The 260,943-nt window shown below is 45.8% G+C and overlaps 13 protein-coding genes, 1 long non-coding RNA gene and 6 other non-coding genes across 30 annotated transcripts; 10 read left to right on the forward strand and 10 right to left on the reverse strand.

Moving 5' to 3' along the window:
- The first annotated feature begins 11,800 nt into the window (after window positions 1-11,800).
- LOC136021498 (myosin-1B-like) lies at window positions 11,801-44,234 on the forward strand. Its single transcript, XM_065693803.1, has 40 exons — window positions 11,801-12,004; window positions 12,102-12,245; window positions 12,339-12,495; window positions 13,538-13,565; window positions 13,652-13,766; window positions 14,305-14,307; window positions 16,160-16,252; window positions 16,349-16,412; window positions 16,502-16,600; window positions 16,697-16,800; window positions 16,992-17,130; window positions 17,510-17,628; window positions 17,729-17,878; window positions 17,957-18,127; window positions 20,087-20,396; window positions 21,834-21,907; window positions 22,440-22,527; window positions 24,912-25,029; window positions 26,475-26,598; window positions 27,422-27,558; window positions 28,808-29,063; window positions 32,099-32,341; window positions 33,992-34,168; window positions 34,794-34,939; window positions 35,026-35,116; window positions 35,905-36,294; window positions 36,622-36,748; window positions 37,616-37,734; window positions 38,048-38,244; window positions 38,665-38,848; window positions 38,935-39,100; window positions 39,270-39,394; window positions 39,680-39,988; window positions 40,124-40,327; window positions 41,003-41,128; window positions 41,220-41,390; window positions 42,952-43,056; window positions 43,136-43,231; window positions 43,674-43,802; window positions 44,158-44,234. Exons 1-40 carry the CDS (start codon window positions 11,801-11,803, stop codon window positions 44,170-44,172), a joined length of 5,817 nt encoding a protein of 1,938 aa, XP_065549875.1. The 3' UTR covers window positions 44,173-44,234.
- On the reverse strand, window positions 27,190-43,422 carry LOC136021501 (uncharacterized). Of its 4 annotated transcripts, XR_010615794.1 has the most exons (6): window positions 43,369-43,422; window positions 43,054-43,186; window positions 41,644-41,716; window positions 37,607-37,716; window positions 31,295-31,492; window positions 27,190-27,451 (listed from the first exon to the last, which is right to left on the reverse strand). It is a non-coding gene; the product is annotated as an uncharacterized LOC136021501 (long non-coding RNA). The 4 variants fall into 4 exon arrangements; XR_010615793.1 differs by lacking the exon at window positions 31,295-31,492 and having other exon boundaries at window positions 27,193-27,451; XR_010615792.1 differs by lacking the exons at window positions 27,190-27,451; window positions 31,295-31,492 and having other exon boundaries at window positions 37,532-37,716.
- Window positions 44,235-60,333: 16,099 nt separating the features above from the next.
- Window positions 60,334-157,082, forward strand: GAS7 (growth arrest specific 7). Of its 5 annotated transcripts, none has more exons than XM_065693579.1 (14): window positions 60,334-60,682; window positions 95,025-95,145; window positions 112,164-112,235; window positions 113,455-113,540; window positions 116,212-116,265; window positions 125,325-125,414; window positions 127,710-127,825; window positions 131,612-131,695; window positions 135,130-135,208; window positions 139,847-139,975; window positions 142,499-142,622; window positions 144,729-144,808; window positions 147,865-147,963; window positions 148,678-157,082. In XM_065693579.1, the coding sequence occupies exons 1-14, from the start codon at window positions 60,500-60,502 to the stop codon at window positions 148,789-148,791; spliced, it is 1,431 nt and encodes a 476-aa protein (XP_065549651.1). In that variant the 5' UTR covers window positions 60,334-60,499; the 3' UTR covers window positions 148,792-157,082. The 5 variants fall into 5 exon arrangements, with proteins under 5 accessions (XP_065549651.1, XP_065549652.1, XP_065549653.1 ...); XM_065693580.1 differs by having other exon boundaries at window positions 95,028-95,145; XM_065693581.1 differs by having other exon boundaries at window positions 60,335-60,682; window positions 131,621-131,695.
- A 7,163-nt stretch (window positions 157,083-164,245) lies between these two features.
- On the reverse strand, window positions 164,246-189,330 carry GLP2R (glucagon like peptide 2 receptor). Its single transcript, XM_065693829.1, has 13 exons — window positions 189,226-189,330; window positions 182,395-182,488; window positions 180,107-180,211; window positions 178,118-178,239; window positions 176,145-176,251; window positions 175,748-175,904; window positions 174,643-174,802; window positions 173,524-173,584; window positions 172,261-172,330; window positions 170,117-170,205; window positions 168,475-168,613; window positions 165,380-165,421; window positions 164,246-165,091 (listed from the first exon to the last, which is right to left on the reverse strand). The coding sequence occupies exons 1-13, from the start codon at window positions 189,328-189,330 to the stop codon at window positions 164,753-164,755; spliced, it is 1,590 nt and encodes a 529-aa protein (XP_065549901.1). The 3' UTR covers window positions 164,246-164,752.
- A 2,893-nt stretch (window positions 189,331-192,223) lies between these two features.
- Window positions 192,224-200,919, forward strand: GSG1L2 (GSG1 like 2). 3 transcript variants are annotated; one of them, XM_065693828.1, is made up of 6 exons: window positions 192,224-192,413; window positions 192,939-193,097; window positions 194,569-194,616; window positions 195,827-195,979; window positions 197,527-197,638; window positions 200,584-200,919. In XM_065693828.1, exons 1-6 carry the CDS (start codon window positions 192,299-192,301, stop codon window positions 200,837-200,839), a joined length of 843 nt encoding a protein of 280 aa, XP_065549900.1. In that variant the 5' UTR covers window positions 192,224-192,298; the 3' UTR covers window positions 200,840-200,919. The 3 variants fall into 3 exon arrangements, with proteins under 3 accessions (XP_065549900.1, XP_065549898.1, XP_065549899.1); XM_065693826.1 differs by having other exon boundaries at window positions 192,327-193,097; XM_065693827.1 differs by having other exon boundaries at window positions 192,327-193,097; window positions 195,854-195,979.
- A 3,771-nt stretch (window positions 200,920-204,690) lies between these two features.
- Window positions 204,691-214,265, reverse strand: DHRS7C (dehydrogenase/reductase 7C). 2 transcript variants are annotated; one of them, XM_065693479.1, is made up of 7 exons: window positions 214,155-214,265; window positions 213,600-213,755; window positions 209,198-209,310; window positions 207,671-207,881; window positions 207,257-207,349; window positions 205,710-205,865; window positions 204,691-205,037 (listed from the first exon to the last, which is right to left on the reverse strand). In XM_065693479.1, exons 2-7 carry the CDS (start codon window positions 213,751-213,753, stop codon window positions 204,829-204,831), a joined length of 936 nt encoding a protein of 311 aa, XP_065549551.1. In that variant the 5' UTR covers window positions 213,754-213,755; window positions 214,155-214,265; the 3' UTR covers window positions 204,691-204,828. The 2 variants fall into 2 exon arrangements, with proteins under 2 accessions (XP_065549551.1, XP_065549552.1); XM_065693480.1 differs by lacking the exon at window positions 205,710-205,865.
- A 4,226-nt stretch (window positions 214,266-218,491) lies between these two features.
- LOC136021547 (beta-keratin-related protein) lies at window positions 218,492-218,860 on the reverse strand. The gene has a single exon (XM_065693869.1). The coding sequence runs from the start codon at window positions 218,819-218,821 to the stop codon at window positions 218,492-218,494; it is 330 nt and encodes a 109-aa protein (XP_065549941.1). The 5' UTR covers window positions 218,822-218,860.
- A 3,434-nt stretch (window positions 218,861-222,294) lies between these two features.
- On the forward strand, window positions 222,295-222,859 carry LOC136021512 (beta-keratin-related protein). The gene has a single exon (XM_065693824.1). The coding sequence runs from the start codon at window positions 222,334-222,336 to the stop codon at window positions 222,661-222,663; it is 330 nt and encodes a 109-aa protein (XP_065549896.1). The 5' UTR covers window positions 222,295-222,333; the 3' UTR covers window positions 222,664-222,859.
- Window positions 222,860-226,707: 3,848 nt separating this feature from the next.
- TRNAS-GCU (transfer RNA serine (anticodon GCU)) lies at window positions 226,708-226,789 on the forward strand. Its single transcript has one exon. It is a non-coding gene; the product is annotated as a tRNA-Ser (tRNA).
- A 1,617-nt stretch (window positions 226,790-228,406) lies between these two features.
- On the reverse strand, window positions 228,407-228,488 carry TRNAS-GCU (transfer RNA serine (anticodon GCU)). Its single transcript has one exon. It is a non-coding gene; the product is annotated as a tRNA-Ser (tRNA).
- A 1,429-nt stretch (window positions 228,489-229,917) lies between these two features.
- On the reverse strand, window positions 229,918-230,286 carry LOC136021517 (beta-keratin-related protein). Its single transcript, XM_065693831.1, has one exon. It carries the CDS (start codon window positions 230,245-230,247, stop codon window positions 229,918-229,920), a length of 330 nt encoding a protein of 109 aa, XP_065549903.1. The 5' UTR covers window positions 230,248-230,286.
- A 3,434-nt stretch (window positions 230,287-233,720) lies between these two features.
- LOC136021519 (beta-keratin-related protein) lies at window positions 233,721-234,089 on the forward strand. The gene has a single exon (XM_065693834.1). The coding sequence runs from the start codon at window positions 233,760-233,762 to the stop codon at window positions 234,087-234,089; it is 330 nt and encodes a 109-aa protein (XP_065549906.1). The 5' UTR covers window positions 233,721-233,759.
- A 4,056-nt stretch (window positions 234,090-238,145) lies between these two features.
- Window positions 238,146-238,227, forward strand: TRNAS-GCU (transfer RNA serine (anticodon GCU)). Its single transcript has one exon. It is a non-coding gene; the product is annotated as a tRNA-Ser (tRNA).
- A 1,617-nt stretch (window positions 238,228-239,844) lies between these two features.
- TRNAS-GCU (transfer RNA serine (anticodon GCU)) lies at window positions 239,845-239,926 on the reverse strand. Its single transcript has one exon. It is a non-coding gene; the product is annotated as a tRNA-Ser (tRNA).
- A 1,429-nt stretch (window positions 239,927-241,355) lies between these two features.
- LOC136021608 (beta-keratin-related protein) lies at window positions 241,356-241,685 on the reverse strand. The gene has a single exon (XM_065694027.1). The coding sequence runs from the start codon at window positions 241,683-241,685 to the stop codon at window positions 241,356-241,358; it is 330 nt and encodes a 109-aa protein (XP_065550099.1).
- Window positions 241,686-245,145: 3,460 nt separating this feature from the next.
- Window positions 245,146-245,654, forward strand: LOC136021513 (beta-keratin-related protein). The gene has a single exon (XM_065693825.1). It carries the CDS (start codon window positions 245,185-245,187, stop codon window positions 245,512-245,514), a length of 330 nt encoding a protein of 109 aa, XP_065549897.1. The 5' UTR covers window positions 245,146-245,184; the 3' UTR covers window positions 245,515-245,654.
- A 3,913-nt stretch (window positions 245,655-249,567) lies between these two features.
- On the forward strand, window positions 249,568-249,649 carry TRNAS-GCU (transfer RNA serine (anticodon GCU)). Its single transcript has one exon. It is a non-coding gene; the product is annotated as a tRNA-Ser (tRNA).
- Window positions 249,650-251,237: 1,588 nt separating this feature from the next.
- TRNAS-GCU (transfer RNA serine (anticodon GCU)) lies at window positions 251,238-251,319 on the reverse strand. The gene has a single exon. It is a non-coding gene; the product is annotated as a tRNA-Ser (tRNA).
- A 1,431-nt stretch (window positions 251,320-252,750) lies between these two features.
- Window positions 252,751-253,119, reverse strand: LOC136021529 (beta-keratin-related protein). Its single transcript, XM_065693846.1, has one exon. It carries the CDS (start codon window positions 253,078-253,080, stop codon window positions 252,751-252,753), a length of 330 nt encoding a protein of 109 aa, XP_065549918.1. The 5' UTR covers window positions 253,081-253,119.
- Window positions 253,120-256,553: 3,434 nt separating this feature from the next.
- LOC136021521 (beta-keratin-related protein) lies at window positions 256,554-257,062 on the forward strand. The gene has a single exon (XM_065693836.1). The coding sequence runs from the start codon at window positions 256,593-256,595 to the stop codon at window positions 256,920-256,922; it is 330 nt and encodes a 109-aa protein (XP_065549908.1). The 5' UTR covers window positions 256,554-256,592; the 3' UTR covers window positions 256,923-257,062.
- The last annotated feature ends 3,881 nt before the right edge of the window (window positions 257,063-260,943 follow it).

Consider the following 260,943-nt stretch of genomic DNA (forward strand, 5'->3'; position numbering starts at 1 on the left):
CAAGGGCAGTACAACCTGCTACCTCATATACTCATTCACTGTTTATATTGTGTTCATAAAGGTCCCATGAATCCTCTAAGCTGGTCAGGCAGCCACTTAACTTCTACGTAGTCTCTGGGGTAACCCAAATAACTTTGCCTAGATTGGCCTCAGTCACTTTTGATTATGTATTAGGATAGATTCTTAATTTATGACACATAGAATAGAATCATAGAATCATAGAATAGTTAGGGTTGGAAAGGACCTCAAGGTCATCTAGTTCCAACCCCCCTGCCATGGACAGGGACACCTCTCACTAAACCATCCCACACAAGGCTTCATCCAACCTGGCCTTGAACACCACCAGGGATGGAGCACTCACAACCTCCCTGGGCAACCCATTCCAGTGTCTCACCACCCTAACAGGAAAGAATTTCCTCCTTATATCCAATCTAAACTTCCCCTGTTTAAGTTTTAACCCATTACCCCTTGTCCTGTCACTACAGTCCCTGACAAAGAGTCCCTCCCCAGCATCCCTATAGGCCCCCTTCAGGTACTGGAAGGCTGCTCTGAGGTCCCCACGCAGCCTTCTCTTCTCCAGGCTGAACAGCCCCAACTTCCTCAGCCTGTCTTTGTATTGGAGGTGCTCCAGTCCCCTGATCATCCTCGTGGCCCTCCTCTGGACTTGTTCCAGCAGTTCCATGTCCTTTTTATGTTGAGGACACCAGAACTGCACACAATGCTCCAGGTGAGGTCTCACAAGAGCAGAGTAGAGGGGCAGGATCACCTCCTTTGACCTGTTGGTCACGCTCCTTTTGATGCAGCCCAGGATACGGTTGCTTTCTGGGCTGCGAGCGTACACTGAAGCCGGCTCATGTTCATTTTCTCATTGACCAGCACCCCCAAGTCCTTCTCCGCAGGGCCGCTCTGAATCTCTTCTTTGCCCAGTCTGTAGCATTCAGTGGATGAGAGCTAGTTAGTCATTTTTTGTTTGTTTTCTTCTTACTGAGTATTATTCAAACCAAGCTTGCAGATGAGAATACTAAGTTCCTCATAGGCTTTCCAAGATTATTAGATACATGTGTGAAATATTACATACTAATGTATTTACTCTATGCAAGTTATGCACATATGTATACATATGCGTATACATATATATAAGTATGCATACATATGTACATGTACACACATACATACATACAGACACACACAAATATATGCATATAAAGTTTCCAAAGCTCTTTTTTCAGCACTAATCCAGTAACATGATGATGAATATTACTGTTTCATCACTGATATGTAATCAAGGTCAAAAGTAGTCACTATTTTTGGAGTTCAATATCAGGACTTGATAAGCATTTTACAGCTTAAGAGGACAGCGTCCCCTTACTGCAGTCCTAGTTGAGTGTCACCATATCTCCAAACCTATTCCCAGAGTCACATGTCAGACACCTGAGAAATTAATCTGTGGGATTTATAGCCACCTGTGAAAAGTATTGCTATCAAGTTCCTTCTGGAAGAAAATAGAAAGATGGCACATCAGCATGAAGCCTTTATACTATATAGACAGCCCTGTTTTCATGTGTACCACAGACACAAAAACAGTAGAAAACCTCCTTGCTCAGAAACCCTCTTACCTGACGAAAAACTGTTCGGGCTTTTGGAGGCCCCACTTCCTGCTTTCATGATGCTTTTTTCCTGACTCTGACCGAAACAGATCATCATTTTTCAGGGAGTGTGTGGACTTCTAAGTAAGCATAGTCCAAACCATTACTGTCCACAGATGCAAACTTTATAAATAGTAGCTACCTTCTTTGAAAATAGCTTACATTCCAGTGTAAATATATGACTTCGCTTTCACACAGGCTCCTTCTTATCTACTTTGCAGTGTATGAAGAAGATGAAACCCTGAATTACAAAACATGGGCTGCAAAAGCCTATGGGCTGCAGTAACTCCAAGATCTGTATCAGTACATAAACCAAGGTTGACCTAGCAATCTAGCCACCTGGAGGAGTTCATAAGCTTACTGGCTGCAGCAGATAACACTATTCCTGTAGAACAGACAACACCTCATCACCCATGGATTTCAGCTGATGTGGTCAAAGGGCTGTGCATTGCTGTGGCAAGTACAGCAAACCTGCTCTGGCTGCGCAGTGCTGCAGGTCATATGTCCACTTCAGCTGTGTCTAATAGGATGACTGTGAGGAGTTGTATCCTGAAGAATAGGATGGGCAACTGCTTTACCCTCTCTACCTGCCACATCTTGTAGACACCTTGCTTCTGCCTTCTGTGCATCTGGGGTAGTCTGATAGGTGGATACTGTCTTATTGAAGAGACTATGGCAGTACCATACTACGCCCATTACAAAGCAGTGCCTTCTTGCAGCTAAGTCTTACAACAAAACAGCAAAGAGGAAAAACATATTTGGTCTGAGCCAGCTGAGATGAGTATTCCCAAAATAGCAGATTCAGTAATTTCAATATGGGGAGGGAACTGATCCTTTTGCAAATGTGTTCTGCCTGTTAGAATTATTACCAAACTTGGTAATAATCTTCATTAGATTGTGAAGGAAACAGGGTGATGGACTGAGAAATACACAGACAATACTGTGTATGTGAATACTGGTGTGTAAACTGGCTTTGTGAGTAGAGTTGGTTTCTTCTGAAAAACTGCTAGCTACCATAAACTGAGTCCTAATTACACTGACTGTGAAGCGGGACAAGACTAGAAAGGAAAGAGCAGGTTCTCTGCAAACCACTTGCTGGAAGACGAGTTACAGAGGTGCTGATAATTGCAAATGAGTGTCCTCAACTTACTCAACAATTTCCAATTTTACAAGTCTGGTAACAGGGCTCCAGTTCATACAGGAATGCTTGGGACCTTTGGGAGGGATGAAAGGTACAAATTTCAGCCTCACTGTTTTGTTACAGATTTTGCGCTTTTTGCCCTTTCCCTACATAATTTCTCTTTATGCCCCACTTTAGTTATTCATTTTAAATTCAACTTGTAGTTGTAGGTCCTGTAAATATGGGGATAGTGCATGTGGAATATTTAATAATGTGCAGAGCATAGCTGTGCGATTCCACCCCAGGGTATACACATTTGCTCTGTGTATATGTGCCTGCTGGGAATATACCTGTAACCTTGCTACAGGACCTGAGGACACAGCTGCAGCAGTCTTGCTGCTCTCAGGCTAAAAAATCCAGCATGTTTCTTTCTCCTCTAAAATCCTGGGCTTGCTGAATTGCTGTCACAAGAGTATCCAGGTGCTCCTTTAAATGGCTTCAGCTGGGATGACAGGGAAGAGAGCTAAAAAAGGTTGGTGCAGGGTCTTCCCTGTTGAATGTAGAAGAAAAAGACAATACCAAGATCTGTTTGTTTTAAAAACTAGAGAATTACAGCACATGTCACAGATGCCACAGTTTCCTATATCTATCCTCACAGATATTTTCATAACAAGGAGAGTAGCAGTGATTGAGAGCTGGATTCAGCTTGGATCCGCAAAGATGCCATTGGAGAGCAGCTTTGGACTGAATGACTGGCCAGGTGGTGCTGAGTGGCCAAGAGCTGAGTAGACAAGAGTCTTGTGACATGCTGGTATTCATTAGTCAGTACATTAATGACTTCAAATAAAGTAAGTTGTTTCATAACCTGTTAGCAGGCTCTACAGAGAAGGATGGCAACGGTATGTGGGGCGTTAGGAAGGACGTGAGGTTACATAAGGAGTGTGAAGACACAAGACCCATTGAGGCAGTACTGGATAGCTGCGCTGGCCTTTAACGGTATATAAATACAGCTGCTGGAATGAGCTTTCCCTCAATCTGCTCCTGAGATTTGCTTCAGTTCAAGCCACTTTGAATACCCAGAGACACTTGTATATCTGCAGCAAAGATTATCAGGCTGTATCACTTCTCATAACTATCTCATATAACAAGAGACACACATACAGCTTCTTTAAGAAAGATGATACGCCTTCTCATGTGGCTTTTAGATATTCATTAAGGCAATACCAGCTGGTTCCCCTATCAGCCACTTTTTTTTTTTTTTTCCCCCATTAGGTTTGTGGAATCATAGAATTATGGAATCATGAAATCATAGAATCATAGAATAGTTAGGGTTGGAAAGGGCCTTAAGATCATCTAGTTCCAACCCCCTGCCATGGGCAGGGACACCTCACACTAAACAATGTGGCATCCTTTTGAAAACACTCTTTCAATCAGTATGTTATAGCTACTGTTGTGTCCCCAGATTCTACTTATTAGCTTCCACCTTTTTCCCAGTACTGGCACCAGGTTTACTGGGCCACAGCTCCCTGAAACATTTCTTAAAAATTAACATTCTACCGGGCAATTTCCATATCTCCAAAACCAAGGCTCTCAGTAAGAGCTCACACACCACAGCCATTAGTTCAGCTGGTACATCCCATGCCTTTCTGAAAATTTTGTGTAAATCCCATCTGGTCTAGGCCACTTGTTACGATTCATTTTATCTATTTGGCAACAGGCAGAATGTACAGTCATCATCATCAATTTAGTAGATGAACAATTCTGGCATAGAAGTCAAGCTGTTTTTTTCCCAACACCATTTTTTTTCTTTACTGCTGCTACATAACATCCCAAGTAAGCAATATAATTTTCTCTTGTGCAAGGAGACAGCAGATGTGTGAGACCAGATGTAAGTGGGAGCAAAAAATGTGTATTATTCAAATTGCTCCTGTCTCTTCTTCTGCTTTTTTTGCCAGAATTGCCTGGGGAAAAAAAAAAAAAAAAGAGTGCCAAGATAAAAATGATGGTCTGTAAATCCATTTTTTCCTAGCTTGATTGCCTCAGGAAGGACAGATGGAAGTAAAAGACCCATCATTTGAGGGGAAATACCCCCACATCCCATGGGGTAATAAATAGTTCTTGTCAATAACTTGCATAGAATAGAGATTGCTGCCAACTTTACATCTGCTGAAATAACCCAAAGTTATGATCATATCATAGAACAACAAATTTAGAATACAGATCACCTTTCCCCCAATATACGCAATATATATCATTGACCATTTTGCCCTGTTCAGTTGTTAGATGAAAGACATGCTTAATGCCCATGTTCAGCATTACAACAGAAGCTGTTCTTGACTGGGGGTAGTAGACAGCTGTGAAAAAAAGCTTGCAAATATATTTTTAGAAAGGAATGCCTCAAAGATTATCATTAATTCTACTTGGCCTTGGTGCAGTGTCAAATTCATGCTTGGTGATGCAGAAAATCAGCATACATGTTCATGTGTTTTTAACCAGTTTAGATCAACTTTCTTTTACCTTTACGTATATTATCTTTCAATTTTCATTAGAAAATAATGTCTTTTAAAGTCAGGCTGAGAAGATGAACTTTTAGTACATATTTTCAAAGCTCAATACATTTGTTTCTATTAAATGCAGGAACCCTTGTGGAGTTCAAAAACGTATTTGAAGAACATACTAAAAAAGACTAAAGAAGCAACAGAAAAGTGCTAAACAAGACACATCTCAACACTTCATATTGCAACACTAGACCTGAAGGATTCTGTTACCTAAATAGTAGGCATCATGGACACAATCCAAAACAAACAAGCAATGAGAACTCTGTAAATACACCAAGAACATTCCCTAGGTCAAGCCAACATGAAGCAATGACAACAATGCATCTGAAAATCCACCTCTTTCCGGATGGGGACCTGGGTCAATTCTATGAAGAGGTGATAAGACTTCATGGACTCTAAAGTTTTAATCATTTTCTGACCAATGTTTCTTCTGCCTTCAAACTAAAGAAAAGGCAGTGATAACAAATCTTCTTTGCCACCTCACCTCCTGTACAAAATAATCAAATAGTAAGAGCACTTACCAAGCTGAGAGCTATCTGACAACTCTTCCTGTCGCTTGAGGAATTCAGATCCCAAGCTGTCATTCCTGTAGCTGTATGGCTCTCAGCAAGCTCACAGAATGTGCATAAGCCCATGCAGGAATGCATGAACATTCTCAGTATTCCTCCTGAAGCACTGTTCTCCAAGAGAAAACAAACAAACAAAAAAAAGAGCAAGTCTACAGGAGGGCTTGGGACATAGGCAGAGAAGTAGGGTTACTGGTTCAGAAACCCATCTGTTTAGCTCTACATGTTCAACCTTATTCAAAGACGTCTGCATACTTCATAGCAGGCAACCACTGATTAAATAGCATAAATGAACCCCTCCTTGCTGGTGATACTACAGAGGTGTGGTTATCTCTCACTCTAGTTTACTTCTAACTCAGAACACTGAATTTTTCCTTTATGTCAGAGCACCTCAAGAGAAATTATAGTTTCATTCTCTGCTTTCCTTATTGTAAGTGTCTTGTAATTGAATGATAAAGCTGCAGGCTAAATTAATAACAATAAACATGAAATTATGCCCAGGAGAAAAAAAAAATCCCATTTTTACACACAGAAATGGGTTCTAAGATGACCATTACTACTTAGAAGAGATCACACAGATACAAAGCTATTCCTCAGAAAACATTAACTACTAATGGTAATGGTTCAAAAAGCAAAATCAATTGGTTTATATTATTAGGAAAAGAATGGAGCACAAAGAGAAACTTTCACATGAGAAATTATTGCATGAGGCAGGAAAGGCTGTGGTGATCATGTACCCCAAAAGGAGAACAATGAACTGGGTAGGGCTTAGAAAAGGACAACAATAGTGAAAAAAGCAATGGGATCACTTCTGAATTAGGTATTATTAAGGAATATAAAAGCATGGGTGGAAAAGAGAGTAGATAGGAAACAATGTTCCACTGTAGATTTTTCTAATTCATTTTTCAGATGGATGGCTCAGAAAAAAGTAGTTGTTCTTTGTACATGCAATTAACCTACTGAAACACGATGTTGTAAATGCTTAATGCTTACAGAGGGCCAAAACTGACTGAATACATTGAAACCAATTTAATCTAAAGGCGTAACATCAGAATTGGGGATTCCTTGAACCATTAGCTTTTGATGGCTTACTTTGAGTAAGCTTCACTAAATGTGAACTCTGTTCTTGTATTCTTTCTTGTACATCTGTCCTGGCCATGGCTGGGGACAGAACAATGGTTTGAGGGACAAAACATGGCTGTTCTTACATTTTTGTCTAATGGCTGCATGGGTTTAAGTGGCCCATGTCAGACGAATGAATTGTATCTAGATATTTCACTGAAAGAGAGGAAAGTTGGAGGAAGAAAGCAGCTGATTTTAAGAGTCTTCAGTCCACCTATTTTGTTGTGTAAAGCAATTTTGTGCTTTCTCTGATTAATAGCTCATATACTGAGACAAAGCAATAAAGAATAAAAGCATGGGATGCAACTCGTGACTAAAAACAGCCAACTGACACCATTTTAGACAGTCAAAATAGCCAACTGACACCATTTTAGACAGTCCTGTATTTGACAACAATAATTCTCAACCACATCGTATCGGCCAAAGTTCTTAGAAAATGCTAATTTTCATCCGTTTGTATCAGCCCTTATACACCCAACATAACACCACTTAGACATCTACACTCCGAAGACACTTTTAGTTCTACTCACCACCACCTTCATAACTGATTTCCAGTATCTACTACCATTGCTAGTCCAGCCAGGTCAAAGATGAGGCCATTGAGCCCCAGGAGAGAGAGTGAGATTATGCAAAGAGATACTTCAGATTTAATAAGAAGATGGTAGAAGACAGGAAAGACTGTGGTGATCAGGTGCAGGGCTCAGCCATACAGGCTCACTGCGACTGAATCTGTCTTACATGCAACCATTCCCTTTTATACCCTTTTCTGTTTACCTCCTCTTTGTTCCTCCCTGACCCCCACCCTTCCCCTGTACGTCCTCTTCCGGGTTTGTAAAGGTTTGCCAGCTCCTTCACCCACCCCAGCCCTGAGTTCTCCCTTGGTTTTATCAGTCATGAAGTTCAGGTTGATCCTCCTGGAAGTGGCAGCTGTAGTTTCTTGATAACCTATCAGTTAGTGTCACTAGTGAGGTTTGTTTCTTTTTGTTGTCTCCATGTTTGTTTTGTCAGATCTGTGCCTGTATATATTGTTCTGGTTCACCCTTTTACCTTAGTTTCCCAACTGACAACGTTTCCTTGCCTGAATGCACATTTTCACACGCTCAACATGCCTTCAAGTAGTGTGATTGACTGGGTTTAGTTCCCATCACCTCCTCCCTTACCATTTGTCAGTCGGATTTGTGTCACACTATATTCTTGTTCATGGCTTTGTCTTTCCTACTGTCCTTGTGGTGTCAAAAAAGGTCCTTAACCAGATGCTTTTAAAGAAGCAGACATTCTCCTTCCACATACAGTTACAGAACAAGTCAAAGTTATTCTGGTTTGACGTTCAGCCTGCTCCATGACATCCTCTGCACAATAATGCAGTGGCACAGAAACCAAGCTCCTTCCTGCAGGCTGAGACCTTGAGTATGCCTGCAGGCCTCGAGTATTGTAAACCTACAGGCCAGGACTGCAAGCTTGTCTTGTGGTCCATAAGCTAGCAGTTGTCTTTCTCTGACCCAAGCTTGCAGATTCTTCAGGCTTGTCACAATCGAATAGAGTGGTATAAAGGCATTTAATGAGAGAAAAATTCTGCCTTAGTAGTCTTCCTCAGCATGTGCAGATAGGCAGAGAGGATAGGATGGGATATATTAAAATCATAGTCCATAAAGAAATAATCGTGCACAATTATAAAATAAGTCATCTTGGAAGTCAGGACCCAAGTGTTGCCTTATTTGTCATTATCAGAGCTGTCTTTGGGTTCTTCCATCCTGGCACAGAGCAACGTGAAAAGAACAGGTCAGTGCAGCTGACTCCATACAACTTTAAACCAATCCTGTCTCTGATGAATTAGCACAGAGATTAGAGCTTCAACACATTTACCACTGAAGAGTAAAATATTATTGACCAAAAATAGAGTGCTTGAATGCTGTGTGGGCAGAAGGTTACGTATAAAGAGCCACCACTGAAAGGACCCTTATTCTTTGTTACCTCAGCATCTCAGGGTAAGTCTCATTTGCTTGCTTCCTACTCTGACCATGACAACTCCACATCTTTGCAAAGAGGTGGAATATGTAGGGACATTTTCTTATCATGCCCCACTTCTAATTTTCCAGGTTGTGCTTTACATGCAATGTCAAGGTTATACGATCCAAACCACTCCAATACAGTGGCACAAAGAGAAGAGCAATGACATGCCTTTCCTTGGAGGGCCCTTCTACAAGCTTTGCTACCTCCAAGTCCTATGAAAGGCACAGGGAAACTAACTCTGAAAGCAGTTGAAATTGACTGGGAAAATACATGTAATCCAGCTGATATTTTCCTAGGTGTTAGATTTCTTTTCAGAAGAGAGTAATGTCAGGAGGACAAGTTTTTCTGTGGGATTTGGTTCTAGCTCAAGAGTTGTAAAGCTTTGCATAAAATTCTGCTGCTGGGACAGACTACACAAAGTGTATAAATGTTTGATAGAGCATATGCTCAAGACAATGGACAGGTTTTGATTTAACTCTCTCTGTCATTTCTTTAACCATTCCACACAGATACTGAAAGCAGATTTCCTCCTGGGCTCTCTGAAGGTAAGGTTTTAACAAATAATGTATAGTTTTGCTAATCCTGAGCAATGAGTAAAGCTCAGCCAGTCAATGGCAAGGGCAGGTGGCAAGAGACTGTGTTCCAGAACCAGGTTCACTGCAAAGGACATATGCTGTTTTAATCAATATGAGCATATTCAGTTCTTGGTAGGAAATAGTCCACGTATTGGGAAAGAGAAGCGGCAGATACTTGAGCTTAGCCAAGAGGATGTAAGAGACAGTGACAATAATGTCATTATGTGGTGTAACTGGGGATTTATAGGTGATTAAAATCAACCCCTGCCACATGCACAGCTGCTGGAATTGTGAAACTGAAGCTGTTGTCAGAGAGGAGGCTCAAAGTACAGTCCAAGAAGGGTCTAAGCTTGTCCACCTTAAGTTTCCCCTGGGGTAAGTTCTAGAACATTACATGCTGACTTTGGCTTATCACACACACCCTGAAACCAGAACAAAGTTCAGGACAATCTTGTCTCCTGTCTGATAGATAGATCTGTTTGTGTACAAAAAGTCACCTTTATGGAGAATTTAATATGCACTATTCCATCCCAGTTTTTCTGGGGACGGTTAGTGATTGACTGGGAGAGTTCACCAGAGACACAGAAGGATCCTAATACCAAAAACTGCTCAGTGAAATTGGAGCTGAAAAGAATGGAAGCACAAGTTATTCTCCCAGAGAATACCTTATTCTCTGTTCATGAACGTGTAAAGACTTAAATTTTACACTGTCTGCTATTGAAGATATATGGTAGCTTAACAGACTGTGACTCTTGAGAAATATAACCTATTGGCATGTTCTGATGCTCTGCTTATCCTTTTCATGGACACTGAAATAATTTCTCTCCTTCTTTCATGTTGCTTCTCTTGAGCCACTTAGAAGCAGGATCATATAGGAAAAAAAATGCTGAGCTGCATATACATAGAATAATAATTTCAAAGTTAAAGGGCCTGGATTCCGTGGTTTGAAATTAGACGCTCTTGAGAGATGCAGCCCCTCTAAGTCCAGCAAGGTACATACCCCATAGCAAGTAGGTAGGATCTGAGAGAGATCAGCACTTCTACAGCAATGTGTCCAAAAGCAGCATTACAAATGCCTTCAGATTCCTTTCATTATTTCCTTGATTAAAACCACTCCATGCTGATTAACTCAGTACTGTGATGCCTAGGAAGGATACATCTGAGTTGTTCTATTCTGTCCCATTAACTTCTTTAATACCACAGTGTATCAAACAGCCCATGATGTATCAGGAGTTTGGATTTTGCTATTTAATGGATTTTTTTAGCCTGTATATTACCTTGCCTGGGGAAGAACATTCTGGTAATGCTAGTTCCTGCCTACATCATTTCTGCCTCTGTTATTTCCAAATGCTCTTGAATTACCTACACCAGTCCACCTGAATGTAGCAACCAACAGCATCTATTTGTGTCGAAGAATTTTGAATTTTTACTAGATATTTGTGCCCATGGCAGGTGGGTTGGAACTAGATGACCTTAAGGTCCTTTCCAACCCTAATAATCCTATGATTCTATATGTAACATTAAATTGAGCATAAAGCAGTTTTCTGTAATATTTCTGCTACACAAATCCCTAGTTGAATGCCTGCTCCATTTTGGTACACATTTGTTGTTTTTTAATGATTTATAACTGATATTACTCCATATAATATGTTAAAGCTAAAAGGTACCTTGTTATTTAAATTCTTTGAAATATTATATCAGGTACTTTTTTACCTAGATAATGCTATGCCATTAATGATTACCTTCACCATATATTATATTCCTTTATTAGCTAATTTTGCCACAGATCTGAAAAGATGTTTTATATTTGGTTCATATGATAAACAGGTTTGGCTTTAGACAGATGATGATTGACCCTCACTATTTGTTCCAGCGCCAAACAGAAAATAGCTGAGCTTTCCTTGCTTGGTATTAAAATATAGAAAACAGAAGGGTGCCAAGAATACCTCCACTTAGAAATTACGTGTAAGAGCCAACCTGCTTAACTTACAGATCTTATTTATGTCTAGATTTTTAGATATCTAATGAAACAATCTAGCTAAGTGGTTAGTGTACGTGGCTTTGAGAAGTATGTGACTGTGCAGCTGTGTGAATAGCAAATGAAGATACAGCAGGAGAGGTTTTGAAAGACTTCTAGCTTGATATTCTCTCTGCCTTCACTTCTGCACACAGGCGTACTATTTAAGCTAGAGCAACTCCAGCCATGAGTTCTGATGCAGAGATGGCAGTTTTTGGAGAAGCTGCTCCCTATTTACGGAAGACTGAGAAGGAGAGAATTGAAGCCCAGAACCGCCCATTTGATGCTAAGACAGCCTGTTTTGTAGTGGATGAAAAGCAAATGTATGTTAAAGCTACTATACAAAGTAGAGAAGGCGGCAAAGTCACAGTTAAAACATACGATGATACAGTAAGTGATACTAAAGGCTACTCATACATGACCATCTAGTTCAGGCAGTTCCCTCACTTAGATTTCTTCTCCTGTTGTTCTCTTCTGCTTTTGTCAGACTGTGACTGTAACAGATGACCAGGTCTTTCCCATGAACCCTCCCAAGTACGATAAAATCGAGGACATGGCCATGATGACCCACCTCCATGAACCCGCTGTGCTGTACAACCTCAAAGAGCGTTATGCAGCCTGGATGATCTACGTAAGTACCAGCTGCAGCCTTCCTCTGTGTAGCTGGGAGGAACTGCTCTGCCAGCCTAAGTGGAAGCCAACGTGCTGTCTCCCTTCCCTACAGACCTACTCAGGTCTCTTCTGTGTCACCGTCAACCCCTACAAGTGGCTGCCGGTGTACAGCCCGCAGGTGGTGGCTGGTTACCGAGGCAAGAAGCGCCAGGAGGCCCCTCCACACATCTTCTCCATCTCTGACAATGCCTATCAGTTTATGCTGACTGGTGAGTCATTTGGCAAGAATAGGGAAATACTGATATACACAGGGTTACTGCTTGGTCAAGAAACATTTGACAGTTCAGGCATCTTAGGTGGTGCTCTACCCAGTGCCCGCATGGCAACAGCTCCCACAGTCAAAGAGTCACAGAATCACAGACTGCTTGAGGTTGGAAGGGACCTCTGGAGATCATCTTAGTCAACCCCCTTGTTATGCAGATTCCCCTAAAGCATGTGGCATGGGATGAGTTTTGAATATCCCCAGAGAAGGAAGCTCTACAACCTCTCTGGCAGCCTCTTACAGTGCTTTGTCTTCCTCATATTCAGATGGAACATTCAGTGTTTCAGTCTGTGCCTGCTGCCCCTTATCCTATCATTGGACAAGAGTCTGGTACCATCCTCTTGACACCCACCCTTAAAATGTTTGCATGCATTGATAAGATCCCCTCTGTCATCTCTTCTCCAAGCTAAACAGGCCCAAGTCTCTCAGCCTTTCCTCAAAAGAGAGATGTTTCAGTTCCCTAATCAGCTTTGATTAGGGATCACTGGGCCCTCTCCAGTAGTTCCTTGTGTTTCTTGAACTGGGAAGCCCAGAGCTCCAGATGCAGCCTCACCAAGGCAGACTGAAGTCTTATGGAACAATTCAAGATTAGACTGCTTGTGGCATCTTAATGACCTCTGTGCTCTCTGGAAAGGCAGTGGCCAGCTGCCTGGCTTTGTGCCCACTCTCCTAGTGAGGAATTTAAAGTAACAGTAAAGAAGCAACACAGCAGAGAATCTGATTCTGATTACGAAAATATTTAAGCCAAGGTCTATTCATAAAAGAAAACAGAGTGAGGAGGAAGCCTTGTAAGGAACCATCCCTCCGTGAAAAAAAAAATAAAAATACAAATCCGCATGGAGACTAACGCAGAGTTTACCTTCTCTGGTTACAAAGTGATGAATACAGTGACAATACAGTAATTTCCCTTGAAGTCAGTCAGTTACGTCTGAGGAACAGAAGTCCTTCACTTCTCATTTCAACATCTCCTTCTGGTACTTTGTTTTCAGATTCTTGCAACCAGTCAATCCTTATCACGTGAGTATGTTTGGATGCACATTTCAAAGCTGACAGAGAATTAAAGATGTTTCCTGTTTTCTGTAACAATACTTTCATTTCAACAGCGGAGAATCCGGAGCAGGGAAGACTGTGAACACCAAGCGAGTCATCCAGTACTTTGCAACAATTGCAGTTAGTGGTGACAAAAAGAAAGAAGAAGAAAAGAGTGGCAAACTGCAGGTATGTCTCTTGCTCCCCCTTCTCGAGTTTGCTCAAGACTGTGCCTGCAGAGCAGAAGCTATCAATGCATCTTTTTGGGTTGCACAACTATCGATAGGTAGAAAGCGTAGCACTGCTGAGGAGACAGTCAGGATGCACAGTCCAAGCACACCGATGCTCATTTACCCCTGCTACCTGGCCTCCATCCCTCTGAACACTAGTGGAACTCTACTTAAAGGAGCATTTTCTTAATGTAGGAAAGGTCCAAGCCTCAGTTTCTCTCCAGTCTTCCCTAGACAGGAGAAGTCTTCCCTAGGGAAAGGAAGACAATGTAAGACAATGTAAGACAGTGTAAGACAGCAATTTTCTCTGCACTACACATCAGTTCATCAGTTCCCTACAAGTTCAGCCACATCCACTGCACCTGAGTGGCTGCAAGTGTAAAGAGAGTAGTTGGTTCACAGTGGCATATGTCTGTGCCATTCCTATTCCTTGGTTTGACTCCTATTGACAGGGGAAGTGCTTGTACTGAAGTTAAAAGCCATTTCAATTGCATCAGGTAGTAGTTTCCACTGGCTTGTTCTCCTGCTGGTGGTCAAAGTAATAGCCCTTAGTGGAGGCACAAGAAAAGGGACAGATTTTGGACAGCCGGGACCACTTGCCTGACAGTAGAAATATAACCTCAAAAAGGATCCTTCCAGGGAAGAAAGCATATACCCTAATGACCCTTCCTGCTGAGCAGCCCCACTGCCACAATCTGAGCCCACTGGTGTATTTGCAAAGCATGGGTTTCATTCCCTAGCACAGAGCAAGCAACAAACATCCTTGCAGCACAAGTGTGTGCCACCAAAGTCTTTGAGATGGTATGTGCCTCAAAGTGGGTGACACGTGTCAGCATGTTATTTGAGTACCCAAGGGCACAGAGGAAAGTAAGGAGATTCCAAGGCTGAATATTCTTTCCACACTTAGAGGCAGGTGTCTATGATTGATGGGCTGTTATGGCCAAGGCAAGTGCATCATAAACACTCTTTCCATCAGCAGCATTTGAGAATATCCTGGGCTCAGCTTTCACCAGCTGCTCACTATGCCAGCACTGATCGCAGAACTTGGAGACAGCTGAAAGACTGTGTTTGATATAAGGAAATTCACCTGGCTCTCAGATGGATAACAATTTATTCTGCCTTCTTCCGAATACCCTATTTTACAGTATTCACAATCTCTGTAACAGAAGTATGTGCCGCTTCATAAGAACATTAAATAAAACACTCAGCTTACAGTTATGTCTAGCCCAGCATCCTACCTCAGATGCAGGCTGCAATCAGATGCCAGGCAAGAGTACACGAGTACAGGAAACATGTAACAGCATTTCTCTAGAATACTGTCTCAGCCTCCAGCACTTTGCACCCAGCCTATAGGCACGGCTCCAGAATTAACTTTGTAAAGAACTGCCATGTCATCTTCCAGGCTATTCTCCATGAACAATACTCCCTTGGGAGTTCCCTGGTCACAGCTGTGCACTAAAAAGAGGTTTGGTGTTGCTGTAGTCAGCTGCCCTGACGCATATCTCTTCTTATAAACGGAGAAGAGGAAGTTCCTTTAGAAAGCTGGAAGATACATATGAGAGGGCATTGCTGTAGAGTTTTGGGGATTTTTATTAAATATATATATACATGGAGCTTAATCTGATACTGTGTTGGCTTAAAAGAGAGAAAGAGCTTCATATGCTACTGTATTGCCCTAATTTTAGAGGGTCCATCTTCACGGTGGACTGATAACTTATTTAAACCCATTGTGCCATCTGTAGACAGTGTTGGGAACGGCACTCCCTCTCCATTGGAAGTTGAGAAAGGCTGCACTGAACACCACCACACACAAAGACGCAGGAACTTGAGCTGTGCTGCTCATCTGTCATCTGGATACAAAATGATTGTTTGTTCTCATTCTTGTCTTTTTTTTTTTTCTGTCTTGGAAATTATCCCTGGCAACACTCACACACCCTGACTACATCATGATCAGTTACGACTTTGCTAGAATCCTTGAGAAAAGCTTTGTTCCAGCATTCCATAAAAGCACAGGGTGACTACTTCCTATATATTGCAAGCAAAAGGAGAGGCATAACACCACAGAAGCTTCTTTCCTCCCGTATTTTTGCAGTTAACGAGAGTGACACAATACAATACCAAGACTTTACATGCTGATCGTACCTTCTGCAGTCGTGCAGCTAAAAACCTCTTCACTTTGAAACCAATGGCAATATTCATGAGTGAATAAATGCTTAAAAACTCCATAAATTTTGGTTAAAAATCACATATTAAGTATAAAAATTAAGAATAAAAATTCATATCATCTCCTTTGTAACATTCGTTTTTAACCAGTAGTGAAATTTTACAAGAAGCTTTTCCTCCTGTAACTAGGGAACTCTGGAGGATCAAATCATCAGCGCCAACCCACTGCTGGAGGCCTTTGGCAACGCCAAGACTGTGAGGAATGACAACTCCTCGCGCTTTGTGAGTTTATTTAAGATTTGGTGGAATGCAGACATCTCATACGTGTCCCATTCCTTGATCACTATAACCAATGGGTTGATCTGTACTGCCTGACAGGGAAAATTTATCCGGATTCACTTCGGAAAAACTGGCAAGCTGGCCTCTGCAGATATTGAAACCTGTGAGTTAGAGCAAGTCAGAGGAGGCAGAATTTGTGCAATAAGGATCTCAACTTTACCAGGAGGCTAATGACATCTCTCTTTTGATTAGATCTTCTGGAGAAATCCAGAGTGACTTTCCAGCTGTCCAGTGAAAGAAGCTATCATATTTTTTATCAGATAATGTCCAACAAGAAGCCAGAGCTCATTGGTGAGTGCCAGCAGTGCTGGGCTTAGCTCAGTGAGTGCTTCTTCTTTCCACTATGACCTGCCCCAATGCCACCAAAGGTGCCCTATATACCTGCAGATCTCCTCCATATCTCCACCAACCCCTACGATTTCCAGTATGTGAGCCAAGGAGAAGTCACTGTTTCCAGTATTAATGACGCTGAGGAGCTGCTGGCGATGGATGTGAGTACAGGGGAGCACACACATGATGGCCCAACAGAGCAGCTGTGGCCAGGGAAGCACAGCTGAGTGCAGGCAGGGAGGCAAAAAGGCAGGGAGAGAAACCCTATCTTCCCATCACAGCATGTGTACCTGTTACAGCACCCTGTTCTTCATCCCTTCTGCTTGTCTAACCTACCCTGTTGCATCTGCAGAATGCCGTGGACATCCTGGGCTTCAGCCCCGAAGAGAAGGAAGGGATATATAAGGTGACAGGGGCTGTCATGCACTATGGGAACATGAAGTTCAAGCAGAAGCAGCGTGAGGAGCAGGCAGAGCCAGATGGCACAGGAGGTAGTGTTGACTGCAGAGTTTGCTTGTGAACTGCAACAGAAGACAAGCTAGCAACCCTGTCCCATAAAGTGCCCAACACTTTGAGAATGAATTTCCCTTCCAGAAACTAATTTTTTTCAGTTAGTTGCAAGTCAGTGACTGAATTTATGCTCCACAAGGAGACAGAAATACATAGAAATGAAGCATTGCTGTAGCCCTCCAGGCATGGAAGACGAGTGTGCTGCAGCTGAGACACTACCTATATTAAAGTGGAAACTTTCCTTAACAATAGGTGCATCTGAGTAGCACAGAAAGTGAGTTCCTTGTAACAGGAACATTCTAGAGGGCCAAGACAGCTTTCTTTATCTCATTTGACCTCGTTTGCTGTCTCTGATCCTAGTGGCTGACATAGCTGCCTCCTTGATGGGTCTGAATTCTGCTGATTTCCTCAAGGCTTTATGCTATCCCAGGGTGAAAGTCGGGAATGAATATGTAACTAAAGGACAAAATGTTCAACAGGTACCTTGACAGCTGATCGGCTTTTCATTTTATTCAGACAGTTCTTTCAACTTTAAAGCTAACTCAACTTTCATTACTGCCTTGGTTGTGTTTTTTACAGGTGTACAATTCAGTGGGTGCACTGGCTAAATCAGTCTATGAGAAGATGTTCCTGTGGATGGTTGTTCGCATCAATCAGCAGCTGGATACGAAGCAACCCAGAGCATCCTTCATTGGTGTCCTGGACATTGCTGGCTTTGAGATCTTTGATGTGAGTTACAGTAAGTATGATTGCCCATTGACGACATTTCCAAACTAACTGGCTTTTTTATATATTTTGAATTTGCAGTTCAACAGCCTGGAGCAGCTGTGCATCAACTTCACCAATGAGAAACTGCAACAGTTCTTCAACCACCACATGTTTGTGCTGGAGCAGGAAGAGTACAAGAAGGAAGGAATTGAATGGGAATTCATTGACTTTGGGATGGACCTGGCTGCCTGCATTGAGCTCATTGAGAAGGTAGAGGAATTTTTTTTCATTTTAGGAGAGCACATTTTTTTCATGGTCACTTATTTTAGTCCAGTCATTCTTAATAAATGGTCACATTAATGTCAAATGAACCTCTAACATAACAAAAGGTTGTTCATAAACCAAAAGCTTTGGGAATGACAGGCTCCCTCTGTGATAAAAATGATTTCCTGAACAACATGGCTGGGGTGGATGGGAGAGGGGGTACACAGTGTTAACTTGGTGCCTTAACAAAACTGCCTTTAACAGTAAGGTGAACCTCGAGCCTTACTACTTGGTGTAACAGGTAGAAGTTCTGGTTCTAGCAACACAGCCCTTTCTGGCCCCTCTGTCACTCCTCACTGCCACTGCACTGGGGATCTTAATGGGAATGAACCCCTCACTGCTATGTTACAAGCCAGTGTCTAGTGGCTGTGCACAGCTCTTACACATCATGTGCAAATCCAATACGCACATATGCAAACATCTTCCTTCTCAGGAGCATACAGGTATCTGCTTCCAGCACTGTCATTCATGCCCCATGCCCAGTGACTGGTACAGCCATCCCACATGCGTGTTCTCTGCTTTACATTCATTCCATGTGTTATGCCTTTGCACATGAGACATATTTCTTGCTAACCTCCCACACTTCCACCACATAGCAGCATCTACAGGCAGCACTACCATTCACAGCTACTGCCTGTTGCCTATTACTGTATGTAACACCCCAAATCCACACTAAGTGTCCAGTGGCCACACATTTTGTGTCCCCTATCTACGCAATGCACAGCAGTAGAGCCAGAGGAAACAGAACACCTAAGCTGATCTAATGTTGTAAAATATTTGCAATGACAGAAAAGGGGCAGACACTTCTAAGATGCAAATCATCTGGTACATTCTGTTAGGGATTCTGTGAAATGTCTTTATAATGTGTTCCGTAATAGAAGAGCAATCTGGACAGCTAGCTCAGATCTAGATTCTGTTTTATAGACACCTACACTTAGGCAAGATGTATGCTAACCCCCTAGCTCTCATACAGCAGCCACACCTAGACAGCGAAGTCTTCATTCAAAGCATAGCATTCCTTCCCAGCATCCACCTTCTGTGGTTGCTGCTGCTCTGGAAGAACCTTGATTCTAGCTCTGGCAGCTATCTAGCTGAAATCAGATGTAAGCATCTCATGGCATCTTCTTAAATTAAACTAAAAAAAAAAAAAAAAAAGGTTCATACAAAGAAGGAACTCCTAGAATTCTCTCTCTGGGCCAAAGAGGTATAGATCATATAATTGTCTCCAGTAATATCAGAGGATGTGCTTGTTTGCACTATCAGAAGATACCTAATGTAGCTCCAGTGAAAGCTCTGTGAATGTGCCTACATCTCTGCACTGAAATTCTTCTCATTGTAAATGAAATTCTGAGACAAATTAAAAGTCGTTAGGTATTCTAAAGTGACAGGTTATCATTTACACTCCATATAAGGTGTGGAAAATCTGATCCATCACGCACATTCACTGTAGACAAAACCAGAGCTGGTAGATATCAGTTATCTGCACTTTCCTGAGAAGCCATCAAATTAAGTTCGCATTGACAACTGCAACCTTATGGCTTGTAACAGACACACACAACAGCATCAGGCCCACAAACAAGATGTTGAAACCTACTTCCTAATGATGTAGGATAATGAGTATCAAAACAATAGATTAAAATATGTATATATAGTCTTTCATTCAAAGATGCATGTATCTCTGAACACTGAGAACAGTATTGTTGAGTTGTCATGTTCATGGGTAGTAGCTTGAGCAACACAAACTAATTATAGTTTGCCTGATTATTATAGTAACTAGTGGTGCATTAAGAACTTAGGCAATATAAATTACAGTCACTGAAACAAGCCACAAATTATATGGAAGGTAACATTTCATTTACTTTTCTTCTCCCCACCACTTTCTTCATGTTTTCATATTCCTCCCAGCCCATGGGCATCTTCTCCATCCTGGAAGAGGAGTGCATGTTCCCCAAGGCAACTGACACCTCTTTCAAGAACAAGCTCTATGACCAGCACCTGGGCAAGAACAAAAACTTCCAGAAGCCCAAGCCTGCCAAAGGCAAGGCTGAGGCTCACTTCTCTCTGGTGCACTATGCTGGCACTGTGGACTACAACATTGCTGGCTGGCTGGACAAGAACAAGGATCCCCTGAATGAAAGTGTGGTAGAGTTGTACCAGAAATCATCCTTGAAGCTACTGTCCTTCCTTTTCTCTAATTATGCGAGTGCAGAAACAAGTAAGTGCTTTGTCAGTGATGATCAATAAGGCAAGAGCCAAGTAAAGTCTACTTCTTCTTCTGCTCTCTGTGGTATACTTTAGGCTCTCTATCATCCCCTAAGGTGACCTTGTACTTGTGTGCACTCAGTTATGCCAAAATTAAGATATCAACATGCAGAACTGCTGAAAACACCACATTCATGTGGTGCAGAGAAGTAAAACACAGTGAGTCCAATACAAAGTGACTCACTATGTTGTGAATCATGTGCACACTTATTCATCCTCTAGATGGGTACCAACTATACATGTAAAGTATACTCTAAGTAAAGCACTTTCTAGTCTTTGGGAACAGAGTTTTGTTTACTGAGGTAAACTACAAGAACTAAAAGGAGTCTGTGGAACTATTTCATACCCAGCTGAGCGTTCTGGTGTTGCAAGGGAGAATGAAAGAGACAGAGAATACAGTGTAATAGTCCTCTAAGGGCATCAGAGAGCAGTCCAATCTCTTGCCCTTTTTTGTGGCTGAAGATAATCAACTTGGACAGTCAACAGGTCTGCCTTACCAAAAATGGCCACATAGATTTCTACCAAAAAACTCCCAATATTCTGGCAGCCTGAATGCTGGGCAAAAAGAAGAGGCAGTATACAGCAGTAGTCAACTCAGCCACCAGGCATATGGACAGCAGGGTCTGGGGTCCAAGAAGGTACTGCATGGGAACTTTCCGGCAATCCAGTTTGACTGAGATAACGTGTCTAGGCAAGCTCTTAGGAAATACTGGGAATATGCCAACTGTGGTCTTTGCAGGTATCATCAATATAAGGAAGGTGAGAGGAAAAGGTTGTGAAGATAAAACTTTGGATAAATTGTGAAATTAGGAGAACAAAGACTTCATTTAAGTCTCGATTTAATTGGCTTCAATGGTGCAGCAAATACTAAAAGGCAATGAGCTGCTTGGATTTGTACTCCTGAGGCTGTAATTTTTTTCCTGTCACGGGGAAGCCATAAAACAGAATAGATCCCTATTTTTTCACCTGGAACACTGGATTAGGAGATGTTTCTAAAGAAGGCTTCACTCAACTGATAAACAAATGTCAACTGCTGAGCCACATTCTTGTGGCCTTTCATCTAATTAAATAAAAAATAATAACTGTGGCTAGGTCTGTAAGTAGAAGGAAAGTGACTAGAAGCACAGAGCATACTGTTATGAAAGTTATGTCAGGCCACAGGGATTCCTCACCGCTAAAGCCATGTACATTATGATGCAACCTAAATCATGCATCTGAGAGCAAATATCAACAACCAGCTAGAAGCAGTTCACTAAAACTCTCATGCAGCAGTGGGTATTTAAAATTTAAAGTTGATTATATTACTGGCCTATGGCCAAAGAAAGGAAGGTGAGGCCTATAAAACATAGTGCTTACTCTAACCATTCACCTCTTACCTATTTCTTAAAAGGTGATACTTCTGGTGGCAAGAAAGGTGGCAAGAAGAAGGGTGGCTCTTTCCAGACAGTGTCTGCTGTGTTCAGGGTATGTGAATTTCCTTTTAAACGAGCCGTGCTTCCGTCAAAATGATCCAAGGGCTAGAACACCTCTCCTATGAAGAAAGTTAGTGTAATTCAGCCTGGGGAAGAGAAGGCTTCAGGGACACCTTACTGCAGCCTTTCAATATATAAAAGGGACTTATCAGAAAGACAGAGAAACACTTTTCATAGCGCCTGTAGTGACACGACTAGAGGCAATGGTTTTAAAATGAAAGAAGGTTGGTTTAAACTGGACTTAAGGAATACAGTCTTTACAATGAGGGTGGTACAACACTGGAACAAGTTGCCTGGAGAAGCTGTGGCTGCCCTGTCATTGGAAGTGTTCCTAGTCAGGCTGGATGGGGCTTTGAGCAACCTGGTTTAATGAAAAATGTACCCTGCAGGGGTATTGGACTTGATGAACTTCAAAGGCCCCTTCCAATCCAAACCATTCTGGGATTCTGTAACTCCTTGATATTTGAATAAGGATGCAAAAGTTTTATGCCCCAAAGTTCAAACCCATGTTTTGTCTATCATAGGAAAATCTAAACAAGTTGATGACTAACCTGAGAAGCACCCATCCTCACTTTGTGCGATGCCTGGTTCCTAATGAGACCAAAACACCTGGTAAGTCCATCTGAAGACATGGGACTGGTGGGACTTGGCCTGCTTAGCTTCCGCATCAACTTCTCCCAGAACACCTCCCTTTGCATGTGAAACTTTTGTAGGATTTGGCCTGCAGGACAGTGTCCAAATATATCTTTTTTTTTATTGTTTACAGTGAGTGTGAAATTTTGAGCCTTATACAGTCCACAGCAATTACCCATCTTCTCTTAATGTGTGTAGAGCACTGAAGATGAATAAGATGGGCTTGATAACAGCTGATGAAATGGTCTGTTGTGTGTAATAGCATTAGCAAATCCCTAAAAAAGTGCCTAGTTTTAAGGCCCACCATGTCATTCAGAACTGTTGGGTTCAGCCCAAGACCACTTACCAATTTCTAAATATTCAGTGTTATGATCTGATTCACTGAGCTGGAGGACTGTCAAAGAAATCGTGTATCACTTGCACAATTCCAGGTACAAGCTGCTGGGTGCTGCTAGCACTTGGAAAGCATTTTGATATAAATTTCCTTTTTCTTTTTTTTATATAATTAAATATTAAACTCTCATAAGGAATTTTGTCTCTGGGCACAGTCAAGCTTGGGAGTATTTTCATGTGGTCACAAAATTAAAGTACCTGGGGGGAAACTTGCCTGTGTGGGTTTTAGGAGTCATAGAATTACAGAATCAGCTAGGTTGGAAAAGACTTTTAAGACCATCAAGTCCAACCTTTACCTCAGAACTGCCAAGGCCACCACTGAAGCATGTCACTAAGGTCCTCATCTACACAGTTTCTGAACACTTCCAGGGAGAGTGATTCCACCATTTGTGGAATCTTCACCACTTCCCATTTCAGGGCAGGCTGTTTCAATGCCTGACCACCCTTTCACTGAAGAATTTTTTTCCTAAAATCCAGTCTAAGCCTCCCCTGGTGCAGCTTGAGGCCATTTCCTCTTGTCCTATCAGTACTGGTAGAATGATAAGGTAGATACTGGTAGAATGTAATGGATGCAACATGAATATGAGGAAACAGGACCTTAGCATCTGTTTAATCTGCTCAGGAAACAAAAGTCCAGTTTCAGAACGTTCCTTACCTTTCATGTTTATGTCTCTGTGTAACCCCAAAAACCACGAGCAGGATTTAAGCAACACATACATGAATGACATTCACATTTCAGCTATTCATCTAAACTGCTTTTATATTCAGTGGAGAGAAGCTGGCATTCTAAGATATGACTCATCTGGCTTCTTTTATACGTCTACCTTAGGATGAGATGAATCACATCCTAGAAGAAACTTTTTCACTCCACTGACTATAAATGAAGCCCAAATGGAAATGTCCACACTTCATGTCTTAAGTGAAGAAAGAGAAATCCCACTGGGGTCTTGATAGTCAAGTGTAAGTGGGGAATTAAGGAAACCTACTAAAATAGAAAAGCATATTCGAATGAATTATTTTGTTAGATATTGCTGTCATTTTAATGTTTGGTTGGTTGTTTTGACAGATGACTCAGAAGGAATATTAACTTTTGCCTTTTAAGAAAAAGAAAAGCAGTGCTGCGTGAGCAAAATTAAGGATGGTGAAGTTAAGGGACAGAAACTGGACATCTTCTGATTTTTAGCTGGGTTTTGGCTGCTTGTGCTCAACTTTTCTAACAAGTTCTTTGGGTACAACTATTGATTACACTGAAAAGATTAAGTTAAGGGAATGGACCACACCATACTAATTAAAGTCTCTGGCAGCTGATGGAAATTTCTGCATGACACAGTGGCTCTAAGAGGTTTTTATTTTGTCAGTTGGACTTTGTAATGCTTGGAAATTAGGCTTCGAAACACAGTTGATTATTATATCCAATAGATACATTAGGAGGAGAAAGATAATTCTTCCAATTTAAATCAACTGTCCTCTGCAGGCAGACTGAAAGCTTTAAGTAACCTGCTTATCCCTTCCTGTGTTGCAATCTATCTAGCTATCAAATCTAATTAAGTTTGAGTATAGTCAACACTCGTATGGCAGATCCAAGGTATAATGTGAGGTACATAATGTGAAGAGCTGATTGTCTAGATGCATTACACTCTGCATTGTGCCACCTCTACCAACACTTAATGTGGATGCTGATGCTGTAGAAGATCTTTCAGCTGGTCTCCTAAACCACTGTCCTGACATTTTTTACTAATATGGCAGCATGCCTTTTGGCTGTCAGCAATTCACAAATTCTGCTCTTCTTAGTATGATCTCTGCAACTTGTATGAATTGAAGACATGTTCTCTCTCCACTTCCTGCATCTTTAATCAAAAGACAGTTGAATTTTATCAAAAAAAAAAAAAAAAAAGGTCATTCTGGAATGCTAAAACATATGGAGATTCTTTGGAAGAAAGGAAGAGTCATGATGGATGTATTTTGTTTAGGTGAAATGGACCATTTCTTGGTGATGCATCAGCTGCGGTGCAATGGAGTTCTAGAAGGCATTCGAATTTGCAGAAAAGGGTTTCCAAGCAGAATCCTTTATGCAGACTTCAAGCAGCGGTAAGTCTGCAGTTACAACTGTCTTTTAAGATAAGGTTTCAGTAAACCCACAGCTCAGGTGACAAGTCTGGTGACATCATTGAGAGAAACCCTCTGAATCAGACTAAATTAGAGTCATTTGAGAGAACCAAGAAATAAATACTGTCACATCACCCCAGTCTTTCCTCCTTTGATCAGACCAGAGATATTTTGATTCTTCAGAACCAGTACAGTTGCTAAACTGGAGTCAATGCCTGATGATTCAAAGAGATGCAAAATGCTTGCAGTGTAATAAATTACATGGCATTAGAGACTCTCTTTGTAAGTCTCCAAGAGAATAGATACAAAAACAACACACGTCAGCACAGTCTTCTTACTGTGCACTGACTAAGCATGCAAAACTCCAAGGATTTCCCAATGCTCTGTCCCTGGCCTGCATCCTCTGCCCTGTTTTTCTCATCTTTAAAATGGAGACAATTAAACAGGTTCATATGAGCTCAGTTGCTATAAACACCTGAATCAGAACCCGCTGCTGTTACATTTAAATGTGACGGTAGCATTTTCCATGTTGAAATGGTGTGAAAAGGACCCAAGACCTCTCTGAAAATGCCCTGCAACCTGATGTTCAGTAAGGCATTAGCTGTTTTCAATTCTCAAATCGTAATTTGTTGTGACAGTTGAAGGAATCTATCCATAACGGCCATAGTTCACAACCACAAAGTGCCTCATAGTTCAAAGCAAATGTGCTGAAGTTCAGAAGGAACTACAATGGAAGCCTAAAATAGAGAATAAATTCATTGCACCACTGTCACTGTCTCAATTTTACATATTCTCTTTCAAGATAGACTTGAGAATAAGAAGTGCTCCAGTGCAGAGTCATACACCCTCATGTACCTGAAGAAATCCCTTTAGAAGGGATTTAGTGCTTTCCATGACACAGGATTACCTTAATCATTAAGTTCCCTTACAAAATGCTTAAACTCCTTTTAGCATTTACAGAATAATACTATGCTATTTTTAGTCCAAAGGATTCAGTGGATTCAGTGCTACAACTTTATAGAGCTGTGAGCTGTGCAAGATCTATATTTCCTTTAGAATATAGCTGATTTTGATTAATAGTTTTAATTCATCTTCAACTTTGAGTAGCATTCCTCTGATCAATGAGACAAGAGAAGAGGCTGACATGTTCTCACTATGTTCTTCCTAATTCCTGGATCTGCAGGCACTCTTCAGTACACACATTTTGTATGTAACAACATATTGTGTTGTTACACAGCCAACAGATTCCGCTGATAAGTAGACATGTCCCCTTGTCATCACGTTCTGTTTAGGCAGGACTGTCTCATTTCAGATGGCATATTCAGCCGCTTGCAGATAGCTCAGCTTCCATATATTTTATGATATATGATGGATCATATTTTCCTCACCCTTCCTGCAGTCAGTCCCTGCAACCTGTCTTACCACAGGTACAAGATACTTAATGCCTCAGCCATTCCAGATGACCAATCCACCGACAGCAAACAGGCTTCAGAAAAGCTTATTTCCTCCATTGATGTTGACCACAACCAATACAAATTTGGCCACACCAAGGTAAAGCCCTTGTGGAAAAGTGGGTATGATTACGAGCAAAAAAAAATCGTTTGTTGAAAGTATTTCTTGCTTACGAAATCAGCCTTCACAATTATTAGAAAGAAAGAAGGGGTACAGAAAACTTCTCAGGTTCTGGGGGTATGTGTAAGGGGTAGCACTGTCAGCCCTGGGAACACCATACTACCAGAATGACCTAGAGTAGCTGCAACTAGAACTAATGCTTCCCCTTTCTCCTGCCAGTTGAACTTATTTGTACTAGTGCATGTTAGACAGGCTCAGACAAGTTTGGACAGTCAGATTTTCCAGAGGATTTAGGCACACAAGTCTATCTTCCATATCCAAAGCAGTGTCAGGTGGGACACGGATTCTCCGATCAGCAGACTCAAAGCACTACCATATCTGGACAAAAAGCAAATCACGTACACTACTGAGTAGACATCATGTATGCTTCTCAAGCCATTTCTAAGTCAGTGAGCAAATCCTGAGCCTGACATAGAAGCGTAGAGTATAGCAAAGAGACAGAGTAAGATACAGTACTAAGTTGAAAGTTAACTTTTTGTTTTAATAACTACTGATGAGCTAAATCTTCTACAGCCTACACTGGAACAGGCATCAAATAACACAGCAATAATGTGATTAGATCATACATAGAGTAACTTGTCATGAGTCACAGGAACACTGAGGATATGAATACTATAATACCAACACAAAATTTCTTTAGCTGTTTAACCTTTACTCTGCAGGCATTTTCCCAAAACTGCCTTGTACTACCTTGCATCAGCTTCCCAAGCCTCAAAATATTTGACACTCTTTTATGTTCTAGGTTTTCTTCAAGGCAGGTCTCTTGGGAGTCCTGGAAGAGATGAGAGATTGTAAGGTTGCAAGCGTCATCACCAGTATACAAGCTATCTGCAGAGGGTTCCTCATGAGAAAAAAATACAAAACAATGGGTGGAAAAAGGTAATATAAGAAAATACTAACAATCATGCTGTGTCAGACCAAAAGTCCAGAAATGCAGTATACTGTCTGATGCAAAAACCTGCTCTCAGGAGGGACCCCTAGAAAGACCAGGGGGAAAAGAGCAAGCCCAAACAGTTTCCTTGTCACAGCCTTCCAAATTCTGGCAGTGGTTATTAAGCAATTGGACCGTGCAGCTGGACCACGATATTTAGTATTTAACAGTGAAATTTTTCTCCAGGAATGCACTTAACCTGTGACAGAGACAGCCATCTAAGCCAGCTGAGGTCTGCCTGGTTTAAACATGTTGTCTGATAATTTCACTGGATCACATTGTGTTTTGTAAGGAATGCATATGATCAATCTCTGCTGTCCTTCTCATTCATTTTCTTTCACAATTCCATCATCTACAATGAAAAATTCTAGCTTGTACAAAGAAGGTACTTCCATACTTTCAATCATCCAGGATTCAATTCCCATTTTCAGCTCTCTCCCTTTGAAATTGAATGAATCATGCAAAATTTATAGTGTAGGAGTGGCAGCAATGGGTGAGCCAAGCAAACTTTCTCAAATGTTGACAAGCGAAAGCTTTAGGGGGAACAAGAATTGCATAAATGCATAGGGTGCTCTGCCAACCAGCTGCTTTTGTTTGTAATACTATGCAGTATATATCTAGCTCAGGGGCTTCCTGAGTCAGGTATAGTTTCTAAGAACTCAATAACTCTTACTGGATTTTTCTGCGAGGAATTGTCTAACTTCCCTTTGAACTATGGGCATCAACAACACCCCTTTGCATTCCAAAGTATAATTTATATATTTCTAATATGGTATTTGCTATTTTGAGTGACCTGAAAAGCATCAAGCTGCTGTTACCACAACTGACAGTAACTCCCAGGTTTCAGCAGCAATACATGGCAAGGATGTCAGTTTTCATTCTGGTATTTACCTGAGCACTTGAACTTTCTTTAAGACTAAGGAAAGTCTCAGAGATTCCCAGGTAACGTGCCAGAGAAGTTTGTCTGCTTTGGAGTATTTCTCCCTCTTATATCCAGACATAGTTATTGTTCATGCTACTGAACCAGCCATTCTGCAATCAAGGGCCTAGAAATGACTCTTTTATTAATAGAGATGAAGAAAAAAATTTCATGCAAAAGTTCCTTGAGGCAAAAGATGATGCTGTCTAGCCAGTAATCAGAATGTTTCTAACCCAAGTCTTACCATCCTCATAAACTGTGTTCTCATGTATTTTCAGAGAATCCATTTATACCATCCAGGACAATATTCGTGCATTCCTGACTATCAGGCACTGGCCCTGGATGAAGCTTTTGACCATGATTAAACCCCTGATGAAGAAGGCAGAATCTGAGAAGGAGATAGCCAACATGAAAGAGGAATTTGAGAAAACCAAGGAAGAGCTTGCAAAGTCTGAGGCAATAAGGAAAGAGCTGGAGGAGAAAATGGTGACCCTGGTGCAAGAGAAAAATGACCTGCAACTTTATGTTCAGTCGGTGAGTAACCTCAATTTTTAGTTTTACCCACTTCTTATTCTGCTTTCCCTTCCCTTTTCCATGGTCCTTCACAAACAGACACGTAAAAGGGCTGGATTCTCTACTGCTTTTATCTGGTCTTGTCATTACACCTAAATAAAATGTGTACAAAGCACATATGAAACATTGCTACCAGTAGGAATACAGGAGATTCTGACTGGGTGCCCATGTAACCCCACTTCATTATTAAGCAATCACCAGGGGAAGAATCAGATGTCCCACAATATATACAGTGTGCTCCTAACAATGGAGTCTGATTCTAGATGAAATACAAGCTGTTTCCACATATGCTGACCATTATAGCAAGGAGCCACAACAGGGGTGCTTTTCTGTCACAGACAGAACTGAAACTGTAGAACAAAAACTGATGCTTTTCTCAGGAATACTGCTGAGACAAGTCAGAAATTACACAAGATAGGAATACTGTCAGGTTTTAAAAGGTTTAAAGGATATTGCATGGCCAAGGACAGTCTGGTGCAAGTAGAACTGTCACTTGTTTCCCTGTGCTTTTGAACCAGTTGGGTTTTGAAAGAGTCTTAGAATCATAGAGTAGTTGTGGTTGGAAAGGACCTTAAGATAATCTAGTTCCAACCCCCCTGCCACGGGCAGGGACACCTCACACTAAACCATCTCACCCAAGGCTCTGTCCCACCTGGCCTTGAACACCACCAGGGATGGAGCATTCACAACGCCCCTGGGCAACATACTCCAATGCCTCACCACCCTCACAGTAAAGAACTTCCTCCTTATATCCAATCTAAACTTCCCTTGTTTAAGTTTGATCCCGTTACCCCTTGTCCTGTCACTACAGTCCCTAATGAAGAATCCCTCCCCAGCATCCTTATAGGCCCCTTTCAGATACTGGAAGCTGCTCTGAGGTCTCCACGCAGCTTCTCTTCTCCAGGCTGAACAGCATCAACTTTCTCAGCCTGTCTTCATACAGGAGGTGCTCCAGTCCCCTGATCATTCTCGTGACCCTCCTCTGGACTTGTTCCAACAGTTCCATGTCCTTTTTATGTTGAGGACACCAGAACTGCACACAATACTCCAAGCGAGGTCTCACAAGAGCAGAGTACAGAGGCAGGATCACCTCCTTCGACCTGCTGGTCACGCTCCTTTCGATGCAGTCCAGAATACAGTTGGCTTTCTGGGCTGCGAGACCACACTGAAGCCGGCTCATGTTCAGTTTCTCATCAACCAACAATCCCAAGTCCTTCTCCTCAGGGCTGCTCAGAATTTCTTCTCCACCCAACCTGTAGCTGTACCTGGATTGCCCCAATGCAGCTGTAGGACCTTGCACTTGACCTGGTTAAACTTCATGAGGCTGGCATCATCAGCCCACCTCACAAGCATGTCGAGATCCCTCTGGATGGCATTCCTTCCCTCCAGTGTATCAACCGAACCACACAGCTTGGTGTCATCGGCAAACTTGTTGAGGGCGCACTCAACAACTCTGTCCATGTCACTGACAAAGATGTTGAACAAGACCAGTTCCAACACCAGTCCCTGAGGGACACCACTAGTTACTGTTTTCCAACTGGACATTAAGCCATTGACCATAACTGTTTGCATGTGGCCATCCAGCCAGTTCTTTATCCAACTAGTGGTCCATCTATCAAATTGATGTCTCTCCGATGTCATGGTGGGCAGTGTCGAACGCTTTGTACAAGTCCAGGTAGATGACATCCACTGCTCTGCCCCTGTCCATCAGTTCTGCAGCCCCACAGATGGGGCTACATAGCCATAGAAGGCCACCAAATTGATCTTGTATTGTTTCAAGCACTGAGGCTGTAACTGTGCCTGATGAAGATCAAGTTCATTACCTGAATCTTTCTTCAGAACTTCAACTTAACCTGAGATTCTTTGTGCCCTTCTTGGTACTTAATGCTTTGCTCTCCAGAACCCATCTAGTTTGCAAGCATTTGGGACTTCACTTTATTAAACCCTTCCTGGATGGCAAGCCAAAAAAAACCCTGCAACTGAGAAGACCGAGTTTAACTACGTTAAATAACTTTCAGGTTATGATGCCTTTCAAAGCACTCAGATTTTTGAACATAAAAGAACTCCTAAGGTATGATTATTGCCCTCAAGTATGTTGTCTGACTCTTGACTCAGTCTTTCATTGTTTGAGTACTAGAAGAGTCCTTCCTGTCTTCTTGCTATTTTCCTGGAGAAATTTCTATCAACCCTACCTGAAAGATACCTCAAGCACCAACTTCTCCAAGTTTGTCCCCAGAAGATTTCCATGATTATAGTCATGATTTCCAGTGCACTATGGGTTTCAGTCAGAATCTCAGAGAGAGTGAAACATACTGTCTTCAGTTACTGCAGTGATGGCTTTCAGCCATAAGTCTTTTGGGAGGCAGCAGATACTTTCTCTGGTATTCTGCCTAGAATAAGTCATAGTAGAAAGAATTTAGACAAAATTTTACCTGTTAACCATGTCTTAAAATGTTAGTTCTAGTAAAAGACATACTCTACAGTTTAGGTTGAGCTTGGCTGAGCAAGAGGTTAGAGAATGATGGGAGCTAGGTTAGCCTCATGTGAATAAAGTGGAAGAAGTTTGGGGGGAGTCTGACTTATGTCATTAGAGTTGGAGGAGCTTATTGAAGACAGTATCATCCAACATTCTATGAAAGATGACTTGGAAATCCACATCTAACATTATGCTTGATGAAATCCACAGCTTTTTATCTCACTGATTCCTTGCAGGATCCTTGTTATGACTGAACACTGTGAGTCTATTGCATGGTATTGTATTCAGCTGACCAGCTGAAAGGAAGTATCTCTGCCATGGGATTATGGTCCATTTTAACAGCCATGACCGAGCAGGACAATTTCCTCATGGTTAGATTGCTTGCATTACCGTCCTATTTGCATTGGAAATTTTACCCTGACTTGTGTAATTAATTTCCCAGTGATGGCACTTGAACAGTGTGTGTTGCCTTTTGTCATTTTTATGATAAATACAACATGCCTTTATTATGTTCCAACAGGTGAGTGAAAATCTAGCTGATGCTGAAGAGCAATGTAGAGGACTCACCAAAAATAAAATCCAGCTGGAAGCTAAAATTAAAGAAATAAGTGAAAGAATGGAGGACGAAGAAGCGACAAATGCTGACCTGACAGCAAAGAAAAGGAAACTTGAAGATGAGTGCTCTGGGCTGAAGAAAGATATTGATGATCTTGAACTGACTCTGGCCAAAGTGGAAAAGGAGAAGCATGCAACAGAGAATAAGGTGACAGAGGAATCAGGGAATTATTATTCTCCAGACAGTTTTCAGTTTTGTGGAAAGTTGCAGTCATTCCTAAGTTCTCCAAAAGGAAGTGATATGTGCCCAAGGCATAGGAGAGACATATTGCCACTTAATTACCTGTGACAGGAAATCTGTGAAAATTATAACTTCCTCTTAGAAAAAATATGTTTTCTGTGACAGTTCAAAAAGAGTTGAAAGTTTGTTATGGTGCTTGACAGAGTATTTCTGTATTTGGCTATTTGCAGTCATAAAGAACCACTATACTTATGTCTCTTGTGAGACACAAATGGATGATTAGTATGCTTATGAGTAGCCCAGCACAGAATGGCTATGTTGGTCCTTTCTAACATGCATTGAGGAGAACTGATTTTGCAGATGTCAAATGTTTTCTTATAATTCTCTTATATTGAAGAAGACCACGTCTCAGCTAGGATGGATAACCTTTCCATTGACTTGACAATACGATGAGAGTTCTTCCTGACTTCTAAGGTTCAGACTGTCAGTGTAGCATGGATGGTCTCTATCAGGCAGTCATTAATTCATTTAACAAGCAGTAAAAGCACAGGTCTCTTCACTTACATCTCAACAACCAATGTGAAGAGACAGAATTGAGATATATATTGAGATATGTATGTTAGAACTCAAAAGCCCACATCTATGGTGAGTGTCCACTGCTGTGGAAACTAATACTAGAAGAGATCTAATTACAACATTGAGGTTCCCTTCACTGCCATCACTGAGAACAATACTGGATCTTAAGTTTGCAATTACAGTTATGCTGGATATTTGTAAACTAATGCTCAGAAGAAATCTAGCTGGTGCTGTGTGTTAGGATGAGGGAGTGTCTTAATCAGGTATCAGGGCCACATAGCTAAAGCACTTAGCAGAGTGGACTTTCCTTATTCCAGCTGTCAGGCTTTCCCACCCAAATGAGACAAATGGGAAGCAAGGGTCAGGCAGGCTAATGCACAGCACCTGATGTGTTTGGGATAAGGTTGCTGGTATGCAGTGCCCCATTGAAGTACAAGGAATAAGTTTCCAAGATAAAGCTGGCAGAGCTGCTATGTCCGGCAGCCTGCTTAGAAGCTCCTGCCCTAAATCTGTGATTACCTGTTCCAAGGGCATAAGGCTCTTTGTCATGTCACATCTTTGTTGTATTTGTTTCACTTTTATAGAAAACTTCATGTATTTCTTATCTTTGGTTATGCTTAGCACATGATAGTATCTTTATAAAGAACCTCACTTGCTGAGAATTTACACCTGTTTACCTGGCAAATACATCACATGCAGAAAATACATATTTTCAGCAAGAGCAACTCCAAGGTCTTTTGTAAATCCCAGTGGGAAAAGCTTGCAGAGGCAGGTGAAGATCTAGCACATGTTCCACTACAGAATTCAGCAGGAGAGAGCTGGTAGTCAAAAACAACTAAAGCAAGAATTCCTACCACTGCAGGACCAGAGATGTGTGACTGTTAAGCATAACACTTGTTGCTACACTCACCATGAATGATAAGAGACCTTCTGTTGAGAGCATTTTGACTACATCCATGAAAGATTTTGCAAGGATGTACTCTCTGTGCTCTTGGTCTGTCATGTCTCAAGGCACCCCCTCATGGTATGGATGTCTAACAGGTTAAGAATCTTACTGAAGAAATGGCAGCTCTGGATGAAAATATTTGTAAACTCACTAAGGAGAAAAAGGCCCTCCAGGAAGCCCACCATCAGACACTGGATGACTTGCAAGTTGAGGAAGACAAAGTCACAGCACTCAACAAAACCAAGACCAAACTGGAGCAACAAGTAGATGATGTAAGGAAAAGTTTTGGGGTTTTGTAGGTGGATGTATTGACAGATTAGAAGAGTCTAGAAATCTGTAGTTGGGAGTATAAGTAACACCTAAAGCAGCCAAGCCAACCCTAATACTTTCAGCTAATAAACCATTGCCAGTTGACAGAGTACTGTGGAATCCAGGACATCTTCTACCTTCCCCTGGACATGTAAACTACGTTCATCACTGGATATTTCAGCATTGTAGACTTTTGTGCCTCTTTTAATCAATTAGCTGGACCACTACATATGTAGCAGTCTGGTTTGATGCAGTTACTTGTGGTCTCTTACTGTGCAGTATGGATATACTCTAGGAAGTTATGGACACTGGAAATTTGTCTATATTTTAGGGACTGAAGCCACTGGAAAACTTAAATTTCTGTATTTTTCAGAAACTTGCATCTCAACTGTGCACAGCCAAGCTGTGGACAGCTTAATGTCCAAAATCAGATCACAATGGCAGTTTTAATCTCGCAGTAAGAGTGTAACACAGGTGGAGATGAGAAATTTACACAGGATCTGTTTCTACTATTCATCAATTTTTAATCAATAATAGTTACTTTCAAAGTAGAATTATGTGTTTCACAGTACGTTTTATGTGTTTTAGCTTGAAAGTTCTCTGGAAGAAGAGAAGAAACTGAGAATGGACCTTGAGAGGGCAAAAAGGAAACTAGAGGGAGATCTGAAAATGTCTCAGGATTCCATCATGGATCTAGAAAATGACAAGCAACAGATGGATGACAGACTAAAAAAGTATAGCACTGGCTTTTTATGCTCTGAATTGTAAAATTCGTATTTAATTGTAACCATATTGAATTTGCATTCTTGTTCTTTAACAGAAAGGATTTTGAAATCAGACAGTTGCAAGGCAGTATAAAAGATGAGCAGGCTCATAGTTCTCAGCTGCAAAAGAAAATTAAGGAGCTTCAGGTAGAGTATGAGAGTTCTTGATTTCTTGGTAGCTAAGCACATTTTCCTTAGAATTAATTGATGTTTATTCTCAGACTGTTCTACAAAAATATTTTCCTACACATGAATAAAGTAGTTAACATGGACTCTGGGTGTTGTTCCCATCTCAGGGCGCTTCTACAGGAACTCTGGCCTCTAATCACACATAACTACGTAAGAAACATCTTAAGTAAAGATTGTGGCAGGCTTTGAAAATGGATCAGATACTGAGTTATAACAGTAGTGAAGCCACTGAGAATTACTTTTATAATTAAAAAAATAGAATGTGACATAATCTGTCACGATCAGGACAGAGATCACATTCTAAATGCAGAGCCAGGAAGAAAATTCTTTTCAGTGCTATTATCCCGTGGTTGGTCATCTCAAGGTTCCTTCCATTTTGTTTGCTGATAGTGAGAAGAAACTGTTCTGTTTTGGCTTGACCTTCAGGAAATCTCTAACAAACTTGATTTCCTTTACATTTTCCAGTGACACATCCCCGATTTCTTCAGAAAAGTTCAATACTAGATCTTTCTTAACAAAGTGAATCCATCCCGAGCTATAACATAACATGAAATACCAGATATTGCATTCACTGTTGCTCTAAAACCAAATATTACATGTCCTAGAATATAATTCAGTGAAATTTCTAGTGGTGCTTCTCTCTTTATGCTGATATAAGTGGATGCGAATGTTCACTCCTTCTTCCTTAATGTTAATTTCATATCTGTCCATACAGAAGTCTTCATTTAACCGATTAACTTTCACAGGTTCGAACAGAGGAACTGGAGGAGGAAATTGAGGCAGAGCGAGCCTCTCGGGCAAAAGCAGAGAAGCATCGGTCTGACCTCTCAAGGGAGCTGGAGGAGATCAGCGAGCGCCTGGAAGAAGCAGGAGGGGCTACAGCAGCTCAGATCGAGATGAACAAGAAGCGTGAGGCCGAGTTCCAGAAGATGCGTCGTGACCTCGAAGAGGCCACGCTGCAGCACGAAGCCACGGCTGCTGCCCTGCGCAAGAAGCACGCGGACAGCACCGCTGAGCTTGGGGAGCAGATCGACAACCTGCAGCGAGTGAAGCAGAAGCTGGAGAAAGAGAAGAGTGAGCTGAAGATGGAGATCGACGACTTGACCAGTAACATGGAGTCTGTCTCCAAAGCCAAGGTACACAAATACGCTCTAGATATTTCATAGAATCATAGAAAGGTTTGGATTGGAAAGGACCTTAAGATCATCTAGTTCCAACTCCTCTGTCATAGACAGGACACCTCACACTTGACCATATCACCCAAGGGTCTGTCCAACCTGGCCTTGAACATTGCCAGGAATGGAGCAATCACAACTTCCACGGGCAACCCATTCCCAATGTCTCACCGACCTCACAGTAATGAACTTCTGCCTTGTATCTAACCTGAACTGCCCCTGTTTCAGTTTGAGCCCGTTATGTGTTGGACCACCAATCATCTTTCATTCTGTTTTTCATGAAAACAGGCAAATCTGGAGAAGATGTGTCGCTCCCTAGAAGATCAGCTCAGTGAGATTAAGACAAAGGAGGAGGAACAACAGTGCACAATTAACGACATTAGTGCTCAGAGAGCACGGCTGCAAACAGAATCTGGTAAGACATTTGTGGACGGTGTTCAAGAGAAAATGAGGCTTTAAAAAAGACATCACATGATATGACTTGAGGCTTTAAAAAAAGAGAGGGTCAGAAGAATCATGGAGTCTTGCTGGAACCACAGTTGAACATTAACCAGAAATGTGCTCTTGTGACAGATGCAGGCAACAGAATCTCAAGATGCAGGAGAAGTGTTGACAGCAGGTTAAAAGGGGTGATCCTCCTCCCTGCTTGGCACAGGTGAAGGGCCATGTGGGGTGCTGCCTGTGCTAGGCTACCCATACCAGAGAGATACAGACATCCTGAAGCAGGACCAGTAACATGGACTGGATCAAACAGTGGCTGGAACAACCTTCACAGGGGTGTGGTAGAGTCTGATCACTGGAGGTTTCCAAGACCTGACTGGAGAGGGTGCCACATAACCATATCTAGGTGCTCTTTCCCATGAAAGGTCTCTTCCAAATGGGACTGTTCTATAATTCTATGGCTGAAGTTTCAAAGAAGAATTCATCTACTTCATAACCTAGACTTCATCCTTCTTCCCAGAGACATTCAGGACAGGACAGTGATATAGCACACACACAGTACAGTACTAATTCTGAAAGCTTGAGGCTTGATGGGACTTAATGCAAATATACATTAAGACTAGTCAGATATTGGAAAAAGGGCATGATGTATCCCATTTCTGGCCTCCAAGATAAATACTTTGGCATTCTCAGAGATACGGATAGGTATAAGCAATTAGAATTCCATGTAAGAAATAAAATTATGTTAAACTCCAAATATTTTTATATGCATTTAATTATCAAGGTTAGCACTTTTCAGTAAGTCATAAAAAGGCTCCTTCACTCATCTGACCTCTCTCAGGTGAATACTCGTGCCAGGTGGAGGAGAAAGATGCTCTGATTTCTCAGCTGTCAAGAGGCAAGCAGGCTTCCACCCAACAGATTGAGGAGCTCAAGAGGCACCTAGAGGAAGAGATCAAGGTGAGAAAGCTTCCCAGTCTTCTCCATTGGATTTCTCCTGTCCAGGAGGGGCTTCAGATACATATGAAATCACAGAATGAACATGAGGGAGAAAAAAACCACTTGGGTAATGCAGTCAACTGTTCTCATACTAGCTTTGCTCTACCTTCCCTACAGCCTAGTCATTAGTTCTTCTGCAGGTTCCCAGATCTTCCTTTCTCCTTCAGTACCTTGCCATCATTCTCACAATAGTATAATCCAGCACCCATGAATACTTCAGCCAGATTTACAAGGGTGTTTCTATTCACTGCCATCCTAAAATTCTTTCCCACAGGCCAAGAATGCGCTGGCCCACGCCTTGCAGTCTGCTCGTCACGACTGTGACTTGCTCCGGGAACAATATGAGGAGGAGCAGGAAGCCAAGGGGGAGCTGCAGCGTGCCCTGTCCAAGGCCAACAGCAAAGTGGCCCAGTGGAGAACCAAATATGAGACAGACGCCATTCAGCGCATGGAGGAGCTGGAGGAGGCCAAGTACGTGGGGAAGCTGGGCAGGGCTGGCAGAGACTGAGGATGGAAATTTGAGGAGACCACTGTGATATTGTCAGGAAGAAGAAGTCAATTCTCTGCTTTAGGAAGGGCTGGCAGGAAGTGAGAGAATATAACTGAGAACAGGTGCATAGGGGGAAAGCAGAATCAGCAAAGCTGTTCAGATGCAGAATAGCAGAGACATGCTGATGTGAGTAACAGTGTGAACAGTAGAGCATGAATTCCTGCAGCCCAGGATTCAGACATAGAAATACAGTGGCTGGCTGGGAGAGATCCTACACCTCTGTATAAATGGGGATCACACACAACCAATTGGGTGCAAGTGCTCCTCTGAAAAATATACTGGCTGCACAACAGAGGCTCCTGTTTGCTTCCTCACCTGGACCTGTGCTTACCACCTTCCAGGAAGAAGCTGGCACAGCGCCTGCAAGATGCAGAGGAACATGTTGAAGCTGTCAATGCCAAATGTGCCTCCCTGGAAAAGACAAAGCAGAGGCTGCAGAATGAAGTGGAGGACCTGATGATTGATGTGGAGAGATCCAATGCTGCCTGTGCAGCTCTGGATAAGAAGCAGAAGAACTTTGACAAGGTCTTTTGGGCTCCAGACTGGGGACTCCTGGGCAGAGCATCCCCTCCTCATTGTCACAACCGTACTGACACCCCGTTTCTCTTCAGATCCTGGCAGAATGGAAGCAGAAGTATGAGGAAACCCAGGCTGAGCTGGAAGCCTCCCAGAAGGAGGCCCGCTCTCTCAGCACAGAGCTGTTTAAGATGAAGAATGCCTACGAGGAGTCCTTGGACCACTTGGAAACGCTCAAGCGCGAGAACAAGAACTTGCAGCGTAAGTGCCTGGCCCTCTGCTGCTGGCAGGGCTTTCTGAGCACCCACCAGTACCCACTGCTTCCCATGGGTCTGTGCCTGCAGGTGGGCAAAGATGCCTGTCACGGTGTGTGAGGGCCCTTCCCATTCTGCTCTGTGGCCGACCATGCCATTGGTCCTTGTTCCCACAGAGGAGATCTCCGACCTCACGGAGCAGATTGCCGAGGGAGGAAAAGCGATTCATGAGCTGGAGAAAGTCAAGAAGCAGATTGAGCAGGAGAAATCTGAGCTCCAAGCCTCACTGGAGGAAGCTGAGGTGCAGCCTTCTGTTCTTAATTGTTCACTGATCATTTATCACTCACAGTTTAGCAACCTCAGATACGGTTTCTGAAATTCTATGCATAGAGCATATAATTTTTTTCGTATATACCACACACAGGAAAGAGGGAATTTTGGACATCATTAAATCTTTGGGTACACAACAACCTTTCCTGCAGTCTCAGACCTCCTGCTATATATTATTCTTCAAGAGAATAGTTCATGTAAAGTGACTGACAATGGTATTTATATAATTAACAAATATTAACTTCTTTTTTTTCAGGCTTCCCTGGATCATAAGGAGGGGAAGATCCTGCGCCTCCAACTTGAGCTCAACCAGGTCAAAGCTGAGATTGACAGGAAGGTAGCAGAGAAAGATGAGGAGATGGACCAGATTAAAAGAAACCACCTCAAAGTTGCGGAGTCCATGCAGAGCACCCTGGATGCTGAGATCAGGAGCAGGAATGAAGCCCTGCGGCTGAAGAAGAAGATGGAGGGAGACCTGAATGAAATGGAGATCCAGCTCAGCCATGCCAATCGTGTGGCTGCTGAGGCACAGAAGAACCTGAAAAACACACAGGGAGTGCTCAAGGTACAGCACAACAAAACAGGTGCTCACTGGTTTATGAATAAGATAAGTATTTCCCTGTTGTACAATTCTATCAGATCTATAACTATGTGAAAATAGGAAAATATACTCCATAGCCTTTCTTGTCTTTCTTTCCAGGATACCCAGATACACTTGGATGATGCTCTCAGGGCACAGGAAGACCTGAAGGAGCAGGTGGCCATGGTGGAGCGCAGAGCAAACCTGTTGCAAGCTGAAGTTGAGGAGCTACGGGCAGCCCTGGAGCAGACGGAGCGGACGAGAAAGGTGGCTGAGCAGGAACTGATGGATGCAAGCGAGAGAGTTCAGCTCCTCCATACCCAGGTCAGTGCAGAAATATATTTAGTATTTATACCTTTTCTCCACACAGATAAAATAACTGAAGACTGGCTGAACTATAACACTTGTAAAATACACTGTAATTTTCACTCTGCGGATAACAAATATTAAGTGTGACTTTTTTCAGCTGCAGGTATGAATTTCACTAGACTACAGTGCAGATACCTTAAAAGTAGTAAATTTCAGAGAGATATGCGAGGTTCTTACCCTACAACTCAATTGAGTTTAACAGGTTTCAGGTTTACTTTTAAGACTGTAAAGTCAAAGTCAGGTTGATCACAAACAAAATAGGAATACACCAATACAATTACTGACAGAATTTAACACTGTCATTATAAGCATTCTGTATCACCATTTAAAAGTTTTACTGCCACGAGATTGAAAACTGTAAAGAAATATTACATCTTTTATCTTTATAAGTCTAAATTTCTTCTCTGTTGACTGAAAATCTGTGAGGAAAGACTTTATGGAGGATGTTCTTGAAATAAGGAAGCACATCACAGCTGAGAAACTAACAGCTGCGACAGCAGATCCTTTAGAACAGAATCCAATGTGACCTGATGGTGCAATTTACATTAAAAAACAATATTTATGCAATATGCTTGATATAACATCACAAGGTAACAAAAAGAAAATGATCATGTTGATGCTCTTCAATAGAACACCAGTTTGATCAACACCAAGAAGAAGCTGGAAGCAGACATTGCCCAAATTCAGGGTGAGATGGAGGATACTGTCCAGGAAGCCCGCAATGCTGAAGAGAAGGCCAAGAAGGCCATCACAGATGTGAGTTGGGGGCTCTTTTCATTACTGATGATGGATGCATTCTCTCCCTGTCTCCAGCTCCAAAACGGCTTTGATCCTTTGCTCTCCTCAGGCAGCCATGATGGCAGAAGAGCTGAAAAAAGAGCAGGACACCAGCGCCCACCTGGAGAGGATGAAGAAGAGCCTGGACCAGACAGTGAAGGACCTGCAGCTCCGTCTGGATGAGGCTGAGCAGTTGGCACTAAAGGGTGGAAAGAAGCAACTCCAGAAACTAGAGGCGAGGGTACGCTGAAGACTAGAGTAGACTAAGGTCAATTTCCTGAGTGGGCCCTTGGTTGCTGGGACTTCTTAGAAAGGTTACAACAGGGACAACCCCAGGTATCTCCAGCAGATTTGACGAGAGTTATTTTGAGTAGTCAAACACTGCACTGTGGGTGAGGAACTTAAGAACAGCTTCATAAAAACTGAGTGGGCAAATATGGCAGATAAACATCAGGATAGACATATAGGGAAAAATAACTTAAAACATACTTAACCTGTGGATGAACTTTGATCTGGCAATTGCAGCTCAGTCAGGAGATCTCAATCTTATCCATGACAGGCCTCAAACTTTTTGTGCAATGTGCAGTAGAAACAAAACCAGAAAAGAGAAAATAAAATTGCTTCAATAGGAAAGGTAGAGAACAAGACAGAGAGCATCACTTGCCACTATATTTAACACATAATGTGCAGTCCTGGTCTCTGCAACTCAAGGACCTGACAGAGAAGCATCCAGGGAATGGCAGCTGAGTGGGTTGAGCCTTATGAGGAGAGACAAACAAGGCTAGAACTCTTCTGTTTGGAGAGGAGATGGCTGAGGGGGATGCTATGAGACTTTACAGAATCCTGTCAGCAGGGACCAAGACATATTCTGAATGGTTTTCACCAAAACACACAATATGTGAAGTAAGGACACATGATGCAGATCAGGACACCTTCACCTGGAGGTCAGTTTAAAATAAATAAAAGGAAGTACTTCACAGAGTGGGCAGCAAAATTCTGGAACCTGCTGCATGGGAGGCTGTAGAAAGAGTGGGTAGAAGGTTCAAAAAGGGATTAGAAATCAGCAGGTTTATACACATACTTAAGGGAACAGGCATAGATATGCCACCTTACACTACCAATCTAATGACTGTGGAAGCTGTGGAAGTGTGAGGTGAGTAGATAGCAGCGAAGTTTCCAGGCTGTCCCTCAATAGTCCCCCTGCTGTCACTCCCAGAGGCAGAGCATTGGGCTAGATGGACCATTTGCCTGACCTGCCTGTTGCGCTTCTTAACTGCTCCAAGATATAGCACAACTGACTGGGAATTAGGTGCTATTGGCTTTGAAAGGAAGTATCCACACAGAAGTAAAAACTTTGATGTCCAAATTTGATTCACATACGCTGCAGAAGAGGCACAGCGCTGTGGGAGCTTGTTAAGGACTATTCATGAGGATAAGCTGGACTGAAAAGATTACAAATTAAACAAATTTTCCCCATTTACCTTGTGAACAATGACACTTCCCTGTTTCAGTTTCCTCTTTTCTGGCAGATTCAAGCCTAATTTTGATTATAAATGTCCCAGGTATGCACAGCAAAGTTCCTTCTATATATAACTATGCATTCACACAGACTGTCACTACTAATACAGAATGGTGAGCAGTTTTTAGCTAGTCTAGACCCAAGGAGCAGCTCCAGAAAACTGCCCTGCATTGGCACTTTCTCTAGAGACTTAGTCCACAGAACCTTGGTTCCCAGGTTCCTACAGCAGGATCAGCAACCATTCCTGGCAGCTTGCTGCCTTCACCATGGTACTGTGTTTCAGGTCAGTGAGTTAGAAAATGAGCTTGATGCTGAACAGAAACGAGGAACTGAGTCCCTGAAAGGTGCTCACAAATATGAACGAAGGCTGAAGGAGCTCACTTACCAGGTAATTCAAATCCTCTGCCCCCTTATGTGCATCACTCCTGTCTGTCTTCCGAAGCCAACATGATTTTCACTTCCCACAGTCTGAGGAGGATAAGAAAAATATTCTCCGGCTCCAGGACCTGGTGGACAAGCTGCAGTTAAAAGTGAAAGCATACAAGAAACAGGCTGAGGAAGCTGTGAGTGCCAGACTCTTCTTAAATCTTTGTAGGCTCTGGGTGGAGATTTCCAGAAGGCCTGGGCTCCCAATTCATTCAAATAATTGACTACTCAGTTGACAGGGCAGCAATGGTCACTGCCTTTGGATATCCCTCACCTCATGAAAACTTACAGCTCACAACTGAGCAGCCACAGCTGTAATTACCCTAGAGCTGTTGCACTTTTGAAGCCACACTAACCAACTTTCCCATCTGGAACTGATCAGGACTAATTGTTCTGACCCCAGCTGAGTGCTCATGCTGTTGACAGCACTAGATAGAAATGGACGGAGTGCTGGCAGGGCAGGGATGTACCTCTGAGGTAGAGGATGTTATTGGGGTGCAGCCATAAGGTGTTCAGTTAATGATAACAGGGCAATGTCACTTTGTGTCCATGTCACTGATGGTACTGCATGACTTCCAGGAAGAACAGGCAAATGCTGTTCTCTCACGATACCGCAAGACCCAGCACGAGCTGGAAGGGGCTGAAGAACGAGCTGATATTGCTGAATGTCAGGTTAACAAGTTACGAGCCAAAAATCGTGAAGGCCAGGTGAGTCAGAGGGCTGCAGAGGAGGGCTGCAAAGATCTCTGACCAAACACCTCCAGGCACAGCTTTACTCCTTCCACTCTTGCACTAGTTTCCTCTTAAAGCCAGAAATGGGCTCTTACTCAAAACCGGTGTGGTTTGACAGTCCTTTTGGTGCCTCCCAAAAGACTGACCACATATGATCAACTCTAAGAGTCCAGGTCTTTTCAGCACAATTAAGAGGTACTGGTTCTTTGGAAGTAATACAGCAGAACATTTGCAATAGCCACAGGCTATGATGCAACTGATGCAACCCCACCAATGATCCAATTGCTCAAATAATCTCTACATTGTCTTCCTTTTTCTTTTTTTCTTTTAGAAATTAGAGAAATGATGTCCCTGACCAGAGCTGCAGCAGGCTGTGCTGACTTCTGCACATCTAACAAGAGATACTCCTTATTTGCTTCATGTAATTCACTAGGTGTTAGTTTCATGAATAGTCATAGCTATTATGTTATAACATAATAGTTATACATAATAACGACTGGCCTGGTCATATTTAACCAATCCTAAATAGAAGGTGTAGAAAATAAAAAGAAACCTAGGTGATGCATCAATTTATCATGAGATTGACAGTGTTTGTGAATGGATGTAGCAGGTACGGCCGTGGTTGCCAAAGTCCAAGGTATGTCCTAGCAGGGAGAAGGATTCCCAGGGCACTGGGAACACACTCCTCAGTTGCTCTCCACAGTGTCAACTTTCATGCCTGAGGGAAGCAAAGAGTTAGATCAGGGAACTACAGAACAGATCTCTCCACAATAGCTGTGACTTGAACTGCTCGGCTCTTCCGCCTCTGCCGTCCTTGGAGAAAGCGTCTCCTCCAGACAGCCCATGTGTGCAAGGCTCTGCCACAAGTGGAAGGAACGGCTGGGGATGCGCAGCCCACACCGCCTGCGCGTGTGCTGCATGGGCGCCTTGTCCCTGTGGAAGGGAGGGAAGAGGGCATCCGCTCCGGACAGCGTGCGCGGGATCTGCTCCATGCGGGACGGGGGAACACGGGGAGGAATCCGCCCCATGCAGGGGGTGTGGAGGGGCTCTGCTCCAACGGGGGGAGGGTGTGCACCAGCTCAGCCCCGCAGTCCCTCAGAGCCCGCGGCCGCGCCTGGGGCTCCCGTCCTGCAGCGCCCAGGCCGCCGCCGCCAGCAGCCAGCGGAAGCGCTGCCCAGGGTGCGCCGGCAGGGGGCGCTGCAGTGCCGCGTTGGGGCCGGCTGCGGGCGAGGTCTGCGGCATGGCACGGGACAGGGGACGGGCGGCCTGAAGTAGCGGCGCGGCCCTCGCTGGACTCGGGGCAGCGGGGACATGGCCGAGCCCTCCCCCTGTCATAGAATCACAGAACGGTTTGTGTTGGAAGGGACATTAAAGCCCATACAGTTCCAGCCCTTCCACTGGAGCAGCTTGCTCCAAGCCCCTGTGTCCAACCTGGCCTTGAGCACTGCCAGGGATGGGGCAGCCACAGCTTCTCTGGGCACCCTGTGCCAGCGCCTCAGCACCCTCACAGGGAAGAGCTTCTGCCTTACATCTAACCTGAACTTCCCCTGTTTGAGTTTGAACCCATCACCCCTTGCCCCCTTCAGACACTGGAAGCTGCTCTGAGGTCTCCACACAGCTTCTCTTCTCCAGACTGAACAGCCCCAGTGTTCTCAGCCTGTCTTCATGTGGGACTTGCTCCAGCCGCTGATCATCCTTGTGGCCTCCTCTGGACTTGTTCCAACAGCTCCATGTCCTTGTTATGTTGGGGACCCCAGAACTGCACACAGTGCCCCAGGTAGGGTCTTACAAGAGCAGAGTAGAGGGCAGAGTCCTAGGAGCCCACCAGGGAGGCCCTGTGCTGGTAAGCTCTCTGGCACCTCCAGGCTTCTCCCCTCTGTGACACCAGCCAGGGTTTGGGCTCTTGCCCTCAAGCACCACTGCGAGGCCCCTTGCCTGGGAGCCCTCCCTGCTGTGCAGGGGCCTCCCTCATGCAACAAGGGGAGTGCATGCTCTGGCTGCATTGCTCGGCATGGGGCTCTACTGAGCTGCTCATCACTGTCTAAGTGAAAAAACTGAATTTTTCTGAAAAGCAAAAACGCTGTGGAGCACATTAACAGCTTCAGATATTTCATCTTACAATGTCTGAATGCTTGCTGTCTGCAGGAGATGGCCTTTGCCAGGTGTTCATGTTCAGCTAGGCGCTACAAGGCCTGTGCCTCTGGCCATTCTCCTCAGTCTCATGTTTGTCTTCAATGAGGATAGTAAAACACTGGAGTAGGTTGCACAGAGAGCTGGTGGATGACATTCAAGGCCAGGCTGGATGTGTTTCTGGGCAACCTGATCCAGTTGCAGATGTCCCTGCTCATTGCAGGGGGGTTGGACTGGATGAGCTTTGAAGGTCCCTTCCAACCAAAATTATTCTGTGATTCTATGATTCAGGCACAAGTGCCATCCTCATGCACCAGCAGCTCACCCTGCCAAGATTCCTGCCTCCTCCAGAGCACACACAGCACTCCATGGCCTGCTGTTCACATCCTCTCAATGCTTCTTCCTTCCATGTCATTCCTTTCTCTTGTGTGTTCATCTACATCAGTTGTTCTGGTACGTTGCGTTCCGGGTTTCTTTCATTATCCTCTTGTGTTTTATACCCTGTCATCACTGCTGGCTGTAACCCATGTGCCTCCTGACTGGTCATCCTGCTGTTTGCATTCAGGGTCCTTTGTGCCAGTCACAGCTCTGATGTTTTGCCCACTAATGCCCCATCAGATGGTGATCTGCCATCACTGCCTGTCAAACTGACAAAAAGAATCTTATTGTTTCTTTATCCTTGCTCCATGGCTACCTGCCATCAGTGGCTCTAGCTTGCATGTTCTTCACCATGGCATTTTCTGTTGTCAGAGATGGATATGGACAGCCCTTTCACAAACACAGCAGTCCGTGACTTGAATTACCATTGTGTCCAACCCCCTCAAACTGGCAGGTCCTGCCCACACTTGCACATGACGATACAGTTTGCACAGCTGCACACATTAGGACCATATCTGCCCCAGCCAAAAAACAGTGCTGTGATAAGCACAATACTAGCAGACAGATCAGTAGATTAGCAGGGTTTACTCTTTTGTTAATCACAAACCTGTTCTCAGTACTCTTACTTGTCCATAAAGGAAGAAAAACTGAAACAATGAGAGACATGGCAGTGTTGCTCTGCAGGTTTGGAAAGCTATTTTTTCTTTGTATGATGATAGCTGCAAAAATATTTATGAAGCTGAAAGAAAAGCCTTTGTCTGAAAATTTCTTTGCACTCTCAGAAGCTTTTAGATGCACTTTGTAGTTGCCATAAGATCTATAGACCCCTCAGAGTCCTTTGCTTGTCCCAGTATACGAGGAAGGGAGAGGCACTGGAATGACCAGGTGCACATGCACTACGCATGAACCAGCACTGGCTTTTTCTTGGCATGCTGGCCAGCAGTAGGAAGTATCATTTTGTGTGATCACCTCTCTACAGGAATATTTCATTAAAGCACCTTGTTATGTGTTTAGGACATATATTAGCATCACTGGCTTCCTTTTGTGACTACAGAACATTTCACCTTGCTCACTCAAGACAGCTCTGGGAGAGACACAGAAGAGGCACGGTGAAGGTTAAAGAGTCAGTCTATACCTATGCTAGTTGCCATCTCTGCGCAGGGCCAAAGTGCAACTGCCCAATCTGATGGTTCGAACAATGCTCAGACAAAGGCTTAAATTGCTCTTAGGCTGATGGACCAAAAAACAGCCAAAACCCAACAACAGCAACAATAAAAACACTCCATGCCTTTAACTTAGCTATAATTGTGAAAACAACAGCAAACACCCACTTCATCTGCTCTTCAAAAACTGCTCACTGTTCAGCTAAGTATCTCCATAGAGAGAGAGACTAAGACAGGAGAGAAGCATTGAGACTCCAGAGACTGGCAAGAACTTGAACACAGGTCTGTGCCAAGCAGTTCCAGTGGGAAACTCTAGACTATTCCCAGCTCTGAGATTTTGGAGTTCACTATCTATCAGCTTAGTTCTTGCCACTGAATTTGTAAGATATGCAGGTGCCTATTAGCATTCTGAAGAGCAGTAGACAGTTTCTGGAAAATAAGAAAGGGGAAAAAAAATATTCCCCTGAAAAAACTCTTGCAGCCTTTGCAGAAAGCTGCAAGAAAACTGAAATAAGAACAAGAAATATATTATTTTTGCTCTGATTGAACCAGAGGTAGTGTGAGATACACTTAAAAAATAAAAAAGGGCAGACTCTTTAGAGATAATAAATAATAATTAATAATAAATAAATACGTTCATTAAGAGAACGGGAGCTGTGTCCTTCCTCAATGTGTACCAAGAATAACTCTTACTCATTTGCCTGTGAAGTCAGAAGCAGGATTAAAATGCTGATTTAAAAACACACCATGAACACACAGAGCTCATCCCTTCTAGGCATGATGCCTGCTCCTCCTTTGAGGTCCTGGGGGAACGGATGGAAGTGGGAATCATTCCAGTGGCCTACAAGATTCTCTTTCAAGCCTGCAGGGCCTTTTGCTAGGAAAAGGGTAAATTGTGCTGAAAGTTGCAGCCCCTTTGCTTATGTCTGTGACCAGCACCAGACCTTGTACAGCTGTAAAAACGCTTTCCAGAAAACTGAGATTTCTCAGGTATGAAACTGGGCCCCCATGTGCCACCATTGCTCCTTACTCGTATTAGCAGACAGACCAAGCACAGGAGGACTTGGGGGTTTGACTTTTTTTAATCACGTGATAAATTTGGCCTAATTCACATCATACATTTGTTTTAATTCTATGAAATAATGAAACCTCTTTATATTTTCAACCTGGGATAAAACTCCATGCATTAGTGTAGAGCAGAGACTGACTGCTAGGGTGCAGTCCTGCAGAAGAAGCCTTGGGGTTCTAGTGGAAAACAAGTTGGACGTGTCAGCAACGCCTCCTGCAGTAAGAACGCTAAACAGCCATTTGACTGCATTAGTAAGCAGCCAGAAAGCTGCTGGAGGGATGTGGTTGTTCCCTTCTGCCTGGCTCTGGTGAAGCTGTATCTGCAATACTGTGTTCAGTTTTGGGACACACACACCCTCAGTTGTATGCTGACATACAGGAGAGGACCCAACAAAAGCCCCTGGTATCTGTCCGGCGGAGACAGAGCACATGTCACATGAGGAGATGTGAAGGAAATTAGGTTCATTTGGCCTGGAGAAGGTTAGCAGGGGAGCTAACTGCAGGCTAACACTGCAGACTAACACCTCAAAGGAGGTGATCCTGCCCCTCTACTCTGCTCTCATGAGACCTCACCTGGAGCACTGTGTGCAGTGCTGGTGTCCTCAACATAACAAGGACATGGAACTGTTGGAACAAGTCCAGAGGAGGCCACGAGGATGATCAGGGGCTGGAGCACCTCCCGTATGAAGACAGGCTGAGAAAGTTGGGGCTGTTCAGCCTGGAGAAGAGAAGGCTGCATGGAGACCTCAGAGCAGCTTCCAGTACCTGAAGGGGGCCTATAGGGATGCTGGGGAGGGACTCTTCATCAGGGACTGTAGTGACAGGACAAGGGGTAACGGGTTAAAACTTAAACAGGGGAAGTTTAGATTGGATATAAGGAAGAAATTCTTTCTTGTTAGGGTGGTGAGGCACTGGAATGGGTTGCCCAGGGAGGTTGTGAGTGCTCCGTCCCTGGCAGTGTTCAAGGCCAGGTTGGACGAAGCCTTGGGTGGGATGGTTTAGTGTGAGGTGTCCCTGCCCATGGCAGGGGGGTTAGAACTGGATGATGTTAAGGTCCTTTCCAACCCGAACTATTCTATTCTATGATTCTAACACTGCTGAAAAAGGGATTGTGAATTAAGATACATCCAAGCTTTTCCTGCAAGCACACAGTGAAAGAGGCAATGCTGCAAGCCATGGAAGATCGTTTCAGCTAAAGGAACACATTATTTACCACGAGAGTGCTGCAGCCCTGGGCCAGGCTGCCTAGAGAGGTGGTGGAATCAACCTGCTCTAGGCAGCCCAGTTGGGACCAGATCACCTCCGGGGCTCCCTTCCAACCTCAACTGCTCTGTGATTCTGATTTTAGCTGTTGATTTTAACATTCTGTGCAGCTTCAGCCACCCAGCTTCAATCATACGCACTGGAAGATATTTCCTTTCATGTGTTAGCACCTCTGACCCTTGTTTATCACCCAACATCCTACAGAAATTGTAAAATATGACAATAAAAATTCTAATTAAAATTCTAATCGAATTGAAAAATTATATTTATTTTGTGCACGGTTTCTGGGTATCAGTTACATATCTGGAGTTGACTTATGATTACATTTATATGTCATAGGATATGTCACTATTTGTTTTAAGTTCTTTTGATTATCTTAATCTGCATCCTTAGAGACTGTTACCTCCCTGGGGCAGTGGAGAACAGGAGAACCCTGCAACCTTTTATTTCCCCAGTATTGGACAAAATGCCACAAATCAGAACCTTCCCCACTGGCCAGAGAGGCTCATTAGATTTTCAGAAACTCTTCCTTTTGCGCTCATTCTGCCCACAGGAGACTTTCTGATAAAATCTTCTGGGTATTTCCTTTCCTTCAGCTATTTCTAAACCTTGCTAGATGCATGAAGTGAAGATCGCTGTGATTTTTTGATTCCAATATGAATCACTGCCCCAGATAGTCCCTATGACCAACTTCACTGTCTTTTGGGGAACTCTAGCTCCAGGCATAGCGTGCAGGGTTCCGGGAACTGCACCCACTGCAGTTGGCAGAGATGCAGAGTAAACTGGAAATAAAAGGGAAAGGGCTGGAGACAATAATCTGTGGGGGCTGAGAAGAATGTGGGAAGTGGAAGTGTCACTAGGTGGATCCCCATTGAGAAATGGAGTGAAGAAAAGTTTGGCCACAGTGAGCAGTGCTGTGCTGGGTCTTTGTCAGAAGCAAGTGGTGGACTTGCAGCACCCACTTGCACTTGCAGAGACAGCTTACTGCCAACCTGCTGTTTGTAAATACGTGTCAGCAACAGCAGGTTTTAAAGATTAAAGCTGTCAAGGGAAAACTAATGCTGAGTTTCCAAGACTTTATGGGATTGAATCCTCATCTTTAACGCTACTCAGGATGAACATAGTTCTTGCCTAATTCTTAGAGACTTTCCTGTATGAGTCATTGTTCACAAGAGAATAGCAGCTTTATACACAGATGGTTGCAGAACAGAGACACCATTGAGAGGAAAACACTGAGGCATCTATGTCCTACAGATACAGGCACACACATATACACAGATAAACAACTTCATCCACAGAAAGCAGTCAGTCCTGCTTAGTGTGCACAGGCAGAATCTCTGCTCTTTCATGACATAAGAAATCCCTGATGGAATTCAAGTAATGAGCAATTCATGCTGAAGAGGGAAGCTTAGTGTCAGTGAAATATCAATGTCCAAACTAGCACACCCAGAGGGAGTTTGGCTGGAGGACTGCCTTGCTGGACTGCTCTTCTTAGCTGGCCAGAAGCCCAGTTCTCCATGGGATCAAAAGAAAAGATCAGATGCTCTGGGACCCAGCAAGCTGTTGTAGATGATCTGGCAAGTCCAGACCACACCATTAAGACTGATGCTAAGCCAGAGGGAAGGAGGTTTGAAGGAAGTTCAGGTGTTTTCATCAGAGTCCTCTAGGCAAGTTTTCCTGCTTTTCCAATGCCTCTCTGTATGATCTTGGACACCTTAAAGTAGGTGATTCATGTAGGCTCATTCCCTCATCTCCAGATGCAGGTAACTTTCAGTTCAGTGACTCAGGTTTGGACATCAGTGCCACTACAACAGTAGAAAGGTCACTGTGGGTGGGTTCTGCCTGGGACTGTGGGCCAGCATTGCCTCAGATGAAACAGGCAAAGGACAGGTTCAAAAATATAGTGCCTGCACTGGAAACTTGCTACAGAATTTTATGGATACCAAAAGTTTGCATGGGCTCAAAAAATAACTGCCCTAAGTAATGGTAATGAGCTATTAAATACAAGATACTACCCCTAACTTGGGAAGACCTGAGCTATCATTTGCTGGGAATCAAGAGGCTATTCTGCAGAAATACTTCTTTGCACCTGTGCTTTTCCCTAAACTTCTGCTATTAGATAATAAACCAGATAGACCGGTGTCCTGATCCAGAACTATCTGTCTTATGTCGTTGTATAACACTTAGAAGTTGAAACCCAAATGGCCGCAGCTTGCTTGTTACTGATACTGAAACTATATGATTTATAGATAATGCCTTTCTTCCTTTCAATGACTTTTCTACTTAGCATGAAATAGTTAAACATTCAGTAAATAAAATTGTGTGACCTAGTGCTTATGGAGCTGTAGAAAGAGAAGGCTGCTGGTTGGAGCTGCAGAGAAGGCATGGCATCACCATTTCAAGCAAGGGGTTTGTGACAACTGGCTGCTGTTGACACCTAACTCTAAGGCAAAGACTTAGAATTGTGATTCACATTTGTATGACCAAACATGTGCCTGTCATGTAACAGGGTGGGACCTGCCCTGTCTCTCAATGGGAAACATGTTGACTGGAAGCAAAATGATGTTATCGGAACAGTTTGTTGCTCTCAGCCTTCTTCCAAGAAAGGAAGTGAATGGAAGCAGTCAGCTTTCCAGGTGAATTATCCTGGCAGGCAAATCCAGTTTAGTCTCAGGTGAATCACCACAAACTGTTTGTTCACATAATATCACTGTCCATTTATAGACTCAGACTATGTTTGTTCATGTCTGACTCTAAAATAGTAGGTACAGCTCTGAGCACTGTTAACAACAAAGATGACTAAACCTACCCTGGAACATCACTAAGTTTTACAACGGCCATAATCAGGCAGGACACTGCACATCTGACCTTATGAAAATAATTCTGAAAAGAATTGACCTTGTACAAGAGGAGTTCCAAGGTCACCAGAGCCACAAGAAACACTGCTAAAGGCAGAAATCAAAGGTAAAGCCATTCTGTATCATTAAGTGCATCTTTTAATTGTGTTTGAATCACATATTTGGTCATATGAGCATGACTCATAACTCTGAATCCTCTTCTTGGAATGTCTGAGGTCCTGGATGCCTAAATTTCCAACTGTGATACTCAAGAATATCTGGCTTAGGAAATCCCTAAACTGCAGCCTGGTGGACAATGGAAGAGCACTGCTATGTGTTGTCCTGCTCTTTCACTCCACCCTATGCATTCTTTGTTGAGTTTCTGTCAGAAAGAAGACTGTAGACTAGATGAAATATTGTCCTGAGGTCCTGTATCTGTTCTTATATCACGGCTGTTCAAAGCACCGAGAATGACCCCTTCCATCAAAAGCTATGGATTTTAAGCTTTTAATGACTGGAAGTATCTTTTGTGTACAGGCTGAGAGCATTTCCTCTCCAACAACAGAACTAATTTCTGCTAGTCATTTAGACTTCAAAGGTCATTTAAAGATCCAGAGCTACATGTGGTTTCTTTTTAGTCTCTTTCTGCCCTGGTTCTTGGCCTCAGGAGATCTCCTGGTGTTGCTGTGTCTTGCAAACAGGTATGGCAAATCAATTATTCATGTGAATCCCCAGTCCATCAGGACTAAAGAATTCTCCCATGTACCTGTGCAAACCCTTTCTCATTTTGAGCTCCACAGGATCTTTTCAGTGAAGACAGCAGGAGTAATTCAGCTCTTTGCCATGGGCTGGATAGATTGTCAGATGTTGCTTTAAACAAACAAAACATCGACCTTGTTGCTTCTACAACTGTCAGGTGTGAACTTTCTTCTGTTACTCCCAAGTTGGTTTTAGGTCCCTCTTCGGGGAATCTGCCCATCTATATAGGGCTTGTTTTAGTGGTGTCATTTTAAGCTCCAGGCACAAGCTGTAAAATCATGGAATAAATTCTCTCTGACTGGATGATCATAACTGAGGCTCTCTGCAGTGCTACATGAAGTTGGCTCTCTCTCATTGACAGATAGCATTTTGGTGACACTAAGGTTTGTTAAAAAGTTAGATGTGCAAGGCTGAGGTCTTCACCTTAGACTGTTTGGTGGCAGACATGGAGAAGAAGATCCTTTCAAGGTGAGATTTATCTCACCCTAACACAGATTATGTTCATGTGGCACTAATTTTAGCATTACTTTCTCATTGCTAAGTAGAATACCCCCCTAGAACAGATGACAGAGTGAATATGACAGTTCTGATGGCTCAGGAAATAAAATCAGGGAAATCTTGCAGCCAAAGGGATTGTTTGATCACTCAGACCTGCTGAGTACTGGCCAGAGAACACCTGCATCCAGCCAAGCTGGAAAAGATGACAAAAAACGAGGCTGAGACTGGAAGCTGACTAATCCATTCCAATGCCTGGTACCCTTGAAGTTGCAAATCTGCGTGTTTCTGGGATGGCTTTTATATCTTCCATCTAGTGACTCTGGCTGTGATGCTAGATAAAAAAGCTTTTTCTGCTCAGAGATAACTTTCTTCATAAACATGACACCCTTTAACATCCTTCACAACAAAGACAATACATGATGCAGGAGCAAGCATAGGTCTAAGTCTCTGTGCAAGGAGTAAAGTCATTTTGCGAGTGGAGGAGAAGGACCAGACATATCTCAAGAGAAACTAAGCATGTAAGTATCTGCACAATGAAATAAGGATTACTTACGGGGATTACTCCAAAGTTATGTACTTCCAGTGACTGAAAGGGATCCTCTGATATGTATGGAACGCTTCTGTTGTAAACTGGATGTTCATACACAAGCTGCAAAATAAGAACAAAGCTAGTGCTTACCTTTGGGCTTGCCTGCTGAGAAGCTGAAGCTTGTAATTGCTTCAGGAAGTGGACAACCCTCAGACTAAAACCCTGCTAGAGGCTTTGTCATCGAGAAAGTTAACACAAAGATGGACAGAAACCTGCAAAAATATCAGAAAGGGAAATAAAGAGAAAGCAGAACAAGTTGGAAGTATAAAAATAGCAGAGGAAGAAAACATCAGAGAACAAAGCTAAGGAAAAAAAATGTATTCTGGCATCATTAACCATAAGAAAAGATGACTAAAATTCATTGTTGTCCATGAAAGCTCTGAACTATATGGAGCTGTGTTCCATCACAGGGGAAGCTGGGTTTGTATATGCTGAAGAAAAATATGGGGTTTTTTGTTCCATTTCAGCTCTTGCCATTTATAAAGAGCATTGTTAGACAATACTGCTGATAGATGTACCTGGACGTGTGCCATGATACCAGGTCTGTTGCTGTTTGCCAAGCAAGGCACAGCTGGTGTGATAATAACACATAATGGATCATAGTTCAATAGTTATCAGCTTAAATGCTTAGCAAAAGGGGATGATTTTAAGCAATTTTCCACAAATTCAGAGAGCCAAAAATAGAACTGAGGAAAGTAGTCTAAGGGTTGTTGAAAGAATCCTGACAAAATCCCAGAAGGGCTCAGCTCAGATCCCTGCTTGGCCTGTCTAAACGAAGGACAGCTACATTGAAAGTCACCTCCTGAAATGTTCAGGAGAAAGGCTACATTCAAGCTACCTGATTGCTGACTTTACAGAAAAAGGTATTGCAAATTTGTAAAACTCCATGAAAAGAGAGATAAAAAAAATACCCTAATAGTGTCCTGTGCAGCCCCAGGCCAGGAGACACACACATGGTGCTACATTATGGGCACTAAAGGTGGTTGTTCTGAACTTGCTCCTCACTACTGGTTGCAAAGCAGTCACAAATCAAAGGGAGAAATGGGACACCCTTCCTCCATGAAAAAAAGATGGAAAAGGAATAGGGATCTTAGAACAGGCCATACGGGCATTAGTGGTCAGGAGGGGACTGTGAAGCTCACAGCGAAACACCACAAATTGTGCAAAACTTGGACTGGCTCACAGAAGCACCTGCTTCTTTTCCACTGGAACAGAAACTAGAATCATAGAATCACAGAATGGTTTGGGTTGGAAGGGTCATTAAAGCTCTTCCAGTTGCAACCCCCTGACACAGGCAGGGACACCTTCCACTAGAGCAGCTTGCTCCAAGTTCCATCCAACCTTGTTCAAGTGGCCTTGAACACTGCCAGGGATGGGGCAGCCACAGCTTCTCTGGGCACCCTGTGCCAGCGCCTCAGCACCCTCACAGGGAAGAACTTCTGCCTTAGATCTAACCAGAACTTCCCCTGTTTCAGTTCAAACCCATTGCCCCTTGTCCTGTCGCTGCAGTCCCTGATAGAGTCCCTCTCCAGCATCCTTGTAGCTCCCTTCAGCTACTGGAATCTGCTCTGAGGTCTCCACACAGCTTCTCTTCTGCAGACTGAACAGCCCAAATTTTCTCAGACTGTCTTCATATGGGACTTGCTCCAGCCCCTGATCATCCTTGTGGCCTCCTTTGGACCTGCTCCAACAGCTCCATGTCCTTATGTTAGGGACATCAGAACTGTACACATGGATACCTGAAGCCTAAATGTGCAGAATACAAGCAGAACGTGACACAAATAACTCATGCACATTATCATAATCATAAGTGCAGTGAAGTTAGTGACTAGAACATAGAGGTAGTTTTGTAATATACACAGGGACATCACACACAGTGACACAGATCTCATGCCCTCCAGAGCAGCATGCATGAATACACTGTGGCTTACACAGGTGCACACTGTATCTCAAACCTCCAAGACTGGAGGATGTCACCAAGCCACGGAGAAATGCAGAGCATGCCTGTTGCTGTTGAGACATACACACACTGGGTTCAGTCACACCACACATCTTGAGCTTCATTGAGTTGCACACATTGTGAGTTCCTGCCACATTTATAGTGGACTGTGTCACACACTGAAATGAATTATGTGTACACATAGACAAGTGCAGTCTTACACGTATACACTCGAGTCAGCCACGCACCCAGCCAGCTTCTCCTGTGGACCAGCAAGGCTCTCAAATACATGCTCATTGAGCTCACTGCTCACACACATGCGCACACCCAAGGGTCTCACAAATGCACTGGAAGCACACATGGGTTTTCCTGCTCACCTGCAGACACACAGTGCTTGGGAGGCAAGCAGCAGAGGAGATCTAGACAAGTCCACTGGGCATGACTGCTTCCATCAGTGGGGAGAAGAACCCCCGTGTCTCACTGATGTCTGAACACAGCAGCAGGTCTGTGTCCTCCTTTGCCCTCTCCCCTGACTGACTACAATGCATGCAGGGCAGCAGCCTGGATACAGCTCTGGGGTACTTGTCACTCAGATCCAGCTCCTTTTGCCTCATCCCTTCCACACACATGCTGGCACACACAGCATGAGCCTCTCCCGCTTCTCCACATGTGACACGTACTACTGATGGGTGCCACACATGTAGATAATGACGCAGCAGGTTGCAGAAACACGGGTGAGACCCTGGTACGTGCCAGTGGTGCAGTGAGTTCACCAGTCATGGGTTCATACAGGCACTCTGGAGGGAGTCTGTCATGCACTGGTGTACACAGCCACACACACAGCCAGGTTGCACACAAACACACAGGGACACTGATGTACACAGCCACACACACAGCCAGGTTACACACAAACCCACAGCCAGCTTACACACACACAGCCACACTGGTGTACACAGCCACACACACAGCCAGGTTACACACACACAACCACACTGGTGTACACAGCCACACACACAGCCAGCTTACACACACACAGCCACACTGGTGTACACAGCCACACACACAGCCAGCTTACACACACACAGCCACACTGGTGTACACAGCCACACATACAGCCAGCTTACACACAAACCCACAGCCACACACACAGCCAGGTTACACACACACAGCCACACTGGTGTACACATCCACACACACAGCCAGTTTCCACATAAACACACAGCCACACTGGTGTACACAGCCACACACACAGCCAGTTTACACACAAACACACAGCCACACACACAGCCAGCTTTCACATAAACACACAGGCACACACACAGCCAAGTTGCACACAAACACACAGGGACACTGATGTACACAGCCACACACACAGCTAGCTTACACACAAACCCACAGCCACACACACAGCCAGCTTACACACAAACCCACAGCCACACACACAGCCAGCTTACACACACACAGCCACACTGGTGTACACAGCCACATACACAGCCAGGTTACACACAAACACACAGGCACACTGGTGTACACAGCCACACATACAGCCAGGTTACACATAAACACACAGGCACACACACAGCCAGGTTACACACACACAGCCACACTGGTGTACACATCCACACACACAGCCAGGTTACACACAAACACACAGCCACACACACAGCCAGCTTACACACAGACACACTGGTGTACACAGCCACACACACAGCCAGCTCACACACACACAGCCACACTGGTGTACACAGCCACACACAGAGTGTCGTGGTTTAAACCCAGCCACGCAGCTCGTTCACTCACTCCCCCCCTTCCTCCCCTCACTCCTGGAGGGATGGGGAGGAGAATCAAAAGAATGCAACTCCCACGGGTTGAGATAAGAACAGTTCAGTAACTAAGGTATAACACAAATCACTGCTGCTACCACCAATGATAATAATGATAAGGGAAATAACAAGGGGAGAGAATACAATACCTCACCACCCACTGACTGATAACTCGCCCCACCCCGACTGATACCTAGTCCAACCCTGCAGTGCACTAGCCCTTCCGGGTAACTCTTCGTTACATCCTGGGCATGACGTGCTCCACCGTTAAAGCTTTTCCTCCTCCCTGGCAGAGCATGAGACTCAGAAAGTCCTTGGTCAGTCTAAAACATTTGTGTTATCAGCTCTGTTCCCAGGCCAAAAGTCAAAACACAGCGCTGCACCAGCTACTAAGAAGGAGAAAAATGACTGCTACTGCTGAACCCAGGACACAGAGCCAGCTTACACACAAACAACAGTCACACACGCAGAGCTGGGTCTCACGATCTCACAAGGCTGTCCCATTGGCACACACACAAGTCCGTTTCCTTTAGGAGTATGTCTCACCCTTTCAGGGGAGCCACAGGCACACAAACACATGGTGTGACACACACAGAGCTCAGCCTCAAGGTGTGTGTGAGCATGCGTCCTGGTAAGTCACAGGTGAGTGACATGCACACGGGTGTCTCCTGTACAAGCAAACATACATCCACTGTCATACACGGCTGAGTTTCATACTTGATTGAGTTTCTCACATACTCAAGCTCACACATATGTATCCGTTAAGCAACAGACTAGGTGTATGTAGCACAGAATCCCACAGGTGTGTGTGCCCTGCCTGTCAAGTACCCCCGTGCATACCAGGAGCTCTCAAGCACTCTGTGTGTGTGTGCACATCCTCTCACACCCCTATGCACACACAAACACACACTGTCAGACAGCCCACCCTGCAGCAAGTCCAAATACATCTATGCCTGGGCTTCACACACACACGTCCACACCGTTCTCATACATGTACAGGCAGGCATGTATGGTATGTATTACATATATAGAGTGGCTCAAGTGTGCACACACACATGTGTGCACAAAGGCAGATGTGTCTTACACACACAGAGTCACACCTGTGCTGCAGAGCGAGTCAGGCCTGCACACCCAGAGCAGGTTGCGCCAATAGAGTGGGTGTTCATACACAAAACACATGCACGGAGGTGTCTCACATACACATGCGCAGGAGTGTCACACAGATAACGTGTCACACAGATAACATGTCCCACACACACATGGTGCATCTCTCACATACACACAGACCAGGGTGTCATATACACAGTGTCTCACACACATGCAATTCACACACATGCTGCAGTCAGACATGCACACGTGGAGCAAGTTGTGCACTCAGCTCAGGGTTGCAGACGTGTACTTGAGAATTTATCACACTCACACATTTATGTTTCATACATGCTTGGGCACGTCACATGGCATCTTTCAGGCAAGATGGATTTCACATGCTTGGGTCTGTATCACAGATGCCACACAGTGTCTCAGACACGCAGAGGTGTCTCACACTCACAGATACAGGCGGCTCTGAAGGTGCACGCGTTGTGTCAGGCACACAGAATCGCACAGGCAGCTGTCACAGGCACACACGGCGGGCCACACCCTGCCTGTCACACACACGGATGTCGCACACCCACACGGGGTCACACACAGCATCTCACGTGGTGCCTTTCACAGACACGCATCGCCCCTCACGCGGTTGCCTGACGAGCACGGGGGTGGGCAGCATGGTCACTCAGTGCCTGTCTGCCACCCTCGGTGCCTCTCACCCCCTCTGCACCCCTCTCCCCGGGCTGCCGAGCACGCGGTGTCCCACACGCGCACACGTGTGCCACCAGGGTCGCGCACGGCCGCCCGCGGTCCGCCGACACAAGCATCACACGCGCAGCTACACACCCGGCGGCCTCTTCTCATCATCTTCCTCCTCTCCCCCGCCCTTCCTCCCCTCGCCCCTCCCCGCCCCGCCCCGCCCCGGCGGTGCCCGTGGGCGCCCGACGCCGGGGCTGCCCCGCTCCGCTCCCGATCCCGATCCCGATCCCGATCCCGATCCCGCCGCCCGCGCTCGGCTCCCGCCGCGCCCCCGGAGCGGAGCGGGGCGGGCGAGGGGCGCGGCCATCGCGGTCCCTCCCGCAGCCCTGCGCGGCGGCCGAGGCCGGAGCCGGAGCCGGGCTGGCCGCGTACCCCGGCAGGATGTCGGGGTCGCGCTGCCAGACGCTGTACCCGTTCTCCGGGGAGCGGCACCGGCAGGGCCTGCGCTTCGCGGCGGGGGAGCTGATCACGGTGCTGCAGGTGCCGGACGGCGGCTGGTGGGAAGGGCAGAAGGAGGACGGGCTGCGCGGCTGGTTCCCGGCCAGCTACGTGCAGCTCCTGGAGGTAGGAGCGGGGCCGGGGAAGCGCCTGTCGGGCGGGCGGAACGGCGATGCGGGGCGGGGGGGGGGGGAGCTCGGGGCCGGTCCGGGTCGCGACGGGGGCAGCCCCGGTCCCGGAGCGCCCCGTGCTCCACCGGCCGGGCACGGCTCCGGGGCTGGCCGGCAGCGGGTGCCGCTGGTGCCGGTGGGTGCCGGCAGCGCTGTGCGAAACGCGCGGCTGCAAGCCGGGGGTGCTGTCGGGGACGCACCTCGGCATCGCTCTGCCTGCCCCGGCCACCCCAGCGCTGGAGTGTGCTGGGTGTTGGTACGGGCATGCGGCACTCGGGGAAGGAGCAGCCAGCCTGGCCCTGCTCCGGCAGCAGGAGCCTTTGGTACCCTCAGTCTCAGTGTCAGGGTTCAGGCTGCACAGCGAGCTGCGGGCTCCTCTGGACAACAGCAGCAGAAATCAGTGGTTGAGGGGGTCAGTCGTACACGTGGGCCAGATGCTGGGCAAGTTCCTCCTTTTTCTGTCTCTCCTCTCTTCCCTCTCCCTCTCGTTTCCTTTCACTGAATATCTTTTGGCTTCATACTGTGGAAGAAGTAACTCAGGTAGTTTCCCCAGCTGGCTGGAGGTACCTTGCTGCACCACGTGTGGCATCACCCCAGAGAGCCCCAGCAGAGGCACAATCAGATGGCCAGACTCAAAACCAAAATCACTGCCCAGACTCTGCCTTGTGCCTGACCTTCTGTCAGGATGCTGAGGAGCTGTTTGTTTCAGGTCTTTTCAGGGCCATGAACAGCTATGGCAACAGTTGTATTCCCTCCTCAGGACTGCTTGAACTTGCTTGCTATCTCTCCTATGCAGACAAGACACAATGCAAGTATAAAATAGATGTCTATGAGGAGTGCCTTCACAACCTCTGTGTTTCTGAAAGTGAGATATGAAACATCTCATGCACCAAAGCAAGAACTAGCCGTGAGCCCATCAGTCCTTCGCTCACTGACCATGGCCTGGTGACATTTAGAACTTAACCTGGGATGTGCATATCGGAACCGTCTCCCAGTGTCCCTGTAGTGACTGGGCTGAAGTGGTTAGCAGCACAGAGTTTTATGTGCCAGCCTCTGTTTGTCCTCCAGGATTCTAAGGGGAATCAGGCAATCTGCTGTGCTTACATGCAAGGCAGGCGCTACCCACCCCAGGCTTTCCATGCACAGCCTCTAGGGAATGCAGAGTGGCAGGAACCATAGCCCTGAGCAGAGCCAGGCCCCCCTCACAGAGCTATGTCCTGTGAGCGAAGGGTTCTGTGCAAAAGGACATTTGGCCTATAGAGCTGGCATTGCCTTTTGGTTTCTCTAGTCCAAATGAATTTAAAAAGCTGTGATGTTTCCATTGAGGTTGTGTTTCTCATACTTACCTGGAAAGATGGGAAGGTAGAAGCAGAATTTCCCCACCCGGTGCTACAAGCGTGGGGCCAGGGACTTTTCTGTACCACTGAAGCACTTGGGATTTTTTTGATAGTTAAGAAGAATGTGGGAGTCCTTTTGTTTGTCAGGTTTGCTACCTACAAGATCATTTCCTGAGATACGTGGATGTTTGTGGTTTCACACATTGCTAAATATTTACACACCTAGCCAGGAATTTAGGAACTCTTTGAGGCAAAATGTATCATGAGATGGGACAAACTCTGCTTGGCAAAGGCAGTGGGAGATTCCTGCGTGCACTGTAACTTTGCTCTCATATCATCTCCTTCTTGGAAACTCTTTTCCTATAGGAGTTGTTCTGTGCTCAGATTGGTGCCTGAAGCCCCCCACATGTGCCCTTCTGACCCTTGACTCATGCACCACTGAAAACGTCTCTGCAGACCAGTTGTGCAGACAGACCAGCCTCCTTTCTCTTGAGCAAACCTTTGGAAAGAAGGCACGAAGGACAACAAGCACCTAGTGGTGTTCACTCTGGCATGATTTCATTCTCTCCAGAGGTCATGCCTAATAAGAACTATGAGCCAGAGTTAATAAATATGTCAAATAAGGGCTAATTAACCAATTTAACCAAATCTATGGGAACACAGGAACATAGAATAAATGTGTGAGAAAAAGAAGTAAGATATGTGTGTGTCTGTCCTGGCTCTGTGCAGGTGGCCTTTCCCTTGTGTGCAGGTATGCAGCTACTTGCTCAGGGACCTGATCTAACTGAAAGACACCAGGCTACTGTCTTCTCTGTTCTCCCAAGTCAAATCACACGGACACTGGAGCTGGCACCGGGGAGGTGATGACAGTGGGGATGGAGCCATGAACATGATTCTCCTTTCAGTACCAACTAGCTCTTACATAGGCTTTGGGTGGCCCTGGCCCTGCAGATTCTGGTGAGGTTCAGTGTTATGTTCCAAGCTGAAGTTAACTGCATGCTGCTGTTGAAAGAGGAAGATGTTATTCCCGCCCTCCCTTTCCCATGCCCAGTCTGCTCTAGCAGGTGCCTGTGCTCTTCTCTCTGGAGCCCTGTACCTCATTGTCCCGGTGGACAATGCAGTTGGCTGCATTTTCTGCCACAGCAGTGACTGAATGTGGCTCATGACATTGTTCAAGGCGTGCCGGTCCTGGCAGGGTTTGCCCTGCATGGCACACACCCTTGCTTCTCACAACAAAGTCTGTCAGGTGGCTTCGTGCTACTAAAAGGAGACGACCTTCTTCTGAATCCTTTGTGAGTTAAGCCTGCTAGCGTGTATAGATAGGCAGGCTGGAATCTCTCATTCATATGACCTCACATTCACCAACACTGAAATCTCCTGTAGTGCTGCTCTGAAGTCTGCAATGAGCTTTGGTCCTGAGCTGAAAGGAAAGGGAAAAAGATATGAAGGGCAGCAGCTGAGAGAGGAGCTCTCCCACCCTTGTGCAGTTAGTTTAGCAGCTAGTCTGCACCGTGCTGATTCCTGCTGGAAGAAGAAGGAGAAATGACTGTTCCTGATGCTGTCTGTGCCTTGGGAGGAACTGTGCTCCACCAACAGCACCTGCGTCTGTCTCTTCACAGGCAGGAGTGCTGTGGAGCTGCCAGCAAGCTATCACCCGCATGCTGCCACATGGCTCTAGCTGGTTCATCCAGGAGCTATGGATATGGCAGGCTCTTCCTCCTCGTCTGCACTCACACTGACTGGTAGCCATGGTTGGTGATTACCCAGAGCAGGTTATAATGGCAAATGTGGAGTTGGACAGCTCTGAGAAAACCACGAGGTGACTTGAGGAAATGAACTCCAGTGCTAGAGATGGGCACTCCTGAGGGATTGCTGCTTTTGCCTCCTGAGGTCTGTTGCTAGCATAAATGTGGTTTCAATTCATTCATCACAGAAGATCAAGGAAAGGATCAAAACTGTAGTAAATGTGGGATAAGAGAGACATAGGGAGGTAAAGAGGTAAACATGTTTGTCATCCTTCGGTTCCTGTTCCTGTGGTTGCTGCAAGCCCACAGTGGTGGGTTAGAAGACAACAGGTCGGAGTTTCCTGCTAATGACAGTGATAGAAACAATGAGCTGGAGAAGGACTGGAAGAGTGTGTGGTAGGGGTAAGCTAGAAACAAGCGTGTTTCTGAGCTTTGGAGAGGGTACAGTTGTCACAGAGCAAAAGGGATAGCATAAACCAAAAGACAGGCTATCAGAAGCAGAGAGCAAAGTGAGCAAGGGCGGGTATTAGCTCTGTGATGGGGTTCCAGATGAGAACCCCAGGGTCAGGCTGGTGGGCAGCAGTAGGGGAGGCTGTTGTTGCCTAATTCACAGAAAAGCTTGAGTTGGAAGGGACCTCTGGTGATCAGCTAGTTCAGCTTCCCTGGCCATGTGTGGTCAGGTTTTGAATACGTGCAATGATGAATACTCCACAGCCTTTCTGGGCAATCTGTTCCAGTGTTTGACTACGCTCACAGTTTTCTGTTTTGTCTAAAGGGATTTCCTGTATTTTAATTTGTGCCCATCGCATCTCATCCTTTTACTGGATGTCACTAAGAACAGTCTGCTTCTTTCACTGTGTGTTGTGTCCCCCCGCCCATTTTTCATACACATTGATAACACCCCTCTCAAGCCTTCTTTCTTGATGCTAAACAGTCACAGTTCTTTCAGCCCTTCCTTGTATGACAGATGCTCCAATCTCTTAATCATCATTGTGGCCCATTGCTGGACTGTCTCCAGTATGTCCTTGTCTTCAAGTACTGTTTCTTATACTCCTGTGCTTTTGGAGATAGTAGGTTAATGGAGAAACAGACCCATAGCAGTATTTCTTGAACATGAGAATCCATTGACACCAAATTAGTATGGTTTTGTCTTCAACGAGCTTGGTCTATGAGCAAGCAACACCCTTCTGCAAACTCAGGAGCTTGGGAAAAGAGGGATGTTGTTGCTTGTGATCCATATCCCATTGAGAAGACCACAATCAATGTCAACCTTCACCCCTCCTTTGGTGATTTACGGCTATGTCAGCCATGAGACCTGAAAGTTGGGGACTAGCAGCTGTATCTTCTGACCATTTCCTCCTTCATGCTTTTGTATTTTGCTTGACCTTTTGACTATTTGAGTGGAGCCATGCAGGGACCTTCTGTACCAGACTGTTGCAGTCCCAGGTTAAGCAATTGCCCTTCCCAGCCTAGTGCAAAGAGGAATCTGTGCAGACATGGGTGATAAGGTGTCCTTCAAGCCAGCATTGCAATGGTGAACACAGGTATAGAGCAAATGGAATGTCGTGGGTGCTACGGCAAGGGATTTCTTAACACTTTAAGCCTGAGTGCCTCCTCACCCCATCTGCATCAAGTGTGCTTGGGATGATGATACCAAGATGTAGAAATATCTACAGAACTCCAGACCTGAGAGCAACCTGGGACAAGTCTCAGGAGTGTCCCAGTTTGTTGCACACTTTATTGGTGCAGGGCAGCATAGGTGTCAGGAAGGTGAGGTGGTGGTAGACCGCTGGGGTAGGTGCTCCAAGTGCTGCTTTGCACAGGACCCTCTGGGGAAACACTGGCTGTTGCGTCTGCCTTTCCTAGACAAGTGGTTTTCAGAGGGGTGGGGAGATGTGTCGCTCAGTCACGTTTGCAAGCAGTTTGTTTGAAAATCTATTTTGAGCATAGCGTTTTGTATTTGTGGTTAGCTCAAAATCACTTATATAAGCAGCAGCAGTAGCAACACATGCAGATTTGCTGAAAATTGTCAGCACTTTTTATAGCTTCAGTCATCCCACAGATGTAAGTCTCTGTATGAAGCACAGTGTGTGCTTCCAGCATGGATGGAGGTGGCTCTGGAATCTGACTGAGCAAGCTGGACTGAGTAGGACTGAGAGCTGCCACTGAGCTTGTCTGTGCTTTCCACAGCTTGATTTACCAGAACCAGGAAGCACTTTGGAGGTAAAGAATTGCCTTGCAATTCTTGCAGGCATCAGGCAGTATTATACATCACTTCCACTGCTGTGTAATATTTGGTGGGGAGGAGGTAACTCACCTCACTGAGCTCAACCTGTGACATCTGCCACATGGACATTGAAATGTGCCAATGGCGGAGGCTGGACACTGCGGCACATTGAGCTGCAAGAGGCATGGAGTGAACTGCTTCATTCATCAGGGACTGTAGTGATAGGAAAAGGGGTAATGGTTTCAAACTTAAACAGTGGAGATTTAGGTTGAATCTAAGGCAGAAGCTCTTCCCTGTGAGGATGGCGAGACACTGGCATAGGCTGCCCAGAGAAGCTGTGGCTGCCCCATCCCTGGCAGTGTTCAAGGCCAGGTTGGACGGAGCTTGAAGCAGCCTGGTCTAGTGGAAGGTGTCCCTGCCTGTGCCAGGGGGTTGGAACTGGATGATCTTAAGGTCTTTTCCAACCCAAACCATTCCATGATTCTAGGATTCTTTGTGCCTAGGTAACCGTAGAGAAAAAAGTATGAAAGGAATTTATAGAAATTATGATGTCTGTAATTTGTTTTATAATAGCAGAGATTGTGTAGAGGATTTCTGTGCCAAACTGTATCTTGTTGTAAGCTATTAGGATCCAAGGAGACAGAGTGCTTAAGGAGAAACTAGAACCTGCCAGCTGACAAGCAAGGAGAATTCCATTTAATGACAAAATTCAACTCCGAACATTTATGTGAAACAAGATTGTGATGAAACCCTATTTTACAGAGAGAAAAAAAAAAAAAAAAAGCTTATATTTCTCTTTCTTCATTAGTGATGGAGGGTATCTTGCCCAAGAAAAGCTCCAAAACATTTTGTCAGAAATGAGCAGTACTGTAGCCAGTGATGGCTGTGCTGTGTGCTGCCACAGTGAGAGCTGGATAAGCAGCTCCTGGAGCTGCTCTCTGCTGTCATTTGAGCCATATAATGTGGGCCATACACTTGGAAGAGAGATGTTGCTACCTATTGCAACAAGAGCTTTTCCTGATGACTGTACCAAGAAGAAGAAGGCTGTGTATGGAAAGTATCTCGCTGTGAGTACCTGCAGCCTGGGGTCTTTATACTTTGGTACCTCCTGCATGCAGCAACGGTGCTTTGCTTTCTTAGTAGGTTCTTATACATCCTTGGAGTTTGTTATCTCACACTCTTTTGTTGAGATAATTTAGTTCTGAAACCAAGACCAGAAGATTCTGGTAGATTTGGTGGGGTTTGGTTTTCACTACATATTTCACATCTTCCAGTGGGATAATAAATGACCAGGTAGAATTAAGTGGGGACTTGATGGTCCCCACTCTGTGCTCTGACACTGTCATCAGTTTATGTCAGTGTGAAGTGTTGCTGGCTGTATTTAATTACATGTCACACCCCTTTTTATTGGTATGATCCACTTAAAAGTGCAGATTAAACCTTGGTTTTATACTCCATGATTCCTTATCTTGCACGGTTGCTTATGTCCCATAGAAGACATTATTATCAGTAATAAACTCTGGTTCTGTGTTGCCAGAATCTTAAATGTCTAAGTATATACTCAGGACTTGTTTTCACTGTTTTACTGACAAGTGACATGAAGCGCAATCCCAAAGATTGCATTCTTCTTTTGGAGAAGTCCAACGATAACGGGAACAAGTATGTGGTGCTGCAGCATTGCTGTTCCTATCTCTTTGGAAATATCTGGGACTGTTGAAGTTGTTTTCACTGGCCACGCTACAACTCAGGGCAGCAAGTGTGCTATTTCTTCTGTTGCATGTGTTCATGCTGTTGGCACCATGGGAAGAGCATGGGAGCCAGCCTGCTGAGCTAACTTGTGTCTTGGAATATTTGACATAAGGCATCGATATTTCTGTCTTTGATTTCTGACACTTCCCAGGAGCACTTATTCTTTGCATTTTTTTCTCCAGAATCCAGCACTTATGGGATGTGCCTCACTTACTGTGCACACATAGCAGATTTCCTGGATGCATCCCAAAGGCTTGGGCTGTGTGGCGGTGGCTGCTGCCTGCTGTGCACATTTCCAGTAACCGTGCATGGTTCCACATTTGCAGGCAGGGAAGGAGGACCTGGGGATATCTGAGGAAAGCATGATGGACTTGATGGTCCCCACTCTGTGCTCTGACACTGTCATCAGTTTATGTCAGTGTGAAGTGTTGCTGGCTGTATTTAATTACATGTCGCACCCCTTTTTATTGGTATGATCCACTTAAAAGTGCAGAACAGCGTCAAATCAAGAGCAGCAGTTTGTTCAAGACCAGAGTGCTTCGACAAGTGTTTGTCTTGAAAAATATAAGTATCCTTTAGTGTAGCTGGAATTCTTCATGTCATGCCACTGTGTAAAACATTACCTATTAAGAGGCTCCCATGCTAAGGGCTGGTATGTGTCAGGAAAACTGGGTTATCAGTTCTCCAGATTTGCACCATGCAGCAGCATGGGGTCAGGTATGGGAGAGGGCTGGGCCAGCAAGAGCCCCTCACATACCTGCCATACCAGCAGAAGTGCACTTGTTTTGGTTGAGGGTGAGAGCAGGAGATGCTCCATGGGCTACAGACTTGCTGGAATACTCTGCCTGCTGTGGTACTTTGAATCATAGTGAACCAAGTTGGAAGGGACCTCAAGGATCATGCGGTCCAACCTTTCATGGCAAAAGCACATTTTAGATTAAAAGTCCCAGCACCCTGTCCAGCTGAATCTTAAAAGCTTCTAACATTGAGGAATCCACCACTTCCTGGGAAGATTATTCCTATAGCTGATTGCTCTCATTGTAGAAATTTTCTTCATATGTCCAACCAAAATTTAACCAGGATTAACTTGTACCCATTAACCCTCGTCTTTTCCATGTAAGTCCTTGTAAAAACGGAGTCTCCATCCTCTTTGTAGACACCCTTTAAATACTGGAACAGAGTGACAAGGTCTCCCCTGAGCCTTCTTTTCTCAGGACTGAACAAACCCAGCTCTCTCAGCCTTTCCTCACATGGCTTCCCTGTCCTTGGACTATCTTTGTGTTCCTTCTCTGGACCCTCTCCAGCCCATCCACATCTTTTTTGTACAGCAGGGACCAAAACTGAACAGAGTATTCCAGGTGTGGCCTGAAAAGAGCTGAGTAAAGTGGACAATGATGTTTTTATCTCTGCTGGTGATGCCCTTGTTGATGTTCTCCGGCATCCTGTTGGCTTTCTTTGCTGCAGCAGCACATTCTTCGCTCCTGTTGAGCTTGTCCACCAGGACCCCCAGTCCCCTTTCCAGGATGCTGCTCCCCAGCCTGTGTTGCACTCTTGTATTGGATTTACCCAGGTGCAAGACCTTACACTTGTCCCTGTTGAACTTCATATGGTTCTTGTTAGCCCACTCTTACAGTCTATCCTGTCTTCCTGCAGGGTGGCTCCCTTCCAAAATGTCCACTTCCACACTCAGTCTAGTATCATTGGCACTTGGTCCCATCTTCCATACCATTTATGAAGATATTGAGCAGTGTTGGGCCCAGTATCAATCCCTGGGGGACTCTACTAGTGACAGGTCACCATCTGGAAAAGTGACTTGGGGTGCAGCCACTCAACCAGCTCCCCACCTTTCACACAGACCACTTTCCTGGACCACAACGTATTAGCCTAGTACAGATGTGGTTTGCTTTTTGGCTGGCAAATTCCAGAAGGGTGATGCCATGGATACACTTCTTCCATGTTAGTAAGAGTAGACTGTCCAGACTGTTCTTGAGCCACAGACACTCCCACTGTGATGCTGGCATCAAAAGCACTGTGGTCTTCCAGCGTTGGTCTTAGCAGCAAGTTTATTTACTGCACAGATCTCCCAGGGCTTTCCCAGCTCTAAGGCAGATTGTGATAACCCTCTGCACCTCTGCTACTGCAGTTCTTAGGGTATATGCTAGGAAGGAAAGAATTTCAACATTGACTGTTTGGTGTGCTATCACTTCATATGCCCATGTTCATCAGTTCTACACCTCTCTCTTCTGCCCTGTCAGATGGTATTCCACAGAGGAGAAAAAACTCAGTAAAAGATAAATAAAAAGTCTTGTGAAGACCTGGAGAAGAGAAGCTGCTTGGAGACCTCAGAGCAGCTTCAATTATCTGAAGGTGGCTACAAGGATGCCAGGGAGAGACTCTTCATCAGGGACTGTAGTGATAGGACAAGGGGTTTAAACTGAAACAGGGGAAGTTCAGGGGAAGTTCAGGCTAGACATAAGGAAGAATTCTTTACTGTGAGGGTGTTGAGGCGCTGGCACTGGCTGCCCAGAGAAGTGGTAAATGCCCCATCCAGTGTTCAAGGCCAGGCTGGAAAGAGCCTTGGGTGACATGGTCTGGTGTGAGGTGTCCCTGTCTATGGCAGGGGGATTCAAACTGAATGATCTTAAGGTCCTATCCAACCCCAACCACTCTATGATTCTATGAAAAAAACCTGTAGGATTCCAGTTATTACCTCTGTGTGTAATATATTGCATTTATCAGCAGTTCAAGTTGTTTGCTGTGATATTATCTATTCAATGAGGACTTACTGAAGCTCTTCAAGCTTAAGATTCATAAATTACTTGCATAAAAATTCATATATGACTTGCATATATTTACAACACACTTCTCACGCTCATTTTCTTGCATCGCTTGAGCAGTGAGCAGCGACAACAAGCCTTTGTGGTTGACTTTTGCCTTGAGCAAGACTAACTCTTTGTTTCTCCTCTTTGCTCTCTGGCTTAGCAATGTTTCATTTTACACAGTAGCTTTCACACTCCTTGTCTGCTTCTTTTTAAAGTCTTCACAGAAAGGAGTTGATGTTTTCACAAGCATGCTTGTGAGAGTTGGTCTAACAGACCATACCAGCACTACCAAGAGCACCTAACACATAGGTTTATGCCACCATGGCTGTAACACTGCTATGAGTGTATCCTGTCATTCTGCCTTTTCTTTTCCTCTGGTAATCTATAAGAACTTTCAGAATGTTCTTATAAATTGGCAGGATGGATCTGCTTTGTTTTCCTGATGCTTTCTAATTCACTTTAGCACTTTATTCATGTTTCCAAGACAAACCCCAGCAGTTGCTGTGTGCCCACGTGCTCCTCCTCGAGCCATGTGCTGCAAAGCCACAAAGCCAAACCTACAATGACAAGCTGGTGCATGACGAGTAGTTTCAGTTGCTGCAAAAGTGAGGCTTGGCCGTACAAAAGGCAGCATCAAGAGCTGGCAAGGGTTTGGTTGCAGGGGAGAAGGAATAATTAGTATGGAGGATAGTATGGAGGAGTTTAGAGGAGAAAAATGGAGATTTGGAGTGACAGAGTTTGCCAGGGGTGTCAGAGAATGAGGAATTAACATAGTTTGAATTTGATACGATTCGGCAAAGTGCCATGCAGAAATTGCACAGAAGAGGAATTATATTGCCAAGGGGTGGGCAAAGGCTTAACTCAGAAAGGAATAACCAGAAACACTTCGTGGATGTAGTGTGTTTTGCAGTCCCACAGAATTGTGTGTGCTCTCTGCAGAAGTCAGCTTGAAAATCCTGCTGAGGGCTTTGTGTGCAGCACACAGCTGAGCAGTTCCAGCCCTGCCCGTGGAATGAGCTGCCTGAGCAGCAGATTTGCTTCTCCTGTGCCAGCTGCTGTATAATAGGACTAATTCATTACCCAAGGCCAAGTAATCACTTTCAATAGCAAGATTTAGAGGAGAGCCTGACTTGTCTCATGGCGCTGTGAACTGCTGATTATCGCAGTGATGACTGGCACCAAATGAAGACTGTAACTGAGTCTCAGTCTGTTAGGAAATTAAGAATGGAACTTCAGGTATTTCCAAAAAGAAATAATGTTTAAATTAGCTATGGGTCCTTTTGGAAAATAATTTTTAAATGAAGCTGTGTCAGTAAGCCCCTGTACCCAGTTCCTATCTCAGCTGCATTGCCTTGGGATTTGCTGGAGTCACCGCTCCTGCTTCCTCCTCTGCTCTTGGCCAACACAATTTACCACATCTGAATATGGATCTTTGGTGAGGAAAAAAGCTTTTTTTTCAGTGCTGGCCAGAGATACGATCATGGGCTCTAATTTCAGTTCAGAGATGGAACCATGGCAAATTCTTCTGATGTACATCTTGCTGTCTGTGCTGATGTGCTGAGGAGGAGAGCAAATCACTGTTCCCAGGATATTCACTGTGGTGGTTGCTCTGCACTGTCCAGTGTGCACCAAGCACAACAGTGTACCTTCCAGCATATCTCTCATTAATGATCCCCACTCTAGCATCTTGTCAGTTTTGAGGTGGCACCAGCCACATCTCAGAGGTGGGACTCTGCTGGAGCAGGACAGGAGCTCCATGGACAGGGAACCCACAGATAAAGACCACCAGCCCCAAGAAGTGCGTGAAAAGGGAAGGAAGCGTTTGCATGGATGTCACATGGAAAGCTGCCCACATCTTGGCACTCCTGGGACATCTTTACCTACAGATGGGTTGCATGGAGATGGGTTGCATGAAGAGCCAGGCTGGCCTGGGCAGCAGCTGTGTGCTGCCACAGCCTTGGTTGGAAGCGTTCTTCTGCTTCACCAGCTTTCTCTCAGTTGACCTCAGTGGTCTTTGCACTACGTTCAGGGTCTCGCAGCCAATGGGTCTTACCCCGTCTTCTGAACTGATGGTATATAGGTTTGTTCTTAGGGCTTTCAGTGTTTTGTCAGGATGCAAGAGGTGCTGGTTCTGATGAGCAGGGCTGGTCAGAGTGCCCAGAGTGCCATGCACTGTGTCTTTTGCAGAGCAGCAGCTCTTGGGCTCTGCACTTACAGCTGAAAATACAGTGTTTTTTGTAATACAGAATGAAGCTGGCTGCACTGAATGGAATGGCTTTTAGCTGGACAAGATTTGGATCTCTGGAAATGGCTTTTTTGTGACTCTAGGATCAGAAATATGCAAGCGGAATGCCTGTTAGCACTGATTAGTGCTCTGTGTGTGTGTGTCCCTAAGGTAGGCAATGCTGTTAAGAGCCACACTTGTTGAGCCCTCTGCTTCCTTCCCTCTCCTGCTGCCTTGAGGGAGCAAGACTGCTCCTGAGCTCACGTGTCTGGACAAACGAAGCACTTTCTGGGGGCTTTTCACCTGAAGAATCTCTTCCCTGTGAGGGTGCTGAGGCGCTGGCACAGGGTGCCCAGAGAAGCTGTGGCTGCCCCATCCCTGGCAGTGCTCAAGGCCAGGTTGGACACAGGGGCTTGGAGCAAGCTGCTCCAGTGGAAGGGGTCCCTGCCCATGGCAGGGGTTGGAACTGGAGGAGCTTTAAGGTCCCTTCCAACCCAAACCATTCAGTGATTCTATGATTCTTATGGCTCGAAATGCAGTGCACCTAAATGCCTTAAAAGTACTTTTATTTTAGCAAGATTACAGTTTGGCCTTCAATAGGGCCTGTACACCTTGAGATGTCTTGTTCTGCTCCGCCGGGAGCAGCAAATGTGTCTCTCTGTCATGTAATGTGTAACTGCCTCAATTGCCTTAACAGAATATTTCCAAGGGGCAGAATTGTGTCATCTATTATTGCAACATAGGACACAATTGTTTCCTCTGTTGTAAGCTTTTTCCTTTATTTATGATGATGTCTTCCTTGACAGCTTCCATGTTTTATCCTCAAGGTGAGAAATTTATAAATATATAAAATACATACATTTATACATTCTTCAGGGTTGGCTCCTTATCTCCTCTGTCTGCTTGGCTTGAGCTCCAGGAGGAGGAAGGCAATTTCTCCAGTGGAAGGAGTTAAATATATCACCCCAGAAAAGAGCAAGCCAGATCTGAAAGCTGTTCCTGTAACACTAATTTTGATTTCAGCCCTGTTTCCTGTCTAAAGACTTTTCTCTTTCAGAGGAGATCATGAAATGTCACATTCATTATTTTTGCTCAGAGCATGCTGAGAGAATGGCTTTCAGCTCCAGAGATTCCCTCTCTCAGGAGCATGGTCGGAGGAACAACAACCACGAGTTCCAGCGAAGTTAGAGCTCTCTATATTTTTAAACAATATTATTCTGAAGAACAATAACATGAAGTGTGTTGCCATGGTGTAGTAGCGTATGACTAATTAGACACAGATTCGGTACATTGAAGTGTGCAGGATGACTAGTAGAGTCAGGCCAAAGCCAGAGTAATCGCCCAGATTTCCCTCACATAAAGCAGGTTTTGTTTTTCTTCACATGGTGAGATCCTGCAGCTATGCAGGATTCACAAGGGAAATTCCTTCTGTTATCAGAACAACTTTTCTCCCTTAATCCAATTGATTACAGGCACTTGGGATGGACAACACAGAGATGCTGTGGCAGGAGGAGCACTGCACTACTGACACCCTCTGAAACATGGGTGAAGGCTGGGGAGACAGACACTTGTCTGTGAGGGCTGCACAGGAAGGTGGCACATATGCACATGTCACAGGCACACAGGTCCTGCTGATCTCAGGTTCCCTGTGACTCTTTGCTGTTTCGGTTCAGCAATGGGCACAGCAATATTTAGAGCAATATGAAGGATATTTAGACTATGACAGGTGAAGACCTATGGTGACAGTGGATAGCCAACCAGGCTGGCTTCCCCTTCACTCCTTCTCTGCCTCTGTAAGCCCATCTGCATCCAGCAGCATTCCCTCGATGACCATGTTGAGCCTCCCTCCACCAACTGGTCCAGCTCTTTGCAGCAGAAGACTCACTGTTTTCTTGGGGTGGCTTCTCTGCTGGGTGAGCTTCCAGGGCCACTGAACATGAGAGCCTGCTCGAAGTGGGGATGTGAGCAAAGTCCTGCTGTGAGGCATCTCAATGCCTCCCCTGGTATTCTACCCTGTGGTTGCAGTCGTTGGGTCTCCAGGGATGCTGAACACATCCCTTGCCTGTCTGGGATTGGGGTTGTGAGGGGTGAAGTATTTTGAGCACACAGATCACAAGGCATTACAGATGGGACCAGAGCCCGACCTCCACCTCATCACTAAGGTGTAGATGTGCTGCTCCAGCAGGTTATCTCCACTGTCTGGCAGACATCTGGCCCTTTTGTACAGCAGATGCAAGAGACGCTGATTTCTCCAAAGGGGACTGAGTGTTGGTCTGTGCTTGGCAGGAGCTGCCCAAAGCTCACTAGTGGAGAAGGCCAAGTCCAAGGGCTTGTGTGACCGAGGAGCACTCCTGGCAGCTGCAGTGCCTGGCATGGGGCTGTGCAGGAGGGTTCTATGTGTGTGATGTCCACCAGCTCAAAGCTGCGGGGAGAGAAGGCTGTTAACCACCAACCCCCTGCAGCAGCCAAGCAGCTTGAGTGCAGGAAGTGGCTTCAGTTTCCTCTTAACTTTGTGTGGAGTCAAGCACACACTTCTCCATTCCTCAGGGAGAGTGTTAGCTGCCAGGCTGTGCAGTAAACATCCTCCTGCCCCTGGGGAGGCTGCCTGTGGGCACTTAGAAAGCATGGGATGCCCAGGGGGATAGCAGGTTTCTCATAAGCTTCATAGAATCACAGAATTATAGAATAGTTAGGGTTGGAAAGGACCCTAAGATTATCCAGTTCCAATCCCCCTGTCATGCACAAGGACACCTCACACTAAACCGTGTCACCCAAAGCTCTGTCCAACCTGGCCTTGAACAGTGCCAGGGATGGAGCATTCACAGCTTCCCTGGGCAGCCTATTCCAGTGCCTCACCACCCTTACAGTAAAGAACCTCCTCCTTAGATCCAATCTAAACTTCCCCTGTTTAAGTTTTAACCCGTTACCCCTTGTCCTGTCACTACAGTCCCTAATGAAGAGTCCCTCCCCAGCATCCCTATAGCCCCCCTTCAGATACTGGAAGGCTGCTGTGAGGTCTCTACGCAGCCTTCTCTTCTCCAGGCAAAGCTTCAAGGATTGTTTCTTCTGTGATGGTCCAGTATGGACAGCCCTGTAGCAGAAACTTCTCAATCCAACATGCAGACAGTGAAGAACAAGTTCATCTTTACTTCAGAGAGACAAAACACTTAGATTCCTTTACAGCCAACTGAGGAAGAGATGCTTCTGAAGTCAGACTCTCCTGATGCATTTTCAGATGTCCAGGCTGAAGGAGCTGGGTTCTGTGTTTCTCCCCAGCTCAGCTGTGGGCACCTCTGTTCACTCAGGTGGAGTCTGCAACACTGAATGGAGGCAGGAGCACTGACCAGCTCTGCATAGGAGCTCTGCTCTGTACTTGCTCTCTAAACAGGCAGCCTCCATAAGCAGCTACACTGAAATGTAGTTTTCATGTCTTGCCAAACTGTTCTTCCTCTTGCTAACTCAGAGAACAGGAGCCTGGGGGTGTTGTTATCAATCTGTAAGTTGAATTCAGCATCTGTTCTGCATCGTCCTGCTTCTTCCCTAGGCATGAGGCCAAAGCTGGTGTTTGGTGTCCAGGAGGAGGGTGGGACCTGCCTGCAAATGCAAAGCTGTGCTCAGGCTCCCCATTCCTTCCTCCGTAACTGAGGCTGGTGCAGCAGAACAGGGAGGTGAAAATATGTTAGTTTTTTTTACAAGTCAGAAAGTGGCTCTTGGGCTTGAATTAAAACAATATTCCAAGAACTAAATGCTTTCTGTTCCTGCCCGTGCCTCTCTGAGTCCCACACACAGTGAGGCAGCCGGGTGCAGCCCCACAGATGTACTGGAAGGTTGGCCTTGGCTTTGTGGGGAGTTTCAGGAGGGAAGTGGGACAGTGAGGTACCCTGAGCAGGGCAAACTCCTGACAGAGGATACTGCTTAGGGTATTTTAAAGGGAGTGCTTCCATGACTCCTGGGTTAGCTGTAGCAAAAGTTGTGCTCCAATACTCTGTTCTTTCTGCTCTCCTCAGGGCAGCATCTTGCTATGAGGAAATTTCTGACCATTTATTTTCACATCAAGTCTGTATTAAAATTAGAATTCTGCCTTTTTTCACCAAAACACAGGAATTAAAAATCCCATAGCCTTAAGCATCCCATCTAAAGCAGTGATATAATTGGCAGACTCAACAGAACTTCCTTGCTTTGCCTACGTTCAGGGCTTTTACAGTCACAGGCCTGGAAATACCTCCATTGCGAATACTGCTGTGGTTCACATGCAGAAGTTCCAGTGGTTCATGTAGAGAGGGCTTACAGTGTAGGAATTATTTCTTTGTGCCTCTTTGAGGTAATGATGTCCAGGTAATTATATGAGACCAGAGGCAGTGCCACAGGCTTAGAAGAGGAGGGTGATGGGAGAGCACAGTCTGCAGGATCATAGATTGAATAGTTTGTGTTGGAAGGGACCTTCAAAGCTCACCTAGTTCCAACCCCCCTGCAATGAGCAGAGACATCTTCGGGTTGTCAGGAGTCACATCCAGCCTGGCCTTGAATGTGTCCAGGATGCTGCCTTTGCTGGGTGCTGGGCTGGAGGGGGACAGGAGCAGCTCTGTAGCTCAGCCACTCACAGAAACCCTCAGATGTGCCGAGCATGGGTGTGCTGCAGTGCCCAAGGGGTTTGCAGAGACTGTTCTGCCCAGCATGCTTAGTACTAATCTAAGGTCATTGATCTGCAGAATCCTTTGAATAATACAGCACAGGATCTGTGATCCTATCAACCTCTGACTAATTTTTACCAGGTCTTCTCAGAAACAATGACCCTGTGTCTCTCACTCAAGCACATTCATTTTTTTACTGACTTTTCAAAAGGCCCTACTGGGGCCCTACCAGTGCAGAAGGTTGTCTGGCTTCATGGTTCAGAGTGGGTTGGAAAAGTTCTCTTGCACTTGGCTTATGGATGGAGAGCTGTTTGAATGTAAGGGGAACAAACATGACTGAGCTGAGAAATGATTCATGAACAAACCTGAACCCAGGCCTTCCACAACCCTTTGAAAACGGGTGTCTGCAAGGAGGTATCCCTGGTTTAGCTGGTGGTAGTAAAATGACTCGTATTTGTTCCTAAATACCAGGATCAAGGAGAAGTAAAACACACATCACGGTGGTCTCCAGGGCTCTATTCCCAATTGTGGTCATCTTAATTGTTGCTCTTACAACTGAGTCCATTACCCTCATAATATATTTCCCCCCAGAGGATGGAAATGAGGTAGGAGTTAAGAAGGGTCTGAGTAATCACATAACTCAAGCATCAGGGGCCTGTGGAAGAAAATGATCTGTGATAATATTATTAAAGATTAGATTGTGAATGCCATCAGAAAGAGGACATAGTCCCCACCCCAGTTCTTAACTTTCAGCTCCAAGTGTTGACCTTTTCCAAGTAGCATTTTGTTACATTGGATTTTCTTTTCTTTCTAATACATGATGTCATACTTTAAATAATATTTCCATTCTCATATCAAGTGTGTCTATTCCAAGCCACATGAGGGAATGTCAGCATAGTGTGATCTTATGATCTATGATTCTATGGAAAACAAATGCCTAGGGTACGTGTGTGTATCCTCATATTGTAGTCATAGGTTCGCTCCTCTCCTCCAAGAAAGGCTCAATAATACCTACATCATTTCTTATAAACAATTATCTGGCCTATTCTTAAGGAAGTCCAAGACATACTATGGCTTCAAGATCACCTCTATCCTGAACCTTCTTTCCTGCAGTTTAAATCCATTTTTATCCCACCTGTGATGGATAGGAAAATAAACCATCTTTTTTCTCTTTTCATCAGCTTGTTTATGTATCTGAGGTACTCCCCTCTCACTCGTTCCTGCTCTGTAGTAAACAACTTTTCCTCTTTCCTTCCAGGGTGTTTTTCCTAGATCTCTGGTTTTTCCTCCTTTCTGGACTAACCAGTTTGTTCAAATCGGAGGCTCAGAACTTGCCACCAAGCTGCTGCTGAGGTCCATGTCTCTCAGGCTGCTCTCTTGTTTCCCTTCCCAGTTTGTCTCTCCAGGGGGCTGTACCACTGCTGACACCTACAGCCCCACTTCCACCTTGGGGCTAGTGTTCAGTCACACGCAGATTGATTCAACAGATCTATCCATGATGAGATGGTGCAGGCTTTTAATTACATCCCTGTTGTCTGCCCAGGGTCCTTGAAAGTTGTTAAATAATCTATTGAATCATTCTTCTAAGAACTAGAGTTCAAGTGGCTGTTCTGGTGCAATCAGGAGCGTGAAGTCCAGTAAAGTCCAGAAGAGAATGGAGGGTCGAGAAGGGAGGCATGGCTGTTTTAAAATGGACAGGTCATTCATTTCCTCTAAACCAGTGTTAGTGGGGCAGGGGAGTGACCAGGAAAAGAGGGCAGGAGGAGGTGACCCAGTGACACTCACAGTGTTCTTCTGAGGACACTCTGATGCTGCCAGGGGTGAATTAGAATTCATCAATGGCTGTTTCCAGGGATTTCCCTCCCATTGGCTGTTTCGGGGGCTGTTTTCTTGTACTTGCAGTTTTCCAAGCGGAGTATCTATTTCATGTCTGTGTTTCTGCCCTCTCCACTTTGCTGCGTCCATCTGTCTTGTCTATAGCTGATCACCTCCAACAGATGAGTCCCCTGCCATGACATCTGTCTCCCAGCACATTTCTTGAGGCCTGCCTGTGTCATCCCTTGTCTCTGCATCCTTCCCACTGTCTGCAGTGTGCTGGCTGAAATGGTGCTACTGTATATAGGCCATCTCAGGACTAAATGAATTTCACTGCACCAGTGTGGTGACCTGGATATTCTTCTGAGACAAAATGTTTGTATGGTGGTGTTTCATTAAATAGACATGAAGTGGGGAAATGAGATCCGAGCTCCTTGTAGCGTGCTGAGGGCTGGGAGCAGTAGCTGCAAGGACAAGAAACGGAAGTTTTTCAGATGCTCAAGGGTATGCTGCTAGTTAGGAAGCAAACATGAACGAACCCTTTCCTGTCAGCGGTGGTATGTCAGAGATAAGAGGCATCCATCTTACCAAAGACTGCCCAGTCTATTGAAATCCTCTCTCACTTTAGAGTCGAGGGGAGGTGGCATGTGGGAGAGAGACATGGGTGTTCTCTTCCAAATCAGGAAGGCCAGAAGGAGGAGCAGAATCCCTGTGCAGGAGTGCCAGAGTGGGGACAGTGGCTCCAGAGAATACTTCATGCTGCCAGGGTCAATGTGAAACAGCCTGGTCCTTCCTGGGAGCAGCAGAAGCTGCAGAGCGGAAAGGGGAGCGCATGGCTCACGTACAGTGGTACAGTGTCTGCTGCTGTGCCCACCAAGGCTCATCCTCAGAAGTAACTGATGGTGCTGCATTACCTGTCTGTCACATTTGCCCTTTTTTCCCCATTACTATAATGGGAAGAAGTTTGTAAATTAATATGGCATCCTCTGGTGTCAGCAGGCAATGCTGCCATGGTTGTCCAGGCCTTCCTGTGGGAGCAGTCAAGGCAGCCAGACACAGATGCCTGTGGTCATGCTCAGCATGTCCTGCCCGAGCATCCTCCAGAGTCGTCAAGCCTGGTGGAAAAGGAGGATTTTCTTTAGTGACATCTCAGTCCTCTGTGGGGGTACAAAGGCAGTGCCACACATTGCACCTTGTTCCCCCAGCAGGGGTGGGCACATGGCCTCCTACTTGCCGTCACACCAGCTCCACTGCTGGACCAGCACCCACTCATGCTCTGGTGGCTGCCTGTCCTGTCCATCTGTCTCACCGCAGGCTGGGGTCTTGGTTGAGCCTTGCCTCTGTGTGGAGGCTCCCTCAGCCTCCTTCAGCCTTGCCAAGTTACGGGGATGTCCTTCATCCCTTGGTTGATTTTTGCTTGCTCATTTATTTAGAATTGTAGCAACAGCAAAAGTAAAAACTCATGTGGGTCTGAGTGTGTTTTACTGCAAGCTACAGGCCACAGCAGTTACATTCCCCACGCCTGAGAGAGATTAGGAGGGAGGGCGCAGGAATGTGCATCTGGCAGCACTTTGTATCTTGGCCATTTCATTGTTTTCTCTGCATCTGAGGTTCCTGAAGTTTTGGTCATGGAGGGCCATTTAATCCAGGGAATATCATGTCGGGGGCTGCATAACAGATTTCTTCTGCAGGGAAACACCATTCAAGGGGAATTGAGGATGGTTTAAATAAGAAGTTCCCATGTTGGCTGCCTGCAGAAGCAGCTAGGAGCTTTATTTGGGGATCCTGACCTACCACAGAAACTGGGGGAAGCAAATTTCATTTTAAAGTGCTGGAAAATGTAGCTGTAATATGCCAAAACGTTAATAGCTTTGCTGAAGGCCTGGGGCCAGGAACAGAATCCGAGTTAACTATTCCAATTTTGGTTTAATTGCATAGATTTTGAGATAATATTTGTAATAAAAGAATCTTTTCAGAAATGCAGTTGATTACAATAACGTTCTCAGGGAGCCGGTCGCAACATTCTTGCTAAAAGAGACAGGATATTTAAAGTCTTCTAAAAACTAATTCAAGATAAATACAGACAACTAGCCCTGATTATTTTTTGGCCAATCTCAGAATATCCTTTTTCTTGAGAAGGGGAGTACACCAGGTCTGGAGGTCTGACCAGAAACTCCTCTATGATGCTTTTACTTGCTTTTCTAACTTGCAGGCATGTTACTCGCTTGCTCCAAAATGTTTTTGTAAATAGCTATATTTGGCAGATGAGTGCAGCAGAGGTGGAGGTTGCTATGCTTTGGCTCTGCTCTGCATGCTTGTGTGTGCACGTGGAGGGAGTCTATATAATTTAAGGGAGAATCCCTTCCTTCCTAAAAGAACAGACAGTAATGATGGCTTGTTTTCACAAAGAGATTTTATTGTGTCTGGGAAACTGCAGAACACAGCAGTAGAATTGTGCTTGTTAAAAAAGCCATAGTGATGTATGAGAAACGAAGTAAAGGCAGGCTCTGGCACAGCCCCCTTGGAAGTGGCATGTGTTTATGAAGGTATGTTGCACAAGCAGAGGGTACCATTGAGAGAAACATTTTCTTTCACAGTGACTCGTATATTTGTCATTATTTTATTTTTACGCATAACTTCTTTTTGCACCTTGTGTATTGCCAGAGTGGAGTTGTCCCAGTTCCATGCAAATCACAAAAGCAAATGAGTCTGTCACTAAGAGTCCCTGCAATGGCACTGTGTTACCATCCCTGGGTGAGGGATGCCTCTGGGAGGGGTTTTGTTCTAGGGGCAAGGAGGGTGAAGCAAAGCATGGCACAACACTGAACAGCCTGCGCACAAGGCCAAGAGTGTGCCTCAAGGAGCTGCACAGCCAGCAAGGCACAGGTTTCCTTACCACCTCTTCGTATTTCTGCTAGGTTTCTGTTCAAGTATTTGACTAGTTAAGCAGTTACTGCTTTGTCTTCAGGTGACCCTATGGCATTGTTTGGGATGGGGTAGCGCATGTCCCCGTGAAGACCAGAGTGGCTTGGGGCTCCCTTCCAGTTCTTCATGCACGCATTTTGCAGCTCACTGCAATGTCTTGTGAAATATCCAACCCTGACATTGCATCTAATCCCATGAAGCCATCCATGCTTCTGCACAGAATCACAGAATCCCAGACTTGCTTGGGTTGGAGGGGACCTGAAAGCTCCTCCAGCTCCAACCCCTGCCCCGGGCAGGGACCCCTTCCACTGGAGCAGCTTGCTCCAAGCCCCTGTGTCCAACCTGGCCTTGAGCACTGCCAGGGATGGGGCAGGCACAGCTTCTCTGGGCACCCTGTGCCAGCGCCTCAGCACCCTCACAGGGAAGAGCTTCTGCCTCAGAGCTCAGCTCAGTCTCCCCTCGGGCAGGTTCAAGCCATTCCCCTTGGCCTGTCCCTACAGGCCCTTGTCCCAAGCCCCTCTCCAGGTTCCTGCAGCCCCTTCAGGCACTGGAGCTGCTCTCAGGTCTCCCCTTCAGGAGCCTTCTCTTCTCCAGGCTGCCCCAGCCCAGCTCTCTCAGCCTGGCTCCAGAGCAGAGCTGCTCCAGCCCTCGCAGCATCTCCATGGCCTCCTCTGGCCTCGCTCCACGTCCCTCTTGTGCTGCGGCCCCAGAGCTGGATCAGGGCTGCAGGGGGGTCTCCCCAGAGCGCAGCAGAGGGGCAGGATCCCCTCCCTGCGCTGCTGCTCACGCTCTGGGGGTGCAGCCCAGGACATGGGGGGTTCTGGGCTCAAGAGCACACTGAAGCCAGGTCATGGGGAGCTTCTCCTCACCCAACACCCCCAAGTCCTTCTCCTCAAGTCCTTCTTGGCCCTGGTCGGAGAGAGGGGACACGTTCCTGCATGCAGGTGACCATGGCTAGGCCGCAGGCTTCATCCTGGGCTGGTAAGAGCGTGTTGTGTCAGCACACAGCGGAGAGAGCACTTAGCCGGGCAGAGCCTTCCTGCAGCGCGCAGGCTGGAGGCCCCGTACAGAAACATTTGGCATTATTCCCAGATGTTTCATTTCTCCAAAACCAGCTGCACTCCCAGGCCCAAGGAGCACAGAACACAGCTGTGCTGCCCAGCTCTCTGCCTGTCCCCCAGCCTGCTGGGGGAGACCCCTCTGCCCCCCTCTTCCATGCAGCAGCCCAGGGCAAGGGACACACTGCGTTTAGGTGGCTGCGGGAAGTTCCTTCTTTTAAGTGCTTCCAGTCACCTTCCCAAGGAGCAAGCATCATGCCCCCACATTCCCTGACCGCCTCCTGGGCTGACCATCCTGCGGGTGCGCAGTCACTCAGAGGGGGATCTGTCCCCACAGCATGTCATTTCAGACTGGAGACAAGCAGTAATGCTGCAGCTGGCCTGACCTGGCCTTGTGACTCTCTGGGCATATGGGGGTGACTCTTGCAGTACAAGGTTTCCTGCACAATAGCCCTGTTGTCCCTGATTCCCCAGGACAACAAAGCCCTTCAGAGCGCTTGGCCCTGGTGCTCTGCCTTGTACCAGATGCTGATGTCAGAGACAGTAGCACATCCCTCCTGAGCAGGGTAAGGGGAGGACAGCTCCTGCTTCCCCCCAGGCTGCCCTGGCACAGGGCTCATCCAGCCCAGAGCTTTCAGAGTGATGGCACTGCCTCATCCCCAGGCTTTTGCACTCTCCTGCCCATTCCCACCCTACCAACCCATGGTGTGAAAGCTCCTGCCTGGGCAAATCTTAGGATCCAGGACAGCCAGCTCATAGCAACCTGTAGCAGACCTCAGGAACCCAATTCCTGTTGAGGGGATGGGGCTGTGACTCAAGTAGCTCATGTCACTGTCATATCCTAGTGGTATGAGTATATGCGGCAGCATGCAGAGCTTGGGCATAGAAATGTGAAATTGAGCTACCATCAGCTCTAGGTCTCTTGAGAAATCAGCTTTGTCCCAGCTGGCCACATCCTGTTATTTCAAGACACCCTGTTAGGAAGACACCATGGCTTCATTTCCTAATAGCAGAAAAGTAGCAGGGCAAAGCACTGAGTGTGCTGCTTGTCAGTGATCCCAGCTGGCTGTATGCTGGCAGACGAGCCATTCGCTCACCTTTGTTTCTTCCCCTAATCATCCCATGTTTTGTATAATCCCAAGAGACTCTTTGCCTGCATCCCATGAGCCCTATAACCCTAGAGGCATTATCAGTCTGTAAAATGATCTAGAGAGCCTTTCCCTTGACTCACTGTGATGGTTTTCACCCCAGACAATGGGTCTGATTGCTCTCTTGCACAGGGGAGGCTCCAGGCAGGGTGCGCTCTTTGTGGGATTAGGTTATCTCAGCTCCCCACCCATCATTGTCTCTCTGTGTTGCTGGTACTGTTCCTCTGTGCTCCATTGTGTGTGGATCTGAGACCTTCATCACAGCAATCTGCCTGGTTGACTCCTCCTTGGCCTTCCCAGACCATGTAGCACTGCCAGCTCCTTGCTGCTGCCCAGTATGACCACTCACTGGAGCTTCTTTCCCATCCGGTCTCACTCTGGCCATCACCTTTCCACGCATAGCTTGGCTGGGTAACAGTAGCTGCAAGGGGATGCTCAAAAGGAATGGAACAGATTTTTCCATTAAATTACTTTTTGTCCATTAGCACAGAAAGGAAAAATAACCTTGTCTTTTCCTAGGAAGTGATTTTTGAGCTCCCTGTGGGTATATACGCATTAGACTTGCAAGGATACACATGTGCATTTAGCCACGGTCACCATGTTCTAGACACGTTTTGTCAGAGCAGACGCTGCTCCCATCTGGCTGTTGAGGGTCTTCAGTGCCTGGTGTGAAGGTGGTGCTTTGCTTCCCTTTTCTTGCCTGCTAGCTAATTCAGTGCCAGGACTCTTGGCCCTTGTCAGATAGCACTAAATGCTGTCACAGGGTAGCACTCATATCTGCTGGGAGCACATGGAAAAGGGAGCATAGGAAAGTACTGAAAGCCCTGAACCTGGGCAGGGCAGGAGGAGAAAAAGCCAGCAGAGCTGTCCTCTGCAGACTGCGTTCCCCTCCTGGCACACCATCTGCTCCCCAGATTGGGAGCCATCACATGCTTGTTATTCTCCTTCTTGCCAACCACCCTCCCCACATCAGGGCCCCACTCCCACACTCTTTGCCCACGTTGAATCTCCCTCATCCCCATTTTATCCTTCCAACTTCTCACACCTGCCTACTTTTCCTCTCAGCCAAAAGGAGTTGATAGCAATTGCCAAGCATCTCCCTGAACTGCTGCTTTCCTGCGAGTGAGCATCATCTGCAGCAGGATCTGGGCCAGACCTGGTGCCATGGGTGCCATGCCCAGTGGCAGGGGGTTGGGACTAAGTGATCTTTAAGGCCCCTTCCAACCCCAACCATTCTGTAATTCAGTGAGGTTGATTCTGTGATTCAGTCAGATTGGAACTGGATGAGCTTTAAGGTCCCTTCCAACACAAACCATTCTGGGATTCTATGACAGGGCCAGCTGCAGCTCAATGCTGTGGCTTCTCCCAGTCATGTGGCTTGGTGCACCAGGCACACATTGAGAAGGAAGGCAAGAAAGGACTGGAGTTACTCAGATTTTCACCTGTGGCTCAACACCCTCTATTTTGAAAGGGTCTAGGCGGGATTCACAGATCAGAGCATTTCTCTTCCCACTCACTTCAGTCTCTCACACAACACTGAGCTAGAAAACATCACCCTGTCTGTCTCCCTGGGTCATGTATCCTTCAGAAATGGTTTGTTTTCCCCTAATTTAGAGTACTGGCAGAGAAAAGTATACCAGTCCCAGAAGGCTAACTCTCTGCAAACACAGTGCTATTCATGGATATTACCTTAAAGCAGGGTCCTGGGCACATGCCTGTGATGCAGCCAGGGACCTGGGTGGGAGAGGAGGGAGGGTTTGGCAGCTATGGATGGAGCAGGCCCTCAGCAGGGAAGGCAGAGCTGGGTGGGGAGCATGTACGCTGCGTTTCAGAGCCAAATGGGATGTAGAGAGGTGTGGAGCTCCAAGAGGGTTGGCCCTGATCAGAGACCCATGCACAAGATCTTATGGTCTTTTCCAACCCTAATCATTCTATGATTCTATGAAGAGCCTCCTCCAGGTCACAGCTGCGATGGGTTGGTAGGAAGGAGGCAGAGATGGCATCCAAGGGAACAGCAGCTTGGAGATGCTGACATTATTCAAGAAGAAGATGGAGTGAAGAAGCCTTTGGCATGGCACAGAGGGGGACTTAGTAGGGCAGGGATTTTTTTAAGACTGGGAAAAATTAGAGCTGCCCTAGTAGACTGGAACGTGGGGTGTGTGCTGTGTTCAAGCAGCGCTCTGTGACACCCTAATGCTTAGCAGAGGCAAAGGAACCGTTTCTCTTTGAGGAGGAGGTGGCCAGTGATGAGGCACGGTGCCTGAAGAAGACGAGTGGTGGAGCTGTGGCTGTGGCAGTGTCTTGCTGTGTTCTGCTGCAGTGGCAGTGCCCACAGGGCCACCCAGGGAGGGGGATTTGTCCCCAGCAGCCATGTGCCACCAGATGCAGCCAAAGGGAAGCTGTGCTGGCTGCCATGACAACTGGGATGGGTCATATGAGCCGCTCCACTTTCTAAATATAAATCTGTTTCGCACAGTGTATCTGACTCCATGGAAACCAAATGTTGAGCAAGAAAGATTGCATAAAAATGAACAAAATACAGAATGACTCAAAGTACTAGAGGGACAGAGAGAGGCTGTGGGTAATGCTGGCGGGGTTCAGAGGTGTCCCAGGCATCCCACTTCCGCAGGGCACAAGTTGGTGGACCCAGAGAGGTCTGCGGGGCATTTCTCAGTGCTGGGATTTTCAAGCCAAACTTGGAATGGACACGAGCATCCCTGCCACCAACTGTCTTCTGTGTGCTTTTCTCACTAGCAAATTCTGTTTGCGGCATCAGCTGTGTCCAAACACAGACCCCACTTCCTTGACTGCGCCACGTCTGCCTTGTTTCTGCTTCATATGCTTGGGTTGACGCACACCTTGGCCAAGCCAGCTATTTACTGTGAGAGTGGTGAGACTCTCACAGGCTGCCTGAGGAAGCTGCGTATGCCCCATCCCTGGCAGTGTTCAAGGCCAGGTTGGACACAGGGGCTTGAACAACCTGCTCTGGTGGAAGGTTTCCCTGCTCATGGCAGGATGTTGGAGCTGGATGAGCTTTAAGGTCCTTTCCAACACAAACCAGTCTGGGATTCTGTGATTCTATGATATATGAAAACTGCAGTTAGAAAGAAACAGAAGCTCAGTAATATCAATACAGAGCAAGCTTTTCACTGCAGAACAGAGGACTGTTCTGGTGCAGGTTCACATTCTGGCAGATCTTCTTTGTTGTCTCCTTGTGTTGCTTCTCGCAGGGAGTTTCCCTGCATGTTTTGCCCAGCTTTCTGTCACCAGTGATCCTCCAGCACCAGGCAGGGCATTGCAGGGTTGCTGCTGAGCTGAATCTGCAGCAGGAATTCAGTGTGACTCTGAACAAGCAGCAGCAACAGGGAGGTACTGCCCCTGCGTGCAGGTCAAACCTCTCCCACAGCTAGAGGCATCCCCTTCAGTTGCTCTGAGGCTGCATTGCTCTATTGTTCCATAAAATCATGGAAGAATGTGAATTGGAAGAGGCTTTTGGAGGTCTCTGGTCCAGCCCCCTCTTCGGAGTTAAAGCAGGTTGCTCAGGACCTGTGTTTGGGGTTTCAGGGTTGTTCTGCTTTACCTTGGGTTGTGTGTTCAAGGACAGCCCCGGGGCTGCACTCTGCTGGAGAGTGCTATGAACTAACTCATCTTCAGGCAGCTCAGGCTTTTAAGTGCACAGATGTTTCCTCCCCAGGATCCTTCTTTGAAGGGGAATGGGGATTTCCTGCAGTTTGAAAATGGGAAGTGATTTTCCTCTATTGAGCAAGGCTGAACTAGTCACAGAGGGTCAGTCAGCATGGAATGGACTGTGTGGTGGACCCTTCAATCCCTGTTGCCTCACTTTGCTGTATAAAACCCCTTCTTTGGCTTTCTTTTTTCCACCACTGGGAGGGGACCACATTGCCACGTGGGCTTCCAAAGGAACGGGACAAGTCAAGCTGCTGCTGACTTGGTCAAGAAGACAGAGAAATTAAATAGTTGGAAAGTCAAAAGCTGTGGAGTGGGAGAGGCATCCCCTCTGTCTCCCTTCTGGACATCTGCCCTGTTCTGAGCAGGCTTAGCTAGACAAGTACCAGGGCTTCAACATTCAGGCCATAGGTGGTGCTCTTTTTTGCATGTGTCATCTGATATGTCTGACCCAGTTGTCATTCTCTTCAAGCATGATCCTAGACAAACTGTGCTTAACAGTGCTATGAAACACTGTTCCCTGGTCAAGGGTGTCACCTCTGGGTAGGTTGTGATGCTGTGGAGCAGCTGTCCTGCCTGCACCGGCTGTCCCCTTCTCCCTGACATCCCTAACCCATCACCTGTGGATGCAGGGGGAATGGACCACAAGCAGTCATCAGGTTCATGTGCTCTGCCTTAAAAAGCATATCCTTCTGCCTCTTGTTGGTGCTGGTGTCATGGGCTAGGTGGGTTAACCCCATACATCTGCTTTTATTTCATGTGCTTGCCTTTGCTAACTCTATGGCGTATGGTTTGTTGAGGAGCTCCAGTGCCCTCTCTGCTTTGAGAGGCCTTTTGAATTTACTGCTCATTTCTGTTTCCTTTCTGCTGTGCGTATATCAGGAGAATCCTGTCCCTGAGTTTCTGCAGACAGAAACCCATTGCTTGTCATGGAGAACGAGGCCTGTTGGGTGCTGGCTCTTGCCTATCTCTGCATGTACCCCTGCTACATGGACTTCTGATCCTAGGGAAATCTCGTAGGAGGGAAGTGCTTGTGTTCTTGCGTATGACTGTTTTGAGAGATACTTTGATCCCTTTTCCAGGCAGCAAATAGAGATGCAGGAGGATTTGAGTGGGGTCAGACGGTCTGTGCTCTGCTCACATTGTTCAGATTTCCTGTTTCCTCAACCGTGTGTTGCAGGCATCCTTTTCAGGTCCAGAGCTGCCTGTCCACCACCATGCAGTGGGTGACACTCCCAGTGAGGGGAGTGTCTCTCAGCAAATCAGCACTGTGGGACTTGCAAGATTTGGAAGGCAGAACGGGTTGATAACCCCCCCTGCCCAGGCTTCTGCACTGCTGGGGAAGGGGCTGCAGGGTCCCATCTTTTCCTTTGGTTGGAATACAGCAGATCTTCTAAAAAGAGGCACTTAATCTTGATGGAGAAACTTCAAGAAGCACAGAGCCCCCTGGTAAGCCATTCCAGTCACTACTTATCCGCACAAGTGGCAGATTCTTTTCAGTCTGAGCCTGTCTAGTTTCAACATAGAGTCACTGTCTGCTGTTCTGTTTTTGCTGGTTTGGAATGTTCTCTGGTGATAGTGAAACCTCTTCTCCATGTTGTGATTTACCATCCTCATAAACTGCCCTGGCAATAATTCTCCTAAAAGTAGAAACAGAACATCAAAGTACCGGCACGGACTTGCCGGGCTGTCCAAGGAAGGGGTGTGCAAGCAGAAGTGCCTCACTTATCCTATGACATGTGGCTGGGCACAGGGTGTGTAAGAGCTGGGTTTGGGGGGAGGTTTGAGGCCTGTCGGGGTGCTGTGCCAGCTCTGGAGCTGGGCTCTTGAACACCATCTGCCGGCTGCTTCCCGTCTCCATGCTGTCTCCTGGCCCCCATCTCTGTCCTGTCACAGCAGCAGGATTGTCTATCATCTCATGCCCAGTTAGTTTGAACTTCTGCCAGGTGGGTGTGCAAACATGGATCCAGTTTAACTGTGCTGATGCTTGAAGAAGGGACTGCAAAGGGTCTGGCCAGGACAGGGTCTAGACTCAGTCTGCTGAGTAAGAGTGAGAAAGTCTCTCCTGTGACTGAGATCTGGTCTGGCAGAGAAGGGATGATGTGCTGCCACTATGGCCTCCATGGTACTCTGAAGGGATGAACTGCTGAGTGTGCAAAAGCTATGTGGTATTTAATCTATAGTCCCATATGCTACTGCCCCACACCGTGTATTCCAGAGCCCCCTGGTTCCTTTTCTTCAATGAGCATAGAATGATGAGGAAACTCGAATGAAGCCAAGTTTCGTTTCAGTTCCTCCCCTATTTAATTTTCAGTTCCTCTTTCATGTCTGGAGTATCAGTTTGGAGCAGAGCTGCTATAGGAGTGGGAGTTCATGTGTGTGGAATGGGATTGCACTGGGACCAGTTAGGAACTCTAACAGAAAAGTGGTCTCAGCATCCAGAGGATCTTCCTCAGCAGTTCCTATGGAGGGTGGGGAGGAGGAGGGTGCAACGTCCTGCCCAACAGTGAGTTGCTGTTCAGGAACACATTCTTCTCTAAAACAAAAGGAAGAGATCCACATATCCATACTCCATGCTCATCCAAGGAAACTACTGCCCCATTTTTTACAAGAACTTCAGCATTTGGCAGTGCTGAGGTTTCCCTTGATCATCGATAGGGACTATAGTGCACTTCTTTGTTGGCAAAATCAGAAGCACAGACAGAGGTATTAGTAACTCAAAAACAGAATTAGCACCTGCAAGCATAATGGCTTAAATTTGGTCTTTACACTATTTTCATCCAACATTTGCTGGTCACCTCTATACTGTCTGCATGCGTCTCTTGTCATATCCTTTGTTTAAGAATACAGCCATGGCATCTGTCTGTAAAAGACCTTGGTTTTCCTGTAGTCCATCAGAGAGAGCTGAAGCAACACTGAGGTGACTCAAAGGATGTTGGGGCAATTGCAGAGCTTCCCATAAGCAAACCATTGGTATTTGTCCTTGTACTGGTGCTGACTGTGTGAAATAAAGTAATACCAGGGGCCCTAAAATCAAGTCTCGACCTACTTGGTACTTGGGATCACTATAAGACCATATTAAGAAAGAGGGCTAGCAGGAATGGATAGGACTTCAGTTCCAGAAGGGAAAGCAGGTGTTAAGGACAGAAATTACAAGCCTGCAGTAATGATGTGTGAAATTCAGTACCCTCCAGATTCTGGAACAGAACCCAGGGTTGGATTATCCCAAATTCCTCATTATGGGGTGATCATGCACAGCAGAGATAGTCTGCTGCAATTTTGCTATCTTCAAGGCCAGAGAACTGTGCAGTGAAGCTGAGGGACCTAACCTGCTGCCAAATTCCTCACGAGCTGGTACACTCCTACACTGCAGAGTTTATTTCTTCTTCAGTGGGCTTTGGCAAACAATAAAGGGGACCATTAATGAGAGAGTTCAGGAGCTGTCCCAGGATATGTCCCAGCATTCTGTGCTGTTGCTTGGAATATGCTGGGAAAGAGACTGGTTTTGTGGTTCAGAAAATAGTTTGGGGATATCATGCTTTCCCTTCTAATATGACCTTCTCTGCATATGTTACTTGATTCTCAATCTCTGAAAGGAAAGCTGTGGCTTTCTCACCAAACCTACCTGGTTTGGATAAGGATCGTGTATGGGTAAGGTGCAAAGGCAGCCCCTCAGGGGGTAGACATGGAGACAGAAATCAAACAGCCTTCTTAGCTGTTACTGCAGTTACTGGGGTGATTGCACTGGTCAGACTCTTTCCGAGAGTTCTTTTTTCTGCCCGTGTTTCATTACATTAGCTGAAACTGTACTGAGGTGAAACTGAGAGAGATGTGAGATGGAAAAACTCCCCTGCATGGCAAGTCCCAGAAGCTGAACAGGATGAAAAGGATGATTGCACAAACCAGCTTCTGTTTGTAAGGTCCATATGATGAAAGTATGTATCAATGCCATACACCAGTGCGCTGGTCTGCATCACCTGCACAATGTGATGCTTCCAGGGATGTAATGTTTGGGAAGCCTGCAGTGAGTTATTTTCGGTCTTGACTGTGAGTAAAACCAAATAAAAGGATGATGTTGGATATTAAGGCCGTACTGCAGGTGTCACAGTTGTGTGAGCTAGTTCCTTGGTAGTGTCGATATATGGCTGTAAAGAACTGGAAACAAGTACGTGGCTGTTGGAGCCACATTAGAAGTGGCATAGCATAGTGAAGCAAGGCACTTCTGTAACCACTGATCACAGAATCACAGTGTGGTTTGGGTTGGAAGGGACCTTAAAGCTCATCACAGCTTCTCTGGGCACCCTGTGCCAGCGCCTCAGCACCCTCACAGGGAAGAGCTTCTGCCTAAGAGCTCATCTCAGTCTCCCCTCGGGCAGGTTCAAGCCATTCCCCTTGGCCTGTCCCTACAGGCCCTTGTCCAAAGCCCCTCTCCAGGTTTCCTGTAGGCACTGGAGCTGCTCTAAGCTCTTCCCAGAGCCTCTTCTCCTCCAGGCTGAACAAGCCTAGCTGTCTTAACTGGTCTTAACAGTCAGAGCTTGCTTCACAGCATCAATTCATTCCTAGAGCTGGTCCATCCTGTGCAATGGCTCAAGCATATAATCATATAATCACATAGGTCTGTTTCAGTTTGAGAAGACCTCAGTTAACGCAGAGGTAAAACTGGGATAGCTTAATTTTTCTATAATGAGGTATAATATTTTCATTAGTGAGACTCAGAGCTTTCACGGAAAGCTGAATGAAAGAGAGGTGTTTCAGTGGCATCTATGGAGGGGCCGCACCCCTCTGATCACAGAACAGGCATGGTTGTGCTAGCTTTACTAAGACAAGATTTTCATGTCGTGCATTTTTAGGCAATGGAATAACAGTAAGAATAATGAGAACATGTGCCTTTGAGTAGGCTAATGTGCAAGAGAAGTTTTCACTTGTATCATAAGCTGAGATCAGGAAAAAAATCAAATAGTAACATAAACTGTGAAAGCTTCTGCTTTCTCACATGTACAGCAGGGTGAGGGGAGCTGTAAACTGATAAGATTAAACCTTAGAGAGCAGAAACACACAGGGTAGGAATAGATGGTTGCTATCCTACTGATTAATTCTGCATTAACTGTGCTAGCCATTGGCATGCAGAGCATGAGATTTGAGTCACACACCCCATAGAGTCCCTTTGTATCTCCTAAGCTAACTTGTTCTGTTGGGGTTGGGCTGTCTGAGTCTCCCAGGCTGTATTTCTGCTCTAGGAGAGGAGCTCAGTCCTAACCAGCATAGGCTGCATCTGAGCTGCAGCAATGAGACAGTGCTCACACTGGCCTTAGGCTGCCTTGGAGCCTGTGACCTGTCTGCGTGAGTACGCCTGATGAGGCACGAACACGAGATCATTCTCAAGTTCAGTGCCTCCTGAGGGCCATTGTAATCAGTGTTTTCTGACACTGAAGAGAAACATAAAATAGATTTTTGGCTCCAAAATCATTAAATGTTCCTTTTATTCTGGGTTGTAACACAATTGGAATTTCACTCAGACTGAATGTGTAGAAGGACACATCACCGGTTTCTTTCTGTTGGTGTTTGAACGTTATATTTCTGTCAGTGTTTGAACGTTATATTCAGCCAGCAGCTGAAACTCTGTTCCCTGGACGTGGCTGCTTGTGAATCTAGTGCAGTCACTTCAGACCTGTTCCCCACATGTCAAAAGGCATTTCCTGAACAGAGATTAGTTTCCATGGGATAAATAATTCCATTTCACACATTTTCCCTTGTTCTTTTGTATTCCTTCCTTTAAAGTAATGCAAACAAACAAACAAAAAATGAGTACATCACATGCCTGGTTTGCCTTAGGGAATGTGGAAAGGCAAAGTGGAGCTCTCTGGATGTGAGCCAGGAGGAGGCTCTTGGGTTCATAGCTGCAGAACTATAGGGCTGCAACTGGCAATCTTTAGCCATGCATCGTATCTCTGTACCTTTGCCTTGTTCAGTGTTCCTGATTGAAAGGACCAAATGGGGTTCATGCTGCCTTTGGGATGAAGCCTTCTTTGCCAGTCTCACATCAAGCAGCTGCTGTAAATCCCAAGCTGCCAAGGACCCACCAGAGCTACTGTGAATCAGGAAACAGTGCAGGGGATGCAGTGTAATGGCACCATTGCTTGCACTTCAGCTTCACCTTTTTATTTTCGTTGCACCCTGAGCCTGCACTGAGGTGAGAAGATGTACAGCCAAGGTGGCACCTGAACCCAGGCCGCAGTTCTGTGTGTGCCTGGAGAGCAGGCAACAGCATGACCCTCATCTCCTGCTGTTCTAATGATCTGGATCACTCCTAGCAACCTGACTCCTTGTGATCCTGTATCTGGATGATATGGATCCAGATTGTATCTAGATCAGTAATGGATGCATTGATAATTTCAAGCATTATTAGTATATAATCAGCATGCTGATAAATCCACTTCAGCACACTGCTCCCGTAGACAACATGACTTTGTAGTGTTTCTTCTTAAAACGTCTGAAGGTGGTGGTGTCCCTGTAAATTAAATTGGGGCAGCACCTCCATGACCAAGTGCTTTGACCCACCATTATATCCACATGAAATCAGATGAGTGCCAGATGCATGCCTTTCTTTCCCAGGCACTTATTTTACACTTAGCATTTTACTGCATAGAGAGGAATTTTCATAGTCAGCTCCAGGTGCCATGGGACATTAAATACAGATGGGTTTAATTTCTCTCCTAAAGGATGTTCTGTGTAGCCAGGGCTCTGAGGGAAGGTTTCTTCATGTTCTGGACAAAGCTAGGACAGATGAGAGGAGAAATGGACTAAAAGTCTTTGGATGCGTTGCAATCTCTAGAATGCCAGACCACATGCTCCCTTTCCAGATTGTGTCTGGTTAGATTTTACATTATCTAGGTATTGATTTAATAGGTTGGGGTTTTTCTCTTTTCTCAGCAGAAACCCAGAAAAGCAACTCCTCAGGCAGAAGACACCTTGAATGGCCATCTTCCCCCCGGCTGGCAGAGCTATATGTCACCCCAGGGACGAAGGTACTATGTGAACACCTTCACGAATGGTAAGTGGGGGTGGAGGCTCCCATAAATGTGTCTCTCTACCAGTACAGATCTGTTGTAGGAAATAGGCTCTGAAGTTGATTTTGATGACAAAGTTGGCCCCGAGTCAAAGGAGTTAATATGACCCTGTCACCATATGAAAGACCATAATTATAAGAGGATTTAGTATTCTGATCGTCTGTCATCTTAATCCCGACCATTAGAAGACATCTGAAGCTTTTACAGAAGATAAGAGAATGTAAAGTAGAAACACCCCTGCCATAAATGTTTTAGAATATAAACCACTGTTAAGTGTATATTTTTTACTACATTCCTTATTTCCTTTTGCTTTAGCTGGAGGTCTGTGTGTCTGTATATGTGCATGTTTGTAGAAAGTTTGGTAGAATGTCAGGTATCACTAAAGCATTGCTAGGGGAAAGCAGAAAGAGTTAATTGAAAAGGTGTTTGGTCAGGGTCAGATTGCCCATGGAGACAAAGGAAGAAAACCACCCTATTTTGGGATGTCAAAGACAGAATTTCCAGTATATATTTGTGTGGTTTATTCACTGTCGTGCTAGTAGAGAAGCAGGCTTAACTAACGATCTTATCAGCTGCTGAAGACCTGTCAGACTGGTACCACCCCCAGCTTACCTAAGTGTACCTACTTTTCTCATCATGACCTCACAGCAGCATTGCAAAACAGGGACTTGTGACCAGCAAAACCAGATTGCTTTAGCAAAAAGAATGACAGAATGACAAAGGAGGCGAGGATAGCAAGAGTTCATGTTGCTCATAACGGAGTCAAAACCATCAGGGATGACCACTGGCATTCCATTATCTGACTCATTGTGAATGCAAGGAGGGCCATGGGCTGTCACAATGTGCCTCATGGTCCGTTAAGGGGCTGATATTTTATTGCAGAAGGCTTTGGCTTAAAACTTGGCCAAATAATGATTTACTTGAGTTTTATGCACTGACATCTCATAGCACCCTCCAGGAGGTACATTACCATGAAACACTGCCTTCATTTTCAAGCACAGCCTGCTCTGGCTCATGAGCAGCACCCCCTGCATGGCTGGGGAGATCAGCAGGAGTTAGATATCCTGTCCCCACTGCAGGTCAGAGGTAGGCAAGGAGGTGATTAAACTCAGTGCTGAGCCAATATGGTGGTGGACTTACTCACATGCACTGGGTTGAGCTCGGATAAAACCAGAAAGAAGCAGAGCCTGGTTTTCATGTGATAAAACTCTTCATTTGCAGTCTCCATAAAGTCAGTGCAGCATGCAAAGCTTGCTGTCTTACAGTGGGATTGAACCTTGACTCTCAGGAAGTATTGTTTGGCTTTGAGCCATACGATAAATCGAAGACAGTATGCCTAAAGCTGCATTCCCCATCTTTCCTATGGTAGAGCTGCATTAGCCTGGATAATGTTTATTAGATGCTCATAGACTGGACAGCTCACTTGAGTGCACCTTCTGCCTTGTCTCAACTGCTTATTTGTCCTGTCACTGCTGCAGTGCTGCTGGGAGTTTCATGATGAACACTGGCAGTGTTTGTTATGGGGACATGGTGCCAGCACACATCCCTCTGTGGCTGGTGTGTCTAGGTGGTTTAATTGTGGCTTTTTTCCACTTCTGTCTTTCTCAAGCATCTGCACCTGCTTTGCTGGAACTAGCTGTTGTTAATACATCATTTTATTAGAATTGTACATTAACATAGCTGCACTGGAAGGTGAGTTTGAGGTAACTTGGGTAACAGCAAGGCCCTGTTCACTGAAGATTATGGTTTCAGTTGTGGGACCTCAGCCCTCCCAGGGCCTTCTGCTGTGTGGAGTAGGTGGAGAGCTGGCACCAAAGGGCTGGACCTTCCAATATGCAACAAAACAGTGGGACACAGACTTGGACTGTAAGGTTTTCAAGGGTCTTGTTACACTGGGCTACACCGACAAGTGAGTTTGTCTACTCCTTCATTTAGAACCTTCTGACAGAGAGCTGTGGAAAAACCACAACTACACTGTGGGTTTTCCTTCAGGGCTGATGTTAGGTAGCAAATGTAGCACTGTGGTTTTGGTTGAACAGCACTCTGCAAGGTCTCCTATAGCCTGAAGCCCACAAATTCGTGTTCTTGCTTTACACATGTAACACATCTCTCTTAGGCATTGCTATCATTCATCCTCCCTTTGGTCATCCCTTCCATCATGTGTCTCGTGTGCATGTGGGTAGAAGACAGACATTTATCTCAGCCTAATGGTAAGCATATGTGGAAGCTCCAGGCATCGAGTTCATTGTCTGTTCTTATAAATGTCAGATCTGGACATCCAAGGAGTGGCATGTCCTTTTCTTGGAGCACTCCAGCTGTCCTGTGTGCCCAACCAGTTGCCCTGTCAGTCAGTGAGAGGCATATCCCAGTGTGTGGGGTGAGTATGCACCAAGCCCAGGGCTGTGGCTGAGCCCTGCATGGGATAAGAGCACAAGAGAGCATCCTGTTGACCCACTCTGGGTCCTTGCTAGCACCCACCACCTTTCTGAAGATGAGTGCTAGCAAAAGCAGGGCTTCTTGTCAGGTTCGTGGCAGTTTTAGCACTTCCATCACTGACAAGCAGTGGTGGGAAGAGGTGTGTGCCCTCTCCTATGGTAGAGTTGTGGCTAAACATTTATACATCCTCCAGGCAGGGCAGGTGTGTGAGCAGAGATGCCAAAGGCAGCTCACTTGCAGGTCCTAAAAGCAGCAAAGGCAGTTTGAAAGCAGGCTGGATAGAAAACAAACTAAAGGGAAAGGGGATCACAGATAAATTACAGCAAGATGGTGCAAAACTGCTTGGCAGGTCATACTTAGAGCATGGTAATCAATGGTCCCTTGTCAAAGGGAAGTTTGCATGAAGGAAATCCTGCAGGGATGTGCCTGAGGTATCGTTCTAGTCTGTATTTCCAGTAATGAATGGCATGTTGACATTGAGAGCACTTATTCAAACAGCCTATTTGAACTGAAGCTGGGAGAGAACATGGTGTGCTGCACAGAACAGGCTCAGAATTAACAAGCCTCCTGCAGCTGAGGGCATGCTGGAAGACTGGGATGCTGTTCAGTAAAAATGCACTTAAGATTGAAGAGTTAATCTGAAATAATTAAGTGACAAAGACAGATGAAGGAGCAGTTTACAGACAAAGACGTAGGGGCTCTGGAGGATCTAAAACTTGAGTGTGAGCCAGCAGTGTTGTCCTAGAATACAAACAAGCAGCATTTTCCATTGTATAAATACGAATGTTGTCTGGGAGGCATGAGTAAGTCTCCAACTTTACAAGGAAATTATAAAGTCTCAGCTGGAATATTTTATCTTGTTTGGACTTTACACTTCAGGAAAGATGTGAGCCAGTTGGATAAAGTCCAGAAGAGAGTAGCAAGAATGATGGGAGATGTATAAAACATGGCCTGTGGGCAAATATTAGAGATTGGGTCTGTCTGCCCTAAGAAAGCAAAGTGGGGACATGAAAGTAGGCTTCAAATGCATAAAATGCTGTTGCAGAGAAGACTGTTTGCCGCGCCTGTCATCACTAGAAACACAGTAACACACTTCAGTTGCAATGGGGACAACTAACTCTTCCTAGCTCTCTTAAGATAGTAAAGTGTGGGAGTAGGGAGTTGCCAGGGAGTCCATATCACTGGAGGTCTCTAAGAGCAGGTTACACAAAACAATGAAGTCACGTTGGCCTTGTTTTGGGACACAGCAGGGACAAAATGACTTCCTGAAATCCCTGTCAGGCCTGTTCTTGCAGTCTGTAAAGCCTAACCTATATGAAAAATATTTATCAATGCAGAGGATGACAAATGCCTGAGACTCACATGGGAGTTGTTCTTTATTTGGTGTCTTTTTGTTTCCCCAATTTTATGTACATCACATCTAACTTAGCTGCTGTCACTCAGCTGCTGCTTTGCTTTTTCTGGTCTTCTAAGTCAAAGAATCTTGATATGAGTTCAGAGGAAGGTTCCTCTGAATATGTAAATCAATGAATAAATATCCCCACTGTGCTTTGAGGTAGATCCTGCTTCTCCCTGGACAGTCCTGCCCTCCTGCTCCCTAGGGAAAGGCAGGATTAGCCAGCAATGCACAGGGCGGCAGCAGCCGGTGGGCTCCACACTATGCAATCTGCTGGAATGGAAGCAAGGAGGGGACATGGCCTTTGAAGAAGGTCAGCAAGCAAAAATTATACAAGTTTTGGTGCTGTGGGGCTCTGTGCTGCTCCTCAGCTGAACCATTGGTGTAGCTCTTCTCCTGAAAACAGGAGGTATTAAGGTGACCAGCCCATCCAACATCAGCCTTTCTGAACTTGCTTGGCACTGCCACATCTCTGCTCCACCAGTTGCTTCCCTTCTCACATGTTGCAGAAGCCTTTTTCTCTTGGATTAAGTAGTTTTTTTTCTCTTGGTGCTTGAGCTGTTCAGAGATGAGAACTCACGTATGCATTCCCATTCCCGGGGAGGGGAAATGGGATTGGAGAGCAAGCAACATCTTGATTCTTCTGAGCTTTCAAAATACAATAGAACTCTCCCCTCCTTGTGAGGCATTAATATCATGGCCAGTTGTTTCCAGTGGCGAGCATCCTTCTACATGGTGGTTACCTGCCTGTGCTATCCAACATCTTATCTGACCATAATAGTATTTCCACCATGCATATTGTTTTGTCGTCTAAGTGACTTTACATGAAAAACACAAGGAAATTGGTTCAAAACTGAAAAGAAATAGAATTTATGAGACAGTGTTCTTATGTGGAAAAAAAGGTCTTAGAAATATCTGTAATGAAGGAATTGGGGTGACTCTGTTGGGAATAAACAGATTTGCACAGCCAACAAAGACAGCACATTCCTGTCTATCTCCACTTGATAGCTCACCAGATAAACTATCCACATATATCATCTTTTGAAACTGGTTGGACTCAATCCTGAAACCATTTCTAAAGCCTCTGACCTGTAAAAGGTCTGCAGAATGAAGCCCAAGAGAATTTCAATATACCTAAAATCTGTTTTCACAGTATGGCCTGCTATAGGAAGCTTTGAGTCTGCACCAGTTACATTGCAGTCAGGATGCCTGCTACCTAACTTGTGCAACATCTACAGACATCCAAGCTTGTCATAACAAAACATAAGAAAGAGGACAGAGAAGAGAGACAGCAAGCCACTCTAAAATACCTGGAAGACCCTTCTCTGTAGCTGTCATGGTCCTTACTTTGCATCATTAACTCTGCAAGGAGTCCTGTGCTGCCTGGAAGGACAGTCAGGATACATCTCCTGGGGTCCGAAGGACTTCAAGTGCATGTTTGTGCTGTTTATAATCAGCAAGCAAGGTAATAAGCTGGAAGGAAGTGTGTGTGCAAAGGAGTGCCCATCAGAGTCCGCAGCACTGACTGGCCTCTAGGATGTTTCACCACCCCTATCGCTGTCTGAGCAGGGCAGAGTCTGATTCACCTGACAAGGTACCATCCAGTGGGTGGACAACTCCATTTAAATGGGATCTTCTAGTCTCACCATTTATCCATGAAAGGAAATAATTACCTTTACCTCCCTTTTGTCTTTCTGAAGTAGGTGTCAGGAATAGCTTAGGTGAGCTACACCCTGGAAGTGCCAATCTTTTTTTATTGACTCTAAGGAGAGCTTCAATGACAACCCTGACTCCACAGACAGGTAAAACTGGCTGCAGTGAATCTCACCAGAGACCTAAGTTTGCAGCCTAGAACTGAAAGGGAACTTAAAAAATGTCCTCACTTCTCTTTTATGGGATGATCCGGGGCTGGAGCACCTCCCATATGGATTCAGGCTGAGAACATTGAGGCTGTTCGGTCTGGAGAAGAGAAGCTGCGTGGAGACCTCAGAGCAGTTTCCAGTGTCTGACAGGGGCCTGTAAGGATGCTAGAGGGACTCTTCATCAGCGACTGTAGTGATAGAACAAGGGGTGATGGGTTCAAACTGAAACAGGGGAGATTTAGGTTAGATATAAAGAAGTTCTTCCTTGTGAGGGTGCTGAGGAGCTGGCACAAGGCACCCAGAGAAGCTGTGGCTGCCCCGTCCCTGGCAATGTTCAAGGCCAGGTAGGACAGGACTTGGAGCAATATGGTCTAGTGTGCGGTGTCCCTGCCTGTAGCAGGGGGTTGGAACCGGATTATCTTAAGGTCCTTTCCAACCCAAACCGTTCTATGATTCTACAATTACTGCCCCTTACTACTCCTATAGCAGAATGCAGCCGTGATGCAGCAGAATGCAGCAGGCACAGACAGGGTTGCACAGTGAAATAGCCTCTTCCCATCAGGTCCTATAGTGTGAGCACACCTCCCTTCACACCCAGCATATCTGCCCTGGCTTTCTTCCCCAGCAGCGCGTAGGATACACAGCACATCTGTAAAATGCCGCACCCCATTTCTACACTTCATTCCTACAGCTGTTGCAAACACCCCGGCGTGCTCACACATGCACACACACACACACATCTGCACAGGTGCTCGTGCTTCAGAGGGACAGCACTTTGGGGGAGATTCAGTGTCTGAAAGGCTGCAGTATGCCTGGGGATTACTCGGGTAACAGGAGCTGGAAGGCCAGGCCAAGAGCTCTGCAAACCAGAGCAGGGCAAAAATGTTTATCCAGGGGCAGGAAGCCTTGACAGGTTCAGGAAACATCAGAAATACGACCTGTTGGCACAGGAATGGTTGCAGAAAGAAATATGTCTTTAGATACCTTCATTGCACAAGTGGCTGGCAGGAAGGCAGTGGAAAGGAAAGGCAGGATCTGCAAGTACAGCTTCAGGGGTGTCTCAGGAGGAGAACACCTTCCGCATAGCAGACTTTGCCTCATACAAGGTAGCCAAAGCATGTGGCTTAGAGCTGGGCAGAGTGCAGCTCAGTGTTACAGAGCGGTAAGCCCCAGAGTTTTTCTGTGTGCTGGAAACTACTGTGTCAGAGCTGAAAAAAAAACCCTTCATTTATGTGTGCAGTACTTGCAGGTTTTATTCAGCAGAGGAGAAACCTTTCTGCTGTCAGAGCAACAAATGGGAGACCAGGGGTTACCCTGAGAAATAACTCTTTGAGGTTTAACAAGGCTTTACCTCAGCAAACAGTGGTGGGCTCCATCCTTTGTCCATCTGCATTCCTTGGGTTCATGGGTCAGCCCTGGTGTCAACCTGCAGGGAGACACATGAAATAAGGTCTCCAGAAACTGCCAGTTACCTTGTGGCCTTCATGTTCCAAGTGAGCTGGCTCAAGCACCAGCTTGACACATCTCCCATTGCTTTATGCACCCTCCTCCATCTGTGTGAGGGTTGTTGTGTGTGGCATCACTGAAGTAAAGCAGTGTTTATGTGAGGTGCTGTAGACCTCTGCCAGACCCTCAGGGCCTGTGTCCACTTCACCACGCAGCTGAGATTGCCTGTACAGGGATGTCCCTGCCTATTCCCTTCCCAAGACAGTTACCACTGCAGCAAGTCAGCAAGATCAGTCATTTTGCTGGAAATTCAGGAAATAAATGTCCCCAGTAGGTCTGGGTTGCAAAATCACTATGTGAAGCTTTCAAAACCTTTAATGTACATGAGCTGATGGGGAGACTGAATAGGAAGAAACCCTGTCTGGAAGACAGGGCAGAGTGTGCTGACACTTCCATTCACCTCTGAGCACATCCGGACAAGCTGTGGGTCTTTTGGAGGCAGGTGCAATTAAGATGAAGTAATTTCTGCTCTGGATCTCTCCTACCCTGACAGTCCCTGTGAAATAATGAAGGGTATTTTACTTGCTGCTGGTCTGGGGGGGTTGGCAACAGGCTTCTAGCTGGAGTTTCTAGAGCCCAAAGCAAGGAAAATAGCACTGCTCTTCCCACTTGCATTGCTTTACAATGCTTCATATTTGGCTCAGGCATCAGGATCACTGATACCATGCCTGCAACTTCATGCAGCTTACTACAGCGGAGCCTCTCCCCTTTCCCAGGATTACATGTGCCCAGAATGCACAGCTACTCTGTGGTTAGCCGTGGAGTTGCTCTGTGCCTGTGGGAGTGGTTTACAACTCTGTGTGGGTGGTAGATTCAGCAGGAAAATATTTGATTATGCTGAAGAAATCCTGTGATGTGCTGCAGCTGTAATACCTCTTGCATTAGTCAAACAATAGCACACCAGCTACCTTGCCCATCACGTTAAAGATGACTTATATACTTCTGACACAAGCGTGTGTGTGGCGTGCTGCCGTCCTGCATTCTCAGCTGAGGTCAGCCTTACATGGTGTGTCCTTATTTCCAGGCTTTTCTTGTTTGTGGTGTTGTGTTCTGCCCATTTACTAAATGGCTTTTTGTCTCCTGGAAAGCAGGAATTCTGCTTTCACATTACCTCAGTCCTAATCAAGGTCCATATAGTCTCATGGTCACAAACATCATTAGTAGAATGCCACCTGCAACAGCAAGGGTTGGGGCAGGGACTGAAATGTGTAGCTGCAAGCTGTGACAGGAATCTCAAGTCCAGCACTTCTGAGTTTTAGGAACATTTTCTTGATCTGCCTGGAAAAAATACGTATTACTTAGTGTCCTCCTTGTACCACCAGCCATCTTTCCTGTTTTTGTGCCCTGAGCACCCTTTCCTGCTTACTTTGATTTACCCTTCACCTTTCTTTCACTAATGCTCCTAACTCCAAGCAAGTTTCTGATCCAGCTGTGCAACCACTTCAACCTGCAGCCTGCCCACTGACCCCAGGAAGAGCAGAAACAACAGATTGTGCTTTTCTAGGTGGCACTCAAACAATAGGTGAAAATTCAGTGCCGTAAATGCATTGCATTTCCCTCACAAACCCAGTGCTTAGGGACCTTCAGCATCCTGTGGCTAGTGAGCAACCGGGTCCTTTCCATCCAGCATGGTGTTGTCTTTGTCTTGCAGGTAAATTTCCCAGCACCAAAACAGTATCTACTAAAAAAGCATCCTGATCTGAGGGGTTGATCACTGACATGTCTAAGCCCCACTGGAAACCACAGCTGGAAACTCCAACAACCTAATCCTCCTTGTGCTTTGCCCATGGATTGTTGTCATGAGCAGTACCTGGCACAACATGGGCAGAGCAACCTGGTGTAGTGGAAGGTATCCCTGCCTGTGGCAGGGGATTGGAACTGGATGAGCTTTAAGGTCCCTTCCAACCCAACCCAATTCTATTGAGTCTGTAAAACATGGCAACAGTGGTTGTGGTCATCTTGTATGTGACACCTTTGTGATTAGGACACTCACCAGGTCAGAGAATACCCATGGAAACTCAAAGGGACTTCTGTGTGTTTTGATGTTCTCCTAAAATTCATCATTCGCTACATTTATGTCTCATAGCTTCTGTGGAATGCCAGAGCTGAGAGCACTGTAACATTAGTATGTTGCAAGATCAACTATTCTTTCCACAGACATACAATTTTTGAGCATTGTAAGCACATAAAAAGGATTAAAGCAATTAAGAAGCACCAGGTACAGTAAGCACCAGCTTACTGCACCATTGTAAGCTAGACCTTAATCAAGAATATAAAAGCAATTTTAATAATGCTTGGTAAATGGAGGATGACAACAGATGAAGTAGGAGAATTTCCTACCCTGTGATCACACAGAGATATCTGCACTTTCAGTGGTGCTGCTGTGAGTGGGGAAAAGAACAGGGTAAATACAGAGAATGGCTAATTCTCCAGAGGAAATGGATATGAGGTCTATCCTGGCAGCCCAGGCACAGCCTGGAATGAATTTGGCTAAGGGTGCCACTAAGGCTATTGGTAAATTAGTAATTTTGGAACTTTACCTCCAACCTTTACCAAATCTCAAACTTTATTTTCAGAGAATAAACCAGGTTTATTTTATCTTTGCTTGATTAGAAAGCAACCTCAAAGTGAGCTGAAAACAATCCATTTCTTTAAAGCAGGTGACTCAGTAGTTCATTTAAATGGGTATGTTCTCAGAGTTCCTGTCAGCACACCCTGTCCCATCCCTGAGATCCAGAGTACACATATCAGCCGGAGGATCAACAGTCAGATGCATTAGAGGGGCTCTATACTTGAAGACAACCAGGACTGCAGTGCTGGAAGGCAGTGAGGCAGTTCACCACTTGAGACAATCCTTGCCTCTTTTGAAGTACTTGCTGAACCTGAATAGAGAGAGCAGTGGATGAAAGGAATATAACCATGACCTGCTGTAGTACTTCCCCTGCCTGATATTTTTCCATCTCTCTGAGTCAGTTAAGGAGCTTGGAAGGATTTAGTCTGTGGGTTGAGGTTTTTGTTTCATTTCTCACCAGCTACAGTCAACACCTGCTCCAACTAAACTTATGAACTGTAGCTCCAATAGTGAGCCATCTGTGGAGACACCAAAGAGGTATCAAACATTTTTATTATATATTTTGTCTTGTACATATAAAACTTTTTAATGACAGTTTAAACCCCTCTGATACAGGATGCTCAGCTAAAGGGTGATAAGGAAACCTGCTCTGGTAAAGTGGCCTAAAACCTAGAAAAACCAAGTGTGTCTCAGACAGTGCTGGAAATAGCATTATTATCACTGCTAAGCCTGCAGTGAAGGGCTCAGTTTTGTTGCACAGTGTTTGCAAAAGGAGGGGCATGGTACAGTTCCCTGTGCTCATTTTGAGAGATCAAGTAAGGACTATTGTCAGCAGCTTTTCCCATGCTGTTGAGGTAGTGATAAGCACCTCTATCCTCAACACATGGACAAAAGATTTCAAGAACTCTTGGATGGTGCCTGTATCCATGGCGCTAATTTGGGACTGAGGATATGGCAGCCTTAGAAGATTTGAATTGAACTGCCTGTGGAATGGAGCTGGATTTCAGTTCTGACATGGCGGCGCTTGCTGAAGTAGTTCATGTACTACGTGGTGCTCTGCTTACAGCACTTGTGAGATTAAATCTCCTGTTCCATGCAGGTGCAGAGAGATTTGCATCTGTCACTTCTGCTGCCTCTCTTGTCTCTCTTCATGATGAGCATGAAGCAAAGGTCAGGGTCCTGGGAGGCCCATGGAGGAGTGTGACCTTGCACTGCAATGGGAAGACTACCATGTGAAGGACCACGTTGCAGTTCAGAGGCTCATGCATGGACTGGTTGTTTGGGCCTTTGGAGGTGATATTGCTATAGGTGACCCATAGGATCCTCTCTGCAGGGGTCACTAGATGAAAATGTTGGAGCATAAAGATGAAAGAGCTGTTGTGCTGAATCAGAACAGTCCTCACACTCTGCAGGAGTTCAGGAGGGGAGAGCAGGATAGTTCTTCCTAGCCTGGAGTTAGTTCTTTAGACCTCATCATTCCAATGAAACAAAATCTTGTGCTACAGAATAGGAGGAAAACATTTTCCTTGTACTCTCATTCACCTATTCATTGCTTCTGAAGTTCTGAATGGTTTACTCCAGTCTCAGGGCATTGCAAGTGATTTCCCCTCCTTACATGCACAAGCCCACACTCCCCCTGACTTTCCTTTAGGCTGTTTTCTCCCACACACAATACCATGAAATTAAGTGCCATGAAACCCTTTCTGATTCATCACAAATGTGGGGAAGATCTTAGTCAGGAAGGGGAGATAAGGTGTGAAAGCACTGAAAGCACTTTGTTTCCGGCTGCTGAGGTTTCCTTCCAGCAAAGCCAGCTTCAAACAGCCTGGAGGCTTGGACTGGGGACTGCAGTATTGAGCTCTTAAAGGAAAACCTTTTTCCAAAGCAGCGCTGTTTGTACTCTCTTCGGCTCACAGGTCCAACCAATCTTTGCACTGTTAGGAGCCAGGGGCAGGTTGCAAACCTTGCTAAAAGCCTAGAAAGATGCAGGGGAGCAGCAAAGGAAGGACAAGAGATTAGCAAACTGTCTGCACATAGGGGTGGTTCCTACACGCCATTGGCAAAAGCAAAGTGAATCCAAAACCAATGAGGTAAGACTGCGGGGCCTGTTCTACCCTAGTGCAAAAATCACTTCTAATTCTTCATGTTTTAATAGTTTGGGTGCAGCTCTGTGGAAAGAGGCCTGGTGGACAAGCTCAATAGGAGCGAAGAATGTGCTGCTGCAACAAAGAAAGCCAGCAGGATGCTGGGGAACATCAACAAGGGCATCACCAGCAGATATAAAGATGTCATTGCCCCACTGTACTCTGCTCTTGCCAGGCCACAGCTGGAATACTGTGTTCAGTTTTGGTTCCTGCTATACAAAAAAGATGTGGATGGGCTGGAGAGGATCTAGAGAAGGGCCACAAAGATGGTCAAAAGACTGGAAAGCCGTATCAGTAAAGGCTGAGAGAACTGGATTTGTGTCACTGTGTTCCAGTATTTAAAAGATGTTTACAAAGAAGATGGAGACTCTTTTTACAAGGACTCACAAGGAAAAGACAGGGATAATGTCCTATTAATAATATAATGTATCACACAGGTTACTCCTGGTGAGATTCTGATTGGACACAATAGGAAAATTTTTCACCATGAGAACAGTCAGCCAGTGGAGTAATCTCCCCAGGGAAGTGGTGCATGTCCCAGCACCGGACACTGTTAAGATTCAGCTGGACAGGGTGCTGGGAACCTTTTCTAGGTCATGCTTTGCCTGGAAAGGTTGGACCAGATGATCCATGGGGTCCCTTCCAACCTGGTATTCTGTGAGTCTATGATCCATATCAGTGACTGATGCAGCCTGCACAGCTTCACATTATTCAGGGCAGTAACTGGGTTTATAGCTGCTCAGCATAAGAGATCTGTTAAAATCAAGCCAAACTCCAAACCTATTTATAAAGACATGAGCTAGCACCAGCACAGGTGCTGTAGGAGTGACAAGTTGTAGCTGCTACAGATCCTTTGGACCAGGGAAAGTTACTGCACACTAAGCAGACCCAGAGGTCCTCTGGCTTGCTCTGCTGTATTCTCATAGTTTGGCCGATGAAACTATGGAGCATTTAGTTCCTAAAATAGCACTACATATGACAGAATGCAGAGGTACTAAATCCAGTCCTGTAAGCAATATAAGCACACTGAGGAGGGATTATGCTAGATGTTAAAGCCCTGATGTTTGGCTGATGTGGTAAGTTCAGACTAGAAAGCAGCTGCTTTGACCTCAGAGTGCTGCTAGATCATGGAGAAGGGACACCACATTCCTTCTTCAGCTGCTACAACTTTGATCACAAAAATCATCAGCATTCAGACCTCCTCAGAAGCTGTGTTTCTTGACTGACATGCTGTCCCAGAGTGTGTGGCTCTCTGAAGGCCTGACACATCATGTTATTTCTCATTCTGCCAAACAGATGCAAAATGAACTTTTTTTTCCCCCAAACACCCCAGGTTTCCGCTTTCCTTTGGGAGGAAATGTTTAACCACATCTGTGAAAGCCCTCTTTGGTTCTGTTGGCACGCAGAGCTTGGGTATTGTAACTGTTTTTCCTCTCACTACGTCATTTCAGTTTGAACAAGTGCTTTCTACTGCCTTGCTGTACAGTAACTAATTTCATAGAATAATAGCTTCATAGAATCACAGCCTGGTTTGGCTGTGAAGGAACAGCCAAAGCTGTCCCAGTGAAGGGACCTTAAAGCTCATCCAGTTCCAACCCCCTGCCATAGGTAGGGACACCTTCCACTAGACAAGATTGCTCCAAAGCCCCTTGGGTATCTCCCAGGGCTGCAGGACTCTTTTTGTTCCTAAACCACCTTCACAGTCCAGAGAGTGACAAGGAAACTACTGATTATTCCATCCCTTCATTTGTGAAATTGAATAATGAACATGTGGCTGATAATGGAGAACAGAACTTGTAGATGTTGGCCTGCCAGTACTAAAATACACTCTCAAAGAGTGAAAGCTTTTAGCCTGACTCTAACATCCTCTCTGGAAGATTGTGTGGGATATAAAATCTAGCCTGATATTGAATCTATTCTTAATAGTACTGATCATTATTTTACCACGTTTACAGGTAGTTTTCAGATTTTCCAAGCATGAGGATCAAAGACTGCATTTAGTACACCAATACAAGACTCTGTCATGGATGTATTAAGCAGGGTGTTATCTCTCACTAAGCCTTTTCTGTGTAGTTCTGAAAAACAGTCACCCCCCTTCCGCATTCATTCTGATCATGACTGAGCTGAAGAGAAATTTGTGATGTTACTATCTTGGTAAATTTAGTTGCTTCCAGTAGAGGGCATTACAGCAGTGCAGTCCTGATGGAGCTTGGTTCCTATCCCTACTTCGGCTGCAGGAACAATCCCTATTTTACTATGTGCACAGAAGTGGAGGTTTTTTTCTCCTAGCACTCAAAGTAAATGGGTTTAAAACACTCGTATTCTTTTCATTTCCTACCCAATAAAAGATTTTATTTCCTTGTAGACGAAACCCTTATTGACACAGTTTAGTGGTGAACTTGGCAGCACTGGGGGAACGGCTGGACTTGATGAACTTGAAGGTCTTTTCCAACCTCTTTGATTTTATAATTCTATGAATTTTCAATGTGCATAACCCAACAATCACTTTATTTTAGAAAATTTGTCCATACACTGAGTGTTTTGGGTTGAATTCAGAAATATGCAAAGCACTGGGTGCTGCTCTTTCATGTATGAGATTTCTTCCTGCAAATTATGTATCTGGGCTTTCTGTTGGGCAGAGGGGAGTAATCAGTCACTTCACACCATCTTCACAGCAGCTAGCAGGCAAAGGAGAGATGAATTACAAGAAGCAGCTGGTTATTTTAACCAATTAATTACATATCTAATATATTTGCAAGGTTTTAAGTGCATTCTTTGTACAGTCTCAAAAATGCAAAAATATTGTTGAGGGATATTCTGGCATAAAAAGCCTCAAGCCAAATATGAAGGTAACTGTTTTTACTGCTAATGTCAAAGTCAGTTCTGATCAAAGTGTGTTACCCCACTGAGTGCATTTGGGCACAGCATAAGGGGACACCACAGCCCTTCCACATGGATCCCCAAAAGCCATTCTTTGAAGCGCTTGACTTGAAGTCAACTCATACTATTCAGTAATCAACAAGTTACATTACAAAAATAAATCATTACCAGAAACGTGGGCAGCATATTCTGTTGTTTACCTTTGCATTACAATAAATGTAAATTAGAATTTGTCTTTATTTAATCATGCAGTTGAGTATTTGAAGCCAAGACAAGCTGACTCACAAAAGACAACTCCTAGCATTTAATTTTCCTTCTATGTAGTTAAAATACATTCCAGTTCTTCCTCATTGACCTAGCATGGAATTTATTAGCTTGCTCCCCAACTCACAGAAAGATGAGTAAAATTTAAACATTTCCCCGTGATTCATCAAAGCTGCTTGTCCACCAGGTTTTGCACTTGCAAAGAAAATTCAGTGCTCAAAGTATTTTTCTTTGCAAGCAAAAGCAGGCTGTGGCCTGGGGAGAAGGGAAGAGAGGGGTAAGCAGGGAATATATCTCAAGTATCTGGACATCACAGGTGTAGGGGACGGAACCTTCCCCCATTTGGGATTTCCCAAAATGAGGAACCTAACACAACCCTTGAGGACATCAGTATGTGTATGTATGTGCATGAATATGTGTATAAAGATAGACAAAACAGTATTCCCTTCTTTACGTAATAGGCCTTTATTGGTTCTTGAAGCATGTTAGCATCCTGTTAGCATCACTCACGCAGGATAGAAGGCTTCATGTGCCCTGATGGAAGTGCTGGCTGCCAGCCCTAGGCTGTTATGCCCAAGGGTTCTCTCCTGCTCCAATACCACTTGAGAGAGATGCAGGATCTCAGTTTTGGCATGGTTGGATGGCTGTTGGTTGGGATTTTGAGAATGACAGTTTCAAATGAAGTGGCCTATATAAGCCTTTGACCGTAGTGATAGGACAAGGAGTGATGGGTTCAGACTTAAACAGGTGACATTTAGGTTAGATGTAAGAAAGAAATACTTTACAGTGAGGGTGCTGAGGCACTGGTACAGGGTGCCCAGAGAAGATGTGGCTGTTTCATCCCTGGCAGTGTTCAAGGCCAGGTTGAATGGGGCTTGGAGTAACCTGGTCTATTGCAATGTGCTCATGACAGGGGGTTGAAACTAGATGAGGCTTTAAGATCCCTTCTAAACCAAACCATTCTATGCTTCTATGATTACACTAACTTGCTTATTTTCTTATTTGATATTGGCAGTCAGTCAGTATTATTTATTTGGTTTGGTACCAGTATGTTTATTCAAAAGGGATGGTGGTTTGGGCTTTCTAGCTCAACTTCTGCAGAAGTCGCTGTTGTAACTCCACTGTCTGCTGTTTGCAGCTTTTACAAAGTTTTGCAATTAAATTGTCTGTATTCAGTGGTCAAAAATAATTTTCCATTTGCTGAGAAAATGAGCAGAATGGCTAAACTTCAGAGGAAACTTGAGAGAGGGAAAGCATCTTTTGAGTGTCAAAACTGATGTGACGTACATTTGCATATCCCAGCTGCTAAACAGCCCGAGTGGAAAGAAAAAGGAGATTTGCTAGGGAAATAGCTTTGTTGAGGGGAAAAAAATGTTATGGTGCTTGTATATGTCACTAAAACCACATCTCTTAGTCATTCACAGCTGCCTTTGATGCAGACAGCAGGAGCAAAGGCACTGCCACTGCTTGGTCCTTGTTCCCAGGGTCAGGGCCATGACTGGCTGTGCTGCAGCGACTGTGGCTGGGTAGGTCACGGTGTCCACAGTGGGCTGCAGGCAGGACTCTGGGCTGAGCTTGATTTAACTCAATCTGGAAAGGCTGTCATCGTGGCACCAGCTTACAGTGATATGTGCTATTGCTGTACCCCTGCTTTCTTGCTGAGCACAGCCCTAGGGCAGATCTGCACTGGAAGAACCAGTGATGCAGCTCCCAATCTGCTCTGTCTCCACCCATCCCAACTGGCTGACAAGGGAGCCAGGGCTGGGGAGCAACAGCAGAAAGAGATGGAAGGAAATGGGAAGTGCAGGCACCTTCCTCACACGGTGAGAACTTGGGTCAGAGAACACTGAGGGTCAGACCCATTTGTCTGTGTATAATACACGTAACTCTGGTGTGTGTTCAAGGCCTCTGTCACCCTTACACCGATGTTTCCCTTCAACAGAAACTACCTGGGAGCGGCCAAGCAGCGTGCCTGGGACTCCAAAGAGCCCTGTGTCACAGAAGAGTTCTGCAGGTACTGTTTGCTGCTGTGACTGACCAGTGCATTGGGTGAATCTGCTTCTCCACCACTCAGCAGAGCAAAGGAAAATGCTGCGATTATGTGAGAAGTGTATTTAATGTACATGGTCATGCAAGTGTAGCAGAATATGGGGGGTTTTCACTTCTGATACATCTTCTTGTCTGTTGTTCCCCTACTGATGCACCTTCTGGCTGGGTGTCTGAGGTGTTTGCTCAGAGCTGAGATCGCTTCTTCCTTGGAGCATGGAGGCAGATGGTGGCCCAGCAAGCCAGCAGGGCTGCTGGCTCTCAGTGGGAAGACAGGCTGCCTTTCCCAGTCCCACTTTCTGCTGGGGCAGGGGAAGCAAACAGCTCCAGCATGGGGTCCTCCACAAGCTGCAGGTGAATATCTGCTCCACTGTGGACCTCCATGGGCTGTAGATGGGTATCTGCTCCACTGTGGACCTCCATGGGTTGCAAGGGGACAGCCTGCCTCACCATGGGCTACACCACGGGCTGCAGGGGAACCTCTCCTCTGGTACCTGGAGCACCTCCTGCCCTTCTTCTGCACTGACCTTGGGGTCCACAGAGTTTTCTCTAACATATTCTTACTCCTCTCTCTGGCTGCAATTGCTGTTGTGCAGTTTCCCCCACGTTCTGAAATACGTGATCCCAGAGGTGCTACCACTGTCACTGATGGGCTTGGCCTTGGCCAGCAGCAGGTCACTCTCAGAGCCAGCTGGCATTGGCTCTATCAGACATGAGAGAAGCTTCTGGCACCTTCTTACAGAAGCCACCTATGTGCCTCCCCCCACTACCAAAACCTTGCCACACAAACCAAATACAACATACCCAACGTCTTCAAACACATAATTTTACCAAACAGTGATAGGGGAGCTGTTTTGAGTTTGGGCATCTCTTTTTCTTAGCTCTTTCCAGCTCAGTAACTCCTGTCATAACTGTTGATAAGAGCTTGCTGTGGATCCATGGGCTGAGCTTCTGCAGAGTCCAATTCTGGGGTCTTTCTGGATTGGAGCTAACACAACACATTGCCAGCTTGTTGGAATGGGGAGAAGCATCCGTAGTTTCTTAGCCAGGAGGCAGTGAGCACTGCTAATTCAAAAAAGACACTGATTTATATCTGTCTATTCAATTAGTGATTATAGGTTTTTAAATATGTATTTATTTATTTGCTACCAGCAGCAAGCCTGTTAACACTTCATCTGTTCTTACAGTGAATGGCTACTACATCTCTGGGACCCCAGTACACCAGCTCGACTCTGGTCATATGAGCCTCCGAAAAGCCAGTGGAGATCCACAGGTAAGTCTGGGGCAAAAGTTCAAACAGAGCTATCCATGGATACATGGGTCTCCACTTGAGTAATTTTGGAATATACCCAGGGCAGGAGGTCAAGAGACATTTTCTTTTTGGAACTGCCAGATCAGACCAGATTTGTTGCATCTAGAATAGTCAGTCTTTGTGTCCAGCTGGTGAAACAGTACAAAATGCCAAGATACTTGGGACTTTTTCATCCTATCACTGACACTTCAGTCGCTATTAACAACCCTACAAATTTTCTTGCCACTCCTTAAGAAACCTGGGCCTGTCTCCAGCACAGTTCTCTCTCTAGACTTGCACATCTGCCCATGTCTGTATCTCATTGTGTTTTCTTGCAGCTCCAGCTTTCCCTCCCAAAGACAGTATTCACAAAGAATTTGTCCGAAACTTGTTTCTCAATTACTTCATCCATTCCTGCATGTCCTCTTACAGGCCCTCCTTTGTGCCTGACATAGTGTGTGCCTCACCCATCTCATCACTGACCCGTGGACAGTCTCCCTGCCTGTTTGTCCAAGTTTTCAGTAAATATCCCTGCACTTTTTCTTGTACCACTTTGTGTCCTTGGGTGAGTCTTCCCCACCGGTCTGCAGATGCAGCACAGCGCCCTCCTCCAGCTTCTCCCATGAAACTCTTCATTCCCTGCCAAAACAACAGTTGAATAGCTGGTGGGTTGTACTCCTGTAGGGTTGTGCTTCCCTGCCCACTGGTAACCCTGATGGTACCAGACCTGAGTCCTCTTGCCTCATTTCTGTAGTAACTGACAGGTTCTTCTATGGGCAACTCCCAGTGAAATGATTTGTGTGCTGCTGCCATCCTGACTTGCGTTGCCTGTCGCTCTCAGCATCTCTCTAATGTTCCCTGTTTCTTGGTCTTAATTTTGTGTTGTCTGCCAACTGCCCCTCTTTGCCTCAACCCACTTTCTCCTAAGTAGCGGCCTTCAGCCTTGCCCTCATGTGTTCTATTGCAGCTAAGTTAGCATTTCTGGTTTTGCTTCCACACCAGTGAATTCATCTCCCATGACACAGTCCAGCACTTACTTTGGACTCCCTTCCACATCAAATACCTTGCACTGCCCGTGCTGCTTCTTCTCTGAGCAGTTCGCACAGGCTGGAGGTAGAGCATATAAAAAAAACCCATATAAAAAAAACCATGACAAAACTAGGTCAAAAGCATTTTAAAGCCTGGTGTAGTGTAGTGCATTGTCAGACACCCCTGTCCACACGTCTGCTGTGACTCCCTGAGAGAACCCAAATGAACGTGCAGGCTGTGCCTTCCTTTTAAAATAGCTGTGGTAAGCCTTTTGCAAAACATTCATTTCTCAAGGTATCTGGTTCACAGTGTTTTTGCAGTTGGTTCACTAGCCACATTAACTGACACCTCCAAAACTTCCTTTGTAGCAACATTTGCTACTTTCCATTTTTACAGTGCTGAGCCTGACTCATATTTATAGCCACCTTTTTGGACAAATTCACTTCTGAGCTACATGGGGAGCCCATTACCATGCACTGTTTTGCTCAGCTGCCTCAGCCATCAGACTGACAAAAATCCCTTTCATGACTTTCCTCATTTACTCTTAACAGCCTCTGTGATACTTTCTTTCCATTGCTCCTTTATTACAGTTTTTCTCAATTTGAAATCCTGGCTTCATTCCTGCTTTGAACCTATAACCAGTTTATGGCCGGCTGCATTAGCAGCAGCTCATGTCCGTGCCCACTCAGGAGCCTGCTCTTCCTGGGAGCTGGCTGCTTTTGTAGAAGAGTCCTTAGTAAGGAAAACATCTGACCATGAACTGCTGGTTGCAAGAAGCTGTTCTGTGCACCCTCAAACTCTCATACACTTTGGACAGTCCCTCTCCCATTTGCTTGTCTTGGGCCACCCCAAGCTGCTTCGCCTTGACTGCCTCCTTGTCTGTGCTTGGCACAGGCTGTCTCCTGCTGCAGAGCTGCTTCCAGGCATCCTCCAGGATGCTTTCTTAGGCCTGGGCAGCAGCCATCCTTCAGACAAACGCTGGCAAGATCCCTCAGGCACATTTCTTGGAAACAGGTCAAGGGGGGGAAAAGCCACGGCAGAGAACAACGCGGAGCTGTGCTGTGCTGGGCGCGGGGCCAGGCCTTGTTTACGGCTTCCTAGAGAGCAGCTGAACGCTCCCCGGCCAGGTTGTCACAACAGCCACGGCGGGAGCAGCAGCACAGCCCGGTCCCGGTGCAAGGCGCTCGGCCCAGGACGCGATGTGACCGGAGCTGGCCGCGGCTCTCGGGCTGTACCCGGAGGGACCGCGCTGGGGCGGGCGCTGCAGCAGCACGGCCCGCTCGGGACACGCTCACGCCGGGGGCCCCGCCGGGCCGGGGGCGCAGGGCGGGAGCTGCCGGAGCGGTCACTCCCCTCAGGGGCAGCGCCGCGGGACGGGGCCGCCCTGAGGGCTCGGCGGGCGGGCGGGCGGCGGGGCCGCCTCGCTCGGCAGCGCGCTCCGCCATTGGCCGCGCGGGTTGGCGGCGGCACCGCCTCCACTGCACCCCGAGCGGAGCTGAGCCGAGCCGAGCCGAACCGAACCGAGCCGATCCGATCCGCTGGGCCATGGGGTCCGCCTAGCTCCAGCCCCGCCATGCTGGGCTTCGAGAGCGGCCGTGACGATGTGCCCCGCTTGTCTCCACAGACCCCCGGCTCCCCGGCGGCGCCGCGGCGGCAGAGCAAGGAGAGCAGCCTGACGGTGAGTGCGCGGGGCGGCGGGGGCTTCGTGCCGGGGGGCGGCGGGCAGGGCCTTCACCGCGAGTGATTTTGGTGTGGGAACACTCCTAAGTGAGGATCCCCGGGGAGGCTCCGGGTTCTTCTGCCTGGACAGCATTCCAGTGTCGTTATCCCTTTGATCCCGGTGGATCTGGGATGAGCGGGAGGCAGGGGTAGACGCGTGTTCCAGAGGTCCCACGTAGGAAGCAGGCATCCTGAGGAAACTTCCCCGTGTGGTAACCCCCATCCGCAGCCTCTTGGGGAAACAGTCACGGGCCGGACTGTTGGACGGGTTGGCACAAATCTGAGGAGATGGGTCGTTGCCCTGCCAGGGCGGAATCTGTTCTTTTCCCAGCGAGGTGTCAGAAGGTGTTTTTCTGTGCCAGAGTGTCCAAGTGAAGGTTTATGATGGAGAAATCATCATAAAATAGTTTGGGTTGGAAGGGACCTTTAAAGCTCATCTCGTTCCAACCCCCTGCCCCAGGCAGGGACACCTTCCACCAGATATAGGTGAAGATTTTAAGTTTCAGTCTGAAGATAATCTTACATTTGCTTTTATTATTAGTAATTAAATATAGCTGACTCAATTAAAATGTTCTTCAGTAGCCTGTTTACTGACATTAATATCTTTTGTGTGCCTGGTGACCTCATCTAGACCCAGTTTGCACTTCTGGACTCCTCAGTGCAGGACAGATGTTTAAACACAGAAGGGAAATCAAAATAGGTTTATGAAAGTGGCTGGGAATAGAATAGTTTGTTTAAAAGGAAATAATAAAGAAGATAAATGAGCAGATAATAATAAAATAAATTGCAGCAATAAAGGAGAGGCGATAAACATGCTTATAGCTGCAAGCATTGGCAGGGTGTAAAATCCACAGGAACAAAAAGAGTAATGTAATGTTATACATCATTGTTAACTGTTATTACGTGGAGGAGGTTGTTGTCTATATTATCACACAGAGCCTGATTTATTTGTTGGTGGATTTGTGTTGGTGGGCACAATTCTGTGTGTTTCTGGTGAGAGGGATCAGTGTTTGGAAGGAGCATGTGTCAGAAGGAGCAAGTGCAGGTCAGTCATTGCTGTGTAGGTACAGTTTTATGGGGGAAGAATATCTTCAGCAGTTTGCTTGGTTATCAAAATCAGTTGTTACAAATGAAACGTGCTGTTACTGTTAGTGTACTGAGGGAGTGGTATGTCATGAAGCTGGTTTAGATTTGCAGTGCCCTGGGGAATTGGCTGCAGGGCTGTGGTGGCTGGGGCTGAAAACTTGTCCAAGCCACCTAATGCAGCCCCTGCCAACCCGGGTTGGAGGGGCAGGAGCAATCCATGGGCTGAACATCATGTCTAGATGGACTAGAGATGGTGGGTTGCAAGGTGCAGCAGAAGAGTGCCTGTGCTTCTGAAATACTTGCAGCTTGCAGGGCTGAGGACACAGGCTGTTCACTGAGGGTGCTTTTCACTGTTCGTATTTGCTGGCCCATGTGCCATCTGGTAGCATATGCAAAGCAAGAAACTGTTGTGTGTTATGTCAGGGTCACTGGGTGTGCATTTGTCCAGCAGAAGTCTCAAGCTTTCAAGCGCGATGCATCAGACAGAGAAAACCAAGCTAATTTTAACAGCTGTTTGCTCCAAGCCATTGCCTGCATCAAGGAAGCATTGTGAAAAACAATTCTCATACAGAGTGTAAGCTGTAAAACAATGTAAATTTTCCCCCAGTCTCCTGGGAGGTTATATTTGTTCGGCACCACTCAAGCTGACACTGGGATGTTCTGAGTAACAGAGCTGTAGGGCATATCCTTAGCTTTCTGTCAGATGTTTTTTCTTGGTCTGTAGCTGTGCTCAGGCAGAACCTCTTCTTGCAGAGGGGATTTTTGTGACTAAGTCTCTCAGAAAAGCAAATCTCTCCTCAGACTGAAATCCTGTGTTATGCAAACTGTGGACATGAGGTGATGTCCAGCAGCTGCAGCCTCGCTGTCTCTGTTCCGCTGCTTCCAGCAGAGGAGTGGGAGTTTGTTCCTGTCTTCCTCGGACTGCATCTGCCTCTTTTACATCCAAATAACCATTTAGGAACATGACTTCTGGAAATCTTGAAGGATAGTGGGAGCTGGAGTATTTCTCATCTATGCACCCAGCAAGAAAAGAATATGATTTTTTTTCTGTTTGGTAAATTAATCTTGAAACCACTGTGTTGTCTGTTTTCTTTGGAAGGGTTATATCAGAGACTGTTATGAAACTGCTGCTTGCACAGATTATTGATGCTCTCTTAAGAAGCAGCAGTCCAGGTCAGTGGTCTGTGGTCTGTGTTGATTTTTGCAGTGAGATTCAAAATGGACTCATTAGTTTTAGGCTGGATGGTTTGCTGTTTGATTCCTGAAGAGCTGTATCTGGACGTGAGTTACCCATGGAAGCTGGAATTCCTTTATTATACATGAGGCAGAGTTAAATAGAGAATGTACTGCAGGGTATCGACTCGGGGAACCCGCCATGTCTCACTTGAGGAGCAAGAAACCTCTCTGATGATATGCTGCTTCCGAGTGTGGGTTTCCTTCTGAAGAATGCTCTGGTGTCTTGTCAAGATACAGCATGACTTGGAAAACACTGGCATTTGCATTGCGTATGTTGAACACATAAATGAATACATGCTGCAGATGGGAAGAGGGGCAGCCTACATGCAGTAACTTGGTATTTTCTGCTGCTGTGCTCTGCGTCTGACATGACGTGAGGAAAACAGTCTGAGGCTGCATGTTCTCTTCTGCTCTGGGGCTGACTGCATGGCAGAAACTGTCTGAAATCCCTTGCATGGACCAGGTCATCTCTCAACCGTTGTACACATGGACCAAATAAAGAGGGCTCCTAAGCACTTCTGGTGGAACCTTCCATTTGAAATAGGAAGAATATAAATTGACCGTGTTAATAATCAGAATTTCAGTTGTTTGATCTCCCATCCTGTTGTACCATAACTGCAGTATCACCCTGCCAGCGCTAAAACCACATGAAAACTCATGATATCAAAGCTGCCTAGACACAGTCCAGGCATTTCTGGGCCTCTCCTGACTGCCCAAGACTCTTCTGAGATCTCCAGCCTTTGCATTTGACTCTTTTGCCCAAACAGGCCCTCACTGCATCCAGTGGAGTTGGCTATTGTACTTTTTGGGTCTCAGCTGGAATTGTAAAGCAGATACTGAAGTTAAGCTATCTGGCACAACCATGCCATGTTTAAGGTGCTGTGAATATGTAGAAATCAAGAAAAATAATGTGCATTTTGAAGTTGAATAAATGAACAAGCATGTGTTGCCCTCCTTTAGTCACTTTAGCATGGCCCAGTAAGCTCGCCCACTGTCTGCTGCTTTATTTATATAGTGCCTTATGTAATAAACATGTAGTTGATTACCTAAGCCTTGATCAAATTATTCTTGGTTTATTCATGTTGCTGGGCAATGTGTCATTTACTGTCAGTGCTGGTAGCAACTTCAGAGTCTCCAGAGAGTTTGAAATCCACAAAATGAATGTGTGTGTCCAAACCAACAAAGTTTCTTGCTCGTGTGCATGCTGCCTTTGTGCAAATTCTATGCACTCACCTGCCACCCTATGACTTTTCTTCTTCTGTCACCCCTTTGCATCTCAGACACGGTCGAGAGTTACCTACAACCATGAGTAAACAACTCATTTTGCCATCACTGCCAATGTATTCCTGTGAAACGTGAGCTGGAATATTTAGTTGCTAAAAGTATAACTGCTTTTGCTCATGATCAGTATACAGACAAAAGTATTTTGAACCATTTATTGAGTTTGGTCCACAGCAGGCTTGTCAAGAGAAATGCATCAGTTTCTGTTGCTTGTCTGGGTCATGTCCCCCTGAGCTTTGTTGTCACCATGGTTTTCACAGCATGTCTTCTCTGTCTCTGTACCTTCTTGTAGCCTCCGTGAGCCCTGGGCTCTCCCACAGATTTGATGGTGCCACTCATGTCCTGTAGGAGCTGGAAGGACAGGCTGTTGTCTTCTGGCATGTTTGCTTAGCTTATCCCTGCAGTACGCCTTGCTGGTGCCTTGTCATTAATTTTGCTTTGTTGCAAGCTGACAACAGCCATTATTTTTATTAGTGAAGAGGCGAAATGAGGAGTTAATATCGTGATGAGGCTGATTATCACCTCAGCAGAGCCTATGCAGGTCATAACGCCTTGTTTTCCCTTGAAGTTTTGTGCCTCCATCCTTAGCTGAGATGTGTTTTAATTTGTTTTGTTCCTTACTGCCAATTCCAGCTGTAATAGTCAGCTTCTGCACACGTCTGTTCAGGCCTTGCTGGCTATCAGCATTGTAGAAAGAGGTTAGCGCTGCCATGGTTTGAATTTGGACCTTGCATGTAGCCTGACTGGCTATCAGGGATGTAGTGAGAACAATGGTCCCTTGTATGGGGAGGGGGCATTGCTGTCTGTGGGACTGATAAAGCTAATTAATGCTGTTAGTAAACATCAGGACATCATTGTGAGATGTTTTGACTCTCTAGCATCAAAAAGCTCATCAGTGGGACTAAGCTAGTGAGCCTGAGTGGGGGATTTTTAGCTATCTTTGATTTTAGGAATAAGAAGAAGAGCATTCCAGAGGGAGAATTGTGGGGAGAATGAGATGTGGTCACTCCACTACTGGCATGTGGCCATGTTCTGCTCAGTGCCAGCTCAGTGTTCTCCTCCCTGCTGGGAAACCCTGAGAGGTTTTAGAAATGTTTGGAAATACAGATCTAAGAGCTCTTGTTGTATGAAATCTGTGGTGATGAAAGGAAAGAAGGAGTCAGAGGATTTCCTGTGCAGCTGTATATAACTTTCAGTAATATTCATAGAGTCTCAGAAACTTTCATGCCCCCTCCAGGATTTTGTTCAGAAAACTGTAAGTTCTGTTAAATTCTATTTACCACAGAAATAATCTTGCAAAAGCTTCTGCATTTTATTTTGTCAATTCTAACACCAGTTTCCTTTTAAACATGATACTCAACCCAAATGGCCTCATGACTTTTCCCAGACCTTTCAGCATTGTTTCTAGACAAGTATAAGCTTCGGAAAAGTGGAGGATGTTTGATTTATTTAATAAAACTCTGCATCTGATGATATTCTTTGAGGAACACGTGAATCAACTCTACTCTGATCACCTGTTGATATGTGTACCCACTGCTCCTCTTCCTGTTGTGCATGTGGACATGGTGCAGTGCGTTTGGTCCATACACAGTCCAAGCATGGGCATTTCCAGTGACTCTGTATTTATTTCTTTAGGACATTAGTGATGTAATGGAGTCTTAAAGTTCATTAAGCAGCTTCCAGCCAACACAGATTTAGTTTTGGGAAGCGGATGCTGGTTTTAGTGGGAAATATGAATTTCCTTTGCAGTTTCTCTTTGCAGATTTCTAAGCAATTCGCGTGCCACTGTATGTGCTCCCTGCTGCACATTACCTTCATGTGCTGGTGGGCAGTGTGGTGATGTCCAGTCTTCTGGAAAGACTGTAAAATACACTTAGGAGGTGCTTATTTGCCCCCTTCTCATTATCCAGTGTGAGAATGTTTGCACGCAGCTTTGGAATCCTTAGTACAAGAAAGACATGGACCTGCTGGAGATGGTCCACAGGAGGACCACAAAAATGATCAGAGGACTGGAGCATCTCTGCTGCGAGGAACGGCTGAGAGAGTTGGACTTGTTCAGCCTGAGACGACTCTAGGAAAACCTTATTGTTCTTAAAAGGGGCCTACAAAGATGGGGAGAGAGTTTTTAGCAGGGCCTGTTGTGATGGGATGAGGGGTGATAGTGTTAAACTGAAAGAGGGAGATTCAGGCTGAGGAAGAAATTCTTTACGATGAGGGTGGTAGAACATTGGCAAAGGTTGCCCAGAGAAGCTGTGAATGCACCATCCCTGGAGTCATTCAAGGCCAGGCTGGATGTGGTTGTAGGCAACATGATCTAGTTGCAGATGTCCCTGCTCATTGCAGGGGGCTTGGACTAGGTGATCTTTGAAGGTCCCTTCCAGCCCAAACTGTTCTGTGGTTAAATTCTATGTTTCCATGTTTGATTCTCCAGTGTTGTGTCCTAGAAGTCTGCCTTGAAAACACTGCTGTCTTCATGGAAAGCATTTGGTTCTTTCTCAGTTGAAACAAGCCATTTTGAGCAGCACGAAACTCCACTCAGCTGTGTTTCCACAGGGGACCTCCTAGCCATTCTCTGAAAGTCCACCAGTAAGAAGATATGTGTAAATCATAATAGCTTGTCCTTTCCCCACTGCAGTACTGGTGCTGCCGATAATGGAGGTGTACATCATTTCCAGCATCCCTAAAACTTCTGTGGAGTCTCTTTACCTCTTTTGCGTTTTGCTGCTAACTATTTTTAACTTGAGCTAAACCCAGTGTTCCTATAGCTTGGCAGTCTGCTCTTGTGGGGCAGCACCTTGTCCTGGATGCTCTGAGGTGTGTTGTGTAAAGACACATGGTAGCTGCGCACAGGTCAGTGCTGCATGCAGGCTGTCAGAGAGGGTCTGGAGGGGCTAGAGGGGCTTCGGGAGATGGAGATGCTGGAGGAGTTGGAAATGCTGTAGAGGATGGTGAAGACTGGAAGGGCTGGCATCCAAGTGACCTGTGGCTGTGACCCAGATTTTTATTCAGTGAGTGTGAAATGCAGCATCCAAGCCAGAAATCCTCAAAGCCAGAAGCTGTTTAAACCTGTCTTGACACCACATCCTTCACTTGGTTACCTAGAACATTGTCATTGCTGACAAGGCTCTGTTTCCTGTATCTCCCCTGCTCTGGGAGGATAAGCTGCATCGTTGCTCACTCATGGGAACCAGTTGGCCCACTGTGATACCTGGCAGAGTGATTGTTCACAGGTTCTGAGGCCATCTCAGTGTTTTAAGATAAAACTACAATATGTTGTGTTATTTGGGAGATGGTGTGTGTCTATGGCACCATAGAGGCATGCCCAGGTACAGCAGTGGCATGGAATTTGGTGATCCAGCAAAGTGGAGCCTTTTCTCTGTCTGCCCTTGTGCACCAGTCTAGCACTGGTCCAGGTCAGTGCTTATTGGATGCTATCTGAAGGCAGCAATTTGGCTTAAGGTTTATAGCCACTATTTATAAGTCATCTGGGCTGATCAGTTGTGAGGCATCCTTGTAGGGATTATGGGATCTGCGTGCAGGCTTTTAGATCTTGATGATCTCTGAGTGGAGAAGAGAAGGTAACCCAACCTAACTAACTGAAGAAAACCAGGGCAAGATGGGCTTGCAGTGTTGTCCTGAGATAACTGAGCTGACAGAGAAAAGGCAGGAGAGGAAAATTTTAGCAGAGACAGAAGGTATTCTCAGTGGAGCATCCGTTGTGGAGGAGCTTCATGCTGGAGGCTGTGGTGGTGACTGAGGTCAGCCTGGGTTAACACAGGGCCTGACGCTGCAGCATGGGCAAGCCCAGCTGACTGCACAGGCACATCCCCTGGCATGCCCCAACACTGCAGGGATGTGAGAGTGAGCACTAGCACCTCTCTTTCATGGCCATCCCACTCTGAACTGAGCTGGTGTTTTATATCTCCTGATATGTGGCACTTCTGCTGTGGAACGTGAAGGAGCAGAAGGTGTTTCCAGCAGCTCCTGTAGTGGAGACTGTGTGGCCGCAGGAGGCTGGCTTTGGCTGGAGTTGCAGTACCACACAGCTGCTGCCTGCAGAATGATGGTGAAGCAGGAGCCCTGGTCTCCTGCAGATCAGATTGAAGCCTGATGGGAGCTGAAAGGGAAGATGCATGGTTTAGAACCTGTAGGTACAGGGTCCTCAGCCTGCTTTGAAATGGACTTGGCAAGCTCTGAACAGTGATTTTTGTGGAGACGGGGGGTGGGCAGAGCTCTTGCATTATGTATGGGACAGCCCCTGAAACTTCAGCATGGGCAGCCAGCAGCAGAGCCAGTGTGGGTTTGTAGGAGCAGCGTTGTATCAGCTAAAAGCTTTGTCTGCACTGCTCTACCATGGTGGCTTTACTCTGTGTCAGCACTTTGCTGGTCCTTTTTGATCCCCTCTGAATAGCCAACAGGCAGATTCACTGTGTGTAAGCACTCCTTTTAGGTCTGCCCATGCAGCTGTGCTAACCCTGCCCACAGCTTTGTTTCTGGATTTCCTGTGAACATTAACTCCCCAAACCCATAGTTACATTTGCGAGTCTTCCATCCCCAACTTCTGTTTGTTACTCAGTTAATACACTCTTAGTGTCCTGTGAACCTGTGGGGGCAATAAGAGCCTGATTTTAGTGTGCCTGCCCAGCAGAAATGCAAGGGAGCATTATATACTGGCAGTGAGCTCTAACTCTTGCTGATGCTTCCTCTGAAGGGCTTAACTACATCCAGAGTTATTCTGCAGCACCTTCTGCAGTAGCTGTCATGCTCTTCACTTCCATTGTGCTTTTATCAGGCTACATTTTCTACTGTGATAACTTAATAAGCACTTGTACTTCTTTATGCCTTTGTTTAATGATTGTGTGATGAATCCTGTCTCAGATTGCTGTGGGTTTTGTGTACTGAAGGCTACCTCACTTAAGAGAGCCCCTGTTCCTTTTTGCAGGGTGCATCACTTTCAACTGGAAAGGTCTCTGGAATGAACAAATAACACCTTTTTTGTGTAATCCTGTGAGAGACTAAGATAGCCGAGGTTTTCTGATGAAATACTCCAATAGTGCCTTCAGTGCTGTCTGCTGCTCACAGCATTTTGTGTGTTCAGGGTGTTCCACGTCAGGACTTCCCCTACATTTTGTTAGGGATCTAGGAAAACTCCCTGTATGGCACTTTCCAAATCAAGCAGTTTTCCTCATGTGAAACGGGGAGGTGATTTTCCTCTGAGGCAGCACTCCTGCTTGCTCACAGGAGCTTTCTGGGAATACTTAGCTGCTGTTTCCATGAAACAACCAATTTTTCTTCTCTGACATTCATTCACTGGATTTTCTGATTGGAAGAGTGTGTATATAAGCTTTCATTTGCATAGATCTCATCAACAGCTCCATTTCATTACCTTCTAACTCTCTTGCTTTTTTGTTACAGATAAACTGTGTGACTTTCCCCCACCCTGACATAATGCCAGAGCAGCAGTTGCTGAAACCTTCAGAGTGGAGCTACTGTGATTATTTCTGGGTAAGTAGGCAGCCAGCCACATGCCATATTGCAGCTCTTGAGCTGCTGAAAAAGTGGAACAAACAGCTTGATTTGTGGTACAAAGTAAAGGAGAATTTGGGCTGAAATGCAGCATATTAGGGCAGCACAAGGGAGACGGAAGACACCAGTGGAAACCATCTCAATGGTGTCAGATATGGACGGTTATTGGAAGAATGTCCAGAAAGGCAAGGTCAGCTTTCAGGAGATGGCTTTGGTCAGTAAATGGGGAGGATGTAGGACAAACTACACATCTCGAAATTCCTCAGCCAAAAGGGCTGTGCAGCAGGAGATGGCTGGCAGGCAATGATATTTCACTGTTTCCCAGAGCATGAGAACTAGGAATGCGTGAGGAAGCTGGGAGTATCACATTTACAACAAGCAAATAGAGTCATAGAATGGCTTGGGTTGGAAAGGGCCTTAAGTTCATTTAGCTCCAACTCTGCCATGGGCAGAGACACCTCGCACTAGACCATGTTTCCCAAGGCCCATCCACCCTGGCCTTGAACAGTGCTGGGGATGGGGCATTCACTTAGATTCAATACCCTGCATTTGAAGACAGCTAATTGGAAATGGAAGCTCAGATCTCAGTACCAAATTCAGGTCTCTGCCTTACTCAAATGTGTCTCTGGGTTAGTCCATCATAAAGATGAAAATCAAGTCGCTGAATTTGGTGAAAGTCCTTTAAAACTTTCTGTTAAATTGGAAGACTCTCTCCTATGGGATATTCTATAGGACAGATGATAAATGACTTTTTAAAGGATGAAGTTTGAGGAGGATGGGCTCCTAAGTAGCTATTAAACGGAGTAGTTTTAATGCAGGCTTCAGCAGGGGAAGTCTCCAGTGACTGTGTTTCTGTGTGTGCCCTCTCACACTTAGCTCCACTTTCAGGATCCTGGATCAGATTAAAATGATACAATAGTTCTTCAAGTGTGGAGCTGATAGAAGAAGACTCTTCTACTGGGAAGCTTTTTTGGGGGTGGGTGAAATGCCACCTCCAAAATGAAGATTTTCTGAATTTTGGGTGTGTTTCAGTTACGGGATGTTGAAGCATTTCCATTTCAAACAGCAAAATAAAGAGTTTTACTTACAAAAAGTGTAGTTGTTGGAGTCACAGCAGCACTTCCCCTCATGTGTGCTCAGTGTTGGTATGGTAACTAATGGCAAGTTGTAGTAACTTGCTACAATACACTGACATATTTGCAAATTGTCACGTTCCCAAACCATCAGATTTTCTTCAGCTTCTTCCAGTGTTGTGATCCCAATGAGCAATAAGTTGTTCATGGTGTAGAGGCATATGTTTTGCACATGTCTTGCAGAAGTCGCTGCTCTCTTTGATTCTTTCCATTTAATCTTGGCCACCACTTGGTTCCTTGGTTTTGGTCTACTCTTGCTATCAGTGAAACTCCACTGAAAGCTGCCTTCTGCAAGCTTGCATCCTCCCATAGCTCTGCTCCCAGGATTTTTCATCTTGTTTGGTCTTGTCATCCATGACTTGCCTTCCTTCCTCCATCAGCTCCACTCCTCCCATTGTCTCAGCTGCCCAGTGCCTGCTATCACACTTGGATTAATGTGGCATTTTCCTTTGTGCAGATGTGCAGCACCCGGCACATCAGAGCAAAACCTGTGGCCCTTAGGGAAGTGTTTTGCAGGCCTGTTAGAAGGGGGTAGGAAATTAAATTCTGAAATAGAGAAATACAGAAAGAACAGAGAGAAAAGAGCAGAGAGAAAACTGACTTGGTCCTTGTAGCAACCCTGAAGTCAGTGGAGCAAAGGGTAGAAAGGCCTGTGCTGGAAACAGTGAAAGATGGGATGCGTGGTGGTAACCTGTTGAACAAGTTGCTGCTTTGCCTTGATTTACAGTTGACCTGTGCAGACTGGCTGCATTTTTCTGAATGCAAGTCAGGGTTGAACCTGACAGTCTGTTAAAGGTTGTTTAAGGCTACATTACCTCTGGAAGGAGCAAGCAGTGTCCTCCCTGTCCTCCTCCTATTCTCTTGTGCTGCCTTTCTCTATGCAGGGTGAGCCACTGGGGGTCATGCTTGCCAGAGCCAGCCCCAGTGCTGGGGCACTGGAGTAAGAGGACTGGGAGAGAGAAAGTATTGGACTGTTCCTCTGACAGGGGCTGAGGTGCTTCAACTATCAGCTGTGATCAGGGGGGGCTCTTTGACCACCACTACTGCCTGTTGCCCTGACTCCTTGGGCAGTAGAGGCTTGGAGCTGCATGTCTGTGCTTTTGATCCATATCTTTTTGCTGAACTTGCTTTTTCCTTCCAGGCTGATAAGAAGGATTCACAAGGGAACAATACAGTGTCGGGATTTGAGATTCTTCTTCAAAAGCAACTTAAAGGGAAACAAATGCAGAAAGAAATGGCAGAGTTTGTTCGAGAAAGGTAAAGAGCACTTTGCTATTAAATGAACTGTTTATGGCAATATATATTTTTTCCTGATTTAGATATTCCTTTGGCACATTAATTAAACTGTGTAAAAGATATGCTACCAATTCATAACATTTTAATTTTCCTTTAATGTCCATCCACACTCTCCAGCTTGTCTCTCCTGCTTTGCACACTGGCTGTCCATTTAGGTAGAGGGAACCAAGAAAGTTTTAAGTTGCAGATTCAAGGAAAAACCTGAACATGGAAAAAGAAAAGGTGAAGGTATTGTGAAAGGAACTATTTTGCCTGAAAAATAGAGAAGCGATTTGTTGACATAGAGCATAAATACAGTTCCCTATAGGAAGACGTAAAAAGACATCACTTGGGAATTAAGGTGGATATGGAACTGAAGTACACAGTGTTTATTCCCAGGAGGAAAGCAGATCACACTGGTGCTCTTGTCTTTTTTAAAGTATTAAAGATGTGGCAGCAGTGGAGAAATGAAAAGGATAGCACAGGCAATGAGGACAGTGATACAGGAGGTGCATAGGACCCAGCATCCACATGTGGTTCATGCTGCCTGTGACATAAGACAGTCCAAGGGACAGTGTCCTCTCTGACCCAGTGTGACCAGAGGATGTAGGTAGAAGGAAGGACCAGCTGACAAAGAAAAAATACAGTTGAAAATTAGGCTTGCTAAGCTGGAAGATGAGGAGAAGGTGAGCAGAATTGTGATAGCCATGGCCAGGGAAAAGAGGAGGATATCTGCCCCAAAGAAAGTAATACATAGTAAAATTTGGTAGAAACAAAAGAAGGGAGCATTCGAGAGGGATGGGAAGTTGACATGAAATGAGAGAACAAAGAAAGAACAGCTCTGACACTGAGAAGAGGCATGTTTATGTCCTCAGTAGAGGAGAAATAGGCATGTTGATAGAAGGAAAGGCAGAAAAGATTCACTGCGTGCTGGAAACAAGGTTTGGAATTGATTGTGAAGAGAATCTAGATGGGAGTTATAAAAAGATGAATACATTTTCCTTCTGTTTGGAACAAATGATTCAGGAGTGCTGTGTGTGGAAAAAGAGGAGGATGGCATTGAGCTGGAGAAGTTACTCACAGAAATGAGACTTCAGGCCATCAGGGGAACCTTTACATTTCCAGCTCAGAGGGAAGAAGGACTGATGGGAAGAAGGACTCAGGGAATACAAGACTATCAATAGGTGTTTTCATGTCCAGAAAAATCCTCTCCGTCTGCCTTCTGGAGGTGAGGTTTAGGCAGCTGATAAAGAAAGCTTTAAATAGGAAGCAGGGATGAGACGTGATAACCATATTTCTTCATCAATTAACAAACAAGAAGCAATGCTAACTGAAATTCAGTTTCTCAAGTAGGTTCTTTAAGAGGAACTACTTGTAAATAGCAATTCTATGTTTATTCAGCACCTGTTGACAAAGGTAGGGTTATAACACAGACTTTGAATTTGAATAAGACAGGCCTTAAAACAGGAGATCAAGGGTGTGGGTGTGAAGGAAAGGAAGAATTACTTTAAATCAAAAGTAAAAATATGGCTCAGCACTTGCATTAAAACAGCCAAGAAAATATGCAGACTGCCCTGAATAGCGTCAGCCTCTGAGTATGAGTTAGTAGCAAAGGAGCACAAATTGGGCTTTTGGCCTCTCACTTTTTTCGTCAATCTGGACTGTGCTTGGAAAATGTAAATCAGATTATTTAGCTGCTGCAATGTTCAGCAGGTACTTGTAAGCACCTTCCACTCTGTCTCATCCCTTTTTCTATATTTTTGGCCACTACAACAAATGGACAAGATTTCTGCAGTCTGTGTACTACAGGAAAAGTAATTGTGCTGTTGTTTGATAACTTCATTGTTGCCTTCTAATCTGGAGAAATAGTGTAAAAAAAAAAAAAGTGACTTAAAGTCACAACCACTATCTTCATCCAGTGGCAGTTGTGTAGATGTCTGTCAGATACCCTCTATTCACCTTTTCCCTGTGTTCCCTGTGTTGTCTTAATCTATTTAGTTTCTTCTTGCATGGTAGTCACATCAGATCATCTTTGCCTCCCTTTGGAGCTCTCTGTTTTTATTTCATCCATTGTAACAGCATGACTGAAAGTATCTGGGTGTGAGCACATGAAGTACTTTATTTCAAAAGAAGCATAAGAGCAAGGAATAAAACTCCAAAGAGCAACTAGAACTAAGTCAAGACAGCATGGGTCAAAATGCACTTATAATGCTTCTGAAACACAGGGAGTGAAGTTGGGAAACTTCTCAAGCAAGTTAGTGGAAACAAGAAACATGGAGGGGCGTTTAGGTGTGAAGGTGTAGTTGACTTGTGCTCCCTTTCCAGTCCATAGAGATTGCCATTTCTAAGACAAGATTAGCCTCATCATGAAGTACATATTTAAAGTAGGTCAAGTGAAGCATGCCTGGATCAAACTCTTTACATCGTGAGGTCCTAACCACAGCATAGCCTTGGTGCTGAAAGCTGTATTTGTTGGTCTTGCTGCAGCAGGTGTGGGGAGCTGTCTGGTTTTGTTCTCATGGGAGGGGGATGAAGAAGCCCCCACATGCTGGGCGTGCTCTGTAGTTGTGCTGTACCAAGCTGGGTATCACCTTGGGCTTCAGGCAGCTGCATCCCACACAGTGACATACACATCGTATTTTCAGAAGCCCAGAATATCAGACCCCTCTTAGCTGGCTCTAGGAATCCCTTTTGTATCAAATACAGCCTGCCTAACAGTGCTTACTCAACTAGCTGCTGCCAATGGGCCTGCCAAAAATACCCCACCTTCTCTCCTCTCAGTGGAAGGAGATGGATTTCTAACCAGGCTTTTCCCCTGCTTGTACATAGTTTAGCACAAAATCAGGAGTTGCTCCACCTGGATATCACTCAGCTCTCTTAGAGGTGCTTTATTGAGCAAACTAATTTGAAAACCAGCCAAGAGCCAGTTGTTTGCCCTAGTTGGGATCATGTCCACCTTGCATATGTCTCACTAGGAGAGCTCAGGGTAGTTGAGGATCGTTTTCAGGCATGATGCATGTCACCTCTGCACCAGCAGCTGCTCTTTTCTCCCTGCTGTGCAGCCAGCATTTATCCTCGTCCCCTTGCTCAACCCATGTTCTCATAGTGGTTGTGTGCCAACAGCCTCCCTCTTGTGCACCTCCACTGATGGCAAGCTCAGATCCTGTTCCTGTGTGGTGCTGCTGAGTGAACAGAGAGGAGGACAGGGTAGTGGGCGTGATGGGTGAATGGTAGAGCTGCACCACCACTTGTAGGTGGCAGAAGCCCCTGCCATACCTTCATCAGCTTTGTTATCTGTCATGGGGATCAGGAAGCTCTTGTATTCGTAGGAAAGGTGTAGTCCAGCACCACAAACCTCATTTGTATTTCTCCTGCAATGGTTCATTCCTTGATCTTTGCCTCGAGGATGTGTGAGCTCACGTTTAGTGGCAGACTGAAACACATTTTTCAAGTGTGCCCGGTTTTGCAAACAGTCCATGTTACACAGCAGAAACGCTTTGTCCTTGTTATTTGCTCTCCAGAACTGTAGCTTTTCCTTCAAATTTTATCACACATCTATCCATGCTCTTACCACTGCATTTTTGGCATATGGAGGGGAGAGATGGAGCCTGAAACTGGTGCTGCCAAACCCTGAAGACCGAAAGTAAAATTCCTGTGGCAAAATGTGTTAAAATGCAGAGAATTTCTTGAAATGATGTGTGTGGGTTTCTGCCTTAAAGCTTACTTACTGCTGTCTTTATTTTCTGTGTGTGTGTGTGTGTGTGTGAGTGAGTGTAGGATAAAGATTGAGGAGGAATATGCGAAGAACCTGTCCAAGCTGTCTCAGAATTCCTTGGCTGCTCAGGAAGAAGGGTAAGTATGTCTCTGTGACTTTTGCAGAAGACAAAGATTTTAATATAAAAAGCATTCCTCCCACACAGGTACATGTATTTTTCCTGAGCTCTCCCATTGAGTAGAGGTTTATTTAGCTCAGCATCCTGCGTGTGTTGGGGAAGATAGAATTGCTTTTCTTATTTTCCTTATGAAGATGTTTATGGTACAGTTTTACATATATGCATATATTACCAGTAACGTGTTTATGCTGTCCTTGTTCTAGCCAGTTCCTTTAGAGATTAGCATGTAGAAGTACTAAACTACTTTGACTATGGAAGTATATATAGAATATACTTACTGCTGAAAGTAGATCCGTAAGGTCAGGCCAGTAGAATTGTAGCAGCACAGGCTGAGAGGAAGAAGTTCCTTCTCATTGTGGGTCTGGCCCTCCAAGAGAAGCAGCAGTTTGTCCCTTACAGCATGTTCACACTTCAGAAGTTATTAAGAAGGTATCAAGCAATGCACTTCAGATTAGATTGCAGTTCAGTGAAAATAATGGAATGACACCACTCCTGAAGGATTAGAAGTTGTTAGCTCTGTCTATTCCAACATAAACCATCTAAGCACTGAAAACCAGGCTTTGAAATTATTATCCTCATCCTAGTTCTGACACAGGGTGTTTCTACTGGCAGTGAAGCTCCACAAGGTGTTTGCTCAGCTCCAGTAAGCAAGGACAGAAAGTGAAGGAGGCTAATTAGGCTTCTCCAAGCACCTCCTTTGACAATGGTTTCTGTTCTTTCCCCTTTAGGGGAGGGTGCTAACCTGCTTCTAGCAAACTAAAACAACTTTCTTCCACATCCTCCTCCCACTTTTTTCTACCCTGAATAGAAGAAGGAGAAAATATCTGAAACAATGAAGGGGGAGAACACTAAGGGAGAGTAGGTGAAAAGAGAGGGAATGAGGACTGAAGCATAAAAAATGTTGAAGTAGAGAGGTAAGAGGACATGGAGCAGAGTGCAGGGAGCTAGGAACACTGGCCAGTGGTGCTCTGTCTGGAGGAGTGGCAAGGTGAGAGAGTGGAATGAGGTCCTGCTGGTATTTTTCCTCCTGGTGCTATGGTGGCCAGACTGGCTAGGGCCAGGAGGAGGCTAGTGAGAAGATCCTGAGAACTGGTGAGGCCCTGGAAAGGGGAAAGGTTCCATTTCAAGAAGTGAGGGAGGAAGAACAGCTAACAGGAAGATCTGAAGGATCCAGAAGTGAGACTGCAGCCTAGCACACTCAAAGTAAGCATTCACCAGGGTCTTCCTCTCATTCCTGGGAAGGTGTGAGTTGGAGGACCCAATGAACTGCTCTGTGAACGTACCAGTTACCACTGCTGGTTTCATATTCTACAGACCATTTTCCAGCTTTGCTGTCTATGAATTGTCACAAAGTATGAGCTGTCCCTCCAAGGTCCTCTGCCCTCCTTAGGTGGTATCATGTCTCTGAGTGGAACACAAGGGTGCTGAGATGGGACTGATTTGTAGTATTGGGATGGTTCTGTGCAAGCTGCTGTAAGTAAAGTGCTGTTGCATGTACACAGAACGTGATATCATCCATACATCCAATCAAGTCACTGTAGCTGGATAAGAGATGCAGAAGATGCTTAGCAGGCATCTTCACTTGAACAGATCAGAGAAAATAGTGCCAGTGAGAACTGACAGTGGGAGGGTACCTCAGGGTGGAACTAGAGAAGGAGAAGAGCTGAGAGCATTTATATAGGTGAAACAATCTCAGGTTGTTTAGCTGTGGTGAGCACCATGCTTGAGGAGTCAACTCATTGGAGCAACCTCAGAGATGACAAATGAGTATTTTGAAATTGCAGATCACAGGCAATTTTTCAGGCTGTCAGGAAGGGGCACATCTGACTATGAAAACGGCTGGGTGAGAGAAAGGAGGAGCTAGGACGTTGTAGATCACTCAGTTTTGTTTAACCTCTGAAAAGTGGTAGAATAAACTATCAGGCTTTCTAGAAGCACTTAGTGGAAAACTAAGGTGATGAGCAATTATTGTGGATGCCTACAGAACAAACAGCGTCAAACCAAACTTCATTCTTCCAGTGATGGAGTAAAAGAAGAAGTCAGCATCATAGCTCTTAATTTATGCAATTTAATTGCAACTTATGCAATGGGAGATTCTTGTAGGGAGGCAGGCCTTTATTTTAAAGCCTAAGGTGCAAAATTAGGTGAGAATATTGCTACAGGGACTGTAGCAGTAGGACAAGGGGGAATAGGTTTAAACTTACACAAAGGAAGTTCGGGTTAAATATAAGGAACAAGCTCTTTACTGTAAGGGTGGTGAGGCACTGGCACAGGTTGCCCAAAGAAGTGGTAAATGTTCCATCCCTGGCAGTGTACAAGGCCGGGCTGGACAGAGCCTTGGGCAACACGGTCTAGCGTGAGGCATCCCTGCCCATGGCAGGGGGGTTGGAACTGAATGATCTTAAGGTCTTTTGCAACCCAAACCATTCTGTGATTCCGTGATAAGGTTCATCACAAATCCTGATTTATTTTTCTATGTCTTTGTTATTAACCTTGGATAGAATAAATTATGGGTTTACTGTGATCAGAGATGAGACAGAGCTGGGAGCGGTGGTGTGTACAGTTTGAAGGAAAGCTTGCAATTCAAAATGATGTGGTTAAACTAGAGAAATGAACTGGAAAGAAATAATGCATTTCAATGAGGACAAAGTCCCAGGTTTTCTACTTTCACAGGATGTGAAAGATACACTTACATAACAGTTTGTGGGAGAAGGATCTGGCTGTAGTGAATCACCAGCTTATTCATCAACAGCTTCACAATGTTGTCTAAAAAAGCATCGCACTGGGATATGTAGAAGAAAGAGTGTCTGATAGGAAATAATCTGTTACCAGTTTAGAAACTGGAAGAGACAGTGGAGTTTAGGTTATGGTGCTTTAAGAGGAATCCAGGCTGTTATAGGGGGTCTGGAGGAATGTACCTAAACTGCCATTAGTTAACAAATAATCTGTCTGAAGGAAAAGAAGATGTAATGGTTTTCAAATACTGAAAGGCTTCTCCGAGAAGAAGCAGAATAATCCATTCACCAAAAGGAGGATGTAGAGTAGAATGAGCAATGGAAAAACTGCACTGGTGAGGGTTTATTTTAAGAATTAGGAAAGAAACACTTTGTTCTGCTGAGGGTAAGATACTGAAGTATCTTGCTTATGGAGAGTCTGGCATCTCTGTGACAGGAGATCACTATGGCAGTGTTCTCAAAGATAATTCTGCCTTGGTCACAGAGATCAGTGATCTTCTCAGATTTCTGCTATCACTTTGCCATGATTTTGCTGAGCAAGATATGGTACAAAGTGTGGTACCATCTCTGTCTGCCACTATCTGACCAATCTTGCAGGATGCACAGGAGGATGTGCAGAAGACAGGGCATTGATCATTGTTGCTCTGTGTTCTTTCAGCACACTAGGAGAGGCTTGGGCTCAACTAAAGAAGAGTCTAGCTGATGAAGCAGAGGTTCACCTCAAATTCTCTTCCAAGGTAAGTAGTTCTTCCTTTTTGCAAAGATTTTTGCCATGTCATTGATGTGGATCTCCCTTCAGTGCTTGTTAGGGAAAATACACATACATAGGGTACAAATGTAGAACTGATGAACAAACTTACTCTGTCCATGCTTCCTGCCAGAATCCTGGGTTATTTAACTTACCTGATCAGTAAGTTAAATGATATTTAACTTGCCTGATCAGTAAGTTAAAACACATCTAAGCTTAATTTTTCATTTAAAAAAAAAAAAAATTAAAAGGGAAACTGATTCTAGAGGTTATTCACTTAGGGCAGTATGTTCCAGTAAATTTACTTAGAGCTCGTATAGATTATTTCTTTAGAGGAAGAAATGAAAAATAATGTTTGGCTTCTCAACAAGAATCTACTGTATCTGTTTGGAAGGAAGAGAACCAGGACTCTGACTTCTTCATATCGTTAGCCTTTGTGAAAAGTGCATTGGGAACTTCATGTTATTTTTGGATCTTCTCTCAAGTGATCCCCAAGGAGATTTCTTGTTCAAATTATGGTATTTAACTGGTTTTTTTCCACCACATGTGACACATTCTTGCATCCTGTCACATTCTCTTAACCTCTGTGGGTGATCAAGTTCAGTACAGTGGTAGATATCTCAGTACAACAGCCATGTTCTGGAGGAAAATTATAGCTCTGCACTGTTTATAAGTGATTATGCAGAGGTTACTCAGGCAACCAGCCGCTGCCTTGGTAACCCATTGCTCTGCTTCAAACTTCTACTTCAGAGCTGTAATTAGTGAAATACTTTTTGCTCCCCATTGTGTTCCTGTATTGTTTTCCAAGGGGAAGAAATACAGCCTGGAGTGGGGTGTGCAAGGAGGCAGGCAATGGACAGGGGCTCCTTCATTATTTTACTTAAGCCATGCACAGAAACTCCTGTATCATCATTTGAATTCTCCCCACTGTTTCCAGTGTACCTGCTTTGGGAATTCCTAGTTCTTTCTTTTGTTAACAGAATATGATTTTAAACACATTGATTATTGCTATTACTTTCAGATAAGTCGTTCTTAGAAGTAGTAGTTATATTTCTCATTGATAGTCAAACAAAACCAGTCAGTACAGTGCAGAGCACACCAAGAGTATTCAAACACAAACACCAGCCTTGAAGGCACTGAACATGTTTGTGACAGTCCTTCATAGCACTGTTACACTGGGGGTCACAGGTGACAGCACTTTTATGGCACTTGGCGCAAGTCCAGAGGAGGCCACAAGGATGATTAGGGGCTGGAGCACCTTCTGTATGAAGACAGACTGAGAAAGTTGGGGCTGTTCAGCCTGGAGAAGAGAAGCTGTGTGGAGACCTCAGAGCAACTTCCAGTGTCTGAAGGGGGCTACAAGGATGCTGGCAAGGGCCTCTTCTTTGGGGACTGTAGTGATAGGACAAGGGGTCATGGGTTCAAATTGAAACAGGGGAAGTTCAGGTTAGTTATAAGGAAGAAATTCTTTACTGTGAGAGTGCTGAGGTGCTGGCACAGGGTGCCCAGAGAAACTGTGACTGCCACGTCCCTGGCAGTGTTCAAGGCCAGGTTGGATGGGGCTTGAAGCAGCCTGGTCTAGTGGAAAGTGTCCATGCCCATGGCAGGGGGGTTCGAACTGAATGAGTTTTAAGGTCCTTTCCAACCCAAGCCATTTTATAATTCTGTGAAACATAAAATATTATACTGCTAATGCCTCTAGATACTGGCATGGCGTATGTATATATATATACATGCACACATGGAATCCTTCAAGAAGGCTGTCACGGAAGTGAAGCTTTTCTCCATTTATGTGATTATCCCTCAATGAGCTCTAGGAGGTGAGTTCTGCTGGACAAGAAGGTGCACAGGTATTTTACTGTTGAAGTCATGATGGGCTGGCCTGGATATGATGGTGTGTTAGCCCCATTCTGGAAATGGTATTGATGGAGCAAAGGGAAAAAATAAGTGATTGTGAAATCAGAATTGATTTCACAAACTCAGCTGGTTTGTTTCCCCAGCATCTAATACTATGGTTAAACCCATGCCTCTGTCTTTCTGCCTAAGTCTCTACCATACTGGTATAGAGATACATGATCTCTGTCCTGTACTTATTTTAGCAAACTTCCTAACTTCTTTTAACAAACTTCTTGAGATTTCAAGTCCTCTGTTGCATCTCACCCATTCAGTGATGGGTGTCAGAGTTGCCTGTATACACTGGTGCTTTAAATTTCTTCATCTTAGGAAAGTAGTTTATGTTTTTTTCATCTATTGCATGGATTTGTAAGTCTTGAAGTGAGATCTGCTCGTGAAAATATAAAAAGAATATAAATGGCCAACTATGATACAACATTTAAAAGCCTGGGTTGTTCACATGTGAATCTATTTTGATACTTATATTACCTCTTGCAAGATGGAAATGCAAGCAAGATGATGATAGAGGAAAGATGACTGCCTTCACTGAGAATCCACCTCTTTGATTTCCAAAACATAAAACTGGAGAAAGCAGTTGCCTTGTTTCCATTTTGAGCCTTTTGGTGATGCATTTCTCATCTTTATGAGGATCTCAGAATTTCCTGCCCCGTTATAAACTGTGGGAAATAAACTAATTTTGTTACTGTCTATTAGGCAGTAGAAATAGCAGTTAAATGCCCTCCTTTTTGGTGTGTCCCCAGCCCTGGGGACTTTAATAAGGGTTTTCACAGCAATGCCTACTTGTGTCAGATAAGTCAGGTTGCCACTTCTTCCACTGAGGATGACTGACTCATGTTGGGTTTGTTTACCCAGGTTATTCCAGTTATTAATGAAGCAGTCTGAAGGGCACACAGACTGTTTAGCTACTTTGAACTCAGCTGGACACAGCCTCAATATGTTGCATCTGGAGTTTACTGAAGCCACTCTGGATTTCTCTGGCATGTTTTGTTGAGCACTGACAATGTTCCTGGCGCAGCTACCAGTTTGTTCCTGTGCTCTTGAGAGAGCTCATGTAACCATGCTGGACCACAGAGTTGTGAACAGGTCTTTATTAGCTGGCCTAGGGCCATCCTGATGAGACTGTCATCTAAAAATTGTCCAACCTTCCCAGTCAGAGCTAGGACTATCACCACAGTGGATCACAGCTACATCTTTGTCTAGCATGGATTTCACCACCTCTCTGGTGAACCTGTTACAGTGCCCAGCTACCAATTTGGTGACATTTTTCTTCAAATTACACTCAGGCTGAACCTCCCAAAGCTCAATTGTCTGTTGTGACATTGCCTGGCCCTGATACCCTTGCATTTGACCTTCAGATAGCTGTAGGCCATGTTAGATCACCGTGGTGCCAGTCTTCATCTGCCTAAACAAGCTCTACTTTAGGCTTGTTTAACCTCTCCAGGATGTGTGCTGTAGGGCTTGGCTGTCTTTGTAGCCTCTCTTCATTAAAAGACTACACTAAGCTAGAATGAATTTTCCTTTTCCATTAAAATAGCATTGGAAAAAGGCCAAAAATACTTACTTTCAGGGACTATTTGATACTGCTCCACTGTGGGCCATGTTAGGTGATTATGGACCCAACTCATCTGCGTTGACAGTCGAACATCCCCACAGGAGGAACAACAGAAGAGTTTGGTCGCTTCTGGGGAGGTGAAATATCTGTATCCCTTCAGAGCACTTTTCCTAGCACATTTTTGTGTATGAGAAGGCCAAAGAGCAATATGATACAAACTCTATCAGAGCTGAATATTACTGTCAAGTCCTGCTTGTAGGAGATAAGTCACATTGGTGGCCTTGATGGATCTCTGATGAGTTCATTTCAGTGGTTTCTTGCTACCACGTTAAAGAGTTTCAACTGAATATTCAGGCTTCTCTTTAGGCTCCCGCATACTTGACAGAAGTAAATAAAACGTTTCCTTATTGGATCTCTCTTCACTGCTCAAGAAACACAGGCATGTCCCTGCGCACATAATGGCAACTGCTTCACCTTATGGCAGTCAGGGTTAGCAGCTTCAGTTTGTGTAACTTAAGGGGTTTTTAAGCAAGGTGCATCAATTAGGCCGGAATCAGAGCACCTCAAGTAGTGCTCTGGACATTGCCTGCAGTTTGAACTTACGTGGGAAGAGAGAACCGGGAGAGAGGAAGATAAAATTTCATCCTTTTGCTCCCTTCAGCCGGACTCTTCTCAGTGGTACCAGGCAATAGTACATGTGGCAATGGGTATAAACTAAACTACAAGAAGTTCCACGTGAACATGAGGAAGAATTCCTTTTACTGTAAGGGTGACTGAGCACTGGGATAGGATGCCCAGAGAGGTTGTGGAGTCTCCTTCCTTGGAGATATTCAGGAGCTGTCTGCACACAAAACCTGTACAGTGTGCTCTGAGTGACCCTACCTGAGCCAGGGAGGTTGAGCTGAAAGACTGATCCCTTCTAGCCTCAACCATTTTGTGATGCTGTGATATTCCCTTAACAGAGCTGTCCTGTGAAGAGCTAATTTTTGCAATAGCTTCACTCACAGCTCTCTTGGGGAAGAGAAGTGTTGCTGTATGACATTGCCTTTGGCTGCAGTGTGTCTGTTGCTTCCTCTTTGTCCTGAGCTCTGCTCAGCAAAAGAGCTGGGAATTACTGCCTGGCTCCTCATTATTGTCTTTTCTTCTTTATTTCATTACCAGCTTCAGAGTGAGGTAGAGAAGCCACTGCTCAACTTCAGAGAGAATTTTAAGAAAGACATGAAGAAGTGTGACCACCACATTGCAGACTTAAGGAAGCAGCTGGCCAGCCGCTACGCAGCAGTTGAAAAGGTGGGAGCAGAGAACAAACTGGGGAATTTGAGATACTACTGATTTGGACAGAAAAGCAGGTGCCCCATGAAAAGTTTCTGTTCTGTCACAAAGAACCACAAAGGTTTTGACTTTGCTGGGCCCCAGGCATCATTTGCTGCTTAGCTGGGAAACTGGGGGCTACAGGCAGGGCTAATGCATTATGGGCTGAGGCTTTTTGTTTCATCCTCCTCTTCCCAATTTGGGACAATGTATTTCTAATGCATTTGATTAAAATGCTCCTTGCTCATGTGCATCCAGAAGCCACATCTGTGTCCTCAAAATTTAAAAAGATGTTGCCTTAGAATAACATCAGGGTCAGACCAAAGGTGTGCATGGCTCAGTATCATCCAGCAGTGAAAAGCAGAGACTGAGGAAGGCAGGTCAGACCTGTCACAAAACCTCTCCCAGTTCCTGTTTTCTGTGCCTCACAGCAAACAACCTCACCTGAAAAACCCAAACAGTAGCAGCACCCTCAGATCAGGGGCTATTTTAACATGAACATCCAGCTGAGGTTGAGATTTACACCCACAGGTGTAAATCCACAGGTATAGATCTTATAAACCTAGGGGAGTTACACCCACAAAAAGTGCTCTTACCAGCAGCTGGCAGGAAATGGGATACCCATGCTTCAGCTGCCAAGACACTTGCGCCAAATGGTATCCTCATGTGGTTTGCTCTTGGGTGTAAGCTGGAAAGGAAAATACCATGTTCAGTCAATGCAGAAGGTTGTTTGGGCATTCATTAGGAATCAGAGTGCTCCTGAACAAGTTTGCCTGGGGACAGAATTATAGCAGGATACACACTGTATGTATGCAGGGGAGGTGTTTTTCTGCAAAACACTTAAGTTCTTCACAGCCATATCTGCAAAGAAACACAGTCCTCAGTAGGGGTATTGAAAAGAATGAATTGGAACCTTGAGAAGAAGGAATAAAAAAAAAGATAAAAGCCATAAGATCAGAGGGCTGGAGCAGCTCTGTTCTGGGGACAGGCTGAGAGATCTGGGCAAGTTCAGCCTCGAGAAGAAGGTGCTCTGGGGAGACCTCAGAGCAGTTCCCAGTGCCTAAGGGGGCCACTAGAAACCTGGAGAGGGGCTTTTGACAAAGGCCTGTACAGGCAAGACAAGTGGGAATGGATCTAATCTGCCAAAGGGAGACTGAGGTGAGATCTTATGCAGAAGTTTGACCTCATGGCAGCTTCCAGTGTCTGAAGTGGGCCTACAAAGATGCTGGAGCTCTTTGTCAAGGACTGTAGCGATAGGACAAGGGGTGGTGCATTCAAACTGAAACAGAAGTTCAGGTTAGACATAAGGAAGAAATTCTTTATTGTGAGGGTGCTGAGGCACTGGCACAGGTTGTCCGGAGAAGCTGTGGCTGCCCCATCCCTGGCAGTGTTCAAGGCCACGTTGGACAGGGCTTGAAGCCACCTGCCCTAGTGGAAGGTCTCCCTGCCCGTGGCAAGGGGTTGGAACTGGATGAGCCTTAATTTTCCTTCCAATCTACACCATTCCAGGATTCTCAGTGTGCCTCAGCACAACTTCTCACCAGATTGCTTTCCTGCGGCTCCCTCTTGCGACCTGCCGAGCCACGCGCAGTCTTTAAAACTGCAAAGATTCAAGTAATGCCTCAGGAGCGCAACTTGCAGGCTCGTGTGAAAACTGCAAGGTGCGAACAAAATACAGTCATCCGCATTCATTTTAAACACTGCAACTGGATAAAGAACAAATGTGGCCTCTTTTATAACAAGCCTGTGCAAAACAAGCTATTTCATGCACTTTTGTCACCCCAGAGAACAGTCAGCATGCAGATGTATAAATGATGTTTATTTGTCAAGACACTTAAGTAATTTGGCCGTATAAGTTCAGTAATGATACTGATAAATCAGGCTTTTAATTCCTGAAGAACTTTAAGGTAATTTAAGTAATCAGTTGTAACCAGGTCTCAGGTTCATCATTTCTGCAGTACTAACTGCTGGTATAGTGAACCTGAAGTAGCTTCTCTAAAATAAGACTCAAAGTTCGTATTGTTAGAGTTTCTAATAAGTGTATATTTAATCCACAAGGTACTTAAAAGTTAATTTTGTGAGATACTTGCATTTCTTTCAACAATTTAGATCTTAAGAAGAGCAAATATGGGGTCTTGGTGATGCTGGTTAAAACATTGAGAAGAAGCTTCAGATCTGCTTCCTTTCGGAAATAGTTACTAAGATAAAAAAGTTACTAAGAAACATGGAAGTCTGATAATGCCTTTTGTACTCTGCCTTTCTAACAACCTGCGAAGAGTTCAGATGCTGTTATGATTTGTTGGTGACGACTTGTATATGGTGGTAGGACATATCTTTGATCACCACATGGTGTCCTAAGAATTTGAATCCCAGTTGGGACCCCGTCTGATGCAGAGTCTGTGACATCTTAGTGACAGATACTTGTGTGAAGGAGTCATAGATGTCTGAAAGAAGCTGGCAGTTCTTTTGCTCTAAAACATATGGGTCTTTGATTACTCCAAGGCCCGGAAAGCCTTGACAGAGAGACAGAAGGATCTGGAAATGAAAACACAGCAGCTAGAGGTGAAACTCAGCAACAAGACAGAAGAGGAAATTAAGAAGGCAAGGCGGAAGTCCACTCAGGCGGGTGAGTACCTGTGTCCGTCAGTGGTGGGAGGTGAGCACAGCCCTGGGGAACAAGATGGGATGCAATTGCCCATCCACCCATGTGTGTCTTGGGTTTTAATATAGTAGCTACAAAGTCCAAGTGAATCATGCTATGAATCTGTCTGGTGTTAAATCCTCTGAAGAAATGAGCTTAGTTTTCCAAGTGAGACATCACAAAATGATGATTTTGATACTTGGGGTGAGAACAGTAAAAGGAGTGTGAATTGTCCTTTTGTCCTTTGAAAGTGTGCTGGGATAACTGAATGCTTGTGAAACTTTCACAGTCAGGTTCAAAGCAGCTCAGCTGAGAATGTTTTTTCCTTACATAGTTCCTTCCTTGGTTCTTTCCTAAATTCCAGTTACCCAGAGCTCTGTTGGTGCCTATTATGCTTCCTATTACTGTCTTTTTCTTTGAAAATGAACTTTTTGTCTTTTTTCCACTGCTACTCAGTGATTAAAGTGATTTCTGTTCTGCTTGATGTGACCCATGCATATTCTACAGAGGCTCAGACCAATTCTATGGGATCCATCAGGAGCTGTCTTCCTTGAGATCTGCAAAAATGATACATAGTAGCTTTTGAAAATCTATTTTAACTAGGGCTTTCATGTTTCATCCCTTCATAGGTCCATTCCTTTGCAGAATGGTCTTTCATAGTTGTGAGGCTTTTAAAACTTTAGGATAGCTGGTGTGAGTTTTGAAGAGACTAGGAAGAGTTATTTGCAGTGTGACCATGTGTACAGACAACCGTTTGAGGAGAAAGAAAAGTTACATGTTGAGCAAGTACGGGAGAGCTGAAGATTATATGGGAGTAACCCAGAGTTTGGTGTGAGTCTCCCCATCGGTTTCCCCCACTTTGTGCCACTGTTACGATGCATGGCAAGGGAGTACTTGCCCCATCCCAGCATCCAAGCCAGGGTGCTTGTGATGTGCACAGTAGCAGTATTTAGTGACCTAGCTTTGAAATGAGGCCTGCTGCAAGTGGTTGATAGGACCAGAGAGCTCTAGACCAGAGCCCTTCTACAATCCTGCCAGTTACTGATATGTTGCTTTATGCTCTCATGCTTTTCTACTGCTACTGTTCATGTTTTCGATGACTGAATGTACAGTGGCTCAGATTCACTCGGGTGGAGGATAACCCCAAACCAGATAGCTCCTGAGGAGCCGCCCAGGTTTGTCATGTCAAACTAAGCATCTCCTGTCTGGGTGGATAAGCTTTTACCAGAGCTTTGTAGGGCTAGATTACCACCCCAGCTTCTGAGGCCATGAGAGACTTCGAGATGCATTTACTTCTTTGACACTTGTTTGGTCTATGGAGTCCTTTTCTTAAAGCTTGGTTTGTCTGTGGTTTAAGTATAAGGACCTTTTTGCACCTAAAAGAGCAGGATGAATTTGAGCCCTGGACCTGTTGGGGGAAGTATAACTGAGCCTCATTTAAAGAAGAAAGAGAATTTACTAGCCAGAAAGCAGTAATCTCGAAACCATGCCTTCTAGATTGTCCACCCACCTTTCCCTCCTGCAACAAAGAAAAAACATGAAATCATTGCAGCTTATTGTGTCGCTGCCGTGAGCATGGGCGGGAGCCAGAGCGTCTCCAGAGGCTGGAGACTGCAACTTGGATGAGGCTGCAGATCAGTGTCCCTTGATCTCAGACAGCTTGAGCTTGATGCTTTGCTCCTATTTCAAATAGACATGTCCTACAATGCAGGCTCACCTACAGAGTGCTATCCTTATTATTATTGACTTCCCATTTTAATGACTTTTCAGATACAACTTTCTATAACTCTTTTTAACTGAAGTTGCGTATTTTCACCATTCTGGGCATTTTGTAAACTATTACTTAATGTTCATATTTTTCTTTTAAAATCTTGTCGTTCTCATTCTTTCTCACCCCAATCGCCTAACAATGCGTTGTAGTGAAATTTTGTTGCACATAACAAATGCCATGTAACAGAACTGCCTTCAGCTCCACCAGGACTGACCTTCCAACCTCCTGGGTCTGTCTGCAAATCCTCAGCTGTACTTACTTTATAAGCTCCATAACACTGGCTACAGAAGACTAATGTGTTGCTATCTTGAACTTTCCAGGGGATGACTTGATGCGCTGTGTGGATCTTTACAATCAAGCCCAGTCCAAGTGGTTTGAGGAAATGGTGACTACCACTCTGGTATGTAACTGTAGCATCTTACATATGTAATATTGCAGAATTGTAATAACCTGCAACATTCATCACAGTTATAGTGCAAAGCAGTGGGGAAACCTGAGTGATAAATCTCTCATTGTATTTCCTGTTCTCAGTTCTAAGAGAAACTCCTATCATTAGGGGAAGGAAGAAATAATTGTTTCTTTGCAGAAGGCATTAAATCAGTTCAGGGCTTCTTAGTAGCCAGAACGCTGCAATTATCCCCAGGAAGGATGAAGGAGTGCACAAGGAAGACATGGAAAAACGTGATAAATCACTAAATCCATTTTATACACAAATGAATTTTTGTATTATGTGATTTTTCCAATTTCTTCTCTTGCCAGCTCAGCAGAGGCAAGCTTTAATTGCCTATTGTTCTATCTCTCAGAAGATAGCACAGCTCACCATGTTCACCCTAAGGGCATATACCTTTGGGGTTAGTCACCAAGATGCCAAGATAGCAGCTTTGATGTGCTGTAAACCTTGAAATACCTGTATTTGGCTAGAGGGCTCCTCCCTCATGTTTTTCCTTAAAGCCCTTCTAGATAAGAGCTGATTGCTTTCAAAAGCAGGAAATAAAAATGTCTTTTGCATATATTTTTCTTATTGGCCAAATACAAAACTGTAAACTCCTCCTAAAAAGAAGAGGGTAATAAATTGCTCAGCATTTGGAAGTGTGTCAGTGCAATATTTAAACTACAGTAAATAAAGGCAGATGGGTGAGCGGAAAACCAGGAGGAGGATGTCTTCCCAAAAGCAGAACAGGAGAGAAAAAGTTGGCTGTTCCTATACATACAGGATCTGATTCTCCTCTCCCCTCCACTGGTGGTTTCTCACTGATGCAAATGACACTGACCATCAGTGCCACTGTGTCCAGATATGGCCAGATATACGTTAGCTGCATATTTGCTTCTGGAGAAGTATGACCCAGAAGTGTGCTAGTTGCTGATTTTAGAGGAATTTGCTCTTTATGTGAGAGAGCAACTGGGATGTGTTGAGCTCTGCCCAGGGACAGACAAACGAGTTGAGGGTTTATGGGTGAGAATTAAGGGACAGGCTAATATGGGTGACACTGTTGTGGGTTTTTCACAGAATCCCAGAATCGCTGGGGTTGCAAGGGCCCTCTGAAGGTCATCCAGTCCAAGCCCCTGCCAGGGCAGGACCACCCAGAGCAGGTCACACAGGAACGTGCCCAGGCAGGTTTGCAATGTCTCTGGAGAGGGAGACTCCACAACCTCCCTGGGCAGCCTGTGGCAGGTGGCTCTGCCACCTTCTATGGAAAGTTCTTCCTCATGTGGAGGTGAAACTTCTTGTTATTTTAGTTTATGGCCATTGTTCATCATCCTGTCGCTGGGCACCACTGAAGAGTCTGGCCCCATCCTCCTGTCACCCACCGTTGAGCTATTGATCTGCACTGATGAGATTCCCTCTCAGTTTGCTCTTCTCTAGACTAAAAAGGTCCAGCCTTTGCAAAGTCACCTCATAAGAGAGATGCTGCAGACCCCTGATCATCCTTGTGGCCTCCACTGGTCCTTCTCCAGTAGCTCCTTGTCTGTCTTGTGCTGAGGAGCCCAAAGCTGGACACAGTAAAATGTGGAACACAAATGATTTGAGCCATGGTATTTGACATCATTTTCTAGACAAGGTCTTCTGTGTTTCCAGCATTGAGGTGGTGGATTCACCATCCCTGGAGACATTCACCATCAGGCTGGATGTGGTTCTGGGCAAACTGATCTAGTTGAAGATGTCCCTGCTCATTGCAGGGGGATTGGACTAGATGAGCTCTGAAGGTCCCTTCCGACTCAAACTATTTTGTGACTATGATTCTACAAGCTCCTTTGCTCTTCCTCCCCAGGCTGGTACTTGACCACCTGAAGTTTTTGTGCTGTAAGGAAGAATCTGTTTCCAAAAAGATGTTTAACAACTTGCAGATAGCACAGGGAAGGCAACGAAGCGTTTCGCCTGCTTGTGTATGCTCACGTTGCTTTCCACCTTGATACCCAGTAAATGAACATCAGAAATGCCCTCTGACGGCAGTTTTAAAAGATTTGGGCCCACTGTTGTGCCTGTGAATACAGAGCTTTCTAATGGTACAGCAAGGTACATTACACTATGTTTTTAAAGGCAGACTCCCATAGCATGCTTCTTCCACTCAGATGGACAAGGAGGGATTTAATGCAGATTTTGGGATATAATATCAGAATCCAGGAGAAGATGGAGGCAGAAAGAACTGGAGGCAAGTTAGAAATCATCTGCCTTTTCAACTGAATTATTGCTGGGGTCTGCTTACTGGCAGTTGAGTGAGGTTGGAAGCTTGTGCCAGCTCATCATGTGGTGGAAAGAAAACAGCTTTACAGGTGTCTGGTTAGACCAAGGGCAGTAAGGTTGTACCGCTCAGCATCATCTCCTGCTCCCACTGCAACTTCTGGATTTAGCAACAAGGCATGCAAAGCTTCCTGCAGGAAACAGATGCCTTCTTGCTTGCAGCGTCCTTAAGGATTGTGGCTTGCCTCTCTCCTTTGGTTGTGAGTTTTGAAGAAGTTTAGGCTATATCTACTTTGTAGTTATTAGTAGATGTCGTATTACAAATGAAATTACTTTCCCCATCAAATGGAATAAATATTCCGATTGCACTCAAGAATTCAGAGAAAGCCAGGCAAAATGGCTCAAACAGGACAGTGCCTTTTGAAGGTCGGTGATGATAGCACAACATTGGACTTTTTAAGACTGACCCTGGCAGCGTCCTGGGGCTCCTAGTTTAGGTTATGCTTTGCCTAGAAAAGTTGGACAAGATGATCCTTGAGGTCACTTCCAACCTGTTATTCTGGGGTTCTGTCATTGGGTTCAGAATGAAGGGAATTCTGTTGCTTGCTGTCTGATTCTCTACAAATGAGAGGGATGTGCAACCACAGAGTTCAGCTCCAAAGTATGACCCTGGAGTAGTATCACACTGACTGACAACCTTTTGTGTGTCATCCCTTCTCTGGGCCTTCAAGCTCAGCTTCCAACCAAAATATGAACTTGTTTTCTTTTGTGTCTAGGAGCTTGAGAGACTAGAAGTTGAAAGGGTGGAGATGATTCGGCAGCATCTTTGCCAGTATACACAGCTGCGGCATGAGACAGACATGTTCAACCAAAGTGTAAGTCTGCTTTTTGTTTGGTCCTTTTGGCATTTATTGTACTTCAGCTGAGCAGAACCGTCCCTATTGTGATCTGACTGACCTGTGTCAAAAGGAGGAGTGAAAAGTGTATGCAGTCAGCTTGTTAGTTTTTAGTATCACCCTACATTTCTGCTCCTCCAAGACTCTCTTATCCTGGTTACATTTCATACTTCTAGATCACAACTTCTTTTTGGGGGAGACACACTGAACTGAATTACATGTGGACAGCATGAGCTATTATTAGTTCTCCCAGCAAGATGCACTATTCCTGAGCTGGTCTATTCTTGCAAGGAAGGTGGTAAATTGTTGGGAGAGGGAATGTATATATTTTTTCTTATTAAAAAAATGGCTAGTTTTCAAATACTAAAATATGGGGGCTGTTTGCTGACCTCAGTACATGGTTGTATTTGGTGTAAGGTACATATTGCAGGACAGGAGGCAGAGACCATCTGGCTAGTGCCTGCCATAGGAAGCCTGTCTCTGCTTGATGTTTAAAGTCAGCCTCTTTGCTTCCTGCTGTGAGGCTTCACATTCAGATGTGAACGTTGTCCACCAAGTCATGTGTACCTGCAGTTCTCACTTGTCTGCAAATGCAATATAGGTGTGCCCATAGCTGCTCTATGCTTCAGAGCAGTGACTGCCTCTGCTTGAAATGTGCCCTTGACATTTTGATTCTTGTTTTGTTCATTTTAGACAGTAGAGCTCGTGGATCAGCTGCTTCGGAAAGTGGATCCTGCCAAAGACAGAGAACTGTGGGTAAAAGAACACAAAACTGGAGATATCCGACCTGTGGACATGGAAATATAGACTGATCTTTAGTTGTATGTCGTGAGTCCACTGAATTAACCCAGCTAATGTTTGCTTTCTAAGGGTCAGAAGAGCATAGGGAAAAGGTTGTTCCACTACCAGACACCTTGTAATTTATGCCTGTACAGGCCATCTCTGTTACATTTAGTCATTAAAATGGTCCTCATTGTGCTAAGCCTTAAGCACCAGACATTCCAGGATGAAGAAACCAGATGTGTGCTTCCCACCAGAGGTTCCCAATTGCACGCAGCTTCCAGAAGAAATCTGCTTTCTGGTACAAGGAGAGCTCTGTTCTTCAGTGACTTTGTGCTACATCCCTTGCATGACTATCTTTATACAGTATGTTAGAACAACCATGCAGTGAGCCTCTGGCCAGCAAGTGAATAACTGAACATGATGCAGGAGGCAAGGAAGTCCTGATCATGAATCCCAAGTCTGTCACTGACTGCTTTCATGGCTATAGGCAAATCAATTAACTTTTCTGGTTCCCCCATCTATAAAACACGTATCTTGCAGCAATGTTGTGCAAATACATTTATTTCATATAACACAGTTTCCCACCAAGGCCCTTCTCCCAATATCTATGGAGAAGAGTCCTGTTCTTCCTGTTTTACATTCCCTCTCAGGGATGCATAAACCCATTGTCATCATGATTTCTGTTCCAGGCCAATCAGTAAGGTTGAAAGTGTTACTAGCACTGTTATTTATAAGGAAAGACTTGGTCATGCTATACCTACCTCATTAGCTGTCTGAGTGCCCTCAATGACAGAAAGAGGTTATATACCAAGGAATAAATGAGATACTCAAAACCTTTCCTGCTTATGCAAGATGTTTTCTCATAAAATCTCCTTAAAGACAGCCCTCTAACATTTGATTTAGGATCCAGGTTTAAATTGCCCTTTGTTGGTTCCTTCAGGTGAATATCACAGCCTTTAGGTATCTTTAATTGCCAAGTTTTTCCAGCTAAATTGTGGGGTTTATCTTTTTAGAGCCTGATTTTCAAAGATGCCATGAATCTGTGATGCTAGATTGCATAAAATATAGGAGATGTAGGTGCCCAGCACTTCTGCACCAGCTGATTCTTAACCTTAGGCTTTTCCTTTGTCACATTTACCACAAACTACCAAAAATGTAACACTGCTCCTGGCACATAATATTCTATAGTTTGGAGACTGGTTTTGAAAAGGTTTTTGAAAATTCATTTTCTTTTCTTGCTGTCATTTCTGATTGACTGTTCAGTGTTGCTGGTAATACAGTTTTCAGCATTTCATACAATGCCAAGATTCTTGCTTTAGATCCAAAACCTTGATTCTCACCACTGTGGCCTTTACTGTGTTGCTATCTACAATTTCCCAAACAGTACTATTCCATTTGATCCACTTCACTTCATTGTTTCCATCATTTTCTCCCCAGCACCAAAATTGCATCCTTTTGTTCTGCTGTTGTTCTAGGTTTTTATTCACCAGCCTCTGAATGCTGTGATTGGATCACTGAGAATTAATATTCCCCTTTACAAATTAACGCTGAGACAGAGAAGTCTTAGCTGAAACACATATTTAATAATGCTGCAGTGATTATTTTCCTGGTTTGTTATTTCAGTCTGAATTCTGTTGCATTTTCCTACTGTTCCCTTTTTCTCAACCATCTCTTTACTAGTATAGATTCATTCTTGTCTTGAAAAATGCTTCTACAACCCACATCTCTGCTGAATCATTACCCTTTATAAACCTTTGCACATTGGCAAGTGCGGTGCCATGACCACTGCATGCTCAGGATCACTGTTCCTCGTGTGACACCTCCAGACGCACTTCTGAATTTGTGACTACTGTTTTATTCTCAGTGTTGGAAGCATCCAGCACAGTTATGTGAGACTCTCCGAAGTTCCTGCCAAGACCATTGCAGTACAAATGAAATGTGGTTTGTGTCACACAGTCCCTGAACTCAGTAGAGTATATACTCTTCCCCAGATTCCTATTCTGCTGCTCAAGCAGGGATGTTTTGTGATGATGTCTTTTACAGTCTTCCTACTGATTGACTCTCTGTCTTATTCATTTTGCCATACCAATGATACTTTTCCTATCTCTACCATGCACTTTGGAGGACAGGCACTTTTTATTAAACCACAGGGGCAGGGTGAGCTTTCAAAACTTCAATGGCCAAAAATAACTGGAGTACTTTAGAGCTGCATCTCAGGTGGACCCCTGTGTTCTAAGCTCTATTGTAAATCAAAATAAGCAATCTTGATGCCACCTCACCACAATCTTGTTTTGATTGCAAAACCAAGCTAGTTGTGCACTTTATACAGGATTCTCCTTTAAAATACCTGAAATAATCTGTTATCAATGACACTTTACTTTTCCTCTTTAAAGATGTTTTTTATTTTATCTGTTTTGGACTGGAAATACTATCCATTAGCACAGGTTTCTGTGAGGACCAAAGAGTATTTTGGTTCCTCTACTAAGTTGTATTTAAGCTGCTGTCATTTCTCAGTTGTCTTTTCTGGGAGCTGCTTTTTTCCCTTTTGTTTTATTTCCAGACAGTTCTCCTACTTCTTGGTTTTGGTCCATTTGAAATGTTGCAGGCATGTGTGAGCTGCACAGAATGATCATTCTTTTGATGGAGATTGTCTCCCTTTTTCACTTTGATAACCTGAGGAGAGCACTTGTACCTGGCTGTTAATCTTTACTGGGCCCCGAAAACTCTCAGGCAATGCTGCTCTGCAGTGGATGAGATGCTTTCCCTAAAACAAGACATTCATCTGTAATAGGTGGAAGTGTTAGGGAAGTTTTGCTGTTGTGCATAGACAGTTTGCAGCTTATTTCCCGCAAAAGTTGATATTCCCTTGTGATATGACACTGCAGACTGTAGGATCAGTGATACCTGGCTTATTCCTTTCTCTGGCTGGTGGATCCTGGACAGTGGCATGCCTTACAAGTCAGGGAATGCTGGAGCCCCTGTGCTTCTGGATGGACAATATCCTCAAAGAAAGTGGTGGCATGTTTGAGGATATGGACACCTGCCCTCGTGTTCATTCCTTACAGGGTAACTTTGGGAGTCACAGCATTGCTCAATTAATCTTCCACTGAGTTGCAAAAATGCAGTTGAACCCTCATGCAATTGGTCATTGTAAACAGCTGCTTCTCTGGAGCAATATTCAGCTTTGTGTTGTCGTAACAAAGCTAGCATGTGGAAAGCATGATGTTGCAATGTAACTGATAAATAGGAATAGCAAAGTAAGCTTCTTACCTTCATAAGTACTGAGCTTAAGCATCACCCCATTTCGCCTGGCAGGTAGTCTCACACACTTGATCCAAGTTTTTACTATTTTAGTTACTACATGAAAAATTCTCTTGAATGGCAAGGCTGGTTTACATCTTCAGATGGCCTGTGGTCACAGAGCAGAAGGTGAGCTTTTGATTAGTGTTGTGCACTGTCACCTGAAGAGGTACAGTTAGTGGGAATTGCTTGTGGTTTGTTCTTATCTGGGAGTTCTACTTGCCCAGGTTTTTGTTGAAGCCACCTACATACTGTGGCACTTGCTCTTTGTCTAACCAATGCTGTCACATACTTGTGCTCTCAAGCCTCTGGCTTCCTGGTGATCTTTATTTCAGCCGGAGCCTTTTGGCTCTTGTGTGAACAAAAAGGCTTTATGAATTCCTATGGCTTTGAATCCACTCAGTGTGCTGGCTCTGGTGCCAGAGCTGGTGAGGTGTTTACCAGTTGTATCTTCAGATGCCTTGCAGAATGTGAATTTTATTCATCATCCACACCAGCCCACCTATGTCTTCAAAGACATCTTCTGGCACAGTTTACTCAACAGAGAGTCCTTGTTGGAATTTTTTCTCTACGATATTCTTTCAGCTTATATTTTCTAACAGAACTCACTCTGGATCCAGTGCTGTTGGCTGATTCCTGTTGGAGTTGCTGAGCTGAAAGCAAGGAGTCCTTTACCATGTAAGCCAAATGCACTCTCCTACCATCACTGTCAAGATTCCAGTTGCTTTTGTAGAGCAACATCCAAAAAGGCTTTCCAGCAGATTTTCAATCTGCTCCAGATTCACTCACATTTGTAAATTCTGTGTGCTGAACATCTTTTGAAAGACTTCAGTTGTTCCCTTATGGGAATTTTATTTTGTTATTTGACACTGGGATCTTTAAAGATAACTTTGTATTTTTTCTTTTTTAAATATCGTAACAGCAGGGGAAGTCATAAGGAAATCCCTGTTATGTTTCTAGATTACTTTTCCCCTTCTTGCAGCCCTGCCTGAGCTGCTGTGGGGTAGCTCTGCTCCCCCTCGTGTTGCACAGTTACAGCAAACATTGAAATCATGCGTCTTTTTGTGCGTAACAGGCAGCATGCAAAGTTGTGCTCTGGTTCTCTTTAGCCTTCATGCATCTGTGCAGTTTGATGTTGAAGAGTTAGATGCTTTTTGCTTAACTGACAACCTCATGCTGTAATGTCAGTATGTGTAGTTGCCTTGTGACATTGAACTGCACTCAGATCACCCCTTTTTCCTTGAGAGGAGTTTTCTGTAAAGTGTTCACAGGGAACTTTTACATGCTCAGTAGCACTCAAAATTTCTCAGAATCTCTTTAAATTTGTCCCTGTTTTAATGTCATCCTTGAAATATTTGCTGCAAGTTAGACTCTTTACATAAAAATGTGCAGTCTTCTTTCCACCTGCTCTTTGGAAGTGATTGTCACTCCGAGATTTCTTGGAACACAAAAGGGATGTAGGTGATAAAAGACTTTGAAAATCAGGCTAACAAATAGAAATGCACAAGGCTTTTTTGGGGTTTGGGGTTTTTTTCCTTAGTCATTGAGTACATGTATAAGGTAAACATTAAGAAATGAGAACCTCAGATACTTAAAGGCCTAGCTGCTGTACATGCAGTTCCCAGAAGTTCCATGAGTGACCCTCTGTCAGGCTGTGGTAGGAGCACAGCTCTAGAGCATGGTCCTACAGCTTACCTTCTGATGCAGCTGTAAAAGCCCAAATCAAAAATTAAGTTAAAAAGTAGCTTTGCTCATCTATTTCTTCAGTCACACACAGGGAGAAAAAGAACACTGCTCACCCAGGTGGCTCCTTCACTATCAAGCACCTTAAGGAACCCAGACCAGCACCTTGAAGGTCCCCCTGGAATGAGTAGTGTGACTTGTTGGTGTGATCAATTAATTGTTTTCTTCTGAACTGCAAACATGCTTGCTATTTCATGGTAGCTAGTGTGCTTTTTTGCACTAGTGCAGCCTGCTGGGTCTGTTGCCAGAGATGGCACAGTCTGGTGTCCTGGAGGCAGTCCTGGTCACCTTTAACCTTTTGCGCTTTGTGTGAACTAGGGCTTCAAAAGACAGTGTCAAAAAGACAGCTTTAAAATGAGCTTTCTTGATCACCTTTCTGGAAAATCTAGGCTTTTTGCTACTCAGCATGTGTTGAAATAGGAGAATGAGATCCCAGAGGTTGCTGGAGGATTGCTGCAGATTGTTCTTGCTTTGTAGGCGCCCCTGTACTCATACAGTGGTAGGGAATGGCTGCTGAGCATCCTTCTTTGCACAGCAGAGCTGTCTGACATTCTGCCAGAGGAGCCTACTGGTCACATTTAACTTAACCAGGTGGGAATAGAGAGAGGCAGATTCAAATTAAAACCAGACACATAGGGCAGGAAAATCTTTAGCTGCCCCAGTGGCATTTGAGCTTCTGGACACAAGGCACTTGTCTCCTTCAGGCTCTGGTGGGTCCGTTAACAGGCTCCTCACGCTCTGAACTCTGCTTAGCACATTAAAAGCAGTGATGAAACATTTCCTAGTATCTGTTGCTTGATAGAGGGCTCTCCAAGTAGCACCTAGTTGTGCCAGTGGGAGACAAGTATGTGGCAATCCCACCCACCCTGGTGCTACAGTATGGTTTCTGGCATCACAGCACTATGATGTGTCCTGTGCCCTTGCACTGAACTGACTGTAAGTCCGGCACTGACATGTCAAGCCTGGTGTGCAGGTGTCCTCCAGGAGCTTGGAGCACACCATCTTTCTTGGTGATAAAGTCTTTCCTAACAGCCAATCCTTGTCTTTTCCTGAGAAGCACTATTGTATGAATAACATTCACAACTTTTTGTCTTATAGATCTTACTCATATAAATGTGCATCTTTCAATTCTTATTTTGAACTCTTAATTGGTGCTGTAGCCAACCCTCTAACACTGCGATACACCAGTTTTGATGATCTTTTCTTTAATTTTGACTGACCAAACTTCATACTTTTGATATTTTCTGAAAGTGGTAAGTGCATGCTTTTGGGAGGGGTTATTTTGGGTTTTTCTTTTGGATTTTTCTTACCAGCCACTGGGTTTGGAAGTGCAATGCCTCCTTTTTGTGCTAGTCACAATTTAGTTTTAATTCCTGGACAGTTTTTTTCTGAAGGGACCAACAGATAGCACAATTTGTCTTCAATTTCTAATCCCATTTCCTCAAGGCAGAAACCTTTAGTGCCTAATGATGCAATTGATTATAAGAATTGTACATGGATTAAAAATTTTCCATAGACCAATAAAAACAAGTGTTACCACATAATAATTACAGGTTAAAAAAAAAAAAAAAGGAAAAAATATTTATTTGAAACATTCAGATTTAATTCCCTCAACTTACATTAAGTTGAACTACTTCAGGTGTAACAGACAAACTCAGTGGATATTCAGAACAAAAGCTTTTAGCTGCTGTATTCAGGTTCAGTGAGTAGATAGACTGTAATTCTCAATATATGCAGTCTTTTAGGGTTACTGATTTAACAAAGAACTGAGTAACAGCTTGTATCACAACCAGACTAAAATTCTGCTAGTAATTCCCCTTGAAGTGCCTCTTTAAATTGTATCTGCCACAAGCATGTAGAATACACAGATTCACCCTATAAATTCCCAAAACTCAGGAGCAGCCAGTTTGCACAGATCTGTGCAGGATTCTCAACACTCCTTCCTTCTCTGCACTGTGCACTCCTTTAGGACATCCACATATCCAGTAGACCTGGCTTTGTCTCAGTGATCATTTACTGTCCAGAACAGTCATTCTAAATTCTCAATGCTGAAAATGGAGTTGGAAATACTAAGACTTAAAAGGAATTGCATTGAAGGAGTTGCTAACCTCATCTTCTGACACATCATTCAGTAGAGTAAGCAGGGAATTCTGCATAAAAATAGTTGAGTAAGTGCATTTGGGGCCTAAACAGGCCTTTCTTGTGTAAAATCAAAACAACCTGACTTTTTAAATGCAGATGCTGATAAGAAGTTTTCTGGTACTGGAAGTCTAAAGCTGAAAAGTGATTTCAGGGATCTCTCATTCCATGACATGACAATCTTAGTAATTTGAATTTGGGAATGCTTGGCCTGAAATCCCTTGTTCTTTTGGAGGTTGGGGTTTTTTGGTTCTTTTTGTTTTAGTTGGGTGGTTTTTTTTTTTTGGTTTTTTGTTTTTTTTTTTTTTTTTTATGTGATGTCTGAAATTTTCAGAATAGCCTAAAAAATCTGAGTGTCCATTTACCAGACTTTTAATCCAGCAGGTCAAAAATACTTCATAGAGACCGCAACCTCTGTCCGTTATGAAATAAAGCAGGTACTAGTACTGGACAAATATTTTCTTCTCCTTAGATTATTTCCATTCTTCCACCAGCCCAAAATAGTGTGAAAAATCCACTGAGCAGTTTTGCAGACATTCTAACTGCAGGGATTCAAAGGCAGCCAGATCACCAGTCATAAACTAAACCAGAGTTTTCTACTAAAATGAAGTTGCTTATTTGGTCCTTTTTGTGTAACTTTTGCTAAATACTTCTAAATTTCTAGGAAAGTTGTCTTTTGCCAGTACTAATGACTTATTTTAAAGATCTTTAACAAAAAATTTTGTAACTTTACATAAATTTTGGCTGAATAGACCCCTTAAATAGTTTATGTATCATGCAGACTGGGTAGCTAGTAAATCTCAGATCATTGTGCGTATTATAGGATGGCTTTTGTCCCATAAGGGTACATGAAGGAATCACTTTACTGAACTTAAGAAGTTGAACACAGAAAAGATTTAAGGGGCAGATCTTCAGCTCGGGTAAACTGGCCGAGTTTGGTGGAAGCTACTTTATGTCAGCTGTGGATCTTGTCCTTCAGTGTTGAAGGTATTCCCTATACATAATTTTTCTGTCTTTACTGTAAAACAATTTCATATGGTTAAACTGTATTTTCCTATATTGTTCTGCAAGTTTATATGCACCACAGTGCTCATCTCATCTCCTGTAAAATAAACTGTACAGAGACGCATTGAGCATGGAATCGTCTTTCCCCAGGTGCTTTTTCTCTCCCAAAGCCACACACTTCTCAAATGCAGTATCATCAAAAAACACTTGGGGGCCATGTGCAGATGTACTGCTTTGTTGATGCAGCTTGAATTTGCAATCATATTACTTGGGTGTAATCTACTTGTACGTATCATGCACAGATCTGAAAAGGATACTCAGATGAGTACAGTCCCTAAAATTTCATATGTTTTTAGGAAATTAAGAAACAGCTGTAGCGAAGTGTAGCTGGTTTTGTTCCTTAAACCAGTAAGCAGACTGAACATGATCAGTCTGAAAGCAGCTGCCATGAAATGGGCATGCTTTAAATTACTTGTCTAGTAGAAGGTGTCCCTGCCCGTAGCAGGGGGTTGGAACTGTATGAGCTTTAAGGTCCCTTCCAATTCAAACCGTTCTATGATTCTATGATCTGTAAGTTTTATATACCAAGTCAGTCCTTTACTTGGAAGTTCCACATACATCTTGAAGCTTAGTTGGAGAGAAAGCAGTTGTAAAATGTTACTGTTGTTCTACTTTGAATATTTGCATTAATATGCATGCTGGCAGGTTTTCTGAGAAAGTCAAAATCGGCCTTGCCAAAATCCTGTCTAATCCAGCAACTGTCTCCAAAAGTGACCAGCATGGGATACTGCTATAGAAGCAGAGCTCAGAGCAAGCAGGTTTTGCAGGTCTGCGGAGCACAAGCCCATCTTCCCAGCGATATGTGACTCGGGGACTTTGGAGCTAACAGCAGTACCCACACATCTTATAAACCTCGGTGGAGGTTTCTTCTAAGAATTTCTCTGGTTTTGAGCTCATGTAAGAATTCAGTTTCTGCAGCCACCTGCAGAATGGCACCTCAGAGCTCCGGTGTGTTTGCACACTGATGTGGTAAGTACTTGCAGAGGGCTGCACACTCTTCTCAGAAAACGGGACAAAAGGTAAGACACAGAAAAAGTTCCAGGTGGCAGCTTAGTTTTGACAGCAGAGTCTTTGCACCTTGCCCAAAGTAGCCTAAATCTGTTGGAGAATCTCAGAATGCAGTGTCCAATGTTGGTGTATGGTACAGACCGGCTTTGTGAATACGTAACAATTCTCTGTGCACTGTCTTACGTTTAACTGCAACTTACCATCAAAGAGCATTTTCGGTTGTAGAGGACTTTGGTACAACTTTGAAACGCAAGATAGTTAATTATACAAGCCATGACATGTACATTTTCTGCTGGTGTACTGTCAGCACCCTGAAAAACACAGAGGTGAAAGGACCAGAGTGGATGGTGGAGATAGCAGTGTGGCAGCCTCTCACTCTGCAACATCTAGATGTAAAGGCAGGAGGTTTAACTCCATTCTGCACAGAAATACCTGTGCTAGACTTTGGCAACCAAAAAAAACAGCTTGCATTCCAATGTGCCATTAAGCTTTTGACCCTCATGTTCCCCAGATATGGAAAGCAAGCTGCAAGGGCATCAGTAGGGAAATCTGATTCCAGATCACTCTTGGGACTAAGTAGATATGTTTTGTGCCTCAAGCTCTTACCTAATGCTTGTGGGTAATTAATTGTCATTAATTAAAACTATGTCAATACAGTCTGCATCTTCTGCTGATCTTCTCTGATCAGCAATATGATCCTGAAATCTCCAGATAAATACAAGTTTTCTATATGGTGAACTGGATAGTATGTTAGGGGTATCCTAACTTTTACTTGATTGCAAAAAATAAGTCAAACTGGGGCCTGTGCACACCATGCACACCTAGGTTGCAGAACATCAGAGATGCTCATGATGATTTCCAGTGCTTGTGGAAGGATTCACACAAGACCGTTTACTAGGACCAGTCATAACTACTGGTGTGAGTCAAACGAAGAAGTTAAATTTATTCTACAACCTGAATGGGCTGAAAGTGGTTTTGAGCCCTCACAGGTCATTGTGGCATAGGTCCATGAGGCTCTTAAAGCTATGTGCAAAGTTGAAGCAACTGGTTTAACTTAGCTCTTGGTTTTTTCTGCTTTGCTTCATAGGTGCCAACTGCTTTTTCTCTCATGTGGTTTCATTAAATACAACAGCAATTTCTGAACTGATGGTCAAGGCAAAATGGCCCAAGAAATGCTGTTTGTGCACCTATGACTGAACTAACCTCACAGACAAGTGAAGTTTTGGCAGTCAGGACTGAAACCACAGAAATAGCACTGTCACATTTCTTATTCAAAGAATCTTCCTTGTATAAATTACTGTCTCGGTCCTTATACAAATGAAGAAAAAATTACAAACATGCACTAGTGAAGTATTTATTGCAGGGACAAACAGTCCAGCCTCATGGGTTAGTGCTGCAATGCTCCGTTTGCACTGGGTTTTTCATAAAGCCCCGAAAGTAGAGGATGAGAACATCTAGCTCCAATTTTATTTTGACTTCCTGCTTTATAAAGTAGAAAACCACACACTTGGTCTCATGGAGTTACAGCAGAAGTTAGTGTTCTGTTTACAGAACTTTGATGTTTTTGGTAGACTTAGGAAATGCTTTAAGACTGTATCATTTGTCTCTGCTTGCTTGCTCAGAGAGACGAGGACTCTCTATCAGTTGCTTAGATGTCTTCTCCAGCATGGTGACCATCTCTCTGCTTACAGATCCACGGCTTCTGGTGCTCTTTTCACTGCCCCTTCACCTTCTAACAAGTCTGTTTTAAAGGGGGAAAGGTTGCCAAATGGAGCTCTGGTTAACGTGGAAACATGGGAGGAGGGTCAGGTCAGCCCCTTAGCACTGTTCCCATTGCTCAGAAATCTTTCCTGTTGGCTCACTTTACTATGAAAATGTGTGTAGTCAATGCTTCTTTTGTCCTTTGCTGTTTTATGTTTCCCCTCAGTCTTCTCTATTGCTGAATCAAAGTAATTTCTTAAGTCTCAAATCTGTGAAAAGGAAAAATTTGAGTTAGGCCAGAAGTCCATATAGTCCAGTGTCCTGGCATGACAGTGACCATTAAGCACCAGTTTCATAGGGGAGGGTAGGAGAAAAGCTTTGTAATGACATACATTGTGATTCATCCCTATATAACATTTTGAGCCCTTGGTGACCCCTGCTCAGAGCCTGTCTCTTCCCCAGCAGGGACAGTGTTGTATTTAAACAGCACTTGAGAGATGTTTTTATCTCCCATGAGCTGATTTTGGAACTCATATAAACTTCCCATAACATGATGTAGAAAACAGCTGGACAGCACAGTGATGTATGATAAGAAGCATCTCCTTCTGCTTCACACTAGTCTGCATCTCACTAATCTGTATCTCACTGGGTTAATTTGTTGTCTTAGTTCTTGCATGGGAAGAGATGGCTACTTGCCTTCCATAGTCAGCCCACAATCTTGACAGCTCACTATCACGTTCCTTCCCTCTTGCCCCCATCATTTGTTGTTTATGGTCAGCAGACCTAGGCCTGCTCTGTCCTCTCCAGGTGAGACAAACAGAATTACACAAGGTTTTTAAGATGTAGTTTTTAAGTTGAGGCATGCCTAATAACCTGGTACCCTACCCATATAATAAGCCAATGTAGCAAAGGGCAGATGGGACTGCTGGGGTAGCTAGGAAAGGGAGAAGTGCTATTGGAGACCCAAAGATAGTGACAGCCAGTGAAGTGAGAACACCACAAGTCCCTAAATGCATCTTATGACATCAGGCTGTAGTGGAAATGCCAGCAGAGAAACTTTGACTGTTGCAGTGGGGACTGTCAGCAACATCAGATGCTGGTCCTAGAGGAATGTCGGAGGAGTGGACCAAGAGACAAGAGGCTGCAAAACTCAGATGTAGCCAAGCGGAAGTGTTTTGCTCTACCGTGCAGGTGAATAAGCTGACATCAGCCTGGAGTGAGGATTATGCCTACAGCCTCCTGAGGAGGTATGTCATGGCTTGGCGTTGCTCACTCTGCTGCTGTCCCACACACTCAAGTTTGTCGTCGTCTTCCACTGAAGACTGAGCACTCACAAAGGTCAAGAGTGCTGAAGAAGGTACGTGCCTTCTGGTAAGTCTTCCCATTCTCCAGTTCTGGTACTAGGCACAGGTATATGGGATGTCCAAATAGACCCAGAGGCACAGCATCATCTTTTTCATCTGCTGTATTTGAGGAGCACATTCAGGGATGGGGTAGCCACAGCTTTTCTGGGCAACCTGTGCCAGTGCCTTTCCACCCTCATAGTAAAGAATTGCTTCCTAAGTTGTCCTAGGATACTTGGTTTATCTATTTTCTTAAAGTTGCTATTAAATGTTTGCACTGGAACAAACCAGAAGACTAGAGCTGGAATGTCTCCCAGGCACCCAGCCTTCCCAAAGTTGCCTTTTTAATCATATTCAATGAAGTGCCACATATGTGGCTCTTTGTCTTCCGTAACTTAAATGTGGTGCCTTGGGAAGTGAGCACATGAAACCTGACAGAACTTTCACGTCTCAATCTAATGGATTTATTCCATGTTTTAAAAAACTACAAACCAGTATTACTGATTCCAAAGCATAACTGACAAAGAGTTCTCCAGGCTGGAATGTTTGTGCTTTATTATTTGATCCTTTGAAGCACAGCCCCTGCCTGGTATGTAGAGGTAATATATTTAAACAAAGAATGTAAGTACGCATTAATAATTAGTATATAGTTGACATCTCTGGCCATAGAAGGAGCCTTTGTGTCTGAAAGGTTGTGTTTTATGTGTAGTAAAACATAAAAATTTATAGCATGTCTCACAGCAGATTATTAAGATTGCATAAACCTTATTCATACAGATCAGATCAGTTGTCACATTGCATCTACTGGGAAGGCTCAGATGAACTCCATAAGCTATTTTGGCCTTAAAATTCCAGTTTTCTTCTGTCATATGAGTTTTGATGGAAAGCAAAATCCTCGGCAAAGACAACTTCAAAGCTGTGGAAGTCAGATTTTAGAGTGGGTTGCCTTTGATGTCCTGAGCATGAATATTCCACCTTTGTTAGTTAATGGAGTGACTCAGCAGAGACCAAACTCAATAGGACCGTGGGAGGATGGACTCTGTCTTCTAGAGGAAAGAACCCTTTAGCTCACACCAATCCTTCTTATAAGGGGAAGGCAGTGGAAATCTGGGGAGTAAAGGTGAGCAATTGATTGGTAGAGAGGAAAAATCCTGCTAGTAGGTCTACACAAGCACAAAACCCTAGACTAACGTTAAAGTTTGTGTTGTCTGATAGTTAATCTGTGTACAAACTGGCTAAGTAACTTCTGTACTTCGCTGATATAATAAGTAAGGTTGTGTTTTTATGAGGAAACTTGCTGGTTTACCTACTTACAAATATGCTTTCTGAAGGAAGCCATGTGATGAGTGTTTTTATCAGGCCTCTGGGGTCTGTTTATATATAAAAGTTCATTTTTATAAACTGAAAGAGGCAAAAAGAACATACACATGATAAAGAGGGGGAAGTGCACCTAGCAGGGCCTGCGGTGAAGAGCACAGGAAACTGCTTTCTTGACCATTTGAAGTACTTGAAAATGCAATTAAAAAGCAAACTGGTTTACTGCAATACAGTAAAAATCTTACAGTTTTCACATTTTTAGCACCCAAGTAAAATGCATTCTCAACCACTTCAAGCTTTTTAATATCTTAAGCAACAGCTCTAGAAGAAATTAGTCTTTTTTGGATTGGAGAAGACACGGTCAACAGATACGTGGTGTCTGGTGCTTGTAATGGATGGTGGAGAAATCCACTGCAGTAGAATGCTCTGTAAGCAGAATGCACATTCTGGTAAAAAGGATTTTAAAACTGCAGATGTATATTAAAATGGATCAGATATTTACATTTTATTAAAATTTTACTGAAACATAGTACCTGGTATTGATTAGATATGTTGAGTTTAACACTGATAGAACTGTAGAAGAAATACTTCTTGAAAAGTACCAGAAATGTCAAATGTATTCTTGACCTAGTGCTAGTCAATGAATTTATCTGTTCTTTGCAACAAAACAGCATATGATTACTGGTAAAGTTTACATGTCTAAACATTTGTAGACCAATATATACGTTTTTAGAGCATTGGTAAATTATATAAGCTGCATAAACTTAGTCTGCTCAAACAACATATTGAAACTATAAGCAACCTATCTCAAAATAAGTGCCATTTGTAGTTGTGAAGCTGGCAGCAGGGGTCTAAGGACAAAGCCACCCCATGGGGAGATGTAGTAGTAAAGCCAGATGCACCTGATGGAGAAAAGCTGCATGAATAGAGCCCATGATTAGCCCAGTTATTTATTTGACATAGAGTGTTTGCACAGAATCAGACTGCTTGAGGTTGGAAGGGACCTCTGAAGATCACCTGGTCCTGCTAAAGCAGGGCCACCTAGAGCCAGTTGCCCGGGATATGACTGTAATTCCAGGCATTTAGGTTAAAATAGAGTAAAGCTTTCTAGTAAAGAATAGGAAAAATTCTGGGTAACCAGCTGCAAGGCTGGATAGTGATACATATGTGTGCCTGGGGGAGATCGTTATGTTGTAGATTAATATTACTACCCTTAGTGACATGGGTTATGGTAAACTTGGCAGTCCTGGGGTAAAGATTGGACTTTATGAAGTTAAAGGTCTTTTCCAACCTCATTGATTCTATGATTCTAGTACCTGCTCATCTTTCTGTTGCCTTTTCTTTTTCAACTTTCTGTATGCCTATTAGCTCGGGTTTGAGATTTTGGAAACTGGATCGTGGAATATTAACAAACTTAATTGAACACTGTAGGTCTCTGGGTGAGCTGTATGTGACAGTTTTCATCCTGGTTTTGTTAAACACTGAAAAATGATTTCACAATATTCTTTTGGTGCTTCAAAATCCCATGTCATGATCCATTCCAGATCCCTTGGGAGGAAGGTGGAAGCAGCACTTACCACTGATCTATTTTATCACTTGGGCCACACAACAGAGCAAACCTGAAGCTGCATCCAAATGTGTGGTTTGTGTCAAAAATATATAAATAGAGAAAACAAAAATGAGCAAAGAAAAACTGTATCAAAACCACTTCATTTGGGGACTTCCAAAAGAAAACATTTTGGCTTTTCATTTCATAATGACATTTCCACCACTAACATTTAAGTGAAGATGCTCAAAAAGGCAAGAAAAAGGTTGTTTCTTCCCAACTTTTTTTTTTTTTAATATATACTTATAAAGCCTTTCATTTTGCTTAAACAACAAGTGTTTGGATTGACCTGAAACTGTTTTTTTGAGATGGGGGATTTCAGGCTGCAGAGAGAAGAGTCTTACACACACACATCTATTTATGACATATTTACATACGACATTTACACTTAGGAAAGATAAAACAACTTCTCTATCATGTGAGTAAAATGGCATTCAAGCTACCAGGAGACAATGTGTGTGTCCAGAGTCTACTCGTTTCCAAAGTACATCCTGCTCCACAGTGTACATTTCTTTCAGCATGAATTATCTTCCAGACCAGTCAATTCAAAGCATTTTTTGATCCATTAAACCTCTTCTACCGCAGCCACATAGCTTAGTAACATCCAGAACAACATTTTTCTCAGATTAAGAAAACTGGGACAGATGTATTAACTGCTTCCTCCTTGCATTGCACATCCCAAAGGTGTGTACAGTCTGGGGATGAGAGAACATCTTTCAAAATGCTGTGGCTGTTGGAAGGTGCTGTACTGGTGGACAGCTTTCTAAATCTCACTTTCTTCAAAGACTTCTTCAGTTGTCTCTCCAGTGGTGACTTCTCCTTCGCTGCTGTCTGACATGCTTGCCCGAGGACAAGATGGAAGAGCAGAGCCTGGCTCTGGGCTGAGATCTGTCCTCTGCTTCACTAATACCTGCTGGAGCTGCATGCCCCAGGGCTCACTTGCCTCCAGGCACAAGTGGTATTTGCTACTCAGGTGCTGCTTCTTTCGTTTCTGTGAACATTTCCTGAGGTATTTGATGTTTTCCCCAAGAAAGCAGAGTTTACATCCAAAGGGATCTGCCAGCAGGAAGCGGGACCACTGCTTCTGGAGCTCTGCTTTCACCTGGGGGAAGAAGAAAACAGCTTGTCCACTGTGATGTCTTGTGACCACCCTGCAGCCCACTAACCCAAATGCTAATTGTAAAATGAGAAGAACTGTAGAACTGCAGAACTGCATTTGAATCCCAAACCTGCCAGAGTGCATGCTGTTAATCTTCATCCAAAGCACTAACACCAGGTCAAAAGAATACACGCATGCTCTCTAATAAGCAGAGTTAGGCAGTGGGTTCATCCTTCTTGGTGTCACTAATACACTTTACTAAACAACTAAAAACTCGTTGCATTCTCTTACCTCTCCGTTAGCAAAGCAATATAAAACTGCTACAAAAAAACCCTGGAAGAGAAAGACAGCAAGAGGAAAAAGTTAGAGTGTACTGGAAACACCCAAAGCTTTAGTTTAAAGATGACATTAGCATTAAAGCGTAAGTATAAACAGTGCTGCTTAATTTTCAGAAAGGAAGCTAGTCACCTGTATTTACTTACTACTGAAGTACCCATTAACTTGCTTTCATATAGTGCCTTAGCAAATGTAGGGCACATTTGGTACAGATGCTGAAGAACAGACATTATAAAGTTTGATCTTCCATATTATCTTCATTTTGCCACCACACAATATTTTTTTTCAAACTACTGCTGTTATACCATGACTTCTGCTATTTATAAACATAGTTAAGCAAGAAAATGCAGCTTGGGGCCTCATATAAACCATGTGCATGTTTGAATTTACAGATGAGACTACTGAGGGATCTCATTTGGGTGGTTTTTAAAACTGAGTAACATATTAAGTGATTAGTGCTTGTTTAAGGCTCAGCTGTCTGAAGTGTTACGGCTATTCTGTGGTGCCATTTTTCCTTTGAAATCAATTTAAATAAACACCTTTAAAAAACATTAAATCCTAGAGATTAAACTTGTTTTAAACTAATTCCAAAATTACTCTTTCCATTTTCCTCTTCGGTCTATATTTGATCTCAGATCAAAACAGCTTCCATGCATCTCAGCCCAACAGCCTGGCACAGATATGCAGATTTATTACCATTGCTTCAGGAAATGCACTTCCTTTGGTACGTCTAAACACATCTGTGGCACGAGCTCTGATGAAAAGAGTAAGTACTGTTGACTATCAGTCCCCAGGCAATGTTCACATCGCAAGTAAAAGGTGTCGTAACCCCATCTGATACAACTGACATCATTCAATTGCTCTCACACTCCTGCTTTTCCAGAAGCGTTTTTCTCAGACAAAAACTTAAAAAGAATCTCACATATATAATATCTTTTATTATATCTAGCATTAACCAATAGCATTTGGAGCATACTGTTAATTTTCTAGCTATCCCGAAAGGTTTGGAGCCATTAATTCCTTCATGCAGTAAGTATGAAAAAGAACAGTTTGTCTGCCACATCAGTGGAAATGGGAGCAGGAGAAATGGCAATCAGGATTGCTTCTTTCATGTATTTTTACTATATTTCATGTTTCACCTGGGTTACGGTTAGCGTGATGTAGGCAATTTTGACATGGTATTTATCAACGTGACTTTTAAATGATCCTTTCCATCTGAATTACTTCACAGAAATAAAAAAAGAAGCAAACAAAAAAAAAAAGAACCCACCACCAAACTCAAAATCCTGTGGTCATTAGAGTTTATAGTAGATGATATTTTACTATAGAGATAAATTTTAGAATAGAATTATAGGAGACTGAATCCATAGAGAGATGTTCTGATGGATAAATACAAATTTAATAGCTTAAAATATAGGTTTTTATCCAGAACTGCTTCTGCACCTAGAGACAGTTCTCTTTTGAGGATAGAAAGTCCATGAAAATGCCTCTAACTGGGTGGAGGTTTTTCGTGTTCTATCAACTCTGTATTTGGCTCTACAAGCACCACAAGCAGAAAACAGCATCTAAACTACACGGTGCTGTTCAGTCCTCTGACCACTAAGCCTGATGATACCAACTCCCAGAAATGTAGAAACTCAGCAGATTAGGAGAGGACATTGTGCCAGTGCTACATTGAATCCAAGCTGTAAATACCTGTATGAATTTAGTTCACTGCTGCTGCTAGATCAGAGCATGCAGCGATGGGCAGAAGCACTGTAAAATCATTCCAGAAGGTGGAAAATTCAGCTGATGTTTGATGCTAGTTTTATATCCCGATTTATTTAATGCCATACATGGAACTTCATACTTGGGAATCTTGCCCATGTGCCATCACTCCTATTTTTAAAATCACCATAGCGTGATGGAAAAAGAACCACCAAAGAATTCAGAAAAGATCATTAGCATAATAACCAATGGGAAAGGATAGGTGCATGTGTAAGCCTCAGAATTAATTGTTCTTCAGCCCTATGGACAATAGCAACATGATAAATAACCCATTAAATAATGGCCTTTATCCACCAGAGACCAGTATTTTTTCCTGCATGCACCAAGTGAGCAAAGATGTTTCAATTGCTCCATTTTCTATAGAGAAGCAGCAGCATATCTGCAGCAGAACTCCTACTGAGGATTTAATTCTGTGCTGTTTGAACACATTGGAGTTAAAGCCTCCAGCTGAGCTCCCAGGGGTAATTGTTTTTCTTTAACAAAACAGTTTAACTGCTTTTGAAAACTACTGAGAAGATTTACAGACTAAACAACTGCAATGTGTACAGTTTATGTGCTTTTTAGCTAATCCCTTCTCAAATAAGGCTGCAGCTCAAGAAGAGAATCTGCAATAAACATTGTCGAAGATCTCTGGGTATTTTGAAGAGAAGTTTTGCTTCTAAAGTGTGCCATGCAGCTGAGCACGTGCACGTTCCTCCAGAAGGAATGAAGTTTGTGTTTTCTAGCAGGGATGGGCAAGCTCGCTTCTGTGTCAGCTTTCTTTGGACGAGCCAGTAAATTACGTTTTCACTTAAACTGATTCTTAAAATAACATCGAGTTACTGCAGGCTCTCCAAGTAAGGATATGTCTAACTGAGGAACATGTGCTCTAACACCATCTAATCTAACATCTAATTAGATGTAAATTCCTGAGCAATCATTGTAGCCGAGAGCGTACTACCCTGTAACTTTTGAGTATGAATGTACCGAAGAAGCCCTCGTAGCGTGTGCTTGGTCTGTGGGAAGCCACCAAGCACCCACCTGAATCAAAAGCAGCATCTCTGCTGAATGTGTGGCAATTGGTCTCTTGCACACCAGGTAACAAATCCACCTTTAGGAGAACACTACCATATTTTCAACATGCAGGTTTGGAATTTCTTTTTATCTTGTCACTGTAATAGTGTATTTAGAGACACTAGACCTTGGAATATAATATTAAATAAGAATGCTGTGTATCTGCGGTGGGCCACATATGTACGTAGATCTATGACCCCTAAAACCAATACTTGCAAAATGGTACTTACATGAAACGAGCTCATTGTCAGCTGAATGAAAAGTCTTATATGTCTTGAAAGTCCTTCCACCTGCTCGTCAGTGATGAAAGTAAATACAAATTCATGGATTCCCAATAGTGGGATCAGCACAAGTGTAGATCTTGCCAATCTTAAAAAGAAAATGTTTGATGGGAGTGGGTTTTCAACATCTTTGGTTCAAAAAAAAAAAAATATCAAATATTCAGCTACAAATAAATGATTCCAGAAATACTTCCTCGAATTTTAGGAATTTTGTGATTTTGAGGACAAGTTCCCAGATGCGAATTTTGGAGCAGTCTGTACAGGAATGAATCCTGGCTTTGGGCTTAAGGTGAAAAGTTAGAAACTTTATATTGAACAGAAAGGCCATGATCATCAAGCTTACATTGCTCGGTAACCAAAAAGTATTTATATAGCTATATATGAGCAATCTGTTAAGAGGGCTCTGAGGCCTTCCTGCCACTGCGGAAGCTCTGTGTAGCTGCATAGAAGGTTTCTGTGGTACTTTCAGCAGTCGTCTACTTTTAAAAAGCACAATGATTTTTTATGGAAGACCATCTTCTGTGAGAAGTCTGAGAACGTGTTTGCATGGATGCAAGAAGGGAGCTAAAAAGTGAGTCCCGAAGGAGACTTGCATTGTAAGTAATAGCTTGAATCTTAGAAAATACAGCAAAACTATAAGCAATAGAAAAGAGAATGCAACACAAAACATGTTAAATGCTGCTGTCTGGGACTACCATCACAGCAATCCGCAGAATATATCTAAGATCTTTTCATCCTTGAATGTTTAAGGGAAATGGAAATACACTTCTTCTTAGGGATTTAATAGGAAGTTAGAAGTGGAATTTCTATCCCCCTGCCCAGTCCTGTTAGACAATAAAATATCAAGTCAGGACTGTAGTAGCTGACAGAGGTCCACAATGCTTTGATTCAAGATACTGAGAACTGTAAAGAACTGGGATGTAGAAAGCAGTTAACAAATCCTCAGGTTTCCATTATTTAAGTGCAGCTTTCACTGCACCCTCAGCTCCTTGCAGAGCAGACGGTCTTGGCTGGTCCCAAAAAGTGGGGAGGCCAAAAAGCTGCCCTTTATGCAAAGGCCAGGTCCAGGACTTTTCATAAGACATGAAGTACCATTGAGGCTCTAGCCAGAGAGCCCATACCAGGGCCCACAGGAGTGCAGACTAAGGATAATATTCTCATTTGGGTTTACAAGAAGAACACGAACATCTTTAGTCGGTGTCTATCAAAAAAGGTAGATGAGCAATGCTAATGTCACTTAATCTTCTCCATCTTTTTTCTTTGAGGATGTTTAGTCACACACTCAAGGAAAGAAATGTGTCACAGCGATAGAGGCCATGGGTGTACAATGAGGATACCCGAGAGCAGAGATTTTACTGCATTGCTAAGTCCTTGAGAAAACGCCCTTAATACCCAGGACACAGTCACAGACCTGCCATTGCCTCTCAGGTAAGAAAATGTTTCTCCAGATGGCTTTCCTATATCACTCTCTGAATCTGCTACACCTCGTGGTGGTAAGTAAATGTCTGATCTGCCAGGGCAAACAGGCAACCTCCTGATATTGTGAGAGATTAAAAAGGGGGCTAGGACTTTTTTGTTGTTTATTACATACCTGTATTTGTAGTCATGAAAGCTCATTTGCTGAGCTTTTAGCTTGGAAATCAGCATCCTGAGAATTTTTAAGAAGATGCCAAAGTTAACCTTTAAAGAAAAGACATATTGGTTACTTACAATAAATGCTATGACACTACTCATACAGCTGTGAAATAAATAGAATCATAGAATAGTTAGGGTTGGAAAGGACCTTAAGATCATCCAGTTCCAACCCCCTGCTGTGGGCAGGGACACCTCCCACTAAACCATCTCACCCAAGGCTCTGTCTAGCCTGGCCTTCAACACCACCAGGGATGGAGCATTCACAACTTCCCTGAGCAACCCATTCCAGTGCCTCATCACCCTTAAAGAATGTGAAATTGATATTAAACACGTGTAAAACCTGTCACCGACTAACCAATATGCAGTTGTGGTTGTAATGTCAGGCAGCTTTTTACTTTCCTCCTAGAAGTTACAGACAATAAAACAAGGGCCAATAGCCGCATCCTGCTTGGTACATCCAGGTCAGAAATCAGGAAAGTGCTTTACTCTAGGAAGTCAGGATAGCCCTGGCACAGCCTGACCAGGGAGGTGCTGGAATCTCCATTCTTGGGACATCTCAGAACCTGGCTAGACAAAGCTGTGGCTGGCCTGATCTGTTGTTAGCAGTCATCCTGCTTGGAGCGAGTAGCTGAGTTGGAGAACTCCAGGAGTCAATTCCAACCAATCCTTCTCGGGAGAATGCTCAAAACAGCTCTGGTTGTGCTCTCAGCTACCTCCATGGGACTGCTATGCAGCAAGAAATATGGTTCTCAGCATAGCAGAGAATAAAAGAGAAGGTAGAAGTGGGGTTTCTGTGTTCTGGTCCTTGCTTTAGGGAGCACTTACTCAAGCTCTGTTAGACGAGAAAGCTCCTCACCAGAGTAGTCTTAAGTCCAACTGGTTTTGGAGTTAGGTTTGCAGGCAAATAAGCTCCATCCAGCCACTAGCTCACCGTCACCACCTCCTTCTCCAGGGAGGAGAAGAAAATTAACTCTATCCCAGCCAGTACGCAACAGACAGGCAGTTAGGTTTAAGAACGTCATCCCAGGAAGAAGATGAGCCTGCTCCTCTATGCACATTGCTGGGAGGTGATGATCAGAGGGTACATGCTCAGAATAAATTTAACTGCTGGGGCTATCTGGCTCTGAAATAGTACCAAGGCATATCCCAAAATGTAACAGAAAAGAGCAGGAATTTAAGATTATATTAAAGGAATAACATATGTGTGTGTCTATCTATTATTAACATATAAATTTAAGGTGACCTCTCTTTTTGCCAACTTCAATTAGAGGGATATTTGAACAAAAATTGATCCTTTCTGCCACTTTATGTCCACCTCAATATGTCTGTGTATTGGTCTGTAGCAGGAAACGCTATCTTTCTTGCTCCAAAATATTCAGGGGCAAAAATTACATTAATTACAATGAAAAACGAAGGGGCAAAACCAACTAACTGCATGAGAATATAAGGTGTTCTGAACACGCAGCATAATCCCACCTATCAAAATTGTGTTCATAATCACATCCTCATGCATTGCTTTGATGATGCTATTTCCATCTCTTTGTTATCACCACATCTCAGATGTACTTTTTTTTCCTTGCATTTGTTTAAGAAAAAAGCCTTGTATCACACTCTCGAAATGCTTCAGTTCTTTTCATAAGGTGAATGCTTTCTGCCCATGAGCATCAGCCATTGGGTGCCTCCTGCTACTTCTCTGCATCCCTGTTAGCACCAGACCATTATCTATAGAGAATGTGGAGCTTTCTAGAGATGCTCACCACATGAGATGACTCTCCTTAGTCACCTTCTCACTGGAAAAACCGAGGGTAAAAATATGAGAAGAGAAAAAATGAAAGCAGCAAAAGGCTCCATCTTTGATATAGATGGAGCTGTGCAGAATTCGCTGCACAGATAAAGTGTTCTGAGAGGTTGACACTGAAATCTTTTTTGTTTGCAGATAGCCAGAAAGGAAGCTAAGCCCACCCGCCCACAGTAATTCATTTACTGCATTTTTTCTGTCTCATCTTTCCTAATCCAGGAATTGGATTATACTTGGAGAAAGGGCCACAAAGGACAACCACACTTAAGCATGATATTAGAAACAGATTAAATAATTCTTACTGCAATGGAAAACAGCATTGGTCCTCGGATAATCCACCAGATTCCCATGTGTTCATTTGTTCCCCAGCAGCTGAAAAATGAAGTATCACCACATAATTTCCATACAAAGCTTAGACAGCCTAAGTATATATTTTAAAAGGAAGCTAACAAAGTTCAACTTTTGCAGTTGGCATCCAGGACAAATGGCATAAAACTGGGAAGTTTCACCAGCAACTGTAATTGATTTATTCTGAAGGTATTCCCATCAGGATGTTGAGAGAGGCTTCCCTAGGCTGCAAACTTCAGTGCTATCTGGCAAACTTACAGTCTATGAATCCACACCAGAACTGTACATGGCAGCAAGCTTTCGTAATGGAATTCATCCTACTGACATTTATCCATTAAAAACTGGGAACGGGTAGACTATGAATTACAGTCATGGTTCTTGACCTGCTAAAAAATATGCATAGTTTCCTTGAAGCTGCCTCCTTTCCTCCTGCTCTAACCTGTTTCATATGCACATGTTCCTCCTTGCTAATTAACCTGAAACTCTGTGGGATCTTGGCTTGTCATTTATAGTTTATATAGCATCTAACCCTACGAGACCGTAATTGTGATTTGGTTCTTGATGTTGTTGCTTAATAACTGTATTGATGCCCCAAAACACAACTCACTAAGAACCATTAATAAAAAAAAGGGAACAAAAGAAATCATACATAAACCCCAAAGTTTAACAGTGTCATTGAAGACCAGAAGACTAGAAAAATGATGCTTACTAATGGAAGTTACTCCATTATTATTCATTCATGCTGAACACATATAAGTTTTTAGTAAATACCAGGTTTTGACATAATCCTCCGTAACAATTTCTGTATTTTCAAAATGGGAATGAACACTAATTAATCTCAAAGTGTGGGTTGTCACCAAGGAAAGCACTGGTCTCCTTTTCTTACTAACACGATGCTCTCCATGAAGGCTACATTTGTGCTGACAATTTCCTTCATCTAAGTGGATGAACACTGCATGCCACAGCTTTCATTTCAGGTACAGTGAGTGTTCATTCTACTTCCTGATTTATGCATAAGTAAATCTGAGGCTTCCTAGAAGTATTTTTATATAAAATACTAAAGATAACCTAGAAAGTGTAACAACTATTGATAGGTGCTGTATAATCTTAACATAATCTAGTAGTCCATACTTGTGTCAATTACTGTCAGGGGCTTCCAGAAAAATGAAGCACAGAGAAAGCCAATATTCTAAGGCACATTTTATTTAGTAACCTACCCTGTGTTCTCCAGTTTTGACCTGCTTATTCCCCAAGGGCCCACAAACAGGATAGGAACAACTGAAAAGGAAAGGAGGCAGTTACAGCCAAGCTTTCAGAATGGTTCGTACGAAACACAGGTATGTTACAGTACTATGTGTGCAAAAACATATGCTTTCAGTCTTCTACTTAGAACCATATAAAAATCAACCTGATTCTGGCTTTCTCCATCTGTAGATCAAATTAAAAAAAAAAAACCAGAGAGATTTCAGTGTATTGTTAAATCTTGCATTTTCAGGCTGAAATATATGTATGTATATATAACACACATATATATATACACACATATATATACACACACATATACGCTGCTGGCCTGCCCAAATCTAAATTCCTGACCCTGAGAATCCAAAACAATTTGCACTCGAGGCCTCACCTAAGGCACCAAGTGTTAACGTTTTCATTTGTTGAACCTTAAGGAGTTCTCAGTGGAGGCATGAAAGTCTCTCTAATTAATGAAAAGAACTAACAAAGGCTTGTTACCCTGGCTTACCTTTCCTGGACCCCATAAGGATAATGCATGGTCCCTATTGCTGCCCCCTCTCCCCCTCCCAGGAAATCATAAGACTCCAGACCGAACCCCCCCAAGAAATAAAGGATTACTGCACTATTCCAGTCTATAAATACACAGGCACAAGCTTCAATCACAAGCACACGGCATGAAAGCTATGAAAGGCAGGTGCTTGCCTGGAAGGGGACCAGCAGGGAGATGATCATTATTTATACTTTCACAGTAGTGAGCAAGTTTCTTAACAGACTTGTCCTGCTGCAGCTTGAACAAGGAATCAGATTATTGGTCTCTATTCCAACAAGCTGGTGATCTAAGCAACAACTGGATATAGAGAGGTGAGAAGAGAAATCAATGAGATAACACTAACCAGGGTGAAAGACAGTGGTCTTGGTGTGTCAGCAGCTTGTATGCTAGTACAGGCATATTAATATAGCAGAAGGGATCCTTAAAGAGGAATGCAAGGGGGAACAGAGAAATTAAGTTCTTTTCTTTCTTCATTACAAAGTATCTGCCACTGACTCAAAACAGCACCACAGAAACAAGAACTTGGAAACTGTCATGTACTTACCCCACCCTATCACGATATAGGTCTGTAGCAGCCGCCTTTCAGAGAGTACTACAGTTATCAATAACGTATGCAGATAAATTCCTTCTACTAATAGCCAAAAATAATTTGCCCCAACAAAGTAATGCATGAAAAACTGGGCAGTCCTGCAAATTATTACAATCTGTGGAAATGAGAGACCAGGAATCATTGTTAATATATAAAAGCTCTGACAACTCCTGGGTTTCTTTTGTTACTTTAGCAACCAGTTTAAAGCTATCAGTGGCTGTGCTACAACTGTGGTTTGGTCACGTATCTCAAGGCTATCCTTGCTGCTTGAGAGAGGCTGGAGTGCAACAGTTTAAAGGCTTCTTTCTACATTATCAGAGAGTTTGAGTAGAGGTGATAAGTAGGAGAGAGTGGCCACGTAGGCTGGGGGATGTGTTCTTTGACATGATCTTTATATCAGAATTTATACTAATGAGCTATTAAATTCATAGCCCCCATTAACATCTTGCAGGTAATTTTGTCTTGATTTGAGCAAACCATATTAGTACAATACCACACAACTATGATTTATCCTTCTTTAGGATAAATCATAGTGCAAACGAGAGATGCTGTTATTCCATTCTGTAAATAAGTGTAAGAAATGAGAACGTTTTCCTAGTCCAGAAAAGCCTTTAAACTATTTTTGTCTCAGTGTTCTTCCACAGCAAATACATTGTTTGATAACACCGTCTTAAAAGCAAGATATGTGTGCATTGCTTCGTGCGCCCTGCTTTGTGCTATGCATACCAAAAGTGAATAAACACAGTGGTGTATATGTGCCAAAGAAATATATAGATTTCTTCCTATAAAATACAGGTGTAAGTAGTTTTGCTTAATTGTGTGCTTCTAACTATTAATATTAATAACATATTAATTACTAGTAACTTATTATTATACAAGGATTCATATAAAATCAATCCATTACAATTTATCAAATCAGATTTTTTTTCTTGATTACCCTAAGTTGCATCAGGGAAATTTCACCATTCAAATCTTGCTCCCATGTAGCAAGCGTCCAAAACTAACTGTTAATGGCCACTAGCAGTGCACATTTACTATTAGCAATGAACTACCAAATTACCTCTGGACTGAGGTATAATATCCATCCGGTTTCATCATTTGGTCTTTTGGAGTAAATATTGTAGTATACAGTGTCTTTTATAAGAACTGCCGTGGCACGCAAGATAAAAGATGCAAATAAATTCATATGGATGTAGTTTCTTGTGCAGTGGAGTTTTCTGTGGGAGAAAAGATGAAGCACGAATCCTTTGAAATGATTTAAGTTGCAGAAATAAAGAAGTACAGTTGTATTCATATTGTTGCCATCAATGGATTTGCTTAAGAACTGCTTTTATAATGCTTATTAGGAAAATATAAGTTATTTCCATAGGCAGTTATGCAATAAATTCAATTACATGAGAAAAGGAATGTGCATACTGGGGTCTGTACTTTAAAAATGCAGGTAAATTTGTACTAACCTGAGTAAAGAAAGTATAAGGAGAGCCAATACAAGTGAGATGAGGGAAAAATAATATCCTATAGTGTACAATAGCTGTAAAGTGGTAAGTAATCTATGTTCTTCTTCCTAGGAGCAAAGGAGAAAAATGTGTTATGCAGGCAGGTGGGCAGAGCATGAACACAGCTCAGCAGCTTGAGTCCAACTTCTTCGTGTTGCAAGGTTGCCAGGGCAGGTTTCTGCTGCCTGCACTGCCTTGTGGAACCCCTGCATGACAGAGGCACTTGCAGGCAGCCTTAGTTTCCTTTTAAATGCTAAGGTGCTCATGGTCTCACTTCCAGATTGCTCCTGCACAAACACCACTCATCCTCTGACTACAGCTAATCATTGCCATGATTACATGCACTAAACGGATCCCGATGGTTCAATAATTGCAGAGATCAACTCACTTCAACTTTTACACACAAGTGTGTAACCTAGGGGCACACTTACAGAGCAGCTGTACGATTTTGAGAGGTGGCTCTGTCTGGGGTCATTGAAATAGCCTGGCTTTTGTCACAAGCTCAAAGAAAAAGAATAAATCTTAATTCGTAAACTAATAGTGGTCCAGAATGGCAAATTTAGAACTCCAAGGAGGAAGGTGGGCACTTACTTTACACTTGGCTTTATTTAACATTTCTTCCTGCTAAGTTTTTCCATTTAGCTGCTTATGTCTACCTCTTATCCCTTTATATTGCTTTTCTAGGTCAAGAAAAGCTGCTCTGCAGAGGCGACGTAGAGATACAGGATATGTAACTTTCTTAATCCATATCTGGCCTGCCAAGATTTTCTTGGAACCCTTGTCTTTTCCTCAGTGATTTTGCTGCTTTCTTTGTGAATTGTCTCACTGCTTGGTGCCAGGGATTTTAGCTCTGTCTTCCTGCCAGTAGCTGTCTGTCATCAAGTACTACCTGTACTACGAGTACTGTAATCAAGTGCTACCTGATGCTACGAGTACTACCTGCATAGAAAGGGTGAGCTGTATCTACTGGTAGAAACTCTCAGAGAGAGTGAAAGCAACCAGGGAGAGCAATGTGGATGCAGGAGATTCCTATAGCACAGTCATTAGTCGCTGCTCCATAAAATCATTCAAACAGGCATCAACCTAATAAAAAGCATGAGTTATCATCTTGGCTGTGACAATTCTGCAACACCAAAGCAAATGAAGTCAAGACGATTCCTTCCACGTGTGCAGATACCAGCTCCGAGTTATTTCTAAGATCCTGGGGCTTTCCCCTAAATATAACAGGTACAAGACCACATGTAGTGTTGGCAGGAGAGCTGGTTAAAGCTTTCAGCTTAAGTGCCTGCTGCCACACAAGATGAATTAATGTGTCTCCTACCCACAGATTCACAATCCAGAATGGTCAACAAACCATGGAAAACTCTCAGTACTTAGGAATATTTATTGGGCTTGTATAAATAAACTGCTAGCCTGGAAGTTCATGTACTCACTATATAAAGAGTTTAGTAAAACCTTAGTAGTACATGAAGGCCCTGAACTAATAGCATTTAGCAAAGTACTTAGTAAAATAATGTTACTTAATGAAGTGATAAATGGCAATAGTGTTCACCCAATGAAGTACTTTGGAAGCTGCAGGGAACAGAGGTGTCTGGCCTTAGCACACCACAGCAATGTGGGGCTGATGCTATGATGTTTTGAATTTAAGTTATTTGCTTGTCAAGTAGCACTTTTGCTAGTTTTATTAGGAGAAATTCAGGACATTTGGATACTGCTCTCTCAAGAGAAAATTAACTGCGGAATCTAAAGCAGAAATCCCCCTCCTTAATCTTTCCTCCTCCTTCTCTTCTTCTAAATAAAATAACAGGTTTCCATTTGGTTATCTAAATGCAATCTGAGCATCTTCCACAGGTATTCAGTGGAAACTTTTTATCAGTAACCAAGAAGGGATTGAGAAGATTGAAGTATTAAACCATTAAATAAAACATACTTACGTTGGTTTGGAAATGATTTTTCTCAGAACATTCTGAACTATCACGCCAAATGTCTGTGGAGTTTTCCTTTGTTTGCCAAGTGCCTCCATCCAAGCAGACTCTGTATGCATTTCCTACGCTTCCTGAAAGTAAACAGAGGTTCAGCCTGAAGGGTCAAAATAAAGACTTCACTTTCATACGCTTTTTAAAGATTTCTCTCTTACACCACAGCAATAAGCACCACCCTACCCCCCAAAAAGAATAAAAAACTTTTCTTTTGTCTTTTCAATATATTTTGCCATGTTTACATAGGACAAAGTGTAAGCATAATCTAACAGAAACAAGTCCCCACAATGTACTAGCTGTTTATAAAGAAAACATAGTTACTGCATCCAGAAGAAAAGCCTTTATCTCACTAGATTTAATCACTGAGCTCCTAAGTTCCACCAGGTGTGGGTAGCGCATTGCCTGCACTGTGCAATCCAAATTGTACGAGGAGAACTATGGTTTGATTAGGGAATGATTTTTCTTTCTCTAAGACACCTGTGCCTGGTGTTTCATTGATGTGCTTTGTGGCCTGATCAGCAGGTGGTGTGAAGCTTTCCTGGTTTTCACTGCATTGCACTCATTTATACTAATTAAGAACTTGCCCATTCCATCAGAAGAACGGGGTGGGGACCCTGGCTGATGGTTTGATGTTTCCTCAACATCTGCCTTTTGTTTCTCATCAGAGCTGAGCTTTTTCATTCATTTTTTAATTAGAAAGTGTTCAAAGGTTCCAGTAGCACCTAAAATGTTTTATTTGGCTCAGGGTAACTGCATCTGAGGGAACTGCTTTGGATGTATAGCTTGCTGTGATGGAGCAGGAGGTCTGTGTGGAGACGAGAAATGGGACTGGCAATAGAAATGGGGACCACAGTCCTCTAGGACAGACAGCTGGGCTGTCTTTAGTGCCTTTTCTCCTAAGGTGCTGTATCATGGATAATAATGCTAGACAATGTGGCAACACAGCAGCTCAGTTGTGTTCCCCATTATGAACACAATTGTAAGCTTTGTAACTTGGTGCAATGTCTTACATGTTTGTTTTGCAGAAATGTAGCCAGGAAAGAGAAGCAAAGAGCCTCTGTTACATGGAGGGAAGGAAGTTGCTTTCATTTTAGTATGAAGAGCTGAATTTGTTCTAAATGGTTGGCAGAAGCAGTTGCTTGGGAGGTTAGGTAGAAGCTGGGTCTCTTTCTGTTTAGCAGCAAAAACGAGGACAAATATGGTGCTACAGAACCAATCATGCTTGGACTGGGCTGGAGAAAGCTAGGATAAGCAGCCTGTAGTATTTTCCTATAAAGGACATGGACACAAGTTATCCTTCCAAGTGACATCAGAAATGCAATTAAGAAAACCACGGAAAGGCTGTAGCAGGATTCAGAAATGCTTGGCTGCAGAGGTAAGGAATGTTCTTTCATTTCTTTATAACAAAGGGAATGTTGTTTGATTTTTAGACTGTTTTGCTCCTGCAGATATTGCTTGTTTTCCCTTCTTGAGAGCCTTCCTGCTCCGCTCCCCCCAGGAAAAGGCTGCTTGGAAAGCTTGTTTTATCACCACACCACTTCCTGGTGGTGCAGCTTTGTCCTGCTGGAGGGCTGACGGCCTGGGCTGCTGCTTTGTTTGGGTATTCCAGTTTTCTGGGAGAGAGTTTCATGTTTGGGGTCAGTGGGGACCCCAGAAGCTTAATCTAAAAAGCTGAACCCCCAGGCTGTTGCTGCCAGTACTGTTCCATGATCTTGGAAATGTTGCTTTAGAGCAGACAGTATGGAGCTGTAGCAAACAGAGATGGAGGAAAAAGAGTACACCATTAAACATCAACAACAATTTTGTGCCTCAGTTCAGAAAAGAGGTGAGACAAGAAAGCCCGTGGACACATCAAAGGACACTGGGACAAGAAACACAAGACCGTCTGTCCTTCAGCTGGATTCCTGGCATAAACTCGAAGAGAAGTTACCCCTTTCACGTTACCATTTTCCAGCCATGGCAAATACGAAGGACAAGGAACAGAGACGTTTCCTGGGGGTGAGTAAGGCCAACAGACAAATTGATCAAATGTCCCATTACAGTGTATTCCTGGGGAGAGAAGCAAATAGAGGTTTTACATGAAGTTGTTCAGACAATGGACCGTCATGAAAACCATTGTGTACTGTTCTAGTTAACCTGCAAGCTGCTCCAGGGTATTTACAAGGTATAGCAGACACACTTTGTGTGTTCACTGTGCAGTGCTCAGTGCACAGTGCAGAAATGGTTGCTGCCCTTCTTCCCTGGATCTGCATGACAGCCGCATCTTTTACATGCTTCATTATGATATAAAGGTATTGCTCAAAGTCATCCTGAGGCCTCTTGTCCAAATAGACAACTTCCAGATATGTTTTTTTTGTACATGCCACAGACTTTTTGCTGGTAAATGGAAGATATTTCACCTTTCACGAGCCCTGTGATACTGGCTCTCAGCTTAGACTACTGCCAGCATCTTAGAATTGGAAAATCCCAGACTGGTTTGGGTTGAAGGGACCTTAAAGCTCCTCCAGCTCCAACCCCTGCCACAGGCAGGGACCCCTTCCACTGGAGCAGCTTGCTCCAAGCCCCTGTGTCCAACCCGGCCTTGAGCACTGCCAGGGATGGGGCAGCCACAGCTTCTCTGGGCACCCTGTGCCAGCGCCTCAGCAGTGAAAGAAATATTCTTACCCTAGAAAACTTTTCTTTCACACTGTTCCAGTGTCTCGTTTTCAGCAACTCCTAATCCAGTCGAAAGAAGAGAACGCCTGTTCTTGAATGGGATCACTGGAAAGAGTTTCCTTAACTCACAGGAGGCATCTTTCATTTTGCTTTTCAAAAACCTTTGAAAGGTAGGGATTTCAATATTTTTGGGAAAGTTTAAGGAACTTTAAAACATAACACATAATTTCTGCTTGAAATTATGCCTGAAAACCTCTTTTTTTTTTTTTGTTTGTTTTTGGTTTTTGTTTTTCTTCTGCAGTTTTAAATTCCTAGGCCATTGCTTTGGATTGACTTCCAACTTTTAAAAGCATTTTGAGTGATGAAAAATACACACATTGATCTTAGACCGTGCGTTCTGGCCAACAAAGTTGCACACTGGTGCAACTGCCATTAGCAAAGTGAGTCATAGAATCAGAGAATCGTTTGGGTTGGAAAGGACCTTAAGATCCCTCTAGACCATGTCAGAGCTCACAAATCATCCTGGAGTCTCCCTGTGCAGTTGATTGGGTGAGATAGCTACCAAGCAAGATGACCACGAATGCATCACTTGCACACAGGAGCAGAGACCTGCCCATAGTCATTAGGTACACACAGGACAGTTTTACTCTTAACCTTTCCTTGGTGACTGCAGTCACCTCATTCCCAGCTACTCAAACTTCTCCAGCTACTCAAACTGAGTCATTCTTTCTTCAAGACAGTGAGAAGTGTTTATACTCTTAAGAATGAAATAATCACAGATCAGAAGATCCCTTTTGGCCAAACAGCATAAAACTCGGAGCACTTGGCCAAAAGTAGGATGTGTGGATTCAGTTCTTCCCTCTGTCACTTTTCAAGAGAAGACATTGCCCTCTTCAGCCATGGAGGCAGGATCAAAAACAGCGGGCTTTAAGCTAATGGATACAAGTGCCAGGTGAACATGGGGCAACCTGGTCTCTGTGTCTCAGCTGATTAATCTAACGACTGTATTGCAAAATGCATCAGCAGTCCTGTGAGACCAGCTCCACAGCTGCCTTGACTGGGCAGAAACCAGACTCTGTCTTGCCTCATGTGTTTTTGGTTCTTGTCTGCCATGGCTTAGTTTCTAAAGTATAGCAATGGACGATGTCTCCTCTTCCCTGGATGGTCTGCTCTCCTGTGGTTAGCATAATTTCCAGGAACGTGGGTTTGACTTCCTTCAGGCCGAAAAGGGAAATGAAAAGTGGACTCCTTAATCCAAAGTGAGTGGTTCTTACTGATAATGATTGGCGGCTACCTCTTGACCAGGCACCCAGTGCCTCACCACAGCGGAAGCTCAGCACCATCTGTTCAGTGGTTCATTTCTGTATATGATCTGGTTTTACATATGAGAACCTAATACGTTTCAGGACAAAGAGAGCCATTAACTTCACGGTTGCATGTTTGCATGTGTCATTACAGCTGATTGTTCTACATTTAGAACTTACAGACACACACTTCTGCAAAGCAGGTAAAAGGATATCTGCATATTAATCAGTGCTACCGAACATGGTGCTTTTTTGTGCTGTTTGTTTCCTTACCAGTATCTACAGTTGATTCCTGCAGCATCTGCAAGCATTCTTGTTTATATTTATTCCATCCAGCAGTGGTTTTTTCCAGCAGAGATGCTTTTGCCTGTGAGTGAATATACTGAATGTGAGGAAAATCAATGAGAACCCTGTGGTCTTTTAGTGGTTCTTTCCATTATAAGAAATTTAAGAGGAGATGAGAGGTGAACGGAGGAATGGCAGGCAAGCGGGATGTAAAGACAGACCCCTTTCTTCTCCAGGAAGCTATTAGTGAAATTTCTTCAGCTGCTGTCTTTGCCTGAGTTAGAAATACGTTGCCATGGTGCTTTATCACCACAGAAATCTATTCAACTTGTGTAAAGTCCCTTGTAAAAAAAACCACACAGATATTTGATTGCTAGGACCTGTGAGGGTGCATCAAAACCGTGGGTGTTTCAGTCCTCCACTGCAGAAGCTGCATGCTTATCTTCACAGATTTGACAGTCTTTCCAGGCTTTTTACAGTCAATTCATGCCAAGGTCAGCCAATATGTCTCACTTATGCATGTTTCTGCTAGATTAATTTAGAACCCAATGACAATTTTGAGGGCTGTTTATTTTGGGGGTATTTTTAAGGTAATCAAGCACTCCTGGTTCAATATCACATGAAAAAAATGAATAAGGGAGTAGTGCATAAGGAATACTATTTACTACTTACACCTTTTGTCTAGTGTATTCTCTACTCCTGCCCAGCACTTCAAATACCATTTCTTTCTCCAGCAGCTGTAACTGTGCCATTGGCATTTTTTCCTTCTTACACAATTGTAAGTCTTAGTTTTACTTGCCCATCTGCACCAACTATGTTGCTTTTTTGCCAGGACAAGGAACAGTTTTGCTGTCCTCTTGTGTCCATAGGGAAGAAGAGGTTTTGCCCTCAACTTTTCTCACAAAAGGAAATGGAGAATTTTTTTTTTTACCCATGCCAGAATTGTCTCCATATCACATCTCACACAAATGGATTTTTACATCCTGAGCTTTTGGAGGTACATTTATTTTCTATATTTTGTCGTTGTTGTTTAGATCTTTTCAAAGCTGATTTTGTTTAGGCCTTGCTGTTGTATTGGCAACCCAGAAGAGATCAAGAATTCATTTACGTTTTGAAAACTAGATTTCTAGAGACTACATGATCTGGAACAATGGGGTTGATGTGATCTGTTTAGAGAGAATAGAAATGAAAGTGCTTTAAGAGAGATTTCCCTTTTACTAGTGTACCCTTGAAGACAGGCTCAACTTTGGATTTAGTTTAATGACAGCAGATTCTGTGGAGTCCCTCTGGTGTCTGGAAATCAACCCAGGAGTTACAAGAGCTGACTGCTCCTCTTGGCTGCTCCTACACTGCGAGCTCCTGGCTTCTTGCTCTGGCTCTTTCTCTTTGACTGCTCACCCTCTGCTGTGTTCTGGAAGCTTCTGTCCCCAAACACATTTAGGTGCTTCTGTAAGCAAGACCAATCCACTCTAACTCCACAGAGTCCTACTGGTCCTGTCACCCACTGTCATCTTTTCCAGGTGAAGACAGGCTGAGAACACAGATGAAGCAAACAAAGTGTGTTGTCTAAATGGGCACTTGCTCTGATGGACCCATTCTAGCAGGTAGTATAGGTGAGGGTTGCTGTATTTATAAGGTATGGATGGCACCATGGCTGCAGAAACACAGAGGTTGAGGGGATTGGTAGTGGTGTGCAAAAAGGGAGTGGGAGAAAAGGCTTAGGACCCCTGCTTGGAAATATTCACCTTGAGTCATTCCATTGGCACTGGAAACAGATAAGCAGAAAGGAAAGAGACCTAGATGTCAGCATGAAGGGGTGGGATCAGGGATGCAGATCAACTGTTGCTAGCACAGGAGACAGAATTAAATATGCCTCCACTATAAATCTCCACTGATAAAATGACTCCTAATACCTCCTAAATCTGCTCTACTGTTAAAAAAAGTCCCAGCCATAGACAAATTTTAACAATGATTTTATATGTAGTGACTGATGTGCTTGCAATGTGGTGGACATCTGTGGCATACACCTTATAGGCGTGAGGGTTGCAACTCTCCCGAGAGGACTCTCATATTTTAACTTGCTCTCAGGAAATATCCCTCTTTCTGACACATCTTTATCACACAACACTCTGACAGCAGAGGCCTTTAAGAGGGCCATAGCTAATAATTACATTTTAGGAAAGGAATGGCTTAAAATAGAAGAGTTAAATGCAAAATTGCTTGATGACATATTAGATTTGGGCTGTTGAAGAAATGCCCGTTTAGGAGCAAAGCAGTAGAGAAGGGATGATGCGAGATGCTGCTTGAAGTTCAATGTCATCATGATGACTTGATCATTATTTATCCAGGGAAGAGAACATCGGTCTAAGCAGACTCTGTGTAATATGTCAGCTGGTCTGAAATCAGAGCTTTGAGAGGCAGGCAAGTAGTCAAAGAGCACTGTGACTGTAAGTCACCAACCATGCAAAATTCACTACTCTTTGAAAATGTTACCAACTGTAATGACCACATTCTGTAGAGCAGACTAAATATAAGTTTTCTAAACAGCAGCAGTCCTTACACCAAAGGATGCTTTTCAGCTCTCTAGGGAAAAATGGACTAGACGCTCTTTGGAAATTACCTTTCATACATGTGGTTGTCCTGAGCTTGCCTGAGCTTTGTGACATGCTAAGGGCTGAGATAAATAACCAGGACAGTGTATGGCTGTGAACTTTACCTGTATCTTTTTCTTTGAACATGTGTTTGTTGGAAAAATAATCATGCTTACTTCCTTATAAAACAAGCGCAGAGGACACTATTAAGTGACACGAGGCCACCATTTCATGCTTGGTTTTGCTATGTAAGATGTTGCCTGCCCAACACTCTGCTTCTAGTGTCTCCGCTCACATCCAGCCACCCTACTTCAAATTCCAGGGGCTAGAAAGACTATAATTATTCTTCCTCTGATGGGCTTGCAAGATAAGGAGAGAATATTTACAGCAGCCATGAGAAAGGAATGCAAGTTTCCAAAATAAAAAGTGCCTTGACATTTCCCTCATGTAGGCCTCAAAGTGCTGGGAGCTAGGGAAGACTCTTCAGACGCTCCCCGGTCAATGAACCTCATCTGAAGAGGCAAAGACATTGGAGATGACGCATTTGTAGAAAGACGGCTTGATTTAAGGGGTAACACTTCAGTATCTAATAAACAAATGCGTTAAACAGCCACAGAAATACAAGGAAAGCCTCACAGCAGCTACCTGCTTGTTTCATTCCATCCTTGGAGACGAGGTTGCCATACAGTCATGGTGAAGCTCAACAAGAGTAAGGAGCAGTTCAGGTAAAAATGACAGTTTCACATCACTTTCTTAGGTAATTGCCAGCTTCTGCAAAGCTCTGGGTCAGTCAGCCAGTGCCTGGTCGCTATTGATGTAAATACCTGTGAGCTGCTTTAAGACTTGCTGATGAAAAACCATGTCAAGTCTATACGAAGTCAGAGCTGCATCTGACAAAATCATTAAGAGCCGTCAGCTGACCTTCAAGGTTAATTTGAAATATAGGAAGAAGAGCATATAAAATGACCTATATTATTAATCAACAAATGGGCAGATGATTGGAAATTCACAGGGGAGCAAACTATGACCAGGGCCATTTAAATCACAGGGAAACACGAACCCCTCTGCAGAGCATGCACTGTGATAGACCTAATGCAGCATTTTATTCCTAGAAGCTGCAGGTGGAGGATGTATATAAATTCATGAGAACTTATATTTATTTGTAGAAATGAAGTTACACGAACCACCTGCAGGCAGTGTTGCGGTACAGGAGACTTGTCGTTCCTGGAGCTGTACATACAATGGAGGACCTTGAAAAGGTTTACGGGACAGTACTCCTGTACGGAGTAGTATTTGTCGCTGGTGCAGCCCTGGCTCGATAGTATGACTAACTTTGACGATCGCACCTCGAAAGAGAGGGTGATAAATTTGCCAGCTGTAACCAAAGTGCTTGAGTGGTCTGGATCATTAAACTAAATGACTAAGAAATCCACAAGGATTTATATCAAAGAAATGATATACCTATCCAACAGCAAACCATGATGGCTTGAACGTCAGCAACTTGTGAACTGATCATCAGCTACTTACACAGGGATCACCAGAAGTAGCTAAAAAAAGACAAGCTTGCTGTTTGTATGGGACTATTCTGTCTGCAGTGATCTCTGGAGAAAATCTTTGAGGATGTATATATATGGAATAAGACAGTGTCTTGGAATGAGGAAGATGAGCTTTCTTACCCCTTCTGTCTTGAAAAGGATTACTGCAGGTGCTCCAGACAGCAGATGTCAGTGTTTTCTGTTAAGGCTTTTCTGCACTAAGTGCACTAGAACACCATTCACTGTCAGTGAGAAGGCAAACTGTGTGAGCTGGGAATAAAGCAGTAGCCTTAAGAGGGAAGGGGAAATAAGGAAGTGGGAAACCTTGATGCCATATGTCTAAGTGAAAAGGATTCAATGATACAATCAAAGAGACAGGCTTGCCTCTGTATCTTACATCCACGTTGCTATTATTCTTCAGAGAGGGGTGCAAGCTGTCTCAGAAAGAGGAGGGTTTGCAGTGCAGGCAAATAGGAGCACAGAAATCACTGCTGAGTTCATGGGGGCTTTTTCTGCTTTGGCCACGTGTGGGAGAAGGCCCAGTTCTGGGGGTATGCTCTGGGAAGAACAGGTAAATTGCTCTCTGCATCTCACATGAGTCTGTGATTACGGAAGCCAGTGGGGTTCTGTTATGATCTTAAGTTTTGGGCTACTCAGTGCTATAAAAATTGAGATACAATGCATGCTTAGCAGTAGAAATACAAGCCTTCAGATGAATTACCATGATCTTAAGCAGCAGCAGCATGCAGCTCGGCATGGCTTTTGATCTCAGTTTTATGTTTCAGTTGACATTCATCCACTAGCATTTGAACAGGACTCCTGATTCAGAAGAAATTAAACTCCAATGTCCAAGGCAGAAGCTCAGAAAGCCTGTGACCTTTTGCTCTGACCTGGGCATATCTTCACTTCAAGCTATCTGAAGTTTCACTGATAGCAGATGAACTGCCTGGTACCCTGCTCACACAAGAGTTCACCCATCCTGAAATGGAATCCAGCTTCTCTGGAAGGGTCTTTCAATTCATTTGGTCTGCTCAGAGCCCACAGATTACACCAAGTTGACACCCCTGTTTATGTTAGATGCAGCAGAAAACGCAGCCTGAAGCTCACAAGTAGGAAATGGATTGTAATAACAGACCTGCAAGGTTGCAAACAGACTGGTTTAAATTTATCTTTTCATGACTGACGGCACCATAATCAGGATTTTACCCTTTTAATTTCTTTTACTAAATTAATAGGGAAATTAATTTTTTCTATTTACTCAGACTATGCTATCATGGACAGGAAAAAATTAATCTATTTAGGTATAAACTAGAAATAAGAACTTCATTATTTACATATTATTTCAGTCACGATCCTGGTTTATTCTGATTGATACTTTTCACATCTAAAGAGATTTTTGTTGGAAAATCTGGATATGGTGATTTAAGGTGTTTCTTTAAATTTTTCTGTCTCATTAAATACAATAGAAAGCAACAGAACAAACAAGTTACAGTAATCCCTAAGACAAAGTCACTGACCGTGATTTACAGTCTTGTGAAGTTTTGACTTCACAGAAGTAATTGGGAGATTTTCTGTTGGCATTGATGGAACCAGTGCTTTGGTAGAGATGTCCTACCAATTTCAGGTGTCTCGCAAACCAGAGAGTTATTTCAGTTCTATATTCATTAACGTGAGAGAAGCCCCAGATTTCAATTGTACAAACACATTAGGAATATTTTGTGTTAAAAACACTCAGAAGATGTGTCTCTTGCTAAATTTTTCTTCATAAAATCTAGGAACACAATTACAGTCTCTACAGCATGTACATGCAAAACCGTTTCCTTAGTAATCTGGCTAAAGGAAGGACAAGTGAGTAGAAACACCTTCTTGCTGTACCCTAAATCTCTGTAGGAATTTTATTCGGATGAATTGAAATGTAATACACGTTGGTAATTATTTCTTAAATTTATCAAATACCAGGGCTGATATTATTAAATAATAATAATTAAAAGCATACATGAAAATTCCCTTGAAGTTAATTACATAAAGATATTTTGTCATTAAATACCTGAAACTCTTCCAAATCATAAAACATTACAAAGAAGCTTTCAGATTTTTTTAACAGACTTAGAAAAAAAGAGAAATGAATAGTTTAATAGATTTCTACAAGAATAAAAATAGAAACTGCATACAGATTTCCTAGCCTTCTGCAAGAAGCTGAGGTGCAGAATGAAACCAGTAACACCAGATTTCACAAGTATGAGATTCAGTGTTCTCCCTTTGTGCAAGTCAAAGGCTAAAGGATGATGATAGAAACAAAGCAAAGTTGTTTTCAGAACAGAGAAAAACCAGTAGAAAATAAACTCTTGTGATTCACAAGAGTATTAATGTTTGGTAGGAAAATGGAAAAATAAGTATAATTCAGTACTGATCAGTAGTGCTAAGAAAAGAGATTGTATAAATAGATGTAAACACAATTTATTCCCTGTAAGAATGAGCATTAATAGAAGAAAATTGTAATAAATGACCTCAAGTGAATTCTAATACAAAACTCTACCGCTTCTCAATCAACACTTCTCATGATTCATTTTTAATACATATATATTGCTGCCAGAACTACTTTTGAAACAAACATGCTGTTTATGAAGGTTAAAATATTATGTGATAGGAATCCATTTTCATACAGTCCATTATTAGTCAGTGAATTAGCTTACCTGTTTCACTAGGAACAATATCATGACAGAACCCGCAGGTGCAGGAGAGATTCTGGACCAGAGTCCCATGCTGGAACAGAGACCAAAAAGTGTCACCATACCCATTCTAATAAATTTGTCCCCAATATGCTGCTATTTCACTCTGCTACAGATCAATTATATCACCCTGTCCCATGGGAAAAAAAGAGCTGAAATATCTTCTTTTACGAGTGTAACTGTTTCGTGAATCTTCTCACAAATAAGAGAGGAAGTTACTGCAGTGTCTGAGGCTTGCTCGGCTCCAACTGCGTTTTGCTTTTTCTGATTAAAGGCAGAGAAAATTTACTCTAAACCTCACAGAAAGTCTGCTTACTGTAGCTTGCCCTTTAGCCAATCAGAAGTCAGAAAATTATTAAAACATTAAAGGGCTGATCCTGTTCCCCTGAAACTCCATGGGAATTTTGCCAGGGGTTTTGCAAGAATGCAATCCAGCTCCATAAATACACTTATATTTATACACACCTCATGAAACCATTGAAAGATGGCCTAGAACACAGAAAAACTTCATGTAGGAAGCTTGCTTTGAAGGAATCAGCTCAGTAATAGCTGGGTTTATCCTTTCTGAGCATATTGTGTGAAATATGCGCTATCAGTGCAGGATCAGGGAGGATCTAAATGTACAAAAAATGATGTTACCAGTGGTTATTTTGTATTACTACAATTCTTGTAACATTCCTTTTTTCTTTTTTTTTTTTCACATTTTCAGCTGTGGGGTTGGAGAAACTGCCCATGAATCCCAGCTTTAATTTTCAAAAATTGTTTTCAACTTTTCGACTTGCAGAGAAAAGCTGGAAAATGTTAATAACTCTATGTACTGTGCAGGCTCAGGGAATCAAACCACTTATAGTATAATAGTTTTAGAATCAAGCTTATGATTGTCCTACTGTGAATTGGCAATCTGGAGAGCTGAGGTGTTGCCTCCTCCATTTCCAAAAGAAGTGAAACTTGCAGCTCTGCATACCCTTCCAAGAATTCAGGGGCATCCAGAGCAGCTAAGATGGAGATCTGGCAGGGATATAACACTAGGACTTGTGGAGGCCATCAGTAGTACAGTTTTGAATACCAAACATAGGCTAAACAGTGCGGCAGATAGATACACCTTGCAGCGCAGTCCACCAGCAGTGTGACCTGAGTCTCTACACACATAGAATCATAGGATAGTTAGGCTTGGAAAGGACCTCAAGATCATCCAGTTCCAACCCCCCTGCCGTGGGCAGGGACACCTCACACTAAAACATCTCACCCAAGGCTTTGTCCAACCTGGCCTTGAACACTGCCAGGGATGGAGCATTCACAACCTCCCTGGGCAACCCATTCCAGTGCTTCACCACCTTAACAGTAAAGAAATTCTTCCTTATATCCAGTCTAAACTTCCCCTGTTTAAGTTTTAACCCGTTACCCCTTGTCCTGTCACTTCAGTCCCTGATGAAGAGTCCCTCCCCAGCATCCCTATAGGCCCCCTTCAGGTACTGGAAGCTGCTCTGAGGTCTCCACGCAGCTTCTCTTCTCCAGGCTGAACAGCCCCAACTTCCTCAGCCTGTCTTCATACGGGAGGTGCTGCAGTCCCCTGATCGTGGCCTCCTCTGGACTTGTTCCAGCAGTTCCATGTCCTTTTTATGTTGAGGACACCAGAACTGCACACAATGCTCCAGGTGAGGTCTCACAAGAGCAGAGTAGAGGGGCAGGATCACCTCCTTCGACCTGTTGGTCACGCTCCTTTTGATGCAGCCCAGGATATGGTTGGTCCCAAACTTTCTTCTTCTGGAGGAATCCAGGAGGTGGAAAGGCATAATACATATCCATGTCTCATCTTTACATGAAATCTGGATGTAATAAAAAGGAGTACTTGGGCATGGATATGGAAGTGCCATGGGACCCAGGATTTCAGGGTGGAAATGCATTCAGCCCAGTCTAGAAGCCTGGCAGCCCAGTCTCATGGCCTGCCACTGGCCACTCTGTGCTGCTGTGCCTCCTGGCTAGACGTGTCAGTATACATATCCCACCCTGACACACCAAAGGGTAACTGCGGATCAGGGAGAGGCACTTCAAAGCCCTGATAGTAACTCCTCATCTGTGTATTGCTATGAATATAGCCCTATGTGATTACTCCTGGGAACAGAAACATAGATAAATTCTTAATCCTTAGAAGGACTTCACTCCCTCCCTCCTTCCCACCCATCCTGTTCCCAGATGTACCAGGCAGTTTGCAATGCTGTCCAATTCACAGAGGCTTCAAGTGGAGTTCCCAAGTGCTACATCCTCGTGAAAATACAATTACACAAAGCTGTAGTTAAAAATAACTGCTGGCTCAAGCTACATTCTGCTCTTGGGTTGTGAGATTTGCTGTGCCTTTTTAGCCCAGCTACCTGCTTGGGTTTCACTCTGTTGCTGGCCAGCTCTTCAAGCTGAGATCTTCGTAACTCTAAAGCAGGCATTTATGCTATTTCTTTGAGTTCCATGCTGGGACTTGTCTAACCACCAGCTTCTCCAGCCTCATGGTAGAGAGTTGTCTTCAAAATCAGCATGATTTTCATGTCACATATGTGACTTCAGTGTCTGCCCTGTGGTATCACTCTCCTTTAGGCATGAGTTTTGACCTTACAGTTGTAAAATGAAGCAGTCATTTACTAACGCTCCTGGTCTTTCTGGTTCTTTGTATCATCTACTTGCATTGTCAAACAGGCAGGAAAAACAACATATAAAACATGTCAAGGTGATAAATATTTCTTAGATGAGGGGAAAAATAAAAGCTATTTCAGAGAGAACAGGTGGGCAGACAAAGTAAGTTAATTCAGCTTTTTCTCTACTGCTTCACTTAAGTTGGTTGAAAGGTCTATTACATATTCGTGGAGGCAGACTGGACGGTGCCTAGGGGCCCATCAATAGGAAAATCATGTAGTTTGTGGCTTTCATTTGTCACTGGTGGAACTTTGAACAGATGCAGTCACCATCACTTGACTCATCACTTTGACTAATGCTGTCAAATGCTCTAATTTAGCAACAGTTTTATCTCCTTAATACATGCAAGATTCACATGTATTCAATCAAATCAGCATTCAGTGTAACAGGAGCATTTGGATCCCCAGGATTTTATTTCTTAGCTGAGAAATGGAGAAGTTCCATCGGCGTGACTTCACCTGCTGATCGAGGTAAATGTGCATTTTTTGTTTGTGTAAATAAAACTTTTCTGATCTCACACTTGGGTACACCCAGTGCTGCTGTGTTCTGTGTATCTGTTCTCCTGTGATTCATGGGGCAAACTGTAATTTATTGTCCCACCTCCTCATATGTCTTTCAAAAGGCTACTGCCAAACAGCACTGTCTTATATCCCTAATCTCTCCTGCCACATGATTTCTGGCCATGCCCTTATCTCTGCTTTCTGTCTTAACAGCTAAGCTGGTACAGTTTTTTGAGAGGAAGGAAGAACAGGATGCTGAATGCAGGCAGTGCTTCACCAGGCAGATATATACGTAGCTTTGTAAAAGGTTCTGCCTAGAGTAATTGACAGTGCAGTCCTGGGGGATGGCAGTTTCAGTCCCAGCTGCAGACAGACGGCAGAGAGCCTCAGCAGCATTTGCTCTCAGTTTTCTCTCTTTAGTCTTCTCTATCACAGCATTCAGTAGTAGTTACTGGTGTGAAGGGACAAGAAAAGTTGCCAAACCATTCTGTACAGGGCAGAGCAAAGGGGATCACTGCATCCGCTTTAATAGCCCTGATGCCAACAACAGCAACGCTGTGCAATATATTTGGGAGACAGGAGACGACAAGTTTGTTGATCGGAAGTTTCATGCTGGAATTTGGTATTCCTGTGAAGAAATTGTAAATGAAGAAGGTGAGTAAACCCCTGTAAATTTACTTTAGAAAGTCATCTAAGTTCTTCCTGCTTACTTGGTGTCACCTTCCTCTGCTGCAATACCGTGTCTGTATTTTAAAGGAAAAAGTATCCTTTAAGTCTTTTTCTCTAGGAAGGGAGATCTTAAAGGATACTAGCCAGTCAATTCCTAAAAATTCCCAATAAATCCTGCAAAAACTTTAAGGCGACAGTTTTATTATTATTATTATTAAATTATTATTATTATTATTGTTACTTTCCCAGGACAGTGTTTTATTTTCCTGATGGTTTTAGCCACCTAGGCAAAAATAAACATATTTGCCTTGAACAATTTCTGATGATTCCCTATGGCAATGTAAGAAAGCACAACGTGATTTGTTTATTTTTAGAGTCATTTGAGCAATTAAATCTGTGAGATCTAAGCTATTTCATTAATTCAGCACAGCTGTTTCCTGCCTTTCATAACGCAGAGCAAGATTATTTTCACCCTGCTAAAGCGTAATCTAGAGACTAACTAATCAGGAGCGGTGGCATTTGAGTTTCACTTTGTGTATGTAAATGTCAGTAGAATGAAATGAGCTTGCCATTAAAGAAAGCTTCTAGTTATTTCTCGATCTTTGTATGAAAGAATTGCTTAGCTCCTTCAATAAACAGGGCATTTATTGTAAATCAGCACTAAGTTTTTCCCCTTATGTTCTGACAAGTTTACAAATGGCAACTAGATCAGTCAGAGAAATCAAAGCAGCTTTCACATGTGATATAAAATGCATACATTTCCACAACACCTGTCCTTAAAGTTCAGTTCTACCACAAAGTCTTGTAAGCTGTGCAATTTTAAGGGGGTAAATGTCAAAGATCAGAGCAAAATACATGTCCAAAAGACATCTTTGAGGCGGTGATCGCTGTGGACACAGGTTGTTTCATTTATGCATGACCTATTGCAGTTCTTATTTTCCAACTTAGTGGCTGAAAAAAAACACCCCGTCTTTTCAGAGCAGAGCAGGATTAATTCCAAGAGCTTTGTTCACAGCATCTGTGGGGGGATCAGGAGGTCACACGGGTTTGAAAATCAAAGCTTACAGAAATAAATTGTAATCAAGCTTAGAAGAAATTTGTGTGAGCAGCGGTTTTGTTGCTGTAAGGAGAGGACTTCAAATGAGTTGCTGGTTTTCCCATTCTGGCTTTCACAGCTACAACCTTTTGGAAATCAATTCATGGCCTTTTTCTATGTCTCCCAGATTCTGGTCCTGCCTTGAAAAAAGTTCTGTTCTTATCTAGCTACGTGTCAGGAGCAGGTTGATGTACCTGGGACTCTGCGTACAAACATACATCAGAAATCGTTTCTCCTGATCATCTCAATTTGTGCTTTTATGACAGGTTTAGCATTTTCTGCTTCCTATGAATCTGTTTCTTTAGGTTATTGGAGAATACAAAATCATCCTGAATTTTAAAATTTTATTTTTTTTTTTAGGTGAGAAATGTAGAAGCTTCATCAGTCTGACTCCAGCTTCTGATCGAGGTAGATATGAATAATTTGTGTAAATAAAACTTTCTTGATCACATTAACCAATACCAATATTCTGTATTTTGATATCAAGAATGCTTGCTTTAATCGCACACAGTTTTTTGTCCTTTATTTAGTTTGTCAACTCCAAAATTAAGTCCACATGACTTGAAATATTAATCTATGTCTTTTGAAACCACTCCATTTGAACAGGAATGTTTTTTTAAATTACTTTAAATATCAGTACTGGAAGTCAAGATTTGTAAGTTCTTGGCCCCTCTTTCCTCAAACTTCCATATTCAGTCATTAAATTTGTGGCTTGCACCATGCAGCCTGCACAGGGACAGGCAGCGTGTGAACAAGGGCAGGCAATATGCAATTTCAGCCCCTTGGGGAAGAAGGCTCAGTATCTGAAGTCTCGTCCTCCCTACCACTGTTGCAGCTTGTCACACTTACTTGATTTAGAAAGGTTTGGGAAAGTTGTTGGCCAGTTCTTGCTACGATCTGGACACAAGACCTCCTGCTCCTGACTGTGAGACATTAGCGTGCTAACAGTAAAACAGCAGGCTGAGAAAAACAGCAGGCTGAGAAGCCTTCATGAGCAGATTAACTTCTTGTGTAAGACATCATTAACAGAAATCCAGAAAGAAATTGGTTAGCAGGTAAGCAGAGAAATGAAGCTCAGTGAAACTTGGAGAGTGTCCGGGTTCATGAAGGCTTCTCTGTGCAAAAAATCAAGATCCTCTTTGGTGGAAAATTAATCCCATGGGGATGATTTTAGTTAATGACTAGACCCTCAGGCCTAGTGCATGGCCTTGCAAGTCTGTTAGCTGGGTAACATGATCTTCTGATTTGGTTCACTTCAGTCTGGACTCAGCAACTGTGGCAACAACAAGTAGGTAATTGGATAGTAATACTTCTTATATTAACTTTGATTCGTGGTAATGTTAGGGTAGCTACTGAGTGTAAAACCATGCTGCTTCACTTTGTACTTTAAGCTTCTTAAGAGTATAACAGAAGCATGCAAGTACTCTTCTACTAAATGGCCAAATCAGTAGAGGGTTTTCCTAGACCTCCAGGTTTTCCTAGAAATGTTATAATAGCATCCTCACAGGATTTGAGCTTTTGTTTAACATCGTGTAAACAATATAAATGAAGAAGAAAGAAATGGTGAAAATACTAAATGACTGCTTAGAATATCATTGGTATTTATTGGGTTTTCCAGGAGTTTTATGGCTGTCTATTGTCACAGAGCTTCTGTACATCGTTTTGCTTCTGACTGGAGTCATTCTTATGTCAGTAGAGATGTGCTACTACAGCACTGTCATTGATGGGCTAAAGATCAACGCCTTCTCTGCAGTAGTCACCGTGTTAGCAGGTACAGTTAAAGATCTCAACTTATTATATCTAGGAAACGTAACATTGACAGACTCCTACCTGAAAATTAGTAACAGTGTCCAAGTTTCAAAACTCTTATAACACCTATGGAGACACACACAGTACGAGAGGCAGCAAAATGTTATGGAGAATACCATTTTGAATTAACTGTTTCTTACTGTGATTATTTTTATATGTTATTTTTATAGCTTTTATTATTTTAATTATTTTCTTTTCATAAGTTTTAATTTCATTGTCAGGTTGGTTGTTAAAGATAAAAAAGTAGAATACTCTTCCAAGTAACTTGTCGGGGGGTTCTTGTTTCCAACATGCTAAGTATAAAATTAGCAATAGTCAAATTAAAATAGCACTTTTAAGAGGGAATAAAATGTAATTGGGTGTTAGTAGAGAGTCACCATTAAAATTGTCTTTCATTTTTCATGTATTACTTCTTAAACCAGTGCTATTTAATCATAGGGTCCTGGGCACATTCAGTTTGGAAGAAACTTCAAAGGGTCCCTAGTCCAATCTGGGAAATTCAGTGTTGACTGTGTGTTCAGCAGGATGAGGTTGGACCAGAGATTTCTGAAGCTGTCTTACAGCCTGAAGTACTCTGTGATTTGTTCTGTATTATAGAATTGTTGCTGAGGAATGTTGCAGTAAAAACATTACAAATTACAGTTATCATGAACAGTGTTTCATAGGGTTATTAATTTTAGAGCCAGAAGCAATCATGGAGCTCATGGAGCAATCAGTTTAGAGACCAAAGTGATTTATACTTGGTGCAAGCTTATCTTTTAGAATGGCATCCAATTGTAAGTCAGACACCTGGCAGATGGTAAAGAGTTAATCTTAAAGCTGTTTTTGTCATTCTCTTGATAGCCAATTGACAGTCAAACTACTTTTGCCAAACAGTTTATTAAGAAATGTGCTGTCATGGTTCCAGCTAACTACTGAATGCTGTGTTTCACAGCATGAAGCCTGTTGTTTCTGTGCTGTGTAAAAGGGCTCTCCCAATTGCCTGTTGATGGTGTTCCAGGCAACATCAGTATTTCAGGGAAAACCATTTCCCAGCTATTATTGGAGCCAGATCAGTGTCAGCCCTGACTTGTTATGCCTGAGGACGTGTCCTAGACTAAGAGATTCTGTGCGAAACAAACCTGCTTCATGAACACTTAAATTGAGTCTTGTGAGTTTGGGAGGAGACCATCTGTTCTGAGAAGCTAATGTGTTACAGGCAGTGGGATAGTTGATTCTGCAAGGGTATTTATGGATTTGTAAATGAAGCCGAAATCAAAACAAATAGATGTCCACAGGGAAGTTCACTACTGGAAGATAAAATGCAAAGGGAAAACAGATGATGTTAGGATTAGGCAGCAACCTAGTCACGATTTTGAAAAATAAATTATTAAATATAAGCCCCTTTCATAATCTTTTTTCAGTGCTTACAATGCTTTTTAATGGCCTTTAAGTGTTCACCTTTTCATTTACCTACAAAACTTTGATAAATCTGGCTGCATTTTCTAATGTTCTTATCATATTTTGTAGGTCTTCTGGGCATGGTTGCTCACATGATGTACACAACTGTATTTCAAATGACTGTAAATCTTGGTCCTGAAGACTGGAGACCTCACACATGGGATTATGGCTGGTCCTATTGGTACCTATTGGTTTATATTTGGTTCTTCCATTACATTTCAGTCACTTCACCTTATGTCCAAGGAATATATACCTAATTTATAAGGAATAGGTCTGCCTTATTTCACTCCTTGGGAGGCAGTTAATAAGCAGGTGGTTTTCTCCACATTCAGTTGGCTTAGATTATTACATAGGATGCGTAAGATTGTGGATTTTGAATTTGCCATCCTTTAGTATGGACATCTCCAACTGCTCTGCACAAAGCAGAGGTCCTTCTCCGTAAACATTGGATCCAGTACCCTCATGTTCCAGAACAACTGCCTCGCATAAGCTGTTTAAAACTCTTCCAGCTTTAACCATTTAGGCTCAGATTTTCCTTACCAAGATACACGTTTCAGGTTGTTGCATCTGGACCATTTCAGAGAAGATGGTTCTTTTTTTTAAAAAACTGGCCTAGGTAAAATTGCATTATTTTGGCTCTGTAAATAATTGCAACACATTTTCTGGGGAGATCTAGTGAATTTATTAGAAGAGGGCTGTTTAGAGGATTTTTGCTATAGAGATACTTCTTCGAAAATCCATCAAATCTGATCAATAGCAAGCATTTGAATGTTCACATCCTAGAAACTGCCGCTATTTCTCCAACTGTGACTAAGAAAAAGAATGGGACCAGTTGAGAAAAGTCAATCAGGACCAATATTTTGGGTCAGTAGAAAAGAGCTCAGGCTGATTGTCTCCTTCGTATTTCTCTGACAGCTGAGATCACAGCTCATTGTCACTCATTCTTACTGCTCTTTCTACTTTTATTGTACCATTATTGAACAAGAGCTTATAGCTGCACGCAGTCTTGAGGATGCAGACTTGCTAGGGATTTTTGCAATTAAATAGGTGTTTCTTTTGTCTTTTGTACTGCTACTTTTTAACTTCCTAGTAACTCCTATCTCATTTGAAGGTCACAGTACATTGATCTGTGCCTTTCCAGGAGCCTGTTTCCTACACAGCAGCAGTTTGAAGCTATTGTTACCTGTGTAGAGAAATGGAGATGTTTCTCTAGTGCTTTCAGATGGATGAAGGATGGGCCTGGTCAAGCTGGAGATTGGCTCGATCATGATAAATGGTGTAACACAATTCATATGGGATATTCTATGCAGTAAAAGGAAAACCCATAATCCGGCTGAGTTTCTGTTGGTATTTCTCTTATGCAGATGAATGACTGGTTGCTATAGCTTGCTTCCTTGTTGAGTTGACCTGTTTGATTTCACTTTTTGTCTTTTGTCTGTGGGCAGAATTCAGATTGAATGCTCTCTTTCTTGAATCTGAATTTCCATGTCAGCCAAAGTGCTCTTTATTTTATGAATCTCTCAGTAACAAGATTTTGCTCACTTCCTTCCTCAGTTCTCTGTAGTCAGATGGGGAACTCTCCATTTTCTCCCAATTGTTTATGGAAAACCAAAACTTCAGAAAAAACTTTGAAGAACCGCACTGATGTGCTTCCTGTATCGTCAAAGGAAACCATTTATTTCTGTCCTTTGTTTTTTGTCTCTTTTAACGCAGTATTGATCTACAAGAGAATCTGCTCATAAGAGATTAACTTCTTTCAGTCTTTGCTAAGAGGCCTTCATAGAAGCTTTCTTGAAATCAGTTCCTTGCCCTTATGTCAGAGTCCTTTAAAGGGCTTCAACAGGTGGATTAGGAAAAGCACCTTCATAGTTTGTCTTCTAATGCTACTACACTTTAATTATTTAGCCAAAAATACCTACTACATGAGTCAGGACTACTGCAGATCTACCACTTTCATCTCATTGCTGGGGCTGAATTTTCAATTCTCTACCATGGTTGGCTTAAACCCCAGGTTACATACCACCGTAGGTAGGCACGCTGTCCCATTCTTCCCCCATTCACATAAGGAGGGAAAACTGTCTGCGTCTGGTGACTTGCCCCTAGTTTTACAGCTTGTTATAAGAGCTCTTCTGTGGCTCCTCACATTTAAGAGTTAGGGTGTAATCTGACTGATTTTAGGAGCAAAGATTGCATAAACTGCTCCTCTTCTTCCTACTTCTATATGCCCTTCACATCTACATTCTATGCTCTACCACCCTCAAATTCTTGAAAAACATATGATTGCCTGATCACCTTGGAAATCAATCCTGGCTAAAAATATATATTTTAAAACCTAAATGTGTTTGTTGAACTACAGCAGGGATGTGGAAACAAACAGCTCTGAGGGAGAAGAGAGATAAGCAGGAGTGTCTTAAACTGATCTCTCCACCAAAGCAAATGATTCATTAGGTAATCATGACCTTACCATGTTAAGAAAGCCTCCAATGAGCAAATTCCTCCACAGTGAACTCCAATACGTTCCACTGTGGCCACATTTTTACATGCTACTTTTACAGCTCCAGCATGCATTGGCCACTCAGTAGTTCGAGTCAACTTTGGTTCTTTATTCTGTTTTCTTATGGTTTTACTTTTAACATTTCAGAGTTGATGGCCTTTTCTTTCTGCTTAGTCATGACCTATGTCTTCTCAGGAATACAGTTCAGTGCTTTAAGCCTGCTTTAGTGAGCTGCTTCATTGTGCATTCTCTTCTCTTTTTAACCCTTTTAGATAACCGGCACACATACATCTCAGTGGTACATCACCTGTGAGATTCATAGTCTCAATAACTCCACCTTCTAATTTTTTATGCATCCTCTTTTTTTAATAGCTCCTTTTTCTGATATTAAACTCTGAGTAAACAGAGAAATTTGAGGTAGGATTTTATTAAACAGGAATGTTAAATGTGAATCTGTAGATGTCAAAATGTAAGTTAGGTATGTAAATGGTCTTTCTTCCTCCCGCACCATGCTCCTCTTTCCCTAATGCACCCCAATACAACCACATGTATGCAGTATTTTCACAAATAAAACGGAAGGACACGGATATGAAAGCATTCTGCTAATTTCTGATAAACCTTTTTGTTTATAGCCTCGCATGGGCTTCCTTCGCTTGCTGTATGGCTGCAGCTGTCACCACTATTAACAAATACACAAAAACTATTTTGGAATTCAAGCACAAAAGAAAAACGCTGGGAAGGAGTTTAAAGATTAAGTACAAGTTTCCTGATCGTACATCTCCAGAGAAAGCTTGCAATGTGTATGTGAACTCATTTCACAACAGTACGGAGGACCCTGCACATCCAATAAAAGGCTTGCGTCACCTGGCCACTATTTCAGTTCTGTAAGTTTGAACTGTACCTCAAGGCATCCTATAAATCATAATGTCAGATCAAAATGAAACAGTATTAATAAAAATGTATACTTGTGTAGTGTTAGTTGTTTGGTTTTTTTAATAAATAAATCCTATTTCCATGGGTGTTTCAAGGAAGGCCTAGTACTGGAGAAGTAGATTCAGGTGTCTCAGTTCCGAAAAGACAGTGATATAGGCCCTCCAATGCTCTGATTTGTAGTCAGTCTCTAGTGCTAATATAAAGTATGTGAGCTTGTTAGAATTTCAGAGGAGTTTCCACCCTAATTCTTTATTGAAAAGACTGTAAAACTCCCATCCCAATCTGTGCTGTCCTAAGCTGTATGTCAGATAAATCACCTGCTTCTTTCCACTGCTTAAGAAGGGCACTGGGAGGTTAGCTTTGGATAGGCTGTATTTAGGACAGATGTCCGAAATTAGACAAGAGACTCCTCAGTTCTAAGACTTTCCAGTCTTAGCATTGTTAAAATTCTTCCTTACTGCAAGGGCCTTTGTGGCCAGCAATGTAAATTATCTTGGCCAACACCAAGATATAACTGATTTCACCACAAGAACCCTTAAATTTAACACAGTGGAGCTGCAGCACACATTAACAGAAAATAGTGTGCCACCATACACATACTTCAGACCAACTCAAAGAAGTTTCTCATCTTGTGGATGTCCCATCCCTGGCAGTGTTCAAGACCAGGTTGAATGGGGCTTGGAGAAACCTGCTCTAGTGGAAGGTGTCCCTGCCCGTGGCAGGGGAGTTGGAACTGGATGAGCTTTCAGATGCCTCCCCATCTAAACCATTCTATGATTCTATGTGACTTTCAGACATGTGAGAAGTTTAGAAAAATTAAAAGGGCTGTAGTTGAGTATCTTGCTCCTATGACTTCTACAACTAAATCTGCAGGCCTGGTTTCATCCTCATTTATGAAAGTTAGTATTATTAAGGAATTTACATGGCTTAAAATATGGATGAGTGAGGCTAACAGAAAATATCTCTTAATGAACTAATCTCATAATATTCTTATTGTCATAGAATTTTTTCTATGTAACATCTATACCCAGGTATTCAGACAGTGAGGCAGAGATGGACAAAAGAAATAGAAAATTTATGATTAAATAATAGATTTTCCTGGAGGAAAAAATACTACTTCAGAAATACCAGTGGAGAAGCCTTGTTCTTAATATGAGAAAAAACCCCACAGAATTATAGAAAAGTGTGACCCATTTAAAAGGTCACCTAATCCTTCTTTTTCTCTAGGCAGGATAAACTAAAGCTGCATTGCTTTTTTACAGATGTTTCATTAATCTCTTCTTTAAAGCTTTCAAATACAGGCATTCCAAAATTTCTGTGGCATTTATCCTTCGTGCTTTACTATTCTTAGCAGAAAATTCTTTCCCTGTAAGTCTCCTCTGCATTAACATTAGCACATTGTCTTTCTATGGCAGAAATGGAGAACAGTTTAGTTCTATCCTCTAGGAAGTACATTTTAGGTATTTGGAACCTGTTTAGATATAACTTTCTTCTACTTTCTATATTAAAATACATCTGTTCTTTAAAAATTCCTTGATAGATCATAGGTGTGCTTTTACCTTTGTTACTCTCACTGCTTTTCACTGTGGTTTCTGGAACTGTTCCACATTTTAAAAGTGAAATATTCAAAATCACTGAAGAATTTCTGCTGATATCTGGAAAGTGTAAAATGGAGCAGACGGATTATTCAGCTTATTTCGACACACAAACCATTTGCTTTTACAACAAAGCAAGGCAATATTGATTCATGTTTAGTTGTGATGTCCTGTGATTCTCTGATCTTTTTCTGATTAAATTACCCAGTTATTCCATATTTTGTTTCTGTGGAGCTGTGAAGGGCTTGGCTGTTGCAGAGGTTCAGACACAAGTATAAATGAGACCACAGCAAAAGCCCTTTTTTTCTGAGGGAGCAGAGTTCTGTTGAGGAGCAAGTAGATTTTGGACAAAGTGGATGTTTGACTTCACAGTTAAGGTATAGTCATTCAAACAATAAAAGCCCAGTGCTACAACAGCAAATAGATGGGGCTCCGGCAGGTACTGCAGGAACCCACTACTTCTCAGTAGTTGTAACTACTTTCCTGAGGTAGATGCATCCATGTTTCTTGAAGCCAGAGCAATTGAATTAGGGATACATTGAAAAGGTTAATGTCCCTGCAAGATGATAACCATGTATTTTCTTGCACTGAGAATTCCTTTCATGTTCAGAGAGTCTTACTGATAGAGGTAGAAAATTGCAGCTGCTGTTGAAATCTATATGAGCAATGGGGCTTGTTGTAGCAACAAATGCAGTTTGGCTGCATGCTTCTTGGGTAAGTATTTCTTTTGTAGGTATTCTGCAAACAAGGCATTTTGATAGTGCCTGCAAAAAAGTAGGTGATTGTGACGTCTGTGAGAACTGATGGTGCAAGAAAGGCCAGGGCAAGGTTTGGGAAACAGAATTTACACTCTTAGATTAAAACTGACAATCAAGACACCCTTATATTATCTTTATATATATTCTGGTTCACTTCATAGGACGAGACAAAGAGGTGTAAGTCCTCAGCATGAACTTGGAAAAAGGGATAGGGAGGAAAAGCCTAGAATGACTATGAGTGAGACAACTGTGGAATATGTGAAGTTCACACAGTTCACATGAGTAATAGCTATGCTTATGTTGGACGTGATGATTAAGTACCACATGTAGCAGACTGGACAAGGGAACTCAATGCTCAGTAGCAGTGAGAAAAATTCCTCGGGACCAGGAATTTGCATAAGGTGTACAAAAGAATGAAAGAAGTGAAAACCTCAGGAAGCATCTGTATGCCTGTCTGTGAATCCAGACTATCTTTCTTAAATGCTGCATTCGCCAGTGGCCTGTCCATCTAAAAAATAATAATAATTAAAAAAAAGATATACCAGGAAAAGATATAAAGAAGAACAGGAAGAATAATTCAGACTTCTCAACAAGAGAGACTAACTAGATATCAAGGCTCTCCCACTTGGAAAACAGGTAACTGCATGGAAAATATGATGGGCATGGATGACTGAGAGTCAGTGAATTGAGTGCATTATTTTTGTCTCTCACAGTGAAAGAAGTAGGAGATACCAGAGAATATTATCTCATGCCCAGTTTAAAGTAAACATAAGGAAGTCTTTATATATATATATATATAAAAATATATATAAATATATATATATATATTAATTCCTTTCCTCAGGGATAGAATGCTTTGAATAGAAATTTGAAAAAAAAACTATGAAAAATTGGTTAACAAGATGCAGAGATTGATTTTGTTTCAAACCGTGTAGCAGATGACCAGAGCCTGGGAGAGTGTAATACAGGGAGCATCTCTATATTATTGACCCATTCTAATAATCCACCTTTTAAGAAGCATGCACTCCAGGGTCCTGTTGCAGGTGGGATATTGAACTAGGTAAGCCCTTATTTGGGCTCACCATTTGCATGTCCTGCCAGTATTTCCAAAAAGTGTATATGAGGAGCACTCTGATCCAGTCTCTGACCTGATTTTTACTCCTCGTGTCCCACATCTCCCTTCCTCCCTATCCCTTTGTTCCTGTAAGTTCCCATCAGTCCTAGCACTTGCAGACTATTCTGATAAGTAGCTTCAGGTCCCCAGAATTTGATCTACCAATTTAGATTGTGAATCACTCTCTTGTAACTGCTGTAGAGTTCCTAGTAGAGTTTTTCCTATACTGTTGTAATGCAAACATGATACCTTGACATATTCTCTGAATCCAAAATAATAGAAGTCTCACAGATGAATGTGTGTCAGTGGTAGTGAATTACTAAGTGAGACATTGACTGGTTTGTGTTTCATAAAGCCTCCTGCTTTATTCTACCTATAGTGAGAAGCAGAAATCATTGACATAAACTCTTTGCTATAAACACTGACAGAAACATAAACTTCTTTTAGGTCAAAAGCAGGGAAAAAACATGAATAAAATCAGTTTTCCTCTTCTGTCTTCTGCTTTTCCCTAATCCCCGAGGCAACAATGGCAAAAAATAGCTCAGGAAAGAAGGTGCGAATGTAAACTGCTGCTCTGGGGACGGGGTTGGCCATAAGTACCTCCTGCTTCTTACTGCTCACAGTGCGCAAGACTTCCTCTGCCACCTCCACCGGGTGCACACCATATGCCACCTTTCTGAAAAAGACTGTAAATCAAAGAGAGAGGAGTGAGAGCTACAGCAGACAGTCAGACATATCTGAAGGAATGGTGGTGAAAAGATACGCAGCTAGTGAAACAGTCATATTAGTTACATTCCTACGCACTTTTCATCCCTTACTCATTCTCTTTCCCTCATCAGCATATCCCTAAGATCTTTTTACAGTTTTAAAGTAAAATCCTCACAGTGCCTGAAAGAAAGAACCACTTGAGTGGAGTGGAAGTCCCTCTTGGGACCTTTCACGCTCTGCTCTATCTCCACTCCTCATGCCCTGGTGTATTTATTTTCTCACACAAAGTTCTCTTTTTCCGTGTCCTTCTCTTTTCACTAGGCTCATCCCATCTCTCCAGTCTCTCTTTTTGTTTACTCCCTAGCCTGTTCAGGTTTCCCAGGGCAGTGGTGGAGTTACCATCCCTGAAAGTGTTCAAAAACTGTGTAGATAAGGCTCTTAGTGACATGGGTTAGTGGTGGCCTTGGCAGTGCTTAGATAAAGTTTGGACTTCATGATCTTAAAGGTCTTTTCCAAACTAGTTGATTCTATGATTCTATGATCCTTTCTGTCATTTCCATTCTTCTTCTTATGTTCCTTCCCCCTGCAAAAAGCCTCCATACTGCTGTATGGACTTCAGCTACTGTCTCTCTTAATGCATCAGCACTTACATTTCCAAATAGATGCCTCCCAGTTGCCAGGCACTGGTTGGCGCTGGTATGAAGAGATGAAAGTTGGATTCACAGTGCTGACAGATATATCAAATTCTTCCATTTCAGCTCTAAGACAATCAAAAAATCCTACAGCAGCATGCTTAGAAGCTGCATCTAAAAAAAAAGAAAAAAACACCACATATGTGTGTTTGGATATAGGAATGCATGGATATAGCTATATAAAACCGTAAGCCCTGCAGCAGCAATCTAAGATGCTTTTAATATTAATGTTAAAGTAACTGAATGTTAGGAGATTTTTTAACTTAGTGCCTTTTTATTGAGAATGGTATTAAAGAGGGGTGGTGAACCTATGTGAACCTTGACCAAAAACCAGAACTATGTCTTGAGTGCAGCAGAGCTGCAAAGCACTCATCCACCTCGTATTTGACTTGGTTTGTAGTGAAAATCAACCTGTGCATAACAGAATCTAAAAAACGGCATGTGGGCTCCAGAAATGGAAAGAAGCTTCTCCATTCATTTGCTTTCACATTCCTTGTTCTGGCAGCTTCATTTCATGCCCCACAGATACAGGTAGAGACATGGTAACTTGATGACCTCTTCTCCTACTGATGATCTTATACACATACAATATATCTTAACACAATTGGCTTTTTCCTTGATGAAAACCATTTCAGATGTCCCACCAATGTGTTGTTTCTTCTCTAAGACTTTTTCATAGTCCTTATACTTATTTTGAGACAGGTGACCACAATGGCACACAATGTTAAAGATGTGGGCACTGCATAGATTGATACAAAGGCATAAAGAAAGGAGTTTTTTTCTCTGCTGCTTTCCTCACAGTTTATGCCACTGTACATTGCTTTCATGGAACTATATGTCACAATCCTGATGTCTTGCAGACCTCTTAATTCTGAGCCTATCATCGACTTTGACTTCCTGTCACAGTTAAAAATGCCCATTTACATCTATCTTCTATTTCTGTCCCCCAACTTTGTATTTTATTAATGCAAAGACCTTTCAACATAATTCAGGACAGCTTAGTTCTATTAGGAGATTCGGATGAAAGACTTCTACAATCTTCTCAAAAGCTAAGAGCAATACAATTCCTACATCTCCTTTGGAACTCCCACATATAAATCCATTAAGTGCATGAGACTCCCTTTACAAATCAGTAGCTACTATCTGCCAGTGTGTTATATTTATACACTACTTCATTAAGGTTTCTAGTAATATGCCCAGTACAGCTGTTAGACTTTCAAGTTTGCTATATCTTGAATGTCCCCTAAGATCATAAAAAAACCCTTGCTGTCACATTTGTTATTCTCTTGTCCTCAAGTACCTTAGACAGTCATTATACTTTTAAAGACAGCATTTTACTATTTCTTCTTGAGTTCCACTTCTTCGATATTTTCAGCCAAATACTGTATTAATAGTTTACTGAATTCAGATACAAGTTAGAACTTTTAATAACTTTTAATTATCACTGCCCTGGAATACTCACAGTTTACGCATTAGGTTGTACAATTTTGCTACATATAACTTACAAGCTGCACGAAACGGTATTCCTATTTTTCCTTGGATACTATTAATTAGAACTATTTGGCCAGTTCTTCTTGAGATCATGTTGGGAAGAATGGCTGAAAAAAAAAGAAAATTCATAAAAGAAAGAGCCATGTAAGTAAAAGCGGTCAATGTAATTGGTGAAAAAAGTGACATGTGAAGTGTAGAAAGCACAGCTTTGATGAACTTTGTCTCAATACCACAATCAAAAATACCACAAAATCCAGTAGCTGGAAACTGAGTTTCTTCTAGACTTCACTTGGATTGCACATACAGATTTGGGTCCTGTATCATCAGATTCAATGGTCATCCTGTCTCTGTCCTTGCAACGGCTTTGAAAACAATTGGATTTTAAGCTTAAAGTGACAACAGCAAAACAGGAAGGAAAACTAAAATACCTTTGGTTAATGTTATAGGTCCAAAATAGTTGGCATCCATTATCTTTTTATCGAGTTCCAAGGAAATGCTCTGCACTGCTCCTTTCACCTTCATACTTGCATTGTTGATCAGTATATCCACACAGCCATAGCAATTCACAATTTCTTTAGCTACATCTCGAATGCAGTTTATATCTGTTATATCCAGAAGTATGAGCTTTGGTGCGTATGTCTAATAAAGAAAAGATTTACTTAAAGAATACGTCTTACATAAAAACGTATTTCCATTTACTTTTCTTGCAAATTCATTTACCTTGTTATCTAAAGAAAGGGGTCCTACCATTCTCACAAAACCTTTGATTTGTTCTTTTAACCCACTCTATAAAGAAGGTAGTTCAGCAATGGGAATTCATAGACTCTGAAATGCAGGTGAAGCAGGACATCATGGGAAGGGAAAGCTGGACTCGACCCTTTTGAGTTTTATCTCTCTTGTAATCAGTGGAGACAGATAATAGATGAAGAGGGTGAGTCCTATCAGTCCAAGTTCAGGTTTATCTGTAAGCAGCCCTCTGGAGAACTTTGCTGACCACAGAGTTGAGGGTTTAGTGCTTAGTCAGGTAATTTACATATACATGTGGGGCAGTTGGAAGGCACTGTATTAGTATGATGATCTAACGCAGATCCCTTCATTTTTTTCTCCTAGTTGAGCCTGTGCAGGCTAACATGAGCACACTACTTTTATAGTTATTTATGCAGATGAATGAAGATCACTGGAAAAAAAAAAAAACACCAAAAAACCACAACCGAAGAAAACAAATAAACCCCCCAAAAAAACCCAAAGGCCAAAAGTAGATATTTGTTCATCTGGCTATAGAATTAGTGTGATGCCTTCAGGAACACCTGTGCCCTGAAAGTTACCTGCTGGTCACAGAAGGAAAACTTTCCCATAAGCATCAAAGAAACACCTTCCAAAGATCTGGCAACAGGGAGAACATTGCATATGTACTTGCATGGTGACCCAGACAGAGGTAATGAGGAAAGGACACTCATTCATATGCTCCCATGCTTTTCTAGCTGGGACTTCTCCCAGAGTGGAGAAACTCAAAATTTACTCAGTCTTTAGACCCATTTCCCACTCTTCGAACACTCTAATTATGTGAAAAATGGATAATAGTTCTGTAATTAAATGAAACACTTTGGATCCCTTTCACCTAAATTAACACGCAAATTCCTCTGCCTAGCATTTCTGCTTGGGTGGGTTGTTCAAAATGCAAGACTACTCAGTTGCTTTAAAGTAATTGCCTTGAATTAGCTCAAGAAACCAGGAATTCAGAGTTACACTTTTGGCATCATACTCTGAAAACCTTCAGAGGCTTCTCTCTCGCTCTCTGGACTGTGTTGGATGTGTTACCTGGGTGACCAAAATCACCACTAACAGTGAATCATGTTTCATGTACCTTGTTTTACTGGATTTAAAAGCACTTTGTGTACCTGAACCCGATGTTTACATCAAGTTGTGAATTTTCAAAGCGGTTAGGAAATACTTACCACACTGGGATCCGCCACATTAATTAAAGCATCATACAAGGCTTCTAACTTTTCCCATGTCCTGCCACACAACACAAGCCTTGCTCCTCCAGTGTGAAACACCCGAGAACATTCTAGGAGAGAAATATGTTCAGAAGAAACAATAATATTCACAACAATTTGATTTTGTTTATTTTGCCTGAAATGGGATGTTGGTATTGCTAATGATGTTAAATCTACACTTTAAAATGCATTCATTTTGAAGGAATAAATATACATGAGAAAAAAAGAAAGCATTAAATGGCAATAATATGTGAGTAACAAATTAACATTTGATGGCTTGGCTTCACGAACAAAGATTTGGGAAGGGCTTTACCCACTCTTACTACAAGCGCAATGATGACTTAAAGGGCAATGTGGGATAGGCAAATCCAGTTGGAAGAAAAGCTGCTTGGTCATTCAGGATGTTTCTGAACAAGACTGTCATCTCCTGGATCAATCTCAAACGACCAATGTCCTGAACCGCCTGCATGCTGTAATGGTATAATGCACAATTAATGGTACAGCACAATGGTACGGCTTACTCATGGGATTTAATAAATATTTAATTAATTAAAGAACAATATGCCAGTTAATGGATGATGGTTTTGAGTAAGAAAAATCATTCTGATTATCTTTCTTCCTTAACTCTCTCCACCTACTGACACACTTGCTATAAAGCAAAATATATACACAAATATATGCCTAAGGTTGCTACAATACAAACTGCAAGGTTTTGCAAACCTTCATGTCTACTGCAGTATAAAGAACAAACCAACCAACCCCAGTAAGTAATAAAACTAGCTTTGTATGCTACCTTCATGAAACTCATCTACAACTCTGAGAAACAGCAATGCAGAAAAACCACCCACTGGGCTACAGATGGAGCACCAATGAGAGAGGTATTTCTTCTAGATTCTCTTCCTTTCATAAGTAATCCATCCCAAGACCTTTATCTTCTGAGTTTTAGACCTTCCCAGTAGTCAGCAGAAATATCAGGGACCAGCCTGAGCTACCTCTTGTTCAGCTACATTCCCTGGAGCCTCCTTGAGAAGGCCACTGAGAGGTTTCTGGCTATGCTGGGCTGGCACTGTTTTTTCTCCGCATAGCCAGGGACATTCAGAGCTAGGGGTTCACCCCAGTTTAAACTAGGTCTCTGGGGAGGATTCTTCTCCCACTTTTACGCAAGTAAACTATGATGATGATTTTCTGAAACTGGGAACTCACATAACAAGAGGAACTGGCAGTCAGTGTTACCCATCATCCCATCAAGAGGAACTGGCAGTCAGTGTTACCCATCATCCCATCAAGAGGAACTGGCAGTCAGTGTTACCCATCATCCCATCAAGAGGAACTGGCAGTCAGTGTTACCCATCATCCCATCAAGAGGAACTGGCAGTCAGTGTTACCCATCATCCCATCTCAGAACTGTCTAGAAGACTGCAGGCAACTCATTAGTTTAGGTCTTCATAGGAGTATGTGATCAAGAAGATCCAGATTATGAAACACCAGGCTGGAGCATCTTGACAGTTTGTGTCTGGTCTGTTTTCTTCTCTAGGTGGTGTTGACAGAGAACACATTCCCCCCTGTCTTGTCAGTTTGACCAAAGAATGAGAATGGACACCTCTTGGCCATCTTTTGGAATTTATTGTCAGTTGTATACCTCTGGCTGTTATAGGCTGCTACAGAGTGCATATTCTCACTCAGTTGAACCAAAACTGTGTCTTAGTCAGGAATCTGAAAAGTTTGTCCGTACTCCTGAACAGGAAAAGTACACAATTGCCTGCCTTTTCTTTCCTGGAATAGATAATGTCTTGCAGATAGGCCTGAAGATACAACTGATGATTTGCCCACTGTGCCAAATATCTGGTTTGGTGTGCAGCCAGATAACTAGTTGACAGTGGGTTATGTGTACTGGTAGGAGTGGAAATCAAGGGTTCTTTTTATTCTCGTGGCTTTTTTTCCTCATTAGGTCTTCCAGAAAGCTCTCAGACTTGGAGTCCTCATATTTGGCCCATAAATCAAATCTGTTTGACAGTTATATATTCAGCACGGGAACAGGGATATGGTATTACAATTATTCTCATACCTTTCCAGCCTGTTTGACTTGTCTTGGCTCCTATGGCCTTTACTGAATGGGCAACAGTACAACCCTGATGCTATAGCTGTCTGTCCTCCAAAAAGCGTTTTCTTCAGATTTCAATACCCACAGACAAAGCCAGTTATGTTAATATGCCCATCTTGGATTTCTTAAATGCTAATGTCAGACTCTTAATATCAGTATGGAAGCGCTTCTGTATCAATCTGGAAGCTCTTTTATTTTTGGAATCCTGTGCAGCTGGAGACTTTTATTTATGTAATCTTTTTCATTATTTACAGCAGTACTTTTATTTTCATTTTCTAGTGTAGAAAGATATTTAATTTAAAGCCCAAAAGATTATTTGCCACTACAAGGACAACTATACCAGTATTTTTCCTATAAACATTAACAATTGGGGCAACCTAATGAATAAAAAGTGACTACTGTGGGAACAGCAATAAAAGGGAACAAGGGAAACTAACAATGTTCTCTTCTAGAAGTATCCCAGACTTTTCTGAGTTATAGCACTGAGATGAAATAGGAATCAGGTTTAAATAACATCCACAAACCATTGCAAACATCTTTAATCAACATAGTTTTTGTTTCTCTTTTTTAACTTCAATGAATGTTGTCTTTAGTCTGGAAATTCTTGCATGTGGGTAAAGGAATTTGGCTGTTACCTAAGGGCTCAAATATGCAGCAGCTGGCCAGACAGCTGGTATTTTAAAGCTCTAGATGAATGGCCATCACATATACATGAGTGGACTGCACAGTAAATTCTACATTATTTGGAATCATTCAAGCCTGCAAATAACTTCTGAGCATCACTCTATACTGGGATACCAGCAGCAGATCTGTTTAGGATAATAGAACAAAATTGCTTTGAGTTACCTCTTTTTTCATCTATGTGACAAAGGGGATGGGGCAGGGGGAGGTGATTGCCTTTGTAGCCTCAAGAGACAAGCAGCGGCTAGTCACAAAACCAACCAACAAACAAAAAGATGAAGAAAGGTTAATAAAGACATTGAACTCAGGAAAATCTTCCCAGGATTCATGCAGTGCTGGAGAAATGTTCAGTAGATGTTCCTTATCCTTGGAGGCTTCCAAGGCTTGAAGTCACACACAACTATGTCTAGCACTGGTGGTATTCCTGCTCCAAATCGGACTTTTGTCTAGAAACCTCCAAGCATCATATGATTCTACATCCAATCTCAGCTACAGAACTCTAAATTGTGCCTCTTCAAACAAAATACTGACCTATAACCAATCAGAGAAAATGCATGCTAATATTATCTTCAACTGAAACTGAAGAGTGTCCCAGAAAAGGAATGACCAGGTGGGATGTGGCAGTCAGAATTAGTTCATACCTTGTCCTAACAGGCTCTCATGAAGAGCACTCCTTGCCAGTATAGCGTGTATTTCTGTTGCAAGTCTCTGTTCTGTTCTGCTATGGAATAATTCTGCAAGAGCATTCTCTTTCTCCATATATTTTCTGCTTGGGTGTGCAAGATTTCCAACATAAAGTCTTTATTGAAAATGCCAAGATGCAGCCTCAAACTATGTTTCCTTATCAGGCACTTACATCTACTTCCTCTCAAGTGATGCCCAGTGCAGGACTGTAAATAAGCAGTACCTTTAATCTGGCAGTACCGTGTAAGCAGGCAATATGAGCCAACGAGTATATGCTGAGTGGCTGACTAGCCAGGCAATCAGCTTATATAAATAGCTAAACTATCATGTACCCTCTCCTTCCATGCACTGAACCAACCATGACACATAGCCAGGCAAGCCAGCTGGAGGGAAGAGGAATAACATGGTGATAGAGGGGCAGAGATATGCACAGGGACATTGAGTGTCCCTCACAAGGGGTGAGCACTGTTGTTTACAGGAAGCAGGAAATATTGAAGTCTTCAAAGGGCTGAAAAGGAACATGTAAAAAGTAAGGCGAAACTCGTTTATGCTGATTTGCAGCTACTCTGCAGTGACAGTCCATGTAATAAGATCTTGTAGTAGCAACATGCTAAAAATAACACTCATCATGTGCTTGCAAAACCTCTCATTATATTGAATTAAATAAATGGAAATCTCTGCAGTTCCTAAAAGTTCACCAGCATTTCCTGTGGCTGAGACTTAAAAAGTAAATTCAAATAACATAGGATTTATTTGGAAATCTATTTCTTAACTTCTGTTTCATCCAGGCAGTTATGAACATATAAAAGGTACTGAATGGACATTTTATCACCTAGAGGGTGGTTCTCTGGCTGTTTCTGTTCTCTAACACTGCAAAGAAATGAGACAACTCACCCTTGCCCAGTCCAGAGATGGCATCTGTGATCACCACCACCTTGTTTTGCACAGCTGACTTGGACAATAGCCACCTGACTGACTGGTAAATATAAATAATTCCACTGATCCCAAAAAGCAGCAGTGGTAGAGCAAGTACAGCAAAAATACCCATTTCTGCAGGAAACAGAAGACCGTATGAGAGCAAAGGTAGTATGCATTTCTTATTTTTCAAATTATTCTTCTCTAAAAGAGAAATGTTTTCACCTCTAGAAAATTCAGTAATCATCATGCCAAAGCTTGAAGCTTGTTTTGCAACCAATGGCTTACTATTATTGTTTAATAAACAGGGTAATATTATTTGTTTGGTTTCCTGTTCATTGTATGGTCTGACCAAAACTGGATTCCTTTTATTTAAAATTACTCTATGTTGGCAAAAAACATAATAAAACTTTAGCACAATTATTGCCTTGAATCAAAACATAGGCTAAAATATAATACTAGACAGAATATTTTAATTCTAATTACACAGAAGTGTTTTCTGTTCCAAAAGATAGAGAAAATAGAATCACTTACTATGGCTATGAAGACTCCAGACAGAGATAAAGCATTCTTTTGTATTTTCCTAACTTCTTGTATTACAGATGTAATTGAAGTCCTTTAGCAATTTTGCAGAGCATTGCATTCGTTGAGTCTGCTTGCCTGAATGAGAACGGCTGTGTAAAGCCATGTGACAGAGATAACTTTAAAAGTAAATATAGCATCTACAGTGTGATTTGCATGCCTGACCTATCTAGTCCAACAGGCTGGACAGTCATGTCAAAGCTCTCAGTACAGTATCAATTCAACTGTACAAAGAAACATCTATCCTTCCATACCGCCTTCAGCTGCAGGTCATAGGATTGTCTCAGTTTCTTGTCATTGGCCTTAAACTAACTTTACACATAAACATTTGTATAAACTCAATGGTAACAATAGGTCTGCAAAAAAGTTACTATAAAGAAGTTGAAATAATCGCTGTTCAGCAACATTAATAATGTATGCATAAGTCAGCAAAAGGTCTTTGAGCAAGCTGGAACACAGACCAGGCTGGTGTAATGCACTTCTATTTGCCAGAGGCTGCTTTCCACTTTTGGCATCTGCAAAGCTGATGTGCCTCTTTCCCAGTAATTTCAGGACCACATCAACTTTAGGTAAGTGATCTAACTGCTACATTTCCTGCAGAGAGACATTATCTGTTAACCTGACAATCACAGTTATGGGTTTCCTTTTGAGATTCTAGGGAAAAGAATGCTTTACCATAAATCATTCCTGCTTTGCTATTTAAAAAAATTGTATCATAGTCTTGAAATTGTAAGTTTTGACAACCAGATTCAGTACTTCTGTTCATGCTGTATAATTACTTATTTAAATTCTATATCTAAATTTTCATTTCCAATGACAGCATGACAAACCTACAAATGATAGAGAGTCATTGATACTGGAGTGTTCTGCCAAGGAACAAAGACTTCATGGTTAGGTCTGCAGTTATCAGGACAGTGTCAGCTTTCAATGAGTGCGAAAGGATAGAAGGTTATTCAAGAGGGTATAGGAGGTGACTTTTAGACATATTTATAAACCTGACTAGCTCTAGAAGCTAATGACATTGGGAATCAAGAGCTCAAGATGCATATTCCTGCCTGTGAAATTTGAAGATGCCTATCAAAGAGCCATTTAAGATTTCCAAACCACAGAATTGTTAATATACCAATGTTTGAAACACTGAGTGCAATTCTAGACTCCATAGTAAATGACAGATACGAATAAATACCTGTTTACCAATGCAAAGAGGTCATGGTGTCCTGAAATTTGTATCAGTTTCCACAGGAGAATGTAAAAACATTAAGTCAAATGAGCTGAGAAGTTCCCTGCAGAAGCAGAGAGAAAACCTGATTTTCAATCACCATTAAAGCCTCATCTATCTCTATTTGCTTTTGAAGCACCAGCTTCAAATAAACAGTCAATAAGCTGGTTTGTTCCTTTTATGGAATAGAATGTGTTGTTAATTTAATTTATTCAAGGTTACAAAAACAAAAACAACAACAACAAAAAAACCAACCCCAAAGTTCACACTAGAGAGGGAATTTACAGGAGTTTGAACTTATTTGTTTGCTTTATTCTGAAATGAACCAGAGCAATGGTACAAGGAATGTAACAGCAAGAACAAGTCAATTGGAAGAACTATACAAGCAACAAGATGCAATAATGTATGGATAAAATGCTAAAATGTTTATTAATAATAATGAACAATTGTAAAGGAAGACTACCTGAGTCATCTGGAAAAAACAGAGACATACAGTGGCAACAATAACCAGAACACCCAAATCTCTCCAAACACACAAATCTCAGTGGGTGAGGTATCAGAGAAATGTGCACTGCCACCTGCAGATCACCGTTGGAAACACCAGAGAAAGGAGAATAATTATGCTTCAGAAGGTAGATCCCATAAAAGGGTAATTCATCTACAGGGAAACCTGAACAAAATTTCAAGCCAGCTCTGAAAAGTCTGAATATTCCCAACCCCTTTGTCCAGACCTGAGCTCCAGAAACTGTCCCAGATGACACCAGACTAAACAATATGTGTCAAAACATGAAACTTGATGGAGATCCCTGAAGTGCTTGACCTAGAAGGCTGCCTGAGAGCATGAGTATGCACTTACATACATTTACATTACTTACATTTCAAATTGTTCAGAAGTGCTCTTTCTGTTCCTTTCAAATCTGGTTTCATTTATTTTTCTTGTATTTTCTTTTGATAGCTTTGACATCACTGAGCACACTGACATTATGGTTTCTACATAAAGATATTTTTGGCATTTGCTATAATTCCCATGTTTACACTCAGACTATAAAATTACTTTTTAGAAAGTACTGTGATCACAATGCAAGAACCAGAAACTTTTGAATCAGAAACACAGTGTCTACAGAAGAACATCTAGTTCAAGTCAAACACACTGCCGGCTCAAGGTCTGGCTCCTCAGTCCATGTGATTATTTATTTGATGTTCTCTTCCCACACATCCCCAGCAGTGGTGTGCGACGGTATGTAGGTACTGTTCCTACTACATATTCTGAAAGGTAAGCATCCTGATACTACAAGGACTGCTTAATTCAGCTCCACGCTATATCAAGTAAGTGTAGAAACCAGTATACATGAGGTTTATTCTCTAGAAATAGGCTTGGAAGTTAGTGCCTCTTTTCTGATCCCATATGTATACTCCTTTATGACACTTATCAGCTTTGGGGCCTGTATTCCCAGACAGAAGCTGGAGCAGAGTACAGGCACATGCTTCATAAGCTCTCTATCAGCCTTTATTTTATATATTCTGCACATAGAACATAATTTATGTATGTATTCTGTATCTTATTTATTCATAATAAGGGCCCATATCTCTACACTGCAGCATGGTGTTGGATTCATCAGTATTTAATTCTGTTCAGAGTAATTACTTGTTACTAGCAGCTACAAAAAAACATGTTTATACTGCACAAAACAGCAGCAGAACAAAACCAAATCAGGCATAGCCATGCAATCATTACAAAAACTGCTGTTGTAGCTAACCAAAGAAAAAGAAAGATCCCAGGAAGCAAGGAAACTCTACCTGACTCAGCAGGCTTGGACTGCCGGCTCTGAGTACACGCCCAGAAAACCACGAGGGCAGGATACAGCCAAGCAGGGCCTGAGTGCCCAGACACCTTCCCCTTGGAGCTGACACTTGGCACCAGGAGGCTGCAAGAGGGGCCTGAAGAGCAAAAGTGGATCACAAGTCTATGCACGCTTTTCCTCAGCCCCCTCATCAAATCAAGTGGAGCAATTTCAAATCTTTAAAAGAAGAACAAAAAAAGCCCAAATTGGGCTTTCTGTACCTGTAAAAGAAGAACAAAAAAGCCGAAATCAGGAATACTGAACTCCACAGAACACTGGATTTATTGCCTGATTTTCTACTTCAGCTGCTTTAGGGCACCTGGCATAATGAGCAGTGCAGAGCACTGCCAGACATTTCCCTGGCTTCTTCACAGGTATCATCAACCTGGTAATTTCTATTCAATTTATTTTTGCTGTGAAAAAAGGGGGGTTTGTCACACAGAACAGTTCTGTCACATGCAGGAGTTTCCCTGATTGAACGGTGTACGTGTGTACGTACATGTTTGCGCATTTAAATGTGTGTGTGTGTGTTGAGTATCTCCCTTTCCTTGCATGCACTAGGATTCCAGCAAGGAGGCACAGCCTGAGGTCAGTGTCTAATGAGAGCAGTTAAAGCTCATCTGTTTAAAACCTGGCTTGTCAAATCCAGAGAAAATAAAGAGGTTGTACACTTCGGAAAGTATGCAGCCATTCAACTCCTTGCATTTAGGCAAAGGTAATCTCCATTGCTATGGGATGTCAGGGACAAAAGACCAGGCTCTCCTCAAGCCCAGAAAATATTGACAAATATGAAGGTTTACCAAGGGACAAACACTTCTGGATAGGATTGGAGGTTAGGATGGGAGGAGAGGAAGAAAGATGACTCTCTTGCAAAGAAGATGCGCAATGCCTTTATTGAGACAATCAAAGGAAAATGGATAGGCGAGAGCTTAAGAAAGGCATTGTGGAGGCTGAGTAAAGTATACACAAGTGCTGCCATCTTAAAAGGAACCTCCACACCAGGGAAATTCCTTTTTTTGTTCCAAATCTTGGCTCTGGGGATCAGGTATCACTTGGGCATGTTAATATGGGAGTAAGAAGGAGATTAAGAAATTTCATGGGGAGCATGAAGCAAAACAGAGCAAAGGGGAAAAAAAGGTTTCATCAGGACGAAAGGAGGCGTCAAGTCTGTGTGCAGGGCTTTCCTGGAGGCTGCTGGCGCTGGAGCAGGGGCAGGCAACGCAGGGGCTTCAGCATAAGAGATTGCCACGTCCCAGAGCCCCGCAGAGCCCCCGGCCCAGCCCTGCCCAGCCATAGCCCCCCAGCCCCAGGGAGCCCCCAGAAGCGATGGGCACGCTGGCAGCGCTGAGAGAGCTGCCCACGGCAGCCGAGGCGCTGGAGCCCACGGCTGTGCTCTGCGGGAAGGAGCTGAGGATCGGGCCCGGCAGCGTCACCAGCACTGGCGAGGGCTGGATGGCAACGCTGGAGTCGGCGCAGCGCAGGACGCACGGCTCGTTGCAGCTGTTGGCGAGCGGGGTTGGGCCGCAGGCAGCGGGCAGGCACGGGCTGTAGCACGACATGTCTGCTGGAGGGAGGAGAGCCTGCGGGACCCACACAGGGAGCAGAGGCCATGAGCTGCCGGGCCCCGTCAGGCGCCAGCTCCGCGCCTCTGGCAACGGGCGCTGCCTGGCCAGGGCCAGGGAAAAGCCTTCCCTCCTCCCGCACCATCCCACCTCCCAGCAGAGGGGAGCACAGGGCATCCTGCAGCCTGGAGCCCTGCTCACAAGGACCCCGCACAGGACGGGAGCAGTCCCCCTCCAGCTGCTCTGCTGCCTCTGGGTGCTCCTTTACCAGGGGATTGCCTGCTGGCCCTGAGGGCATTTCACTGCAGTCCTCCTGCTTACTCCTGAAGGCTTGGTGGGGAAGGCCCCCGGAGAGAGTCCTCCTTAAGCCCCTTCCCAGAATGCGAATATGGATGCTGGGTTTTCAGGTGGCTGGAGCACAGCCTTGACGCTGTGGCCTTAGGCAGGGGAAGATTTTCTACTGCAGATCGAGAGGATCCCTCTCCTTGGAATCGGCTCTGACCTTCCTGGCCATCGGCCCCTCTGCCAGCACCCGTTTGTTCACGCAGCCAAACGCCCTGCCCTCGAGCGCCCTGGTCTTGCCAGGTCGGGCTCCTCCCAGCCACTGCTCTCAGGAGGGGACCTGGCTGAGCACAACGCAACAGGCTCCTGAAGACAGCAGCCACCACGGAGGCAGCGTGAATGGTGGCACTGGCTCTCCTGAGGGAGCTCCTCATCCTGCCATTAGTGCAAAAGCAGCATTGCTGAACGGTGGGCGGTGGAGGGAGTGCCCAGTCATCGGTTAGGCAGTGCTGGCCGTAGGACCTGAGCCTTGGAAAGAAGCTCGGCTGGCCAAGAGACCAACCAATGTCCCGATCCACATCCCAGACCATCCGCCAAGAGCCAGGGAGGCCCTCACCACAAAAAACTGTTCTGCCAACCGGGGAGACAAGGAGCAAAATGAACTGAGACTTACCAACTTCCCGGAGCAGAGGAAGGCACGAGGAGAGGATGGAGGAGCTGGCAGTTGTGGGCCACTTTTATACTGCGGCCCAGAGCCCCAGGGGAGCTGAAAAATGACCCAAACACGAAGCACGTTGAGAAACGGCAATTTTGGCTTCTCAAAGCTGGCTGGAAGATGAAAGACATGCCTCCTCTGCCTGAAATGCTTGGTCCCTTTTCATCCTGGAAAAATCACTCGTGTCACTGTGTTGATAGCAATTGTGGTTCTCCCGCAGACCAGCGCTCCTTTGAGGAACCATTCCAGGTGCTGGGGAAGCCTTGGGGCAGATTGAGGCCATGACTGGGTGTTGTGCAGGTCCTGCCCTTCCTGGGCAACATGGCCACTGCTTACTTAGCACTCTGCCTGTGGAGCCAGCCTGAAGGGCACTCAGAAGGGTCTCCCTGTGGTGGGCTCTGGCTGGCCCTGAGCAAGACCAGTGCCTGCAGGCTATGGAGATGCTCAGAGCCCAGCCAAGCCCCTGCAGGATGGCTGCTGTGCTGAGGGGACCGGGAGCGCCGGGGTGGGTGGGAGGTGATGGTCAAACAAAGGCCTCCTGAGCTGGGGAAGGAAACCCTCTCCTGAGCAGGAACAGTGGCTCAGCACGTCCTGGAGAGCGATGAAGGAGCCGTTGACTCATGCCTGAGTGTGAGCCATCGCCAAGTGGACCTGTTGGCTTCGGCACACTCTTCCCCAAGAAAACAACGCTCCTCCTTGCAACACTGGAGGGTGGCTTGTTCAGGTCACTGGACCCGGAGGGTCCGGCTTGTTTTGCCCAGCTCAGGGACATGTGGGCACCTTCGGGGCCCTTTAATGGCAAGGTGGCAGCAGCAGTCACCCGAAAGTGCTGAGCCACTCTGAGAGACCTCAGCTCCGCCTCGGGGTGAATCAGCCATGCCCTGGCACCAGGGGCTCTGGGGCAAATGGCTTCAGATGTGCAGAGGTGCAGCCTCACATCCGCATTCCTGCAGACATGCAGCTTTTTGCACAGCGCTGTCAGGACTGTCAGCGTCTTGCCCAACCACCTGGGGACTCCTTGCAACCCTGCCGTGCTCCTGGGTGAAACAGCAGCCACAGGAGGACAGCACAGACGGGCCCTGACGCTCCCACTCAGAGAGGTTTCCGGAGCGCAGACCAGGGGGAGGCAGGCAGCGAGCACCGTGCCCGGTGCTCTCCTCCTTGGCCTGGCCCTGCCCCGCTGCTGCATGCAGAAGGGTGGGAGCCATTCCTGTGCCACGAGGAGCCCGGCCTTGCCTGTGCCTGAGCAGGGCTGAGGCAGCTGCAGAGGGCACACGCATCCACCTGCCTCAGCAGCCGTGTGGAGCGCCCGAGGCCAGGAAGCGCACACCACAGGCCCGCACTTGCTCCCCGGGAAGCCTTCTGCTTTGAAGTGCAGGCACCAGAGGACACGTCCTTCCCAGGCCGGGCAAGGGCACCCAAAGGGGAAAGCACCCTCAGCCAAATGCCCATGGGTTTGCTCCTCTGCCCCTTTGAGCTGCCACCCAAGGGCCTGACGACTCACTTTGGGAATGAGAATTTGGGGGCTGAGAAATGACACATTGCCCTGCAGCAGCACCTTTCCCCCTCCAGCCTTTTCAGCCCTGCTTTGAGGCCACCTCTAGGAACGCTCCCAGGGCCCCCCTCATTCACACAACGGTGCTTCTCTCCGTCCCACAAAGGGTCCTTCTTTGGCCTTCACCTTCCAACCACCTCTGGGGATCTGAGTTCCCTTCTTTCTGTGTCCCTCGCCCAGAAAGGCGTCCGGCCGGGGCCTGGCTGCTCACTGAGCCCTTCCGTGGCCCTGCGGGACCGGTGCTCCTCAGCCTCAGCCCTTCCACAGGTGACCCAGGCGAGTGCCCTTCAGCAGCAGCGCTCCGCAGCTCAAGGCCAGCCTGAGAGGGGCCCTCACGCTCCCCGGCAAGGATGCGCACGGCCCTCACACAGGGCTGGAGCTACTGAAACCCTTTCTGGAGCCTGGCGGGGACCTCCATGGCCGTTGCTTTGAGGAGCAGCATCGGATGCATCACGGCTGCGCTCTCGCCCAAGGGGGAAATGCAAATCAGACCTTTCAGATGAAAGGGACAATTCTCCATCTCATGGCGGTGCTTTGCTAACCTCAAATTGCTGTTTGTTAACGTGCTTCACAAAGGCACACGTGTTCCACGTGTCCCGAGGCGCTGGCTCCCTGTATAAAAGGCCGTGCCACTCCAGGCCCTTCCATCCGCAGCTCTTCCCTTGCTTTCCTCGTGGACTCGGTACGTCTGAACTCCCCTCTTCTCTTCCTGCTTGCTACGGGGGGACTGCTCCCGTCCTGTGCGGGGTCCTTGTGAGCAGGGCTCCAGGCTGCAGGATGCCCTGTGCTCCCCTCTGCTGGGAGGTGGGATGGTGCGGGAGGAGGGAAGGCTTTTCCCTGGCCCTGGCCAGGCAGCGCCCGTTGCCAGAGGCGCGGAGCTGGCGCCTGACGGGGCCCGGCAGCTCATGGCCTCTGCTCCCTGTGTGGGTCCCGCAGGCTCTCCTCCCTCCAGCAGACATGTCGTGCTACAGCCCGTGCCTGCCCGCTGCCTGCGGCCCAACCCCGCTCGCCAACAGCTGCAACGAGCCGTGCGTCCTGCGCTGCGCCGACTCCAGCGTTGCCATCCAGCCCTCGCCAGTGCTGGTGACGCTGCCGGGCCCGATCCTCAGCTCCTTCCCGCAGAGCACAGCCGTGGGCTCCAGCGCCTCGGCTGCCGTGGGCAGCTCTCTCAGCGCTGCCAGCGTGCCCATCGCTTCTGGGGGCTCCCTGGGGCTGGGGGGCTATGGCTGGGCAGGGCTGGGCCGGGGGCTCTGCGGGGCTCTGGGACGTGGCAATCTCTTATGCTGAAGCCCCTGCGTTGCCTGCCCCTGCTCCAGCGCCAGCAGCCTCCAGGAAAGCCCTGCACACAGCCCCGAGAGCGTGGCTCTGCTCTGCACAGGAGCCCAGCTCCGGCCGCTCCGCCTGCAGGAAGGGGCCCGCGCTGCCCTTCTCTCTCTGCCCAGGAAACCTCTGTCTTCCCTTCCCTTGCTCTGCTTTCCCCTCACTTGCCGCCTCTTCCCTGAGCTTTACTCGGCCTCCAAAAGGCATTGCTGAAGTTCTCCTCTGCTCCATTTCCCCTTGATTATCTCAATAAAGACATCGGGCATCAGCTCCGCAACAGAGTCATCTTTCTTCCCTCCTTCCCTCTTCTCCAGTCCCAACCAGCAGAGTATCCAGAATAATTTCTCCCCGGTAAAACTATGGCTTTCTCCATGGTTTCAGCACTTGAGAGAGCCTCCTCTTTTGCCCTTGACATCCCATGGCAATGGAGATTGCCTTTCCACAAGTGCAACGAGCTGGATGCCTGGGTGCTCCATGGCTGTAGCAAGAACCGTTGCTGCCTGGCAAAGGCAGAGTGCAGCGCGCAGAGATCTGGATGGTTGGGAACGCCCCGGCTGTGCCCGGGGAACTTCTGGGCTGAGCAGGCATTTCCTGACAACCTGGAACAGAACTGTCGTGGAACACACACACAGCTGAGGTCAGGATGGAGCTCATAGCCAAAGCAAATCATCTTATAGGATCAAAGAATCATAGAATATTTAGGCTTGGAAAGGACCTCAAGATCATCCAGTTGCAACCCCCCTGCCATGGGCAGGGACACCTCACACTAAACCATACAACCCAAGGCTTCGTCCAACCTGGCCTTGAACACTGCCAGGGATGGAGCACTCACAACCTCCCTGGGCAACCCATTCCAGTGCCTCACCACCCTAACAGGAAAGAATTTCCTCCTTATATCCAATATAAACTTCCCCTGTTTAAGTTTTAACCCGTTTACCCCTTGTCCTGTCACTACAGTCCCTGACGAAGAGTCCCTCCCCAGCATCCCTATAGGCCCCCTTCAGGTACTGGAAGCTGCTCTGAGGTCTCCATGCAGCCTTCTCTTCTCCAGGCTGAACAGCCCCAACTTCCTCAGCCTGGCTTCATACGGGAGGTGCTCCAGTACCCTGGTCATCCTCGTGGCCTCCTCTGGACTTGTTCCAGCAGTTCCATGTCCTTTTTATGTTGAGGACACCAGAACTGCACACAGTGCTCCAGGTGAGGTCTCACAAGAGCAGAGTAGAGGGGCAGGATCACATCCTTCGGCCTACTGGTCATGCTCCTTTTGATGCAGCCCAGGATACGGTTGGCTTTCTGGGCCGCAAGCACACACTGGACCTGGCTCATGTTCATTTTCTCATTGACCAGCACCCTCAAGTCCTTCTCTGCAGGGCCGCTCTGAATCTCTTCTCTGCCCAACCTGTAGCTGTGCCTGGGATTGCTCCGACTCAGGTGTAGGACCTTGCACTTGTCATGGTTGAACTTCATACGGTTGGCATCAGCCCACCTCACAAGCGTGTCAAGGTCCCTCAGGATGGCATCCCTTCCCTCCAGCGTGTCAACCGGACCACACAGCTTGGTGTCATCGGCAAACCTGCTGAGGGCACACTCAATCCCACTGTCCGTGTCAGCGACGAAGATGTTAAACAAGACTTGTCCCAACACCGATCCCTGAGGGACACCGCTCATTACTGGTCTCCAGCTGGACATCGAGCCATTGACCACAACTCTTTGTGTGCGGCCATCCAGCCAGTTCTTTATCCACCGAGTGGTCCATCCATCAAATTGATGTCTCTCAAATTTAGAGACAAGGATGTCATGTGGGACAGTGTCGAACACTTTGCACAAGTCCAGGTAGATGACATCAACTGCTCTACCCCTCTCCATCAGTTCTGTAGCACCAACATAGAAGGCCACCAAATTGGTCAGGCAGGATTTCCCCTTAGTGAAGCCATGCTGGCTGTCACCAAGCACCTTGTTTTTCATGTGCCTAGGCATGCCTTCCAGGCATATGTGCTCCAAGATTTTACCAGGCACAGAGGTGAGACTGACTGCTCTGTAATTCCCCGGGTCTTCCATTTTCCCCTTCTTGAAAATGGGGGTTATATTTCCCTTTTTCCAGTCGTCAGGAACTTCACTTGACTGCCATGATTTTTCAAACATGATGGCCAGTGGCTTAGCAACTTCATTCGCCAGCTCCTTCAGGACCCGCGGATGGATTCCATCAGGTCCCATGGACTTGTGCACATTCAGGTTTTTAAGACAGTCTCAAACCACATCCTCTCCTACAGTGGGCCCAAGGTCTTCATTCTCACAGTCCCTGTATCTACCTTCCAAGACTTGGGTGGTGTCGTCAGAGCCTTTGCCAGTGAAGACCGAGGCAAAGAAGTCGTTCAGAAGCTCAGCCTTCTCCAAATCCTGTGCAGCCAGTTCTCCTGATAGCTTCCGGAGGGTGCCTGCGCTGTCCCTAGTCTGTTTTTTATTCGCTACGTACCTATAGAATCCCTTCCTGTTATCCTTAACATCCCTAGCCAAGTTTAATTCTAACCGGGCCTTAGCCTTCCTAACCTGGTCCCTAGCTTCCCAGACAACATTCCTGTATTCATCCCAGCCGCCTGTCCTTGCTTTCACCTTTTATAAGCCTTGTTATTCCTTTGAATTTTCCTCAGCAGCTCCTTATCCATCCAAGGAGGTCTCCTGGCCCTCCTGCTGCACTTCCTTCTAGTTAGGATGCAGCACTCCTGAGCTTGCCATAGGCGATCCTTGAATACCAACCAACAGTCTTGGGCCCCCCTGACCTCTAGGGCTGTATCCCATGGAACCTTACTAAGCAGGCTCCTGAAGAGGCCAAAGTCTGCTCTCTCGCAGTCCAGGGCAGTGAGCTTGCTGCATGCCCTTCTCACTGTCCTGGGGATCTCAAATTCGACCATCTCGTGATCGCTGCATCCAAGGCTGCCCTGGAGCATCACATTTCCAACCAGCCCTTCCCTGTTGGTGAGCACGAGCTCAAGCATGGCACCTCTCCTTGTCGGCTCCTCTATTACTTGCAGAAGGAAGTTCCCTTCCACACAATCGAGGAACCTCCTGGATTGCTTGTGCCGGGCAGCACCGTCGCTCCAACAGATGTCAGGGTGGTTGAAGTCCCCCATGAGAACAAGGGCCTGCGAGCGTGAGGCTTTTCCTATCTGTCTGTAGAGTGCTTCATCTGCAGGTTCTCCTTGATCAGGCGGTCTGTAACGGATCCCCACAGTAATGTCTACCATCGCTGTTTTCCCTTTAACCCTGACCCACAAACTCTCTGTTAAGTGATCACCTGTCCCCAGACAGAGTTCCATACTCTCCAGCCTACCCCTAGCATACAGGGCAACTCCCCTTCACCTGCCTGCTGGGCCTGTCCTTTCTAAAGAGCCTGTAGCCTTCCATTCCAACACTCCAGTCACAGGAGCCATCCCACCATGTTTCTGTGATGCCTATTATATCATATGAGTCTGTAAGTAATTGTCCCAGGAGAGAGACACCTGGGGCTCTCCTGGACTGCAGTGAGCTGCAACCAGGTCGCTCCCTCTGACTGGGGCACCCCTCAGAGTTCATAAACTCTCAAGGGCACATTCCACTACATGCACCATTGGCCAGGCCTGAGACAAGGTAGGAGCCAGGCGCACCCAGGCTCCATCAGGTGTTTAGAAAGCAGGGGGCATCTGTTCTGAACCTCAGGACTCAGCAGCAGGGTCTCCCTTATATCTTTATGACTTCAGGCCCTATACCAATACCCTTTAGCTCAGTTTCACCTCGGTATTCCTCTCTTAACTTCACCTGTGTAATGAGTAGTAGAGTGAGCCTTGCCATCAAATTCTGTCAAACAATGCCTTATTTATAAACTGCTCTTGCTAATACCTTTGATGGCCTTTCTTTGAGTGACCCTAAAGCAGTCTTTTTCCACCACACTCTCCAAAGTCAAACAGAATAAAAAGCCAGGAGCATCACCAGCATCAGTTGCAGGAGCATCAGTGGTGGCAGCAGCAGGAGGACACTGACGAGGTGGCCGAGTGGTGAAGGCGATGGACTGCTAATCCATTGTGCTCTGCACGCGTGGCTTCGAATCCCATCCTCGTCGGTCAGTTCAGTGTGTGCCCCACATAACGCTTTGTTTTGAGATGACAGTGGCCTGGAGAGACCTTGCAAGGTGTTCAAGGGACTCAGCACACACCTCAGCCTCTTCTGTGGCAAGATATCGCTGCCCGGGTGCAGCACCTGGTGCTGTAGGTATGCCACGTAGATGCTTGTGTGCCCAAGGGTCGGGCCACTGAGGAACACCAGAACGATCAACAGGTGGATCTTAGCAAAGACTGAAGTGGCTCAGATGGATTTAGGTTGGCGATGTAAGGGTGAATTAGTTTTAGCCCTGGCAACATAAGGGTGAATTATTTTTGGCCCGGTGGGCCCATGACACTTCAGGCCATCAGGGCAGAGATGCACCATACAGATGGGCCCGTGATCCCGGGGCGGATTTAGCAATGGACACTATTGCCCAGGTTATTCACGAGTGTGAAGCGTGCTGCAATTGAGCAAGCCAAGTGGTTAGAGCCTCTCTGGTATGGAGGACGATGGCTGAAGTATAACTATGGGGAGGCCTGGCAGGTTGACTATATCGCACTGCCATCAACGCGCCAAGGCAAGTGCCATGTGCTTACCGTGGTAGAAGCAACCACCGGCTGGCTGGAAACGTACGCTGTGCTCCACACCACTGCCCGGAACACTGTCCTGGGCCTTGAGAAACAGATTTTGTGGCGACACGGCACCCCAGAGAGAACTGAGTCAGACAATGGGACTCATTTCCAGAACAACCTCATACATTTGGGCCAAAGAGCACGGCATTGAGCGGGTGTAGCACATCCCCTACCATGCACCAGCCTCTGGGAGAATCGAACGGTATAATGGGCTGTTAAAAACCACACTGGGAGCTATGGGTGGTGGGACTTTCAAACATGGGGATACACATTTACCCAAAGCCACCTGGTTGGTCAACACGAGGGGATGTGCCAGCAGGGCTGGACCAGCACAAGCAGAACTTTTACTCCCTGTAGAGGGGGATAAAGTTCCTGTGGTGAACATCACTGGAGATGCTGAAACCCCAACTAGATGATGTGCTAAGCAAGCAGCTCAAGGTGACCCTGCTGGAGCAGTTGGCTGCCATTAAAGGATCTCTGGAGGTACCTTCCACCCCCAGCGATTCTGAGACTCTGTGAACAGGTAAGAGTAATGTCTCCCATCAAAATCTGACTTCAGATGTGGTGTGACAGAAAGTGCTTTACTTGTATGGTCCTTTTTGATCCTATCACCTGTTGAGCTTTCCTGAAGGCAAGGTGAACAACATCCACTGCTCTTGCCTTCTCCATCAGGCTAGTGACCTCCCTGTAGAAGACTACCAGCTTGGTAAGGAAGATTTCTCCTTCAGAAACCCATGCTTCTGAGTCCCAGGCACCTTCCTGTGCTACCTGTTCTTGTAAAACACTTCCCAGGTGTTCTGCTCTCTTATCATAGCAGGGATCAAGGAGGCAGTGAGATTCCTGTGAGTTTATGGATCTCCCTTGTTTCCCTTCTTGTTCCTCCTGCCTAGGTGCAGACAGAAGAGGCTGAGGTGTGTGCTGAGTCCCTTGAACACCTTGCAAGGTCTCTCCAGGCCACTGTCATCTCAAACCAAAGTGTTATGTGGGGCACACACTGAGCTGACCAACGAGGAAGGGATTCGAACCCACGCGTGCAGAGCACAATGGATTAGCAGTCCATCGCCTTCACCACTCGGCCACCTCGTCAGTGTCCTGCTCCTGCTGCTGCTGCTGATGATGAGGGCTTTTTATTCTGTTTGACGTTGGAGAGTGTGGTGGAAAATGGCTGCTTTAGGGTCCCTCAAAAAATGACCATCAAAGGTACTAGCAAGAGCAGTTTATAAATAAGGCATAATTGAACAGAATTTGATGGCCAAGCTCACTCTACTACTTGTTACATAGATGAAATGTAGAGAGGGAAATTGAGGTGAAACCGAGCTAAAGAGTATTGGTATAGGGCCTGAAGGCATTAAGATGTAAGGGAGACCCTGCTGCTGAGTCCTGAGGTTCAGAACAGATGCCCCCTGCTTTCTAAACTCCTGACAGAGCCTGGGTGTGGCTGGATCTTGTCTTAGTCTCAGACTTGGTCAACAATTTGTGTCTAATGGAATGCATAAAGGAAAATCAAGGTAGAAGAGAGCTAAAATGATTTGTATGGAGATTGAAGGTGACAAGGGTAAGGGGACTCCCCTTAATGACAACATTCAGCACAGACCCCTATCATTTTCTGAACTCCTGATGGAGCCTGGGTGCGCCTGGTTCCTCTCTGAGTCTCAGACTTGGCCAATGGTGCGTGTACCAGAATGTAAGCTTGAGAGTTTATGAACTCTGAGGGGTGCCCCACTCAGAGGGAGGGACCTGGCTGCAGCTCACTGCAGTCCAGGAGAGCCCCAAGTGTCTCTCTCCTGGGACAATTATTACAGGGTCATAAGATGATTGACTTTGGCCATGAGCTCCATCCTGACCTCAGCTGTGTGTGTGTTCCACGACAGTTCTGTTCCAGGTTGTCAGGAAATGCCTGCTCAGCCCAGAAGTTCCCCGGGCACAGCCGGGGCGTTCCCAACCATCCAGATCTCTGAGCGCTGCACTCTGCCTTTGCCAGGCTGCAACGGTTCTTGCTACAGCCATGGAGCGCCCAGGCATCCAGCTCGTTGCACTTGTGGAAAGGCAATCTCCATTGCCATGGGATGTCAAGGGCAAAAGAGGAGGCTCTCTCAAGTCCGGAAACCATGGAGAAAGCCATAGTTTTACCGAGGGAGGAAGGGTTCTGCATACTCTGCTGGTTGGGACTGGAGAAGAGGGAAGGAGGGAAGAAAGATGACTCTGTTGCGGAGCTGATGCCCGATGTCTTTATTGAGATAATCAAGGGGAAATGGAGCAGAGGAGAACTTCAGCAATGCCTTTTGGAGGCCGAGTAAAGCTCAGGGAAGAGGCGGCAAGTGAGGGGAAAGCTGAGCAAGGGAAGGGAAGACAGAGGTTTCCTGGGCAGAGAGAGAAGGGCAGCGCGGGCCCCTTCCTGCAGGCGGAGCGGCCGGAGCTGGGCTCCTGTGCAGAGCAGAGCCACGCTCTCGGGGCTGTGTGCAGGGCTTTCCTGGAGGCTGCTGGCGCTGGAGCAGGGGCAGGCAACGCAGGGGCTTCAGCATAAGAGATTGCCACGTCCCAGAGCCCCGCAGAGCCCCCGGCCCAGCCCTGCCCAGCCATAGCCCCCCAGCCCCAGGGAGCCCCCAGAAGCGATGGGCACGCTGGCAGCGCTGAGAGAGCTGCCCACGGCAGCCGAGGCGCTGGAGCCCACGGCTGTGCTCTGCGGGAAGGAGCTGAGGATCGGGCCCGGCAGCGTCACCAGCACTGGCGAGGGCTGGATGGCAACGCTGGAGTCGGCGCAGCGCAGGACGCACGGCTCGTTGCAGCTGTTGGCGAGCGGGGTTGGGCCGCAGGCAGCGGGCAGGCACGGGCTGTAGCACGACATGTCTGCTGGAGGGAGGAGAGCCTGCGGGACCCACACAGGGAGCAGAGGCCATGAGCTGCCGGGCCCCGTCAGGCGCCAGCTCCGCGCCTCTGGCAACGGGCGCTGCCTGGCCAGGGCCAGGGAAAAGCCTTCCCTCCTCCCGCACCATCCCACCTCCCAGCAGAGGGGAGCACAGGGCATCCTGCAGCCTGGAGCCCTGCTCACAAGGACCCCGCACAGGACGGGAGCAGTCCCCCCGTAGCAAGCAGGAAGAGAAGAGGGGAGTTCAGACGTACCGAGTCCACGAGGAAAGCAAGGGAAGAGCTGCGGATGGAAGGGCCTGGAGTGGCACGGCCTTTTATACAGGGAGCCAGCGCCTCGGGACACGTGGAACACGTGTGCCTTTGTGAAGCACGTTAACAAACAGCAATTTGAGGTTAGCAAAGCACCGCCATGAGATGGAGAATTGTCCCTTTCATCTGAAAGGTCTGATTTGCATTTCCCCCTTGGGCGAGAGCGCAGCCGTGATGCATCCGATGCTGCTCCTCAAAGCAACGGCCATGGAGGTCCCCGCCAGGCTCCAGAAAGGGTTTCAGTAGCTCCAGCCCTGTGTGAGGGCCGTGCGCATCCTTGCCGGGGAGCGTGAGGGCCCCTCTCAGGCTGGCCTTGAGCTGCGGAGCGCTGCTGCTGAAGGGCACTCGCCTGGGTCACCTGTGGAAGGGCTGAGGCTGAGGAGCACCGGTCCCGCAGGGCCACGGAAGGGCTCAGTGAGCAGCCAGGCCCCGGCCGGACGCCTTTCTGGGCGAGGGACACAGAAAGAAGGGAACTCAGATCCCCAGAGGTGGTTGGAAGGTGAAGGCCAAAGAAGGACCCTTTGTGGGACAGAGAGAAGCACCGTTGTGTGAATGAGGGGGGCCCTGGGAGCGTTCCTAGAGGTGGCCTCAAAGCAGGGCTGAAAAGGCTGGAGGGGGAAAGGTGCTGCTGCAGGGCAATGTGTCATTTCTCAGCCCCCAAATTCTCATTCCCAAAGTGAGTCGTCAGGCCCTTGGGTGGCAGCTCAAAGGGGCAGAGGAGCAAACCCATGGGCATTTGGCTGAGGGTGCTTTCCCCTTTGGGTGCCCTTGCCCGGCCTGGGAAGGACGTGTCCTCTGGTGCCTGCACTTCAAAGCAGAAGGCTTCCCGGGGAGCAAGTGCGGGCCTGTGGTGTGCGCTTCCTGGCCTCGGGCGCTCCACACGGCTGCTGAGGCAGGTGGATGCGTGTGCCCTCTGCAGCTGCCTCAGCCCTGCTCAGGCACAGGCAAGGCCGGGCTCCTCGTGGCACAGGAATGGCTCCCACCCTTCTGCATGCAGCAGCGGGGCAGGGCCAGGCCAAGGAGGAGAGCACCGGGCACGGTGCTCGCTGCCTGCCTCCCCCTGGTCTGCGCTCCGGAAACCTCTCTGAGTGGGAGCGTCAGGGCCCGTCTGTGCTGTCCTCCTGTGGCTGCTGTTTCACCCAGGAGCACGGCAGGGTTGCAAGGAGTCCCCAGGTGGTTGGGCAAGACGCTGACAGTCCTGACAGCGCTGTGCAAAAAGCTGCATGTCTGCAGGAACGCGGATGTGAGGCTGCACCTCTGCACATCTGAAGCCATTTGCCCCAGAGCCCCTGGTGCCAGGGCATGGCTGATTCACCCCGAGGCGGAGCTGAGGTCTCTCAGAGTGGCTCAGCACTTTCGGGTGACTGCTGCTGCCACCTTGCCATTAAAGGGCCCCGAAGGTGCCCACATGTCCCTGAGCTGGGCAAAACAAGTCGGACCCTCCGGGTCCAGTGACCTGAACAAGCCACCCTCCAGTGTTGCAAGGAGGAGCGTTGTTTTCTTGGGGAAGAGTGTGCCGAAGCCAACAGGTCCACTTGGCGATGGCTCACACTCAGGCATGAGTCAACGGCTCCTTCATCGCTCTCCAGGACGTGCTGAGCCACTGCTCCTGCTCAGGAGAGGGTTTCCTTCCCCAGCTCAGGAGGCCTTTGTTTGACCATCACCTCCCACCCACCCCGGCGCTCCCGGTCCCCTCAGCACAGCAGCCATCCTGCAGGGGCTTGGCTGGGCTCTGAGCATCTCCATAGCCTGCAGGCACTGGTCTTGCTCAGGGCCAGCCAGAGCCCACCACAGGGAGACCCTTCTGAGTGCCCTTCAGGCTGGCTCCACAGGCAGAGTGCTAAGTAAGCAGTGGCCATGTTGCCCAGGAAGGGCAGGACCTGCACAACACCCAGTCATGGCCTCAATCTGCCCCAAGGCTTCCCCAGCACCTGGAATGGGACCTCAAAGGAGCGCTGGTCTGCGGGAGAACCACAATTGCTATCAACACAGTGACACGAGTGATTTTTCCAGGATGAAAAGGGACCAAGCATTTCAGGCAGAGGAGGCATGTCTTTCATCTTCCAGCCAGCTTTGAGAAGCCAAAATTGCCATTTCTCAACGTGCTTCATGTTTGGGTCATTTTTCAGCTCCCCTGGGGCTCTGGGCCGCAGTATAAAAGTGGCCCACAACTGCCAGCTCCTCCATCCTCTCCTCGTGCCTTCCTCTGCTCCAGGAAGTTGGTAAGTCTCAGTTCATTTTGCCCCTTGTCTCCCCGGTTGGCAGAACAGTTTTTTGTGGTGAGGGCCTCCCTGGCTCTTGGCGGATGGTCTGGGATGTGGATCGGGACATTGGTTGGTCTCTTGGCCAGCCGAGCTTCTTTCCAAGGCTCAGGTCCTACGGCCAGCACTGCCTAACTGATGACTGGGCACTCCCTCCACCGCCCACCGTTCAGCAATGCTGCTTTTGCACTAATGGCAGGATGAGGAGCTCCCTCAGGAGAGCCAGTGCCACCATTCACGCTGCCTCCGTGGTGGCTGCTGTCTTCAGGAGCCTGTTGCGTTGTGCTCAGCCAGGTCCCCTCCTGAGAGCAGTGGCTGGGAGGAGCCCGACCTGGCAAGACCAGGGCGCTCGAGGGCAGGGCGTTTGGCTGCGTGAACAAACGGGTGCTGGCAGAGGGGCCGATGGCCAGGAAGGTCAGAGCCGATTCCAAGGAGAGGGATCCTCTCGATCTGCAGTAGAAAATCTTCCCCTGCCTAAGGCCACAGCGTCAAGGCTGTGCTCCAGCCACCTGAAAACCCAGCATCCATATTCGCATTCTGGGAAGGGGCTTAAGGAGGACTCTCTCCGGGGGCCTTCCCCACCAAGCCTTCAGGAGCAAGCAGGAGGACTGCAGTGAAATGCCCTCAGGGCCAGCAGGCAATCCCCTGGTAAAGGAGCACCCAGAGGCAGCAGAGCAGCTGGAGGGGGACTGCTCCCGTCCTGTGCGGGGTCCTTGTGAGCAGGGCTCCAGGCTGCAGGATGCCCTGTGCTCCCCTCTGCTGGGAGGTGGGATGGTGCGGGAGGAGGGAAGGCTTTTCCCTGGCCCTGGCCAGGCAGCGCCCGTTGCCAGAGGCGCGGAGCTGGCGCCTGACGGGGCCCGGCAGCTCATGGCCTCTGCTCCCTGTGTGGGTCCCGCAGGCTCTCCTCCCTCCAGCAGACATGTCGTGCTACAGCCCGTGCCTGCCCGCTGCCTGCGGCCCAACCCCGCTCGCCAACAGCTGCAACGAGCCGTGCGTCCTGCGCTGCGCCGACTCCAGCGTTGCCATCCAGCCCTCGCCAGTGCTGGTGACGCTGCCGGGCCCGATCCTCAGCTCCTTCCCGCAGAGCACAGCCGTGGGCTCCAGCGCCTCGGCTGCCGTGGGCAGCTCTCTCAGCGCTGCCAGCGTGCCCATCGCTTCTGGGGGCTCCCTGGGGCTGGGGGGCTATGGCTGGGCAGGGCTGGGCCGGGGGCTCTGCGGGGCTCTGGGACGTGGCAATCTCTTATGCTGAAGCCCCTGCGTTGCCTGCCCCTGCTCCAGCGCCAGCAGCCTCCAGGAAAGCCCTGCACACAGTCCCGAGAGCGTGGCTCTGCTCTGCACAGGAGCCCAGCTCCGGCCGCTCCGCCTGCAGGAAGGGGCCCGCGCTGCCCTTCTCTCTCTGCCCAGGAAACCTCTGTCTTCCCTTCCCTTGCTCTGCTTTCCCCTCACTTGCCACCTCTTCCCTGAGCTTTACTCGGCCTCCAAAAGGCATTGCTGAAGTTCTCCTCTGCTCCATTTCCCCTTGATTATCTCAATAAAGACATCGGGCATCAGCTCCGCAACAGAGTCATCTTTCTTCCCTCCTTCCCTCTTCTCCAGTCCCAACCAGCAGAGTATGCAGAACCCTTCCTCCCTCGGTAAAACTATGGCTTTCTCCGTGGTTTCAGCACTTGAGAGAGCCTCCTCTTTTGCCCTTGACATCCCATGGCAATGGAGATTGCCTTTCCACAAGTGCAACGAGCTGGATGCCTGGGTGCTCTATGGCTGTAGCAAGAACCGTTGCTGCCTGGCAAAGGCAGAGTGGAGCGCGCAGAGATCTGGATGGTTGGGAACGCCCCGGCTGTGCCCGGGGAACTTCTGGGCTGAGCAGGCATTTCCTGACATCCTGGAACAGAACTGTCGTGGAACACACACACAGCTGAGGTCAGGGTGGAACTCATGGTTAAAGCAAATCATCTTATAGGATCATAGGATCATAGAATCATAGAATATTAAGGCTTGGAAAGGACCTCAAGGTCATCCAGTTCCAACCCCCCTGCCATGGGCAGGGACACTTCACACTAAACCATACAACCCAAGGCTTCGTCCAACCTGGCCTTGAACACTGCCTGGGATGGAGCACTCACAACCTCCCTGGGCAACTCATTGAAGTGCCTCACCACCATTACAGTAAAGAATTTCTTCCTTAGATCCAATGTAAACTTCCCCTGTTTAAGTTTTAACCCGTTACCCCTTGTCCTGTCACTACAGTCCCTGACGAAGAGTCCCTCCCCAGCATCCCTATAGGCCCCCTTCAGGTACTGGAAGGCTGCTATGAGGTCTCCACGCAGCTTTCTCTTCTCCAGGCTGAGCAGCCCCAACTTTCTCAGCCTGTCTTTGTATTGGAGGTGCTCCAGTCCCCTGATCATCCTCGTGGCCTCCTCTGGACTTGTTCCAGCAGTTCCATGTCCTTTTTATGTTGAGGACACCAGAACTGCACACAGTGCTCCAGGTGAGGTCTCACAAGAGCAGAGTAGAGGGGCAGGATCACATCCTTCGGCCTACTGGTCATGCTCCTTTTGATGCAGCCCAGGATACGGTTGGCTTTCTGGGCTGCGAGCACACACAGGACCAGGCTCATGTTCATTTTCTCATTGACCAGCACCCCCAAGTCCTTCTCTGCAGGGCTGCTCTGAATCTCTTCTTTGCCCAGTCTGTAGCTGTGCCTGGGATTGCTCCGACCCAGGTGTAGGACCTTGCACTTGTCATGGTTGAACTTCATGAGGTTGGCATCAGCCCACCTCACAAGCGTGTCGAGGTCCCTCTGGATGCCATCCCTTCCCTCCAGCGTGTCAACCGGACCACACAGCTTGGTGTCATCGGCAGACTTGCTGAGGGCGCACTCAATCCCACTGTCCATGTCACCAACAAAGATGTTAAAGAAAACCAGTCCCAACACCAGTCCCTAAGGAACACCACTCATTACTGGTCTGCAGCCCGACATCGAGCCATTGACCACAACTCTTTGTGTGCGGCCATCCAGCCAGTTCTTTATCCACCGACTGGTCCATCCATCAAATTGATGTCTCTCAAATTTAGAGACAAGGATGTCATGTGGGACAGTGTCGAACACTTTGCACAAGTCCATGTAGATGACATCAACTGCTCTACCCCTCTCCATCAGTTCTGTAGCACCAAAACAGAAGGCCAGCAAATTGGTCAGGCAGGATTTCCCCTTAGTGAAGCCATGCTGGCTGTCACCAAGCACCTTGTTGTTTTTCATGTGCCTTAGCATGCCTTCCAGGCGGATGTGCTCCAAGATTTTACCAGGCACAGAGGTGAGACTGACTGCTCTGTAATTCCCCGGGTCTTCCATTTTCCACTTCTTGAAAATGGGGGTTATATTTCCCTTTTTCCAGTCGTCGGGAACTTCACCTGACTGCCATGATTTTTCAAACATGATGGCCAGTGGCTTAGCAAGTTCATTCGCCAGCTCCTTCAGGACCCGCGGATGGATTCCATCAGGTCCCATGGACTTGTGCACATTCAGGTTTTTAAGACAGTCTCAAACCACATCCTCTCCTACAGTGGGCCCAAGGTCTTCATTCTCACAGTCCCTGTATCTACCTTCCAAGACTTGGGTGGTGTCGTCAGAGCCTTTGCCAGTGAAGACCGAGGCAAAGAAGTCGTTCAGAAGCTCAGCCTTCTCCAAATCCTGTGTAGCCAGTTCTCCCGATAGCTTCCGGAGGGGGCCTGCGTTGTCCCTAGTCTGCTTTTTATTCGCTACGTACCTATAGAATCCCTTCCTGTTATCCTTAACATCCCTAGCCAAGTTTAATTCTAACCGGGCCTTAACCTTCCTAACCTGGTCCCTAGCTTCCCAGACAACATTCCTGTATTCATCCCAGCCGCCTGTCCTTGCTTTCACCTTTTATAAGCCTTGTTATTCCTTTGAATTTTCCTCAGCAGCTCCTTATCCATCCAAGGAGGTCTCCTGGCCCTCCTGCTGCACTTCCTTCTAGTTAGGATTCAGCACTCCTGAGCTTGCCGTAGGCGATCCTTGAATACCAACCAACAGTCTTGGGCCCCCCTGCCCTCCAGGCCTATATCCCATGGAACCTTACTAAGCAGGCTCCTGAAGAGGCCAAAGTCTGCTCTCTCGCAGTCCAGGGCAGTGAGCTTGCTGCATGCCCTTCTCACTGTCCTGGGGATCTCAAATTCGACCATCTCGTGATCGCTGCATCCAAGGCTGCCCTGGAGCATCACATTTCCAACCAGCCCTTCCCTGTTGGTGAGCACGAGCTCAAGCATGGCACCTCTCCTTGTCGGCTCCTCTATTACTTGCAGAAGGAAGTTCCCTTCCACACAATCGAGGAACCTCCTGGATTGCTTGTGCCGGGCAGCACCGTCGCTCCAACAGATGTCAGGGTGGTTGAAGTCCCCCATGAGAACAAGGGCCTGCGAGCGTGAGGCTTTTCCTATCTGTCTGTAGAGTGCTTCATCTGCAGGTTCTCCTTGATCAGGCGGTCTGTAACGGATCCCCACAGTAATGTCTACCATCGCTGTTTTCCCTTTAACCCTGACCCACAAACTCTCTGTTAAGTGATCACCTGTCCCCAGACAGAGTTCCATACTCTCCAGCCTACCCCTAGCATACAGGGCAACTCCCCTTCACCTGCCTGCTGGGCCTGTCCTTTCTAAAGAGCCTGTAGCCTTCCATTCCAACACTCCAGTCACAGGAGCCATCCCACCATGTTTCTGTGATGCCTATTATATCATATGAGTCTGTAAGTAATTGTCCCAGGAGAGAGACACCTGGGGCTCTCCTGGACTGCAGTGAGCTGCAACCAGGTCGCTCCCTCTGACTGGGGCACCCCTCAGAGTTCATAAACTCTCAAGGGCACATTCCACTACATGCACCATTGGCCAGGCCTGAGACAAGGTAGGAGCCAGGCGCACCCAGGCTCCATCAGGTGTTTAGAAAGCAGGGGGCATCTGTTCTGAACCTCAGGACTCAGCAGCAGGGTCTCCCTTATATCTTTATGACTTCAGGCCCTATACCAATACCCTTTAGCTCAGTTTCACCTCGGTATTCCTCTCTTAACTTCACCTGTGTAATGAGTAGTAGAGTGAGCCTTGCCATCAAATTCTGTCAAACAATGCCTTATTTATAAACTGCTCTTGCTAATACCTTTGATGGCCTTTCTTTGAGTGACCCTAAAGCAGTCTTTTTCCACCACACTCTCCAAAGTCAAACAGAATAAAAAGCCAGGAGCATCACCAGCATCAGTTGCAGGAGCATCAGTGGTGGCAGCAGCAGGAGGACACTGACGAGGTGGCCGAGTGGTGAAGGCGATGGACTGCTAATCCATTGTGCTCTGCACGCGTGGCTTCGAATCCCATCCTCGTCGGTCAGTTCAGTGTGTGCCCCACATAACGCTTTGTTTTGAGATGACAGTGGCCTGGAGAGACCTTGCAAGGTGTTCAAGGGACTCAGCACACACCTCAGCCTCTTCTGTGGCAAGATATCGCTGCCCGGGTGCAGCACCTGGTGCTGTAGGTATGCCACGTAGATGCTTGTGTGCCCAAGGGTCGGGCCACTGAGGAACACCAGAACGATCAACAGGTGGATCTTAGCAAAGACTGAAGTGGCTCAGATGGATTTAGGTTGGCGATGTAAGGGTGAATTAGTTTTAGCCCTGGCAACATAAGGGTGAATTATTTTTGGCCCGGTGGGCCCATGACACTTCAGGCCATCAGGGCAGAGATGCACCATACAGATGGGCCCGTGATCCCGGGGCGGATTTAGCAATGGACACTATTGCCCAGGTTATTCACGAGTGTGAAGCGTGCTGCAATTGAGCAAGCCAAGTGGTTAGAGCCTCTCTGGTATGGAGGACGATGGCTGAAGTATAACTATGGGGAGGCCTGGCAGGTTGACTATATCGCACTCCCATCAACGCGCCAAGGCAAGTGCCATGTGCTTACCGTGGTAGAAGCAACCACCGGCTGGCTGGAAACGTACGCTGTGCTCCACACCACTGCCCGGAACACTGTCCTGGGCCTTGAGAAACAGATTTTGTGGCGACACGGCACCCCAGAGAGAACTGAGTCAGACAATGGGACTCATTTCCAGAACAACCTCATACATTTGGGCCAAAGAGCACGGCATTGAGCGGGTGTAGCACATCCCCTACCATGCACCAGCCTCTGGGAGAATCGAACGGTATAATGGGCTGTTAAAAACCACACTGGGAGCTATGGGTGGTGGGACTTTCAAACATGGGGATACACATTTACCCAAAGCCACCTGGTTGGTCAACACGAGGGGATGTGCCAGCAGGGCTGGACCAGCACAAGCAGAACTTTTACTCCCTGTAGAGGGGGATAAAGTTCCTGTGGTGAACATCACTGGAGATGCTGAAACCCCAACTAGATGATGTGCTAAGCAAGCAGCTCAAGGTGACCCTGCTGGAGCAGTTGGCTGCCATTAAAGGATCTCTGGAGGTCCCTTCCACCCCCAGCGATTCTGAGACTCTGTGAACAGGTAAGAGTAATGTCTCCCATCAAAATCTGACTTCAGATGTGGTGTGACAGAAAGTGCTTTACTTGTATGGTCCTTTTTGATCCTATCACCTGTTGAGCTTTCCTGAAGGCAAGGTGAACAACATCCACTGCTCTTGCCTTCTCCATCAGGCTAGTGACCTCCCTGTAGAAGACTACCAGCTTGGTAAGGAAGATTTCTCCTTCAGAAACCCATGCTTCTGAGTCCCAGGCACCTTCCTGTGCTACCTGTTCTTGTAAAACACTTCCCAGGTGTTCTGCTCTCTTATCATAGCAGGGATCAAGGAGGCAGTGAGATTCCTGTGAGTTTATGGATCTCCCTTGTTTCCCTTCTTGTTCCTCCTGCCTAGGTGCAGACAGAAGAGGCTGAGGTGTGTGCTGAGTCCCTTGAACACCTTGCAAGGTCTCTCCAGGCCACTGTCATCTCAAACCAAAGTGTTATGTGGGGCACACACTGAGCTGACCAACGAGGAAGGGATTCGAACCCACGCGTGCAGAGCACAATGGATTAGCAGTCCATCGCCTTCACCACTCGGCCACCTCGTCAGTGTCCTGCTCCTGCTGCTGCTGCTGATGATGAGGGCTTTTTATTCTGTTTGACGTTGGAGAGTGTGGTGGAAAATGGCTGCTTTAGGGTCCCTCAAAAAATGACCATCAAAGGTACTAGCAAGAGCAGTTTATAAATAAGGCATAATTGAACAGAATTTGATGGCCAAGCTCACTCTACTACTTGTTACATAGATGAAATGTAGAGAGGGAAATTGAGGTGAAACCGAGCTAAAGAGTATTGGTATAGGGCCTGAAGGCATTAAGATGTAAGGGAGACCCTGCTGCTGAGTCCTGAGGTTCAGAACAGATGCCCCCTGCTTTCTAAACTCCTGACAGAGCCTGGGTGTGGCTGGATCTTGTCTTAGTCTCAGACTTGGTCAACAATTTGTGTCTAATGGAATGCATAAAGGAAAATCAAGGTAGAAGAGAGCTAAAATGATTTGTATGGAGATTGAAGGTGACAAGGGTAAGGGGACTCCCCTTAATGACAACATTCAGCACAGACCCCTATCATTTTCTGAACTCCTGATGGAGCCTGGGTGCGCCTGGTTCCTCTCTGAGTCTCAGACTTGGCCAATGGTGCGTGTACCAGAATGTAAGCTTGAGAGTTTATGAACTCTGAGGGGTGCCCCACTCAGAGGGAGTGACCTGGCTGCAGCTCACTGCAGTCCAGGAGAGCCCCAAGTGTCTCTCTCCTGGGACAATTATTACAGGGTCATAAGATGATTGACTTTGGCCATGAGCTCCATCCTGACCTCAGCTGTGTGTGTGTTCCACGACAGTTCTGTTCCAGGTTGTCAGGAAATGCCTGCTCAGCCCAGAAGTTCCCCGGGCACAGCCGGGGCGTTCCCAACCATCCAGATCTCTGCGCGCTCCACTCTGCCTTTGCCAGGCAGCAACGGTTCTTGCTACAGCCATGGAGCGCTCAGGCATCCAGCTCGTTGCACTTGTGGAAAGGCAATCTCCATTGCCATGGGATGTCAAGGGCAAAAGAGGAGGCTCTCTCAAGTCCGGAAACCATGGAGAAAGCCATAGTTTTACCGAGGGAGGAAGGGTTCTGCATACTCTGCTGGTTGGGACTGGAGAAGAGGGAAGGAGGGAAGAAAGATGACTCTGTTGCGGAGCTGATGCCCGATGTCTTTATTGAGATAATCAAGGGGAAATGGAGCAGAGGAGAACTTCAGCAATGCCTTTTGGAGGCCGAGTAAAGCTCAGGGAAGAGGCGGCAAGTGAGGGGAAAGCTGAGCAAGGGAAGGGAAGACAGAGGTTTCCTGGGCAGAGAGAGAAGGGCAGAGCGGGCCCCTTCCTGCAGGTGGAGCGGCCGGAGCTGGGCTCCTGTGCAGAGCAGAGCCACGCTCTCGGGGCTGTGTGCAGGGCTTTCCTGGAGGCTGCTGGCGCTGGAGCAGGGGCAGGCAACGCAGGGGCTTCAGCATAAGAGATTGCCACGTCCCAGAGCCCCGCAGAGCCCCCGGCCCAGCCCTGCCCAGCCATAGCCCCCCAGCCCCAGGGAGCCCCCAGAAGCAATGGGCACGCTGGCAGCGCTGAGAGAGCTGCCCACGGCAGCCGAGGCGCTGGAGCCCACGGCTGTGCTCTGCGGGAAGGAGCTGAGGATCGGGCCCGGCAGTGTCACCAGCACTGGCGAGGGCTGGATGGCAACGCTGGAGTCGGCGCAGCGCAGGACGCACGGCTCGTTGCAGCTGTTGGCGAGCGGGGTTGGGCCGCAGGCAGCGGGCAGGCACGGGCTGTAGCACGACATGTCTGCTGGAGGGAGGAGAGCCTGCGGGACCCACACAGGGAGCAGAGGCCATGAGCTGCCGGGCCCCGTCAGGCGCCAGCTCCGCGCCTCTGGCAACGGGCGCTGCCTGGCCAGGGCCAGGGAAAAGCCTTCCCTCCTCCCGCACCATCCCACCTCCCAGCAGAGGGGAGCACAGGGCATCCTGCAGCCTGGAGCCCTGCTCACAAGGACCCCGCACAAGACGGGAGCAGTCCCCCCGTAGCAAGCAGGAAGAGAAGAGGGGAGTTCAGACGTACCGAGTCCACGAGGAAAGCAAGGGAAGAGCTGCGGATGGAAGGGCCTGGAGTGGCACGGCCTTTTATACAGGGAGCCAGCGCCTCGGGACACGTGGAACACGTGTGCCTTTGTGAAGCACGTTAACAAACAGCAATTTGAGGTTAGCAAAGCACCGCCATGAGATGGAGAATTGTCCCTTTCATCTGAAAGGTCTGATTTGCATTTCCCCCTTGGGCGAGAGCGCAGCCGTGATGCATCCGATGCTGCTCCTCAAAGCAACGGCCATGGAGGTCCCCGCCAGGCTCCAGAAAGGGTTTCAGTAGCTCCAGCCCTGTGTGAGAGCCGTGCGCATCCTTGCCGGGGAGCGTGAGGGCCCCTCTCAGGCTGGCCTTGAGCTGCGGAGCGCTGCTGCTGAAGGGCACTCGCCTGGGTCACCTGTGGAAGGGCTGAGGCTGAGGAGCACCGGTCCCGCAGGGCCATGGAAGGGCTCAGTGAGCAGCCAGGCCCCGGCCGGACGCCTTTCTGGGCGAGGGACACAGAAAGAAGGGAACTCAGATCCCCAGAGGTGGTTGGAAGGTGAAGGCCAAAGAAGGACCCTTTGTGGGACGGAGAGAAGCACCGTTGTGTGAATGAGGGGGGCCCTGGGAGCGTTCCTAGAGGTGGCCTCAAAGCAGGGCTGAAAAGGCTGGAGGGGGAAAGGTGCTGCTGCAGGGCAATGTGTCATTTCTCAGCCCCCAAATTCTCATTCCCAAAGTGAGTCGTCAGGCCCTTGGGTGGCAGCTCAAAGGGGCAGAGGAGCAAACCCATGGGCATTTGGCTGAGAGTGCTTTCCCCTTTGGGTGCCCTTGCCCGGCCTGGGAAGGACGTGTCCTCTGGTGCCTGCACTTCAAAGCAGAAGGCTTCCCGGGGAGCAAGTGCGGGCCTGTGGTGTGCGCTTCCTGGCCTCGGGCGCTCCACACGGCTGCTGAGGCAGGTGGATGCGTGTGCCCTCTGCAGCTGCCTCAGCCCTGCTCAGGCACAGGCAAGGCCGGGCTCCTCGTGGCACAGGAATGGCTCCCACCCTTCTGCATGCAGCAGCGGGGCAGGGCCAGGCCAAGGAGGAGAGCACCGGGCACGGTGCTCGCTGCCTGCCTCCCCCTGGTCTGCGCTCCGGAAACCTCTCTGAGTGGGAGCGTCAGGGCCCGTCTGTGCTGTCCTCCTGTGGCTGCTGTTTCACCCAGGAGCACGGCAGGGTTGCAAGGAGTCCCCAGGTGGTTGGGCAAGACGCTGACAGTCCTGACAGCGCTGTGCAAAAAGCTGCATGTCTGCAGGAACGCGGATGTGAGGCTGCACCTCTGCACATCTGAAGCCATTTGCCCCAGAGCCCCTGGTGCCAGGGCATGGCTGATTCACCCCGAGGCGGAGCTGAGGTCTCTCAGAGTGGCTCAGCACTTTCGGGTGACTGCTGCTGCCACCTTGCCATTAAAGGGCCCCAAAGGTGCCCACATGTCCCTGAGCTGGGCAAAACAAGCCGGACCCTCCGGGTCCAGTGACCTGAACAAGCCACCCTCCAGTGTTGCAAGGAGGAGCGTTGTTTTCTTGGGGAAGAGTGTGCCGAAGCCAACAGGTCCACTTGGCGATGGCTCACACTCAGGCATGAGTCAACGGTTCCCACATCGCTCTCCAGGACGTGCTGAGCCACTGCTCCTGCTCAGGAGAGGGTTTCCTTCCCCAGCTCAGGAGGCCTTTGTTTGACCATCACCTCCCACCCACCCCGGCGCTCCCGGTCCCCTCAGCACAGCAGCCATCCTGCAGGGGTTTGGCTGGGCTCTGAGCATCTCCATAGCCTGCAGGCACTGGTCTTGCTCAGGGCCAGCCAGAGCCCACCACAGGGAGACCCTTCTGAGTGCCCTTCAGGCTGGCTCCACAGGCAGAGTGCTAAGTAAGCAGTGGCCGTGTTGCCCAGGAAGGGCAGGACCTGCACAACACCCAGTCATGGCCTCAATCTGCCCCAAGGCTTCCCCAGCACCTGGAATGGTTCCTCAAAGGAGCGCTGGTCTGCGGGAGAACCACAATTGCTATCAACACAGTGACACGAGTGATTTTTCCAGGATGAAAAGGGACCAAGCATTTCAGGCAGAGGAGGCATGTCTTTCATCTTCCAGCCAGCTTTGAGAAGCCAAAATTGCCGTTTCTCAATGTGCTTCGTGTTTGGGTCATTTTTCAGCTCCCCTGGGGCTCTGGGCCGCAGTATAAAAGTGGCCCACAACTGCCAGCTCCTCCATCCTCTCCTCGTGCCTTCCTCTGCTCCGGGAAGTTGGTAAGTCTCAGTTCATTTTGCCCCTTGTCTCCCCGGTTGGCAGAACAGTTTTTTGTGGTGAGGGCCTCCCTGGCTCTTGGCGGATGGTCTGGGATGTGGATCGGGACATTGGTTGGTCTCTTGGCCAGCCGAGCTCAGGTCCTACGGCCAGCACTGCCTAACCGATGACTGGGCACTCCCTCCACCGCCCACCGTTCAGCAATGCTGCTTTTGCACTAATGGCAGGATGAGGAGCTCCCTCAGGAGAGCCAGTGCCACCATTCACGCTGCCTCCGTGGTGGCTGCTGTCTTCAGGAGCCTGTTGCGTTGTGCTCAGCCAGGTCCCCTCCTGAGAGCAGTGGCTGGGAGGAGCCCGACCTGGCAAGACCAGGGCGCTCGAGGGCAGGGCGTTTGGCTGCGTGAACAAACGGGTGCTGGCAGAGGGGCCGATGGCCAGGAAGGTCAGAGCCGATTCCAAGGAGAGGGATCCTCTCGATCTGCAGTAGAAAATCTTCCCCTGCCTAAGGCCACAGCGTCAAGGCTGTGCTCCAGCCACCTGAAAACCCAGCATCCATATTCGCATTCTGGGAAGGGGCTTAAGGAGGACTCTCTCCGGGGGCCTTCCCCACCAAGCCTTCAGGAGCAAGCAGGAGGACTGCAGTGAAATGCCCTCAGGGCCAGCAGGCAATCCCCTGGTAAAGGAGCACCCAGAGGCAGCAGAGCAGCTGGAGGGGGACTGCTCCCGTCCTGTGCGGGGTCCTTGTGAGCAGGGCTCCAGGCTGCAGGATGCCCTGTGCTCCCCTCTGCTGGGAGGTGGGATGGTGCGGGAGGAGGGAAGGCTTTTCCCTGGCCCTGGCCAGGCAGCGCCCGTTGCCAGAGGCGCGGAGCTGGCGCCTGACGGGGCCCGGCAGCTCATGGCCTCTGCTCCCTGTGTGGGTCCCGCAGGCTCTCCTCCCTCCAGCAGACATGTCGTGCTACAGCCCGTGCCTGCCCGCTGCCTGCGGCCCAACCCCGCTCGCCAACAGCTGCAACGAGCCGTGCGTCCTGCGCTGCGCCGACTCCAGCGTTGCCATCCAGCCCTCGCCAGTGCTGGTGACGCTGCCGGGCCCGATCCTCAGCTCCTTCCCGCAGAGCACAGCCGTGGGCTCCAGCGCCTCGGCTGCCGTGGGCAGCTCTCTCAGCGCTGCCAGCGTGCCCATCGCTTCTGGGGGCTCCCTGGGGCTGGGGGGCTATGGCTGGGCAGGGCTGGGCCGGGGGCTCTGCGGGGCTCTGGGACGTGGCAATCTCTTATGCTGAAGCCCCTGCGTTGCCTGCCCCTGCTCCAGCGCCAGCAGCCTCCAGGAAAGCCCTGCACACAGCCCCGAGAGCGTGGCTCTGCTCTGCACAGGAGCCCAGCTCCGGCCGCTCCGCCTGCAGGAAGGGGCCCGCGCTGCCCTTCTCTCTCTGCCCAGGAAACCTCTGTCTTCCCTTCCCTTGCTCTGCTTTCCCCTCACTTGCCACCTCTTCCCTGAGCTTTACTCGGCCTCCAAAAGGCATTGCTGAAGTTCTCCTCTGCTCCATTTCCCCTTGATTATCTCAGTAAAGACATCGGGCATCAGCTCCGCAACAGAGTCATCTTTCTTCCCTCCTTCCCTCTTCTCCAGTCCCAACCAGCAGAGTATGCAGAACCCTTCCTCCCTCGGTAAAACTATGGCTTTCTCCGTGGTTTCAGCACTTGAGAGAGCCTCCTCTTTTGCCCTTGACATCCCATGGCAATGGAGATTGCCTTTCCACAAGTGCAACGAGCTGGATGCCTGGGTGCTCTATGGCTGTAGCAAGAACCGTTGCTGCCTGGCAAAGGCAGAGTGGAGCGCGCAGAGATCTGGATGGTTGGGAACGCCCCGGCTGTGCCCGGGGAACTTCTGGGCTGAGCAGGCATTTCCTGACATCCTGGAACAGAACTGTCGTGGAACACACACAGAGCTGAGGTCAGGGTGGAACTCATGGTTAAAGCAAATCATCTTATAGGATCATAGGATCATAGAATCATAGAATATTAAGGCTTGGAAAGGACCTCAAGGTCATCCAGTTCCAACCCCCCTGCCATGGGCAGGGACACTTCACACTAAACCATACAACCCAAGGCTTCGTCCAACCTGGCCTTGAACACTGCCTGGGATGGAGCACTCACAACCTCCCTGGGCAACTCATTGAAGTGCCTCACCACCATTACAGTAAAGAATTTCTTCCTTAGATCCAATGTAAACTTCCCCTGTTTAAGTTTTAACCCGTTACCCCTTGTCCTGTCACTACAGTCCCTGACGAAGAGTCCCTCCCCAGCATCCCTATAGGCCCCCTTCAGGTACTGGAAGGCTGCTATGAGGTCTCCACGCAGCTTTCTCTTCTCCAGGCTGAACAGCCCCAACTTTCTCAGCCTGTCTTTGTATTGGAGGTGCTCCAGTCCCCTGATCATCCTCGTGGCCTCCTCTGGACTTGTTCCAGCAGTTCCATGTCCTTTTTATGTTGAGGACACCAGAACTGCACACAGTGCTCCAGGTGAGGTCTCACAAGAGCAGAGTAGAGGGGCAGGATCACATCCTTCGGCCTACTGGTCATGCTCCTTTTGATGCAGCCCAGGATACGGTTGGCTTTCTGGGCTGCGAGCACACACAGGACCAGGCTCATGTTCATTTTCTCATTGACCAGCACCCCCAAGTCCTTCTCTGCAGGGCTGCTCTGAATCTCTTCTTTGCCCAGTCTGTAGCTGTGCCTGGGATTGCTCCGACCCAGGTGTAGGACCTTGCACTTGTCATGGTTGAACTTCATGAGGTTGGCATCAGCCCACCTCACAAGTGTGTCGAGGTCCCTCTGGATGGCATCCCTTCCCTCCAGCGTGTCAACCGGACCACACAGCTTGGTGTCATCGGCAGACTTGCTGAGGGCGCACTCAATCCCACTGTCCATGTCACCAACAAAGATGTTAAAGAAAACCAGTCCCAACACCAGTCCCTAAGGAACACCACTCATTACTGGTCTGCAGCCCGACATCGAGCCATTGACCACAACTCTTTGTGTGCGGCCATCCAGCCAGTTCTTTATCCACCGACTGGTCCATCCATCAAATTGATGTCTCTCAAATTTAGAGACAAGGATGTCATGTGGGACAGTGTCGAACACTTTGCACAAGTCCATGTAGATGACATCAACTGCTCTACCCCTCTCCATCAGTTCTGTAGCACCAAAACAGAAGGCCAGCAAATTGGTCAGGCAGGATTTCCCCTTAGTGAAGCCATGCTGGCTGTCACCAAGCACCTTGTTGTTTTTCATGTGCCTTAGCATGCCTTCCAGGCGGATGTGCTCCAAGATTTTACCAGGCACAGAGGTGAGACTGACTGCTCTGTAATTCCCCGGGTCTTCCATTTTCCACTTCTTGAAAATGGGGGTTATATTTCCCTTTTTCCAGTCGTCGGGAACTTCACCTGACTGCCATGATTTTTCAAACATGATGGCCAGTGGCTTAGCAAGTTCATTCGCCAGCTCCTTCAGGACCCGCGGATGGATTCCATCAGGTCCCACAGACTTGTGCACATTCAGGTTTTTAAGACAGTCTCAAACTACATCCTCTCCTACAGTGGGCCCAAGGTCTTCATTCTCACAGTCCCTGTATCTACCTTCCAAGACTTGGGTGGTGTCGTCAGAGCCTTTGCCAGTGAAGACCGAGGCAAAGAAGTCGTTCAGAACTTCAGCCTTCTCCAAATCCTGTGTAGCCAGTTCTCCCGATAGCTTCCGGAGGGTGCCTGCGTTGTCCCTAGTCTGCTTTTTATTCGCTACGTACCTATAGAATCCCTTCCTGTTATCCTTAACATCCCTAGCCAAGTTTAATTCTAACCGGGCCTTAACCTTCCTAACCTGGTCCCTAGCTTCCCAGACAACATTCCTGTATTCATCCCAGCCGCCTGTCCTTGCTTTCACCTTTTATAAGCCTTGTTATTCCTTTGAATTTTCCTCAGCAGCTCCTTATCCATCCAAGGAGGTCTCCTGGCCCTCCTGCTGCACTTCCTTCTAGTTAGGATGCAGCACTCCTGAGCTTGCCGTAGGCGATCCTTGAATACCAACCAACAGTCTTGGGCCCCCCTGCCCTCCAGGCCTATATCCCATGGAACCTTACTAAGCAGGCTCCTGAAGAGGCCAAAGTCTGCTCTCTCACAGTCCAGGGCAGTGAGCTTGCTGCATGCCCTTCTCACTGTCCTGAGGATCTCAAATTCGACCATCTCGTGATCGCTGCATCCAAGGCTGCCCTGGAGCATCACATTTCCAACCAGCCCTTCCCTGTTGGTGAGCACGAGCTCAAGCATGGCACCTCTCCTTGTCGGCTCCTCTATTACTTGCAGAAGGAAGTTCCCTTCCACACAATCGAGGAACCTCCTGGATTGCTTGTGCCGGGCAGCACCGTCGCTCCAACAGATGTCAGGGTGGTTGAAGTCCCCCATGAGAACAAGGGCCTGCGAGCGTGAGGCTTTTCCTATCTGTCTGTAGAGTGCTTCATCTGCAGGTTCTCCTTGATCAGGCGGTCTGTAACGGATCCCCACAGTAATGTCTACCATCGCTGTTTTCCCTTTAACCCTGACCCACAAACTCTCTGTTAAGTGATCACCTGTCCCCAGACAGAGTTCCATACTCTCCAGCCTACCCCTAGCATACAGGGCAACTCCCCTTCACCTGCCTGCTGGGCCTGTCCTTTCTAAAGAGCCTGTAGCCTTCCATTCCAACACTCCAGTCACAGGAGCCATCCCACCATGTTTCTGTGATGCCTATTATATCATATGAGTCTGTAAGTAATTGTCCCAGGAGAGAGACACCTGGGGCTCTCCTGGACTGCAGTGAGCTGCAACCAGGTCGCTCCCTCTGACTGGGGCACCCCTCAGAGTTCATAAACTCTCAAGGGCACATTCCACTACATGCACCATTGGCCAGGCCTGAGACAAGGTAGGAGCCAGGCGCACCCAGGCTCCATCAGGTGTTTAGAAAGCAGGGGGCATCTGTTCTGAACCTCAGGACTCAGCAGCAGGGTCTCCCTTATATCTTTATGACTTCAGGCCCTATACCAATACCCTTTAGCTCAGTTTCACCTCGGTATTCCTCTCTTAACTTCACCTGTGTAATGAGTAGTAGAGTGAGCCTTGCCATCAAATTCTGTCAAACAATGCCTTATTTATAAACTGCTCTTGCTAATACCTTTGATGGCCTTTCTTTGAGTGACCCTAAAGCAGTCTTTTTCCACCACACTCTCCAAAGTCAAACAGAATAAAAAGCCAGGAGCATCACCAGCATCAGTTGCAGGAGCATCAGTGGCAGCAGCAGGAGGACACTGACGAGGTGGCCGAGTGGTGAAGGCGATGGACTGCTAATCCATTGTGCTCTGCACGCATGGGTTCGAATCCCATCCTCGTCGGTCAGTTCAGTGTGTGCCCCACATAACACTTTGTTTTGAGATGACAGTGGCCTGGAGAGACCTTGCAAGGTGTTCAAGGGACTCAACACACACCTCAGCCTCTTCTGTGGCAAGATATCGCTGTCCGGGTGCAGCACCTGGTGCTGTAGGTATGCCACGTAGATGCTTGTGTGCCCAAGTGTCGGGCCACTGAGGAACACCAGAACAATCAACAGGTGGATGAAGCTGCTAAGACTGAAGTGGCTCAGATGGATTTAGGTTGGCGATGTAAGGGTGAATTAGTTTTAGCCCTGGCAACATAAGGGTGAATTATTTTTGGCCCGGTGGGCCCATGACACTTCAGGCCATCAGGGCAGAGATGCACCATACAGATGGGCCCGTGATCACGGGGCAGATTTAGCAATGGACACTATTGCCCAGGTTATTCACGAGTGTGAAGCGTGCTGCAATTGAGCAAGCCAAGTGGTTAGAGCCTCTCTGGTATGGAGGACGATGGCTGAAGTATAACTATGGGGAGGCCTGGCAGGTTGACTATATCGCACTCCCATCAACGCGCCAAGGCAAGTGCCATGTGCTTACCGTGGTAGAAGCAACCACCGGCTGGCTGGAAACGTACGCTGTGCCCCACGCCACTGCCCGGAACACTGTCCTGGGCCTTGAGAAACAGATTTTGTGGCGACACGGCACCCCAGAGAGAACTGAGTCAGACAATGGGACTCATTTCCAGAACAACCTCATACATTTGGGCCAAAGAGCACGGCATTGAGCGGGTGTAGCACATCCCCTACCATGCACCAGCCTCTGGGAGAATCGAACGGTATAATGGGCTGTTAAAAACCACACTGGGAGCTATGGGTGGTGGGACTTTCAAACATGGGGATACACATTTACCAAAAGCCACCTGGCTGGACCAGCACAAGCAGAACTTTTACTCCCTGTAGAGGGGGATAAAGTTCCTGTGGTGAACATCACTGGAGATGCTGAAACCCCAACTAGATGATGTGCTAAGCAAGCAGCTCAAGGTGACCCTGCTGGAGCAGTTGGCTGCCATTAAAGGATCTCTGGAGGTACCTTCCACCCCCAGCGATTCTGAGACTCTGTGAACAGGTAAGAGTAATGTCTCCCATCAAAATCTGACTTCAGATGTGGTGTGACAGAAAGTGCTTTACTTGTATGGTCTTTTTTGATCCTATCGCCTGTTGAGCTTTCCTGAAGGCAAGGTGAACAACATCCACTGCTCTTGCCTTCTCTATCAGGCTAGTGACCTCCCTGTAGAAGACTACCAGCTTGGTAAGGAAGACTTCTCCTTCAGAAACCCATGCTTCTGAGTCCCAGGCACCTTCCTGTGCTACCTGTTCTTGTAAAACACTTCCCAGGTGTTCTGCTCTCTCATCATTGCAGGGATCAAGGAGGCAGTGAGATTCCTGTGAGTTTATGGATCTCCCTTGTTTCCCTTCTTGTTCCTCCTGCCTAGGTGCAGACAGAAGAGGCTGAGGTGTGTGCTGAGTCCCTTGAACACCTTGCAAGGTCTCTCCAGGCCACTGTCATCTCAAAACAAAATGTTATGTGGGGCACACACTGAGCTGACCAACGAGGAAGGGATTCGAACCCACGCGTGCAGAGCACAATGGATTAGCAGTCCATCGCCTTCACCACTCGGCCACCTCGTCAGTGTCCTGCTCCTGCTGCTGCTGCTGATGATGAGGGCTTTTTATTCTGTTTGATGTTGGAGAGTGTGGTGGAAAATGGCTGCTTTAGGGTCCCTCAAAAAATGACCATCAAAGGTATTAGCAAGAGCAGTTTATAAATAAGGCATTGTTTGACAGAATTTGATGGCAAAGCTCACTCTACTACTTGTTACATAGATGAAGTGTAGAGAGGGAAATTGAGGTGAAACCGAGCTAAAGAGTATTGGTATAGGGCCTGAAGGCATTAAGATGTAAGGGAGACCCTGCTGCTGAGTCCTGAGGTTCAGAACAGATGCCCCCTGCTTTCTAAACTCCTGACAGAGCCTCGGTGCGGCTGGATCTTGTCTTAGTCTCAGACTTGGTCAACAATTTGTGTCTAATGGAATGCATAAAGGAAAATCAAGGTAGAAGCGAGCTAAAATGATTTGTATGGAGATTGAAGGTGACAAGGGTAAGGGGACTCTCCCCTTAATGACAACATTCAGCACAGACCCCTATCATTTTCTGAACTCCTGATGGAGCCTGGGTGCGCCTGGTTCCTATCTGAGTCTCAGACTTGGCCAATGGTGCGTGTACCAGAATGTAAGCTTGAGAGTTGATGAACTCTGAGGGGTGCCCCACTCAGAGGGAGGGACCTGGCTGCAGCTCACTGCAGTCCAGGAGAGCCCCAAGTGTCTCTCTCCTGGGACAATTACTTACAGGGTCATAAGATGATTGACTTTGGCCATGAGCTCCATCCTGACCTCAGCTGTGTGTGTGTTCAACGACAGTTCTGTTCCAGGTTATCAGGAAATGCCTGCTCAGGCCAGAAGTTCCCCGGGCACAGCCGGGGCGTTCCCAACCATCCAGATCTCTGAGCGCTGCACTCTGCCTTTGCCAGGCAGCAACGGTTCTTGCTACAGCCATGGAGCACCCAGGCATCCAGCTCGTTGCACTTGTGGAAAGGCAATCTCCATTGCCATGGGATGTCAAGGGCAAAAGAGGAGGCTCTCTCAAGTCTGGAAACCATGGAGAAAGCCATAGTTTTACCAGGGAGAAATTATTCTGGATACTCTGCTGGTTGGGACTGGAGAAGAGGGAAGGAGGGAAGAAAGATGACTCTGTTGCGGAGCTGATGCCCGATGTCTTTATTGAGATAATCAAGGGGAAATGGAGCAGAGGAGAACTTCAGCAATGCCTTTTGGAGGCCGAGTAAAGCTCAGGGAAGAGGTGGCAAGTGAGGGGAAAGCAGAGCAAGGGAAGGGAAGACAGAGGTTTCCTGGGCAGAGAGAGAAGGGCAGCGCGGGCCCCTTCCTGCAGGCGGAGCGGCCGGAGCTGGGCTCCTGTGCAGAGCAGAGCCATGCTCTCGGGGCTGTGTGCAGGGCTTTCCTGGAGGCTGCTGGCGCTGGAGCAGGGGCAGGCAACGCAGGGGCTTCAGCATAAGAGATTGCCACGTCCCAGAGCCCCGCAGAGCCCCCGGCCCAGCCCTGCCCAGCCATAGCCCCCCAGCCCCAGGGAGCCCCCAGAAGCGATGGGCACGCTGGCAGCGCTGAGAGAGCTGCCCACGGCAGCCGAGGCGCTGGAGCCCACGGCTGTGCTCTGCGGGAAGGAGCTGAGGATCGGGCCCGGCAGCGTCACCAGCACTGGCGAGGGCTGGATGGCAACGCTGGAGTCGGCGCAGCGCAGGACGCACGGCTCGTTGCAGCTGTTGGCGAGCGGGGTTGGGCCGCAGGCAGCGGGCAGGCACGGGCTGTAGCACGACATGTCTGCTGGAGGGAGGAGAGCCTGCGGGACCCACACAGGGAGCAGAGGCCATGAGCTGCCGGGCCCCGTCAGGCGCCAGCTCCGCGCCTCTGGCAACGGGCGCTGCCTGGCCAGGGCCAGGGAAAAGCCTTCCCTCCTCCCGCACCATCCCACCTCCCAGCAGAGGGGAGCACAGGGCATCCTGCAGCCTGGAGCCCTGCTCACAAGGACCCCGCACAGGACGGGAGCAGTCCCCCTCCAGCTGCTCTGCTGCCTCTGGGTGCTCCTTTACCAGGGGATTGCCTGCTGGCCCTGAGGGCATTTCACTGCAGTCCTCCTGCTTGCTCCTGAAGGCTTGGTGGGGAAGGCCCCTGGAGAGAGTCCTCCTTAAGCCCCTTCCCAGAATGCGAATATGGATGCTGGGTTTTCAGGTGGCTGGAGCACAGCCTTGACGCTGTGGCCTTAGGCAGGGGAAGATTTTCTACTGCAGATCGAGAGGATCCCTCTCCTTGGAATCGGCTCTGACCTTCCTGGCCATCGGCCCCTCTGCCAGCACCCGTTTGTTCACGCAGCCAAACGCCCTGCCCTCGAGCGCCCTGGTCTTGCCAGGTCGGGCTCCTCCCAGCCACTGCTCTCAGGAGGGGACCTGGCTGAGCACAACGCAACAGGCTCCTGAAGACAGCAGCCACCACGGAGGCAGCGTGAATGGTGGCACTGGCTCTCCTGAGGGAGCTCCTCATCCTGCCATTAGTGCAAAAGCAGCATTGCTGAACGGTGGGCGGTGGAGGGAGTGCCCAGTCATCGGTTAGGCAGTGCTGGCCGTAGGACCTGAGCCTTGGAAAGAAGCTCGGCTGGCCAAGAGACCAACCAATGTCCCGATCCACATCCCAGACCATCCGCCAAGAGCCAGGGAGGCCCTCACCACAAAAAACTGTTCTGCCAACCGGGGAGACAAGGGGCAAAATGAACTGAGACTTACCAACTTCCCGGAGCAGAGGAAGGCACGAGGAGAGGATGGAGGAGCTGGCAGTTGTGGGCCACTTTTATACTGCGGCCCAGAGCCCCAGGGGAGCTGAAAAATGACCCAAACACGAAGCACATTGAGAAACGGCAATTTTGGCTTCTCAAAGCTGGCTGGAAGATGAAAGACATGCCTCCTCTGCCTGAAATGCTTGGTCCCTTTTCATCCTGGAAAAATCACTCGTGTCACTGTGTTGATAGCAATTGTGGTTCTCCCGCAGACCAGCGCTCCTTTGAGGAACCATTCCAGGTGCTGGGGAAGCCTTGGGGCAGATTGAGGCCATGACTGGGTGTTGTGCAGGTCCTGCCCTTCCTGGGCAACACGGCCACTGCTTACTTAGCACTCTGCCTGTGGAGCCAGCCTGAAGGGCACTCAGAAGGGTCTCCCTGTGGTGGGCTCTGGCTGGCCCTGAGCAAGACCAGTGCCTGCAGGCTATGGAGATGCTCAGAGCCCAGCCAAGCCCCTGCAGGATGGCTGCTGTGCTGAGGGGACCGGGAGCGCCGGGGTGGGTGGGAGGTGATGGTCAAACAAAGGCCTCCTGAGCTGGGGAAGGAAACCCTCTCCTGAGCAGGAGCAGTGGCTCAGCACGTCCTGGAGAGCGATGTGGGAACCGTTGACTCATGCCTGAGTGTGAGCCATCGCCAAGTGGACCTGTTGGCTTCGGCACACTCTTCCCCAAGAAAACAACGCTCCTCCTTGCAACACTGGAGGGTGGCTTGTTCAGGTCACTGGACCCGGAGGGTCCGGCTTGTTTTGCCCAGCTCAGGGACATGTGGGCACCTTCGGGGCCCTTTAATGGCAAGGTGGCAGCAGCAGTCACCCGAAAGTGCTGAGCCACTCTGAGAGACCTCAGCTCCGCCTCGGGGTGAATCAGCCATGCCCTGGCACCAGGGGCTCTGGGGCAAATGGCTTCAGATGTGCAGAGGTGCAGCCTCACATCCGCGTTCCTGCAGACATGCAGCTTTTTGCACAGCGCTGTCAGGACTGTCAGCGTCTTGCCCAACCACCTGGGGACTCCTTGCAACCCTGCCGTGCTCCTGGGTGAAACAGCAGCCACAGGAGGACAGCACAGACGGGCCCTGACGCTCCCACTCAGAGAGGTTTCCGGAGCGCAGACCAGGGGGAGGCAGGCAGCGAGCACCGTGCCCGGTGCTCTCCTCCTTGGCCTGGCCCTGCCCCGCTGCTGCATGCAGAAGGGTGGGAGCCATTCCTGTGCCACGAGGAGCCCGGCCTTGCCTGTGCCTGAGCAGGGCTGAGGCAGCTGCAGAGGGCACACGCATCCACCTGCCTCAGCAGCCGTGTGGAGCGCCCGAGGCCAGGAAGCGCACACCACAGGCCCGCACTTGCTCCCCGGGAAGCCTTCTGCTTTGAAGTGCAGGCACCAGAGGACACGTCCTTCCCAGGCCGGGCAAGGGCACCCAAAGGGGAAAGCACCCTCAGCCAAATGCCCATGGGTTTGCTCCTCTGCCCCTTTGAGCTGCCACCCAAGGGCCTGACGACTCACTTTGGGAATGAGAATTTGGGGGCTGAGAAATGACACATTGCCCTGCAGCAGCACCTTTCCCCCTCCAGCCTTTTCAGCCCTGCTTTGAGGCCACCTCTAGGAACGCTCCCAGGGCCCCCCTCATTCACACAACGGTGCTTCTCTCCGTCCCACAAAGGGTCCTTCTTTGGCCTTCACCTTCCAACCACCTCTGGGGATCTGAGTTCCCTTCTTTCTGTGTCCCTCGCCCAGAAAGGCGTCCGGCCGGGGCCTGGCTGCTCACTGAGCCCTTCCGTGGCCCTGCGGGACCGGTGCTCCTCAGCCTCAGCCCTTCCACAGGTGACCCAGGCGAGTGCCCTTCAGCAGCAGCGCTCCGCAGCTCAAGGCCAGCCTGAGAGGGGCCCTCACGCTCCCCGGCAAGGATGCGCACGGCCCTCACACAGGGCTGGAGCTACTGAAACCCTTTCTGGAGCCTGGCGGGGACCTCCATGGCCGTTGCTTTGAGGAGCAGCATCGGATGCATCACGGCTGCGCTCTCGCCCAAGGGGGAAATGCAAATCAGACCTTTCAGATGAAAGGGACAATTCTCCATCTCATGGCGGTGCTTTGCTAACCTCAAATTGCTGTTTGTTAACGTGCTTCACAAAGGCACACGTGTTCCACGTGTCCCGAGGCGCTGGCTCCCTGTATAAAAGGCCGTGCCACTCCAGGCCCTTCCATCCGCAGCTCTTCCCTTGCTTTCCTCGTGGACTCGGTACGTCTGAACTCCCCTCTTCTCTTCCTGCTTGCTACGGGGGGACTGCTCCCGTCCTGTGCGGGGTCCTTGTGAGCAGGGCTCCAGGCTGCAGGATGCCCTGTGCTCCCCTCTGCTGGGAGGTGGGATGGTGCGGGAGGAGGGAAGGCTTTTCCCTGGCCCTGGCCAGGCAGCGCCCGTTGCCAGAGGCGCGGAGCTGGCGCCTGACGGGGCCCGGCAGCTCATGGCCTCTGCTCCCTGTGTGGGTCCCGCAGGCTCTCCTCCCTCCAGCAGACATGTCGTGCTACAGCCCGTGCCTGCCCGCTGCCTGCGGCCCAACCCCGCTCGCCAACAGCTGCAACGAGCCGTGCGTCCTGCGCTGCGCCGACTCCAGCGTTGCCATCCAGCCCTCGCCAGTGCTGGTGACGCTGCCGGGCCCGATCCTCAGCTCCTTCCCGCAGAGCACAGCCGTGGGCTCCAGCGCCTCGGCTGCCGTGGGCAGCTCTCTCAGCGCTGCCAGCGTGCCCATCGCTTCTGGGGGCTCCCTGGGGCTGGGGGGCTATGGCTGGGCAGGGCTGGGCCGGGGGCTCTGCGGGGCTCTGGGACGTGGCAATCTCTTATGCTGAAGCCCCTGCGTTGCCTGCCCCTGCTCCAGCGCCAGCAGCCTCCAGGAAAGCCCTGCACACAGCCCCGAGAGCGTGGCTCTGCTCTGCACAGGAGCCCAGCTCCGGCCGCTCCGCCTGCAGGAAGGGGCCCGCGCTGCCCTTCTCTCTCTGCCCAGGAAACCTCTGTCTTCCCTTCCCTTGCTCTGCTTTCCCCTCACTTGCCACCTCTTCCCTGAGCTTTACTCGGCCTCCAAAAGGCATTGCTGAAGTTCTCCTCTGCTCCATTTCCCCTTGATTATCTCAATAAAGACATCGGGCATCAGCTCCGCAACAGAGTCATCTTTCTTCCCTCCTTCCCTCTTCTCCAGTCCCAACCAGCAGAGTATGCAGAACCCTTCCTCCCTCGGTAAAACTATGGCTTTCTCCGTGGTTTCAGCACTTGAGAGAGCCTCCTCTTTTGCCCTTGACATCCCATGGCAATGGAGATTGCCTTTCCACAAGTGCAACGAGCTGGATGCCTGGGTGCTCCATGGCTGTAGCAAGAACCGTTGCTGCCTGGCAAAGGCAGAGTGGAGCGCGCAGAGATCTGGATGGTTGGGAACGCCCCGGCTGTGCCCGGGGAACTTCTGGCCTGAGCAGGCATTTCCTGACAACCTGGAACAGAACTGTCGTGGAACACACACACAGCTGAGGTCAGGATGGAGCTCATGGCCAAAGCAAATCATCTTATAGGATCAAAGAATCATAGAATATTAAGGCTTGGAAAGGACCTCAAGGTCATCCAGTTGCAACCCCCCTGCCATGGGCAGGGACACCTCACACTAAACCATACAACCCAAGGCTTCATCCAACCTGGCCTTCAACACTGCCAGGGATGGAGCACTCACAACCTCACTGGGCAACCCATTCCAGTGCCTCACCACCCTAACAGGAAAGAATTTCCTCCTTATATCCAATCTAAACTTCCCCTGTTTAAGTTTTAACCCGTTTACCCCTTGTCCTGTCACTACAGTCCCTGACGAAGAGTCCCTCCCCAGCATCCCTATAGGCCCCCTTCAGGTACTGGAAGCTGCTCTGAGGTCTCCATGCAGCCTTCTCTTCTCCAGGCTGAACAGCCCCAACTTCCTCAGCCTGGCTTCATACGGGAGGTGCTCCAGCCCCTGATCATCCTCGTGGCCTCCTCTGGACTTGTTCCAGCAGTTCCATGTCCTTTTTATGTTGAGGACACCAGAACTGCACACAGTGCTCCAGGTGAGGTCTCACAAGAGCAGAGTAGAGGGGCAGGATCACCTCCTTCGACCTGCTGTTCACGCTCCTTTTGATGCAGCCCAGGATACGGTTGGTTTCTGGGCTGCAAGCACACACTGGACCTGGCTCATGTTCATTTTCTCATTGACCAGCACCCCCAAGTCCTTCTCTGCAGGGCCGCTCTGAATCTCTTCTCTGCCCAACCTGTAGCTGTGCCTGGGATTGCTCCGACTCAGGTGTAGGACCTTGCACTTGTCATGGTTGAACTTCATAAGGTTGGCATCAGCCCACCTCACAAGCGTGTCGAGGTCCCTCTGGATGCCATCCCTTCCCTCCAGCATGTCAACCGGACCACACAGCTTGGTGTCATCGGCAAACCTGCTGAGGGCACACTCAATCCCACTGTCCGTGTCAGCGACGAAGATGTTAAACAAGACTTGTCCCAACACCGATCCCTGAGGGACACCGCTCATTACTGGTCTCCAGCTGGACATCGAGCCATTGACCACAACTCTTTGTGTGCGGCCATCCAGCCAGTTCTTTATCCACCGAGTGGTCCACCTATCAAATTGATGTCTCTCAAATTTACAGACAAGGATGTCATGTGGGACAGCATCGAACACTTTGCACAAGTCCAGGTAGATGACATCAACTGCTCTACCCCTCTCCATCAGTTCTGTAGCACCAACATAGAAGGCCACCAAATTGGTCAGGCAGGATTTCCCCTTAGTGAAGCCACGCTGGCTGTCACCAAGCACCTTGTTTTTCATGTGCCTTAGCATGCCTTCCAGGCGGATGTGCTCCAAGATTTTACCAGGCACAGAGGTGAGACTGACTGCTCTGTAATTCCCCGGGTCTTCCATTTTCCCCTTCTTGAAAATGGGGGTTATATTTCCCTTTTTCCAGTCGTCAGGAACTTCACTTGACTGCCATGATTTTTCAAACATGATGGCCAGTGGCTTAGCAACTTCATTCGCCAGCTCCTTCAGGACCCGCGGATGGATTCCATCAGGTCCCACGGACTTGTGCACATTCAGGTTTTTAAGACAGTCTCAAACCACATCCTCTCCTACAGTGGGCCCAAGGTCTTCATTCTCACAGTCCCTGTATCTACCTTCCAAGACTTGGGTGGTGTCGTCAGAGCCTTTGCCAGTGAAGACCGAGGCAAAGAAGTCGTTCAGAACTTCAGCCTTCTCCAAATCCTGTGTAGCCAGTTCTCCCGATAGCTTCCGGAGGGTGCCTGCGTTGTCCCTAGTCTGCTTTTTATTCGCTACGTACCTATAGAATCCCTTCCTGTTATCCTTAACATCCCTAGCCAAGTTTAATTCTAACCGGGCCTTAACCTTCCTAACCTGGTCCCTAGCTTCCCAGACAACATTCCTGTATTCATCCCAGCCGCCTGTCCTTGCTTTCACCTTTTATAAGCCTTGTTATTCCTTTGAATTTTCCTCAGCAGCTCCTTATCCATCCAAGGAGGTCTCCTGGCCCTCCTGCTGCACTTCCTTCTAGTTAGGATGCAGCACTCCTGAGCTTGCCGTAGGCGATCCTTGAATACCAACCAACAGTCTTGGGCCCCCCTGCCCTCCAGGCCTATATCCCATGGAACCTTACTAAGCAGGCTCCTGAAGAGGCCAAAGTCTGCTCTCTCGCAGTCCAGGGCAGTGAGCTTGCTGCATGCCCTTCTCACTGTCCTGAGGATCTCAAATTCGACCATCTCGTGATCGCTGCATCCAAGGCTGCCCTGGAGCATCACATTTCCAACCAGCCCTTCCCTGTTGGTGAGCACGAGCTCAAGCATGGCACCTCTCCTTGTCGGCTCCTCTATTACTTGCAGAAGGAAGTTCCCTTCCACACAATCGAGGAACCTCCTGGATTGCTTGTGCCGGGCAGCACCGTCGCTCCAACAGATGTCAGGGTGGTTGAAGTCCCCCATGAGAACAAGGGCCTGCGAGCGTGAGGCTTTTCCTATCTGTCTGTAGAGTGCTTCATCTGCAGGTTCTCCTTGATCAGGCGGTCTGTAACGGATCCCCACAGTAATGTCTACCATCGCTGTTTTCCCTTTAACCCTGACCCACAAACTCTCTGTTAAGTGATCACCTGTCCCCAGACAGAGTTCCATACTCTCCAGCCTACCCCTAGCATACAGGGCAACTCCCCTTCACCTGCCTGCTGGGCCTGTCCTTTCTAAAGAGCCTGTAGCCTTCCATTCCAACACTCCAGTCACAGGAGCCATCCCACCATGTTTCTGTGATGCCTATTATATCATATGAGTCTGTAAGTAATTGTCCCAGGAGAGAGACACCTGGGGCTCTCCTGGACTGCAGTGAGCTGCAACCAGGTCGCTCCCTCTGACTGGGGCACCCCTCAGAGTTCATAAACTCTCAAGGGCACATTCCACTACATGCACCATTGGCCAGGCCTGAGACAAGGTAGGAGCCAGGCGCACCCAGGCTCCATCAGGTGTTTAGAAAGCAGGGGGCATCTGTTCTGAACCTCAGGACTCAGCAGCAGGGTCTCCCTTATATCTTTATGACTTCAGGCCCTATACCAATACCCTTTAGCTCAGTTTCACCTCGGTATTCCTCTCTTAACTTCACCTGTGTAATGAGTAGTAGAGTGAGCCTTGCCATCAAATTCTGTCAAACAATGCCTTATTTATAAACTGCTCTTGCTAATACCTTTGATGGCCTTTCTTTGAGTGACCCTAAAGCAGTCTTTTTCCACCACACTCTCCAAAGTCAAACAGAATAAAAAGCCAGGAGCATCACCAGCATCAGTTGCAGGAGCATCAGTA

Source organism: Lathamus discolor, chromosome 13, assembly GCF_037157495.1.
Source record: "Lathamus discolor isolate bLatDis1 chromosome 13, bLatDis1.hap1, whole genome shotgun sequence".
NCBI lineage: Eukaryota > Metazoa > Chordata > Aves > Psittaciformes > Psittacidae > Lathamus > Lathamus discolor.

Coding starts and splice junctions, on each gene's coding strand:
- LOC136021513 (XM_065693825.1), top strand. CDS start 245,185: ATGTCGTGCTACAGCCCGTGCCTGCCCGCTGCCTGCGGCCCAACCCCG.
- LOC136021517 (XM_065693831.1), bottom strand. CDS start 230,247: ATGTCGTGCTACAGCCCGTGCCTGCCCGCTGCCTGCGGCCCAACCCCG.
- DHRS7C (XM_065693479.1), bottom strand. CDS start 213,753: ATGGGTATTTTTGCTGTACTTGCTCTACCACTGCTGCTTTTTGGGATC. Junction 207,882..209,197: donor ATGTGGCGGATCCCAGTGTG/GTAAGTATTTCC, acceptor TTTCTTTATTAG/ACATACGCACCAAAGCTCAT. Junction 205,038..205,709: donor GGAGGCATCTATTTGGAAAT/GTAAGTGCTGAT, acceptor TTTGATTTACAG/TCTTTTTCAGAAAGGTGGCA.
- LOC136021608 (XM_065694027.1), bottom strand. CDS start 241,685: ATGTCGTGCTACAGCCCGTGCCTGCCCGCTGCCTGCGGCCCAACCCCG.
- LOC136021512 (XM_065693824.1), top strand. CDS start 222,334: ATGTCGTGCTACAGCCCGTGCCTGCCCGCTGCCTGCGGCCCAACCCCG.
- GAS7 (XM_065693579.1), top strand. CDS start 60,500: ATGTCGGGGTCGCGCTGCCAGACGCTGTACCCGTTCTCCGGGGAGCGG. Junction 131,696..135,129: donor TTGGCTGCTCAGGAAGAAGG/GTAAGTATGTCT, acceptor GTGTTCTTTCAG/CACACTAGGAGAGGCTTGGG. Junction 142,623..144,728: donor GCGGAAGTCCACTCAGGCGG/GTGAGTACCTGT, acceptor TGAACTTTCCAG/GGGATGACTTGATGCGCTGT.
- GSG1L2 (XM_065693826.1), top strand. CDS start 192,788: ATGGCAGTTTCAGTCCCAGCTGCAGACAGACGGCAGAGAGCCTCAGCA. Junction 194,617..195,826: donor GACTCCAGCTTCTGATCGAG/GTAGATATGAAT, acceptor TGGGTTTTCCAG/GAGTTTTATGGCTGTCTATT. Junction 195,980..197,526: donor AGTAGTCACCGTGTTAGCAG/GTACAGTTAAAG, acceptor CATATTTTGTAG/GTCTTCTGGGCATGGTTGCT.
- LOC136021547 (XM_065693869.1), bottom strand. CDS start 218,821: ATGTCGTGCTACAGCCCGTGCCTGCCCGCTGCCTGCGGCCCAACCCCG.
- LOC136021521 (XM_065693836.1), top strand. CDS start 256,593: ATGTCGTGCTACAGCCCGTGCCTGCCCGCTGCCTGCGGCCCAACCCCG.
- LOC136021498 (XM_065693803.1), top strand. CDS start 11,801: ATGAGTTCTGATGCAGAGATGGCAGTTTTTGGAGAAGCTGCTCCCTAT. Junction 17,879..17,956: donor CTGGCTTTGAGATCTTTGAT/GTGAGTTACAGT, acceptor TTGAATTTGCAG/TTCAACAGCCTGGAGCAGCT. Junction 27,559..28,807: donor AAAACAATGGGTGGAAAAAG/GTAATATAAGAA, acceptor ATGTATTTTCAG/AGAATCCATTTATACCATCC.
- LOC136021529 (XM_065693846.1), bottom strand. CDS start 253,080: ATGTCGTGCTACAGCCCGTGCCTGCCCGCTGCCTGCGGCCCAACCCCG.
- LOC136021519 (XM_065693834.1), top strand. CDS start 233,760: ATGTCGTGCTACAGCCCGTGCCTGCCCGCTGCCTGCGGCCCAACCCCG.
- GLP2R (XM_065693829.1), bottom strand. CDS start 189,330: ATGGGTATGGTGACACTTTTTGGTCTCTGTTCCAGCATGGGACTCTGG. Junction 175,905..176,144: donor CTTATACTTTCTTTACTCAG/GTTAGTACAAAT, acceptor TTTCTCCCACAG/AAAACTCCACTGCACAAGAA. Junction 165,092..165,379: donor ATTGCTTTGCTAACGGAGAG/GTAAGAGAATGC, acceptor TTCTTCCCCCAG/GTGAAAGCAGAGCTCCAGAA.